General features: G+C 44.2%; 8 protein-coding genes across 15 annotated transcripts; 5 read left to right on the top strand and 3 right to left on the bottom strand.

Annotated features, from left to right (window-relative positions):
• The first annotated feature begins 14,696 nt into the window (after positions 1–14,696).
• On the top strand, positions 14,697–26,253 carry armc10 (armadillo repeat containing 10). Of its 2 annotated transcripts, none has more exons than XM_021600283.2 (6): positions 14,697–14,867; positions 15,910–16,055; positions 16,331–16,465; positions 22,997–23,173; positions 23,295–23,366; positions 23,695–24,181. In XM_021600283.2, exons 2-6 carry the CDS (start codon positions 15,960–15,962, stop codon positions 23,944–23,946), a joined length of 732 nt encoding a protein of 243 aa, XP_021455958.2. In that variant the 5' UTR covers positions 14,697–14,867; positions 15,910–15,959; the 3' UTR covers positions 23,947–24,181. The 2 variants fall into 2 exon arrangements, with proteins under 2 accessions (XP_021455958.2, XP_021455951.2); XM_021600276.2 differs by lacking the exon at positions 14,697–14,867 and adding an exon at positions 14,936–15,435 and having other exon boundaries at positions 23,695–26,253.
• Positions 26,254–36,170: 9,917 nt separating this feature from the next.
• cax2 (cation/H+ exchanger protein 2) lies at positions 36,171–57,842 on the top strand. The gene is made up of 20 exons (XM_036976727.1): positions 36,171–36,393; positions 41,608–41,781; positions 41,941–42,047; positions 45,376–45,484; positions 45,665–45,781; positions 48,004–48,065; positions 48,462–48,626; positions 50,124–50,315; positions 50,556–50,655; positions 50,772–50,913; positions 52,561–52,744; positions 52,920–53,019; positions 53,195–53,319; positions 55,243–55,280; positions 55,427–55,539; positions 55,635–55,780; positions 55,953–56,047; positions 56,211–56,289; positions 56,669–56,777; positions 57,076–57,842. The coding sequence occupies exons 1-20, from the start codon at positions 36,342–36,344 to the stop codon at positions 57,147–57,149; spliced, it is 2,283 nt and encodes a 760-aa protein (XP_036832622.1). The 5' UTR covers positions 36,171–36,341; the 3' UTR covers positions 57,150–57,842.
• Positions 57,843–58,903: 1,061 nt separating this feature from the next.
• Positions 58,904–74,602, bottom strand: LOC110522113 (kelch domain-containing protein 10). Its single transcript, XM_036976731.1, has 10 exons — positions 73,947–74,602; positions 72,914–73,006; positions 70,620–70,841; positions 70,314–70,468; positions 66,739–66,887; positions 66,564–66,648; positions 66,406–66,472; positions 66,275–66,322; positions 61,792–61,931; positions 58,904–61,710 (listed from the first exon to the last, which is right to left on the bottom strand). Exons 1-10 carry the CDS (start codon positions 74,038–74,040, stop codon positions 61,501–61,503), a joined length of 1,263 nt encoding a protein of 420 aa, XP_036832626.1. The 5' UTR covers positions 74,041–74,602; the 3' UTR covers positions 58,904–61,500.
• An 8,469-nt stretch (positions 74,603–83,071) lies between these two features.
• On the top strand, positions 83,072–105,077 carry LOC110522154 (ubiquitin-conjugating enzyme E2 H). Its single transcript, XM_021600298.2, has 7 exons — positions 83,072–83,628; positions 99,496–99,572; positions 99,730–99,804; positions 99,937–99,976; positions 100,143–100,195; positions 101,134–101,262; positions 101,503–105,077. The coding sequence occupies exons 1-7, from the start codon at positions 83,576–83,578 to the stop codon at positions 101,622–101,624; spliced, it is 549 nt and encodes a 182-aa protein (XP_021455973.1). The 5' UTR covers positions 83,072–83,575; the 3' UTR covers positions 101,625–105,077.
• Positions 105,078–106,052: 975 nt separating this feature from the next.
• On the bottom strand, positions 106,053–182,123 carry LOC110522073 (genetic suppressor element 1). Of its 3 annotated transcripts, none has more exons than XM_036976708.1 (15): positions 181,975–182,123; positions 158,186–158,353; positions 119,854–120,056; positions 117,565–117,737; positions 117,207–117,401; positions 113,498–113,659; positions 112,619–112,896; positions 112,119–112,395; positions 111,299–111,912; positions 111,037–111,149; positions 110,664–110,943; positions 110,298–110,411; positions 109,608–110,216; positions 109,267–109,370; positions 106,053–108,996 (listed from the first exon to the last, which is right to left on the bottom strand). In XM_036976708.1, the coding sequence occupies exons 1-15, from the start codon at positions 182,066–182,068 to the stop codon at positions 108,682–108,684; spliced, it is 3,699 nt and encodes a 1,232-aa protein (XP_036832603.1). In that variant the 5' UTR covers positions 182,069–182,123; the 3' UTR covers positions 106,053–108,681. The 3 variants fall into 3 exon arrangements, with proteins under 3 accessions (XP_036832603.1, XP_036832597.1, XP_036832609.1); XM_036976702.1 differs by having other exon boundaries at positions 110,664–110,946; positions 181,975–182,122; XM_036976714.1 differs by lacking the exon at positions 181,975–182,123 and adding an exon at positions 160,201–160,343 and having other exon boundaries at positions 110,664–110,946.
• A 48,391-nt stretch (positions 182,124–230,514) lies between these two features.
• Positions 230,515–244,245, bottom strand: LOC110522032 (dynein light chain roadblock-type 2). Its single transcript, XM_021600098.2, has 4 exons — positions 244,102–244,245; positions 231,387–231,462; positions 230,943–231,110; positions 230,515–230,776 (listed from the first exon to the last, which is right to left on the bottom strand). Exons 1-4 carry the CDS (start codon positions 244,102–244,104, stop codon positions 230,733–230,735), a joined length of 291 nt encoding a protein of 96 aa, XP_021455773.1. The 5' UTR covers positions 244,105–244,245; the 3' UTR covers positions 230,515–230,732.
• LOC110521997 (26S proteasome non-ATPase regulatory subunit 7) lies at positions 244,236–247,279 on the top strand. The gene is made up of 8 exons (XM_021600041.2): positions 244,236–244,397; positions 244,851–244,942; positions 245,098–245,190; positions 245,298–245,395; positions 245,543–245,623; positions 245,763–245,854; positions 246,013–246,211; positions 246,491–247,279. Exons 1-8 carry the CDS (start codon positions 244,324–244,326, stop codon positions 246,743–246,745), a joined length of 984 nt encoding a protein of 327 aa, XP_021455716.1. The 5' UTR covers positions 244,236–244,323; the 3' UTR covers positions 246,746–247,279.
• A 705-nt stretch (positions 247,280–247,984) lies between these two features.
• Positions 247,985–254,934, top strand: LOC110522006 (hypoxanthine-guanine phosphoribosyltransferase). Of its 5 annotated transcripts, none has more exons than XM_036976665.1 (10): positions 247,986–248,222; positions 248,673–248,785; positions 249,357–249,463; positions 251,396–251,579; positions 251,973–252,038; positions 252,220–252,237; positions 252,513–252,595; positions 253,085–253,131; positions 253,858–253,934; positions 254,116–254,934. In XM_036976665.1, exons 2-10 carry the CDS (start codon positions 248,750–248,752, stop codon positions 254,161–254,163), a joined length of 666 nt encoding a protein of 221 aa, XP_036832560.1. In that variant the 5' UTR covers positions 247,986–248,222; positions 248,673–248,749; the 3' UTR covers positions 254,164–254,934. The 5 variants fall into 5 exon arrangements, with proteins under 5 accessions (XP_036832552.1, XP_036832560.1, XP_021455762.1 ...); XM_021600087.2 differs by lacking the exon at positions 248,673–248,785 and having other exon boundaries at positions 247,999–248,062; positions 248,151–248,222; XM_021600080.2 differs by lacking the exon at positions 248,673–248,785 and having other exon boundaries at positions 248,006–248,067; positions 248,151–248,222.
• The last annotated feature ends 9,515 nt before the right edge of the window (positions 254,935–264,449 follow it).

Genomic DNA, 264,449 nt, shown 5'->3' with positions numbered 1-264,449 from the left:
AGGATGTCCAACCTCCCTACAACCCTTTGCATGAGAGGCCAGCACTGAGCAGCATTGTCAAGGATGTCAGTTTTGCAACCATTCATGATTTAAAACAATTTGTGAAGTCTGAGGAACAGCTTCCTTAAGCCATATAGACCTTTCCAAACAATCTTTGACAACAATGAACAAGTCCCTGGCATTCAGCTGACAAGCCAAATATCCAAAACCGTCCCTATTGATCAAAGGCATGCCCAAAATGGCTACAGTTCAACCTGGGGTTTGAGAGAGCCAGTCCATACTGGATCCAACCAGAATTAATGGGTCACAACCATAATCCTACAGCCCCATTAGCCTCTCCAAAGCCCCAGTGCAAGGACATCTGTCCCTGATCCTCTCATCTATACCCAAGATCCAGATTCTCACAGTGGTTATTATGGCCGTAAATGCCCTGATCCTATACCCTGGTATCATTCTAACAAAGTCCCTGCAGGGGAATCTGTTTCAAATACCTATGGAAGCCTTGCTAATGCTGGCTCAACCTTTGGAAACGATAGTGGTGCTAATTTTGCGGCCCAGACTGAACAAGTCCCTAATGTCAAGAAGCCGTTCAAAGTGTAAAAAACTGGCTATGCCCATACTGTACAAAGGCCTTCCCCTTCCAGTTCTTCCTCTGGCCAGGATGGACAAGTCTTGTCTTCCAAGAGTGGTGGCTACCAGAGTGCCCCAAGACTCAGCCCCCCTCCCCTCGCCCATTCATCCCATTCCCTTATCCCCTGGGTCATGGGAAGACTTCTCCATCTGAATTCTACAAATCTGCACAAACTGGTCATGTCCCTATTGTGCAGAAAACTTCCCTGTCTAGATATTTCTCTGTTCAAGGCTCTCCTAGCAGTAGTGACTATGTAAGTACCTCAAAAGTTAATCCAGCTATCCAATTTCCCAAGCCCACAAGCTACCAGCCAGGTCCCAGGAAGATGTCTCCATCCGTCTCTGAGCAGCGCCAGCAAATCCCCATTGAACAAGGAACCAAAAATGTAGCCTACAAACCATGTAGTTTTCATAATGCCGACTCTAGCTTTGGAAGCTATGCAGCTGTCTCTATCAGTTATAATGCTCAGGGTGATCAAGTCCCCAATGTCCAGTGGTCAAGCAAAGCATCCCATACTGGCTATGCCCCTAATGTACAGAAACCTTCCCACTCTTGCACTGGACAAGGTGGTCCTTACAAAACTGGTAGCTATGTAAGCGACCAAAAGATCAAACCCCCTAGCCAATCAATCTTATTTCCCAAGTCAACAAACTACCAGTCCTCTGGTCATTCAGTTTCTGAGCAGCAGAACAAAGTCCCAATTAATCGGACTCAGAAGCCCAAAGACATGACCTCCAGACCGGGGTCCAGCTTCCTACATCCAGTGGCTTTGGAAACTATGTAGGTGACTCTAGCAGTTTGGATGCCCCTAATGACATAGTCCCCAATGCCCACCTTAATTTGGGCTATTAGTATGTCCACTACATGAAATCCAAATAAACATTATTTAAATTACAGGTTGTAATGCAACAAAATAGGAAAAACACCAAGGGAGATGAATACTTTTGCAAGGCACAGTAAACGTTAGCTCAGGAACATTGCATCAGGCTTCTTCACCTGGGGGATTGTCTGAAACGAGCCACCCGGACAGCTGATGAAGCTGTGGGTTTGCACAACCAAAATCATTTCTGCAGAAACCGTCTCAGGGAAGGTCATCTGCATACTCGTCATCCTCACCAAGGCCTTGGCCTGACTGCGTTTTGGCGTCGTAACAGACTTCAGTGGGCAAATGCTCACCTTTGATGGCCACTGGCACTCTGGAGAAGTGTGCTCTTCATGGATGAATCCAGGTTTCAACTGTACTGAGCAGATGGCAGAGCGGTTAGTGGGCGAGCGGTTTGCTGATGTCAACGTTGAGCAGAGTGCCCCATGATGGCGGTGAGGTTATGGTTTGGCAGGAATAAGCTACGGACAATGAATACAATTAAATTTTACCTATGGCAGTTTCAATGCACAGAGATACAAAATCCTGAGACCCATTGTCGTGCCATTCACCCAACGCCATCACCTGTTACAGCTTGATACTTTACAGCTCCATGTCGCAAGGATCTGTACACAATTCCTGGAAGCTGAAAATGTCCCAGATCTTCCATGGCGTGCATACTCACCAGACATGTCACCCATTGAGCATGTTTGTGATGCTCTGGATCGATGTGTGCGTCATCGTGTTCCCAGTTCCTGCCAATATCCAGCAACAACAATCTTCAATGATTGTGCGAAGTCACAACTTGCAGACTTGTTTACGTGTTGCTGTGCGTTTTGTTGCCAACCTTACGTCAGGACCTCAGGACCTCCAACAGCCGAAGCTAAGTAGTAACATTAACATGATGCCTTCTAATTGCAGTCGCTGTATTCATAATATACAGGAGAACGATCACCTTACGGCGAGGATAGCTGTGCTACAAGCCCAGCTTCAGACGCAATCGTTAGGAAAGGGTCATTTCAGTGTAGGAAAGAATGAAACAGCGTCTGTGCCACCAGTAAGTACAGATAGTAACGTTAGTATAAATCCCCTCACACGGTCCCAGCAGCCGGACAACTTTTTCACAGTTTCTGGAGGGAAATGCTGTAGGAATGCTCAACCGGTGTCGCTCATTCAGCCGACAGAAACTTTCAACCGGTTTTCCCCATTAAGCAACCATTAAGCAACCCCATTAAGCAACGAGTCGGAGTCAGAGGCTGAGCCTTCTCTTGTCTCTACTCCTCCCGTTATGGGGTCTGAGACGCCGAAGCTTCCCACCATTAGCTCTGACAAATTGAAAACTCTAGTCATTGGCGACTCCATTACCCGCAGTATTAGACTTAAAACAAATCATCCAGCGATCATACACTGTTTACCAGGGGGCAGGGCTACCGACGTTAAGGCTAATCTGAAGATGGTGCAGGCTAAAGCTAAAACTGGTGAGTGTAGAGAGTATAGAGATATTGTTATCCACGTCGGCACCAACAATGTTAGGATGAAACAGTCAGAGATCACCAAGATCACATAGCTTCAGTGTGTAAATCAGCTAGAAAGATGTGTCGGCATCGAGTAATTGTCTCTGGCCCCCTCCCAGTTAGGGGGAGTGATGAGCTCTACAGCAGAGTCTCACAACTCAATCGCTGGTTGAAAACTGTTTTCTGCCCCTCCCAAAAGATAAAATTTGTAGATAATTGGCCCTCTTTCTGGGACTCACCCACAAACAGGACCAAGCCTGACCTTCTGAGGAGTGACGGTCTCCATCCTAGCTGGAGGGGTGCTCTCATTTTATCTACCAACATAGACAGGGCTCTAACTCCTCTAGCTCCACAATGAAATAGGGTGCAGGCCAGGCAGCAGGCTGTTAGCCAGCCTGCCAGCATAGTGGAGTCTGCCACTAGCACAGTCAGTGTAGTCAGCTCAGCTATCCCCATTGAGACCGTCTGTGCCTCGACCTAGGTTGGGCAAAACTAAACATGGAGGTGTTCGCCTTAGCAATCTCACTAGGATAAAGACCTTCTCCATTCCTGTCATTATTGAAAGAGAACGTGATACCTCACATCTCAAAATAGGGCTACTTAATGTTAGATCCCTTACTTCAAAGGCAATTATAGTCAATGAAATAATCACTGATCATAATCTTGATGTGATTGGCCTGACTGAAACATGGCTTAAGCCTGATGAATTTACTGTGTTAAATGAGGCCTCACCTCCTGGCTACACTAGTGACCATATCCCCCGTGCATCCCCCAAAGACGGAGGTGTTGCTGACATTTACAATAGCACATTTCAATTTACAAAAACAAAAATTACGTTTTCGTCTTTTGAGCTTCTATTCACGAAATCTATGCAGCCTACTCAATCACTTTTTATAGCTACTGTTTACAGGCCTCCTGGGCCATATACAGCGTTCCTCATTGAGTTCCCTGAATTCCTCTTGGACCTTGTAGTCATAGCAGATAATATTCAAATTTTTGGTGACTTTAATATTCACATGGAAAAGTCCACAGACCCACTCCAAAAGGCTTTCGGAGCCATAATCGACTCAGTGGGTTTCATCCAACATGTCTCTGGACCTACTCACTGTCACAGTCATACTCTGAACCTAGTTTTGTCCCATTGTCACGGCTTTCTTCTGTTGAAGGAGAGGCGGACCAAAATGCAGCGTGGTTATTTTGATACATCTTTAATGAAGATGCTAAATGAACACTATACAAACACAAGAAACGTGAAAAACCGAAAACAGCCCTATCTGGTGTAACAAAGACAGGAACAATCACCCACAAAACCCAACACCAAACAGGCTACCTAAATATGGTTCCCAATCAGAGACAATGACTAACACCTGCCTCTGATTGAGAACCATATCAGGCCCAAACACAGAAACAGACAAACAAGACATCCAACATAGAATGCCCACTCAGATCACACCCTGACCAAACAAAACATAGAAACATACAAAGCAAACTATGGTCAGGGTGTGACACCCATGGAATAAATGTTGTGGATCTTAATGTTTTTCCTCATAATCCTGGACTATCGGACCACCATTTTATTACGTTTGCAATTGCAACAAATAATCTGCTGAGACCCCAAAGAAGGATCATCAAAAGTCATGCTATAAATTCACAGACAACACAAAGATTCCTTGAAAAAAAAAAGTCAGTTAACCACCTAACTGAGGAACTCAATTTAACCTTGCGCAATACCCTAGATGCAGTTGCACCCCTAAAAACTAAAAACATTTCTAATAAGAAACTAGCTCCCTGGTATACAGAAAATATCCGAGCTCTGAAGCAAGCATCCAGAAAATTGGAACGGAAATGGCGCCACACCAAACTGGAAGTCTTCCGACTAGCTTGGAAAGACAGTACCGTGCAATATTGAAGAGCCCTTACTGCTGCTAGATCATCCTATTTTTCCAACTTAATTGAGGAAAATAAGAACAATCCGAAATTCCTTTTTGATACTGTCGCAAAGCTAACTAAAAAGCAGCATTCCCCAAGAGAGGATGGCTTTCACTTCAGCAGTAATAAATTCAATAACTTCTTTGAGGAAAAGATCATGATTATTAGAAAGCAAATTACGGACTCCTCTTTAAATCTGCGTATTCCTTCAAAGCTCAGTTGTCCTGAGTCTGCACAACTCTGCCAAGACCTACGATCAAGAGAGACACTCAAGTGTTTTAGTACTATATCGCTTGACACAATGATAAAAATAATCATGGCCTCTAAACCTTCAAGCTGCATACTGGACCCTATTCCAATTAAACTACTGAAAGAGCTGCTTCCTGTGCTTGGCCCTCCTATGTTGAACATAATAAACGGCTCTCTATCCACCGGATGTGTACCAAACTCACTAAAAGTGGCAGTAATAAAGCCTCTCTTGAAAAAGCCAAACCTTGACCCAGAAAATATAAAAAACTATCGGCCTATATCGAATCTTCCATTCCTCTCAAAAATTTTAGAAAAGGATGTTGCGCAGCAACTCACTGCCTTCCTGAAGACAAACAATGTATACGAAATGCTTCAGTCTGGTTTTAGACCCTATCATAGCACTGAGACTGCACTTGTAAAGGTGGTAAATTACCTTTTAATGGCATCAGACCGAGGCTCTGCATCTGTCCTTGTGCTCCTTGACCTTAGTGCTGCTTTTGATACCATCGATCACCACATTCTTTTGGAGAGATTGGAAACCCAAATTGGTCTACACGGACAAGTTCTGGCCTGGTTTAGATCTTATCTGTCAGAAAGATATCAGTTTGTCTCTGTGAATGGTTTGTCCTCTGACAAATCAACTGTACATTTTGGTGTTCCTCAAGGTTCCGTTTTAGGACCACTATTGTTTTCACTATATATTTTACCTCTTGGATGTCATTCGAAAACATAATGTTAACTTTCACTGCTATGCGGATGACACACAGCTGTACATTTCAATGAAACATGGTGAAGCCCCAAAATTGCCCTCGCTCGAAGCCTGTGTTTCAGACATAAGGAAGTGGATGGCTGCAAACGTTCTACTTTTAAACTCAGACAAAACAGAGATGCTTGTTCTAGGTCCCAAGAAACAAAGAGATCTTCTGTTGAATCTGACAATTAATCTTAATGGTTGTACAGTTGTCTCAAATAAAACTGTAAAGGACCTCGGCGTTACTCTGGACCCTGATCTCTCTTTTGAAGAACATATCAAGACTGTTTCAAGGACAGCTTTTTTTCCATCTACGTAACATTGCAAAAATAAGAAACTTTCTGTCCAAAAATGAAAAATTAATCCATGCTGTTGTTACTTCTAGGTTAGACTACTGCAATGCTCTACTTTCCGCCTACCCGGATAAAGCACAAAATAAACTTCAGTCAGTGCTAAATACGGCTGGAAAGGCACACATCTGTCTATGTAAGGTCCCACAGTTGACAGTGCATGTCAGAGCAAAAACCAAGCCATGAGGTTGAAGGAATTGTCGTAGAGCTCCGAGACAGGATGGTGTCGAGGCACAGATCTGTGGAAGGTTACCAAAAAATGTTGTGCCGCATTGAAGTTCCCCAAGAACACAGTGGCCTCAATCATTCTTAAATGGAAGATGTTTGGAACCACTAAGACTCTTTCTAGAACTGGCCGCACGGCAAAACTGTGCAATCGGAGAGAATGGTCACTCTGACAGAGCTCTAGAGTTCCTCTGTGGAGATGGTTGTCCTTCTGGAAGGTTCTCCCATCTCTGCAGCACTCCACCAATCAGGCCTTTATGGTAGAGTTGCCAGACGGAAGCCACTCCTCAGTAAAAACGCACAAGACAGCCCGCTTGGAGTTCGTCAAAAGGCACCTAAAGACTCCCAGACCATGAGAAACAAGATTCTTTGGTCTGATGAAATCAAGATTGAACTCTTTGGCCTGAATGCCAAGCGTCACGTCTGGAGGTAACATGGCACCATCCCTACAGTGAAGCAAGTTGGTGGCAGCATCATGATGTTTTTCAGCAGCAGGGACTGAGGGAGTAGTCAGGATCGAGGGAAAGATAAACAGAGTACTGAGATTCTTGATGAAAACCTACTGTAGAGCGCTCAGGAACACAGACTGGGGAGAAGGTTCACCTTCAAACAGGACAACAACCCTAAGCACAAAGCCAAGACAAACCATGAGTGGCTTTGGGACATGTCTCTGAATGTCCTTGAGTGACCCAGCCAGAGCCCGGACTTCAACCCGATCTAACATCTCTGGAGAGACCTGAAAATAGCCGTGCAGCAACCCTCCCCATCCAACCTGACAGAGCTTGAGAGGATCTGCAGAGAAGAATGGCGTAAACTCCCCAAATATATGTGTGCCAAGCTTGTAGAGTCATACACAAGAAGACTTGAGGCTGGAATCACTGCCAAAGGTGCTTTAACAAAGTACTGAGTAAAGGGTCTGAATACTTCAGTAAATGTGATATGTCAGTTCTTTAATAAATTAGCAAAAAACTCTAAAAACCTGTTTTTGCTTTGTCATTATGGGCTATTGTGTGTAGATTGATGAAAAAAACATGTAATCAATTTTAGAATAAGGCTGTAACGTAACAAAATATGCAAAAAGTCAATGGGTCTTAATGCTTTCCAACTGCACTGTACATTTAACAAATACACTGAATAAAAATATAAATGCAACCGACTTACAGTTCATAAGGGAATCAGTCAACTGAAATAAATTCACAGATACCTTTAAAAACAAGGTAGATGCGTGGATCAGAAAACCAGTCAGTATCAGATGTGACCATTTGCCTCATGCAGCGTGACACATCTCCTTCGGTTAGTTTTGATGAGGCGGTTGATTGTGTCCTGAGGAATGTTGTCCAACTCTTCTTCAAATCAAATCAAATCAAATGTATTTATATAGCCCTTTGTACATCAGCTGATATCTCAAAGTGCTGTACAGAAACCCAGCCTAAAACCCTAAACAGCAAGCAATGCAGGTGTTGAAGCACGTTGGCTAGGAAAAACTCCCTAGAAAGGCCAAAACCTAGGAAGAAACCTAGAGAGGAACCAGGCTATGAGGGGTGGCCAGTCCTCTTCTGTCTGTGCCGGGTGGAGATTATAACAGAACATGGCCAATATGTTCAAATGTTCATAAATGACCAGCATGGTCAAATAATAGGTCTGGGACAGCTAGCACTGTAAGAACAGCCCATTTTCTGAATTCTGTCGCTGTACATTTTAAAAGTGCTAAACAAGTAGTTATATTGACTGTTACGTCCAGCCTAGCTCGCTCATTAATGTCTTAATCGGAATTAAGAATATCCTCTTATCCGCTTGTCGTCCCCTTATGCCATAGTTTGTACATCTCAATTGTCAATAGAAACCACATCTGTTTAAGCAAGTCAGCCATATCAGCTATGTTTTTTTTTAAAGACAGTAAATGAGACTGAATTAACTGTTTCAGTGCCAGACAAGGCTCCGCTGACAGCCAGGTGTAGCAGTGGTAAAATGCTGGGACTGCTGTTGGGATAGCTTTCTGTAGACCGTAACAGTTTGTGGGCACCGTTTGTCACCGTTATTGTGCGATTAATGTATTGTTTAGTGTTGTATAGTGTAACTGGTTGTAGATCTACCCCCAAGCCATAAGACTCCTGAACACCTAATCAAATGACTTCCCAGACCATTTGTATTGCCCCCCCTTCCTTTTACACTGCTGCTAATCTCGGTTGTTATCAAATCAAAATCTAATCAAATCAAACTTTGTCACATGCGCCAAATACTACAAGTGTAGACTTTACCGTGAAATGCTTACTTACAAGCCCTTAAAAATTTGAGGTTTGTAGTTTCATTTAAGTGATTGCCTATCCAATATGCTGTGTCTATGGGGCCAGATTGCACTTCCCAAGGCTTCCAGCAGAGGTCAACAGTCTTTAGAAAGTTGTTTGAGGCTTCTATTGTGGAAGGGGCTTGAATAAGAGCTGTTTCAACAAGTGGACTAGGCTGAGGCCAATTAGTTGTTTACTGAGCGGTCACGCGGGCGCGCCGTTCCTTCTTTTTTCCTCTGTAATGAATACGCTATTGTCCGGTCGGAATATTATTGAAGATTTATTATAAAAAGACCCTAAGGATGGATTGTAAACATCGTTTGACATGTTTCTACAAACTGTAATGGAACTCTTGACTTTTCGTCTGGATTTTGCACTCGCGCATTGTGCCTTTGGAATAGTGAACTAAACAAAATGGAGGTATTTGGACATAAATATGGACGTAATCGAACAAAACAAAAATGTATTGTGGGAGTGCATTCCGACGAAGATCAGCAAAGGTAAGTGAAGATTTATAATGCTATTTCTGACTTTTGTTGACTCCACAACTTGGCGGGTAACTGTATGGCTTGCATTTGTGGCTGAACGCTGTTCTCAGATGATTGAATATTATGCTTTTGCCGTAAAGCTTTTTTGAAATCTGACACAGCAGTTGCATTAAGAACAAGTTTATCTTTAATTCTATGTAAAACATGTGTCTTTCATCAAAGTTTATGATGAGTATTTCTGTTATTCGTTGTGGCTCTCTGCAATTTCTCCAGATGTTTTGGAGGCATTTCTGAACATGGCGCCAATGTAAACTGAGGTTTTTGGATATAAATCTGAACTTGATCAAACAAAATGTCACGTCCTGACCTTAGTTCCTTTGTTTTGTCTTTGTTTTAGTTGGTCAGGGCGTGAGTTGGGTGGGCAGTCTATGTGTGTTTTTCTATGTTGGGAGGTTTGTTTCCGTGTGAGTGTTTGTTGCGGTACTGTTTCGGTTTCGTTCATGTTCACGTTTATTGTTTTGTATTTCATAGTGTTCAGTTTATGTCTTAAAATAAACGTTATGGACACTTACCACGCTGCGCATTGGTCCTCCGATCCTTCTCGCTACTCCTCCTCAGAAGAGGAGGAAGAATGCCGTTACACAAAACATACATGTACTGAATGCTTTCTGTGACTAGTTGCTGACCTAATATAAAATGATATGTTCTGCTTTCGCCGAAAAGCCTTTTTGAAATCGGACACTGTAGTTGGATTAACGAGAAGTGTATCTTTAAAATGGTGTAAAATACTTGTATGGTTGAGGAATTTTAATTATGAGATTTCTGTTGTTTTGAATTTGGTGCCCTGCACTTTAACTGGCTGTTGGCGAGGTGGGGCGCTAGCGTCCCGAACGATCCCAGAGACGTTAACCAACAGTGCAGTTCAAGAAGAGTTATGAAAATATTTACCAAGTAGACAAAAATAAAAAGTAATAATAAAAAGTAACACAATAAGAATAATGTATAGACAGGGGGCACCGGTACGGAGTCAGTGTGCGGGGGACAGGTTAGTTGAGGTAATTTGTACATGTAGGTGGGGGTGAAGTGACTATGCATAGATAAACAGCGAGTACCAGTAGTGTACAAAAAGGGATGTGGGGGGGTCAATGTAAATTGTCCGGTGGCGATTTTATTAATTGTTCAGCAGTCTTATGGCTTGGGGATAGAAGCCGCGGAGGAGCCATTTGGTCCTAGACTTGGCGCTCCGCTACCGCTTGCCGTGCGGTAGCAGAGAAAACAGTCTATAACTTGGGTGACTGGAGTCTCTGACAATTTTATGGGCCTTTCTCTGACACTACCTATTGTATAGGTCCTGGATGGCAGGAAGCTTGGCCCCTGTGATTTACTGGGCTGTTCGCAATACCCTCTGTAGTGCCTTACGGTCAGATGCCGAACAGTTGCCATAACATAACAGGCAGTGATGCAACCGGTCAGGATGCTCTCGATGGTGCATCTTAGTCAACTGAGAGGGAAAAGGTTTTGTCGTGCCGTCTTCACGACTGTCTTGGTGTGTTTGGACCATGATAGTTCGTTGGTGATGTACTACCCTCTCCACTACTGTTCCATCGATGTGGATACACACACACATTTCTGTGTGTGGAGTAAAGGTGGTCTAGGATTTTTTTTCTCTGTTTGCAAATTTGGTAAAAATGATTTAAGTTTGCCTGCATTAAAGTCTCCGGCCACTAGGAGCGCCGCTTCTGGGTGAGCATTTTCTTTTTTGCTTCTGGCTTTATAGAGTTGGTTGAGAGCGGTCTTAGTGCCAGCTTCGTTCTGTGGTCGTAAATAGAATGCTACGAATAACATAGATGAAAACTCTCTTGGTAGATAGTGTGGTCTATTGATTATCATAAGGTACTCTACCTCAGGCGAACAATATCTCGAGACTTCTTTAATATTAGACATCGCGCCCCAGCTGTTATTGATAAATAGACACACAACCCCACCCATCGTCTTACCAGATGTAGCATCTCTGTTCTGCCGGTGCATGGAAAATTCCGCTAGCTCTATATTGTCCGTATCGTTGTTCAGCCACGTCTCAGTGAAACATAAGATTTTACAGTTTTTGATGTCCCGTTGGTAGAATAATCTTAATTGTAGGTCATCAATTTAATTTTTCAATGATTGCACGTTAGCAAGAACGGATGGCAGTGGGAGTTAACTCGCTCGCCTACGGATTCTCAGAAGGCTGCCTGATCTGTGGCCCCTTTTCCTGCATCTTTTCTTCACGCCAACAGTGTAGATCTATCCGTATTAGTTTTTTTTAAACTGCATTGTTGGTTAGGGGCTCGTAAATAAGCATTTCACCTGTTGTATTCGGCACATGCGACTAATACAATTTCATTTATACACGTGCCACGTTCAACCAGTTAGCAAGTCTTAAATGTCCAAGTTCTGACTAACACGTGAACGTGGCATATGTACAAGGTATGACAGCAATCCATGCTTTCATTTAGTTTTCCTGGCAGTGGCTGGCACTGTTTCCAAATGCTAAGCTTTTAGCATTTGTGGCACAAATCCCATTCAAGACATGGGTCTGATATTAGCATTTTTCAGGCATCATTTTCAAAGCATAGATAGGTATCTCAATATATGGTAGTTGTGTGGTAAGAAACGGAAGAAAAAAACACAGCTCACTCAAGACTGTCTAACTCTAACTTATAGCAGAGCACTTTTGACACACCCACTAATTTCCACATGCCCACTACATTATTTTCAACATACCTACTTGTCCATACTCCGGTCGCCATATTGGGAGGCAGCTACCCCCTTTTCAAGGGATTTCCTCTTGAATTTTCCCTGAATTAATTTAGTTAGCCAACATGTAATCTTGGTTACTAGGTAAAGGTAAACCGTACAGGGAAGTCTCCAAACACAGTGAGGCATGGCTTAATGTGACCATGCCCCAAAAGACGGTACAGCCATAGGTAATATAGCTAGCTAGAAGTGCAAAATTATCTAAATATTTGTCAACACATGAAGTTTGCAAGCAGGCCTAATTCAGTACTCAAGTTAAGCCATGCCTCGTTGCGTATATAAGAGAACAGAATGGGGCCCGCTTGCAAACTTCATGTGTTGACAAATAATTTGCACTGGCTATATTATTTACTTTGAATAAAAAATATATCAAAACATTTTCCTTAAAGTATCATTTTTTGTAAGTACTAATGTTACTGTCCCCACTACAACAACAAAAATACATGTAATTTTGTCCTTTAAATGAAATACTGTAAAATGCCATTAATTCCTGTGGAGGACTGCTTTTCTGAAGACTGTCAATTTGACCAACCCCTGGCTTCAAAGCCTCTCATTGGTGAAGACTCAGTGCATTGAAGCCAATTAACCTTTACGGGATCGGTGTCCCTACACCGGGACGGTTGTTGCTACCGTACGGTAATGTGACTAGAATGACGTTGTAAGTAACAGCCAACTTTCCAGGACATAGACATGTCTGGTATGGGCAGAAAGCTTACATTCTTGTTAATGTAACTGCAGTGTCCAATTTACAGTAGCTATTACAGTGAGAGAAAAAAATGCCATGCTATTGTTTGAGGAGAGTGCACAACAACAAAACACTTTATTTTTTTAAATTTTAAAATGTCACCTTTATTTAACCAGGTAAGCTAGTAGTTCTCATTTACAACTGCGACCTGGCCAAGATAAAGCAAAGCAGTGCGACACAAAGAACAACACAGAGTTACACATGGTATAAACAAGCGTACAGTCAATAACACATTAGAAAAAAAAGTATATATACAGTGTGTGTGCAAATGGCGTGAGGAGGTATGCAATAAATAGGCCATAGTAGAGAAGTAATTACAATTTAGCAGATTAACACTGGAGTGATAAATGAGCAGATGATGATGTGCAAGTGGAGATACTGGTGTGCATAAGAGCAGAAAAGTAAATAAAAACAATATGGGGATGAGGTAGGTAGATTGGGTGGGCTATTTACAGATGGACTATGTACAGCTGCAGCGATCGGTTAGCTGCTCAGATAGCTGATGTTTAAAGTTAGTGAGGGAAATATAAGTCTCCAGCTTCAGAGATTTTTGCAATTAGATCCAGCCACTGGCAGCAGAGAACTGGAAGGAAAGGCAGCCAAAAGAGGTGTTGGATGACCAATGTGATATACCTGCAGGAGCGCGTGCTACGGGTGGATGTTGTTATCGTGACCAGTGAGCTGAGATAAGGCGGAGCTTTACCTAGTGTAACAGTATAGACTTTAAGTCCGTCCCATCGCCCTGACCTGGGCACGAACCAGGGACGCTCTGCACACAGACAACAGTCACCCTCGAAGCATCGTTACCCATCGCTCCACAAAAGCTGTGGCCCTTGCAGAGCAAGGGGAACCATTACTTCAAGGTCTCAGAGCAAGTGACGTCACTGACTGAAACGCCACTAGCGCGCACCACCGCTAACTAGCTAGCCATTTCACATCGGCTACACTAGCATAGACTTATAGATGACCTGGAGCCAGTGGGTCTGGCGACAAATATGTAGCGAGGGCCAGCCGACAAGAGCATACAGGTCGCAGTGGTGGGTGGTATAAGGGGCTTTGGTAACAAAACGGATGGCACTGTGATAGACTGCATCCAGTTTGCTGAGTAGAGTATTTGGAAGCTATTTTGTAGATGACATCACTGAAGTCGAGGATCGGTAGGATAGTCAGTTTTACTAGGGTAAGTTTGGCGGCGTGAGTGAAGGAGGCTTTGTTGTGAAATAGAAAGCCGATTCTAGATTTGATTTTGGATTGGAGATGTTTAATATGAGTCTGGATGGAGAGTTTACAGTCTAGCCAGACACCTAGGTATTTGTAGTTGTCCACATATTCTAAGTCAGAACCGTCCAGAGTAGTGATGCTAGTCAGGCAGGTGCGGGCAGCGAACCGTTGAAAAGCATGCATTTGGTTTTTACTAGCGTTTAAGAGCAGTTGGAGGCCACAGAAGGAGTGTTGTATGGCATTGAAGCTCGTTTGGAGGTTAGTTAACACAGTGTCCAAAGAAGGGCCAGATGTATACAGAATGGTGTCATCTGCGTAGAGGTGGATCAGGTAATCACCCATCATTGATATATAATATATATATATTATCACGGCATCTGGTTTGATACATTCACCTCTGAAGATGAATAGCGTACTTATTTTCAGTAATCTTGAGGGTCCCAGAGATAAAATGTAGCATAGTTTGATAAAAATCTATTTTTATATTCAAATGTAAGAACTGGGTTCTACAGTTTGAACCCCTGCTGTATCTTATCTGATTGTATTTTATTTATTTTTACCTTTATTTAACTAGGCAAGTCAGTTAAGAACAAATACTTATTTACAATGACGGCCTAGGAACAGTGGGTTAACTGCGTTGTTCGGGGGGCAGAACAACAGATGTTTAGCTTGTCAGCTCGGGGATTCAACGTTCTAACCACTAGGCTACCTGCCTCCCCAATTATACCTGAAAATGTACAATTATTTGTATAAAACTAAGTGAAATACGACTCAGACTCATCCTCTGGCTTATAAACAGAAGTCCAAACTCTCGTGGTAAGGTGAGTTTAACAGTCAATTTTAGATATTCCACTCCTTTCGACACACCCACTCCCTCATACTCCGGATCGCCAACAACACATACTTGAAACTCATGAACAAGGAACTCCCGTGAAAGCAGCTGGGCGGCCATTGGGGGAAAAGTGTACGGACAAGCTAAATTGTCATCTTCAACCTAGCTCGTAGCGTGTGTGCAAAATGAGTTAAATTCGTCATAATCTTTAGTTTGGCTAGATGATTCACTTTAAAGATCTGTATTTAGTATTTGAATATCTGTTCATGCGTTTCACTGAATTTCCAGCATGGGCGATGGCAGTGTCATACCCAAGTTCGGTAGTATGAAGGCTTTGCTTGGGATAGTCGCCGGGGCTGGAGCCTCCTACGGGATTTATAAACTTCTCAGTGTAACTAGCTTCAAGGAAAATAAAAAAAGTGCCTACAGCGAAAGTCATGGCCCCAAGAATAACTCACCCGGTGGTATAGTTCTGCAGCCAGGGAGCTTGTTAGCTAAGGTGTCCGGGTTGGATGTGGTTCGTGGAGGCGAAAGTCAGGCCGTGGATGTTGCATCAAGTAAGAACATTAGTTAGCGAGGTAACGTTGGCTAGCTAGCCAATAAACTAGCCAGCCATCTGAGATTGTCATTTTGTCAAGCTTACGTTACCAAGTCTTTAGTTAGCTAAGCTAGCTAGTCGGTTTGTTTAATGATCGTGTAGATTATAGAACGTCTTTATATATACTTAGCTAGGTAACTAGTAAATTCGTGCGGTGCCGTGGTTGAGCATAAATCATTATTCTTAGCCTCGATTGGCATGTTTTGTCCGCTAGCTAGATAACATGCAGCTTACATATGTGTTGAAAAGGTTGCTGCTAGTCAGCTAGGTGACTAGCTAGCATTGTTGACCGCATGATCTTGTTTTGCTGTTGACAAACATGCCAGCGAATTTGCCAGCTAGCTTAAGTAACTAGTGATTCATGGGAAGAGTACTGTATGTCCTGTTGTCTACAAGCATTTGGCCAGTTTAAGACATTGCTTCTCTTCCTCAGGTGACATCATCTCTAGATCACCTGGAAGCCTGGAGCCACAACACCTGAAGATGCTCCTGTCACTTCTTCAGGGCAGCCCCAACCCCTCTGACAGAGCCCAGATCCTCATCACTTTAGGAAATACTGCTGCCTTCACTGTAAACCAGGTGAGACAGGCTTCTCTAAAGCTTGTCTGTTGCCTCAATTCAAACTACTGTGAAAAGGTTTCAAATGATAATTTTCCAATTCACATGTTTGGCTTTCTAGCAGTGTCATTACTCTTTAGTGGCAGATCTGTATTTTCTTGTTATATTCAATTGGTGTAATATTTCTGAAATGTACCATATGTTAAGGGATTCAAATACCCATGTTTAATCATTGAGCCCTGTCTGAGTATTGCACATACAAGCCAACTTAATTTTCTACCCTCTCTCCCTCCCAGGATCTCATCCGTGAGTTTGGGGGCCTTCACGTCATAGCTGGCTTCCTGTCAGATCCTGTGCCAGAAGTCAGAGTGCAGACTCTAAATGCCTTGAATAACCTGAGCATGAACCTTAGGAATCAAGAGCAACTGAAGGTAAAACTCACCAGATTTCTTTTAGTCTTTTGCTTGATTCCAAAGTAAAACATCACCCCTCTAGGCACTTATAGTACATCTGAAAGGATGGATGCGTATCAGCAATATGGGTGATTCCTTATGAAACTATAACAAAACAAGACCACCATTTTTGGGGATTTTCACAAAATCTAGGCCTAATCCATAGAAGGATCATTTGGAAGAAGGATTGTTTACATATTTTTTACATTTGTATCTTAACGCATAATTGAGAAATAATGAATTGAAGATGGAACATTTGTGACATTTTGGCCTTACCCAGGCCTCCTTTAAGAGTCTATAATGTTTCATCTGTAGGCACTTCAAAGCAAAAATTGGTGTCATTTAAAGATTTACCGCTTGCTATGGAATATGAGTAGTATTTTGATTTCAATAAGTTTTCTTACATAAATTTATGAATATTGAAAAATATAAACAAGAATATTGAAAATAGTCACATTTTGATTTGACTACGGTTTCAATATATTGTTGAACAGTATATACTCTACACGGCAACATCAAAGTTCCACAGTGGTATCTATTCTACTTTTTTTAGAGTTATGATTGGTCTCCCTGTCAGGCTCTACAGTGTGACCATTTTACTCACATATTCACCTAAATGTCTTGCTGTGTGACGTGGCATTTTTATTTAGGCGCCGTACCAGTGAGCCTATAAAAATGAAGGATTATAGCTTTAATATCTCAAATATTTTTAATTGTACACCTACATTTTTCAACCTAGGTGTACACGGGCTTCGAGTAAAAAAAAAAAAGAAGATCAGCGTAGACCCCTGATTTGCAGGATGTGCAAATCAGGAGGGCTATGATTTCCTACTACGCCAATTTCTCTACGTGAAATGGGACATAACTTTAAAACTATCCCACTCTGGAACTTTGATATACCTGTAGAGTATATTAGGTTCAACAATATATATATTTTTTAAATGGCCAATTCAAAAATGGTATATTTTCAATATTCATGTTTGTTTTTCATATTCATGTGAGAAATACTACTCGTATTACAGAGCAAATGGTAAAGCTTCATATGACACTGTTTTTTCATTATGGAGTCTTGAAAGGGGGCCTGGTTAATGCCAAAATGTCACAAACGTTGGAACTTCAATTCATTATTTCTCAATTATGCTTTAAGATACAAGTGTAAATGTATATGTAAACAATCCTTCTCCAAAATATCCTTCTATGTATTACATTTAATGAAGAAAAAAATCATGGTCTGGTTTTGTTCTAGTTTCGTGCGGGAAATAAGGTAAAAATTCACAGAGCCTACCAAATGGCTAGCAGTTATCATATTGCAGATTCTAATTAAATCATTTTGGTTCTTCAGGAAGTTAATTCGTTTAAAATTGAGTATCCGAAGATGGTTAGAATTAAAGGTCCCGAAAAGTCATTCTGATTCCAGTGTGAAATAGCCTTTTGAGTGTCTAAAACATCACCCATAATATTTGTTTTGGATAGAAATGGAAATAAAGTGAGAAATCACTGATGGCTAACTACCAAAAAGTTTTAAAAGACAGGCTGAGTTGGCTGGGCGCTTATATTCATGAGCTTGCCTTGACTGAAAGCTCTTTGAAATGCAGCTGTCAAGCAACTTCAAATAACATTTTATTTGTCACATGCACCGAATAGAACAGGTGAAATTACAGTGAAATGCCTACTTACAAGCCCTTAACCAACAATGCTTTAAGAAGTTAAGAGAAAAAGTGTTAAGTAAAAAATAAAAATAAATGTAACGTACTCAAACAGCCGCAGTAAAATAACAATAGCAAGGCTATATGCAGGGGGTACTGGTACAGAGTCAATGTGCGGAGGCACCGGTTAGTTCGAGGTAATTGAGGTAATATGTACATGTAGGTAGAGTTATTAAGGTGACTGTGCATAGATTTTATTTATTTTTTAAACAGAGTAGCGCTAGTGTAAAAGGGGAGGTGGGGGGCATTTGAATAGCAGTTCAGGAGTCTTGTGGCTTGGATGTATTTGTATTTATTATGGATCCCCATCCTGGGGTCCAGCAAAATTAAGGCAGTTTATACAATTTTAAAACATTACAATACATTCGCAGATTTCCCAACACACTGTGTGCCCGCAGGCTCCTACTCCACCACTACCAAATCTACAGTACTAAATCCATGTGAATGTATAGTGCGTATGTTATCCTGTGTGTGTGTGTGTGTATGCATGTGTCTGTGCCAATGTTTGTGTTGCTTCAGTCCCCGCTCTGTTCCATAAGGTGTTTCAACTGTTTTTTTGTTTTTTTTAAATCTAATTTTACTGCTTGCGTCAGATACTTGATGTGTAATAGAGTTCCATGTAGTCATGGCTCTATGTAGTACTGTGTGCCTCCCATAGTCTGTTCTGGGGGACTGTGAAGAGACCTCTGGTGGCATGTCTTAAGGGGTATGCATGGGGTCTGAGCTGTCGGACATGGGTGCACCAAACTGACGGACAGCTCGGTGCATTCAACATAAATAAAAGTAGTGTTGAAGTCAATCTCTCCTCCACTTTCAGCCAGGAGAGATTGACATGCTATTAATATTTGCTCTCTGTCTACATCCAAGGGCCAGCCGTGCTGCCCTGTTCTGAGCCAATTGCAATTTTCCTAAGTCCTTTTTTGTGGCACCTGACTACACGACTGAACAGTAGTCAAGGTGCGACAAAACTAGGGCCTGTAGGACCTGCCTTGTTGATTGTGTTGTTAAGAAGGCAGAGCATCGCTTTATTATAGACAGACTTCTCCCCATCTTAGCTACTACCGCATCAATATGTTTTGACCATGACAGTTTACAATCTACTTCCTGCTTTAGTTTTTGCTTGTAAGCAGGAATTAGGAGGATATAATTATGGCCAGATTTGCTAAATGGAGGGAGAGAGCTTTGCACGCGTCTCTTTGTGTGGCGTGAAGGTGGTCTATAGCCCCCCCCCCCCGGTTGCACATTTAAGATGCTGGTACAAATGAGGTTAAACGGATTTGAGTTTCCCTGCATTAAAGTTCCCGGCTACTAGGAGCGCTGGCCTCTGGATGAGCGGTTTCCTGTTTGCTTATAGCCGTATACAGCTCATTGAGTGCTGTCTTAGTGCCAGCAGTGGTTTGTGGTGGTAAATGGACAGTTACAAAAAATACAGATAAACTCTTGGTAAATAGAGGTCGACCGATTATGATTTTCAACGCCGATACCGATTATTATTTATTTATAATAATGACAATTACAACAATACTGAATTAACACTTATTTTAACTTAATAGATTTTTATTGATAAATTATATTAAGCCTCAAATAAATAATGAAACATGTTCAATTTGGTTTAAATAATGCAAAAACAAAGTGTTGGAGAAGAAAGTAAAAGTGCAATATGTGCCATGTAAGAAAGCTAACGTTTAAGTTCCTTGCTCAGAACATATGAAAGTTGGTGGTTCCTTTTAACATGATACTTCAATATTCCAAGGTAAGAGAATTTAGGTTGTAGTTAATATAGTATTTATAGGACTATTTCTCTCTATACCATTTGTATTTCATATACCTTTGACTATTGGATGTTCTTATAGGCCCTTTAGTATTGCCAGTGTAACAGTATAGCTTCCGTCCCTCCCCTCGTCTCTACCTGGGCTCGAACCAGGAACACATCGACAAAAGCCAGCCTCGAAGCAGCATTACACATCGCTCCACAAAAGCTGCACCCCGCTAACTAGCTAGCCATTTCACATCGGTTACACCAGCCTAATCTCGGGAGTTGATCGGCTTGAAGCCATAAACAGCCCAATGAAGAGCTGCTGGCAAAACGCACGAAAGTGCTGTTTGAATGAATGCTTATGAGCCTGCTGCTGCCTACCATCACTCAGTCAGACTGCTCTATCAAATCATACTTGGTTATAACATGATTACACACAGAAATACGAGCCTTAGGTCATTAATATGGTCGAATCCGGAAACTATCATTTCGAAAACAAAAAGTTTATTATTTCAGTGAAATACGGAACCGTTCTGTATTTTATCTAACGGGTGGAATCCCTAAGTCTAAATATTCCCGTTACATTGTACAACCTTCAATGTTATGTCATAATTACGTAAAATTCTGGCAAATTAGTTCACAATGAGCCAGGCTGCCCAAACTGTTGCATATACCCTGACTCTGCATGCAATGAACGCAAGAGAAGTGACACAATTTCACCTGGTTAATATTGCCTGCTAACCTGGATTTGTTTTAGCTAAATATGCAGGTTTAAAAATATATGCTTCTGTGTATTGATTTTAAGAAAGGCATTGGTGTTTATGGTTAGATACAGTCGTGCAACGATTGTGCTTTTTTCGCAAATGCGCTTTTGTTAAATCATCCCCCTGCGTTGCATCGATTTATATGCAACTCCGGACACGCTAGATAAACTAGTAATATCATCAACCATGTGTAGTTGACTAGTGATTATGATTGATTGATTGATTGTTTTTTATAAGATAAATGTAATGCTAGCTAGCAACTTACCTTGGCTTCTACTGCATTCGTGTAACAGGCAGGCTCCTTGTGGAGTGCAATGAGAGGCAGGTGTTTAGAGCGTTGGACTAGTTAACTGTAAGGTTGCAAGATTGAATCCCGGAGCTGACAAGATAAAAATCTGTTGTTCTGCCACCTGAACAAGGCAGTTAACCCACCGTTCCTAGGCCGTCATTGAAAATAAGAATGTGTTCTTTACTGACTTGCCTAGTTAAATAAAGTCTGTGTCCAAAGATTCCGATTTCCGATTGTTATGGAAACTTGAAATCGGCCATTCCGATTAATCATTCAAACTAGTGTGGTCTACAGCTTATGATGAGATACTCTGCCTCAGGCGAGCAAAACCTTGAGACTTTCTTAGATTTCGTGCACCAGCGGTTGTTTACAAATATACGTAGAACGCCACCCCTTGTCTTACCCGAGGCCATTGTTCTATCATGCCGAAGAAGCTTACAACCTGCCAGCTGTATGTTATTCATGTCGTCGTTCAGCCGCGACTCGGGGAAAAATAAGATATTACAGTTAATGTCCCGTTAGTAGGATATACTTGATCGTAGTTAGTCTATTTTATTATAGATTGATTGTACATTGGCTAATAGGACCGATGGTGAAGGTAGATTACCCTCACGGAGACAGATCCTTACAAGGCACCCAGACCTTTGTCCACATTACCTCCGTCTCTTTCTCCTGTAAATGACTGGGATTAGGGCTTTGTCGGGCGTCTGAAGTAAATCCTTCCCTTCCGTCTTGTTGAAGAAATATTATTCCTCCAGTACGGAGTGAGTAATAGCTGTCCTGTTATCTAGAAGCTCTTTTTGGTCATAAGACACGGTGGCAGAAACATTATGTACAAAATAACTTACAAATAACGCAAAAAAAACATACACAACAGCACAATTGGTTACGGGATCGTAAAACGGCAGCCATCTCCTTTGGCACCATTCTTATGGATGCAGTATTGCAGTGAAATCATCTCAAGCAAATTTGGTGATATACAAAGCAACTCAAACAACATTCAAATTGCATCAGTGATGTCAAATGTTTTATACTTCTCCCATTTGCCATGTCTCTTGTGACGCAGCACTGATGGATGTGTTGACTTGAACAGCCCCCCCCCCCTCCTCCCTTTGTTCCATGCTAGCTGAAGACCTAGCTAGCCAGTAACTAGCTAACACCAGACACAGGTGAAGACCTAGCTAGCCAGTAACTAGCTAACACCAGACACAGGTGAAGACCTAGCTAGCCAGTAACTAGCTAACACCAGACACAGGTGAAGACCTAGCTAGCCAGTAACTAGCTAACACCAGACACAGGTGAAGACCTAGCTAGCCAGTAACTAGCTAACACCAGACACAGGTGAAGACCTAGCTAGCCAGTAACTAGCTAACACCAGACACAGGTGAAGACCTAGCTAGCCAGTAACTAGCTAACACCAGACACAGGTGAAAGGGGAAACATATAAGTAACTTTGCCATAGATGAATATGGTAAACTTTCAGTTATATTTGCTGATACCCTACAGTGGAATGATTTTGAAACCTGTGCCCTGTAGTCAAATTTTGGCACCAGTAGAGTAGCTATATAAACCACACTCTACTGCAAAAATGCATTCTCTGATGTTGCTTACAATGCAGTACTTATTTAAAGTAGGTAAGAGAATATCATGTTACCATTGGTGTGTTAAAATGAGAGAGTTAGGGTGATGTCACCCTATCTCGCCTCTGGAATCAAAGTGTTTGACATGGGGGAGGGGACCAGTAACTTTATGATCACACTTTATCAATGTAGAAGCAACAGTCATTTTTCATACTTTGGTCATCATACTTTGGTCAGCATTCTCATGAAAAATGTGATTTTGACTGTTTGTGGCCTTTTAAGACCTTCCATCCTTAAGTGTTTCTATACTCAATACTCCATTCAATACCTAACCTTCTCTTCAAAGAGGAGAGGGTTTTTAACTACATCAATTTCTTCAGTTTAACAATCAACGTTTCTGTCCTCTGTCTGTCAGGTGTACGTGGCCCAGGTGCTGGAACTAATCGAGATGTCTCCGGTGAACTCTGACCTCCAGATGGCTGCCCTCCGGCTGCTGACCAACCTGTCCGTCACAGATGACCACCACCAGCTACTCAGGGGGTCCATCACCCTCCTCCTTTCTCTGCTCGTTGTTAGCAATCAAGTGTTACAGGTACAGTAGGAGCCATTTATGGACTGTTGTATAGCTTGTGTATATTGGAACTCAACCCAAATGTAATTCAGTGTAAATCCCAGTTATGATTGAATAATGTATTCCTACTTTTTCTTTACAGATCCAAGTTTTAAAAGTGCTTGTGAATTTATCCTCCAATCCTGATATGATGGATGACATAGTGCAAGCTCAGGTAAGACCGACATACAAATACATTTACAGACAAAACAGACACACATGGTCATCAACTCTGATAGGGCCTCGTATTACAATGATTGTTAATTTAGCCTACATTTAAGCTTGAACGATCTAGTCACAAATCAGATCTGTTCTCTTTGAACTGCTCAGTTCAGCACCTGGGTCTTTGGGTGTGTACATATCATACCTAGTCTCATGATCCAGACTCTGTCTTCCTTTAGTATTCCCCTGATGTGCCAGCCTCCATGGTCCTGCTGTGTCATTATTGTTTAGAGCTCTAAACTTGACTTGAGCTGTGTTGTTGCTCTCTGCGTCCTTCCCAGGCTCCAGCCGCTGTGGTGCTGCTGTTTGACGTGCGGACCAGCTCGGCGGTTCTCCTGCGGCTGCTGATGTTTGCAGGGAACTTGAAGGCCTGGAGGCCTTCTGCCCAGGTGGCGGAGGCTCTGAGGAGGAGACAGGATGGCCTGTACCGGGTCCTGCTGGATGAGTCCTCCCAGCTGCAAAGCAAACTGATCCAGCTTCTCTCTCACCCCGACGGCGAGGTCCGAGCCCAGGTGGCCCGTGTCCTCTTGTAGACCCCCATACCGAACCTCAAATCCCGACACAACCTCTCTTACCTATATTATTAATTTAACCTCCAACTCCAACTTGATTTTTTCCCAACCTTGACTCCTTTAACCTCCTGTTCCTCCAATCTTCCCAATCCCCAGTTCTCCTTAATCATGCCACCAAACATACATCCTACTTTCAAACCTCCACCCTCTTACCTCCACAACCAGACTTAATCAATCTGCCCAGGCCTGCCCGTGCCTTCAAACACCACCCTGCCCTTCACCCCTTCTGCCAATTTCTACCCAATCTGTGTCCTACTTCTCCACTCCAAACCTCAACCAAACCATCATAAACCTTCACTTCAGTAAAGTCCCCTACAGCCATTGGAAATCTATCCAATTATCTACCGATCAGTGATCATAAAGGAAGGAAGGAGGTGAGGTGGAGAGGAAGCCATTTAATAGTATTGAGACTCGGGCCACCTCTCCCTCCCCTCCCACTCCTCCTTCACTTAGGCTGTAATTTTAGGCTGTATTTAAAGAGGCAGCGCTCCACATCCACTGTGTCTTTCTCTCTCCTGAGAACATGTTGTCCACTTTCTCCTGTTCTAGGCGAAGCCCCTTAACTGAAACCCACTGCCAAAACCTTTCAAGCAAGGAGAATGTGTCAGTAATATGCCCTCCAACACCTCACCCAACTAACTGCCCCTGCGTGGTGTGCTGTGCATATGTAATGGAGTTGGTTTGGTGAACCACACTTGCATGATGTGTAAACTTGCCTGAGAGCTGAAGACTTGCAATTGCTCCCCGACCTAATACCTAGGCTTTAACAGAGTGGGCTAACACATCTTGTGGAGGAGACAATCTGGAGAGGCTGGCCAATCGTTACTGTACTTTGAAGTTACTTGATGCACACAATTTGAATGCCTTGTTGACACCAGTACAGGGATACACAGCTCCAGTCTTCGACTGTCAAGTCTTGCCCTCTTAAACTATCAATCAGTAACTGATTTACACCTGGGAATCAAAGGTCAAGTTAGGTATATCTGAAATGTGTGCACTAGCAGCTTAACGCTTTCAAGCGGAACGAGTACTCCCTGCAGACTGCTTAAATAAATTATAGGCTGAAACATTCCGTGACTTGAATTGTTTGTTTAAAGCACTGAGATAAGAAAGATGACAACCAGCTCATCTCAGGCTTCCTATAAAATCATACAGCTGTTGAATGAGACTGAGCCAGGTCAGACCTGAGAGGACTGGAGTTATGGACCCCTGGTGCTGGTATGTCACACACCGTAGACCGTTTACAGAGGAGCGAGGGAGACTACTGTCACTGATCTCTTGTTTGTATGACTCAATAAATGTCAATGGGGTTTTCCCTGATCCAACAGCATTCACATCATCCAAATGGGATTTTTTAGCATTGATCTCATAAGACATGAGCTGAGGCTGATTTGAAGTATAGGCTGCACTGTACTAGGTTTCTCCAACTCCCAGCACATAGTTCAGGTAACTGTGATTGAAGACCATGACTGGTTCAGTGTTTCCCCTACCCATGGTTTCCCCCCTCCACCCTGTATAGTTGTCCCTGTCTCAACAATTTAGGTGCCAAAAGGCCTGGATGTGGCTTTGGGGGCCTTTGCGCTCCACCTGGAAAGTAATCTAGGGGGAAGACTGGATAAATATATATATTATTTTTAGATAGGTGTGTCAGTGCTGGTCTGGAACAATAGCCTGCACACCCAGAATTTCTCTGGGACTGGAGTTAGACCTCTCTGGTCTGTACAAATGCTGCAAAATTCTGATGTCGAGAGACTCCGTGTCAGACCCAAAACTATCTCTTCTCCCAGGCTTTTGTGTTTAAGAGCAGAGATGGGAAGATGGATGTGTATTTTTAATCAGTACCAACGGTAGCATCCCCTTGTGTAAAGCTTATCTGCTACAGTTATTCAGGAAATATTTATTTTGGATTATTCAGTTGTTTCTTGTTTCAACCCAGTTTTGGCCTTCTTAATGTATAGATTTGTTTTGTTTGTTTTACATTTGTGAGTAAATATGTTTTATTTTAAAGGTGACTGCCTCCATCTCTCCATGCCTCATTGTTTGAGCTTGTTATAAATGAAAAGTTGAGGTTCCTTTATTTCCAGTAAAATACGATGTGCAATCTATGCCCTCTAGTGTTGAAGCTGGTAAGTGGTTCAAAGCCAGCATATTATTATGGCACTGTCTGGGTTTCTCTGACCAAGAGGAAGGGGAAAGGTTTGTGAATGCTCCCCCCCACATAGCAAAATATTATTCATGTTTTCATTCTAATACAACTCTTTCCACAAACCAAACGCAGTGAGATCACACATATTGATTGTATTGTCAAAGTCAGACCATGTAGGAGCATAACAGTTGATTTAAGCAGAAAGACATTTGTCAAGCGCAGTGAAGGCTCCTCAGAGGAGGAAGGGGAGGACCATCCTCAGTGAATTTCTTACAAATAGTGAAACATTAAATTGATCATTTTTAGATAAAATTATACTAAATATATTCACGTCACCAAATAACTGCTTAAAACACTTGTCAATTAAGGTCTACAGTAGCCTCAACAGCACTCTGTAGGGTAGCACCATTGTGTAAACGGAAGACAGTTAGTTTACGTCCTCTGGTCACATTGACTTCAATACAAAATCTTAGAGGCTCAATTATGACAACTTCCAGAGGACACCCTCCAACCTATCAGAGCTCTTGCAGCATGAACTTGTTGGATGCATTTGCAGTTTGTTTTGTCTGTTTCCGAGTAAGGATATCTTCCCTTGACTCGACAGCTTGGGTAATGGGATGGCTGGTTGAGTGGTGCAGTGGTCTAAGGCACTGCATCTCAGTGCTAGAGGCGTCGTCATAGACACCCTGGTTCGAATCCAGGCTGTATCACAACCGGACATCAAAACTGCTGGAGTCAACTCTATTAGCTCCAAAAGAGGAGTCAACATAATTCATGTAATTTCCAAAGCCACAGGGTTTGTAAGCCACATCTTTTGCCCCTTGTTTAACAGGGACTTTGACATGTTGCTCTGAGACAATGTTTGGGACTGTTTTCCCTTTAGATGGGATGGTGGGTGGGCTGATTCTCGAGTGATCACATAGCTTCCACTGCTCTGAGGAAAACCTCCAGTCTGGGTAGAGTCATAGCCACTGGATACAGGGTGCTGGACACTGGTTCCGCAGGTCACATGTTTGGGCTTCTTGCTGATGGGGACTTTCAACTATTGCTTGGAGAAGGGAGAAGGTCTTCTTTGACCCAAGGCCTGGTTACTAGTGGGCTTGGGAATAAGATGGATTGACGAGAGAAGCCTCTAGGACAGAAGAGCTGGATGCAGCAGGTCGGTACGCTGGAGACATATCCAGATTATGTTTGTGGGCATTGGGGACTGTGTCATTATTGCATCAAAACTGCTAGAAGAACCTTAATAGTTTCCAAAGCGACCTGAATGCATGAAGCTGGACACCGGGTCTGGAGGCCATGTCTTTGGGCTTCTGAATCTGACTGATTGGGACTTTGTTCTGCTGCTCAGAAACTGAATGCCAGAGGGCTGGTAGTTTGCGTGCTTGGGAAATAAGATGTATTGGCTACGGGGGCTGAACTTTGGGAAACTCACTTAGCCACCAGTTCTGTAAGGACCACATTGTACAGAGGAAGAGCTAGAGAGGGAAGGTATTTGTACATTCGCTTTCCTTGACCGCTGGACATTAGGAACTCTCCCCCGATTGCTCAGTTTGGCCGGGCGGCCAGCTCTAGGAAGAGTCTTTGTGGTTCCGAACTTCTTACATTTAAGAATGATGGAGGCCACTGTGTTCTTGGGGACCTTCAATGCTGAGAAGTTTTTTGGTACCGTTCCCCAGATCTGTCTCGACACAATCCTGTCTCTGAGCTCTACGGATAATTCCTTCTACCTCATGGCTTGGTTTTTGCTCTGACATGCAATGTCAACTGTGGGACTTTATATAGACAGGTGTGTGTGTGTGCCTTTCCAAATCATGTCCAATCAATTGAACAGTGGTGGGGAATGTACCCAATTGTCATACTTGAGTAAAAGTAAAGATACCTTAATAGATAATGACTCAAGTGAAAGTCACCCAGTGAAATACTATTTGAGTAAAATGATTTGGGTTTAAATATACTTAAGTATCAAAAGTAAAAGTATACATTTCAAATTCCTTACATTAAGCAAACCAGATGGCACTATTTTATTGTGTGTATATATACAGTTGAAGTCAGAAGTTTACATACATTTAAACTCAGTTTTTCACAATTCCTGACATTTAATCCTAGTAAAAATTCCCTGTCTTAGGTCAGTTAGTATCGCCACTTTATTTTAAGAATGTGAAATGTCCGAATAATAGTAGAGAGAGGATTTATTTCAGCTTTTATTTATTTCATTACATTCCCAGTGGGCCAGAAGTTTACATACACTCAAATCAGTACTTGGTAGCATTGTCTTCAAATTGTTTAACTTGGGTCAAAAGTTTCAGGTAGCCTTCCACAAGCTTCCCACAATAAGTTGGGTGAATTTTGGCCCATTCCTCCTGACAGAACTGTTGCAACTGAGTCAGGTTTGTAGGCCTCCTTGCTCACACATGCTTTTTCAATTCGGCCCACACATTTTCTATAGGATTGAGGTCAGGGCTTTGTGATGGCCACTCCAATACCTTGACTTTGTTGTCCTTAAGTCATTTTGCCACAACTTTGGAAGTATGCTTGTGGTCATTGTTCATTTGGAAGACCCATTTGCAACCAAGCTTTAAATTCCTGACTGATGTCTTGAAATGTTGCTTCAATATATCCACATAATTGTCCTGCCTCATGATGCCATCTATTTTGTGAAGTGCACCAGTCCCTTCTGCAGCAAAGCACCCGCACAACATGATGCTGCCACCCCCGTGCTTCATGATTGGGATGGTGTTCTTCAGCTTGCAAGCCTCCCCCTTTTTTCCTCCAAACATAACGATAGTCATTATGGCCAAACAGTTCTATTTTTGTTTCAGACCAGAGGACATTTCTCCAAAAAGTACGATCTTTGTTCCCATGTGCAGTTGCAAACCGTAGTCTGACTTTTTTTATGGAGATTTTGGAGCAGTGGCTTCATCCTTGCTGAGCGGCCTATCAGGTTATGTCAATATTGGACTTGTTTTATGGTGGATATAGATACTTTTGTACCTGTTTCTTCCAGCATCTTCACAAGGTCCTTTGCTGCTGTTCTGTGATTGATTTGCACTTTTCGCACCAAAGTACATTCATCTCTAGGAGACAGAACGCGTTTCCTTCCTGAGTGGTATGATGGCTGCGTGGTCCCATGGTGTTTATACTTGCGTACTATTGTTTGTAAAGATGAACGTGGTACCTTCAGATGAACCAGCCTTGTGGAGGTCTACAATATTTTTTCTGAGGTCTTGGCTGATTTCTTTTGATTTTCCCATGATGTCAAGCAAAGAGGCACCGAGTTTGAAGGTAGGCCTTGAAATACATCCACAGGTACACCTCCAATTGACTCAAATGATGTCAATTAGCCAATCAGAAGCTTCTAAAGCCATGATATAATTTTTTTGAATTTTCCAAGCTGTTTAAAGGCACAGTCAACTTAGTGTATTTAAACATCTGACCCACTGGAATTGTGATACAGTGAATTATAAGTGAAAGTATCTGTCTATAAACAATTGTTGGAACAATTACTTGGGTAGTGCACAAAGTAGATGTCCTAACCGACTTGCCAAAACGATAGTTTGTTAACAAGAAATTTGTGGAGTGGTTGAAAAACGAGTTATAATGACTCCAACCTAAGTGTATGTAAACTTCCCACTTCAACTGTATATACGAATAGCCAAGGGCACACAGCCAGGGGTACACTGTTTAGTGAGTCTGCCAGAATAGAGGTAGTAGGGATGACGAGGGACGTTCTCTTAAGTGTGTGAATTGGACCATTTTCCTGTCCTGCTAAACATTCAAAATGTAACGAGTACTTTTGGGTGTCAGGGAAAATGCATGGAGTAAAAAAGTACATTGTTTTCTTCAGGAATGAAGTGAAGTAAAAGTTGTCAAAAATATAAATAGTAAAGTACAGATAACCCCAAAAAACTACTTAATCAGTACTTTAAAGTCATTTTACTTAAGTACTTTACACCAGTGCAATTGAATTTACTACAGTTGGACTTCAAGTGGTAGAAAAACCTCAAGGATGATCAATGGAAACAGGATGCACCTGAGCTCAATTTCATGTCTCATAGCAAAGAGTCTGAATACTTATGTAAATAAGGTATTTCTGTTTATTTAGAATACATTTGCGAAAAAGAAAAAAAAAATGTTTTCTCTTTGTCATTATGGGGTAGTGTGTGTAGATTGAGGGAATACATTTTTTTTTAAAACCTTTTAGAATTAGGCTGTGATGTAACAAAATATGGAAAAAGTTCAGGGGTCTGAATACTTTCCGAATGCACTGTAACTGCGGCTTGGAACGCTGCTCAGCGTCCAGGACCCAAACAAGTCGTATAATAGACCAATACAAATTAGAGTTCCAAACCTCTCTGCCAATAACAGCTAGTTTTCTGTTATTTCCTACTCAGAAGGAAATAACTATATAAAAAAAAAAACTAAAAAAAAAAACTACTCCTACTCAGACCACTCCCAGACATTCCTAGCAAAGTTCTTACTTGAGAAACACTCTTTGCTACTAAGATATTTTTGTTTTTAATTAAAATGATTTAAAAAAATACCATCACAATAAGTTATTTAATTGTTACCGAGAAATGATTTGATGTAAAGATAATAACAGCTACATTGGACCTTTTAACCCTCATACTACCAACATGAATGGGTCATTTTGACACCAATAGAAAAACTATTGGAAAAAGCAACAATCATAGCAAACTATCAACCTAATTCTTATCAAAACATCATTAGATATGTAAATAATGTTATCTGAAATGTAAAAAAAACAAAACAAACCCAAACAGACTATTTTTACAAAATGACAGTTATTTTGCATATTCTGTCAAACGAAAATATATATTTTTCCCTTAATGTGCATATTTTTTTCAAAGTGCAATCCACATTTAGCTCTAAAGTTGATTTTAACATAATTTGATTGTAGTATCATTTAGTTTTCATAATTTTGAAGTAAACATAAATGTTGTCATATTTATGTGGTAAAAGTGCCACTTATTAAAGGGCTGGAACACCAAAATGGGAAATATACTTTTATTGACAAAAAGTGATTTAATCCATTTATCCTTAGAGACAATGACCAAAAATATGGCTTGGTTTTCTTTATTTACTTACCCCACAGCCAGCATTAGCACCGCTGCTAGTGAAACAATGGGAGTAGTAGGGCTCTAGTAGGGTTCTAAAAGCATGCTCAAATCCTCAATGTCACTTCAAACCAAATGTCATAGTAACCCAAATACCATATCAAGTTGCACATATAGAATATTTGAGGATATTATAGGAATTCTGGTATTTGTATAATATTTCCTGTAGAATAATTGTTCAAGATCCCCAACCCCTCATTGGTCGTAACACACCTCCGTTAAACCTTGTTATGAACAAGCACCACCACCTGAAGGAGGAGGATAGTAAATACTCCAACCTGCAGCTAATCACGCTCTTGCCTCGGGGGGGAGGAGGATAGTATGAATAACTGCGTGGGGGCAGCTACTGAGGCTATACCTAAGAGTTCAGGGAGGAGGAGGAAAGCTGTCTCATGGTGGATGGAGGAGTACTGTCCGTCAGGCAAAGTGGTCATATTTCTGTCGGTCCTGTTACCATTGGAAGGGTGACACCTGTGGGGAAAAGTGTGGTAGATGATTTAAGAGGATGAGTGGCATTAGAAGAGAGTGGGATTATCCAGTGTTGACGACTGGGGATGGTATGGCAGTAACAGATGCGAAGGCAGAGATGATGGCCAAAGCGTCTGTCCAAGTGCATAGCTCGGCAAATTTGTCAGAGGGGGCAGAGAGAACAAGATGAGCACCCTGGAGCGCTGGATAGGAGGGAGGATGTAAATGATGCGTTGTCATACAGGGGCAAGGACTACAAATATGTAGTGGGTTGTTTCAGACCTCCCCAGTGTCTGCACTACAGGTGGAGATGGGGGGGATATGCGATTGGAGATTAGGAGACAGCAGCTGGCAATTCATTATTGGGTCAACCTACAGGGACATGGGGTGTCTCATCCTGTGAAAGGGATTTTACAGGCATGCTGGGTAATACCCAGGCGAGAGAGATGGAACTGTATGGAAGGGAGTTTAGTCCAACGGCAGCTATTCCTGTAAACCCACCATGGCTCCTCCTTCCTCCAGTAGTTGATCTAGAAGTGTTGGAGAGACTACAGAAAGACAGGGAGGGTGATGATCCATCTGATTGGTTTAATAGACATCTGGATACTGTATATCAGATGGTTCAAAAGATCCAAGGACAGGATGTACTGGGTCAGCATTTGTAGTGCAGTAATGTGGGGTGACAGTCAGGAAACGTATTACAGATCATCTGGCTGTATATAGGGCGGAGCTGATGGTCATACTGTTGGCCTTGCAGTGGGTGGAGGAAGTCAAGTCAGACAGAGTAGTTATTTGTCTCTGATTCATGTACAGTGTTGATGAGTCTGCAGTCCGTTAGCTCACCCAGCAGGACAAGACCCACTTTATGATGGTCTTACAAACCTATGGCGGGATTAGACAAATGGGTATACAGAAGATTTACTTGGGTCCCAGCCCCCATGTGGGGGGTGAAGGGGAACGAGGTAGTTGATGTACTTGCTAAACAAGCACTTAGTACTGGGGATGTTGATTTTGTTTCAATGACCAAGGCAGAGGCAAAAAGCCTGATATGGAGAGTAATTGTGCAGAGATGGCAGCAGTGGAATAGAGATACTAAGGGCAGGCATTTATTTGAAGTACAGAGGAATGTCGGGGAGGACGACAGGAAGGGACAAGAGGGGAGGCTATTTTTTTTACAAGATTAAGGGTGGGACATAGTCGGTTGAATAAGACTTTACATGTGATGGGAAAGCATCTAGCAGGAAAGTGGGATTATTGCCAAGAAATGGAGACAGTGGAGCATGTATTGATACAGTGTTGGCAGTATGACAGAGAAAGAGAGGCTGAGATCTAGTATGAGGGAGGATGTTGAGTGGAACGTCGTTAGATACAGTCTCAAATATTTAATATTTTTTAAGAGAAACAGGGCTGGCAAGTAGGATTTAATTTCTCCCTGTCTCTGGCCCACACTCCAGTACAGTAGGTGGCGGTAATGCACAGTTGGATGCCAACTGCCGATAAACCCCACCGAATAAGTAATCACTATCTTTCATTCAGACGGAACCTCAGAGCTGTTACTGACATTACACACAGGAGGTTGGTGGCATCTTAATTGGGAAGGACGGGCTTGTGGTTATGGCTGGTGTGCAATTGGAGGATGGTATCAAATACATCAAACACATTGTTTGATGCTATTCCATTCACTCTCCGTTCCAGGCAGCAAACCAACCCCACAGCATTATCGAACCTCCGCCATATTTAATTGTAGGAAGGTGTTATTTTATTTTCATTATTAATTTGGTCATTGGTAAACAGAGCTGATCTGTATTGCCAAATAGGTGTAATTTTGTTTCATTGGTCCACAACATTTTCCCAGTTGGGGTTTTGAAAAGTTCAATTGGGCTTTCCTGTGTCTCTTTCAGCAGTGTGGTCTTCCTATGTTACCAACAACCAAATGAAGCATTCATAGAAAATAACACCCTTCCTACAATGAAGCATGGGGGAGGTTTGATAATGCTGTGGGTTTTCTTTGCTGCCTCTGGTACTGGGGGCCTTGAAAGTATGCAAGATTGATAATCCAGTAACAACGCGTGGAAAGTTTTTTTCAGTGTTAAGTTAGTTTAGAAGAAAAAGATAATATTTAAGACAATATATTTAGCCTCCACCGTATAGCATATAATCACACATTTCATTTGGCATTTAACAACCATGTCAATCTTAAATGCTCATAAGGGCTCCACAAGGTCACTCCATCCCTTCCTGTTTTGGGCTAAATTAAACATCTCTTTCCAGGAGATCCCTATTCTGGTCTTGATGGTATGTAAGGGCAGGTACTGTAGTCATAATTGCTAGTCATAAATCATTTTTTTACTGCCACATCTGTTTTCACAGTAACTATTGCTGGATATTTACAGTGATGATAAACCACAAAACATGGAACAATATTTCACAGGCAAAATATTTATTTTGATTATTTATTGCGGACTCCAACTAAATTAACGTAATTAGGAGACTCCTTCCTCCACCATGATATTTAGCAGGTGGTTCCACACTGATACCATGCATGTTTATGAGTGCAATTAAGACCTCCATTCAGCTACTGGCCTTTCCCATGCTGGCATGGCAGTGTACAGCAAATCCAACCCTGTTATAGCCAACCACCCTTAACTTCTTATTTTTGTAACAAATGTGTTGAATACCCCAAATTGTTTACATAGTCAACTTACACACAGCTCTGACACACACACACACTTACCCCACCAGACATTCCACCAGGGGTCTTTTCACAGTTCCCAAATCCATAACAAATTCAAGAATATAGAGCCATTATTGCATGGAACTCCATTCCATCTCTATTGCTCAAATGAGCAGCGAACCCGGTTTAAAAAATAGATAAAGAAACACCTCATGGCACCACGCCTCTTCCCTATTTGGTCAAGATAGTTTGTGTGTATGTATTGTTATTTAGGCTTTATTAATGTAATTCTGTCCTTGAGTTGTTCTTGTCTATTAATGTTCTGTACTATTTCATGTTTTGTGTGGACCCCAGGAAGAGTAGTTGCTGCTTTTGCAACAGCTAATGGGGATCCTAATAAAATACCAAATGCCTTTCACTGATGTAAATATCTGATGTTCATCTGGCCCAAGCCAGGATCAATTATACAGTGCCTTCAGAAAGTATTCACACCTAAATAAGTTCAGGAGTAAAAATGTGCTTAACAAGTCACATAATAAGTTGCATGGACTCACTCTTTGTGCAATAATAGGGGTTAACATGATTTTTGAATGACTACCTCATCTCTGTACCCCACACATACAATTATTTGTAAGATCCCTTAGTCGACCAGGGAATTTCAAACACAGATTATGTTTGCAACAAGGCATTAAAGTAATGCAGCTTAAAATGAGTCATGTTATGAGTATGCTTGTAAACGTTAAGGACTGGGGAGTTTTTCCAGGAAGAAAAATAAACGCAATGGAGCTAAGCACATGCAAAATCCTAGCGTAAAACCTGGTTCAGTCTTGCTGTCCACCAGACACTGGGAGATGAACTCACCTTTCAGCAGAACAATAATTTACAACACAAGGCTAAATCTACACTGGAATTGCTTACCAAGAAGACAGTGAATGTTTGAATGTTCCTGAGTGGCTGAGTTACAGTTTTGACTTAAATCTGCTTTAATATCTATGGCAAGACCTGAAAATGGTTGTCAAGCAATGATCAACAACCAATTTGATAGAGCCTAAACGTTGTTTTAAAGAATAATGGGCAGATGTTGCACAATCCAGATGTGGAAAGCTCTAAGAGACTTAACTAGAAAGACTCACAGCTGTAATCGCTATCAAAGATGAGTCTGAAATGTATTGACTCAGGGTTGACTTATGTATTTTTCATTCATTTTGTTCAAATGTTATAATTTTTTTATCAATTGTAATCCCAGTTTGTAACACAACCACATGTGGAATAAGTAAAGGGTGTGAATACTTTCTGAATGCACTGTAAATGGATCAGAATCTACATTTCATGTAGTGTACATATCAAATATAGGTGGTTATTGTTGTGCATCTCACTTGTCTCACAGTGCCAAACAGACACCACAACATGACTAAACGGATGGGTACAAGGCCTCACAGGCTGTCAAATGCAAGCATAGGCTGTCTTTGAGACTTCCTCTGGTGAAAGGTTTTGAGAAGTTCACGGACACTGAGAGCACGCACGCACACACTTACACACAAACGCTTTCTCTCTATGATCATGCGATGCTCATTTTCAGTTCAGTATTCACAAGAGTGGAGATTGCGGCACGTCTTCTTTTGTAAACGTGTAAAGGATGCACACGACAGCCCGACGAGCGACCAAGAGATAGGCAGGCATATGCCCACTCAAACTGTATTACGAGGAATGGCAAATGAATAGGAAAACCTTCCCAGTAAAGGTCTACATGCCTAGCCTACAACACAGCCCATATAGTGCAGTAATCACTACGCTTCCCATAATTCCATGTTGCCTAATCCGTGAGCGCAGAACTCTCTGCCGTCATACGACAAGGTTGAGCAAGAAGCGCGTGATGGAACCCATTACTATAACTGACTGAGAGACTGATTTGTCTCTCTCCAGCCCACACATGTCAACAGACACAGAGAGTCGACGGCGGAGATCAACCATCGACAGTCAAGGTGAGGCCGAGCTAAATAGCCTATTACTGATGTAGCTAACGTTAGTGTTGTGCGATGCTAAACTTTTTTTTAGGCTATGTAAACTAACACACCAGCCATATACTTCGTATCGTCGATGTGCTTTAAAAAAAATCTGTCATATAATAAATAATCCTACCGCGAAATAATACCTACATGTTAATACATGCACATTAGGCTACAGTGTAATTTCAAGAAATTGAACAAAGGGAAAAGACAGGTGCATTGCCTATCCTTTTTCGATAATGACTGTGTTACTACTGAATGAATATATTATTGTCGTGGTCACTTAAATCAAAATCTGAGAATAAACCTGTGACGTATGATCACACGGAATACACTACAGGTTAGGCCAAAAACGGCAGATGGCGATATTGATCTGGTTTCATTTTACCATCAAAAGGCGTTGAATGCAGCCAGCAATACACTGGTATCCCCCTTGGAGCGGTTCTTACCTACAACGTTCTCCATTATGGCTGCAAATGCGTTGATTTCCTCATGAACTAGATTTAATGGAGAGAAGGTATTTTTGTTGTTGAAAATATGCATACTTTCTTTACGAAACACCATTTCCAACCCCATGCTAATGATACTTCCTGATGTCGCGTCCTTCGTTCAACTAGCGGTAAACAACAGATGGCTGCAAACAGATGGCGGCATGGGATATGCAACATCTGGGATAAGTGTTTGCAGGCATTAGCCACTTTAGCATGGTGGTGGAACATCGTGTTTCATAAAGAAAGTACGCATATTTTTTCCCGTTTTTTCGCCAGCCTTCTTGCCATTAAATATAGTTACGGTGGAAATCGATGCCTTTGCAGACCGAATGGAGGAAGAACCGGTCCACTGGGATACGGGTTTATTGCCTGCTGCATACAATGCAGACTGTAAAATGTAAATGACTCAATATCACCATCTGCCGGCCTTTGGGCTAGCAACAGGTGTGGTGATACAGATGGTTTGTAGGGACTGACGGTTTGTTTACATAGCTGGTTAGAACTAACATAGCAGGTTAGGGGAGTTAACGTAGCAAATTAGTAGAACTAACAACACAGCAAGTTAGGAGAATTAACATGGCAAGTTAGGAGAATTAGGTTAAGGTTAGGAAAAGGGTTAGATTTAAAATGCTAATTGTCACCAAACTGTTGTCCCTGATAGGACAACTAGATAGAGCTGTAGGCCTACTCCATATAACGACAACCATAAAAAGATAAACAGACCATCAGTCCCGACAAAACAGTAGTATTATAACACCGTCACCAACATATGCTCGCACACCTGTCACGCAGGATTTTTTCCCTTGTGTCAAATGTCCTGCTCAGAATTTTAGAATTCATTATGCTGCTCCCCTTTGGATTGAGCTACAATACAGTTTTTTTTTTTTTTTTTTTTACTTAACTAGATAGGTGATAACATTGTGGACTTTTTGCTTTTCCTCAACCCCAATTTTGACCTTTTACCCAATCATCCCCAGTCATATCCATAGGAATAGAATCTAATTCTAGTTATGTGGTCATATCAGTGATTGGAGGAAGGGAGGACAGAAGGATGCATTTAGAAAGTATCCGATCAAAGACATAGCCTACTTTGTAGGATGAGTCCATTGGATACATACACTTCATGACCAAAAGTATGTGGACACCTGCTTGTCGAACATCTCAGCCACAAGAGCATTAATCTTGGGAGATTAGGGCTGACTCACAGTCTGCGTTCCAATTCATCCCAAAGGTGTTAGATGGGGTTGAGGTCAGGGCTTTGTGCAGGCCAGTCAAGTTCTTCCACACCAATCTCGACAAACCATTTCTGTATGGACCTCGCTTTGTGCATGAGGGCATTGTCATGCTGAAACAGGAAAGTGCCTTCCCCAAACTCTTGCCACAAGGTTGGAAGCACAGAATTGTCTAGAATCAAATTCAACTTTATTTGTCACATGCGCCGAATACAACATGTGTAGAGCTTACCGTGAAATGCTTACTTACAAGCCCTTAACTAACAGTGCAGTTCAAGAAAGAATTAAGAAAATATTTACCAAATAAACTAAAGTGAAAAATTATAACTAGGCAAGTCAGTTATGAACAAATTCTTATTTATAATAACGGCCTACCCCGGCCAAACCCGGACGACGCTGAGCCAATTGTGCGCCGCCCTATGGAACTCCCAATCACGGCTGGTTGTGATTCAGCCTGGGTGTCTGTAGTGAGTGACGCCTCTAGCACTGAGATGCCCGAACCATGAAAAACAGCCCCAGACCGTTATTCCTCCTCCACCAAACTTTTACAGTTGGCACTATGCATTGGGGTAGGTATAGTTCTCCTGCCATCCGTCGGACTGCCAGATGGCGACGCGGGATTCATCACTCCAGAGAATGCATTTCCAATGCTCCAGAGTCCAATGGTGGCAAGCTTTATACCACTCCAGCCATGTGCAGCTGCTCAGCCATGGAAACCCATTTCATGATTCTCCTGACAAACAGTTATTGTGCTGACATTGCTTCCAGGGGCAGTTTGAAACCCGGCAGTGAGTGTTGCAACCGAGGACAGAAGATTTTTACACACTACGCGCTAGGGATGCAAGATATATCGGTAAGCATATCTGAATTGACCGATATTAGCTAAAAATGCCAACATCGGCATCGGATTGATGTCTAGTTTAACTCCGATGTGCAAAACCGATGTCAAACTGACGTGCATACCTATATAACGTAGGTAGATGACGTGCGTACCTATATAACGTAGGTAGATGACGTGCATACCTATATAACGTAGGTAGATGAGGTACATACCTATATAACGTAGGTAGATGACGTGCATACCTATATAACATAGGTAGATGACGTGCATACCTATATAACGTAGGTAGATGAGGTAAATACCTATATAACGTAGGTAGATGACGTGCATACCTATATAACATAGGTAGATGACGTGCATACCTATATAACGTAGGTAGATGAGGTACATACCTATATAACGTAGGTAGATGACGTGCGTACCTATATAACGTAGGTAGATGACGTGCATACCTATATAACGTAGGTAGATGAGGTACATACCTATATAACGTAGGTAGATGACGTGCATACCTATATAATGTAGGTAGATTACGTGCATACCTATATAACGTAGGTAGATGAGGTACATACCTATATAACGTAGGTAGATGACGTGCATACCTATATAACATAGGTAGATGACGTAACCACGCCTTGAAAAATACAGCACTACACAGAACAAAAACATAAAAATACTAAGCGCACACTTCCAAGAACTAAACAAGTTGAAGTCCAGCAGTCATTTGAAAGAGTAAGAATATTTCAGCGAGACAACTCGGGCGAAATTCATTAACGCCAAGATAATGAAATTCATTGCCCTTGACAATCAACCATTCTCTGTTGTGGATGATGTTGGCTTTCGCCGACTGGCCGAGCACCTCGAGCCTCGGTACACACTACCAAGTAGGCACAATTTTTCAGATGTTGCACTACCGGAGTTACACAGTATTGTTGAAACGCACATGAGCTACTTGCTATGGGCATCACTGCTATTAGCTTCACAACTGACATTTGGACCAGCAATGTCAGCCTCATGAGCATGCTGAGTCTGACAGCACAGTGGGTCGATGAGGATTTCGTACTGAGGAAAGCCGTATTGCATGCTCAAGAATGTGCCGTTTCTCATACCGCTGCATCCATTTCAATGGCATTTGAGAACATGTTTGAAACATGGAAACATGAACACACTCCTCGCTCCATTCAAACAACTGACCTGAGAAATAAGCTCATCAACTGTGTCTGTAGCAGACGTGAAACCCTCTGTCATGGCATTGAAACACCTGCTCAACAAAACTGCCAACACAGACCATGGGGTTAAAACTTACAAAAGTACTCTACAAGAGGCTGTGAACAAGTGATTTGGTGGCATTCTCTCTGAGCCACTTTACTGTGTCGCCACCTAGCTCGATGCTAGGTACCAGACCCGCTACTTCGATGCAGACAAGAAACAGGGTTTACGTGAAATGTTACAGACACAGCTGGACAAGATGTAAACGGACACAGTGACAGTGGGCATCGAGGAAGAGCGGCCACGGACAGACAGAGCTGAAACTTCACTGCTTGACATGTATGATGAAATCCTGGATGAAACTGAACAAATGAACAACGAAACAGCACAGCAAGTAAGTGAAAGAAATAGGTTTTGATGATGTTTTACTGGTAATGGGGACATGCGTAAATGCCAACTAAATAACTTTTTGGTCAGTGTGTGGTTAGGTCTTATTCAGGGTTACTACTCATTTTAGTCTAACAGGCAGTGCTGTGTTTACGAAGTAGCTCTTTTTCCCCATGGACAAATAATGTCACTGAATGGTAGTGGGTGCTGTAAGAACCGATTACCAGTAAGACACGTCTCACAAGTTTGATGTTTCAGTGTTAAGGACAGGAACTGCCCCTGTTTGTGGCTGGCGGCCTGCTAGTACCAACATTGGATAACGTCTGTCTACCTCGTCTGGTTACAGGAATCATTAAATGTTTGTAACATGCAGTTGAAACTGTATGACCTTAAGGGACATTGAAGACATTTAGGCAGAAAGATGGGGAAGTTCAAGAACATCGTTTGTATTTATACTGGTAAAGGGAAGTGATACTAATCCTTCTGTATTTTACTAAAATCAAAGGTTATTGGTCATGTACACAGTTTAGCAGGTGTTACTGCAGGCCTACTGTGACTATGAGAAGCCTTGGTACAGAAAAACAAGTCAGGGGAACATTAGATCACACTTTGGCCTAAGTGCATTGCATGACTGCTTACCTGGATGAATAAAGGTTAAATAAATAGTGTAATATATTGGGTCATAAAGTTTATTTGCCACCATCAAGCACATTCTGAAAATAACCGACCAGGCAGGCACGCCTGTCTTGTTTCAGGCAGAGTTTTGTCTCCGTGAACAAGCCCAGCTTATGTCTGTCTGTGCCCATCTGTCTGACTGTGTATGTCTGTCTGGCTGTGTATGTCTGTCATGCCTCTCCTCCTCTTCCAGACATGAAGTACAGGGTCATTGTCTCTGACCTACGGTCTTAACATGTCTCTCAAGTTCCACCAGGACACCACACGCTAGACCAGTGTTTACCAAACACTTTGGGTCATGGCCAGAACCTCTTGTGCCATTGCTACATCTCCTCCCCTCGTCCACTCCCTGCAGATTCTCCATGGGACCAAGATCACCGGGGGGGGCACCTCCACGGGCCAATGTGTGATCGGCTGTGTGTGGCCAGCCTGCACTCCGAGCTGAGGGATGCCTGCACCCCCTCGCTTTCCCCCTCCCTCCTCCCCGGACCAGGTGTCTACACGCCAAAATGTCCGTCCACACACACACGTGAGTACAAGGTCCAGTCACATTTTGGTACTATAGCACTAGGAGAAGAGAGGGCGGTAAGGGTTGAAATGGAACCGGGCCAGAGATAAACTTTTGGTTGTTATTATTAACCTCAATAGAGTTCGATTGTAACATGATTGAATACATCTCACCCTTCAGGACTCAGCGCCCATGCCTCTGAGGATGTATGGGAGGACGCCACCAACAAGACCACTATCAGAGCAGAGAACGAAGTGGAGGCCAACAAACTAGCCAACAACTACAGGGTATAGTACAGTATAGTATATGAAGCAGAATCAACAACATTGCAGATGAATGAAATATTTTGATCCATCCCAGGGATGCAGCCCTGCACACAATCATACAAATTCACAATACTTACAATTTCAACACAATCAAAACATACACATTTTTACAAGGAATTTAAGAAAAGTCACTAACAAAACACGATCCTGAAAAACAAACACATTCCTCAGTCAAAAAGTAATCAACCAATTGTCTGAAATGTCCTAGCGACACCAAAACATCCAACTTTGTAGAATTCTAGAGATCATTCCACAAGGTGCAAAATGAACTAAACGCGGATCTACCTAACTCAATGCTGACCAAAAGGATCTCCAGAGTTGACCATCCCTGTGATCCGGTCTGGTGACTCGTATATCTGTAATTTAACAGTGATGTAAGGCATGGCAGAAGTTTGTACGGGGGCTTTATAAACTAAAATAGAGCAGTGCATTGATCCACAAGACTTAAGAAAATGCATACAGAATGTAGTGTACTGAACCTGTCACCGGTAATAAAGCATAGTGCACTATAATAAACTGTGTCCATTGGCTTCAATACAGTGGCAGCTGGATTCATATATGGTGCATTCGGAAAGTATTCAGACCCCTTGACTTTTTCCACGTTTTGTTGCGTTACAGCCTAATTCTAAAATGGAGTTTGAAAAAATGAAATACCTTACTTACATAAGATTTCAGACCCTTTGTTATGAGACTTGCAATTGAGCTCAAGTGCATCCTGTTTCCATTGATCATCCTTGAGATGTTTCTACAACTTGTTTGGAGTCCACCTGTGGTAAATTCAATTGATTGGACATGATTGGAAAGGCACACACCTGTCTATATAAGGTCCCACAGTTGACAGTGCATGTCAGAGCAAAAACCAAGCCACGAGGTCAAAGGAATTGTCCGTAGAGCTCCGAGACAGGATTGTGTCGAGGCACAGATCTGTGGAAGTGTACCAAAAATGTCTGCAGCATTGAAGGGCCCCAAAAACACAGTGGCCTCCATCATTCTTAAATGGGTGAAGTTTGGAACCACCAACACTCTTCCTAGAACTGGCCGCCGGGCCAAAGTGAGCAATCTTGGGGAAGAAGGGCCTTGGTCAGGGAGGTGACCAAGAACCCGATGGTCACTCTGACTGAGCCTCCAGAGTTCCTCTGTGGAGATGGGAGAACCTTCCAGAAGGACATCCATCTCTGCCGCACTCCACCAATCAGGCCTTTATGGTAGAGTGGCCAGACAGAAGCCACTCCTCAATAAAAGGCACATGACAGCCTGCTTGGAGTTTGCCAAAAGGCACCTAAAGACTCTCATACCATGAGAAACAAGATTCTCTGGTCTAATGAAACCAAGCTTGAACTCTTTAGCCTGAATGCCAAGCGTCACGTCTGGAGGAAACCTGGCACCATCCAAACGGTAAAGCATGGTGGTGGCAGCATCATGCTATGGGTATGTTTTTCACAGGCACGGACTGGGAGACTAGTCAGGATCGAGGGAAAGATGAACGGAGCAAAGTACCGAAAGATCCACAATAAAAACCTGCTCCAGACCGCTCATGACCTCAGACTGGGGCAAAGTTTATCGAAGTTTAGCACACAGCCAGGAAAATGCAGGAGTTGCTTCAGGACTAAATGTCCTTGCATGGCCCATCCAGAGCCCTGAAAATAGCAGCGCAGCGACGCTCCCCATCCAACCTGACAGAGCTTGAGAGGATCTGCAGAGAAGAATGGGAGAAACTCCCCAAATACAGGTGTGTCAAGCTTGTAGCGTCATACCCAAGAAGACTCGAGGTTGTAATCGCTGCCAAAGGTGCTTCAACAATGTACTTAGTAAAGGGTCTGAATACTTATGTAAATGTGATAATTAAGGATTTTTTTGTTGTTTATTTTTATTTATGTTTTTCTCCTTTTTCTCCCCAATTTTATGATATCCAATTGGTAGTTACAGTCTTGTCCCATCGCTCCAACTCTCGTACGGTCAAGAGCCATGCGTCCTCTGAAGCACGACCCTGCCAAGCCGCACTGCTTCTTGACACACTGCTTGCTTAACCCAGAAGCCAGCCACATCAATGTGTCGGAGGAAACACCATACATCTGGCGACCATGTCAGTGTGCATGTGCCCGGCTCGCCACAGGAGTTGCTAGAGTGCGATGGGACAAGGACATCTCTACGCAGCCCGGGCTCGTACCCGGCCAAGTTAATTTTTTTGTTTATTTTTTTTGTTTTGAAGAATTTGCCAAAATTTCTAAAATCCTGTTTTTGCTTTGTCATTATGGGGTATTGGGTGTAGATTGATGGGGAAAAAAACGATTTAATCAATTTTAGAATAAGTCTGTAACGTAACAAAATGTGAAAAAAGTTTAGGGGTCTGAATACTTTCCGAAGGCACTGTATATAAAGTGCAATATTGGGACGCAAACTCAACATTTAAACTCATTTAAACTCTATATCTGACATTGTACAGGTGTCTTTTTTAAGCCCATGACCTTGTGTGTGAGGCGTATACGTTTGTTTCAAAGTAGATTTGTTTAAGACTACCAAGAAACACTCTGTGACCCTGATTTAGCCCACTGCTGTAAAATGTTAACATGGTTAAAACTATCATTTTGATATCATGGTCATTCCTTGCATCCATAGCTCTGTCGTTGAAATTGAGAGTTGTTACATTTCTCCAGCCTTATCCCCCGCTTTTTACTGAAATAGTGGTGGGGAGAAGGCTTTGTCATTGTTTTAACTGAAATAGTGGTGGGGAGAAGCTTTGTCATTGTTTTAACTGAAATAGTGGTGGGGAGAAGGCTTTGTCATTGTTTTAACTGAAATAGTGGTGGGGAGAAGGCTTTGTCATTGTTTTAACTGAAATAGTGGTGGGGAGAAGGCTTTGTCATTGTTTTAACTGAAATAGTGGTGGGGAGAAGGCTTTGTCATTGTTTTAACTGAAAGAGTGGTGGGGAGAAGGCTTTGTCATTGTTTTACTGAAATAGTGGTGGGGAGAAGCTTTGTCATTGTTTTAACTGAAAGAGTGGTGGGGAGAAGGCTTTGTCATTGTTTTACTGAAATAGTGTTGGGGAGAAGGCTTTGTCATTGTTTTACTGAAATAGTGTTGGGGAGAAGGCTTTGTCATTGTTTTAACTGCTGATTTGCCACTGTACGCAGGGTGTCTAGCACATCACAAGTAGAGTTGTTGAAATGAAAACAAATATTCACTAAATCTGAAGTTAGGAAGTATGTTTTGTACAGTACAGGTTCAAATGAACTGTCTAAATCATATGTGCACTTTTACTCTCTCGCTGTGTGTGTGCGCGTGTTTTAGTTTGGATTTAGGAAGTGGAAGAGTCATGTGACGGAGCGTCCCTTTGAGGACAGGTCGGATGTGGTCAAGGAGCTCTATTCAGAGCTCAACGCCATCAAACCACACACAGGTGAGTGTTTGTGTGGTTTTTTTTTTGTGTATTTGTGCTTGTAAGGAGGAAAAGTAGTCAACTCTACAGATGTCACTGTGATACTCGGTACAAACCCCAAAGTCCTCAATCATGGCTTGCTGTGAATAGGACTACATGTCGTCATCACTAATTTCTCTCTGTCTGTGTCTCTGATGTTAGGTCATCTGATCACCTGTGGAAATGTGGTGTATGTGTTGTTGTTTGGCTGGTGGGTGTCTCTGGCCTACCTCCTGGTCAGCATACTGATGTTCATCACCATCATTGGAGTACCATATGGTATGGATCTCCATTGGCAGTACTGTCTATCCTTTGGCAGTACTGTGTTATCAAATTTGATTTGTCACATGCGCCGAATACAACAGGTGTAGACCTTACAGTGAAAGGCTTACTTACAAGACCTTAGCCAACAATGTTTTAATAAGTTTTAAGAAAAAAATAGATAAGTTCAAAAAATAGAAAATAAAAGTAACAAATAATTAAACAGCAGTAGTAAAATGACAACAGCGAGGCTATATACAGGGGGTACAGGTACAGAGTCAATGTGGAGGGGCACCGGCTAGTCGAGGTAATTGTGGTAATATGTACATGTAGGTAGAGTTAAAAATGACTATGCCTAGATAATAAACAGAGAGTAGCAGCAGCGTAGCCCTTTGATTAGCTGTTCAGGAGTCTTATGGCTTGGGGGGTAGAAGCTGTTAATGAGCCTTTTGGACCTAGACTTGGCGCTGCGGTACTGCTTGCCGTGCGGTAGCAGAGACAACAGTCTATGACTAGGGTGGCTGGAGTCGTTGACCATTTTTAGGGCCTTCCTCTGACACCGCCTGGTATAGAGGTCTTGGATGGCAGGAAGCTTGCCCCCGGTGATGTACTGGGTCGTTCGTACGCACTACCCTCTGTAGTGCCTTGCCGTGGATGGCTGAGCAGTTGCCATACCAGGCAGTGATGCAACCAGTCAGGATGCTCTCGATGATGTAGCTGTAGAACCTTTTGAGGATCTAAAGACCCATGCCAAATATTTTCAGTCTGCTGAGGGAGAATAGGCTTTGTCGTGCCCTATTCACGACTGTCTTAGTGTGTTTGGACCATGATTGTTTGTTGGTAATATGGACACCAAGGAATTTGAAGCTCTTAACCTGCACCACTACAGCCCCTTCGATGAGAATGGGGGCATGCTCAGTCCTCCTTTTCCTGTAGTCCACAATCATCTCCTTTGTCTTGATCACGTTGAGGGAGAGGTTGTTGTCCTGGTAGCACACGGCCAGGTCTCTGACCTCCTCCCTGTAGGCTGTCTCATCATTGTCGGTGATCAGGCTTGTGTTGTTACCTACCCTTACCACCTGGGGGGGTTGGTAGTCACCACTGTTGTGTCATCGGCAAACTTGATGATAGTGTTGGAGTCGTGCCTGGCCATGCAGTCATGGAAGTACAGGAGTGGACTGAGCACACACCCCTCAGCGGCCCCCATGTTGAGGATCAGCGTGGCGGATGTGTTGTTACCTACCCTTACCACCTGGGGGGGTTGGTAGTCACCACGGGTTGGTAGTCATTTAGGTAGGTTACCTTAGTGTTCTTGGGCACAGGCACTATGGGAGTCTGCTTGAAACATGTTGGTATTAGGTATGTTGGTATTAGGTGTAAAATGTCAGTGAAGACACTTGCCAGCTGGTCAGCACATGCTCGGAGTACACGTCCTGGTAATCCATCTGGCCCTGTGGCCTTGTGAATGTTGACCTGTTTAAAGGTCTTACTCACATCGGAGAGTGTGATCACACAGTCGTCCAGAACAGCTGATGCTCTCATACATGTTTCAGTGTTATTTTAAGTAATTTAGCTCGTCTCGTTGGCTCGTGCCACTGGGCAGCTCACGGCTGTGCTTCCCTTTGTGGCCTTAGATTTCGTGCACCAGCTGTTGTTTCCAAATACACATAGACCCCCACCCCTTGTCTTACCAGAGGCCATTGTTCTATCCTGCCGAAAAAGCTTACAACCCGCCAGCTGTTATTCATGTCGTCGTTCAGCCAGAACTTGGTGAATCATAAGATATTACAGTTTTTTATGTTCCGTTGGTAGGATGTAGGTGCTCATAGCTCGTATATTTTATTATCCAATGATTGTACGTCTGAAGTAAATCCTTCCCGTCCGACTCATCAAAGAAAAAGTATTCCTCCAGTATTGGGAGAGTAATCACTGTCCTGATAACTAGAAGCTCTTTTCAGTCATAAGACACGGTGGCAGAAACATTATGTACAAAATAAGTTACAAATAACGCGAAAAAGCACACACAACAGCACAGTTGGTTAGGGAATCATAAAACGGCAGCCATCCCCTCCGGCGTCATTATTTTCGATAATCAATTTTCGATTATCAATTGAATTGGTGGACTCCAATCTGAGATGAAACCTTTGTATTTTGTGGAGGGTGGGATTATCACATACTGCCATCCTAACATATGATTCCTTTAGAAATGATTGGGTCTCTCTCGCTCTCTCTGCTTTTAGGGAAGATGTGCTGGAAGTTGTCTTGGTATTTCTTATGGCCATTTGGGAAGTCCATACAGGAGGTACAGTAATATGTGTTTTGTCCATCACGTTGCTTCCACTGGAAAAGATCAGTTTAGAGGAAGTCAGTTAAAACTGTTAAGATACACCACATCTGTTTCAGCTCCTGTCTTCACTTCCTGTCTGTTTGTCTGTGGTGGCTGTGTAGCAGAAGTCCCTGTTTCCTTTCCCCACCACAAGCCATTAAAGGCAAATGTCCACAACAATCATGTAGACTTAAAGGTCTATGTTATCGCATATAAAATAGCTAGAATATATAGCTAGAATACAGCTAGATTGTTGAACATTGTTGAACATGTGATGACTTATAGGGCAAAGATTAGACAGACAGACGGATAATGTCCTCTAAGAGAATGAATGTTGTGTCTGGGCTAAACTCTCTTGTGTTCCCCCTCTAGTTGGGAGGAGGTGTAGAGAGGTGCTGTGGTAGGTTCCCCCACTGTGAGGCCATCCCAGAGGATGTGGAGGACAATGAGGACACTTCTCCCATCCTCCTGCCATCACCCACTGAAGAGCCCATTCCAGACCTGCTACAGGGGCCACCACAGCACAAGCCCTACTGGGTAAGAGTCTGATGTGTGATGCGGGGGCTTGTATACAGTTGCGGACAAATATGTTGACACCCATGCACTTTTCTTAAATAATTCCCAATATCTACTAAAATACAATACAACGAACTTTTGATCACCACACCTTGTTATTGGATTTTCAACATTACAGAACCAGTTTTATTTTTCTGAACTTAAGTTTACACATTTGATTTAGAAAATAAAGACAAATGGCATGGACAATAGTATTGGCACGCCGGCGCTAGTACTTGGTGGCGCAGCCTTTGGCCAAGATAACTGCGGAGACAAACGCTTCTTGTAGTCGTCAATGAGCTTGCTGTACCTTTCTGCTGTACCTTTCTGCTGTACCTTTCTGCTGTACATTTCTGCTGTACCTTTCTGCTGTACCTTTCTGCTGTACCTTTCTGCTGTACCTTTCTGCTGTACCTTTCTGCTGTACCTTTCTGCTGTACCTTTCTGCTGTACATTTCTGCTGTACCTTTCTGCTGTACCTTTCTGCTGTACCTTTCATGTTTGTTTACTTTTTCTTTACGCACACATTGTTTTGTGGTCACCCTCCCTTCACATTTCCCACTGTCAATTGTGAATGATAATCATTCAAGTTTTACTGGTGAAACGTCCATGCAGCACCTGTATACAGTAGCATAGCCTATCTGTGTTTAGTTTCAAACAAAGCACGTATTTTGCCTGGTGGCGTGCGCTGTTGAGTTTTGGCCACATGAGAACATTTCAACCCTTCACACAATCATCCTAAAATCTCATAAGGATTGAGGTGGTGTTTTTTTGTCTTAGAGTAACTTTATACTATGCTACTATATTCGGCTCTGTTATGTAGAATGCTATCATTATGTGATATTGCAGACATTGACTCAGCTTTGATTTAACTTTATTAAACGAGCACCATTCGCCATGAGTAGCCTGTTATCTACGAGTAGAGCAGAGACTGTGCGTAAAGTAGAGTGTCATGCGCAGAAGTTTCGAGACCTTTAGCTGTCGGGAAGAGGTGCCCAGAAAGGTTGGATCTGCAGCCACTCCGTGTGATGTATACCTTCTATCTGTCTCCTCTATCCTATGTAGCACCGTGTGATGTATACCTTCTATCTGTCTCCTCTATCCTATGTAGCACCGTGTGATGTATACCTTCTATCTGTCTCCTCTATCCTATGTAGCACCGTGTGATGTATACCTTCTATCTGTCTCCTCTATTCTATGTAGCACCGTGTGATGTATACCTTCTATCTGTCTCCTCTATCCCATGTAGCACTGTGTGATGTATACCTTCTATCTGTCTCCTCTATCCTATGTAGCACTGTGTGATGAATACCTTCTATCTGTCTCCTCTATCCTATGTAGCACGGTGTGATGTATACCTTCTATCTGTCTCCTCTATCCTATGTAGCACTGTGTGATGTATACCTTCTATCTATCTCCTCTATCCTATGTAGCACCGTGTGATGTATACCTTCTATCTGTCTCCTCTATCCTATGTAGCACCGTGTGAGCACGTATGTGTGGCTGCTGTTGGGTTATCCTTTGCTGGCTGTGGTTCACTCCCTGGCCTGCCTGATCTCCTGGCTGCTGGTGTTCACCATTCCCGTGGCCAAGATGAATGCCCGGACCCTGGCCTCCATCCTCCTCATGCCCCCTGAGAACCTCTCGGTCTCCACCTGCTCAAAGAGGAAGGTAGGGGCAGGGCAGGCAGACAGGGCGCTGATAATTTAAGCATTTAAGCCAGGTATAGCCAGATCTCCTCCTTGGGAGCTGGCTATGCAGGCTTTTGTTCCAACCCTGCTGTAACACACCTGTTTTAGAAAATCTAAGGCCTTGGTGAGCAGCTGATAAAATGAATAAGATTGTCTGGATTAGTTCTCAGTAAAGAAGCCTTGTATTATTACTAACTGTAATATCCTGTATGACTTCCAGCCTCAGGGTTGTGAGACTCGAGCGCTGCTGTGCTGCTACCACGCGGTCAACTGGTATTACTACAAATACACTGTGGATGGTATCAATGTGTTTGCTGTCAGTATCCTTTATCACAAGGCCTATAGTGTTGGGGCCAAAAGGACTAGGCCGGGGTTGTTTTTGGACCAGTCATTTGATTTACATTTTACATGTTGAATTCCTTAGTCCCTTCATCAGACCTCCTTCCCCTGGTGATAGTGTCCCTGGTGATTGGCTATGTAGATAAAGGAAACCAGTTTGCCAGCTCTGAGGTCAAGTTTGCCACAGCAGTCGGCTCCATCATTCCTCTGTCCTACTACATCGGCATGGGCATCGCCAGGTCAGCACACGCACTCACGCACAAATACTGTAGGGGAGAGTGGGGTATGTTGAGCCACCCTTGTTTCTTGGAAACCATACACAAAATGAACAATTTGACCATAATATTTGGGAAGAAGTCATCATTTCATGGAGTCTGTGAAGGAAGAAACCACATGGAAAAAGTGGTAAACAGTTGTGTCCAAAAGAAACAGATTTTCACCAAGTCAAATGAATTTATTGTGTTGAGGTTTCGTGATGCTTGTATATAAACAAAAGTAAAGATTGTTCTATACATCAGTTGGGGTCTCTTTAAGCGTCAATATGAGGTCCTAAACCTAGCATGAAAGTACAACCCTGTAGCTGTGTGGGCTAATAGTAAAAATGTTTGCCTTGGGGTAAGTTGAGCCAATGTAAGAGTTTTCTTCCCAGGTGTAATGTAAGTCATTATCACTGGGATATGAGGTAACAACAGGGCCTGTGTTAAAAGTGTTTAAAAAAGTACAACGTGTTAAGTGTTAAGCCTGTGTTAAAAGATGCTTAACAACCATATCAGTCCTGAGACCCCAGCAAAAATGGTCTTTTCATGTATCTAACTTTCAATCAGCTGCATGTCCAGCTCTTATATTTATCCTCACAGTGAAGTGTTTTACAATTGTCTTTTCAGGACAACCAGGACTACAAGTAGAACACAACACAATTTGATATTAAACAGTTGCAGTCGTGAGTTATATTGACAAATGAGTGCTGTAAGTACAGCAATTGTTTGCTCCCTTGGAAATGAATATACAACTAGTCCGTGACATCTCTGTGGAGTTTGTGACAGCAACTATGTGAGCTTATTACAGTATATGTGTCCTGGGATTTCCTGTGATCTTCTATGTAGAAGAACCCCTCACCTTCTAACGACTCTTGTGAGCAAAACATGTTACCTGTTTGTGAGAGTCTCAGCTTTTCATGGTTCGCTTTTAATGCTTTGTAGCTCAAACCATTCACTCTACAGACGTTTTTGTAAAAAGACCCAGGCCCGGTCTTGCTCAGCCCCCATTAATGGTCGGTATCTACGGATGCAGAAGAAATTGATTGATCCAATGGTACAACCCATAAGTATGTATGTAGCGCATACACACTATGTTTAAAAGGGGATAGAAGTCTAAAACACGCTGGTGTTACAGTGGGACTCATTGGGTTAAAAATGATTCAAAGACAAAAAAGCTACTTTGATTGTGTTTAATGGTGTTTGGGAAATGAGGATATACATGGTTTCAAAAAGGCAGTGATAATATTTCAATCGGTACAGAAATGTGTAGCTAGCAAAACCCGGGGTAAATTGTGCCAAGAGACAACTTTTTTTGGACAAGCTATGTTTTCAAGACTGTAATGTTTACATGAATTCTGTCTTTATTTCCAGGGATACACAGCATCCTGACAGATATCTTTGTTAGAATGGGAACTATATTTCCCTTGACAGATTGATGCTGAATGAAAAACAATGGCTCATCTTACCCCACTCTCCCCTACATATTCCCATAAACATGCATACAGTACATGTATACTTGAGGAGCAAAACATGACTAGGAATACTCGTATTACCCTTTATTTTAAAGCTGAATAAAAACAATTGGCCACAACAAAGTCATATGAACAATGTCCCTTATCCCTTCTGCAGTATCTCTGCCCAGAGCAACTTTGCGGTGGGGGCGGTGGTGAATGCGACCTTTGGCTCCATCACAGAGATGACCTTCTATATCACGGCCCTGCTGAGGGGTCACCGCGCTGGTAATGCCTGTCTGCAGGAGATAGTTAAATCTGCCCTCACCGGCACACTGCTGGGCTGCATCCTCTTCATCCCTGTGAGTCTCTCTCACACACACACACACACACACACACACACACACACACACACACACACACACACACACACACACACACACACACACAGAAATGTAATACGTCTCTTTTTCCTTATTCCTCTTTTTTGCTTACTCCTCCCCCAACCACCCACTCCTGCTCACCCTACCTCTCTAGGGGATCTGTATGATCATAGGAGGGCTGAGACACAGGGAGCAGAGGTTTAACAGTCGTTCAGCTGGGGTCAGTTCTGCCTTGCTCTTCATCTCTGTGGGAGGTGAGTCCAGACCTCCTCACCACCAACTCCTCCCTTCGTCCTTACTCCTCACCCCGTATCCAAGACCTTCAACCCTAAACCACTTCTCACCTCGTACCCAAGACCCTCAAGACCCACATATCCTCAAAAATGTTTTATTCCCCTGGCTTACCCTCTCCTCATCCTGTCTCTGTAGGTGTGTTTGCCCCCACGCTGTTCTCTAAGGCGTATGGGAACCTGGTGTGTGACAACTGCACCAATTCCACAGGGGACAACACCACCAGCGGGTCCTTCGCCTGCCGCAACTGTCACTACGACCTGGTCAGTAATGCTTAGTCATGCTCAATCATCAACAGACACACAGTCAAACTGTTACGTTCAATCATCAACAGACACACAGTCAAACTGTAAATCAACAGACACACAGTCAAAATGTAACGTTCAATCATCAACAGACACACAGTCAAACTGTAACATTCAATCATCAACAGACACACAGTCAAACTGTAACATTCAATCATCAACAGACACAGTCAAACTGTAAATCAACAGACACACAGTCACAATGTAACATTCAATCATCAACAGACACACAGTCAAACTGTAACATTCAATCATCAACAGACACACAGTCAAACTGTAACATTCAATCATCAACAGACACACAGTCAAACTGTAACATTCAATCATCAACCAACACTCAGTCAAACTGTAACATTCAATCATCAACAGACACACAGTCAAACTGTAACATTCAATCATCAACAGACACACAGTCAAACTGTAACATTCAATCATCAACAGACACACAGTCAAACTGTAATGTTCAATCATCAACAGACACACAGTCAAACTGTAATGTTCAATCATCAACAGACACTCAGTCAAACTGTAACATTCAATCATCAACAGACACACAGTCAAACTGTAACATTCAATCATCAACAGACACAGTCAAACTCTAAATCAACAGACACACAGTCAAACTGTAACATTCAATGATCAACAGACACACACAGTCAAACTGTAACATTCAATCATCAACAGACACAGTCAAACTGTAAATCAACAGACACACAGTCAAACTGTAACATTCAATCATCAACAGACACACAGTCAAACTGTAACGTTCAATCATCAACAGATACACAGTCAAACTGTAAATCAACAGACACACAGTCAAACTGTAACATTCAATCATCAACAGACACACAGTCAAACTAATGTTCAATCATCAACAGACACACAGTCAAACTGTAATGTTCAATCATCAACAGACACACAGTCAAACTGTAACATTCAATCATCAACAGACACACAGTCAAACTGTAACGTTCAATCATCAACAGACACACAGTCAAACTGTAACATTCAATCATCAACAGACACAGTCAAACTGTAACGTTCAATCATCAACAGACACAGTCAAACTGTAAATCAACAGACACACAGTCACAATGTAACATTCAATCATCAACAGACACACAGTCAAACTGTAATGTTCAATCATCAACAGACACACAGTCAAACTCTAAATCAACAGACACACAGTCAAACTGTAACGTTCAATCATCAACAGACACACAGTCAAACTGTAACATTCAATCATCAACAGACACACAGTCAAACTGTAACATTCAATCATCAACAGACACACAGTCAAACTGTAACGTTCAATCATCAACAGACACAGTCAAACTGTAACGTTCAATCATCAACAGACACACAGTCAAACTGTAACGTTCAATCATCAACAGACACACAGTCAAACTGTAACATTCAATCATCAACAGACACACAGTCAAACTGTAACATTCAATCATCAACAGATACACAGTCAAACTGTAAATCAACAGACACACAGTCAAACTGTAACGTTCAATCATCAACAGACACACAGTCAAACTAACGTTCAATCATCAACAGACACACAGTCAAACTGTAATGTTCAATCATCAACAGACACTCAGTCAAACTGTAAATCAACAGACACACAGTCAAACTGTAACATTCAATCATCAACAGACACACAGTCAAACTGTAAATCAACAGACACACAGTCAAACTGTAACGTTCAATCATCAACAGACACACAGTCAAACTGTAACGTTCAATCATCAACAGACACACAGTCAAACTGTAATTTCGCAAAGTAACAGAAACACTCTTCTGTATAGTACTGTATCAGACAGTCGTGTGGCACTGAGTATTTCACCTGATGATATATTGTCATCTTACCAACAGAGTGAGAACAACTACACCTTGTTCCACAGCCACATCCAGTGAGTGTTGAGAGGTTCTGCTCCAAATTATTAGTACTTTTTTTGTAACTCGATGATCTTAGTGAATATTTAAAATATATATATACTTTTGTAAAGAATTGTGATACTCATCTTTATTTGTGTGTGTATTTGTGTGTGTGTCTCAGGCCACTGGTGTACACGGTCTCCTTCCTTCTGCCTGTTGCTTACATCATTGGTTTAATCTTCACACTGAAGACACACTCACACATCTACGACATTCACGTTGGCGAGGGACATGGTAAGGGTAAAATACACACACACACACACACACACACAGTTATAAACTGTATAAGTAACAGCCATCCATAACTGTGTGTTTATGTGTGTCTGCAGTGACCGGCCACCATGGTGCAGTTGTCCACTGGTCTCGGTGGAGAGCTCTGGCCATCCTCATCATAGCCACTCTACTGATGTCAGCCTGCGCTGATGTCACCACTGAACACATCCAGCCCATACTGAGTCAGCCCAATATCTCACAGGTACACACACCACACCACACACACACACACACACACACACACACACACACACACACACACACCACACCACACCACACCACACCACACCACACACGGTTGTCTTGTCATCATGATGATCTCCCTATAGCTCCCTCTCCTCTCAACCCTCACTATCCCTCTCGTTGTTCATCAGTACTTCATAGGAGTAACCGTGCTGGCCATGGTACCTGAGATCCCGGAGATTGTCAACGGGATCCAGTTTGCCCTTCAGAACAACATCAGTCTGAGGTGGGTCCTCACTAACAGAGGTCATGAACAGTTGTTTTTCCTAACCACATGATCTGACGGGGTAAAAACTGCAATGGTGACCTGTTGGTTAGCAGGAATTATCTGACTGAAACAAGTGTTTGATGGGGAGTGACTGACTGTTCCTCTGTGTTGCTTTTCCCAGCCTGGAGGTGGGCAGCTGCATCGCTGTACAGGTCTGCATGCTCCAGATCCCCCTGCTTGTTTTATTCAACGCCTTCTACGTAAGACACTACCCCTTGACTGTACCTGTCACTAGATAACTAATCAATAATATAAGTCCAGTTGAGAAAGGAAACACCATGTAGCAGGAGCAGAACCTGGTCAGATTAAATGGAGCTCCAACTAAGGTAGGCGTGATTGTTACTAAAGTAGCATCTAATTGGTGCACTCTCAGCTGATGTCAGCTAAGGCGGGCACTTTGATTCCCTTTCTGAATTGGCTTTGCTTAAATTTTCATGGATGGATTTTTTAAATGTTTTTTTCATTTGATTTGTCAGCTCACCCAAAGACCATAGTTATACCATGGTAGACTATAGAAAATAAATATGTTGATGGTAAAAACAGACAAGTCATTTCCTGTGTGTGTGTGTGTTATGACAGGATGTGGGCTTTGTGCTAATATTCTGTGACCTGCATCTGTGGGCCAGCATCTTCAGCGTGGTCCTCGTCAACTACATCTTCATGGATGGCAAATCGGACTACTTCCAAGGTAAGGCGTGACTGGAGGGTTTGCCTCAGAGCGATCCATCCCAACCTGTATGCCTGACTGTTTCTGCATCAGCCAACGTGGCATTGTAAACAACAGTGTTGTTCAATGCAGAAACAGTCAACTACACTGTACACAGGCTAAGGTAATCAATTAACACGTTGAAATGATCATTGATCCAACCAAATCATCCTTGTCCATCTGTTGCCGGTCATCGTAGGATATTGATTATTTGAGCATGATAGAGAACTGCCCTCTAGTGGATTAAGTGTTTAATTGGACAGTTTTCTCCTCTGGTCAGGCACTGCTCTGGTGGTGGTCTACCTCATCCTCCTGGCATCCTACTTCTTCGCTCCATCGCCAGCTGGCTGCTGAGGGACTAATCTGAGCATCATCTTGTTAACTTTTATATCAGACTAAGTTGCATTCAATATGTTTTTTTTTACTTAGTTAAGTTATTTATGGAATTGAATGTTGTGTGCAGACTGCTAGAGAACATCTAGAAATTTCTCTGGACTGCGGTTCAAAAACAATTCTAACAGTTGGTGAAACATTTCAGTGTTGAACACTGTAGTGTCCGCACAGTCTCACAACTCCAGCTAACAACATATATACTGTAACCCTCCCGTTCCACGCTACATTTAGTCACTCATCTGTTTCTGTCAAATCATAATCTACATATTTTCTTAGAACCACTTCTCTGAATTGACTGATTTTACGCACCAACCAAACCTTAGTACCGTACTACCTTGCTGTTTAATATTATTGCTTTTAAAACCATCACTGAGAATGTTCAATAGAAGCTATGCAAACTGGAGGACAACATTCAACTGACAAAGAGGAATGATTAGTCGGTGTACAGTTTGGTAAACTTTACACTGGGCCTCTCTCCCTGTCTTAGGTTTGTTTTTATTTTTGTACTTGTTTGAAAAGCCCTAGGGTGTTTTCAGCAGCCTCTGTAAAGAAGGTATTTTTGTACATTTAACACGTGTTTAGAAGATGTCAAACTTATTTTGTCAATGCTAAAAGTATTTTAATGCAAAGGAATAAATACATTTAATAGCCAAATGTGTGGGTGTTTAACGAGCCACAGTTGATTTGACGATAAATCATTCTGAAAGACCTTAAGGATTTGAAAATGTCAAAGGGCCTATCCAGACTTCCAGATCACTATGGTTAATGGAACCTTTTAAATGTCAGCCACTTCACTTGTCAAAAGTCTGTCATCCACCCGACCCAAGCATGACAATTATCAAAGTTGGACTTTTTCCTGCATTACAAAATGTATTTTTTTACAAATCAGATTAATAAAGCACTTTTGTGGGGAAAAGTCAAACGGAGTGGCTAGGCCTGGCCAAGGGTTGTGCCCCTGCCCAGTCATGTTAAATCCATAGATTAGGGCCTAATGATTTTTATTTCAATTCACTTGTTTCCTTATGAACTCATAGTTTGTGTACATTTTTCAGAACACTTTAAATCTAGACAGAAATACTTAATTTCATCAGCTGTCCGGGTAGTTGGTCTCAGACAATCCTGCTGGTGAAGAAGACAGATGTGGAAGTCCTGGGCTGGCGTGGTTACACATGGACAGAAGTTGTGAGGTCGGTCGAACATACGGCCAAATTCTCAAACTATGTGAGGCGGCTTATGGTAGAGAAATGAACAGTCAATTAAATTCTGTTAACAGCTCTGGTGGACATTTCTACAGTCAGCATGCCAACTGCACGCTCCCTCAACTTGAGACATCTGAGCATTGTGTTGTGACAAAATTGCACATTTCAGAGTGGCCTTTGTAAAGGTGCACCTGTGTAATGATCATGCCGTTCAATCAGCTTCTTGATACGCCACATGTCAAGTGGGTGGAGTGTCTTGGCAAAAGAGAAACGCTCACTAACAGGGATATAAACAAATTTGTGCACAACATTTGAGAGAAATACACTTTTTGCCTATGGGACATTTCTGGGATCTTTTATTTCAACTCATGAAACATGGGACCAACACTTTACATGTTGCGTTTATATTTTTGTTCAGTATAATAGTCAAAACAAGTTGTTTGAAAGGGAGTCAGTTAAATCAACTACATAGTACCTGGATTTTTTCAGGCCAAATAATACACCAGTCAAACAACGTTTTTTAAAAAGTGCTTACAGTACATTTATTGATTCAAACAATTCAATTAAAAAACCTAAATGGAGTCATGACAGCATCATCATGATTGCCTTTAATTGTGCAGAGTCGGGTTGTTTGTCCATCCACATTCAGTACAGCGTGTGTAAAGTGACTACATTCACAGGTTGACATGGAGTTCCAAAATCTATTCCATAGATCACCAACAAAACAGACCACTGGGTGCAGTGTCTCATACAGAAGCCCACAGTTTCCCAAAAATTAGAGTTATAGCAAAGGCAAATTTCCCAGTCCAAACTCAACCCTTAGGCACTATCCCTTGATACTTCTCATGATCCTAAAAGATGTGAGTGGGTGTAAGAAACATGTCAGAAGCCAACGCTAGTCTTCCAGATCTACAAGTAGTAGCCAGGGGGCAAGAGGATTGGCATTGATTTCAGACTGAGCACCTGTGTTCTGTGCAGAAACTATAGTATAAAAAAAGGAGGACCGGAGGTGACATGTGAGTTACATGCTATCAGTCTGTCTGACAGGGAAAATGTGGGGGATATTAGAGATTAAACATTGTTGAAAAGTTAAAAAGGCAGAGTCGTGATTTCATTGGTTTTTCCACCAGATACATTTCCAGTTTGGTTTAATGTTAAAATGACCTGAAGACATGGTGCACATCTTTAAAAGCAAAAATAGGATAAATGCAGAAGGGGGTAGCTGCAGCCCAATATGACGCCCGGAGTATGGGTGAGTGGGCGCGTGGAAAGGATTGTAGTACTCTGCTATTAGGTTACACCAGAGTTTCCTGGGGACCCCAAGAGGTGCACGTTGTGGTTTTTGCCCCAGCGCTACAGAGCTGATTCAAATAAATCAACAAATGATGATTTGGTTATTTGAGTCCGCCGTGTAGTGCTGGAGCAATACAAGACCGGGTGCACTAGTCATTCGCACTGGCTTAAACTGACAGGCAAAACAGTCGAGTGGCAACAAATCTGCCCAATTAGCTGATTCACTTTCCATACACCCACTCCTTTCGACACACCCACACTCCGGTCACCATATTGGGCTGCACCATACCAAATGACTCTATACATAGTCTGTCCAAACAAATTCACAAGTTAAGGGTTCACTATGCGTGATCGACATTCAGAAACCCAGATAAAAAGAACTGTAATGGACAGAATGGTTTGACCAAAGGTCAGTAAACAGAATAGGTGGAAGGAGGACAACATTAAAAGATGAGCGAGTCAATGGCTCATATTAGTAAAGCATGGGGGAACAGAGACTGGTGGAGGGCTATATGGACATTTCCATATTGTCAGTGACTAGGAGTAAAGTTAAAAGCCATGCTTCAGGGACACATGCGTGGTAAAAAGAGAGAACTCTACACAACCAATACAGTTGTCACACTGGAAAAAAATGATCTGAAAAGGCACTAAATGAAATAAATGGCAAGCTCTTTTCACTTTGGAGCTACAGTACAGTTTCACACCGCTCCCGCTGTGTGATCAGTGTGTCTAAGAATGGAAGTTGTAAGACTCAGGCTCTAGAGAATCACAGTGCTGTCACAGGGGGTTCACATAGTCACACTGGCTCAAGTATACCAAACCAGATTTGCCCTGTCTGTCCTAAATCAATGCCTTGCCCCACCAGCCTGCTAGATGAGACCAATTCGTATTAGACCGGTCAGTGGACATAGCAGCAGCTGTTTCTTTACCAGTGGGCTTCCTTACAGAAAACAACAAGACACCATGTCTATCAGCATCATGTACCTGGTCTGTCTCCCTCAGGAACCTATTCATCACAGTATCAAAAGAGACAAATTAAAAATGTCCCTTTAGGCATTAAGGAAATAAACCACCACTGAGTTTAAAAGTTTCCGCTATTCCCTTTTGAACAGCATGTGTGTGGTGGGAGGTGGGAGGAATAATGAGTAGAGTTAAGGGCTCTCCATAGTGGTTTTCAGTCTACGGAGCTACGTTTGCGTCACGTTCTAAAAATTCAGCAGCACAAAAAAAGAAAATACGTAATACTACGTAGAGAGCTACGCAAACTAACCTCCATCGGCTACGTTGCAGAGCTTTTGCCTAGAGACTGTAGAGCCCTTTGAAACGATTCTCACGATAACGGGTATGATTAGTGTGGTCAGCTGCATGCAAACACATAAAAGGGTGAAAGAAGTAGCATTCAGTGAACTCCCAAGTTCTACTAAAACTCCACTCTCCTAGTTAAGCCATGGCTAATGAAATATGAAGGCAAACAAACCCTGAAATAGACCAGGTCCCAGGGACTCCAACACAAATTTTAAAACATTCCACTTGGGATTTCAAACTCAGTCAAAGTGCACACATTAAAAACGTACATTTTTTAAAAGGCATCCAATGTTTGAGGATGACCTGACGTTATGTCCACAATATACATCGCTTCTCATCCCTCAGTCCATTCCCAGATATGCCAACACAACTGTTCATTGTTCCATTGGCCATTCAGTCCCTCTGCTCAGTGGTGGCAGGAAAGGGAGTCAACTCAGTTCCATCCACAATCCGTTGGCCTTCACCGCTGTCCTTGCTTTGTCCTGTTCCCACGTCAGCCGTGAGGGCATGGTGGTCTACTTGAGGCGCTGGATGAGGGTGTGTGTGAGGCCCAGGCTGAGAAGCTGCAGGGAGGAGAGCTGAGCCAGGCGAGGGAAGGCCTTGAGCAGCCTCTCCCAGGTCAGCTCCAGCAGGCTGGGCACCACTAGCCACACCTTGTACAGAGACCCAGTCCTCCTGTTCTCTGACATGTTCACCACTCCACCATGCACATACATACAGCCAGCCTGGGAGAGGAGAGGGAGGAGAGAGAGACGTGATTGAAAATCGTACATCCAGAAAAGTGTGCGTGTGTGTGATGTACTGACCGGTGTGACTGCAGCACAGTGGAAGTAAGCAGGCTCAGGCATGACGGTGGGTAGCTTGGTCCACTGGAAGGTCTGCAGGTTGATCTTCCACAGGTCAGCTAGGATCAGCTCCCCGTTGTAACCCCCACATAGAAACACCTCTGAGGGGGAAGAGAGAGGGATGAACACGGACTTCCAGTCCATAGCCTAGACTAGGGAAGCAAAGGGACGGTATGTTATTGGTAACTTTCAAAGTTTACCAGTAAACTACCAGAATTTTGGTAATGGGTACTTCAGATTATCACATTTATGCAATTAATTCTGGCCCTGTGTGTGGCCTTATCACATGTAAAATACACTGAGTGAACAAAACATTAAGACATCTGCTCTATCATGACACACTGACCAGGTGAAAGATATGATCCCTTATTGAGGTCACCTGTTAAATCCACTTCAATCAGTGTAGATGAAGAGGAGACAGGTTCAAGAAGTGTTTTTAAGCCTTGAGGCATGGATTGTGTGTGTGCGCGCGCACCATTCAGAGGGTGAACGGGCAAGACAAAAGATTTAAGTGCCTTTGAACAGGGGGTATGGTAGTAGGTGCTAGGCGCAGCGGTTTGTGTCAAGAACTGCAATGCTACTCGGTTTTTCACACAACAGTTTCCAGTGTGTATCAAGAATGGTCCACCACCCAAACGACATCCAGCCAACTTGACAGCTATGGGAAGCATTGGTTTGGCACCCCCTCTGGCTCGTGTGGTGGGGGAGACCTTCGTTGGCTATTCTCAGCCTTGTCTCAGGGTAGTACGTTGGTGGTCTGTAGATATCCCTCTAGTGGTGTGAGGGCAATGCTTTGGCAAAGTGGGTGGGGTTATATCCTGCCTGGTTGGCCCTGTCCGTGGGTATCGTCGGACGGGGCCACAGTGTCCCCCGACCCACCCGTCTCAGCCTCCAGTATCTAGGCTGCAATAGTTTGTGTGCTGGGGAACTAGAGTCAGTCTGTTATATCTGGTGTAATTCTCCCGTCTTATCTAGTGTCGTGTGAGAATTTAAGTATGCTCCCACTAATTCTCTCTCCCTCCCTCTCAGAGGATGTGAGCCGTAAGATCATGCCTCAGGACTACCTGGCCTGATGACTCCTGGCTGTCCCCAGTCCACCTGGTCGTGCTGCTGCTCCAGTTTCAAACTGTTCTGCCTGTGGCTATGGAACCCTGACCTGTTTACCGGACGTGCTACTGGTCTCGGACCTGCTGTTTGACTACCACACATGCTGTCTCGACCTCTGAATCCGAATGTTTGGACAAAGCTGTAAAACATGATCTTAAATATAAAACATCAATTTAGTGAATACCATTGTGTTTAACATGGTTTTAGCATGAAATATCATTTTCTTAATACATCTTTAATGTATATGTTTTGGTGCCAAACTGGTGGAAGTTCTGAAGTCCAGAGTTGCTGAGTTAATTTTAAATTCCATTATTGATTTGATGCTTTTCATTAGCCTATTTTCTTGTGAACCAAATGGCTATCCCCTAGAAACTAAATGCACAATATGGACATAAAAAATATATACTATATCATGCCTTTAGAAAGTATTCATATCCCTGGACTCATATCCCTGGACTCATATCCCTGGACAGCCTGAATTCAGAATGGATTAAATAGATTTTTCCCCTCACCCATTTACTTACACGCACAATACCCCATAATGGCTGTTGATCATTGCTAGACAGCCATTTAAGTCTTGCCATAGATTTAAGCTGATTTACAGTAACAGTCAAAAGTTTGGACACCTACTCATTCGAGGGTTTCTTTATTTTGACTATTTTCTACATTGTAGAATAACAGTGAAGACAAACTATGATATAACATATGGAATCATGTAGCAACCAAAAGTGTTACATTTTATATTTGGGATTCTTCAAAGTAGCCACCCTTTGCCTCGATGACAGTTTTGCAAACTCTTGACATTATCTTAACCAGCTTCACCTGGAATGCTTTTCCAACAGTCTTGAAGGAGTTCCCACATATGCTGAGCACTTGTTGGCTGCTTTTCCTTCACTCAACTCATCCCAATTGGGTTGAAGTCAGGTGATTGTGGAGGCCAGGTCATCTGATGCAGCACTCCGTCACTCTCCCAGGTCAATTAGCCCTTACACAGCCTGGGGTGTGTTGGGTCATTGTCCTGTTGAAAAACAAATGATGGTGGGACTAAGCGCAAACCAGATGGGATGGCATATCACTGCAGAATGCTGTGGTAGCCATGCTGGTTAAGTGTGCCTTGAATTCTAAATAAATCACAGACAGTGTCACCAGAAAAGCACACCCACACAATCACACCTCCTCCTCTTTGCTTCACGCTGGGAACCACACATGCGGAGAGCATCTGTTCACCTACTCTGCATCTCAAAGACACAATTAATACCAAAAATCTCAAATTTGGACTCATCAGACCAAAGGACTATTGTCCACCAGTCTAATATCCATTACTCGTGTTTCTTGGCCCAAGCAAGTCTCTTCTTATTATTGGTGTCCGTTAATAGTGGTTTCTTGCAGCAATTTGACCATGAAGGCTTGATTCATACAGTCTCCTCTGAACAGTTGATGTTGAGATGTGTCTGCTATTTGAACTCTGTGAAGCGTTTATTTGGTCTGCAATTTGAGGCTGGTAACTAATTACCTTGTCCTCTGCAGCATAAGTAACTCAGGGTCTTCCTTTCCTGTAGCGGTATATTCATGAGAGCCCGTTTCATCATAGTGCTTGATGGTTTTTGCGACTGCACTTGAAGAAACGTTCAAAGTTCTTGACATTTTCCATATTGACTGACCTTCATGTCTTAAAGTTGTCGTTTCTCTTTGCTTATTTGAGCTGTTCTTGCCATATTATGGACTTGGTCTTTTAGCAAATAGGGCTCTCTTCTGTATACCCCCCTACCTTGTCATAACACAACTGATCGGCTCAAACGCATTGAAGAAATTCCACAACTTACCAAGACATACTTGTTAATTGAAATGCATTCCTGGTGACTACCTCATGAAGCTGGTTGAGAGAACGCCAAGTGTGCAAAGCTGTCAAGGAAAAGGGGGGCTAATATATTTTGATAAATGTAACACATTTTTGGTTATTACATGATTCCAGTTGTTATTTCATAGTGTTGATGTCTTCACTATTATTCTACAAAGTAGAAAATAGTACAAATAAAGAAAAACCCTGGAATAAGTAGGTATGTCCAAACATTTGACTGGTACTGTAAGTAAAAACTGTAACTAGGCCACTTGGGAACATTTAATGTCATCTTTGTAAGCAACTATTGTACATTTGGGTTATTAGGTTTATTGTTATTAGGTTTATTGCTGAAAGCCGAATTGGTCTCCCAACAGGTTTTCCTCTAGGATTTTGCCTGTGCTTAGCTCTATTCCGTTTCTTTTTATCCTAAAAAACATCTTAGTCCTTGCCGATGACAAGCATACCCATAACATAGCAGCCACCACCATGCTTAGAAATATGAAGAAAGGTACTCAGTGGCGTTGTATTTGCTCCAAACATAAGGCTTTGTATTCAGGACAAATTTTTAGCAGTTTTACTTTAGTGCCTTATTGTAACAGGATGCATGTTTTGGAATATTTTTATTCTGTACAGCCTTCCTTCTTTTCACTGTCATTTATGTTAGTATTGTGGAGTAACTACAGCATTACCTCCCATAAAGTCACTATTGGCCTCACAGTGAAATCTCTGAGAGGTTTCCTTCCTTTCCGGCAACTAAGTTAGGAATGGCATCTGTATCTTGGTAGTGACTGGGTGTATTGATACACAATCCAAAGTGTCATTAAAAACTACATCATGCTCAAAGGGATATTCAATGCCTGCTTTTTATTTCTACCTATCTAACAATAGGTGCTGTTCTTTGCGAGGCACTGGAAAACCTCCCTGGTCTTGAATCTGTGTTTAAAATGCATTGCTTGACTGAGGGACCTTACAGATGTATGTGTGAGGTAGTTATTCAAAAATCCTGTTACACACTATTATTGCACACAGAGTGAGTCCATGCAACTTATTATGGGACTTTAGCACATTTTCACTCCTGAACGTATTTAGGGTTGCCATAACAAAGGAGTTGAATACGTATTGACGAAATACATCTCAGCTTTTCATTGTTAATTAATTTGTACAATTTCTAAAACACATAATTCCACTTTGACATTATGGGGTATTGTGTGTAGGCCAGTAACAAAATCTCAATTGAATCCAATTAAAATTCAGGCTGTAACAGGTCAAATGTGGAAAAAGGTAAAATGTGGAAAAAGGTCAAATGTGGAAAAAGGTCAAGGGGTGGGAATAGTTTCTGAAGGCACTACATAGGATTTAAAATCATTTTGGCAAGTTAATCAAGTATAAATTACCAAAGTTACCATAAATTACCTGTTATTTACCAATATTACTGAAAATTAACCCTAGCCTGGACACACAGAGCTGAAACCTAGTAAATAGATGTAAAGTTCTTACCCTGCCTGACCTGGACACAACTGTGACACCGTCGTGCTGCAGGATACCCTGACAACAACAGAACACACATCAGTTTACAGGCGTGCACGGTAATGTGTATATGAACAACAGTAGACCCTTGTGCAACCAACCTATTTTTTCATGAGGTTTCGTGATAATCTCCTCCCAGGAGTTAGTCTCTAGGTTGTAGGCATGTATCTGAGGGGGGAACAGAACGTAAACCCTCATGCTAAAATATGTCAGTAAAACAACCACCTTACATACAGTGTTCTCTCATCCTGTACTGTACTTTGTCTAGGGGATATGATGTCCAGGAAGTCCCGCCTCCTAGGATGTATATTCTCTGTCCATCATGGGCCACCTCATGTCTGTACCTGAAAGAGAGATTAAGATGTATGTGTGTGTGTGTGTGGGGGGGGGGGGGGGGTGACTACCAGAAGATTAAGAGGTGAGGGGTGACTGACCTTTCCTCTGGCAGGTCTGTAGGGGGGTTGTTGGGCTTGAGGTGGGTCCACTCCCTGGTAGTCAGGTCCAGCCTGTGTAGGTCTGTGCTGTAGACGTAGCCTGTCGTCCCTCCAAACACATACAGATAGCCATTAATGATGGCCATGGCCTGGAAGGAGAGAGGAAGGAATGAGGGAGAGAGCATGGTTGTGGGGAATGTCCTTACGGTCAAGTGATTTGTTACATACAGTAGGTCAGACTAACAATGTAAATAATTGTGTCAGTTATTTACTTTGACCGAGCCAATCTTTTCAGATCAGAGGTTAGGAAAGACAAAGGAAGGAAGTCATATATAGTGCATTTGGAAAGTATTCAGACTAGAGGGCGAACGATTCTGATTTTTCAACGCCGATACCGATTATTGGAGGACCAAAAAAGCCGATACCGATTAAAAATGTATTTGTAATAATGACAATTACAAAAATACTGAATGAATACTTATTTTAACTTAATATAATACATCAATGAAATCAATTTAGCCTCAAATAAATAATGAAACATGTTCAATTTGGTTTAAATAATGCAAAAACAAAGTGTTGGAGAAGAAAGTAAAAGTGCAATATGTGTCATGTAAGAAAGCTAACGTTTAAGTTCCTTGCTCAGAACATGAGAACATATAAAAGCTGGTGGTTCCTTTTAACATGAGTCTTCAATATTCCCAGGTAAGAAGTTTAAGGTTGTAGTTATTATAGGAATTATAGGACTATTTCTCTCTACCATTTTGTATTTCATTAACCTTTGACTATTGGATGTTCTTATAGGCACTTTAGTATTGCCAGTGTAACAGTATAGCTTCCGTCTCTCTCCTCGCTACTCCCTGGGCTCGAACCATGAACACATCGACAACAGCCACCCTCGAAGCAACGTTACCCATGCAGAGCAAGGTGAACAACCACTCTAAGTCTCTGAGCGAGTGACATTTGAAACGCTATTAGCGCGCACCCCGCTAACTAGCTAGCCATTTCACATCGGTTACACCAGCCTAATCTCGGGAGTTGATAGGCTTGAAGTCATAAACAACTGCTGGCAAACGCATGAAAGTGCTGTTTGAATGAATGCTTACGAGCCTGCTGGTGCCTACCATCGCCCAGTCAGACTGCTCTATCAAATCATAGACTTAGTAAAAACGTGATAACACACAGAAATACGAGCCTTGGGTCATTAATATGGTTGAATCCGGAAACTATCGTCTCGAAAACAAGACGTTTATTCTTTCAGTGAAATACGGAACCGTTGCGTATTTTATCTAACGGGTGGCATCCCTAAGTCTAAATATTCCTGTTACATTGCACAACCTTCAATATTATATCATAATTACGTAAAATTCTGGCAAATTAGGCGGCCCAAACTGTTGCATATACACCGACTCTGCATGCAATGAACGCAAGAGAAGTGACACAACTTCACCTGGTTAATATTGCCTGCTAACCTGGATTTCTTTTAGCTAAATATGCAGGTTTAAAAATATATACTTCTGTGTAATTGATTTTAAGAAAAGGCATCGATGTTTATGGTTAGGAACACATTGGAGCAACGACAGTCCTTTTTCACACTATGACACGCTAGATAAACTAGTAATATCATCAACCATGTGTAGTTAACTAGTGATTATGATTGATTGATAGTTTTTATAAGATACATTTAATGCTAGCTAGCAACTTACCTTGGTTTCTTACTGCATTCGTGTGACAGGCAGGCTCCTTGTGGAGTGCAATATAATCAGGTAGTTAGAGCGTTGGATGAGTTAACTGTAAGGTTGCAAGATTGAATCCCCCGAGCTGACAAGGTAAAAATCGGTCGTTCTGCCCCTGAACGAGGTAGTTAACCCACCGTTCCTAGGCCGTCATTGAAAATAAGAATGTGTTCTTTACTGACTTGCCTAGTTAAATAAAGATGTTATTTATATATATATATATATATATCAACAACAACAAAAAATTTAATCAGCCAAATCGGTGTCCAAAAATAAAGATTTCCGATTGTTATGAAAACTTGAAATCGGCCCTAATTAATTGGTCGACCTCTAATTCAGATCCCTTAACTTTTTCCACATTTTGTTACGTTACAGACTTATCCTGAGATTGAGGATTTGTATTTAATCAATCTACACCCACAATACCCCAGAGTGACAAAGCAAATATGTTTCTCAATTCCTTTTCAAATTTATTAAAATTAACATCAATACCTTATTTATGTAAGCATTCAGACCCTTTGATATGAGACTCAAAATTGAGTTCAGATGCATCCTGTTTCCATTGATCATCCTTGAGATGTTTCTACAACTTGATTTGACTCCACATGTGGTAAATTCAATTGATTGGACATGATTTGGAAAGGCACACACCTGTCTATGTAAGGTCCTACAGTTGACAGTGCATGTCAGAGCAAAAACCAAGCCATGAGGTCAAAGGAATTGTCCGTAGAGCTCTGAGACAGGATTGTGTCAAGGTACAGATCTGTGGAAGGGTACCAAAAGATTTCTGCAGCATTGAACGGCCCCAAGAAGACATGGAAAAATGGAAGAAGTTTGGAACCACCAAGACTCTTTCTAGAACAGGCCGCATGGCCAAACTGAGCAATCGGAGAGAATGGTCACTGACGGAGCTCTAGAGTTCCTCTGTGGAGATGGTTGTCCTTCTAGAAGGTTCTCCCATCTCTGCAGCACTCCACCAATCAGGCCTTTATGGTAGAGTTGCCAGACAGAAACCACTCCTCAGTAAAAAGGCACATGACAGCCCGCTTGGAGTTTGCCAAAAGGCTCCCAGACCATGAGAAACAAGATTCTCTGGTGTGATGAAATCAAGATTGAACTCTTTGGCCTGAATGCCAAGCTTCACGTCTGGAGATAACATGGCACCATCCCTACAGTGAAGCAAGTTGGTGGTGGTATCGTGATGTTTTTCAGCAGCAGGGACAGAGAGTAGTCAGGATCGAGGGAAAGATAAACAGAGCAAAGTACTGAGATCCTTGATCAAAACCTGCTCTAGGGCGCTCAGGAACTCAGACTGAGGGAAAGGTTCACCTTCCAACAGGTCAACAACCCTAAGCACAAAGCCAAGACAACGCAGGAGTGGCTTCGGGACATGTCTCTGAATGTCCTTGTGTGGCCCAGCCAGAGCCCGGACTTGAACCCGATCAAACATCTCTGGAGAGACCTGAAAATAACTGTGCAGCGATGCTCCCCATCCAACCTGACAGAGCTTGAGAGGATCTGCAGAGAAGAATGGGAGAAACTCCCCAAATACAGGTGTTCCAAGCTTGTAGCGACATACCCAAGAAGACTGGAGGCTGTAATCGCTGCCAAAGGTGCATCAACAAAGTAAAGGGTCTGAATACTTATGTAAATGTTTCTGTTTTGTATTTGTAATACATTTGCTAACATTACTAAAATTGTTTTTGCTTTGTCATTATAGTAGCACTGTAGGAGTAATGGAAAATGCCACAGCCCAGGTTTAAAGCTAACCGTTTACTCTCCACAGACCACACGATGTGTCAGTGGGACAGCTCAGGTGGTCAACAGATGAGAGCTTTTTACCTGCCCGTAGATTCGGTTGGGTTTCTTCCCTCGGCAGTTGAGCAGTTTCCAGCGTTTGTAGTGAACATTGCAGACATGGACGTCATTCCCGTTGCTTTCTCCAAAAGGAATCCCAGTGCCCCCAAACACCAATAGATTGTTGCCGTGTAAGACAGCTGAGACAAACAGAGAAAAACACAAAACAAACTGTTCAACGGTCTGTTCTCAGTCTGACCAGGAACAGATAATAATGGTTAAGGAAGTTAATTTTGCAATGGATCGATGGGTACATAAAAGGGACAGACAATCTTCAACTTAATCCCTTACCTGACATGGAAGCCAGCTCGGTGGGCATGTAGCCCTCTGTGTGGACCAGTTGCCAGGTAGCCGTGGCGAAGTGAAACCTCCACAGCTCCCTGAAAAGAGGGTAGTCCTCGTTCTCCGAGCCACCTGCCTCCTCAAAGTCAGGATTGTATCCTCCAAACACATACAGGTTGGCATTGTCTGCCACACAACGGTGCCCGCTGCGGGCCGGGGGGGCACAGTGACCTGAGGGGGAGGTGAGTAAAGAGTGGGGTTTCATGGATGGAAGAGGGAGCAAGGGTGAGAGAAGGAGACAGGGTTACAGGGGAATTGTCCTTCCTCTTGCACTTCTTTAGTGCCCTTTGTGGATCTCTGCGATATCTTTAAGCAATAGTGCCACCTTTTCTCTTTCTGACACATGGTTTTCACCTATTTAGTCCAGCCAGATTCATGAGGGCAGGAACAACAGCGCAGAAGGGGCCGTTATTTGGAATGGAGCCTGAAACATTGTCTAGATTTCAATCTAAAACACGTATCCTACCCTTGTTGACTTGACCGCCCCTACATGATTTGCATGGGCTGAAAAGCCATAGATATGTAGGCCTAGTCTGTTATTTCCCAGCTGTGTGTCACAGACAGCCGATCTAGAGACATAAATGAGTATAATAAAACGCAGTGAAGTAATCCAGGGGGTTTCCATCAGATTTCCACCCAGAGCCATTATGTAATCTGCTGCACAGATTACCAAGAACATGGCTGCATAAACAGACCGCTTTCAACAAGCAAATGCTAAAACATTTCTGATTATTTAAGCATCTAGATAGATAGGCCTAGCCATCACATAAGCAAGCATGTGGTTAAAGTACTCCCTATATGACAGGCTTAGGAGAAAGTCTGCATGTTAAATGAATAATGAACCATATCTTATTGACATACTTCGTAACATTTCCACTGTGGAGGTGGTGGAGTTCACCGTGTGTACTGATTAAATATCCAGGCATCAGTATGATGAGCTTTGAGTAAACAGCAAAGGACTAAACAGCCCTATGGAATCATTGAGCCTCAAGATATTTTGTTGTTGAAAAGACCAGAGGAATGTTTTTAGTGGAATAACAGATCAAATAGTCAAGTGGATCTACTTTCAGACACTGAGGAAAATAGGAGGCACAGGTCAAGGGCTCTACACTGACTTTCTAATTTATGAGCCTACGTTGAAAAATTTAGGAGCACAATTTCTTTTTTTGAAGTAACAAGCAATTTTCTTTGTAGTAATGGTGCAAGCATGACGGTCATGAATCTGCGCTCAGTGTATTCTCCATGGCACTCAGGGGCAGCGGTACAGTGAAGTCATCATTGCAACCATTATCATTTGGGTGATTTTTTTTCTTCTCCTAGGCACACGGAGGTCAATTGCTTCCTATAACAATTAGGACAATCGTTATAGGAGCAACATGACCGACTCACAGAAAGAAAAATAGAACAGAGAAAGCGAGACCTCAGAACACTCCATGACAAACGTACATCCAAACCCAGAGACACTGAGGGAGAGAAAGCCTCCCGGGGTCCAATAAAGAAAGCTGAAGAGGATGAGTGACAAGAGGTAAGGAGGAACCAGGGCCAATCAGAGTAAGAAAAGTGATAAGAGAACAGGAAGGAAGAGAAGAGGTGGAGTGGACCGAGAACCATTACAAGGGAGAGGAAGAGGCTGTTTAGATAGGAAGAGAGGAGGAAGAGAGAAGGAAGCAGAGTGGTACAAGTGGATTTCCTTGAGTCATGGGGAAACGAGAGGAGGGAGAAGAGAAGCACTGCAGACTGGACAAGGGAGTGAGAGAGGAGGTGGAAGAGCAGATAGGACATTCGTGCTTGACCAACTGTAGGAGACATAGTTGCCATTGAGGGGATTCCATTAATGCCCCGTTCTGGCCAACAGCAGCTCAAAACAAAAGTGACGTACAGTAGGTGAAATATGTGGAGTAATATGTGAGAATGTGTATTTCTATGCAAAAATGAATGAGCTTGATACATCTGCATGTTTAATCTGCGTTCCCAATGAAACCTAGTTTGAAAATTCAAACATAGATTTCATGGAAAAGAGATGTTTCTGAACGATGCTTCATGATGCCTTGTTGACAAGATGACCAAGTGGCGCTGATTACTGTTCAATTTTAGCATGGCGCACCCTGCTATCCCTGTTCAACCCGGGACAGCTTAAATTGAATCCCTCATTCTTTAGTCTGAGGGCACTAGAGTTGCGTTAGTATTGGTCGGTGAAGAGAGAGGTGGTCTTGGCTGCAGTCTCGGGTGTTACAGTTACCCACCTTCTCTCAGAAACCTATTAGGGATGCGGAAGTTGGGGCACGAAGGGGAGAAGATCCGCCGAGCCTGAAGCCATCTTACTCTCTTCTTAGAGCCTGCCAGTCATCACCAACCACAATCACCAGCCATGATACAGACATGTGTACACACAGACACAATTAGCGGAGAACAAAACCACAAAAACATTACAAAAGCAGACAGACCAACATTCCACCCCAAACATAGGCTTTTGGTGGAGTTCAGTTCAAGCCTGCTTAGTGTCTAACCAAATAGGCTAGACAAATGGCTTGTCCATTGTTGTATGACAAACACACACAGGTACCCTAATATTTATATATTTCTTAATTCTATTATTTTACTTTAGATGTGTGTACTGTTAAACACTACTGCACTGCTGGAGCTAGGAACACAAGCATTTCGCTACACCCGCAATAACAGCTGCTAAATATGTGTATGTGACCAATAAAATGTGATTTGAGAGAGAGACACAGCCTTGGTGGTGAAGCTACCACATAAGTGGCTGACACTACCCAGCCCCTCAGAACCTAGAGTATCTTTGACTCGAGTCAAAGATACTTTTCCAACCTTACATCAGTACTTGAGTTGTTTCAAAACTGTAGTTGCCACTGATTGGTCAATACTACAATATTTCCTATGGAAATACATTTAGATCTACTCAGCAAAGTCAGTAGTACAAATGACTGGCAATGGATTGCAGAGGGAAAATGTAAGCTTCCCACCATTAGTCAGTCTTCTTTGCATGACAGTTGACTTCCGTATCAAGCTGAGCTAACGTTAGTTAACGTTAGTTAACGTTAGCTGGCTAAAATACTTGGTTAAAGTCCAAGCTAAAGTTAATCGCCTGTCTCTAATATTGTAATTCGAAGATATGCCTTCCTAAACAATTACGCTGACTCGTTTTTTTGTTTTGATTGCCCGTCAGTTAGTTACTTTAGCTAGCTAACTAATTCTAGCTAGGTAGTTTTACATGGATAGCAGCTAGATAGAAAAATAACAGTTCAGCTAGCTACAAACCTGAGTCTCTGATGGGAGGCCTCCCCGACAGTTTCTCGAATTTGTTGAGTTGATACAAGCCGCGACTACATTCACCATCTTCAACAAAGGACATTTTGAAAAGGTAACTAACAGTAAATAAAAAACTTTCATCGATTGAAATGATGTCGCAACAAACCGTGATAAGGACAAAAAAAAACTAAACACCAGTTCGCTAGACATGCATCCACGTCAACTTGAAACGTCGTCCACGCCAGATGAAATGCTCCAGCCAATCAGATAATCGAGAAGGCATTCAAGAGTTACAGTATTCTACAACGTTGGGAAATGGGTTTTAAACTGTTTGCAAACAAACTTCCAAGCAGATGGGTGGTAAATGTAGTCAGGGTTAACAGGCGGCAGCTAGTCTTACTGGTGTCCGACCAGTCGCGGTCGGTGCCGTTATTACGAGGGAGCATGGCCTATTTCTGTTACAGCATATTGGATGACTGTCATTTATATTCCATTAACCCAGTTCATGTAACATTGATAGTTTTAGGCTACTACATGATACTAAAATGTTCCCTGTACCCATATTGAGGTTACTACAACCTAGCCTATCAATGAAAGTCTACAGCGTAGGTGAACTCAGGTCGAGAGCAAATTTTGAGCTGACACATTGACAGACAGTGACACATTCAATACCGCATTGCACACTCTTGCCTGCATCTAGCTGATCTGGGGTGTAATCATTAGTCTATCAGTTGCAAATGAGAGTATCTATTGGACAAATACAGGTATGTTTACCCCCGTTTAGTTCCATTTAAAAACGTTTTTCAACAGAATTGGCGGAATGAATGCACCCCTGATCACACTTAAATTCTGTTCACTTTCATGGCAGCTACGTTGTATTCCTTCTGGCATCTATGTGAAACGGCTAGCTAGTTAGCGGTGGTGCGCGCGGGTAACGATGCTTTGAGGGTGACTGTTGTTGATGTGTGCAGAGAGTCCCTGGTTCGCGCCCAGGTATGGGCGAGGGGACGGTCTAAAGTTATACTGTGACTTCTCTTCTTCTCACCTTTTCTCTTCGTTTGTGGACTTCAATGCACAACACATTAGCTGTATATGACCAGGCAAAAAAAAACTTTACAAGCCAAACCATATCATAACGGCTACACACAGCCGACATAGTTGTCGCCATATTAGCTTACGTCATAGTTAACAAAGTTAATAGAACTAACTCGTTAGTAAACCCGCTACAATCATGCATTAACGTTACAATGTATAGTCAGTAAGCAGTTTAGCACTTACATCGGTGGCAATACATTTGTAAAACCAAAAGCTTACACTACCTTGGCTTGGAAGATGTCCAGTGTTGTGTTGAATAATCATAGCCAGAAGCTAACATAGCATCCTTCTGTTTGAGCAGGGTGTTTGAGAAAGCTAACCTAGCTAGCTGCATTTACTAGCTAAGCAAGTGAAACTGAAAGTGAAAAAAATAACTCTCTCTCTCTCTTGCTTCTCCTTCCTGTTTGAAGAAAGTAATTTGGTCAAAACTGTTCAGCTATTGTCTTTCTCTCTCTTTGAGTCAACTACTCACCACATTTTATGCACTGTAATGCTTGATATCAGGTAGCCTAGTGGTTAGAGTGTTGGACTAGTAACTGAAAGTTTGCAAAAACGAATCCCCGAGCTGACAAGGTAAAAATCTGTCGTTCTGCTCCTGAACGAGGGAGTTAACCCACTGTTCCTAGGCCGTCATTGAAAATAAGAATTTGATCTTAACTGACTTGCCTTGTTAAATAAAGGTAAAAAAATAAAAAAAATAGCTGTAGCTTCTGCTTTCCGTATTATATTCATTCTTTGATCCTTTGATTGGGTGGACAACATGTCAGTTCATGCTGCAAGAGCTCTGATAACTTCCGGAGGACGTCCTCCAACCTATCATAATTACTGTGTAAGTCTATGGAAGGGTGTATTGAAGTCAATGTACCCAGAAGAGGACGGAAGCTAGCTGTCCTCCGCCTTCACCATGGTGCTACCCTAGAGAGAGTGCTGTTGAGGCTACTGTAGACCTTCATTGCAAAACAGTGTGTTTTAATCCATTATTTGGTGACGTGAATATATTTAGTATAGTTTTATATAAAAATGATAACATTTTTAAATGTTTTAATATTTCAATTTTTATGAAATTCATTGCCGAGGATGGTCCTCCCCTTCTTCCTCCGAGGAGCCTCCACTTAGTCCGATACATAACGAAAAATACATTACAGACAAAATACTTTCAACAAAGCAAATTTGAGGAAAGCTCTTCTGAAGTTCTATCAACACATTGACTGTAGTACTTGCGCTGGAAAAGCACTCAACCACTGCTATTCTCTCTTCCTTCTCTCTAAGGCCTTCCCCCACCCTCCCTTTGGCAAATCAGATCACAAATCCATTTTGCTCCTCTGTTCCTATAGGCAGCAATTCAAACAGGAAGTACCCGTGCTTAGGTCTATTCAATGCTGGTCTGAACAATCGGAATCCATGCTTCAAGATTGTTCACGCAGACTGGGATATGTTCCAGGTAGCCTCCAAGTCAATCATCAACTTTACAGACGACACAACCATAGTAGGCCTGATTACCAACAATGACGAGACACTCTACAGGGAGGAGGTGAGTGACATGGCGGAGTGATGCAAGAAAAATAACCTCTCCCTCAACATCAACAAAATGAAGTAGCTGATCGTGGACTTCAGGAAAAAGCAGAGGGAGCACGCCCCTATCCACATTGACGACCACAGTGCAGAAGGTGGAATGCTTCATGTTCCTCGGCGTACCCATCACTGACAATCTGAAATGGTCCACCCACAACAGCGCCTCTTCAACCTCAGGAGGCTGAAGAAATTTGGCTTGGTCCCTAAGACTCTCACAAAGTAATTTGTGGGGAGGCAGGGTAGCCTAGTGGTTAGAGCGTTGGACTAGTAACCGGAAGGTTGCAAGTTCAAACCCCCGAGCTGACAAGGTACAAATCTGTCGTTCTGCCCCTGAACAGGCAGTTAACCCACTGTTCCTAGGCCGTCATTGAAAATAAGAATTTGTTCTAAAATGACTTGCTTGGTTAAATAAAGGTAATTTTTTTTTAAAAGACCCTCACAAACTTTTACAGATACACAATTGAGAGCATCTAGAGCATGTCTGGTACAGCAACCGCACCGCCCGGAACAGCAGGGCTCTCCAGAGTGTGGTGCGGTCTGCCCAACGCATCACCGGGGGCACACTGCCTGCCCTCCAGTACACCTACAGCACCCGATGTTACAGGAAGGCCAAAAAAATATTCAAGGACATAAACCACCCGAGCCACGGCCTGTTCACCTCGTTATCATCCAGAAGGCGAGGTCAGTACAGGTGCATCAAAGCTGGGACTGAGAGACTGAAAAACAACTTCCAGACTGTTAAATAGCCATCACTAGCCGGCTACCACCCGGTTACTCAACCCTGCACCTTAGAGGCTGCTGCCCTATATACATATACATGGAATCACTGGTCACTTTAATAATGGAACACTGGTCACTTTAATAATGTTTACATACTGCTTTACTCATTTCATATGGATATACTGTATTATATTCTAATGTATTTTAGTCAATGCCACTCTGACATTGCTTGTCCTAATATTTATATATTTCTTATTTCCATAATTTGACTTTTAGATTTGTGTGTATTGTTGTAAATTGTTAGATATTACTGCACTGTTGGAACTAGCAACACAAGCATTTCACTACACCAGCAGTAACATCTGCTAAATATGTGTATGTGACCAATCAAATCTGATTTGATTTGGTGTGTGTGCATCTATCAGTTACACATACTAAAACATTATCAGTACATACACACAACAAGTAGGTCACATGGGGGAGAGCCATTGTGCTGTATTTTCTTTTTTTTAAAACCAGGTTTGCTGTTTACTTGCGCTATATACAGTGGGGCAAAAAAGTATTTAGTCAGCCACCAATTGTGCAAGTTCTCCCACTTAAAAAGATGTTCAGGACCAGTTTATTACTGGCCACCCATTCCAAAACAGAGTGCAACTCTTTGTTAGCTGTGGTTGCTGATGCGTATAAGGTTGAATCATCAGCATATATGCACACACATGCTTGGTTTAATGCCAGTGTCAGGTCATTGGTAAATTTAAAAGACTAGAGGGTCTAGAGACCATCCCTGGGATACTCCACACTTGACATGTTTTACATTAGAGAAGCTTCCATTAAAGAAAACCCTCTGAGTTCTGTTAGCTAGATAGCTCTGAATCCATTTTATGGCAGAGGTTCTCAACAACAGGTCATAGTCAATATTATCAAAGGCTGCACTGAAATCTGACAGTACAACTACCTCCATCTTCTTATTATCAATTTCCTTCAACCAGTCATCGGTAATTTGTGTCAGTGCAGTGCGTTGAGTGCCCTTCTATATAAGCTATTTTTTCAACAGTTTGCTAAGAGCTGGCAGCAAGCTGTACCCACGGTGAGGGTTCGCTGCTTCCCCAATCAAAGCCCTGTATTAACACAGAGGTTGGCACTAAACTAAAGGACAGGGCTACCGCACACAGAGATATCGCAGACAACCCTGAGGCTGTGGCCGAGGACAGGAACAAGTACAAGAAGTCCCGCTATGACCTTCCCAGAGTCATCAAACGAGCAAGAGGATAATATAGGAATAAGGTTGAATCCTACTACACAGGCTCCAACGCCCACCATATGTGTCAGGGGCTAAAAAGGAAGACTAAACCGTGACCTGCCCAACGATGCTTCTCTACCAGACGAACACAATGCATTTTATGCACGCTTTGACAACAACAACATCATGCCGGGTGTGAGTGCCGTCACCGACCAAGAGGATTGAGTGATCTCGCTCTCCAAGGCCGACGTGAAAAAGGTCTTTAATCAGGTCAATACCCTCAAGGCCGCGGGGCCAGATGGAATTCCAGGGCACGTTCTCAGCGTATGCGCAGAACAGCTGGCAGGCATGTTCACAGTAATTGTCAACCTCTCCTTGTCCCAGTCTGTAATACCCACATGTTTTAAGAAGGCCACCATAATTCCTGTCCCCAATAACTGTAAGGCTTTATGCTACAATGACTACCGCCCTGTAGCACTCACTTCTGTAATCAGGAAGTGCTTTTGAGAGGCTGGTTATGGCACACATTAGATCCATAGATGACGCAATCTCAATCGCTCTTCACACTGCCCTCAACCACTAAGAAAAGAGCAATACCGATGTGAGGATGCTGTTCACTGACTACAGCTCAGCGTTCAATACACTTGTCCCCTCCAAGCTCGTCACCAAGCTTAGCACTCTGGGTCTGAACACCTTCCTGGACGTCCTGATGGGCCTACCCCAGGTGGTGAGGGTAGGCAACATCACTTCCGCCACACTGACCCTCAACACAGCAGCCCCCAGAGGTTTGTGCTTAGTCCCCTCCTGTACTCCCTGTTCACCCACGGCTGCATGGCCATGCACGACTCCAACAAATTCATCACGTTTGCTGACGACGGTGGTAGGCCTGATCACCGGTGACCAAGGAGCTGATCGTGGACTACAGGAAACGGGAGGGCGAGCACGCCCCCATCCACATCGACGGACCGCAGTGGATCAGGTCGAGAACTTCAAGTTCCTCTGTGTCCAAATCACTAAAGAATTAAAATAGTCCAAACACACACACAGTTGTGAAGAAGGCACAATAGCGCCTCTTCCCCCTCAGGAGGATGAAAAAGATTGGCATGGGCCCTCAAATCCATAAAAAGTTCTACAGCTGTGGCTCTACAGAGGGTGGTGCGGACAACCCAGTACATCACTGGGGCCAAGCTCCCTGCCATCCAGGACATCTACAAGTACATTCGGAAACTATTCAAGTGTCTAAATACTTTAATGCACTGTATTTCAGGTAGTGGAATAGGAAGGCCCGGAAAATCGTTAAAGACTCCAACCACACTAGTCATAGACTATTCTCTCTGATTCCGCACGGCAAGCGGTACTGGTGCATCAAGTCTGGCACCAACAAGCTCTTGAACAGTTTCTACCCCCTATCAAGACTACTGATATATAGTTAACAAAATAGCTACACAGACTGAGTTAACCTTGTATCCTCATTGATCTTTTTATTTGTGTCTCTACGCACACTCACTGGGCCCTACACACTCACTCCATCATCTGCTCACTCACACTATCACGACTCAGGATATGACCCAGATGCAGACACAGGAGGCAGATAGTTTGATTCTCAGAATATTTATTATAACAAAGGGACAGGCAAATGACGGCTCGAGGGCATGCAGAGGTTCGTAATCCAAGGCAGAGTCAATCAGGGACAGAACGGCAGGCAGGCTTAAGGTCAGGACAGGCAGAAAGGTCGGAACCGGGAAGACCACAAAACAAAACTTGAGAACAGGAGAAACTGGAAAAAACGCTGGTAAGACCTGACATAACAAGACGAACTGGCAACAGACAAACAGAAAACGCAGGTACACAGGGGATAATGGGGAAAAATAGGAGACACCTGGTGGGGATTTGGAAACGAGCACAAGACAGGTGAAACAGATCAGTGTGTGACACACATAAAATGCACACATTTATACTGACTCTACACACAAGCACACCCACTCACATTCAAGCTGCTGCTACTCTGTTTATCTTATATCCTGATGCCTAGTCACCTTACCCCTATACATATACTGCCATCACTCCAGTATCTCTGCACATTGTAAATATGGTATTGGAACTGGCCCTGTAAATAATATGCTTACTTACTTATTGTGTTCTTATTTCTCATGTGTTTTTTTCTAGTATTACATTGTTATTGATTATTGCATTGTTGGGTTCTGAGTTTGCAAGAAAGGCATTTCACTGTACTTACAGCTGTAATTGCAGTAAAAGGTGGCGCTACAAAGTATTAACTGAAGGGGGCTGAATAATTTTGCACGCCCAATTTTTCAGTTTTTGATTTGTTAAAAAAGTTTGAAATATCCAATAAATGTCGTTCCACTTCATGATTGTGTCCCACTTGTTGTTGATTCTTCACAAAAAAAATACAGTTTTATATCTATGTTTGAAGCCTGAAATGTGGCAAAAGGTCGCAAAGTTCAAGGGGGCCAAATACTTTCGCAAGGCACTGTACCTTTTGCAGAATATCAGTCTGTCCCTGATGTTTTTCCTGGAGAGAAGTGGTTTCTTTGCTGCCCTTCTTGACACCAGGCCATCCTCCGAAAGTATTCGCCTCACTGTGCGTGCAGATGCACTCACACCTGCCTGCTGCCATTCCTGAGCAAGCTCTGTTCTGGTGGTGCCCCGATCCCGCAGCTGAATCAACTTTAGGAGACGGTCCTGGCGCTTGCTGGACTTTCTTGGGCGCCCTGAAGCCTTCTTCACAACAGTTAAACCCCTCTCCTTGAAGTTCTTGATGATCCTATAAATGGTTGATTTAGGTGCAATCTTACTGGCAGCAACATCCTTGCCTGTGAAGCCCTTTTTGTGCAAAGCAATGATGACGGCACGTGTTTCCTTGCAGGTAACCATGATTGACAGAGGAAGAACAATGATTCCAAGCACCACCCTCCTTTTGAAGCTTCCAGTCTGTTATTCAAACTCAATCAGCATGACAGAGTGATCTCCAGCCTTGTCCTCGTCAACACTCACACCTGTGTTAACGAGAGAATCACTGACAGGATGTCAGCTGGTCCTTTTGTGGCAGGGCTGAAATGGAGTGGAAATGTTTTTGGGGGATTCAGTTCATTTGCATGGCAAAGAGGGACTTAGCAATGAATTGCAATTCATCTGATCACTCTTCATAACATTCTGGAGTATATGCAAATTGCCATCATACAAACTGAGGCAGCAGACTTTGTGAAAATTAATATTTGTGTCATTCTCAAAACTTGGCCACGACTGTATAAACTCAGATTAAAGATATGACAGATAGGAGTGGCTATAGCGTCAGCTACCATCCTTAGTAGCTTTTTTTTTCATCAATGCCAGAAGGTTTTTCCATTATTGATCAATAACAAAAATATATATTGTTAGGTCTCTTAATAGCAAAGTAAACAAAATAAACATGTATTTGAAAGAGGGGAAAGGTGGACACATGGGCCACATCCAAAAAACCTTATGGTATCTCAGTGCTGTTAGTGAAGGTCACTGTTCTCCAGAACCCCACATTGTGATCAATCTTATCTGTATAGCTGTTGTTTTTTGGGCCAACACTTCTGTTAGTACCCTTATATGTCAACAGAAGGCTTGTGGAAGAGTAGCCATAGCTGTCATGCCCATTGAAAATGAAAAGGCAGATGTCCCCTTAGTTTTGGAAACACACAAAAAGTATAGCATCTCTTACCATCATTATAACATATTTTATCAGGTGTGGATATAGCTTGTAGCGCCCCAGGGTCACTCTTTACCTTTAAGGAATGTCATATATATATATATATATATATATATATATACACACACAAACACACACAACCTTAACCACACTGCTATAGGCTACAGGAAACCGCCTTTAAAGAGCTTGCAGTAGGCCAACAAACAGCCACCTGCATAATTTTTTAAAATTTAACCAGGCAAGTCAGTTAAGAACAAATTCTTATTTACAATGAAGGCCTACCCAGGCCAAATCCTAACCCGGACAACGCTGGGACAAATGTGCGCCACCCTTTGGGTCTCCCAATCACAGCTGGTTGTGATACAGCCTGGAATAAACCAGGATCTGTAGCGACCCCCCTAACACTGAGATGGAGTGTTTTAGAACGCTGCACCACTTGGGAGCCCAGAGTTAATGAGTGTTTTGTTTTATGATGTGTTTTCACCCGGTGCCATGGTTCATAAGCATTATTTATCATAGTAATTTTCATTAGCTGTGTGTAGAAATTCTCCTTTGCATCTGTGGGAAGAAAACGATGTCGATGGTTGTCGTGTCTATTAAGTCTATTTCTATGTTCCAATGCCGCTTTCAAGCGATAGTTGGAACTAGGAAACTCGGAAATAGCTAACTGTTTGTAGTTATATACATGCCGCTTTCTACAAATCAGCAAGTCGGACATTTCCGAGTTTCCTAGTTCCGAATAGTACATGAACACGACACAAGCTCTCCTCTCTCGTCATTGAATGTCGCTTAGTTGGGATTGATGTCACTGGCGGAGGGATTGTTTTGTTCAGGACGGGACAGACATTTGTACAGAATTAGGCAGAGAGAGAGAGAGAGAGTAGACCTGATGTGCGCTCAGTTCGCTGAACGTTTGCTACGTTGCGGAACGGTTTGAACTGAACGACACGTTCCACAAAATGTTATTGTACGTTCTTGAACAAACTGAGAGGTACGTTTGCTCTCGTTCTGTGGGTGTGGTTTGAACCAATGAGTGACGTATTTGAAGGGCAGTGGACAAGCTGACAGCGCCCCCCTTCCCGTTTCAACTGGTCGTTCAGTACAGTACTGTTTCCGTTCAATTGAACGTTCCAGAACGTAAAAGCGTAGTTACTGAACGCAGCCCTTCAGACATTTGCTAGTGTTGTTGAGAGAAAGCGAGGAATGTTGAAATATTTCGTTCGATGGACAAACTGAAAAGGCAGAACATATAGTTCGAATAGATTGCCTCATCGAAGTAAAGTATCGAGCTAGCCAAGGAATAACGTTACAAAAATGTCTTCGCCAAGTCCAGGCAAGAGGCGAATGGATACCGACGTGGTGAAACTGTATCCTTTTCTGAGCAAAAACAACAGACAGGCAAAACAATCTTTGTCGTCTTTAGCTAATCATAAATTGTAGTGACAACTATCTACAACTTTTGTAATTACATGTATTGGTTACTGATGACACATCAAATAACTAGCTAATACAGCATGTTGTGTAAGCGAACAATAACGGCTGTTGTTGGGTTTTATGACAACAAAAGTAGGAAACATTTCGTTTAGATGAAGCATCACACTATTCGTTTCAGTTAGCCATAGCTGGGTCAGATCTAGGCTAAATATTTCACCCTCAATAATATATGCTATATAGTTGTTTGCTCAGATCAGAAAACTTCCTAAATGTCGTCCAATACCTGTTGTTATCATTTATCAAGCTAATAAGCGTGCTTAATGTTAGTGATGCTTTCATCAACCCTTGGTTGTTTTCCACAAACCCTGATTTATTTTATGCAACACATAGCTAGCTAGCTGTATCTCTTGAACGACGATTACTAGAAAAGCTAAACAATGACGATGGCCTTGTAGGCACCATTTTCTGCGTGCAATCGGTCGTCCGTCCTTTTACTGGCCTTTCTTTCCTATCTAAGCTATTTCGCTTGCTATTATATCTCGACCTTGTGAAGTCATTCACGTTGACACTCCTGCTGTTATAACGTTAGCTGCATGGTTAACCATCAGTAATATTGCATCGCTCTCTTGTTTACAAATCGTTTACATGTCCCCCTGCCGTGTCAAGTTTGCCAGTGTTTTTGTTTTTAACCATTTTGATTTTCCAACCTTGAGTCATGTGGAAATTATGTACTATAATAATGGGGAAATGTTTGTGTTAAATGTATTTCCATCCTAAAGTAGTACATGTTGTAACTATGTTTTGCATTTCTCCAACGCTAACTATGATGTAATGGTAGCAAGTTGAATTCCGAATTTTATCAAAGTTCTCATTGGCGCTAGTTAACGTTTATTGTATTTTTTTGTATAAATCTTAATTTAGCTAAATCTTATTTACAATGACGGCCATGTTCCGGGGCAGAACGACAGATTACCTTGTCAGCTCGGGGATTCGATCTAGCAACCTTTCGGTTACTGGCCCAACGCTCTAACCACTAAGCTAACGCTACCTGCGCCCCAAATTGTAGCCCTTTTCACCAAATTATCAGAATGTAGATGGACATTATAGTTTTTTAATCTAGCGCTTAGTTTGTGAAATTTGCCTGAAAGGTTAGGTTTAGACAGCGTGAGTTGAATTGTTTTGTTTTTGTGCTCCTGTAGCGACAGCTAGCGCCCTGATTGGTCAGCCTGTTACTATCCGGAAACTGGTAGGGGGTGGGACTAGATAAACGGCTGCTCGAGTGACAAAAAATGGGTGGTGCTATCGGGGCTCCTTGCTCCCCTCCTCCCATTGACGTTGACAATTAAAATGGTTCAAATAAAATTATATTTGTCACGTACACGTGTTTAGCAGATGTTAATGCTTGTGCTTCTTGTTCAGACAGGGCAGCAATATCTAACAAGTAATGTCTAACAATTCCACAACAAATACCTAATACACACAAGTCTTAGTAAAGGAATGGAATTAAGAATAAATAAATATATGGAAGAGCAATTGTCATAGATTGAGATACAGTAGATGGTATAGAATACAGTATATACTTGGATTTTATCAACCGATTATGATTTTAACACCGATACCGATTATTGGAGGACCAAAAAAAAGCAGATACCGATTAATCGGCCGATTTAAAAAAAAATATATATATATTTTATTTATTTGTAATAATGACAATTACAACAATACTGAATGAACACTTATTTTAACTTAATATAATACATCAATAAAATCAGTTTAGCCTCAAATAAATAATGAAACATGTTCAATTTGGTTTAAATAATGCAAAAACAAAGTGTTGGAGAAGAAAGTAAAAGTGCAATATGTGCTATGTAAGAAAGCTAACGTTTCAGTTCCTTGCGCAGAACATGAGAACATATGAAAGCTGGTGCTTCCTTTTAACATGAGTCTTCAATATTCCCAGGTAAGAAGTTTTAGGTTGTAGTTATTATAGGAATTATAGGACTATTTCTCTCTCTCTACCATTTTGTATTTCATTAACCTTTGACTATTGGATGTTCTTATAGGCACTTTAGTATTGCCAGTGTAACAGTATAGCTTCCGTCCCTCTCCTCGCTCCTACCTGGGCTCGAACCATGGCTGCAGCCTCTCTGTGCTGGTAATGGCTATTTAACAGTCTGTTGGCCTTGAGATAGAAGCTGTTTTTCAGTCTCTCGGTCCCAGCTTTGATGCACCTGTACAGTTTTGAGAATGACACATATTAATTTTCACAAAGTCTGCTGCCTCAGTTTGTATGATGGCAATTTGCATATACTCCAGAATGTTATGAAGAGTGATCAGATGAATTGCAATTCATTGCTAAGTCCCTCTTTGCCATGCAAATGAACTGAATCCCCCAAAAACATTTCCACTCCATTTCAGCCCTGCCACAAAAGGACCAGCTGGCATGTCAGTAATTCTCTCGTTAACACAGGTGAGAGTGTTGACGAGGACAAGGCTGGAGATCACTCTGTCATGCTGATTGAGTTCGAATAACAGACTGGAAGCTTCAAAACGAGGGTGGTGCTTGGAATCATTGTTCTTCTTCTGTCAATCATTACCTGCAAGGAAACATGTGCCATCATCATTGCTTTGCACAAAAAGGGCTTCACAGGCAAAGATATTGCTGCCAGTAAGATTGCACCTAAATCAACCATTTATCGGATCTTCAAGGAGAGCGGTTCAATTGTTGTGAAGAAGGCTTCAGGGCGCCCAAGAAAGTCCAGGACCGTCTCCTAAAGTTGATTCAGCTGCGGGATCTGGGCACCACCAGAACAGAGATTGCTCAGGAATGGCAGCAGGCAGGTGTGGGTGCATCTGCACGCACAGTGAGGCGAAGACTTTTGGAGGATGGCCTGGTGTCAAGAAGTGCAGCAAAGAAGCCCCTTCTCTCCATGAAAAACATCAGAGACAGACTGATATTCTGCAAAAGGTACAGGGATTGGTCTGCTGAGGACTGGGGTAAAGTCATTTTCTCTGATGAATCCCTTTCCCGATTGTTAGGGGCATCCGGAAAAAAGCTTTTCCGGAGACGACAAGGTGAGCGCTACCATCAGTCCTGTGTCATGCCAACAGTAAAGCATCCTGAGACCATTCATGTGTGGGGTTGCTTCTCAGCCAAGGGAGTGGGCTCACTCACAATTTTGCAGCCATGAAGCCATGAGTGGGCTCACAAGAACACAGCCATAAATAAAGAATGGTACCAACACATCCTCCGAGAGCAACTTCTCCCAACCATCCAGGAACATTTTGGTGACGATTAATGCCTTTTCCAGCATGATGGAGCACCTTGCCATAAGGCAAAAAGGAGTACAGGAGGGGGCTGAGCATGCACCCTTGTGGGGCCCTAGTGTTGAGGATCAGCGAAGTGGAGGTGCTGTTTCCTACCTTCACCACCCGGGGGCGGCCACAGGGCAAGGTTCAGATCCAGGGCCTCGAGCTTAATGATGAGCTTGGAGGGTACTATGGTGTTGAATGCTGAGCTATAGTCAATGAACAGCATTCTTACATAGGTATTCCTCTTGTCCAGATGGTATCGGGCAGTGTGATGGCGATTGCATCGTCTGTGGACATATTGGGGCGGTAAGCAAATTGGAGTGGGTGACCGGTAAGGTGGAGGTGATATGATCCTTGACTAGTCTCTCAAAGCACTTCATGATGACAGAAGTGAGTGCTTCGGGGCGATAGTCATTTAGTTCAGTTACCTTTCCATTCTTGGGAACATGGACAATGGTTAAGGTATAGGTTTAGGGTATGGGCGTCCAAAGGACCCCGGACAGCACTGACCTACACTAAACCCTGCTTCCACAGGGAGCGGATGGGGGGCTTGCAATAGACAGGCCTAGCTACTGACTTCCTATCAGGCCATAAACTGAGGCCCACCTGCCATTATGAAAACAATCCGTTGGAGATGATTCAGTGTGCATGTCAAGGTTTTGGAGAAAACATTAGATTTTGTTGTTGCAAACGGTTGGTGTCTTTTGGATAATAGCACTGTAGGGTTTAAAAATATCTAGTAACCTAATCTCTCATGACTGTGTGTTTTCTGATGTCTACTCACTCTATAGGTTAGGATAGACTACCTGCTAAATACACCTGGGAAAACATGCACAATGACATTTCCCCTCTTTGGTAAAGCTATTGCGTCCTCCTTCTCCCACCCCCCTAACATACTGTCTGGTTTGAAATCAATGCATGGATATCATGAGTAATTAGCTTCCTTCCTGGGCAGTTCTCTCTCGACATTAATATAAATTGCATAACATTCATCCACTGGATAAATAATGAACAGTACAGTAGGCTAAACATCAAATGAGCAGTGGCCTATTGAGTGCCATCGCTCTGAGGAACATGAATGTGTTGGAGAGGGAGAGATACTTTCATGATTGTGTGTCATCTTGAGATGTTTGTTTTTTGTCTTAGCATGTTTTGTGTCTGTGTGTGTGCGCGCATGCACGTGTGTACTTGTGGGTTTATACACGTGTGGGTGTTCCTGAAGTTTAGGTGGGGGCTGGGTATTGTGGTAAATCTGTCCTTTCCTTGTGCCTGCCAAATCAACATAGTCTGTTGTCTCTGGCACTGGATCTTGTATATTAGTATGTGAAGCCTCTGCTCTCTTACCTGATAAGAGAACATTGTAAAGCCTGGTAGAAAAACCCGTACACAGTAAATCCAGTGTTTTTAGCCCAGCACCAGTGGAGAAATGTGGGCTGTGCATGATATACTATATACACAATTATGTGGACACCCCTTCAAATTAGTGGATTTGGCTATTTCAGCCACACCTGTTGCTGACAAGTGTATCAAATTGAGCACACAGCCATGCAATCTCCATAGACTAGCATTGGCAGTAGAATGGCCTTACTGAAGAGCTCAGTGACTTTCAACATGACACCGTCATAGGATGCCACCTTTCCAACAAGTCAGTTCATCAAATTTCTGCCTTGCCAGAGCTGCCCCAGTCAACTGTAAGTGCTGTTATTGTGAAGTGGAAACATGTAGGAGCAACAACGGCTCAGTTGCAAAGTGGTAGGCCACACAAGCTCACAGAATGGGACCGCCAAGTGCTGTAACGCGTAGAAATGGACTGTCCTCGGTTGCAACACTCACTACCCAGTTCCAAACTGCCTCTGGAAGCAACGTCAGCACAATAATTGTTCGTCGGGAGCTTCATGAAATGTGTTTCCATGGTTGAGCAGCCGCACACAAGCTTACGGTCACTATGCACAATACCAAGCGTCAGCTGGAGTGGTGTAAAGCTCACTGCCTTTGGACTCTGAAGCAGTGGAAACGCCTTCTCTGGTGTGATGAATCATGCTTCACCATCTGGCAGTCCAATGGACAAATCTGGGTTTGGCGGATGCCAGAAGAATGCTACCTGCCCGAATCATAGTGCCAACTGTAATGTTTGGTGAAGGAGGAAAAATTGTCTGGGGCTGTTTTTCATGGTTCGGACTAGGCCCCTTCGTTCCCGTGAAGGCAAATCTTAACACTACAGTAAACAATGACATTCTAGACGATTCTGTGCTTCCAACTTTGTGACAACAGTTTGGGGAATGCCTTTTCCTGTTTCAGCATGACAATGCCCTGTGCACAAAGCAAGGTCCATACAGAAATGTTTTGTTGAGATCGGTGTGGAAGAACTTGACTGGCCTGCACAGAACCCCATCGAACACCTTTGGGATGAATTGGAACGCTGACTGCGAGCCAGGCCTAATCTCCCGACATCAGTGCCTGACCTCACTAATGCTTTTGTGGCTGAATGGAAGCAAGTCCCCGCAGCAATGTTCCAACATCTAGTGGAAAGCATTCCCAGAAGAGTGGAGGGTGTTATAGCAGCAAAAGTGGGACCAACTCCACATTAATGCCCATGAATTTGGAATGAGATGTTCGACGAGCAGGTGTCCACATGTAGTGTATATCAGCCACTCAGTGTGAGGGCATGTCTTTTGTTTACTCCAGGCAGCAGAGGAACAGGTAAATGTAGAGCATGCTCAATGTAGAACGCATGACTGTTTGTCATGATGACCTCTGGGGACTGGTTCCATTTCAGGCCCTAGTCCCTTCCCTTTGTACCTACGGACTATTTCAGTGTTTGGTATTGTCTGTGTGCACGCATCAGCCCTGGGCCCTAGGGGAAAGACAAGACAGAGATGCATTGTAGCCAGCCTTATTTATAGGTCCTGTCTGTTGTAGGTCACAGTCACTGCTGACTGCCCTGTTCCCATCCTTTAGTCTAGGCCAGTGTTCTTCAATCCTGCTCCTGTTCAGTTGTTCCTAAACCCAATAAAACATTTTTTTTCTTGATGTTGTGACTTAAGCCTAGCTGCAAACCAAGACAGACTGAACATAATAGATAGATAAACCAATAAATACATGGCTGACAGCTGCATAGGAGCGACTCTGACGTTGGGGGGGGGGGCCGTTTTTGCTACCGGGGTCCGGGAGCATGCCCCCAGATTTTTTGTTGTTGAAAAACAGGTTTTAAATGCAAATTTCTAGTGACATTTGAGTAAAGGATATAGACAAATCCGGACTTACAAATGGGCACCTTTACAAGGCTAAGGGGGGCCTTGCAGAGGGGTACTTACTCTGATTACAGTCCAATCAGTCTTAGGGCCATGGCCGTTCATACATACTGTACTGAATGCCAGTGTGACTGTTACTGTGGATATATTAAACAATCTCCAAGATGTTTTGAATGGACAGGCAGTCGTTGATGCAGAAAGAGAAGAATAAGATCAGGGTTGAGGGACATCAGCGATAGAAACCCTACAAGGGGTGGCCAAAAATGGAAACAAATAATGGAAAAGAAGATGACAATTGGGTGACTAATCATGCACTTTCAGGTGAGGGCATTGTTGTCTTTCATTCATCCAGGTTCATCCATTGTTTAGGTCCCCCACCTGTACACTTTTTAACACACAGTAGAGGGGGAGATTTGAAACAGTCTTCAGATAGGCTTTAGGAAGATAAGTTGGACTAATTAACAAGAATAGCAGAACGGCAAATGTAAATCAGCTTTCAGAGAATTCATTGAAAGTTGTTTGCGTTAGGGCATGGCTGTGCATGCTTCTTATCCACAGAGGCCCAGTGTGGGTGCAGGGTTGTGTTCTAACTAAGCATTAACACACCTGATTAAACTAATCATGTCTTGATTGAAGTCGATGATTAGTTGATTAATAGAGTTAGGTGTGCACTGGTTGGCAAGAATAATAGCCAAAGTCCACATTTTTCTGTGGATACAATTGGACACCCCGCTGTTATGAGTGCTACATCTGTGATGAATAGCAATGATCAGTTTATTTTAACTTTAGGGGAGATAATATGATCAAATATTACATAAGAAATGTCAGTTTGGAAAGTTTGGAAATGAATTAAAATGTATTATTTAAGAGGTGGACTTATTTGGAACACCCAGGGGCCTTTAAAGGGTACACTTGGTACCCATTAAGCCCACTCCAGACTTTTCACACATTTTGATCAAATATTTGTATGTCTTTTTAAACAATTTGTAAGTAAAGTAAACTTCATATGAGATATTATTATTTCATTTGCTCTCCACTTTCCTTACAAACATTTCTAAATGTTGGAAATGTCTAAACCTATATTTTGTTGGGCTTACCCTACCGGTGCTCTACATACTGTATGGTTTGAAATTTAATGTAATATTTCCAACTTATAATAGTTGTCATACTGTAATAATAACCAGCAACAAACTGTTTTAATTTGAAAGAAGTTAGGCATGAAATGTCAAACAGAAATGATTCATTCTACACAAAATAAAATAATGGCTGCCATTCTCCTGCATGAAGCTAACACATGCAATACATCCTCTAGACTTAAGATGCTGTCCTTAGATCAGAGATCAGATTGATTGACACTATGACTAATCACCAGTCTCTGAACTCTATGCGCTTGAAGAGGTACTTCTCACTATCTGCCTGGCTGTCACTATCCTGCCATGACCCTATGATGGAGACTAAGATAGTAATTGCATAAGCAATTATGTAGCTAGCAAGTATTCTTGGCTTCAAAACATTCACTATCAGTTTATCACACAGCCAGAACTATCCAAACCAAATAGTATTTGCCACATGCTTCGTAAACAGCAGGAGTTGACTAACAGTGAAATGCTTAATTACGGGCCCTTCCCAACAATGCACAGAGAAAAATATTGTTTTATTGCTCAATCTAATTCATGCTGATACATGTTTTAATAATCCATAGGCCTAATGGACACATGCTCAAACTTGTACACTTTTGATAGACTTAAAGACTACTGTATTTTAGTCTATGCCATTCTGACATGTCTCATCCTAATATTTATATATTACATAATTCCATTCTTTTACTTTTAGGTTTGTGTGTATTGTTGTGAATTGTTAGATATTACTCCACTAGAAACACAAGCTAGAAGCTAGAAACACAAGCAATTCGCTACACCTGCAATAACATCTGCTAAACATGTGTATGTGACCAATACAATGTGATTTGATGGGGAAAGCTGTAGTTGTATCTTTATTAATGTAAAGATAGAAATGAATCGTATTATTGTATGTAGTAGAAAGCGATGGGTTTCAAGAAGCCTACATAACCAACCCATAAAGAGACATTTTACATCCATATATGGCCAGTTATGTAAACTGTAACATTGATTTATCCTGCAATAGATGTTGTTCAATTGGTAATTTACTAATCTAAAAGTCTAACTGAATGTAATCAGATTACGTTAATGAGTTTGGTTAATCCAAAAGTTACATTACTGATTACAATTTTGGACAGGTAACTAGTAACTTTAACGGATAACATTTAGAAAGTTACCTACCCAACCCTGGTGATGAGTCAAAAGAGTTCATGCAAGAGGTGGTTGATGCAGATAGTCCGGGTAGCTATTTGGTTAAATATTTAGCAGTCTTATGGCTTGGGGGTAGAAGCTGTTCAGGGTCCTGTTGGTTCCAGACTTTGGTACCTCTTACTGTGTGGTAGCAGAGAGAACTGTCTATGACTTGGGTGGCTGGAGTCTTTAAAAAAATGTATGTCCTTCCTCTGACACCGTCTGGTATAGAGGTCCTGGATGGCAGGGAGCTCGGCCTGATGCATTTTCATACCAAGCGGTGAAGCTTCCTGCCATCCAGGACCTCTATACCAGACGGTGTCAGAGAAAGGCCCTAAAAATTGTCAAAGACTCCAGCCACCCCAGTCATAGACTGTTCTCTCTGCTACCGCACGGCAAGCGGTACCGGAGCGCCAAGTCTAGGTCCATGAGGCTTCTAAATAGCTTCTACCCCCACGCCATAAGACTCCTGAACACCTAATCAAATGGCCACCCAGACTATTTGCATTGCCCCCCCCCTTTTACACAGCTGCTACTCTCTGTTGTTATCTATGCATAGTCACTTTAATAACTCTACCTACTTGTACACATTACCTCAACTAACCGGTGCCCCCTGCACATTGACTGTACCGGTACCCCCCTGTGTATAGTCTCGCTATTGTTATTTTACTACTGCTCTTTAATTACTTGTTACATATATTTCTTATTGTTATCTGTATTTTTGTTTTAAACTGCATTGTTGGTTAAGGGCTCATAAGTAAGCATTTCACTGTAAGGTCTACTACACCTGTTGTATTCAGCACATGTGACTAATAAAGTTTGATTTGATGCAGCCAGTCAAGACGGTCTATGTTACAGCTATAAAACTTCTTCAGGTTCTGAGGGCCCATGCCAAATATTTTTCAGCATCTTGAGGGTGAACAGACATTGTCTTGTCTTCTTCACAACTGTGTTGGTGTGTGAGGACCATGTTAATTCCTTAGTGATGTGGACACCAAGGATCTTGAAGCTCTCGACCCGCTCCACTACAGCCCTGTCGATGTGGATGGGGTCGTGCTCGGCCCTCCTTTTCCTGTAGTCCACGATCAGCTCCTTTGTCTTGCTGACATGGAAGGAAAGGTTTTTGTCCTGGCACCACACTGCCAGGTCACTGACCTCCTCCCTATAGACTGTCTCATCTTCATTGGTGATCAGGCCTATCACTGTCGTGTCATCAGCAAACTTAATGATCGTGTTGGAGTTGTGTGCGGCCACGGAGTTGTGGGTGAACAGGGAGTATTGGGGACTAAGCACGCACTCCTGATGCCCCCCCCCCCCCGTGTCATTTAGACAGGTTACCTTGGCGTTCTTGGGCTCATGGACTATAGTGGTCTGCTTGAAACATGTTACCGACTGGGTCAGGGCAAATGTCAGTGAAGACACTTGCCAGCTGGTCAGCGCTTGCTCTGAGTACCCGTCCTGGTAATGCCCCGCTGCCTTGTGAAAGTTAACCTGTTTAATGGTCTTAGTCGCATTGACTACGTCTGGAAAAGTTGGTGCGCTCATGCATGGATCAGTGTTGCTTGCATTCTATGCTCGCTTCGATGCATTTAGCTCGTCTGGTAGGCTTGCGTCACTGGGCAGCTTGCGGCTGAGTTTCCATTTTGTAATCCGTGAGTTTGCAAACCCTGCCACATCTGACAAGTGTCAGACGGGGTTCGCACAAGGTGCTTAAAGTACTTGAATTTGGCACTCTAAAATCAAGTTGGTACAAGAAAAATACTTGAATTAAAATGAGAGGAGAACAGATAATAATCAAATGTGTTTATGAAAACGTATTGGTCTTGCAAATGTAATTTCTAGGCAGACAACTGAGTTTTATTTCCTCACTTGTTTCGCACTGTGGTTTCCACCCACACTGCCACTCAGCCAGGCAGGTATCTAACTGACTGATTAGGTGCTGCCAAACCTCACATCAATAGCTAAAATGTAGATTCAATCCTGCCTTTTGTACATATTTAATTTAAAAAATATATATTTTATTTCAGTTCATGAAACATGATTGCATAAGGTGCAGAAAAAGCAACTTTGACATTGCGAGCATGAGTGAATTGGCCCTGAAGAGCCACATGAAAGGGGAAGGACACAGTGCTGCATCCTGCGCTAGCGTCAGTTCAACATTCTCTGCAGCAACCTCAAGGAACGCAAACAATATTCCGCTTTATCAAGCAGCAGCCATGCTCCTGCTGTTCTGGTGGCTGTTCACATGCCGTTTTCCTCACACAGCCCATCTGCCCTTCTCCCTAAAGCTGCCAGTCAGAAGCAAGACACTTTTTTTTGTAGCTATTAAATAGTAGATGCCCAATAAAAACAGTCATTAAGCTGGAATTGTGTAGTAATGCTAATATGAAATGTGTTCACCAGTAGGCATGTACAAAATCTCTGCTCATCACTACTCAAATTACAACATCATCAGTACTCATGTATGTAGTAAAACCATTTATTATTGAGTAGAACTTGTCAGGTAGTGTTGAATACTAACTTGTTTTTTTCATAAGGTTGTGGCAATATACTGGCATCTGGTGGCGACTAGAAACAATTGCATAATATGAACTATTACAAATTGATAGTGTTTGAAAAAGTACTTGAAAGTCCTTGAATTTGACTTGCCACTGTTTGTACGAACCCTGGTCAGAGACGGCGTAGTAGGATTCGGTCTTAGTCCTGTACTGGTGCTTTGCCTGTTTGATGGCTCGTCGGAGGTTGTAGCGGGATTGCTTATAAACGTCCGGATTAGTGTCCCGGTCCTTGAAAGCGGCAGCTCTAGCCTTGAGCTCAGTTTTATTTTTTTCCATCTTTATTTAACCAGGTAGGCCAGTTGAGAATGCAGATGATGATGTGCAAGTAGAGATACTGGGGTGCAAAAGAGCAAAAAAAAGAACTGTATGGGGATGAGTTAAGGTGGGCTATTATTGATTCTGTCTCTCCACAACAAAAGCTACAGAGCTGAGATTGTTGTATGCCCCATATATATAGCATTATGTTGGTGGCAAGAATTTTATGTAATCATTTAAATTGAAAGACTCTGAGTCAAGTGTATGGAATTGGTACATCGAAAATCTCCTGCCATTTATTTTGCAACCCGGTCCATGAAAGCAGCAGCTTTAGCCTTTACCTCAGTGTGGATTTTGCCTGTAATCCATGGCTTCTGGTTGGGATAATTACGTACGGTCACTGTGGGGACGACGTCGTCGATGCAATTATTAATGAAGCAGGTGACTGATGTGGTAAACTCCTCAATGTCATCGGATGAATCCCGGAACATTGTAATCTGTGCTAGCGAAACAACAGTCCTGTACTTTAGCATCCGCATCGGACCACTTCCATATTAAACGTGCCACTGGTACTTCCTTTTGGAGTTTTTGCTTGTAAACAGGAATCAGGAGGATATAGTTTCTCAATATGTAGACTAGAATTAATTTGAGAAGCAATCACACTTCCCCCACTATTACCACACTGCAACTCCCATTCACTAAACCTTCTTTTAGCCAGGACAATGGCAACAATGGAGAAGAAACAAGATATACACAAAGCAAATGTTTTACTTTAACTATCAGCTAGCTACATGTGAATAATAATCTAGGTAGCCAGCTTGTTAAACAGGCTAAAATGACCTAAAACTAATGTTATGCAAGGTCAATTGTCCGTGGGTAGCTAGCTAGCAATTTAGCCCTATTGACATACTATGGACCCATTCACTAAACCTTCCAGTTAGGACAATGGCAATAGAGACAAAATAAAATACACACAAAGCAAATATTTTACTTCATAACTATCAACTATGTCCTCCACGGCTCCTATGCCCTTGGTGGTTGATACAGAAATGAATGAGATTTAAATAAAAACCGAAGCAAAATCTTCTTGATGTGGACTGGAGTGGCGCGTTAGATCTGTAAACATATCATGTTATCTAGCTATCTCTATGGCCCTATTCCCTCTACGAGATATGAAGGAGCGGAGTTGCAGAAGAGAATTCTACTTTTTAATTCACATTACATCCTTGCCTTTCGTTGGTCAACACAATATTCTTGGTCTGCAGCTCAAATTGACCATAAATATTGCCGTAGGCACTAGCCAGCACAAACTATTCAACAATGACAAACTTTTCTTCTGAAACATATTACATTATTAAATAATGCAACCAAACCATATTACGCTATTGAATAATGCAACTATTCACAAGCATTTATGTGCAGTAAATTAAAGGGTTTATCTTCTCATCTGTAGGCTACACTCATTACATTTTAGCTTCAAGACAAAAGCAAAGAGTTGCTGTAACAGCATGTCTTCATCAAGTTACATTAGCCTATAAAAAATGACAGATTAACCCTTTCACGTGCATGTACAAGTACAGCACCTTACAACATTACAACAAACCAGGCTTCATTTTTATCAATGTCATACAAATCATTACGTGGTTAAAGCAAAAGGCGACTGAAAATGTGTGTATAAGGGAATTCACCCCGACCAAGCGTTTTATTTGGAAGCCCATACCCGCCACCCAATTTTTAAAATGTATTTTTACTGAAATGCCACATGATTTGTCAACGTACACATTTAGTCTGTGCTTCAGTCTGATCAACTGTAGCCTACTGATAACATCCACAGCTGCAGGTAGCCTAGAGAAGCCTATGCGCTCTGATCCCATCTGGGCCTGGGGAAATGTAATGTCATGTTTTTGTAGCCTAAGCTAGGAATTTATAGCCTAAAATAGGCACATTTATTTGTGTTCTGAGAATTTGATCAAATTTGATGTATATTCACACTGATGGCTAGGCTACCTACAGCTTTATATAAAAAATTATTGACTGAAATTAATAAATTAACACAGTAGTGATGACATACTGTATGAGTATCTTTTTAATTGCAGATGCAAAGTCCTACGCAATGCCTTTGCAATACAGCGAGCTCGGCCCTGTTCTTTCTTTTGTTGTCCAATCACATTTGTCTGTTTTTGGGTAAAGTGTTTTAATGTTTTCATCCTCCCTAGGGTAGGGTTTTTTCTAGGTGTAAAAATAAATAATCATATGGCCTGATTTAGAAAAATAATCTTGTCCCATCAAAGCCCATATAAAACCGTTTAATTTAATTTTTTTTACAGCTGATTTATTAGCGTGTCATTCGCTACAACTAGGGTGGGAGTTGGTTAGGTTAGCCCCCAGGAAAACAATTCATACACTCTAGGACCTGTGGTGCCACATCTGAAATGACCAAACAATGTTATAAAACATATCCTGTTTTACATGTTTTTGGTAGTGGGATGGGTTTCCATAGTTTTACATGGCTCAGTGCATCTGGCAGCTACTGTGACAATTTCTCTGTGTGTGTGTGTGTGTGTGTGTGAGAGAGAGAGAGAGAGAGAGAGAACCTCATGTTGTTAGACCCAACTGACCCAGGTGGAAATGAAACAGACTTCTAGAGCCATAGTAGTTTATCATCTCCGTGACAACCCTAACACACACAGCATGACACACTGTTGTTGCTCTGGTTGAGAGAACCACAGAGATGAACTACTATCAACCCAGGAGCTGTCTGTCACTAAACAAACTCCCACTGTTGTCCACCAGACACTCCTTTAGCCCTCCTCCTCTCCGTTTTAGGAAAGTGTTTCATTCTCTAAGCATCCTTTTGTACCTTGTGGCATGATCCAGAAGTTAAGTTGTGTAGTGCTTTGTTGAGCTTATTTGCTGTAGAAATATAGAAAAGACACCTCATGTGTGATGGATGGGTCTAGATGTCAGCGGTGTCCAGTCGTATCCACACTGAGGGCCAGTGCATCTGGCAGCTACTGTGACCATTTCAGAATGTAACACGCTGTTGCTGCAATTTCAGGTAAAAACTCAATAAAACAAGTCTCAAATATTAGAAAAATGTCTACATTTCAGCTCCGCTATTACTATTTATACTACAGGAGTGTTTGATCAATGAGACAATTGTGTTTGCCCTGATTCAAGGGGGGCAACTGTCAGGTGAATGTTGTGCGCTGCCCCCGGAAGTAGGGGTTGAGAAGTAGCAAGTTTACAATTGAGTAATAAGTGTAGCCGTCTGTATTTTTACGAAACGTTTACTAAGTTTGGAGAGTCTCACTCTTTATTTTCTTCTCTCCCATTCTTTTCCCTCCCACAGCCTCATCTTGTTCACCCAGGTGAACTTGAACATTGGCCAACTGAACTGTCTCAATTCATTGGTCAAAACAATACAGGGCACAGGTGTCAGAATGTGGAAGGTGTTTCCATCCATAGACCCTGGTGACTGATGCCCAGCATGTAGCTCCACAGCGGGGGTCCTCATCAGGCCAGAGCATTGTCTCCCAGAGGCCTAGACTAGTTGATGGGACACTGGTGCTTTCCTATTGTTTCGGTTCCTATTCTCCCAAGAAGAGAAGCTGATACCCACATTTGGTTAGTTCTGGGTAGAGCCTGAGGGTGTTGGGTCATTCTGGTTATTGTGTGAAGTTAGGCTATTTCTGGTTATAATATGACATTGTTTGTTATAAGAGAGTGAGGTAACGTATTAGTTATTTGTGTGGTTAGTTTTGGTTAGGGTAAGTGTTTGTGTGTTGGCTGAGTCTGATCACTACATTATTGATCAGACACCATGGCTGGCGTTATCGATCCTATGTTTGACCTTAGCCCAGAGTATCTCTCTCTCACACACACACTGGTTCTACTGACCTCAGACCAGGGCTGAGTCCCAAATGGCACTCTATTTATTGCACTACTTTTGATCAGTACCGTTTGGGACGGAACCCAGTTCACCCAACTAGTTGGATTCTGATTGTGGCTCATTTTAATTGGCTTGTTTACTTTCATTTAAAATGTGTGTTGTTTGCACTGTAGCCTTCTCGTTAGTCACGTTCAGTCGTGTCTTTTCCTTAACAAGTGCTCAGCATCGAGAGCAAGCATGAGGTCACCATCCTCAGCGGACTCAATGAGTTTGTGGTCAAGTTCTACGGCCCACAAGGAAGTAAGTGTTTTCATAAACAGCCTAATGACTTCCGTTGGCTTCTCACTGGGCTCATTGTGTCTATGCAAAGATCTGTATGGTAGGCTATATGGAGGCAATCTTCCTCCGTGTGTGTGTGTGTGTGTGTGTGTTTCTAATCAAATGTTGTTGTTTTTAGCACCGTATGAAGGAGGTGTATGGAAGGTGCGAGTAGACTTACCAGACAAATACCCCTTCAAGTCTCCATCTATAGGTACAGTATCAAAAATGCATCTGTCAACAATCTCTATGTAATAGAAACTAATAACATAACTGGTTAAAGCATCGTGGAAATTACAATAACACAGGTTTTCTATGAAAACTAACTGTATTGTTCTCCTCACAGGATTCATTAATAAAATCTTTCATCCCAACATTGATGAAGCGTAAGTTCATTTTGATGATATCGTTTTAGTAGTTTGCAACTAATGTACGGTATGTTGACGTATAGGCCTGGACAATCTTATCAGTTATACATCATGTTTGTTATATCACAAAATGCTGCTCACAATTCTGTTTATTTTCTGCTCTCTCATCTCCCTTCTCCTTCAGGTCAGGGACGGTGTGTCTAGATGTCATCAACCAGACGTGGACAGCCCTGTATGGTGAGTAACAGTTCAGAATTGATTTCAAAATGGACATGCTACCACTTCAGTTTGGAAATGTTTGAAACTCACTGAATGGTTTGTTCCATGACATGGGTACATACTGTACCCTTTCTCTATGATCATGTCTGGGCTGGTGGCTGCTGGGAGCAGCTGTGAGGAGCTGACATAAGAGCGACCGACTAGGAAAACAGGTCTACAATGTTTCAACTTAGTGTTTATAAGGCTTTTATATGGCTCGCCTTGTGAATAGCTGAGCATGATTGCCATACAGAAGTTCCTATCATTGAAAACTGAACTAGCAATTTAACCGTACAAGGAATTGACCTTGTTACTGTGATTTGAACTCTTGTTTCAACGATTAGGAACACTGTGTCAGTGGGACATACCAGACGTGGCATTATAATGTCTTTTTTAGCAGGGTCAATCGGTTTTAACATGACTGAAACAGATCACCTGTTCTGGTTTGAGTTGTTGGCCCCTTCACTGCTTGTAGCAGATAGGCTGTTGTATTGATGGTGAGAGCTGAACAGAGACCTAGTAGTCATTTGTCATGACAGGACTGGATATGAAATGCAACATTGTGAGGCCATCATGACAGGACTGGATATGAAATGCAACATTGTGAGGCCATCATGACAGGACTGGATATGAAATGCAACATTGTGAGGCCATCATGACAGGACTGGATATGAAATGCAACATTGTGAGGCCATCATGACAGGACTGGATATGAAATGCAACATTGTGAGGCCAACTAACCTCCAAATGAAATACCTGTGATGTGGCGGGGTTGTTTTGCAGTTCAACTTGTACGGTTGTACTAGTTGTGCAATTAGTACAGCTCATTGAGTGTTTACCTTGAGTCAAAGGTTGCACATTAGAACCTCTTTAACCCCCATAATGTAAAACACTGGTCGTCCCTCCTCCCCTTGCAGACCTGACCAACATCTTTGAGTCATTCCTGCCCCAGCTGTTGGCCTACCCCAACCCCATCGACCCTCTCAACGGAGACGCTGCTGCCATGTACCTGCATCGGCCAGAGGACTACAAACACAAGATCAAAGGTGCGGCACACACACATACATACTGTATATACACACACACACACACATATATACATACTGTATATACACATATACACACATATACATACACACACACATATACATACTGTATATACATACACACACACACATATACATACTGTATATACATACACACACACATATACATACTGTATATACATACACGCACACACACACACACGATCGACTGTCTGACTCTTTTCCTTCTCTCTGTTCCAGAGTATCTCCAAAAGTATGCGACAGAGGAGGCTCTAAAGGAGCAAGAGGAGGGAGGTGACTCCTCGTCTGAGAGTTCCATGTCTGACTTCTCTGAGGATGAGGCTCAGGACATGGAGTTGTAGTGAAGGGCTGGCAACCGCCCTCCCCTCACCCACACGGACTATCATTTCCTAAAGAGCAGAAGCAAACTATTATATTCATATTTAAACAAGGCAATTGTTTTATTACTAAACAAACAAGGATTTTTATGGATTATATGTATGAGAAGTGGCGGTGTGAAATGTCAGTCTCCCCCTCGTCTAGGTATTCTTTATTACTTACCCATAGCCCTCTACCAACACCACCCCACCCACATTATTACCCCCTCCTACCCAGAAAGGAGTGCAGCATTCCCATGATCCTAGATGCCCTCCTGCGGTCTGGATGATATTCTGATTAACCCAACCATGATGGAACCGACGATAGGGTGAGAGCAGAGCATCATGGGAAGACAAGACTGTCAGACTGTCATTGTCATGACGGAGACAGGGATGGAATGTTTACTCAGTACCCCCTCCCCACCACAGTTTAGATTTTTAATTCTCAGAATTGTTCTGTATTTGGTGAGTGAAACACTGTTTCAACAGTTACAGCTATTTTTTTCCTCCCCATGCTCTACCAGAAGCTCTCTGTCTCTAGTGCATGGCCCCCTCTCTCTGGAGTTATTACCACAATGAGGAATTACACCATTTCGAAAGTCATCTTCTGCCTTCCTTTGGACGGGGTTGGAAGCTACCATCAGGAACAAGGATCATTCCTTCCTGAGGACCAGTTGGTGGGTTTCATCCAGATCCACCTATCCAATATGGCTGTTGTTGACCCATCTTTCAGGCCTTGCCCCAGAGGCCAGTATGCAAGCCTATCAACCCACCACACCCTGGTTGTCATAGAAACTGTTCTGTAAACACGCCTTTCACCCCGTAGACAGGAGCATCAGCTCACCAACCAAAGACAACCTACCACACCACTTAACACCTGAGAGAGAGTGTGTGTGTGTGTGTGTGTGTGTGTGAGAGAGAGAGAGAGATAACCTCATATTGTTAGACCCAACTGACCCAGGTGGAAATGAAACAGACTTCTAGAGCCATAGTAGTTTCTCATCTCTGTGACAACCCTAACACACACAGCATGACACATTGTTGTTGCTCTGGATGAGAGAACCACAGAGATGAACTACTATCAACCCAGGAGCTGTCTGTCACTAAACAAACTCCCACTGTTGTCCACCAGACACTCCTTTAGCCCTCCTCCTCTCCGTTTTAGGAAAGTGTTTCATTCTCTAAGCATCCTTTTGTACCTTGTGGCATGATCCAGAAGTTAAGTTGTGTAGTGCTTTGTTGAGCTTATTTGCTGTAGAAATATAGAAAAGACACCTCATGTGTGATGGATGGGTCTAGATGTCAGCGGTGTCCAGTCGTATCCACTGAGGGCCAGTGCATGACCAGGCTTCATTCCACCCAAGCACTAACACACCTTTATGGAAGACTATGATTAGTTGAATCAGGTGTGTTGGTTGGTACAGGAGCCACATCACTGGCCCTCTGTAGATAAAACTGGACTGATCTAGGGGTTGGATTGGGTTGTTGTGTGGGACTGGGCTGGGAGGTGTTGAGGGGTACCTGGGGACTTGTGGGGTGTAGGGGAATTTTGCCTATTGCTTGTGTTCAACTATAATAGGTATTTGACTTGCGTAGTGCTAGTTAATGTGCCAGATGGTGAATCCTATTATAATCTATGGTTTTATTCCTTCTATAGCAAGCTAGTTTCAAATCGAATTGTCCTGTAAAGGTGAAGCATTTAGTTTTAATTAGATTTGTTTTTTTCTTCTCCTGATTTGAATCTGATCCTCCAAAGGCATGTTGCATCTCTGTATCCTTTCTCTTATGCAAATGGTCTCTTCTGTCTGCACTGTCAGTGTGCAAGTGAACTTATCTAGCCTGGGTGTCTGGCTGTTTCTGCTGTGGCCAACTCCTTTGTTCACTGTTGTGACATCATGTTGGGCTTAAGCAGAAACACACTGTCTGGCACCCAGGCTAGATGAGTACAGCTACATACCCAGACTGGCAAGCAGTGTTTTGGGTTTTTCAAACTTTGATCTCTAACTCAGCAGCACCACAGTGGGAGTGCTCCAGGATTCTCCTCTCCTACTATTGTGTTCATGGAGAGGTTGGTCAAGGCTCATCAACCTACACAGGGTGTCCCATTCATGCCACAGTACAGTACATGGGCCCAATCATATCGCCCGGATTGGTGTGCTTAATCCTATGATATTCTATAGGGCACATTGTATATGAGACTTTCAGATAGAAATGCAATGTGAATGGGTGTCTGTTCCACACAATAGAGGATATTGTCCATTCTGTACATGACAGATCTACCTATGATTTTCTAAACATTGTGCATCAATTCAATATGCTACTAGTGACATGTACAGTAACTGAAAAGGGTTGAGGTCCTAAACTTTAGGAGCCGGGTGTATATTACTGCCATAATAATGTGGACCCTTTGCTCAAAGCAGATGTCGTAATGCTTCAAAACACTGCCGTAATACTGCCGTAAAGCCTGTTACAGGGGGGTGTACTGGCCTCTTGTCCCAGGTCACATAAGACGAGATGTCATCTGTATTTCTTTAAGAAAACTCATCATAGCTTTCATTGGGGACATCCTAGTCGTACACAAGAATTGAATCACAATTGATTTAATCCCTTTGTTTTCATTTTCACAAAATGCAACAACTGTCAAATGTATAATAATATAGTTAACATAATTTTAAGTATTAGGGTGCAGGGTGACGTTACAGATGACAGAACAGGCCCCACACCACAGTCCCACATGATGGTGAAGCTATTGTTTATATTTGTCTGTAATTTGTCTTTTGCCTCCATTAAACTAAGAACAGGAGAGTCGATGAGACAGGAAAATTGCATTTCTTTGAGAAATTATTGCATTGAAAAACATGCACTGTCTGTACTGACATGGGAAAGCCTCAGCTTTGAGATGATTCGAGTTAGCATTAGCATCCTAATACATTATGAGTGTAGTTTTAGCATTATGCCAACTGCGTCTCAATAACATGGGCACCAGACACTGTGGTGTATTGTAATGGTTACCACAAGAGAACAGCCATAGTGTGTAACTATGTCGGCTATTAGCAAATTGAGCATAATTTGAGGGAAAACATGTATTCTACACATTCAACTTGGCACAAAAGCAGAACAACAAACATCTGAAGAAAATACATAATGTCTGCTCTCACTGTTTGATGAGTTGCAAACTTGTTGGAAGCAACAATCAGTGAGTGGACAGGACCCTTTCCCTTTAGCTATTTAGCGTCAGGACACATTAGTCATTACAGTATGTGTATTCACTCCCTTTCAATAATGAGAGATATACTGTATTTGAAGTGTTATTTGTTTTAATCCTTTAAGGATGTAGAAGACCAGAAATTCCCACATTTTTAAAGGCAAATAAGTTAATGAATAAATGTGCTTCCCTTGTAACTTTAATAAATAAATAAACAAAAATATGAAAACAAACTCCTTTAAAATCGTCTCTGTTTTACCACTGTTTTTTTATGGTCTGATTGTCTCCACTTTCCCTGGAGTGTACAAATGCTCCACCTTGTGAGTTTTAAAGCATTTTGATTGGTATAACTATGGATTTTTTATCATATTTCTAAAAGACTGAGCAGCATCAGAATCAGAGGGGCGACAGGTAGCCTAGCGGTTAGAGAGGCAAGCCAGCAACCGGAGATTTGCCAGTTCTCCGGGGGAAAAGTCCTGGAGGAAGTGAGCAAGCAACCGTTGCGTTGCTGGCATCAAATCCTAGATGCCATTGTAAGGCGTTGTGCCCTTGAGCAAGGCACTTAGCCCCCCACAACAGCAGTTCCCCGGTCCCCAATGTGGCACCCTCTCGCACCTCTCCAAAACCTGTATGTATGCGTGTGTCTTTCGGAGAAGTAACATTTTGGTTGGAACTTGTGTGCAATTGACCAATAAAGTGTTATACCAGGTCTGGCCAGCAGAGGGCATAAACTACATGTAAATACTTGAAGCTTTTCTACCTTTCTTCTATGGTTCAATGCCCTTTACTCTCTTCTCAGATCTTAGAGTCTACATAGTACACAGTGGTTTCCTTTCCTTGTCTCCTCATCTGTACTGATCTAAAAAAAATAATAATACAATAAACCCCCCCAGTTCAGAGTGGATGGACAGGAGATGTAGCCTAGCTGAGGAGTAAAATGTTGTCAACGATGACTCCAATTTAAACGTTTATTGATCAAAAGGATTATTTGTACAGGTAAGTCCCATTGACATTGATCTAGACAAATTCTAAATTATACAAACATTTTATTTGCATTTTCATCAGAAAATTACAGCAATATTTACATAAATATATATTACATTATAGGCCTACAAGCAAAAGATTAACTAGAGCAGGTAGAAACATGATTTCACAGAATGTGTCTTTGTTTTGTTTTTCATTTGTTGTGGGGGAAGGGGGGGGGGGGGGGGGGGGGGGGGGGGGGGGGGGGGGTAGTGGTTATGTACTGTAGGTAGGCTAGGTTAGGCGTGAGGTAGAGCGGGCAGACTTTGGGGTTAGACTGGGTATCTGCAATGGAAAGGGCTGAGTTCCTCTAAAGTCAAAAGGATGTAGAGAGATGACCCGTCATTACTAAAATGTGCAGTAGGTCTCTGTGGTAAACCTGTGTCAGCATGGGGACCATCTGTTTACAATTAGCTGGGTGACTTTTATTTGTCATTTCTGTCCTGTGGCAGAAGATGGCTCAATGACAGACAGGTTATAAGGTGATTGTGGCTGGGACTCAGCTTAAAAGAAGATAAAATAGCTATCATTATCGAAATATTACCCTTCGTGTCCCCCCGCCTCCAGCGCACAGCCATCTGCCCGCTCATTAGGCGGGATTAGGCTAGATTGACGAGGGCGGCAACAATACATAAAACCTCACATAATTCTGCCCCAAAACAATGACAATTTCTCTCAACCAGTGGCATATGGGATATTTAGGTGATCGCTGATTCCGCCCTGTGATAAGCAGTGCCCACTTTGTCAAAGGTAGGGGCGAACAATATGTTGCTTCCTCATTCCCAGCGTGCCTCTCCAGGGTGCTGTTGGAGAGACTCATCGCTGCGGCACTCCACCAACGTTCCGTCAAAAAAATAATCTAACATAAATCATGTAGCAGATATAGGACATGGTAGATAGGGTATGTAGCCATTTATGTAGGCCAAAGAATGGAGATAAAATGTAAGACAATGTAATGAGAAGGGCACTTTTTTACATCATGCAGGTTTCTCCGATCAAATAGCCTAACTAACCTAAATGGTGCTAAATCAAATAAAATATGTGCTGTAATTTTAACAAACAACATATCCTAAAAACAGGACAGGTCAAACAAAGTAAAATGGACAAAATGGAATGGACAATCACAGCTGTTGTCCAGGAGTTTCACCTCTTTGTCATGATCAATGGTTTAAAGTTTGTATCTGTACAAGCTGATCACAGTGAAAAATAAAATACTTCTGCTTTCCCCGCCGTGTAAACACATTGCAAACAGGCTCACGATAACTCCTGATAAAGTTGAGTAGCTGATATACAGAGCTTAAATAGCCAAATTGATTAGTCACAGGTATCATAACTAATTAAACCAATGCATCGGCTTGTTTTACAAACGGTGGTCCTACCACATGAATGGGCATTTATAAAATTCCATTGTGGCTGACATGGTAGGCTACACCCCAGTAAGCACGAGCCAACGTCTTTTGGATGTCTTTTTTTAATTTTAAAGGGTAGGTTTACCACATAGATGGACATTCATAAAATTATATTTCCTCCTCATATTACCTCAGTAAGCAATGACCGACGGCGACGCCTTTTGGACATATTTTTTTGGTGCAGTCTGGACCAGCCTTGAATGCCACAGACATTGGTTTTTGGTCCGGTCCAGACCAAATCTGAACTAATCATAGACATCTATGTTTGGTTCAGATTTGATTTCAACGTCCACAGACATACATTTATGGACCAGCCTTGATTTGAGCCAAACATAGACGTCTATAAATGACCTCTTTTCAACTTTAATAACCTACATTTACCCTAACTTCAACGTCTAGAAAATACCTATGTTCAATGTCATTTTGCTTACGGGGATTATTCTAGTTTTGCAGGGGGCAGCATTTTTTGGTTTCACCTAGGGCGGCAGAACCGAAAGGACCAGCTCCAGGGTACTTTTTTCTCACCTCCCCAAACTGCTTAAAGTGGGATCAGATCGACATGGCATTGTCCAATGAGGTTGTAGAGTAAGCCCAAGCACGCGCATGTCTTTGTGCACAGCTGCAGGGGCTCGAGAGCAATTACGCGATGACATAGTACACAACTTTTATGGAGCGCCTTTAACATACAGCGCTTCTAAAATGTTTACTTCTCTTTAAATATTTCATACTGGCCAGCAACAGCACAAAATTATCCCAAGCATCTTGTTTTTACCCCAAATGTTTATTCTAAAGAAGGCTTTTAAATAGCAATAATTAAAATAATAAAACATACAACATTCTGGCTTAATAGGTAGGCAATTTACATTATCAATGGTATAATTATTAAAAACATAACAGAGACTTCTAAATCCTTTAAAAATGTATTTAACCTGATTTAAAAATATATTTTTCAAAACCTCCAGTTATTTCCTTATAGAAACACTGTCTTAAATATTCTGCACCTGTGTTTTTGCTCTTCCATGAACCCAAGTGAAAAAAGCTCCAGAATAGTAAAAGCTCTACAACACAGTGTTTAGTTCTAGGTAGTTTCAACAGTACTGTCACTAGTAGGATCACTAGTAGCTCTTCTAGGTCTATAAGTGCATCTTGGCTGATTCAAGTCCTTTCAGTTCAGTGGTTGGTTGGCTGGCTATTGGTTGCTTCCAAACCCTTCCAGACCATAGAGGGAGAAAGGGAGGACATGTGACTGCTCATTGTATTCATCCCAAAGTCTACGATTGGTTAAAGTGTGTCCCAATATTATGCCATACCCTTATGTAGCTATGTCCCCTAGCTTTTAGACTACCAGTCTTGTGAGTCTGTGAGTCTGACCACACGACAAAGTCTAGGAGAGTGGCATGTGAGGTTACAGGGCCTGTCCTCCTTTTCTCCCTCCTCCCTTTCTATCATCCTGTCTTCCTTCCCAGTCCAGAGCTCTCTTCCCCCTCTGCCCCCTCTGACTGGGAACCAATTCAGTGTCCTCTCTCACTCCATCAGTCATCGGTCGTCGGTCTGTCTGTCGGTCTGCAGCGGGGCAGGGGGTCACCGGGGAGGGGCGACCTTTGGCCTGCCCCTTGCCCCAGTGCACGTTGGGAATGGTCAGACACTTCCTGAAGTGCTCCAGCTGAGCCTGCAGCCTCTCTCTCTCATCTCTCACCCTCTGTCTCTGACTCACCAGCTCCTAGAGAGAGAAAGAGAGGGATGGGAGCAAGAGAGAGATAAAGATCGAGAGTGTCACTAAAAGTGAGAGTGGGGGTGAACAAGCACATCAGTGTAGACAGAAACAGACAGACTGTCAGTCAGAGTGCTGATCAAGCTTTACTTTCCACTTTTAGATCATAATAAATAAGATTGTATGGACAGATCCTATATCAGCACTCCTACTCTGAGACACTGTGTATATGTGGACTTCGAGGACACTTTGTGCATCTATGGGCCTTGAGGTTCTTACCGCCATGCTGTGTGAGAGTTGTTCAGCTGTCAGACTGAGAGTGTAGTTCTGAGTCTCCAGCCTCCGGCACTGACTGTGAAGAACCTGTCTCTCCATACACCGCTCTGAGAGAGAGAGGGTAAGAGAGATATAGAGAGAGCGACAGGAGGGTAAAGGGAGACATGGGGTCATAGAGGCAGAGAGAAGAAGACCGATAGAGAGAGCGGCATAGAGGGTGAGAACATGAGTGTGTGGGGGGGGACAGCAAGTGAGACAAAAACATAAAAAACAAACATATTTGTAGATGAAACCGGTGTATTTTTATTTGACTCATCCCAAATAAAGCCCAAAGGTAAACGCACCATCCACATACTCCTGATACGCCTCAAAGACTGACTCTATGCCCCTCCACTTCCTAGGGGCTTCTCCCTCCTCTTCCTCCTCCTCCTCATCCTCTTCCTCTGACAGCTCATCACGTACGCCAAGGGGTACATGGTGGGCTGGAGAGGGGTAAGGGTGATGCCCGTTGGTGGGGTGTAGGGATGTGTTGAGGAGGGCTGGTCTCTTCAGTGGGGGGATGTTGTAGGGCACTGAGGGCTCAGACTTTATACTGGACTCTGGAACGCAGGTGGAGCCACTCAGTGTCTTGTGGGTAGACTGCAACACAGACTGGTGGAAGTCCTTCGGGATGAATCTTTCCCAGGTTATGTTCTGCCCGTTCTGCACAGCCAGGGGCACCTTCTGTTGAGGATGATGGCCAGGGTGGCCTCCTCCATTCTGGAGGCACTGGAGCCTCTTAGCTGGGTGACCTCCACCCAGTCCTTTCCTGTTGGGGTCGGGGGCCAGGGGAGGCGGTTGGCTGGGTGGATAGGTGGATGGTTTTAGTGGGTCTGTATGGAGGTTGTTGGGGTGGTGGGGGTAGGAGGGCGAGGGGCTTGGGGAGTCTTGGTAGTGGAGTCCGTTTGATTCGCCTGATAACATAAACATAAACGCAGTATAAGGATCTCATGGGTGTTACCCTTTGTGTGTGTGTGTGTGTGTGTTTGTCTTACCAGTTGGGGAAACAGGGGGGCTTCTACAGAGGGGTAATGGGTTGTATCTGATGGTGTCCAACGTCACACTCTTCAGCTTTATAGCCTTCAACAACCCCTCCATCTTCTCCTTATCTGGAGAGAGAGGGGGTGTGTGGGGGACGGGGGGGACGGACGGACGGGGGAGGGTGAGAATGAGACTGATTTAGACCTGGGACACCAATTAATTATCAGGTAGAAAAGAAATCCAGCGGTACTCTTGACCTCTTCGAGCAAGATTTGAATACCCCTGGGATATAGCATTACAGTACACTAGAGTGTAGTGGTTAGGGGTTGGAGAATAAGAGCTAGGGTGTAGTGCATAGGGGTTAGTGTAGTGTATGTTACCTCTCCTCTGCTGGTTGGTCACATGGGACAGGCTGAACATGTTGAGGAAGTGTTTCTTGTCCTCCAGCTGAGGGGAGCAATTCATCTCCTCTGGGGTGAGAGTGGTGCAGAGGGTGGGAGCGGGTGCCACAGGAGGCGGAGAGGTCTTCCTCTTGCCTCGTACTGCTGTAGGGGAGATGCTGCGCTCTCTCAACATCCTCCTCCTCTTCCTCCTCTTCTGATGAAGCAGCTGGTCACGATGGGCCAGCGTGGTCAGGCCACAGACACGCAGGAAACACACCTTCTACAAAAAAACAGATTACAGAGAACGAACAATCACACAACATTATGGTAAGGACGTGGCAGTTCTTAAGTGTGCGTGCATGGCAGTTACCTCTGAGGATGTGTCCAGTTTTAACGGGGGCTGCTCTGCTACCCTTCTGAGGTGGGCCCTCACTTCCTCCTCATCACTGTCATCATACCACTCATCTAGATCATAGTCATACCCTGGGGGAGAGAGAGATGGAAAGAGAGTGAGGGAGAGAGAGAGTGAGAGAGCACCGACAATATTTATGTTAAAGACCACACCAGATCTCGTCTCATACACCCCTCTCCTCACCTCCATCTCTCTTATATCCCGTCCCCTCTCTTCTTACCTCCTTCCCTGGCCTCTCTCCTCCTGCTCTCCTCCAGGTCCAGCTTGCTGACCAGCCTGCGGTGCTGCTGGAGGATCTCATCGTACACCACTGGGTTCTGAGGCTCCTGGCCTGGCCGTTCAGACCTCTGGAGGTCCATGGAGGGAGATGGGGAGCTGGCGTGGTGCTGGACCCCTAGGTTGGAGCTGGGGCTGGGGGAGGAGACGGACAGCGAACCACTCTGGTGGAGGTGGTTATGGTGGTGGAGACTGTGAGTGGATCTTTCAAGCTCAGCCCAGTCCCAGAGGCCAGGCTCCTGCAGAATGGGTCCCCTGACAGACGAGAGCCTCTCTGGGTCCTTCCCCCTCTTCCTGCACCCATCCTCCCCCCTCTCCCAGCTGGGGGACCGCTCGTTTCTGGTCAGATTAGGAGGGGAGCGAGATGGAGGAACAGGGGAGTCGAACCTGAAACGAGGGTCTGGGGGGGTCTCAGTGAGGGAGGCAGGGTTCCAGAGGGTGGTGGAAGGGGCAGGGGGGTGGGGGAGGAGGTGAGGTTTGGGTGAGATGAGTGGAGGTGGGGCTCCTAGGTGAGGTTGAGATTCTCTGTTGCCTGTGTCACGTTGGCTGGCGTTGGATCTGTGAAGACAACAAACACAATGTAGTCACAAACACACACTGGGTTTTATCCAAGTTGACCTTGATGATGCAGCCAATTTAAAAGTAGATGTCAGCAGAGTAGAGAGAGTACTGACTCGGGGGATACTGTAGTGTTATCAAACAAACACACACACACAGGTCAACCCCACCTTTCTCAACTGCTTGTTCCTTGATTAAACACTGACCTGTAGCTGTCTCTCCTAGGCTCCACCCCTTCCCCAGGTGGCCACACCTCCCTCTCCTGCCCCTGCCTGCGTTGACGTGCCAACCTGCGCTCCTCCCCATTGGCCTGATGGAGCATCATGGCAGAGAGCAGTGTTCCATGGAGCCCCCCGGAAGAGGCTGAGGCAGTGTGTCTGTTCCCCATCTGAGAGGGCACCAGGCTGGGCATGAGGTGAGGGGCTGTCTGGAGGCCTGGCTGTAGAGGTTTAGGTACTGGGAGGGCAGGGAGGGTGGGCTTATCTGGGGAAAATAGATGAGTTATTTACTATGAATGATTCATTTTATTTTAGGAACACACTTTGAAATACATTATGGATGTTATAATGCATGATATTGATGGTAATCAGGCTCTACTTAAAAGATAAATCTCTGGTCCATAATTAACGGGAAATCAACCAATCAATGTGTGTGTATTGCATCTATACTGTGTGTGTGTGCATGTATCTGTGTGTGTACACCGTACCCAGTCTGTTAGGTGTCAGCCTCTCCCCAGGTCTGACCCTGTCCTCCGGCAGAGCCGTGAGAGCCTTCAGCCCAGCAAGGTACTGGCTCTTCACCGCTCTCACCATCTGTCTCTCCCTCTCTCTCTCCCTCTGCCTATCCTTCTGTCTTTCCATCTCTGTCTCCCTCTCTCTCTCCCGCTCCCTCTCTCTCTCCCGTTCAAGCTCACACTCCCTCTGTTTCTCTCGTTCATGCTCTCGCTCCCTCTCTCGTTGGCGAAGCTCTTCCTCCATCTGTATTCTGTGGGGGAGGTCAAAAAATACACACACACACACACAAACACACACACACACACACACACACACACACACACACACACACACACACACACACACACACACACACACACACACACACACACACACACACACACCAAGGACACAGGGGAGAGAGAGGGTGAGAGATGCAACACCCACCATGGGGCAGATTAACCACACACTGTTTAACACACACACCTATGCACACACACGCCCAAGCAGGCACTTACACACACACACACACACACACACACACACACACACACACACACACACACCATATTAGACATAAACAGCATGAGTGAGCAAGAGCAGATGAACAATTAATAGGTAACCACAGGATGAACACACACACACTGATGTGTGTATTGGTGTGTGTTCGTGATGTGTCTATGGTAGCATGGTGGGGTGTGTTCTAAAAATATAACAGTCACCTGTGCCTTTCCTGCAGAGTGTGTGTGTGCATGTACAAACTGTGTGTGTTTGTGTGCATGTATGAGTGTAACACCTTTCAGCCAGTGTGATGTGTGGGAAGGTGCAGGTGTGTGTGTGTGTGTGTCTTATACGTGTGTGTGTTACTGTACCTCTCAGCCAGTGCACTGTGTGTTTGGCTGAACTCCCCAGGGTAGCGTGCCCCAGGCAGTTGCATGTGGAGGGCAGAGGGGTGGAGGTGAGGGAAGGCCCCCCCTGCTGGTACAGAGTAGAACTGAGACCGTAGTGCAGAAAGACACAAAGACTCCTCCATCCTGGAACACACAGGGACAAGTGGAAAAGGAGGGAGAAAAGGAAAACAGTAAGGCACACTTTGGGGTTCAGTCGCGTTTATACAGCTCATCCTGGAAACACAAACACACAGGCTGCTGCAAACCCCTGTCTCCCTGTGTCCCTGTCTGTCTTTTCGTCTTTCTGTCTTCCTGTCTCTGGGTCTCTGTCTCCATATCTGCAAAAAACTGACTCTGATAATTGCAGAGCCAGACTGAGGTAGGCAGGGTGGTCTGTAGACTGACTGTGTAGGTGGTGGAGGTAGGCAGGGTGGTATATAGACTGACCTGTGGAGGTTGTGGAGGGAAACAGGGTGGTCTATAGACTGACCTGTGCAGATGGTGGAGGTAGGCAGGGTAGTTATAGACTGACTTGTGTAGGTGGTGTTGGTAGGGTGGTCTATAGACTGGCCTGCATATGTGGTTGAGGTAGGCAGGGTGGTCTATATACTGACCTATGTAGATGGTGGAGGAAGGCAGGGTAGTCTATAGACTGACTTGTGTAGATGGTGCAGGAAGGCAGGGTAGTCTATACAGTGCCTTGCGAAAGTATTCGGCCCCCTTGAACTTGGCGACCTTTTGCCACATTTCAGGCTTCAAACATAAAGATATAAAACTGTATTTTTTTGTGAAGAATCAACAACAAGTGGGACACAATCATGAAGTGGAATGACATTTATTGGATATTTCAAACTTTTTTAACAAATCAAAAACTGAAAAATTGGGCGTGCAAAATTATTCAGCCCCCTTAAGTTAATACTTTGTAGCGCCACCTTTTGCTGCGATTACAGCTGTAAGTCGCTTGGGGTATGTCTCTATCAGTTTTGCACATCGAGAGACTGACATTTTTTCCCATTCCTCCTTGCAAAACAGCTCGAGCTCAGTGAGGTTGGATGGAGAGCATTTGTGAACAGCAGTTTTCAGTTCTTTCCACAGATTCTCGATTGGATTCAGGTCTGGACTTTGACTTGGCCATTCTAACACCTGGATATGTTTATTTTTGAACCATTCCATTGTAGATTTTGCTTTATGTTTTGGATCATTGGCTTGTTGGAAGACAAATCTCCGTCCCAGTCTCAGGTCTTTTGCAGACTCCATCAGGTTTTCGTCCAGAATGGTCCTGTATTTGGCTCCATCCATCTTCCCATCAATTTTAACCATCTTCCCTATCCCTGCTGAAGAAAAGCAGGCCCAAACCATGATGCTGCCACCACCATGTTTGACAGTGGGTATGGTGTGTTCAGGATGATGAGCTGTGTTGCTTTTACGCCAAACATAACGTTTTGCATTGTTGCCAAAAAGTTCAATTTTGGTTTCATCTGACCAGAGCACCTTCTTCCACATGTTTGGTGTGTCTCCCAGGTGGCTTGTGGCAAACTTTAAACTACACTTTTTATGGATATCTTTAAGAAATGGCTTTCTTCTTGCCACTCTTCCATAAAGGCCAGATTTGTGCAATATACGACTGATTGTTGTCCTATGGACAGAGTCTCCCACCTCAGCTTTAGATCTCTGCAGTTCATCCAGAGTGATCATGGGCCTCTTGGCTGCATCTCTGATCAGTCTTCTCCTTGTATGAGCTGAAAGTTTAGAGGGACGGCCAGGTCTTGGTAGATTTGCAGTGGTCTGATACTCTTTCCATTTCAATATTATCGCTTGCACAGTGCTCCTTGGGATGTTTAAAGCTTGGGAAATCTTTTTGTATCCAAATCCGGCTTTAAACTTCTTCACAACAGTATCTCGGACCTGCCTGGTGTGTTCCTTGTTCTTCATGATGCTCTCTGCGCTTTTAACGGACCTCTGAGGCTATCACAGTGCAGGTGCATTTATACGGAGACTTGATTACAGACAGGTGGATTGTATTTATCATCATTAGTCATTTAGGTCAACATTGGATCATTCAGAGATCCTCACTGAACTTCTGGAGAGAGTTTGCTGCACTGAAAGTAAAGGGGCTGAATAATTTTGCACGCCCAATTTTTCAGTTTTTGATTTGTTAAAAAAGTTTGAAATATCCAATAAATGTCGTTCCACTTCATGATTGTGTCGCACTTGTTGTTGATTCTTCACAAAAAAATACAGTTTTATATCTTTATGTTTGAAGCCTGAAATGTGGCAAAAGGTCGCAAAGTTCAAGGGGGCCGAATACTTTCGCAAGGCACTGTAGATTGACTTGTGTAGGCAGGGTGGTCTATAGATTGACCTGTGTAGGTGGTTGAGGTAGGCAGGATGATCTATAGACTGTCCTGTGTAGGTGTCAGTGTAGTCTATAGACTGACATCTGTAGGTGGAAGAGGTAGGTATTGTGGTCTATAAACTGATCTGTGGAGGTAGGCACGATGGTATAGACGGACCTGTGTATGTGGTGGAGAAAGGCAGGGTGGTCTATAGACTGACCTGTGTATGTGATTGAGGTAGGCAGGGTGGTATATATGCTGACTACTGTAGGTGGTAGAGGTAGCCAGTGTGGCCTATAGACTGACCTGTGTAGGTGGTGGAGGTAGACAGGGTTGTCTATAGACTGACATGTGGTGGAGGTAGAGTGGTCTATAGACTGACCTGTGTAGATTATGTACACAGGGTGGTCTATAGACTGTCCTGTGTAGGTGGTAAAGACAAGGTGGACTAAAGACTGGCCTGTGTAGGTGGTAGAGGTAGGCATGGTGGTCTATAGACTGACCTGTGTTGGTGGTTGAGGTAGGCATGGTGGCCTATAGACTGACCTGTGTAGGTGGTAGAAGTAGGCATGGTGGTCTATAAACCTACCTGTGTATGTGGTGGAGGTAGGCAGGGTGATCTATAGACTGACTAGTGTAGGTGGTGGAGGTAGGCATAGTGGTCCATAGACTGACCTGTGTAGGTGGTGTAGGCAGGATGGTCTATAGACTGACCAGTATTGTTGGTATGGTGGTCTATAGACTGACCAGTGTAGGTGGTGTAGGCAGGGTGGTCTATAGACTGACCTGCTGAGGTAGGCAGGGTGGTCTATAGACTGACTTGTGGAGGAAGGCATGGTAGTCTATAGAGTGAACTGTGTAGGTGGTATAGGCAGGGTTGTCTATATACTGGCCTGTGTTGGTGGTTGAGTTAGGCATGGTAGTCTATAGAGTGAACTGTGTAGGTGGTATAGGTAGGGTTGTCTATATACTGGCCTGTGTTGGTGTTGGAGGTAGGCATGATGGCCTATAGACTGACCTGTGTAGGTAATGGAATTGATATGCTGGTCTATAGACTGACTTGTGTAGGTGTTGGAGGTAGCCAGGATGGTATAGACTGAGCTGTGTATGTGGTGGAGGTCGGCAGGGTGGTCTATCGACAGACCTTAGTTGGTGGTTGAGGTAGGCAGGGTGGTCTATAAACTTACCTGTGTAGGTGGTGGATGTAGGTATGCTAGTCTATAGACTGTCCTGTTCAGGTGGTAGAGGTAGGTAGGGTTGTCTATAGACAGACCTGTGTAGGTGGTGTAGGCAGGATGGTCTATAGACCGACCTGTGTAGGTGGTGGGGATAGGTAGGGTGGTCTATAGACTGACCTGTGTAGGTGGTGGAGGTAGGCAGGGTGGTAGTAGGCAGCAGCAGCAGTAACGTGGGCAGCAGTGGTGGGGTCGAGCCCCAGGGGCAGCGAGCGCAGGCGGAGGTCATCTGAGGTGGCGAAGGGGCGTAGTCCTCTTAGGTACTCCTCTTGGACCGCCCCTGAGTGAACTGCAGGTTGTACCAGACCAGGTAGACTACAGGAGGGGGAGGAGTTGGGGATCAGATTGCAAATTGGAGTTAAAGGAGGTGTATGCGTTTTAAGGTTTAAGCAAGTATAGAGACGTGTGTGTGTGTGTGTGTGTGTGTGTGTGTGTGTGTGTGTGTGTGTGTGCGCATCCAGGTGATAGAGTGGCTCACCTGAGGCCCTGTAGTCGCCGGTCCTGCATGACAGAGCTGGGGGTGAGGGTGAAGGGGTAGGATGGGTGAGCCAGGATGTGAGGAGAGAGGACAGGATGAGCCCCTTTCTCCTGGGGAAGGCTGGGCTCAGAACCCACAGGCTCCCTACTCACCCCCAGAACACCCAGCTCAGCCTGACAGAGAGAGAGGGAGAGACAGCAGGAGAGAGAGGCAGAAAGACAATCTTTGTTTTGCAAAAAAGTTCCTACCCACAACATGTGGAACTTCCATTTATGGACATCTTTCAAGTCAGGATTTGTCCCTTAATGTTGATCTATCCATAGCATCCTAACACTGTCACATCCTAGCTAATCCAACCACCCACTCTGTTTTCAGCAAGCATCGCTGACTCACATGCCAGTAATGCTCTCATCATTACTTTGGCACCCCTGTCATATCTGTTCGCCATTCACACACACACACACACACACACACACACACACACACACCTTCTTGGTCAAGGTTAGAGACTCACACGTTAAGAGCCTTGAGGCAGGGAGAGAGAGCGAGAGGAGAAAGGATGGAGAGTAGGGTAGAGGAAGGAGAGTAGGGTAGAGGAAGGAGAGAAGAGGGGGGAAAGTGAGGGGAGATGACCTCTCAGCTGCGAACTAAAAGCCCACCCGGGTGGAGAAGTGCTTCTGATATGTCAGAGGAAGTCTAGATCAGGGCAGGAGGGGACATCCTAAAACTCATCCTCCTTATACTACACCCTTCATCTTTTTCTGCTGTCTACCTCTCTCCATAAAGTATAAACATTCACTCACTCATTCACTCACTCCACCAAACTACTCCCTCACATGAGTAACCTTGCTGAGGACTTGTATTAGCTCTCAGTGCTAATGCCTAGTGTTGGATAATAAAGTCTAGGTTCACTCCAACAACCAGGGTTTCTGGCTGCAGCAGTGAAATCTCTGTGCTTTGAATATCTTTGACTATCTCTCTCAGGGAAATCAGATTCACACCAGGCTTTCCAATAATGATCAAACACACTCCAGTCTCTTTCTGGTCTCTCTTTGGTCTTTGGTCTCTGATCTCTGATCTCTCTCTCTGATCTCTCTCCCTAGTCATTATCGCCTCTCTCTGGTCTCCATCCACCGTTGTAAAGAGGAGGATCAAGGGACAAAGCATGCTTGTGTCTGCGTGTGTATATATGTATGTGTGCGTGTGCACGTGTGTGTGTGTTGGGGTTATCCGGTGCAGAAATAATTGCAGCAGCTCCCAGAACACACCTTGACCCCTGGCCTTACAGACACAGGACATGCTGTTCTTATTGGTTGAACTGGATGTACTCTGACTGAATGTGAAGCACCTGCTACATCAATGTACCGGAAGTCAAAACATCACATCCTTTCAATCTTTAACTTCCTTCATACTCCCTTTTATTTATCCCCTTTCCCCCTTTCTTTTTCAGTCTGCCCCACTTCCCCTCTCTCTGTCCCACTCCCTCCCCTCTCTCTCTCTCTCTCTCTCTCTCTCTCTCTCTCTCTCTCTCTCTCTCTCTCTCTCTCCCCCCACTCTCTCTCTCTCTCTCTCTCTCTCTCTCTACCCCTCCCCCCACTCTTTCTCTCTCTCTCTCTGTACCCCCCCACTCTTTCTCTCTCTCTCTCCCCCACTCTCTCTCCATCTCCCTCCCCCACTCCCCCCCCCACTCGCTCTCTTTCTCTCTCCCCCACTCTGTCCATTTCTCTGCCTCTTTAACCCTCACTCTCCTTGCTCTCTCTTTCTCTCTTCCGCTGACCCCTCTCTGAATAGGAGCCCCAGGGTAGGAAGCCGAGCCAGACAGACTGCTCTTTGTGAGGGGGAGAAAGGCTGCTCAGGGGGCTAACCCCTGGATTGTTTAGGGGGCTTGGTTCCTCACTCCAGCTTAAATACAAACACACATACACAGAGGGGTCTTGGGACAAAAGCAAATGTACACAAAGCTCCCTCAAACTACACACACACACCACACACACACACAATCCGGAAATATAACAATTGGAGACAGCGTCTACAGCTACTGCTTTTTCTCTCCAGTATGGGCCCACTGGGTGACTCCCTCTTTACCCTCTCTCTCAGAGAGAAGCAGAGATGGGGACAGAAATAGAGATGAGAGGGATGGGTGATTCTGACACATTGACTTGGATAAACGTTGGGACTATTTCTTTAATGGTGGAAGTGGTAGCAGGTGGGGTGGGGGAAAGAGAGAAAAAGACAGAGAAGATAAGGGGGAGAATAAAGTTCTAAGGTGCTGTGTGTGTTACTTCTTACCTGGCGCCCTTCTCCTCTCCAGAGAATGCTGCCGCTCTTGGTGGGAGTGGGGGCGATAGTGACTACAGAAGGGGTGGAGGGAAGGCCGTGTCCCCGAATTGGGGTCTGGAGTGGTCCTGACAACCCCCTCTTAGGAGTGTTGACTGGAGAACTGAGACTGGTGGCTGGAGAGGAGACTGGAGACTCACTATTGGGAGAAGAACCTAGGGGAGAGAGAGAGAGATGGGGGGAATTTCACAACAAAAAGGCCATCAGAAAGCCATTACTATAAAAATGAGATGTCTCACTAATCAACACACACACACACAAGCATGCACACGCATGCACGTAAACACACAAAATCAGCTAATGGGGCTCATCCACAGAGAGAGAAAGAGAGAGGAAGAGGGAAAGAGATGCCGGAAAAACAAATGGAAGAGATGAGTGAAAGAGAGAGGGATAGTATAAAGGAGTTAGTATAAGGGATAGTCAGGGAGAGAACGAGAGAGTGAGTGTGAGGGCGAGAGAAGGAAAGAGAGGGTGAGAGAGTGAGTGGGAGGGAGAGAGAAGGAAAGAGAGAGTGAGAGAGTGAGTGGGAGGGAGAGAGAAGGAAAGAGAGAGTGAGAGAGTGAGTGTGAGGGAGAGAGAGGGAAAGAGAGGGTGAGAGAGTGAGTGGGAGTGAGAGAGAGGGAAAGAGAGGGCAATAGAGTGAGTGGGAGTGAGAGAGAAGGAAAGAGAGGGTGAGATAGTGAGTGGGAGTGAGAGAGAGGGAAAGAGAGGGTGAGAGTGAGTGGGAGTGAAAGAAAAGGAAAGAGGGTGAGATAGTGAGTGGGAGTGAGAGAGAGGGAAAGAGAGGACAAGAGTGAGTGGGAGTGAGAGAGAAGTAAAGAGAGGGTGAGAGAGTGAGTGGGAGTGAGAGAGAGGGAAAGAGAGGGTGAGAGAGTGAGTGGGAGTGAGAGAGAGAAGGAAAGAGAGGGCAAGAGAGTGAGTGGGAGTGAGAGAGAGAAAAAGAGAGTGAGAGAGTGAGTGGGAGTGAGAGAGAGAAAGAGGGTGAGAGAGAGTGGGAGTGAGAGAGAAGGAAAGAGAGGGTGAGAGTGAGTGGGAGTGAGAGAGAGAGAGAGAGGGAAAGAGAGGATGAGAGAGTGAGTGGGAGGGAGAGAGAAGGAAAGAGGGGGTGAGAGAGTGAGTGGGAGTGAGAGAGAAGGAAAGAGAGGGTGAGAGAGTGAGTGGGAGTGAGTGAGAAAGAGGTAAAGAGAGGGCGAGAGTGAGTGGGAGTGAGAGAGGGACAGAGAGCGCGAGAGTGGGTGGGAGTGAGAGAGGGACATAGAGGGCGAGAGAGTGAGTGGGGGTGAGAGAGAGGGTGAGAGAGTGAGTTGGAGTGAGAAAGAGGGAAAGAGAGGGTGAGAGAGTGAGTGGGAGGGAGAGAGAAGGAAAGACAGGGCAAGAGAGTGAGTGGGAGTGAGAGAGAGGGACAGAGAGGGCGAGATTGAGTGGGAGTGAGAGAGGGACAGAGAGGGCCAGAGAGTGAGTGGGAGTGAGAGAGAGGGAAAGAGAGGGTGAGAGAGTGAGTGGGAGGGAGAGAGAAGGAAAGAGAGGGTGAGAGAGTGAGTGGGAGTGAGAGAGAGATAAAGAGAGGGCGAGAGTGAGTGGGAGTGAGAGAGGGACAGAGAGGGCGAGAGTGAGTGGGAGTGAGAGAGGGACAGAGAGGGCGAGAGAGTGAGTGGGAGTGAGAGAGAGGGTGAGAGAGTGAGTTGGAGTGAGAGAGAAGGAAAGAGAGGGCAAGAGAGTGAGTGGGAGTGAGAGAGAGGGTGAGAGAGGGTGAGAGAGTGAGTGGGAGGGAGAGAGAAGGAAAGAGAGGGCAAGAGAGTGAGTGGGAGTGAGAGAGAGGGACAGAGAGGGCGAGAGTGAGTGGGTGTGAGAGAGGGACAGAGAGGGCGAGAGAGTGAGTGGGAGTGAGGGAAAGAGAGGGTGAGAGAGTGAGTGGGAGTGAGAGAGAGGGAAAGAGAGGGTGAGAGAGTGAGTGGGAGGGAGAGAGAAGGAAAGAGAGGGCAAGAGAGTGAGTGGGAGTGAGAGAGAGGGTGAGAGAGTGAGTGGGAGTGAAAGAGAAGGAAAGAGGGTGAGATAGTGAGTGGGAGTGAGAGAGAGGGAAAGAGAGGACAAGAGTGACTGGGAGTGAGAGAGAAGTAAAGAGAGGGTGAGAGAGTGAGTGGGAGTGAGAGAGAAGGAAAGAGAGGGTGAGAGAGTGAGTGGGAGGGAGAGAGAAGGAAAGAGAGGGCAAGATAGTGAGTGGGAGTGAGAGAGAGGGTGAGAGAGTGAGTGGGAGGGAGAGAGAAGGAAAGAGATAGTGAGAGAGTGAGTGGGAGGAGAGAGAAGGAAAGAGAGAGTGAGAGAGTGAGTGTGAGTGAGAGAAAAGGAAAGAGAGGGTGAGATAGTGAGTGGGAGTGAGTGAGGGAGAAGGAAAGAGAGGGTGAGATAGTGAGTGGGAGGGAGAGAGAATGAAAGAGAGGGTGAGATAGTGAGTGGGAGTGAGAGAAAAGGAAAGAGAGGGTGAGATAGTGAGGGAGAGAGAATGAAAGAGAGGGTGAGATAGTGAGTGGGAGTGAGAGATAAGGAAAGAGATAGTGAGTGGGAGTGAGAGAGAAGGAAAGAGAGGGTGAGAGAGTGAGAGAGAAGGAAAGTGAGGGTGAGAGTGAGTGGGAGTGAGAGACAGGGAAAGAGAGGGTGCGAGAGTGAATGGGAGGGAGAGAGAAGGAAAGAGGGGGTGAGAGTGAGTGGGAGTGAGAGAGACAGGGAAAGAGAGGGCAAGAGAGTGAGTGGGAGTGAGAGAGGGACAGAGAGGGCGAGAGTGAGTGGGAGTGAGAGAGGGACAGAGAGGGCGAGAGAGTGAGTGGGAGTGAGGGAAAGAGAGGGTGAGAGAGTGAGTGGGAGTGAGAGAGAGGGAAAGAGAGGGTGAGAGAGTGAGTGGGAGGGAGAGAGAAGGAAAGAGATGGCAAGAGAGTGAGTGGGAGTGAGAGAGAGGGTGAGAGAGTGAGTGGGAGTGAAAGAGAAGGAAAGAGGGTGAGATAGTGAGTGGGAGTGAGAGAGAGGGAAAGAGAGGACAAGAGTGACTGGGAGTGAGAGAGAAGTAAAGAGAGGGTGAGAGAGTGAGTGGGAGTGAGAGAGAAGGAAAGAGAGGGTGAGAGAGTGAGTGGGAGGGAGAGAGAAGGAAAGAGAGGGCAAGATAGTGAGTGGGAGTGAGAGAGAGGGTGAGCGAGTGAGTGGGAGGGAGAGAGCAGGAAAGAGAGAGTGAGAGAGTGAGTGTGAGTGAGAGAAAAGGAAAGAGAGGGTGAGATAGTGGGTGGGAGTGAGTGAGGGAGAAGGAAAGAGAGGGTGAGATAGTGAGTGGGAGGGAGAGAGAATGAAAGAGAGGGTGAGATAGTGAGTGGGAGTGAGAGAAAAGGAAAGAGAGGGTGAGATAGTGAGGGAGAGAGAATGAAAGAGAGGGTGAGATAGTGAGTGGGAGTGAGAGATAAGGAAAGAGATAGTGAGTGGGAGTGAGAGAGAAGGAAAGAGAGGGTGAGAGAGTGAGAGAGAAGGAAAGTGAGGGTGAGAGTGAGTGGGAGTGAGAGACAGGGAAAGAGAGGGTGCGAGAGTGAGTGGGAGGGAGAGAGAAGGAAAGAGGGGGTGAGAGTGAGTGGGAGTGAGAGAGACAGGGAAAGAGAGGGCAAGAGAGTGAGTGGGAGTGAGAGAGGGACAGAGAGGGCGAGAGAGTGAGTGGGAGTGAGGGAAAGAGAGGGTGAGAGAGTGAGTGGGAGTGAGAGAGAGAGAAAGAGAGGGTGAGAGAGTGAGTGGGAGTGAGGGAAAGAGAGGGCAAGAGAGTGAGTGGGAGTGAGAGAAAAGGAAAGAGGGTGAGAGAGTGAGTGGGAGTGAGAGAGAGGGAAAGAGAGGGCAAGATAGTGAGTGGGAGTGAGAGAGAGGGAAAGAGAGGGTGAGATAGTGAGTGGGAGTGAGAGAGAGAAGGAAAGAGAGGGTGAGAGTGAGTGGGAGTGAAAGAAAAGGAAAGAGGGTGAGATAGTGAGTGTGAGGGAGAGAGAAGGAAAGAGAGGGTGAGAGAGTGAGTGGGAGGGAGAGAGAAGGAAAGAGAGGGTGAGATAGTGAGTGGGAGGGAGAGAGAAGGAAAGAGAGGGTGAGATAGTGAGTGGGAGTGAGAGAGAAGGAAAGAGAGGGTGAGATAGTGAGTGGGAGGGAGAGAGAATGAACGAGAGGGTGAGATAGTGAGTGGGAGTGAGAGATAAGGAAAGAGGGGGTGAGATAGTGAGTGGGAGTGAGAGAGAGGGAAAGAGAGGGTGAGAGAGTGAGAGAGAAGGAAAGTGAGGGTGAGAGAGAGGGAAAGAGAGGACAAGAGTGAGAGAGAAGTAAAGAGAGGGTGAGAGAGTGAGTGGGAGTGAGAGAGAGGGAAAGAGAGGGTGAGATAGTGAGTGGGAGTGAGAGAGAGGGAAAGAGAGGGTGAGAGTGAGTGGGAGTGAGAGAAAAGGAAAGAGGCTGAGATAGTGAGTGGGAGTGAGAGAGGGGGAAAGAGAGGACAAGAGTGAGTGGGAGTGAGAGAGAAGTAAAGAGAGGGTGAGAGAGTGAGTGGGAGTGAGAGAGAAGTAAATAGAGGGTGAGAGAGTGAGTGGGAGGGAGAGAGAAGGAAAGAGAGGGCAAGATAGTGAGTGGGAGTGAGAGAGAGGGTGAGAGAGTGAGTGGGAGGGAGAGAGAAGGAAAGAGAGGGTGAGATAGTGAGTGGGAGGGAGAGAGAAGGAAAGAGAGGGTGAGATAGTGAGAGAGAAGGAAAGAGAGGGTGAGATAGTGAGTGGGAGTGAGAGAGAAGGAAAGAGAGGGTGAGATAGTGAGTGGGAGGGAGAGAGAATGAACAAGAGGGTGAGATAGTGAGTGGGAGTGAGAGATAAGGAAAGAGGGGGTGAGATAGTGAGTGGAAGTGAGAGAGAGGGAAAGAGAGGGTGAGAGAGTGAGAGAGAAGGAAAGTGAGGGTGAGAGAGAGGGAAAGACAGGACAAGAGTGAGAGAGAAGTAAAGAGAGGGTGAGAGAGTGAGTGGGAGTGAGAGAGAGGGAAAGAGAGGGTGAGATAGTGAGTGGGAGTGAGAGAGAGGGAAAGAGAGGGTGAGAGTGAGTGGGAGTGAGAGAAAAGGAAAGAGGGTGAGATAGTGAGTGGGAGTGAGAGAGGGGGAAAGAGAGGACAAGAGTGAGTGGGAGTGAGAGAGTGAGTGGGAGTGAGAGAGAAGGAAATAGAGGGTGAGAGAGTGAGTGGGAGGGAGAGAGAAGGAAAGAGAGGGCAAGATAGTGAGTGGGAGCGAGAGAGAGGGTGAGAGAGTGAGTGGGAGGGAGAGAGAAGGAAAGAGAGAGTGAGAGAGTGAGTGGGAGGGAGAGAGTAGGAAAGAGAGAGTGAGAGAGTGAGTGTGAGGGAGAGAGAAGGAAAGAGAGGGTGAGAGAGTGAGTGGGAGGGAGAGAGAAGGAAAGAGAGGGTGAGAGAGTGAGTGGGAGTGAGAGAGAAGGAAAGAGAGGGTGAGATAGTGAAAGAGAGGGTGAGATAGTGAGTGGGAGTGAGTGAGAGAGAAGGAAAGAGAGGGTGAGATAGTGAGTGGGAGGGAGAGAGAATGAAAGAGAGGGTGAGATAGTGAGTGGGAGTGGGAGATAAGGAAAGAGAGGGTGAGATAGTGAGGGAGAGAGAATGAAAGAGAGGGTGAGATAGTGAGTGGGAGTGAGAGATAAGGAAAGAGAGGGTAAGATAGTGAGTGGGAGTGAGAGAGAGGGAAAGAGAGGGTGAGAGTGAGTGGGAGTGAGAGAAAAGGAAAGAGGGTGAGATAGTGAGTGGGAGTGAGAGAGGGGGAAAGAGAGGGTGAGAGAGTGAGAGAGAAGGAAAGTGAGGGTGAGAGAGAGGGAAAGAGAGGACAAGAGTGAGAGAGAAGTAAAGAGAGGGTGAGAGAGTGAGTGGGAGTGAGAGAGAGGGAAAGAGAGGGTGAGATAGTGAGTGGGAGTGAGAGAGAGGGAAAGAGAGGGTGAGAGTGAGTGGGAGTGAGAGAAAAGGAAAGAGGCTGAGATAGTGAGTGGGAGTGAGAGAGGGGGAAAGAGAGGACAAGAGTGAGTGGGAGTGAGAGAGAAGTAAAGAGAGGGTGAGAGAGTGAGTGGGAGTGAGAGAGAAGTAAATAGAGGGTGAGAGAGTGAGTGGGAGGGAGAGAGAAGGAAAGAGAGGGCAAGATAGTGAGTGGGAGTGAGAGAGAGGGTGAGAGAGTGAGTGGGAGGGAGAGAGAAGGAAAGAGAGGGTGAGATAGTGAGTGGGAGGGAGAGAGAAGGAAAGAGAGGGTGAGATAGTGAGAGAGAAGGAAAGAGAGGGTGAGATAGTGAGTGGGAGTGAGAGAGAAGGAAAGAGAGGGTGAGATAGTGAGTGGGAGGGAGAGAGAATGAACAAGAGGGTGAGATAGTGAGTGGGAGTGAGAGATAAGGAAAGAGGGGGTGAGATAGTGAGTGGAAGTGAGAGAGAGGGAAAGAGAGGGTGAGAGAGTGAGAGAGAAGGAAAGTGAGGGTGAGAGAGAGGGAAAGACAGGACAAGAGTGAGAGAGAAGTAAAGAGAGGGTGAGAGAGTGAGTGGGAGTGAGAGAGAGGGAAAGAGAGGGTGAGATAGTGAGTGGGAGTGAGAGAGAGGGAAAGAGAGGGTGAGAGTGAGTGGGAGTGAGAGAAAAGGAAAGAGGGTGAGATAGTGAGTGGGAGTGAGAGAGGGGGAAAGAGAGGACAAGAGTGAGTGGGAGTGAGAGAGTGAGTGGGAGTGAGAGAGAAGGAAATAGAGGGTGAGAGAGTGAGTGGGAGGGAGAGAGAAGGAAAGAGAGGGCAAGATAGTGAGTGGGAGCGAGAGAGAGGGTGAGAGAGTGAGTGGGAGGGAGAGAGAAGGAAAGAGAGAGTGAGAGAGTGAGTGGGAGGGAGAGAGTAGGAAAGAGAGAGTGAGAGAGTGAGTGTGAGGGAGAGAGAAGGAAAGAGAGGGTGAGAGAGTGAGTGGGAGGGAGAGAGAAGGAAAGAGAGGGTGAGAGAGTGAGTGGGAGTGAGAGAGAAGGAAAGAGAGGGTGAGATAGTGAAAGAGAGGGTGAGATAGTGAGTGGGAGTGAGTGAGAGAGAAGGAAAGAGAGGGTGAGATAGTGAGTGGGAGGGAGAGAGAATGAAAGAGAGGGTGAGATAGTGAGTGGGAGTGGGAGATAAGGAAAGAGAGGGTGAGATAGTGAGGGAGAGAGAATGAAAAAGAGGGTGAGATAGTGAGTGGGAGTGAGAGATAAGGAAAGAGAGGGTAAGATAGTGAGTGGGAGTGAGAGAGAGGGAAAGAGAGGGTGAGAGTGAGTGGGAGTGAGAGAAAAGGAAAGAGGGTGAGATAGTGAGTGGGAGTGAGAGAGGGGGAAAGAGAGGACAAGAGTGAGTGGGAGTGAGAGAGAAGTAAAGAGAGGGTGAGAGAGTGAGTGGGAGTGTGAGAGAAGGAAATAGAGGGTGAGAGAGTGAGTGGGAGGGAGAGAGAAGGAAAGAGAGGGCAAGATAGTGAGTGGGAGTGAGAGAGAGGGTGAGAGATTGAGTGGGAGGGAGAGAGAAGGAAAGAGAGAGTGAGAGAGTGAGTGGGAGGGAGAGAGAAGGAAAGAGAGAGTGAGAGAGTGAGTGTGAGGGAGAGAGAAGGAAAGAGAGGGTGAGAGAGTGAGTGGGAGGGAGAGAGAAGGAAAGAGAGGGTGAGAGAGTGAGTGGGAGGGAGAGATAAGGAAAGAGAGGGTGAGATAGTGAAAGAGAGGGTGAGATAGTGAGTGGGAGTGAGTGAGAGAGAAGGAAAGAGAGGGTGAGATAGTGAGTGGGAGGGAGAGAGAATGAAAGAGAGGGTGAGATAGTGAGTGGGAGTGGGAGATAAGGAAAGAGAGGGTGAGATAGTGAGGGAGAGAGAATGAAAGAGAGGGTGAGATAGTGAGTGGGAGTGAGAGATAAGGAAAGAGAGGGTAAGATAGTGAGTGGGAGTGAGAGAGAAGGAAAGAGAGGGTGAGAGAGTGAGAGAGAAGGAAAGTGAGAGTGAGTGGGAGTGAGAGACAGGGAAAGAGAGGGCGAGAGAGTGAGTGGGAGTGAAAGAAAGAGAGGGTGAGAGAGTGAGTGGGAGTGAGAATCATAAAACACGGGACGAGATGTTGAAAACTGTCCATTGTGCCAATAGATGGAATGCACTCGCATGAGATTTTCCATGAGAAACTGCTCTGACGGTCTGCCGCAGAGCCTGTCCATGGATTCCAAGTTCTTTCAGCAACCTGATGGTGGAAGAAGCCACGAATCCTCTGCATCCCACTTCAACTGGCCAGACTTTTGCATTCCAGCCACGCTGAGTTGCGTCTGCTGCCAACTCTGTGTAACGCAGTTTCTTACGCTCGTAGGCCTCTTCAACAGAGTTTTCCCACGGGACTGTGAGCTCTATGATGTACACAGCCTTTCGTGAAGGGGACCAGAGTACCATGTCTGGCCTAAGGTTGGTAGAAGCAATCTCAGGTGGAAAAATTAGTTGCTGGCCAATATCGACAAGCATCTTCCAGTCCCGAGCCATGGCTAGGTGTCCAGTTTCTGGCTTTGTAGGAGGATACTTGGGCCTTTTCTGTCCCTCCCGGATGAATGTTGTTGTTTTGACGGGATTGCTTGTTTTTGGAGGTAATGAATTGGTTGCACTCCTCTTGGTCTCAAGTGCTGCAGCCAGGCTCTTGAGGACCTGATTGTGCCTCCAGGTGTAGCGGCCTTGTGAGAGGCTGGTCTTGCAACCTGTCATTATATGCCTGAGAGTCGCTGGAGCTGGGCAGAGGGGTCAGGTCGAGTCCTCGCCATACCATTGATGTAGATTTTTTGGTGATGGAAGCACATCATAAACAGCTCTTATGATGAAGCTGATGTTGCTTGCCTCCATTTGCCAAAGCTCACTCCAGTTGATCTTTCTCCTCTCCAGGCCTTGCCACCGCGTCCATTGCCCTTGTTTAGCAAGAGAGACAGCCTTTGCACTTCTTGCAGTCTCCTCCTGTCTGCGCACCTCCTCGACCACCAGCTTCCTGCGTTCAGATGTTGTTGCCTTATGGAACGTTGGTTTGCTTGCTGCCAGGCCAAAGCCTCCTCTTCCATGCTGGATATTCCCCACAATGTCTTGGTGTCTCAGGGCTGATGTTGCTTGCTGCACAGCCTTGGATGATGTCCATTTCCGTCCAGTTTGTAGGGGAGGTGCAGCCTTGCTAATGGTCTGGTCTTTGGAGTCCTTCAATGTAATCTGAAGTCTTACTTTAGAGCACTTGTACTCCTCCGTTAGACTTGTAAGAGGTAGTTCAAGGACCCCTTTGCCATAGAGGCCGATGTTACTCAAGCATCGTGGGACACCCAGCCATTTCTTCACGTATGAGGTAATGGTTCGCTCCATCTTCTCCACTGTTGTTATTGGGACCTCATAGATGGTGAGTGGCCACATTACCCGGGGGAGAAGTCCAAACTGTAGGCACCAAAGCTTGAGCCTCCCAGGCAGTAGGGTCTTGTTGATTTTCTCAAGACTGTCGGCGATGTCCTGCCTTACCTGCTGCTCTTGATCTTTATCCCGGAGGCTTTCGTTGTACCATCTACCCAGGCTCTTGATGGGTTGCTCAGACACCGTTGGTATCGGGTCATCTCCAATGCAGAACCTCACATCTTTAAGCTGTCCCTTGACTATGGAAATGCTTCGAGATTTGCTTGGCTTGATTTTCATCCGGGCCCACTTGATGTTATCCTGCAGTTTTGCAAGTAGCCGCCTGGTGCATGCTGCAGTGGTGGTCAGTGTAGTCATGTCATCCATGTATGCTCGGATAGGTGGGAGACGGAGCCCCTCCTTAGTTCTCTCACCGCCGACCACCCATCTCGATGCCCTGATGATGACTTCCATGGCCATAGTGAAGGCCAGAGGAGAAATTGTACAGCCTGCCATTATGCCTACTTCCAAGCGCTGCCATTGTTGTTGTGAAGTCAGGTGTTGTGAAACACAATTGCAGGTCTTGGAAATAGGCCTTTACCAGTGTAGTGATGGGTTCTGTTACGTGGAAAAAGTTGAAGGATTCCCAGAGGAGTTCATGGGGAACTGAGCCAAAGGCATTGGCCAGGTCGAGGAAGATGACATAGAGGTCTCTCTTGTCCTTCTTAGCTGTTTGGATCTGGTGCCAAATCATACTAGTATGTTCCAGGCAACCAGAGAAACCAGGAATGCCTGCTTTCTGTACAGATGTATCAATGTACTTGTTCCTTTCCATATAAGTGGACAGCCTCTGTGCTATTATACTGAAAAAGATCTTCCCTTCGACGTTGAGAAGGGAGATTGGTCGGAATTGACTGATGTCTGTCGCATCCTTCTCTTTCGGGATTAGCACACCACCAGCCCTTCGCCATGCCTTTGGTATTATTTCCTTCTGCCACACTATCCTCATGAGCCTCCAAAGAAAGCGTAGAACATCCGGGGCGTTCTTGTAGAGCTTGTATGGTACTCCATTAGGCCCAGGAGCCGAGGCCGCTCTTGCTCTTCGGACAACGTTCTCTACTTCCCTCCATTTTGGAGGGTCAGTGTCCAGATTGAATTCTGGTGGTTGAATAGGTGGGATGTCATGTGGGAGGATTATCTGCTCATGCCTTTTCATGTCCTGGTGGACCTTTTCCAGATGTTCTTCCAGTTCAGGCTTTGGAGTTTTTAGGATTCCGCACTTTTCCTTTGCAAAGAGATCTTTGACAAACTTAAAGGGGTTTTTATAGAACTGTGTTCTTGAGTGTTCCTTCTTCCTACGAAGTTTCCTTAAGTTTTCCGCTCTTCGCAAGGTTGCCAGCCGACATTTAATGTCTGCTTGGAGTAGCATGAGACCTTCTCTCTCTGCATCAGAGGCCTTCTTCCACTGCTTCCTCAGCTGCCTTCTCTCTCTGACAAGTATCTCGATCTCCTGCTGCCTCCTAGATTTGGCTGGTGCGGGTGGTGTCTTGCCACTTCTCCTTTCGTTTACTCCAAAGCGCTCTTCTCCGTAGTGGTAGATGTCTCCCATCCTTTCAAGCTTTTTCTCTGCTGTTCCTACCTGTTGTTCCAAGATTTTTGTCAGGTCGTTGTTAATTGTTTCCCACTCTCTCTTTTCAACAGCTTTGGGCCACTTCACACTCGGTCTGTGCCCTTTGATCTTTTCCTGTTTTAGAGGTCTCTGTGGTTGGGTGAGTTCATCCACCGGCATTTCTGTGCTTGTGTTATCCTCCTCGGTTACAGGGGTGCTGATGCTCTGCGAACTTTGGTTTGCGTCCCGTCGCTGTGCTTCATTCGACTGATTTGACTGGCTGCTTCGTAAGAAGTACTGGTCAATGCGAGGTCCCTGTCTCTGCTCTCCCGAGCACCTTTTCCTCCCTTGATGGATCCTTAACCCCCTTGCCAATGTTACTCTCTCCCAACCACAGCTGCACGCCTGAAGTGTGTGTCCTGCTGCTGTTATGGTTGTCTCGTGCTGTGTTCCTACTCGTAGTCGTTTCCGTTCCTGGGTCCGTAACCATGTGATCAGTCGTTGAGCCATCTTGCGCCCCAGCTCTCGCAGGCTCTAGGGGTATGTTCCTTTGTTGACTTTCAGTAGCACTTAGCGGGTGTCTCCAACATACTGAAACAGCGTCGGAGACTGCCAACATGGGTAGCTAGCCCATGACAGCCCCAGTGGGGTCTATTCCCTCCGGTCAGCTGTCTCTCCAAGCTGTCACACAGACTTTCCTATGTTGTCAGCTGTCTTTTCACAGCAGTCACTGGACTGGTCCAGATGATCAGAATCATAAAACACGGGACGAGATGTTAAAAACTGTCCATTGTGCCAATAGATGGAATGCACTCGCATGAGATTTGCCGTGATGTTGACAGAGTGGCATGGGAAGTTTATTTCTTAGACTGGGTTAAGATGTCAATTTTGGGACACATCCTCAGTAGTGTGCCTTTGAATCAGTGGGTGTTTCGGCCTTTAATCACTAAACACTCTCATCAAAGGTGGCCAGCTAAAGGGTGATCAAGCCTTAGCTTGTGTCCCATGCCCAATTAAGATGTCCCACGGGACTATGCAAGGCAGGGGCGTCCTCTTCCCTGAGCCAGTCCTACAGCTGACCGCATACCTCATATGCCCTCCTCAAGTTGGAGGGATCTGAATTGGGTTCTCAGGTGGGGGTGGGGGAGGGGGGTCATGAAGTTATAGCCCAGCAAGGGTCCTTCCGTTTGATCCAGATCCACTGGCTGCCTCTTTCAGCTGCTTGAGAAACTGCTCTGACGGTCTGCCGCAGAGCCTGTCCATGGATTCCAAGTTCTTTCAGCAACCTGATGGTGGAAGAAGCCACGAATCCTCTGCATCCCACTTCAACTGGCCAGACTTTTGCATTCCAGCCACGCTGAGTTGCGTCTGCTGCCAACTCTGTGTAACGCAGTTTCTTACGCTCATAGGCCTCTTCAACAGAGTTTTCCCACGGGACTGTGAGCTCTATGATGTACACAGCCTTTCGTGAAGGGGACCAGAGTACCATGTCTGGCCTAAGGTTGGTAGAAGCAATCTCAGGTGGAAAAATTAGTTGCTGGCCAATATCGACAAGCATCTTCCAGTCCCGGGCCATGGCTAGGTGTCCAGTTTCTGGCTTTGTAGGAGGATACTTGGGCCTTTTCTGTCCCTCCCGGATGAATGTTGTTGTTTTGACGGGATTGCTTGTTTTTGGAGGTAATGAATTGGTTGCACTCCTCTTGGTCTCAAGTGCTGCAGCCAGGCTCTTGAGGACCTGATTGTGCCTCCAGGTGTAGCGGCCTTGTGAGAGGCTGGTCTTGCAACCTGTCATTATATGCCTGAGAGTCGCTGGAGCTGGGCAGAGGGGGCAGGTCGAGTCCTCGCCATACCATTGATGTAGATTTGTTGGTGATGGAAGCGCATCATAAACAGCTCTTATGATGAAGCTGATGTTGCTTGCCTCCATTTGCCAAAGCTCACTCCAGTTGATCTTTCTCCTCTCCAGGCCTTGCCACCGCGTCCATTGCCCTTGTTTAGCAAGAGAGACAGCCTTTGCACTTCTTGCAGTCTCCTCCTGTCTGCGCACCTCCTCGACCACCAGCTTCCTGCGTTCAGATGTTGTTGCCTTATGGAACGTTGGTTTGCTTGCTGCCAGGCCAAAGCCTCCTCTTCCATGCTGGATATTCCCCACAATGTCTTGGTGTCTCAGGGCTGATGTTGCTTGCTGCACAGCCTTGGATGATGTCCATTTCCGTCCAGTTTGTAGGGGAGGTGCAGCCTTGCTAATGGTCTGGTCTTTGGAGTCCTTCAATGTCATCTCAAGTCTTACTTTAGAGCACTTGTACTCCTCCGTTAGACTTGTAAGAGGTAGTTCAAGGACCCCTTTGCCATAGAGGCCGATGTTACTCAAGCATCGTGGGACACTCAGCCATTTCTTCACGTATGAGGTAATGGTTCGCTCCATTCTCCACTGTTGTTATTGGGACCTCATAGACGGTGAGTGGCCACATTACCCGGGGGAGAAGTCCAAACTGTAGGCACCAAAGCTTGAGCCTCCCAGGCAGTAGGGTCTTGTTGATTTTCTCAAGACCGTCGGCGATGTCCTGCCTTACTTGCTGCACTTGATCTTTATCCCTGAGCCTTTCGTTGTACCATCTACCCAGGCTCTTGATGGGTTGCTCAGACACCGTTGGTATCGGGTCATCTCCAATGCAGAACCTCAGAGAGAGGGTGAGAGAGTGAGTGGGAGTGAAAGAAAAGGAAAGAGGGTGAGATAGTGAGTGGGAGTGAGAGAGAGGGAAAGAGAGGGTGAGAGAGTGAGTGGGAGTGAAAGAAAAGGAAAGAGGGTAAGATAGTGAGTGGGAGTGAGAGAGAGGGAAAGAGAGGGTGAGAGAGTGAGTGGGAGTGAAAGAAAAGGAAAGAGGGTAAGATAGTGAGTGGGAGTGAGAGAGAGGGAAAGAGAGGACAAGAGTGAGTGGGAGTGAGAGAGAAGTAAAGAGAGGGTTAGAGAGTGAGTGGGAGTGAGAGAGAGGGAAATAGAGGGTGAGATAGTGAGTAGGAGTGAGAGAGAGGGAAAGAGAGGGTGAGAGTGAGTGGGAGTGAAAGAAAAGGAAAGAGGGTGAGATAGTGAGTGGGAGTGAGAGAGAGGGAAAGAGAGGACAAGAGTGAGTGGGAGTGAGAGATAAGTAAAGAGAGGGTGAGAGAGTGAGTGGGAGGGAGAGAGAAGGAAAGAGAGGGCAAGATAGTGAGTGGGAGTGAGAGAGAGGGTGAGAGAGTGAGTGGGAGGGAGAGAGAAGGAAAGAGAGAGTGAGAGAGTGAGTGGGAGGGAGAGAGAAGGAAAGAGAGAGTGAGAGAGTGAGTGTGAGGGAGAGAGAAGGAAAGAGAGGGCAAGAGAGTGAGTGGGAGTGAGAGAGAGGTACAGAGAGGGCGAGAGTGAGTGGGTGTGAGAGAGGGACAGAGAGGGCGAGAGAGTGAGTGGGAGTGAGGGAAAGAGAGGATGAGAGAGTGCGTGGGAGTGAGTGAGAGAGAAGGAAAGAGAGGGTGAGAGTGAGTGGGAGGGAGAGAGAATGAAAGAGAGGGTGAGATAGTGAGTGGGAGTGAGAGAGAAGGAAAGAGAGGGTGAGAGAGTGAGAGAGAAGGAAAGTGAGAGTGAGTGGGAGTGAGAGACAGGGAAAGACAGGGTGAGAGAGTGAGTGGGAGGTAGAGAGAAGGAAAGAGGGGGTGAGAGTGAGTGGGAGTGAGAGAGAAGGAAAGAGAAGGCAAGAGAGTGAGTGGGAGTGAGAGAGAGGTAAAGAGAGGGCGAGAGTGAGTGGGTGTGAGAGAGGGACAGAGAGGGCGAGCGAGTGAGTGGGAGTGAGGGAAAGAGAGGATGAGAGAGTGAGTGGGAGTGAGAGAGAGAGAAAGAGAGTGAGTGGGAGTGAGAGAGAGGGTGAGAGAGTGAGTGGGAGTGAAAGAAAAGGAAAGAGGGTGAGATAGTGAGTGGGAGTGAGAGAGAGGGAAAGAGAGGGTGAGAGAGTGAGTGGGAGTGAGAGAGAGGGAAAGAGAGGGCAAGAGAGTGAGTGGGAGTGAGAGAGAGGGAAAGAGAGGGTGAGATAGTGAGTGGGAGTGAGAGAGAGGGAAAGAGATGTTGAGAGTGAGTGGGAGTGAAAGAAAAGGAAAGAGGGTGAGATAGTGAGTGGGAGTGAGAGAGAGGGAAAGAGAGGACAAGAGTGAGTGGGAGTGAGAGAGAAGGAAAGAGAGGGTGAGAGAGTGAGTGGGAGGGAGAGAGAAGGAAAGAGAGAGGACAAGAGTGAGTTGGAGTGAGAGAGAAGTAAAGAGAGGGTGAGAGAGTGAGTGGGAGTGAGAGAGAGGGAAAAAGAGGGTGAGAGAGTGAGTGTGAGGGAGAGAGGGAAAGAGAGAGAGAGAAGGAAAGAGAGGGCAAGAGAGTGAGTGGAAGTGAGAGAGAAAGAAAGAGAGGGTGAGAGAGTGAGTGGGAGTGAGAGAGAAGTAAAGAGAGGGTGAGAGAGTGAGTGGGAGGGAGAGAGAAGGAAAGAGAGGGCAAGATAGTGAGTGGGAGTGAGAGAGAGGGTGAGAGAGTGAGTGGGAGGGAGAGAGAAGGAAAGAGAGAGTGAGAGAGTGAGTGGGAGGGAGAGAGAATGGAAGAGAGGGAGAGAGAGTGAGTGGGAGGGAGAGAGAATGAAAGAGAGGGTGAGATAGTGAGTGGGAGTGAGAGATAAGGAAAGAGAGGGTGAGATAGTGAGTGGGAGGGAGAGATAAGGAAAGAGAGGGTGAGATAGTGAGTGGGAGGGAGAGAGATGGAAAGAGGGGTGAGTGGGAGTGAGAGAGAGGTAGAGAGAGGGCGAGAGTGAGTGGGAGTGAGAGAGGGACAGAGGGGGCGAGAGAGTGAGTGGGAGTGAGAGAGAGAGAGAAAGAGAGGGTGAGAGAGTGAGTGGGAGGGAGAGAGAAGGAAAGAGGGGTGAGAGTGAGTGGGAGTGAGAGTGAGGTAAAGAGAGGGCGAGAGTGAGTGGGAGTGAGAGAGGGAAAGAGAGTGAGTGGGGGTGAGAGAGAGGGTGAGAGAGTGAGTGGGAGTGAAAGAAAAGGAAAGAGGGTGAGATAGTGAGTGGGAGTGAGAGAGAGGGAAAGAGAGGGTGAGAGAGTGAGTGGGAGTGAGATAGGGAAAGAGAGGGCAAGAGAGTGAGTGGGAGTGAGAGAGAGGGAAAGAGAGGGTGAGATAGTGAGTGGGAGTGAGAGAGAGGGAAAGAGAGGGCAAGAGAGTGAGTGGGAGTGAGAGAGAGGGAAAGAGAGGGTGAGATAGTGAGTGGGAGTGAGAGAGAGGGAAAGAGATGTTGAGAGTGAGTGGGAGTGAAAGAAAAGGAAAGAGGGTGAGATAGTGAGTGGGAGTGAGAGAGAGGGAAAGAGAGGACAAGAGTGAGTGGGAGTGAGAGAGAAGGAAAGAGAGGGTGAGAGAGTGAGTGGGAGGGAGAGAGAAGGAAAGAGAGGGCAAGATAGTGAGTGGGAGTGAGAGCGAGGGTGAGAGAGTGAGTGGGATTGAGAGAGAAGGAAAGAGAGAGTGAGAGAGTGAGTGGGCGGGAGAGAGAAGGAAAGAGAGAGGACAAGAGTGAGTTGGAGTGAGAGAGAAGTAAAGAGAGGGTGAGTGGGAGTGAGAGAGAGGGAAAAAGAGGGTGAGAGAGTGAGTGTGAGGGAGAGAGGGAAAGAGAGAGAGAGAAGGAAAGAGAGGGCAAGAGAGTGAGTGGAAGTGAGAGAGAAAGAAAGAGAGGGTGAGAGAGTGAGTGGGAGGGAGAGAGAAGTAAAGAGAGGGTGAGAGAGTGAGTGGGAGGGAGAGAGAGAGAAGGAAAGAGAGGGCAAGATAGTGAGTGGGAGTGAGAGAGAGGGTGAGAGAGTGAGTGGGAGGGAGAGAGAAGGAAAGAGAGAGTGAGAGAGTGAGTGGGAGGGAGAGAGAATGGAAGAGAGGGAGAGAGAGTGAGTGGGAAGGAGAGAGAATGAAAGAGAGGGTGAGATAGTGAGTGGGAGTGAGAGATAAGGAAAGAGAGGGTGAGATAGTGAGTGGGAGGGAGAGATAAGGAAAGAGAGGGTGAGATAGTGAGTGGGAGGGAGAGAGATGGAAAGAGGGGTGAGTGGGAGTGAGAGAGAGGTAGAGAGAGGGCGAGAGTGAGTGGGAGTGAGAGAGGGACAGAGGGGGCGAGAGAGTGAGTGGGAGTGAGAGAGAGAGAGAAAGAGAGGGTGAGAGAGTGAGTGGGAGGGAGAGAGAAGGAAAGAGGGGTGAGAGTGAGTGGGAGTGAGAGTGAGGTAAAGAGAGGGCGAGAGTGAGTGGGAGTGAGAGAGGGAAAGAGAGTGAGTGGGGGTGAGAGAGAGGGTGAGAGAGTGAGTGGGAGTGAAAGAAAAGGAAAGAGGGTGAGATAGTGAGTGGGAGTGAGAGAGAGGGAAAGAGAGGGTGAGAAAGTGAGTGGGAGTGAGATAGGGAAAGAGAGGGCAAGAGAGTGAGTGGGAGTGAGAGAGAGGGAAAGAGAGGGTGAGATAGTGAGTGGGAGTGAGAGAGAGGGAAAGAGAGGGTGAGAGTGAGTGGGAGTGAAAGAAAAGGAAAGAGGGTGAGATAGTGAGTGGGAGTGAGAGAGAGGGAAAGAGAGGGTGAGAGAGTGAGTGGGAGGGAGAGAGAAGGAAAAAGAGAGTGAGAGAGTGAGAGGGAGGGAGAGAGAATGGAAGAGAGTGAGATAGTGAGAGAGAGAGAGAAAGAGAGGGAGAGAGAGTGAGTGGGAGGGAGAGAGAATGAAAGAGAGGGTGCGATAGTGAGTGGGAGTGAGAGATAAGGAAAGAGAGGGTGAGATAGTGAGTGGGAGGGAGAGAGATGGAAAGAGGGGTGAGAGTGAGTGGGAGTGAGAGAGAGGGCGAGAGAGGGCGAGAGTGAGTGGGAGTGAGAGAGGGACAGAGGGGGCGAGAGAGTGAGTGGGAGTGAGGGAAAGAGAGGGCGGGAGAGTGAGTGGGAGTGAGAGAGAGAGAAAGTGAGGGTGAGAGAGTGAGTGGGAGGGAGAGAGAAGGAAAGAGGGGTGAGAGTGAGTGGGAGTGAGAGAGAGGTAAAGAGAGGGCGAGGGTGAGTGGGAGTGAGAGAGAAGGAAAGAGAGGGTGAGAGAGTGAGTGGGAGGGAGAGAGAAGGAAAGAGAGGGCAAGATAGTGAGTGGGAGTGAGAGCGAGGGTGAGAGAGTGAGTGGGATTGAGAGAGAAGGAAAGAGAGAGTGAGAGAGTGAGTGGGCGGGAGAGAGAAGGAAAGAGAGAGGACAAGAGTGAGTTGGAGTGAGAGAGAAGTAAAGAGAGGGTGAGAGAGTGAGTGGGAGTGAGAGAGAGGGAAAAAGAGGGTGAGAGAGTGAGTGTGAGGGAGAGAGGGAAAGACAGAGAGAGAAGGAAAGAGAGGGCAAGAGAGTGAGTGGAAGTGAGAGAGAAAGAAAGAGAGGGTGAGAGAGTGAGTGGGAGGGAGAGAGAAGTAAAGAGAGGGTGAGAGAGTGAGTGGGAGGGAGAGAGAAGGAAAGAGAGGGCAAGATAGTGAGTGGGAGTGAGAGAGAGGGTGAGAGAGTGAGTGGGAGGGAGAGAGAAGGAAAGAGAGAGTGAGAGAGTGAGTGGGAGGGAGAGAGAATGGAAGAGAGGGAGAGAGAGTGAGTGGGAGGGAGAGAGAATGAAAGAGAGGGTGAGATAGTGAGTGGGAGTGAGAGATAAGGAAAGAGAGGGTGAGATAGTGAGTGGGAGGGAGAGATAAGGAAAGAGAGGGTGAGATAGTGAGTGGGAGGGAGAGAGATGGAAAGAGGGGTGAGTGGGAGTGAGAGAGAGGTAGAGAGAGGGCGAGAGTGAGTGGGAGTGAGAGAGGGACAGAGGGGGCGAGAGAGTGAGTGGGAGTGAGAGAGAGAGAGAAAGAGAGGGTGAGAGAGTGAGTGGGAGGGAGAGAGAAGGAAAGAGGGGTGAGAGTGAGTGGGAGTGAGAGTGAGGTAAAGAGAGGGCGAGAGTGAGTGGGAGTGAGAGAGGGAAAGCGAGTGAGTGGGGGTGAGAGAGAGGGTGAGAGAGTGAGTGGGAGTGAAAGAAAAGGAAAGAGGGTGAGATAGTGAGTGGGAGTGAGAGAGAGGGAAAGAGAGGGTGAGAGAGTGAGTGGGAGTGAGATAGGGAAAGAGAGGGCAAGAGAGTGAGTGGGAGTGAGAGAGAGGGAAAGAGAGGGTGAGATAGTGAGTGGGAGTGAGAGAGAGGGAAAGAGAGGGTGGGAGTGAGTGGGAGTGAAAGAAAAGGAAAGAGGGTGAGATAGTGAGTGGGAGTGAGAGAGAGGGAAAGAGAGGGTGAGAGAGTGAGTGGGAGGGAGAGAGAAGGAAAGAGAGAGTGAGAGAGTGAGAGGGAGGGAGAGAGAATGGAAGAGAGTGAGATAGTGAGAGAGAGAGAGAAAGAGAGGGAGAGAGAGTGAGTGGGAGGGAGAGAGAATGAAAGAGAGGGTGAGATAGTGAGTGGGAGTGAGAGATAAGGAAAGAGAGGGTGAGATAGTGAGTGGGAGGGAGAGAGATGGAAAGAGGGGTGAGAGTGAGTGGGAGTGAGAGAGAGGGCGAGAGAGGGCGAGAGTGAGTGGGAGTGAGAGAGGGACAGAGGGGGCGAGAGAGTGAGTGGGAGTGAGGGAAAGAGAGGGCGGGAGAGTGAGTGGGAGTGAGAGAGAGAGAAAGTGAGGGTGAGAGAGTGAGTGGGAGGGAGAGAGAAGGAAAGAGGGGTGAGAGTGAGTGGGAGTGAGAGAGAGGTAAAGAGAGGGCGAGGGTGAGTGGGAGTGAGAGAGAAGGAAAGAGAGGGTGAGAGTGAGTGGGAGGGAGGGAGAAGGAAAGAGAGGGCAAGATAGTGAGTGGGAGTGAGAGCGAGGGTGAGAGAGTGAGTGGGATTGAGAGAGAAGGAAAGAGAGAGTGAGAGAGTGAGTGGGCGGGAGAGAGAAGGAAAGAGAGAGGACAAGAGTGAGTTGGAGTGAGAGAGAAGTAAAGAGAGGGTGAGTGGGAGTGAGAGAGAGGGAAAAAGAGGGTGAGAGAGTGAGTGTGAGGGAGAGAGGGAAAGAGAGAGAGAGAAGGAAAGAGAGGGCAAGAGAGTGAGTGGAAGTGAGAGAGAAAGAAAGAGAGGGTGAGAGAGTGAGTGGGAGGGAGAGAGAAGTAAAGAGAGGGTGAGAGAGTGAGTGGGAGGGAGAGAGAGAGAAGGAAAGAGAGGGCAAGATAGTGAGTGGGAGTGAGAGAGAGGGTGAGAGAGTGAGTGGGAGGGAGAGAGAAGGAAAGAGAGAGTGAGAGAGTGAGTGGGAGGGAGAGAGAATGGAAGAGAGGGAGAGAGAGTGAGTGGGAAGGAGAGAGAATGAAAGAGAGGGTGAGATAGTGAGTGGGAGTGAGAGATAAGGAAAGAGAGGGTGAGATAGTGAGTGGGAGGGAGAGATAAGGAAAGAGAGGGTGAGATAGTGAGTGGGAGGGAGAGAGATGGAAAGAGGGGTGAGTGGGAGTGAGAGAGAGGTAGAGAGAGGGCGAGAGTGAGTGGGAGTGAGAGAGGGACAGAGGGGGCGAGAGAGTGAGTGGGAGTGAGAGAGAGAGAGAAAGAGAGGGTGAGAGAGTGAGTGGGAGGGAGAGAGAAGGAAAGAGGGGTGAGAGTGAGTGGGAGTGAGAGTGAGGTAAAGAGAGGGCGAGAGTGAGTGGGAGTGAGAGAGGGAAAGAGAGTGAGTGGGGGTGAGAGAGAGGGTGAGAGAGTGAGTGGGAGTGAAAGAAAAGGAAAGAGGGTGAGATAGTGAGTGGGAGTGAGAGAGAGGGAAAGAGAGGGTGAGAAAGTGAGTGGGAGTGAGATAGGGAAAGAGAGGGCAAGAGAGTGAGTGGGAGTGAGAGAGAGGGAAAGAGAGGGTGAGATAGTGAGTGGGAGTGAGAGAGAGGGAAAGAGAGGGTGAGAGTGAGTGGGAGTGAAAGAAAAGGAAAGAGGGTGAGATAGTGAGTGGAAGTGAGAGAGAGGGAAAGAGAGGGTGAGAGAGTGAGTGGGAGGGAGAGAGAAGGAAAAAGAGAGTGAGAGAGTGAGAGGGAGGGAGAGAGAATGGAAGAGAGTGAGATAGTGAGAGAGAGAGAGAAAGAGAGGGAGAGAGAGTGAGTGGGAGGGAGAGAGAATGAAAGAGAGGGTGCGATAGTGAGTGGGAGTGAGAGATAAGGAAAGAGAGGGTGAGATAGTGAGTGGGAGGGAGAGAGATGGAAAGAGGGGTGAGAGTGAGTGGGAGTGAGAGAGAGGGCGAGAGAGGGCGAGAGTGAGTGGGAGTGAGAGAGGGACAGAGGGGGCGAGAGAGTGAGTGGGAGTGAGGGAAAGAGAGGGCGGGAGAGTGAGTGGGAGTGAGAGAGAGAGAAAGTGAGGGTGAGAGAGTGAGTGGGAGGGAGAGAGAAGGAAAGAGGGGTGAGAGTGAGTGGGAGTGAGAGAGAGGTAAAGAGAGGGCGAGGGTGAGTGGGAGTGAGAGAGAAGGAAAGAGAGGGTGAGAGAGTGAGTGGGAGGGAGAGAGAAGGAAAGAGAGGGCAAGATAGTGAGTGGGAGTGAGAGCGAGGGTGAGAGAGTGAGTGGGATTGAGAGAGAAGGAAAGAGAGAGTGAGAGAGTGAGTGGGCGGGAGAGAGAAGGAAAGAGAGAGGACAAGAGTGAGTTGGAGTGAGAGAGAAGTAAAGAGAGGGTGAGAGAGTGAGTGGGAGTGAGAGAGAGGGAAAAAGAGGGTGAGAGAGTGAGTGTGAGGGAGAGAGGGAAAGACAGAGAGAGAAGGAAAGAGAGGGCAAGAGAGTGAGTGGAAGTGAGAGAGAAAGAAAGAGAGGGTGAGAGAGTGAGTGGGAGGGAGAGAGAAGTAAAGAGAGGGTGAGAGAGTGAGTGGGAGGGAGAGAGAAGGAAAGAGAGGGCAAGATAGTGAGTGGGAGTGAGAGAGAGGGTGAGAGAGTGAGTGGGAGGGAGAGAGAAGGAAAGAGAGAGTGAGAGAGTGAGTGGGAGGGAGAGAGAATGGAAGAGAGGGAGAGAGAGTGAGTGGGAGGGAGAGAGAATGAAAGAGAGGGTGAGATAGTGAGTGGGAGTGAGAGATAAGGAAAGAGAGGGTGAGATAGTGAGTGGGAGGGAGAGATAAGGAAAGAGAGGGTGAGATAGTGAGTGGGAGGGAGAGAGATGGAAAGAGGGGTGAGTGGGAGTGAGAGAGAGGTAGAGAGAGGGCGAGAGTGAGTGGGAGTGAGAGAGGGACAGAGGGGGCGAGAGAGTGAGTGGGAGTGAGAGAGAGAGAGAAAGAGAGGGTGAGAGAGTGAGTGGGAGGGAGAGAGAAGGAAAGAGGGGTGAGAGTGAGTGGGAGTGAGAGTGAGGTAAAGAGAGGGCGAGAGTGAGTGGGAGTGAGAGAGGGAAAGCGAGTGAGTGGGGGTGAGAGAGAGGGTGAGAGAGTGAGTGGGAGTGAAAGAAAAGGAAAGAGGGTGAGATAGTGAGTGGGAGTGAGAGAGAGGGAAAGAGAGGGTGAGAGAGTGAGTGGGAGTGAGATAGGGAAAGAGAGGGCAAGAGAGTGAGTGGGAGTGAGAGAGAGGGAAAGAGAGGGTGAGATAGTGAGTGGGAGTGAGAGAGAGGGAAAGAGAGGGTGGGAGTGAGTGGGAGTGAAAGAAAAGGAAAGAGGGTGAGATAGTGAGTGGGAGTGAGAGAGAGGGAAAGAGAGGGTGAGAGAGTGAGTGGGAGGGAGAGAGAAGGAAAGAGAGAGTGAGAGAGTGAGAGGGAGGGAGAGAGAATGGAAGAGAGTGAGATAGTGAGAGAGAGAGAGAAAGAGAGGGAGAGAGAGTGAGTGGGAGGGAGAGAGAATGAAAGAGAGGGTGAGATAGTGAGTGGGAGTGAGAGATAAGGAAAGAGAGGGTGAGATAGTGAGTGGGAGGGAGAGAGATGGAAAGAGGGGTGAGAGTGAGTGGGAGTGAGAGAGAGGGCGAGAGAGGGCGAGAGTGAGTGGGAGTGAGAGAGGGACAGAGGGGGCGAGAGAGTGAGTGGGAGTGAGGGAAAGAGAGGGCGGGAGAGTGAGTGGGAGTGAGAGAGAGAGAAAGTGAGGGTGAGAGAGTGAGTGGGAGGGAGAGAGAAGGAAAGAGGGGTGAGAGTGAGTGGGAGTGAGAGAGAGGTAAAGAGAGGGCGAGGGTGAGTGGGAGTGAGAGAGAAGGAAAGAGAGGGTGAGAGTGAGTGGGAGGGAGGGAGAAGGAAAGAGAGGGCAAGATAGTGAGTGGGAGTGAGAGCGAGGGTGAGAGAGTGAGTGGGATTGAGAGAGAAGGAAAGAGAGAGTGAGAGAGTGAGTGGGCGGGAGAGAGAAGGAAAGAGAGAGGACAAGAGTGAGTTGGAGTGAGAGAGAAGTAAAGAGAGGGTGAGAGAGTGAGTGGGAGTGAGAGAGAGGAAAAAAGAGGGTGAGAGAGTGAGTGTGAGGGAGAGAGGGAAAGAGAGTGAGAGAAGGAAAGAGAGGGCAAGAGAGTGAGTGGAAGTGAGAGAGAAAGAAAGAGAGGGTGAGAGAGTGAGTGGGAGGGAGAGAGAAGTAAAGAGAGGGTGAGAGAGTGAGTGGGAGGGAGCGAGAAGGAAAGAGAGGGCAAGATAGTGAGTGGGAGTGAGAGAGAGGGTGAGAGAGTGAGTGGGAGGGAGAGAGAAGGAGAGAGAGAGTGAGAGAGTGAGTGGGAGGGAGAGAGAATGGAAGAGAGGGAGAGAGAGTGAGTGGGAGGGAGAGAGAATGAAAGAGAGGGTGAGATAGTGAGTGGGAGTGAGAGATAAGGAAAGAGAGGGTGAGATAGTGAGTGGGAGGGAGAGATAAGGAAAGAGAGGGTGAGATAGTGAGTGGGAGGGAGAGAGATGGAAAGAGGGGTGAGTGGGAGTGAGAGAGGTAGAGAGAGGGCGAGAGTGAGTGGGAGTGAGAGAGGGACAGAGGGGGCGAGAGAGTGAGTGGGAGTGAGAGAGAGAGAGAAAGAGAGGGTGAGAGAGTGAGTGGGAGGGAGAGAGAAGGAAAGAGGGGTGAGAGTGAGTGGGAGTGAGAGTGAGGTAAAGAGAGGGTGAGAGTGAGTGGGAGTGAGAGAGGGAAAGAGAGTGAGTGGGGGTGAGAGAGAGGGTGAGAGAGTGAGTGGGAGTGAAAGAAAAGGAAAGAGGGTGAGATAGTGAGTGGGAGTGAGAGAGAGGGAAAGAGAGGGTGAGAGAGTGAGTGGGAGTGAGATAGGGAAAGAGAGGGCAAGAGAGTGAGTGGGAGTGAGAGAGAGGGAAAGAGAGGGTGAGAGTGAGTGGGAGTGAAAGAAAAGGAAAGAGGGTGAGATAGTGAGTGGGAGTGAGAGAGAGGGAAAGAGAGGGTGAGAGAGTGAGTGGGAGGGAGAGAGAAGGAAAGAGAGAGTGAGAGAGTGAGAGGGAGGGAGAGAGAATGGAAGAGAGTGAGATAGTGAGAGAGAGAGAGAAAGAGAGGGAGAGAGAGTGAGTGGGAGGGAGAGAGAATGAAAGAGAGGGTGAGATAGTGAGTGGGAGTGAGAGATAAGGAAAGAGAGGGTGAGATAGTGAGTGGGAGGGAGAGAGATGGAAAGAGGGGTGAGAGTGAGTGGGAGTGAGAGAGAGGGCGAGAGAGGGCGAGAGTGAGTGGGAGTGAGAGAGGGACAGAGGGGGCGAGAGAGTGAGTGGGAGTGAGGGAAAGAGAGGGCGGGAGAGTGAGTGGGAGTGAGAGATAAGGAAAGAGAGGGTGAGATAGTGAGTGGGAGGGAGAGATAAGGAAAGAGAGGGTGAGATAGTGAGTGGGAGGGAGAGAGATGGAAAGAGGGGTGAGTGGGAGTGAGAGAGGTAGAGAGAGGGTGAGAGTGAGTGGGAGTGAGAGAGGGAAAGAGAGTGAGTGGGGGTGAGAGAGAGGGTGAGAGAGTGAGTGGGAGTGAAAGAAAAGGAAAGAGGGTGAGATAGTGAGTGGGAGTGAGAGAGAGGGAAAGAGAGGGTGAGAGAGTGAGTGGGAGTGAGATAGGGAAAGAGAGGGCAAGAGAGTGAGTGGGAGTGAGAGTGAGGTAAAGAGAGGGCGAGAGTGAGTGGGAGTGAGAGAGGGAAAGCGAGTGAGTGGGGGTGAGAGAGAGGGTGAGAGAGTGAGTGGGAGTGAAAGAAAAGGAAAGAGGGTGAGATAGTGAGTGGGAGTGAGAGAGAGGGAAAGAGAGGGTGAGAGAGTGAGTGGGAGTGAGATAGGGAAAGAGAGGGCAAGAGAGTGAGTGGGAGTGAGAGAGAGGGAAAGAGAGGGTGAGATAGTGAGTGGGAGTGAGAGAGAGGGAAAGAGAGGGTGGGAGTGAGTGGGAGTGAAAGAAAAGGAAAGAGGGTGAGATAGTGAGTGGGAGTGAGAGAGAGGGAAAGAGAGGGTGAGAGAGTGAGTGGGAGGGAGAGAGAAGGAAAGAGAGAGTGAGAGAGTGAGAGGGAGGGAGAGAGAATGGAAGAGAGTGAGATAGTGAGAGAGAGAGAGAAAGAGAGGGAGAGAGAGTGAGTGGGAGGGAGAGAGAATGAAAGAGAGGGTGAGATAGTGAGTGGGAGTGAGAGATAAGGAAAGAGAGGGTGAGATAGTGAGTGGGAGGGAGAGAGATGGAAAGAGGGGTGAGAGTGAGTGGGAGTGAGAGAGAGGGCGAGAGAGGGCGAGAGTGAGTGGGAGTGAGAGAGGGACAGAGGGGGCGAGAGAGTGAGTGGGAGTGAGGGAAAGAGAGGGCGGGAGAGTGAGTGGGAGTGAGAGAGAGAGAAAGTGAGGGTGAGAGAGTGAGTGGGAGGGAGAGAGAAGGAAAGAGGGGTGAGAGTGAGTGGGAGTGAGAGAGAGGTAAAGAGAGGGCGAGGGTGAGTGGGAGTGAGAGAGAAGGAAAGAGAGGGTGAGAGTGAGTGGGAGGGAGGGAGAAGGAAAGAGAGGGCAAGATAGTGAGTGGGAGTGAGAGCGAGGGTGAGAGAGTGAGTGGGATTGAGAGAGAAGGAAAGAGAGAGTGAGAGAGTGAGTGGGCGGGAGAGAGAAGGAAAGAGAGAGGACAAGAGTGAGTTGGAGTGAGAGAGAAGTAAAGAGAGGGTGAGAGAGTGAGTGGGAGTGAGAGAGAGGAAAAAAGAGGGTGAGAGAGTGAGTGTGAGGGAGAGAGGGAAAGAGAGTGAGAGAAGGAAAGAGAGGGCAAGAGAGTGAGTGGAAGTGAGAGAGAAAGAAAGAGAGGGTGAGAGAGTGAGTGGGAGGGAGAGAGAAGTAAAGAGAGGGTGAGAGAGTGAGTGGGAGGGAGCGAGAAGGAAAGAGAGGGCAAGATAGTGAGTGGGAGTGAGAGAGAGGGTGAGAGAGTGAGTGGGAGGGAGAGAGAAGGAGAGAGAGAGTGAGAGAGTGAGTGGGAGGGAGAGAGAATGGAAGAGAGGGAGAGAGAGTGAGTGGGAGGGAGAGAGAATGAAAGAGAGGGTGAGATAGTGAGTGGGAGTGAGAGATAAGGAAAGAGAGGGTGAGATAGTGAGTGGGAGGGAGAGATAAGGAAAGAGAGGGTGAGATAGTGAGTGGGAGGGAGAGAGATGGAAAGAGGGGTGAGTGGGAGTGAGAGAGGTAGAGAGAGGGCGAGAGTGAGTGGGAGTGAGAGAGGGACAGAGGGGGCGAGAGAGTGAGTGGGAGTGAGAGAGAGAGAGAAAGAGAGGGTGAGAGAGTGAGTGGGAGGGAGAGAGAAGGAAAGAGGGGTGAGAGTGAGTGGGAGTGAGAGTGAGGTAAAGAGAGGGTGAGAGTGAGTGGGAGTGAGAGAGGGAAAGAGAGTGAGTGGGGGTGAGAGAGAGGGTGAGAGAGTGAGTGGGAGTGAAAGAAAAGGAAAGAGGGTGAGATAGTGAGTGGGAGTGAGAGAGAGGGAAAGAGAGGGTGAGAGAGTGAGTGGGAGTGAGATAGGGAAAGAGAGGGCAAGAGAGTGAGTGGGAGTGAGAGAGAGGGAAAGAGAGGGTGAGAGTGAGTGGGAGTGAAAGAAAAGGAAAGAGGGTGAGATAGTGAGTGGGAGTGAGAGAGAGGGAAAGAGAGGGTGAGAGAGTGAGTGGGAGGGAGAGAGAAGGAAAGAGAGAGTGAGAGAGTGAGAGGGAGGGAGAGAGAATGGAAGAGAGTGAGATAGTGAGAGAGAGAGAGAAAGAGAGGGAGAGAGAGTGAGTGGGAGGGAGAGAGAATGAAAGAGAGGGTGAGATAGTGAGTGGGAGTGAGAGATAAGGAAAGAGAGGGTGAGATAGTGAGTGGGAGGGAGAGAGATGGAAAGAGGGGTGAGAGTGAGTGGGAGTGAGAGAGAGGGCGAGAGAGGGCGAGAGTGAGTGGGAGTGAGAGAGGGACAGAGGGGGCGAGAGAGTGAGTGGGAGTGAGGGAAAGAGAGGGCGGGAGAGTGAGTGGGAGTGAGAGAGAGAGAAAGTGAGGGTGAGAGAGTGAGTGGGAGGGAGAGAGAAGGAAAGAGGGGTGAGAGTGAGTGGGAGTGAGAGAGAGGTAAAGAGAGGGCGAGAGTGAGTGGGAGTGAGAGAGGGAAAGAGAGGGCAAGAGTGAGTGGGGGTGAGAGAGCGGGTGAGAGAGTGAGTGGGAGTGAAAGAAAAGGAAAGAGGGTGAGATAGTGAGTGGGAGTGAGAGAGAGGGAAAGAGAGGGTGAGAGAGTGAGTGGGAGTGAGAGAGAAGGAAAGAGAGGGTGAGAGAGTGAGTGGGAGGGAGAGTGAGAGAGAGAGAGAGAGAGAGGGAAAGAGAGGGTGAGAGAGTGAGTGGGAGGGAGAGAGAAGGAAAGAGGGGGTGAGAGAGTGGGTGGGAGTGAGAGAGAGGTAAAGAGAGGGCGAGAGTGAGTGGGAGTGAGAGAGGGACAGAGAGGGTGAGGGAAAGAAAGGGTGAGAGAGTGAGTGGGAGTGAAAGAAAATGAAAGAGGGTGAGATAGTGAGTGGGAGTGAGAGAGAGGGAAAGAGAGGACAAGAGTGAGTGGGAGTGAGAGAGAAGTAAAGAGAGGGTGAGAGAGTGAGTGGGAGAGAGAGAGAATGAAAGAGAGGGTGAGATAGTGAGTGGGAGTGAGAGATAGGGAAAGAGAGGGTGAGATAGTGAGTGGGAGTGAGAGAGAAGGAAAGAGAGGGTGAGAGTGAGTGGGAGTGAGAGTGAGAGAGAGCGAGAGGGAAAGAGAGGGTGAGAGATTGAGTGTGAGGGAGAGAGAAGGAAAGAGGGGGTGAGAGAGTGAGTGGGAGTGAGAGAGGGACAGAGAGGGCGAGAGTGAGTGGGAGTGAGAGAGGGACAGAGAGGGCGAGAGAGTGAGTGGGAGGGAGAGAGAATGAAAGAGGGGTGAGAGTGAGTGGGAGTGAGAGAGAGATAAAGAGAGGGCGAGAGTGAGTGGGAGTGAGAGAGGGACAGAGAGGGCGAGAGAGTGAGTGGGAGTGAGGGAAAGAGAGGGTGAGAGAGTGAGTGGGCGTGAGAGAGAGAAAGAGAGGGTGAGAGAGTGAGTGGGAGTGAGAGAGAGGGAAAGAGAGGGCAAGAGAGTGAGTGGGAGTGAGAGAGAGGGTGAGAGAGTGAGTGGGAGTGAAAGAAAAGGAAAGAGAGGGTGAGAGTGAGTGGGAGTGAGAGAGAGAGAGAGGGAAAGAGAGGGTGAGAGAGTGAGTGGGAGGGAGAGAGAAGGAAAGAGGGGGTGAGAGAGTGAGTGGGAGTGAGAGAGAGGTAAAGAGAGGGCGAGAGTGAGTGGGAGTGAGAGAGGGACAGAGAGGCCGAGAGTGAGTTGGAGTGAGAGAGGGACAGAGAGGGCGAGAGAGTGAGTGGGAGTGAGGGAAAGATAGGGTGAGAGAGTGAGTGGGAGTGAGAGAGAGGTAAAGAGAGGGCGAGAGTGAGTGGGAGTGAGAGAGGGACAGAGAGGGCGAGAGTGAGTGGGAGTGAGAGAGGGACAGAGAGGGTGAGAGAGTGAGTGGGAGTGAGAGAGAGGGAAAGAGAGGGTGAGAGAGTGAGTGGGAGGGAGAGAGAAGGAAAGAGAGGGCAAGAGAGTGAGTGGGAGTGAGAGAGAGGGTGAGAGAGTGAGTGGGAGTGAAAGAAAAGGAAAGAGGGTAAGATAGTGAGTGGGAGGGAGAGAGAAGGAAAGAGAGGACAAGAGTGAGTGGGAGTGAGAGAGAGGGAAAGAGAGGGCAAGAGAGTGAGTGGGAGTGAGAGAGAGGGAAAGAGAGGGTGAGCTAGTCAGTGGGAGTGAGAGAGAGGGAAAAAGAGGGTGAGAGTGAGTGGGAGTGAGAGAGAAGGAAAGAGAGGACAAGATAGTGAGTGGGAGTGAGAGAGAGGGAAAGAGAGGACAAGAGTGAGTGGGAGTGAGAGAGAAGTAAAGAGAGGGTGAGAGAGTGAGTGGGAGTGAGAGAGAAGGAAATAGAGGGTGAGAGAGTGAGTGGGAGGGAGAGAGAAGGAAAGAGAGGGCAAGATAGTGAGTGGGAGTGAGAGAGAGGGTGAGAGAGTGAGTGGGAGGGAGAGAGAAGGAAAGAGAGAGTGAGAGAGTGAGTGGGAGGGAGAGAGAAGGAAAGAAAGAGTGAGAGAGTGAGTGGGAGTGAGAGAGAGGGAAAAAGAGGGTGAGAGAGTGAGTGTGAGGGAGAGAGGGAAAGAGAGAGAGAGAAGGAAAGAGAGGGCAAGAGAGTGAGTGGAAGTGAGAGAGAAAGAAAGAGAGGGTGAGAGAGTGAGTGGGAGGGAGAGAGAAGTAAAGAGAGGGTGAGAGAGTGAGTGGGAGGGAGAGAGAAGGAAAGAGAGGGCAAGATAGTGAGTGGGAGTGAGAGAGAGGGTGAGAGAGTGAGTGGGAGGGAGAGAGAAGGAAAGAGAGAGTGAGAGAGTGAGTGGGAGGGAGAGAGAATGGAAGAGAGGGAGAGAGAGTGAGTGGGAGGGAGAGAGAATGAAAGAGAGGGTGAGATAGTGAGTGGGAGTGAGAGATAAGGAAAGAGAGGGTGAGATAGTGAGTGGGAGGGAGAGATAAGGAAAGAGAGGGTGAGATAGTGAGTGGGAGGGAGAGAGATGGAAAGAGGGGTGAGTGGGAGTGAGAGAGAGGTAGAGAGAGGGCGAGAGTGAGTGGGAGTGAGAGAGGGACAGAGGGGGCGAGAGAGTGAGTGGGAGTGAGAGAGAGAGAGAAAGAGAGGGTGAGAGAGTGAGTGGGAGGGAGAGAGAAGGAAAGAGGGGTGAGAGTGAGTGGGAGTGAGAGTGAGGTAAAGAGAGGGCGAGAGTGAGTGGGAGTGAGAGAGGGAAAGAGAGTGAGTGGGGGTGAGAGAGAGGGTGAGAGAGTGAGTGGGAGTGAAAGAAAAGGAAAGAGGGTGAGATAGTGAGTGGGAGTGAGAGAGAGGGAAAGAGAGGGTGAGAGAGTGAGTGGGAGTGAGATAGGGAAAGAGAGGGCAAGAGAGTGAGTGGGAGTGAGAGAGAGGGAAAGAGAGGGTGAGATAGTGAGTGGGAGTGAGAGAGAGGGTGAGAGAGTGAGTGGGAGGGAGAGAGAAGGAAAGAGAGAGTGAGAGAGTGAGTGGGAGGGAGAGAGAATGGAAGAGAGGGAGAGAGAGTGAGTGGGAGGGAGAGAGAATGAAAGAGAGGGTGAGATAGTGAGTGGGAGTGAGAGATAAGGAAAGAGAGGGTGAGATAGTGAGTGGGAGGGAGAGATAAGGAAAGAGAGGGTGAGATAGTGAGTGGGAGGGAGAGAGATGGAAAGAGGGGTGAGTGGGAGTGAGAGAGAGGTAGAGAGAGGGCGAGAGTGAGTGGGAGTGAGAGAGGGACAGAGGGGGCGAGAGAGTGAGTGGGAGTGAGAGAGAGAGAGAAAGAGAGGGTGAGAGAGTGAGTGGGAGGGAGAGAGAAGGAAAGAGGGGTGAGAGTGAGTGGGAGTGAGAGTGAGGTAAAGAGAGGGCGAGAGTGAGTGGGAGTGAGAGAGGGAAAGAGAGTGAGTGGGGGTGAGAGAGAGGGTGAGAGAGTGAGTGGGAGTGAAAGAAAAGGAAAGAGGGTGAGATAGTGAGTGGGAGTGAGAGAGAGGGAAAGAGAGGGTGAGAGAGTGAGTGGGAGTGAGATAGGGAAAGAGAGGGCAAGAGAGTGAGTGGGAGTGAGAGAGAGGGAAAGAGAGGGTGAGATAGTGAGTGGGAGTGAGAGAGAGGGAAAGAGAGGGTGAGAGTGAGTGGGAGTGAAAGAAAAGGAAAGAGGGTGAGATAGTGAGTGGGAGTGAGAGAGAGGGAAAGAGAGGGTGAGAGAGTGAGTGGGAGGGAGAGAGAAGGAAAGAGAGAGTGAGAGAGTGAGAGGGAGGGAGAGAGAATGGAAGAGAGTGAGATAGTGAGAGAGAGAGAGAAAGAGAGGGAGAGAGAGTGAGTGGGAGGGAGAGAGAATGAAAGAGAGGGTGAGATAGTGAGTGGGAGTGAGAGATAAGGAAAGAGAGGGTGAGATAGTGAGTGGGAGGGAGAGAGATGGAAAGAGGGGTGAGAGTGAGTGGGAGTGAGAGAGAGGGCGAGAGAGGGCGAGAGTGAGTGGGAGTGAGAGAGGGACAGAGGGGGCGAGAGAGTGAGTGGGAGTGAGGGAAAGAGAGGGCGGGAGAGTGAGTGGGAGTGAGAGAGAGAGAAAGTGAGGGTGAGAGAAGGAAAGAGGGGTGAGAGTGAGTGGGAGTGAGAGAGAGGTAAAGAGAGGGCGAGAGTGAGTGGGAGTGAGAGAGGGAAAGAGAGGGCAAGAGTGAGTGGGGGTGAGAGAGCGGGTGAGAGAGTGAGTGGGAGTGAAAGAAAAGGAAAGAGGGTGAGATAGTGAGTGGGAGTGAGAGAGAGGGAAAGAGAGGGTGAGAGAGTGAGTGGGAGTGAGAGAGAAGGAAAGAGAGGGTGAGAGAGTGAGTGGGAGGGAGAGTGAGAGAGAGAGAGAGAGGGAAAGAGAGGGTGAGAGAGTGAGTGGGAGGGAGAGAGAAGGAAAGAGGGGGTGAGAGAGTGGGTGGGAGTGAGAGAGAGGTAAAGAGAGGGCGAGAGTGAGTGGGAGTGAGAGAGGGACAGAGAGGGCGAGGGAAAGAAAGGGTGAGAGAGTGAGTGGGAGTGAAAGAAAATGAAAGAGGGTGAGATAGTGAGTGGGAGTGAGAGAGAGGGAAAGAGAGGACAAGAGTGAGTGGGAGTGAGAGAGAAGTAAAGAGAGGGTGAGAGAGTGAGTGGGAGGGAGAGAGAATGAAAGAGAGGGTGAGATAGTGAGTGGGAGTGAGAGATAGGGAAAGAGAGGGTGAGATAGTGAGTGGGAGTGAGAGAGAAGGAAAGAGAGGGTGAGAGTGAGTGGGAGTGAGAGTGAGAGAGAGCGAGAGGGAAAGAGAGGGTGAGAGATTGAGTGTGAGGGAGAGAGAAGGAAAGAGGGGGTGAGAGAGTGAGTGGGAGTGAGAGAGGGACAGAGAGGGCGAGAGTGAGTGGGAGTGAGAGAGGGACAGAGAGGGCGAGAGAGTGAGTGGGAGGGAGAGAGAATGAAAGAGGGGTGAGAGTGAGTGGGAGTGAGAGAGAGATAAAGAGAGGGCGAGAGTGAGTGGGAGTGAGAGAGGGACAGAGAGGGCGAGAGAGTGAGTGGGAGTGAGGGAAAGAGAGGGTGAGAGAGTGAGTGGGCGTGAGAGAGAGAAAGAGAGGGTGAGAGAGTGAGTGGGAGTGAGAGAGAGGGAAAGAGAGGGCAAGAGAGTGAGTGGGAGTGAGAGAGAGGGTGAGAGAGTGAGTGGGAGTGAAAGAAAAGGAAAGAGAGGGTGAGAGTGAGTGGGAGTGAGAGAGAGAGAGAGGGAAAGAGAGGGTGAGAGAGTGAGTGGGAGGGAGAGAGAAGGAAAGAGGGGGTGAGAGAGTGAGTGGGAGTGAGAGAGAGGTAAAGAGAGGGCGAGAGTGAGTGGGAGTGAGAGAGGGACAGAGAGGCCGAGAGTGAGTTGGAGTGAGAGAGGGACAGAGAGGGCGAGAGAGTGAGTGGGAGTGAGGGAAAGATAGGGTGAGAGAGTGAGTGGGAGTGAGAGAGAGGTAAAGAGAGGGCGAGAGTGAGTGGGAGTGAGAGAGGGACAGAGAGGGCGAGAGTGAGTGGGAGTGAGAGAGGGACAGAGAGGGTGAGAGAGTGAGTGGGAGTGAGAGAGAGGGAAAGAGAGGGTGAGAGAGTGAGTGGGAGGGAGAGAGAAGGAAAGAGAGGGCAAGAGAGGGAGTGGGAGTGAGAGAGAGGGTGAGAGAGTGAGTGGGAGTGAAAGAAAAGGAAAGAGGGTAAGATAGTGAGTGGGAGGGAGAGAGAAGGAAAGAGAGGACAAGAGTGAGTGGGAGTGAGAGAGAGGGAAAGAGAGGGCAAGAGAGTGAGTGGGAGTGAGAGAGAGGGAAAGAGAGGGTGAGCTAGTCAGTGGGAGTGAGAGAGAGGGAAAAAGAGGGTGAGAGTGAGTGGGAGTGAGAGAGAAGGAAAGAGAGGACAAGATAGTGAGTGGGAGTGAGAGAGAGGGAAAGAGAGGACAAGAGTGAGTGGGAGTGAGAGAGAAGTAAAGAGAGGGTGAGAGAGTGAGTGGGAGTGAGAGAGAAGGAAATAGAGGGTGAGAGAGTGAGTGGGAGGGAGAGAGAAGGAAAGAGAGGGCAAGATAGTGAGTGGGAGTGAGAGAGAGGGTGAGAGAGTGAGTGGGAGGGAGAGAGAAGGAAAGAGAGAGTGAGAGAGTGAGTGGGAGGGAGAGAGAAGGAAAGAGAGAGTGAGAGAGTGAGTGTGAGGGAGAGAGAAGGAAAGAGAGGGTGAGATAGTGAGTGTGAGGGAGAGAGAAGGAACGAGAGGGCAAGATAGTGAGTGGGAGAGAGAGAGAAGTGAGAGAGTAAGTGGGAGTGAGAGTGAGTGGGAGTGAAAGAAAAGGAAAGATGGTGAGATAGTGAGTGGGAGTGAGAGAGAAGGAAAGTGAGGGTGAGAGAGTGAGTGGGAGTGTGAGAGAGAGAAAGAAAGGGCAAGATAGTGAGTGGGAGTGAGAGAGAGGGAAAGAGAGGGCAAGAGAGTGAGTGGGAGTGAGAGAGAGGGTGATAGTGAGTGGGAGTGAGAGAGAAGGAAAGAGAGGACAAGAGTGAGTGCGAGAGAGAGAGAAGTAAAGAGAGGGTGAGAGAGTGAGTGGGAGTGAGAGAGAGAGAAAGAGAGGACAAGAGTGAGTGCGAGAGAGAGAGAGGGAAAGAGAGGGTGAGATAGTGAGTGGGAGTGAGAGAAAGGGAAAGAGAGGGTGAGAGAGTGAGGGAGAGGGAAAGAGAGGGTGAGAGAGAGTGTGAGTGAGAGAGAGGGAAAGAGAGTGAGTGGGAGTGAAAGAAAAGGAAAGAGGGTGAGATAGTGAGTGGGAGTGAGAGATAGGGAAAGAGAGGACAAGAGTCAGTGGGAGTGAGAGAAAGGGAAAGAGAGTGAGTGGGAGTGAGAGAGAGGGAAAGAGAGGGTGAGAGAGAGTGTGAGTGAGAGAGGGAAAGAGAGGGTGAGAGAGTGAGTGGGAGTGAAAGAAAAGGAAAGAGGGTGAGATAGTGAGTGGGAGTGAGAGAGAAGGAAAGAGAGGGCGAGATAGTGAGTGGGAGTGAGAGAGAGGGTGAGAGAGTGAGTGGGAGGGAGAGAGAAGGAAAGAGAGGACAAGAGTGAGTGGGAGTGAGAGAGAAGTGAGAGAGTAAGTGGGAGTGAGAGTGAGTGGGAGTGAAAGAAAAGGAAAGAGGGTGAGATAGTGAGTGGGAGTGAGAGAGAAGGAAAGTGAGGGTGAGAGAGTGAGTGGGAGTGAGAGAAGGAAAGAGAGGGCAAGATAGTGAGTGGGAGTGAGAGAGAGGGAAAGCGAGGGTGAGAGAGTGAGTGGGAGTGAGAGAGAAGGAAAGAGAGGGCAAAAGAGTGAGTGGGAGTGAGAGAGAAGGAAAGAGAGTGAAAGAGAGTGAGTGGGAGTGAGAGAGGGACAGAGAGGGTGAGAGAGTGAGTGGGAGTGAGAGAGAGGGAAAGAGAGGGTGAGAGAGTGAGTGGGAGGGAGAGAGAAGGAAAGAGAGGGCAAGAGAGGGAGTGGGAGTGAGAGAGAGGGTGAGAGAGTGAGTGGGAGTGAAAGAAAAGGAAAGAGGGTAAGATAGTGAGTGGGAGGGAGAGAGAAGGAAAGAGAGGACAAGAGTGAGTGGGAGTGAGAGAGAGGGATAGAGAGGGCAAGAGAGTGAGTGGGAGTGAGAGAGAGGGAAAGAGAGGGTGAGCTAGTCAGTGGGAGTGAGAGAGAGGGAAAAAGAGGGTGAGAGTGAGTGGGAGTGAGAGAGAAGGAAAGAGAGGACAAGATAGTGAGTGGGAGTGAGAGAGAGGGAAAGAGAGGACAAGAGTGAGTGGGAGTGAGAGAGAAGTAAAGAGAGGGTGAGAGAGTGAGTGGGAGTGAGAGAGAAGGAAATAGAGGGTGAGAGAGTGAGTGGGAGGGAGAGAGAAGGAAAGAGAGGGCAAGATAGTGAGTGGGAGTGAGAGAGAGGGTGAGAGAGTGAGTGGGAGGGAGAGAGAAGGAAAGAGAGAGTGAGAGAGTGAGTGGGAGGGAGAGAGAAGGAAAGAGAGAGTGAGAGAGTGAGTGTGAGGGAGAGAGAAGGAAAGAGAGGGTGAGATAGTGAGTGTGAGGGAGAGAGAAGGAACGAGAGGGCAAGATAGTGAGTGGGAGTGAGAGAGAGGGTGAGAGAGTGAGTGGGAGTGAGAGAGAGAGAAGGAAAGAGAGGACAAGAGTGAGTGGGAGAGAGAGAGAAGTGAGAGAGTAAGTGGGAGTGAGAGTGAGTGGGAGTGAAAGAAAAGGAAAGATGGTGAGATAGTGAGTGGGAGTGAGAGAGAAGGAAAGTGAGGGTGAGAGAGTGAGTGGGAGTGTGAGAGAGAGAAAGAAAGGGCAAGATAGTGAGTGGGAGTGAGAGAGAGGGAAAGAGAGGGCAAGAGAGTGAGTGGGAGTGAGAGAGAGGGTGATAGTGAGTGGGAGTGAGAGAGAAGGAAAGAGAGGACAAGAGTGAGTGCGAGAGAGAGAGAAGTAAAGAGAGGGTGAGAGAGTGAGTGGGAGTGAGAGAGAGAGAAAGAGAGGACAAGAGTGAGTGCGAGAGAGAGAGAGGGAAAGAGAGGGTGAGATAGTGAGTGGGAGTGAGAGAAAGGGAAAGAGAGGGTGAGAGAGTGAGGGAGAGGGAAAGAGAGGGTGAGAGAGAGTGTGAGTGAGAGAGAGGGAAAGAGAGTGAGTGGGAGTGAAAGAAAAGGAAAGAGGGTGAGATAGTGAGTGGGAGTGAGAGATAGGGAAAGAGAGGACAAGAGTCAGTGGGAGTGAGAGAAAGGGAAAGAGAGTGAGTGGGAGTGAGAGAGAGGGAAAGAGAGGGTGAGAGAGAGTGTGAGTGAGAGAGGGAAAGAGAGGGTGAGAGAGTGAGTGGGAGTGAAAGAAAAGGAAAGAGGGTGAGATAGTGAGTGGGAGTGAGAGAGAAGGAAAGAGAGGGCGAGATAGTGAGTGGGAGTGAGAGAGAGGGTGAGAGAGTGAGTGGGAGGGAGAGAGAAGGAAAGAGAGGACAAGAGTGAGTGGGAGTGAGAGAGAAGTGAGAGAGTAAGTGGGAGTGAGAGTGAGTGGGAGTGAAAGAAAAGGAAAGAGGGTGAGATAGTGAGTGGGAGTGAGAGAGAAGGAAAGTGAGGGTGAGAGAGTGAGTGGGAGTGAGAGAAGGAAAGAGAGGGCAAGATAGTGAGTGGGAGTGAGAGAGAGGGAAAGCGAGGGTGAGAGAGTGAGTGGGAGTGAGAGAGAAGGAAAGAGAGGGCAAAAGAGTGAGTGGGAGTGAGAGAGAAGGAAAGAGAGTGAAAGAGAGTGAGTGGGAGTGAGAGAGAAGGAAAGAGAGGGTGAGAGAGTGAGTGGGAGTGAGAGAGAGGGAAAGAGAGGACAAGAGTGAGTGGGAGTGAGAGAGAAGTAAAGAGAGGGTGAGAGAGTGAGTGGGAGTGAGAGAGGGGGAAAGAGAGGGTGAGATAGTCAGTGGGAGTGAGAGAGAGGGAAAGAGAGGGTGAGAGTGAGTGGGAGTGAGAGAGAAGGAAAGAGAGGACAAGATAGTGAGTGGGAGTGAGAGAGGGGGAAAGAGAGGACAAGAGTGAGTGGGAGTGAGAGAGAGAAGGAAAGAGAGGGTGAGAGAGTGAGTGGGAGTGCGAGAGAAGGAAAGAGAGGGTGAGAGAGTGAGTGTGAGGGAGAGAGAAGGAAAGAGAGGGCAAGATAGTGAGTGGGAGTGAGAGAGAGGGTGAGAGAGTGAGTGGGAGTGAGAGAGAGAGAAGGAAAGAGAGGACAAGAGTGAGTGGGAGAGAGAGAGAAGTGAGAGAGTAAGTGGGAGTGAGAGTGAGTGGGAGTGAAAGAAAATGAAAGAGGGTGAGATAGTGAGTGGGAGTGAGAGAGAAAGAGAGAGAGGGTGAGAGAGTGAGTGGGAGTGAGAGAGAAGGAAAGAGAGGGCAAGATAGTGAGTGGGAGTGAGAGAGAGGGAAAGAGAGGGCAAGAAAGTGAGTGGGAGTGAGAGAGAGGGAAAGAGAGGGTGATAGTGAGTGGGAGTGAGAGAGAGGGAAAGAGAGGACAAGAGTGAGTGCGAGAGAGAGAGAAGTAAAGAGAGGGTGAGAGAGTGAGTGGGAGTGAGAGAGAGAGAAAGAGAGGGTGAGTAAGTGGAAGTGAAAGAAAAGGAAAGAGGGTGAGATAGTGAGTGGGAGTGAGAGATAGGGAAAGAGAGGACAAGAGTGAGTGGGAGTGAGAGAAAGGGAAAGAGAGGGTGAGAGAGTGAGTGGGAGTGAGAGAGAGGGAAAGAGAGGGTGAGAGAGAGTGTGAGTGAGAGAGGGAACGAGAGGGTGAGAGAGTGAGTGGGAGTGAAAGAAAAGGAAAGAGGGTGAGATAGTGAGTGGGAGTGAGAGAGAAGGAAAGAGAGGGCGAGATAGTGAGTGGGAGTGAGAGAGAGGGTGAGAGAGTGAGTGGGAGTGAGAGAGAAGGAAAGAGAGGACAAGAGTGAGTGGGAGTGAGAGAGAAGTGAGAGAGTGAGTGGGAGAGAAGGAAAGTGAGGGTGAGAGAGTGAGTGGGAGTGTGAGAGAAGGAAAGAGAGGGCAAGATAGTGAGTGGGAGTGAGAGAGAGGGAAAGAGAGGGTGAGAGAGTGAGTGGGAGTGAGAGAGAAGGCAAAAGAGTGAGTGGGAGTGAGAGAGAAGGAAAGAGAGTGAAAGAGAGTGAGTGGGAGTGAGAGAGAAGGAAAGAGGGTGAGAGAGTGAGTGGGAGTGAGAGAGAAGGAAAGAGAGGGTGAGAGAGTGAGTGGGAGTGGGAGAGAAGGAAAGAGAGGGTGAGAGAGTGAGTGGGAGTGAGAGAGAAGGAAAGAGAGGGTGAGAGAGTGAGTGGGAGTGAGAGAGAAGGAAAGAGAGGGTGAGACGGAGTATGTAATAGCAGGTAATTACCTGCATTAGGAGCTAACACACAAACACGGATGGATGGATTTTGTATAGATGATATTGTCTGTCTTGAGGTAAGATGAGGCGGGGGTCACTGTGCTAACCTCTTGGGTCTTCAGCCTGTTTGGCCAGTTGACGGAGAGCGGCAGCGAATCCGGAGTGAGCAGCCACACTCCCGTTGGCTAGCGGGGTAAGAGGGCTGACCGTCGCCGTGGTGCGAGTTGCAGTGGAGATCATTCCTAATGACCGCGACTTTGACTCATGTTTCATACCTGGAAAGATAGAGGGAGAAGGAGAGGACAAAAAAGTGAAATGAGGAATATTTAGCCTCTTTGGATTCTCTCTATCATAATAGAACAGTGTGTGTGTGACGGCTCTGAGAGATAGGAAGGAACTGAGGTCAAGTATAAGGTCAGAGGTCAGGTTAGTCTGTCAGAGCCGTGACAATGACACACACACACACACACACACACGCAAGCAGACACACACACACGCATAGACGCACACGCTCACACACACACACACACACACACACACACACACACACACACACACACACTAACATTATTAGTGTTCCCCCACTGCCCTCCCAGTGACCCACATACAGCTATTAGCACTGAATTTAACCCAAGCATCATACACTCTACCGCCCCACCCCCACACCACTTCGACAGACAGAGAGACAGACACACACACTCAGATCCTTACAGCTGCATGTGAGTTGAGACATCGCCACATCCTCTCTCTCTCTCCTATTCCCACTCCTTTAGCCCCCCCTCTCTCTGTTTCTCCCTGTTTCTATCTCTCTCTGTTTCTCTCTGTTTCTCTCTCTCTCTGTTTCTCTCTGTTTCTATCTCTCTCTGTTTCTCTGTTTCTCTCTCTGTTTCTCTGTTTCTCTCTGTTTCTCTGTTTCTCTCTCTCTCTGTTTCTCTGTTTCTCTCTGTTCTGTTTCTCTGTTTCTCTCTCTGTTTCTCTCTCTCTCTGTTTCTCTGTTTCTCTTTCACTCTGTTTCTCTGTTTCTCTCTGTTTCTCTCTCTCTCTGTTTCTCTTTTACTCTGTTTCTCCATGTTTCTCTGTTTCTCTCTGTTTCTCTCTCTCTCTGTTTCTCTCTCTCACACTGTTTCTCTGTTTCTCTCTCTCACACCATTTCTCTGTTTCTCTCTCTTTCTGTTTCTCTCTCTCTGTTTCTCTCTCTCTTTTTCTCTGTTTCTCTCTCTCACACCATTTCTCTGTTTCTCTCTGTTTCTCTCTGTTTCTCTGTTTCTCTAACTCTGTTTCTCTCTCTTACACTGTTTCTCTCTGTTTCTCTCTCTCACACCATTTCTGTTTCTCTCTCTCACACTGTTTCTCTCTGTTTCTCTCTGTTTCTGTTTCTCTCTCTCACACTATTTCTGTTTCTCTCTCTCTGTTTCTCTCTCTGTTTCTCTCTCACACACTGTTTCTCTCTTTCTCTCTGTTTCTCTGTTTCTCTCTCACACCGTTTCTCTGTTTCTCTCTCTCTCTGTTTCTCTCTCACACACTGTTTCTCTCTTTCTCTCTGTTTCTCTGTTTCTCTCGCTCTCTCTGATTCTTTTTTTCTATGTTTCTCTCTCTCTGTTTCTCTGTTTCTCTCTCTCACACTGTTTCTCTGTTTCTCTCACTCACACTGTTTCTCTGTTTCTCTCTGTTTCTCTCTCTCTCTGTTTCTCTGTTTCTCTCTCTCACACTGTTTCTATCTGTTTCTCTGTTTCTCTCACTCACACTGTTTCTCTGTTTCTCTCTGTTTCTCTGTTTCTCTCTCTCTCTCTGTTTCTCTCTGTTTCTCTCTTTCTCTGTTTCTCTCTCTCTGTTTCTCTGTCTCTCTGTTTCTCTGTCTCTCTGTTTCTCTCTCTCTGTTTCTCTCTCTCTCTCTCTCTGTTTCTCTAACAAGCTCTTGAGCTTATTTAGCAAAATAACTCACACGAACATGAATGCACACACTGCCTCTATATTTCCCCCTTCCATGCTCGCTTTGGTTTGTTTATCTTTTCTCTCTCTCACTCACTGGGTCTCTTTCTCTCTCACAAAAATACATACACACTGATACACATGCTCACCACACCAGGCACACATACACTAGGACATAACAAACAACACTCACCGGCTCCCTGTTCTTCCTGCTGGCATTATCTTTTCTCTCACGCTCTCTTTCCCTTTCACACTCTCCCTCTTTCTTCTTCACGCTCCGTCTCTCTCTCATTCCCTCTCTGTCTTGCTCTCTCTATCTCTCGTTCTCTCAGTCTTGTTCTCGCTCCTCCAGGAACAGCCCTCTCAGTCATGCAGCTGCTACACGATCACGTGATTCCCTCACTGTCCCCCTCCCTTCTCTTTCACCCTCTCTCCCTTTCTATCACCATACCCTTGTTTCTCCCCTCCATCCTACTCCCCCTCCCTGTCTACCCCCTCCCCCTCACACCTCCAGCCACCTCTTCTCATCTCCCTCTCTCCTCCCCCACTCTTAAGAATGAGGAGGAGCAGGAGGATGAGGATGGAGGGAGGAGCAGGGGTAGACTTCATCCATCACTCTGTCTCCACACATCAGCCCTGTCTGCTGCAGGGGCCCTGACAGTGACATCTCTCCCCTGACCCCTGAGTCTATGCTTGGTCAGGGGGACAGGGGCTGACGAGGGATGGAGGAGTGTTTAGAGTGGACAACATGACAGCCCAGCGCTTACACACACATATAACCAAAAAATAACTCAGCCCTCTGTCTCTCTTAGACACACACACACACACACACACACACACACACACACACACACACACACACACACACACACACACACAGCGTGGCAGGGGACCTGCTCTATCCTTTGTGTGTGTGTGTGTGTGTGTGGCAGGTTAGCGTTTTCGTCATGAATAATGTTCTGGAGGCAGCTCTCCAGAGTGGTAAGTCGCTGGCACAGGCACAAAGTCATACAATCTTTTAAACATAACCTTAACCCTAACCACACTACTAACTCTAATGCCTAAACTTAACCTTAAATTAACACCAAAAGCTCAATTTTGTTTTCCTGAATTTGTACAATATTGCTAATTTTGACATTGCAGCTGTCCTATCTGGTGGAAATCGCTCAGTTCTGCCGCAAGGACAAGGCTCTCTAAACGTCATCCTGTGTGTGTGTGTGTGTGTGTGTGTGTGTGTGTGTGTGTGTGTGTGTGTGTGTGACATTAGGATTGGTAAACAAGCATTTACACTGCCCATGCTCATTAACCCCAAGAGTATGTGTATGTTATTTCCTGCTCTGTCATTACGCCACGGAAGAGAATGGAACACACACACTGTAAACACCGCTCACTCCTACCCCCATTTCAGTTTTATACAGTAGCTGGCAGAGGATTTTATGTTCTACTGACACGGAAAGTAGGTTCAGAGCCAAATGTTTACAATCCTCGTAATCATGGCTGCAATATAAATTCCGAGTGCAATGTGTGTGTGCATGAGGAATTGTAATCTCTCAAATTAACAGCCTCAATCACACAACATTATGATGTCAGTTACTGGCATCTAAGAACACACATACACACACAGTCACACACACACACACTATCTGCTGACTCAGTATTTGTGCATCACGCGTCACACATCCTATGGCCCTAAACATCTAATCTCCAGGGTAGAGGTCGACCGATTAATCGGAATGGCCGATTAATTAGGGCCGATTTCAAGTTTTCATAACAATCGGAAATCTGTATTTTTAGGCGTTTATTTGCCAATTAAAAAAAAAAAAAGTGATTTTTTATACCTTTATTTAACTAGGCAAGTCAGTTAAGAACACATTCTTATTTTCAATGACGGCCTAGGAACGGTGGGTTAACTGCCTTGTTCAGGGGCAGAACGACTGATTTTCACCTTGTCAGCTCGGGGGATACAATCTTGCAACCTTACAGTTAACTAGTCCAATGCAATAACGACCTGCCTCTCTCTCGTTGCATTCCACAAGTTGTTACGCGAATGCAGTAAGCCAAGGTAAGTTTCTAGCTAGCATTAAATTTATCTTACAAAAAAACAATCAATCATAATCACTAGTTAACTACATGGTTGATGATATTACTAGATATTATCTAGCGTGTCCTGCGTTGCATATAATCTGACTGAGCATTCAAGCATACAAGTATCTAAGTATCTGACTGAGCGGTGGTAAGCAGAAGCAGGCGCGTAAACATTCATTCAAACAGCACTTTCGTATGTTTTGCCAGCAGCTCTTCGTTGTGCGTCAAGCATTGCGCTGTTTATGACTTCAAGCCTATCAACTCCCGAGATGAGGCTGGTGTAACCGAAGTGAAATGGCTAGGTAGTTAGCGCTCGCTAATAGTGTTTCAAATGTAACTCGCTCTGAGCCTTCTAGTAGTTGTTCCCCTAGCTCTGCATGAGTAACGCTGCTTCAATGGTGGCTGTTGTCGTTGTGTTGCTGGTTCGAGCCCAGGGAGGAGCGAGGAGAGACACTGGCAATACTAAAGTGCCTATAAAAACATCCAATAGTCAAAGGTTAATGAAATACAAATGGTATAGAGAGAAATAGTCCTATAATTCTTATAATAACTACAACCTAAAACTTCTTACCTGGGAATATTGAAGACTCATGTTAAAAGGAAGCACCAGCTTTCATATGTTCTCATGTTCTGAGCAAGGAACTGGAACGTTAGCTTTATTACATAGCACATATTGCACTTTTAATTTCTTCTCCAACACTTTGTTTTTGCATTATTTAAACCAAATTGAACATATTTCATTTTTTACTTGAGGCTAAATTGATTTTATTGATGTATTATATTAAGTTAAAATAAGTGTTCATTCAGTATTGTTGTAATTGTCATTATTACAAATAAATAAATAAAAAAGTTGGCCAATTAATCGGTATCGGCTTTTTTGGTCCTCCAATAATCGGTATTGGTATCGGCGTTGAAAAATCATAATCGGTCGACCTCTACTCCAGGGACAAGACTGCCAGCTAGCATCTTCAGCCCTGAGAAGCTAGGGAAATGTAAGGTAGTAGTAATTACTGTAGTGTACCTCATTACTATATAACTATTTTATAGTGCAAACAATACAGTACAACATTGAAAACACACACATATATACACAGTTGAAGTCAGAAGTTTACATACACCTTAGCCAAACACATTTAAACTCAAATTTTCACAATTCCTGACATTAAATCATAGTAAAAAGTCCCTGTCAGTTAGGATCACCACTTTATTTTAAGAATGTGAAATGTCTGAATAATAGTAGAGAGAATGATTTATTTCAGCTTGTATTTCTTTCATCACATTCCCAGTGGGTCAGAAGTTTACATACACTCAATTAGTATTTGGTAGCATTGCCTTTAAGTTGTTTAACTTCAGTCAAACGCTTCGGGTAGCCTTCCACAAACCTCCCACAATAAGTTGGGTGAATTTTGGCCCATTCCTCCTGACAGAGCTGGTGTAACTGAGTCAGGTTTGTAGGCCTCCTTTTTCACACACGCATTTTCAGTTCTGCCCACAAATTTTCTATAGGTTTGAGGTCAGGGCTTTGTGATGGCCACTCCAATACCTTGACTTTGTTGTCCTTAAGCCATTTTGCCACAACTTTGGAAGTATGCTTGGGGTCATTGTCCATTTGGAAGACCCATTTGCGACCCAGCTTTAACTTCCTGACTGTTGTCTTGAGATGTTGCTTCAATATATCCACATAATTCTCCTGCCTCATGATGCCATCTATTTTGTGAAGTGCACCAGTCCCTCCTGCAGCAAAGCACCCCCACAACATGATGCTGCCACCCCCGTGCTTCACGGTTGGGATGAGGTTCTTTGGCTTGCAAGCCTCCCCCTTTTTCCTTCAAACATAACGATGGTCATTATGTTCAAATAGTTCAATTTTTGTTTCATCAGACCAGAGGACATTTCTCCAAAAAGTATGATCTTTGTCCCCATGTGCAGTTGCAAACTGTAGTCTGGCTTTTTTATGGAGGTTTTGGAGCAGTGGCTTCTTCCTTGCTGAGTGGCTTTTCAGGTTATGTCGATATAGGACTCGTTTTACTGTGGATATAGATACTTTGTTCCTGTTTTCTCCAGCATCTTCACAAGGTCCTTTGCTGTTGTTCTGGGATTGATTTGCACTTTTCGCACCAAAGTATGTTCATCTCTATGAGACAGAACGCGTCTCCTTCCTGAGCGGTATGATGGCTGCGTGGTCCCATGGTGTTTATACTTTTGTACTATTGTTTGTACAGATGAACGTGGTACCTTCAGGCATTTGGAAATTGCTCCCAAGAATGAACCAGACTTGTGGAGGTCTACAATTTTTTTCAGAGGTCTTGGTTGATTTCTTTTGATTTTCCCATGATGTCAAGAGGCACTGAGGTTGAAGGTAGGCCTTGAAATACAGGTACACCTCCAATTGACTCAAATGATGTCAATTAGCCTATCAGAAGCTTCTAAAGCCATGATATAATTTTTGGGAATTTTCCAAGCTGTTTAAAGGCACAGTGGAGTGGTTGAAAAACGAGTTTTAATGACTCCAACCTAAGTGTATGTAAACTTCCTACTTCAACTGTATATATACTGCACAGACATAAAACAATTTTAAGGTAGAAACAAAACACAGCAAAAAACATTTTAAAAATGAAATAGAGCTTAGTTATAAATAAGACAGTAATGGTAATATTACAACAAAAATGATTGTTAAACTCAAATTTACAAATTAATTTTTAAAAAACAATATAATAAATTAAGTATACTTTTTGTAGATAATACCATAAATAGGACTGGTGGGTTTATGTCACACATGCAGCTAACAAAATTATATGGAAAATTGCTGCTCTACTCTAAATTACAACCAACTAATTGCCACAAAAATGGAAGAGGCAAGTAAAGGGGGAGAAAGTATAGACCTTGTCTGTTGGCCCTGCCTTAAAGACCTAAATTGGCTAAAGAAAACTATGATAAATAAAAAAGTATATCAGTTTCATTTAAGGACCAAAAAAATTGACAGGTGTGCCATATAGATAGGAACTTAGTTGGGAAGAGATTTTCGATGTACCGATTCCATGGACATGGTTTATGAACTAATACACAAAACAAGTTTTTCAATTGAAAATATCACACAAAATTCTTGCAACCAATAGAATGCTATATATATGGGGAATACAACCATCCCAGCTCTGCAGATATTGCTTTGTTTGTTTTGGTATTGTCATATGTAGCTTGTTTTTGGTCACAGGTTTAGGAATGGCTAAAGAATTGAACATTTACCTGGAGCTGACTCTGCAAATACCACTGCTGGGTGACTTAAAAAATCATAGTCAATCGATCAATAATCTAATAATACTCTTGGCAAAAAATGTATAATAAGTAGAATCTATAAGAATATAAAGGTTCAGAACTTTTGTGAAACATCACAGCACAGTTGAAAAATATATTGCAAATAGAAATCAAAACTGGATGGTGTTCAGAGATAGATGGGAGGGGTTGAGGGTAGCTGAAGGATGGGACTGAAAACAAACAAAAGATAAATATTGTAAAATATACTGTGTCCGTAAAATGTATGTGTATAGGCTGGAAGTAGGAGCCTAGGTGTTGTTGTCCATCAGTGTACTCCATTTAGGGGGGGGGGGGGTTAAGGGAAAATAATAAAGGAAAAATATACATATTTCTCAAATATAATTTATATACAGTACCAGTCAAAAGTTTGGACAGACCTAGCCAAGGTTTTTCTTTATTGTTTACTATTTTCTACATTGTAGAATAATTGTGAAAACATCCACACATTGAAATAAAAGATATGGAATTTTGTAGTAACCAAAGTGTTAAACAATTCAAAATATATTTTATATTTGAGATTCTTCAAAGTAGCCACCCTTTGCCTTGATGACAGCTTTGCACACTCTTGGCATTCTCTCAACCAGCTTCACCTGGAATGCTTTTTCCAACAGTCTTGAAGCAGTTACCACTAATGCTGAGGAATTGTTGGCTGCTTTTCCTTCACTCTGCGGTCCAACTCATCCCAAACCATCTCAATTGGGTTGAGGTCGGGTGATTGTGGAGGCCAGGTCATCTGATGCAGCACTCCATCACTCTCCTTTTTTGGTGAAATAGCCCTAGGTGAAATGTGTGTTGGTCATTGTCCTGTTGAAAAACAAATGATAGTCCCAATAAGCGCAAAACAGATGGGGTGACTTATCGCTGCAGAATGCTGTCGTAGCCATGCTGGTTAAGTGTGCCTTAAAATCTAAATAAATCACAGACAAGAGTCACCAGCAAAGCACCCCCACTCCATCCCACCTCTTCCTCCATGCTTCATGGTGGGAACTACACAGGCAGAGATCATCCGCTCACCTACTCTGCATCTCACAAAGGATAGATTCCACCAATCTAATGTCCATTGATCGTTTTTCTTGGCCCAACCAACTCTTCTGCTTATTGGTGTCCTTTAATAGTGGTTTCTTTGCAGAAATTCAACCATGAAGGCCTAATTCAAACAGTCTCCTCTGAACAGTTGATGTTGAGATGTGTTTGTTACTTGAACTCTGTGAAGCATTTATTTATGCTGCTGGTAACTCTAATGAACTCATCCTCTACAGCAGAAGTAACTCTGGGTCTTCCTTTCCTGTGGCGGTCCTCATGTGAGCCAGTTTCATCATAGTGCTTGATGGTTTTTGCGACTGCACTTGAAGAAACTTAAAGAAATTATGGACTATCGTTTCTCTTTGCTTATTTGAGCTGTTCTTGCCATAATATGGACTTGGTCAAATAGGGAAATCTTCTGTATATCACCCCTACCTTGTCACAACACAACTGATTAGCTGAAACACATTAAGAACTAAATAAATTCCACAAATTAACTTTTAACAAGGCACACCTGTTAATTGAAATGCATTCCAGGTGACTAACTCATGAAGTTGATTGAGAGAATGCCAAGATTGTGCAAAGCTGTCATCAAGGCAAAGGGTGGCTACTTTGAAGAATCAAAAATATATTTTGATTTGTTTAACACTGTTTTTTTTTTGGTTACTACATGATTCCATATGTGTTATTTGATAGTTTTGATGTATTCACTATTATTCCACAATGTAGAAAATAGAAAAAAAATTAAGAAAACCTTGGAATGAGTAGGTGTGTCCAAACCTTTGACTGGTACTGTATACATTTACAAAAAAAACATGGGGAATGGAAATGATGCAGACAATTACATTGATGGAAGCCACAATCTATCTGCAATATTAAAGCTGATCTACCCCCCAAATAAAATAAATATAAAAAAAGATAGTAATGGCAGCACAAGACAACTTCAACCCTGTAATAGCCTGTAGCCAATACAACTCTTTTAACTGCTGTAGACTCCATGGAAACAGTTTACTACCATAGAAGAGAGAGTGGAAAGAGAGGAGAGAGAGAGAGAGAGAGAGAGAGAGAGAAAGAGAGAGAGAGAGAGAGAGAGAGATTTCCATTATGAGAGATGAAGGAGAGTCTGAGGAGTGGACTGGTGGAAGAGATGTTCTACTTTTCAATTCCCATTAAATCCTTGCCTTAAATTTCCTTGTGGCTGGTAATGCAACATTCTTGGTCCGCACTTCAAATTGACCATAAATATCACAGTAGACCCTAGCCAGTAAGCACAAACTTTTCAACAATTCAAGCAACTTTTCTTCTAAAACATATTCCAATACTGAATAATGCAAACAAACCACATTACACTCTTGAATAATGCAACAATCCTTACGCATGTGCAGACAAGGGTTCAAGGGTTTATTTTCTCGTCCTTAAACATTCAATTAGCTGACATTACACAGCTAACTCCTGCTAGGTAGCTAGTTAACGTACAACATGCTTCATGATCAAGTAATGTTAGCATATCAATAATTAACGTTTACCCCTCCCATACAAATATAAAAGTACAGTAATGTTATCATACAGTGTCATTCATATTATAATATAGGCTACACAGCTAGGTTATGTTAGCTAGCTAGCTAGCTAGCATCCTCACATTGTCACATGAATGCTGACAGTTAGCTGAAGCTTAGCTAGACAGGAGCGCTTAGGCTTACACTAGCTACTGTACCATATTAAAGTTAAAGCAGCCTTCATTTGATCAATTTCATGGAAGTTATTATGAGGTTAAAGCAAATTGTGACTGAAAACATTGATAATTCCCTGGGGCCTCAGGAAAATCATGTGTAAATTTCACATTAAATTTCTGTGTGCACCATTTCTTAAAAGTCTTTGAACTTACAAAAATATCGAGATTTATAAACTTGGCACATGCCATACATGTTTCCCGTTATAAATCAGACCTATCATAAAACTGCATGTGTGAACCAGAATTTAGACTCCACCTTGAAAACTCCTCCATTTTTAATTAATTTTTAATTTCACCTTTATTTAACCAGGTAGGCTAGTTGAGAACAAGTTCTCATTTACAACCCCGACCTGGCCAAGATAAAGCAAAGCAGTGCGACACAAACAACAACACAGAGTTACACATGGAATTAACAAACATACAGTCAATAACACAATAGAAAAAATAAATAGGCAATAAATAGGCCATAGTGGCAAAAAAATACAATTTAGCAATTAAACACCTCAGTGATAGATGTGCAGAATATGAATGTGCAAGTAGAGATACTGGAGTGCAAAGGAGAAGAAAAACAATAACAGTATGGGGATGAGGTAGTTGGATGGGCTATTTACAAGATGGGCTATGTACAGGTGTAGTGATCTGTGAGCTGCTCTGACAGCTGGTGCTTAAAGTTAGTGAGGGAGATATGAGACTCCAGCTTCAGTGATTTTTGCAATTTGTTCCAGTCATTGGCAGCAGAGAACTGGAAGGAAAGGCAGCCAAAGGAGGAATTGGCTTTGGGGGTGACCAGTGAGATATACCTGCTGGAGCACATGCTACGGGTGGGTGCTGCTATGGTGACCAGTGAGCTGAGTTAAGGCGGGGCTTTACCTAGCAAAGACTTATAGATGACCTGGAGCCAGTGGGTTTGGCGACAAATATGAGGCGAGGACCAGTCGATGAGAGCATACAGGTCACAGTGGTGAGTAGTATATGGGGCTTTGGTGACAAAATGGATGGCACTGTGATAGGCTGCATCCAATTTGCTGAGTAGAGTGTTGGAGGCTATTTTGTAAATTACATCGCCGAAGTCAATGATCGGTAGGATAGTCAGTTTTACAAGGGTATGTTTGGCAGCATGAGTGAAAGATGCTTTGTTGCAAAACAGGAAGTAAATTCTAGATTTAATTTTGGATTGGAGAAGCTTAATGTGAGTCTGGAAGGAGAGTTTACAGTCTAACCAGACAAACAATGTATTTGTAGATGTCCACATATTCTAAGTCAGAACCGTTCAGAGTAGTGATGCTGGACAGGCAGGCAGGTGCTGGTAGCGATTAGTTGAAGAGCATGGATTTAGTTTTACTTGCATTTAAGAACAGTTGGAGGCCACGGAAGGAGAGTTGTATGGCATTGAAGCTCATCTGGAGGTTTGTTAACACAGTGTCCAAAGAAGGGCCAGAAGTATACAGAATGGTATCGTCTGCATAGAGGTGGATCAAAGAATCACCAGCAGCAAGAATTCCATCATTGATGTATATAGAGAAAAGAGTCGGCCTGAGAATTGAATCCTGTGGCAACCCCATAGAGACTGCCAGAGGTCCGGACAACAGGCCCTCCGATTTGACACACTGAACTCTGTCTGAGAAGTAGTTAGTGAATCAGGTGAGGCAGTAATTTGAGAAACCAAGGCTGTTGAGTCTCCCGATAAGAATGTGGTGATTGACAGAGTCGAAAGCCTTGGCCAGGTCTATGAATACAGCTGCACAGTATTGTCTCTTATCGTGGAGGTTGTCCGGGTTGGCAGAGTCTGCTAAAGCACCGAATAAAACAAACTTAGGGAGGAGGCTTCTAATGTTAACATGCATGAAACCAAAGCTTTTACGGTTACAGAAGTCAAGAAATGAGAGGGGAATGGGAGTGGAGCTAGGCACTGCAGGGCCTGGATTAACCTCTACATCACCAGAGGAGCAGTGGCGGAGTAGGATAAGGGTACGGCTAAAAGCTATAAGAACTGGTCATCTAGAACGTTCGGAACAGAGAGTAAAAGGAGCAGGTTTCTGGGCACGGTAGAATAGATTCAATGCAGGGCCTCCCGGGTGGCGCAGTGGTTAAGGCGACCGGGAGGTCCGTGGGGTGACGCACAATTGGCCTAGCGTCGCCCGGGTTAGGGAGGGCTTGGTCGGTAGGGGTGTCCTTGTCTCATCGCGCACCAGCGACTCCTGTGGCGGGCTGGGCGCAGTGTGCGCTAACCAAGGTGGCCAGGTGCACGGTGTTTCCTCCGGCGCATTGGTGCTGCTGGCTTCCGGGTTGGATGCGTGCTGTGTTAAGAAGCAGTGCGGCTTGGTTGGGTTGTGTATCGGAGGACGCATGACTTTCAACCTTCGTCTCTCCCGAGCCCGTACGGGAGTTGTAGCGATGAGACAAGATAGTAGCTACTACAACAATTGGATACCACGAAATTGGGGAGAAAAAGGGGTAAAAAATTGTAAAATTAAAAAAAAAAAAAGAATAGATTCAATGCATAAATTACAGACAAAGGTATGGTAGGATGTGAATACAGTGGAAGTAAACCTAGGCATTGAGTGACAAGGAGAGAGGTATTGTCTCTAGAGACATCAATTAAGCCAGGAGAGGTCACCGCATGTGTGGGAGATGGGACAAAAGGGTTAGCTGTTGCATATAGAGCAGGGCTGTAGGCTCTATAGTGAAATAAGACAATAGTCACTAATCAAAACAGCAATGGACAAGGAATATTGACATTAGGGAGTGTATGTGTAGCCGGGTTTACTGAGTAGCTGGGCGGGCTGGAGACACGGCGATTCAGACAGCTAGCGGGCCGGGGCTAGCAGACTAGCAGAAGGGCCTTAGAGGGACATCGCGATGGAAGAAGTCTGTTGTAGCACCCTCGTGGGGTTACGTCGGCAGACCAAGTCGTGATGGATCAGCAGGGGTCCGTGTAGTAAAAGCTTCCAGGCCAATTGGCAAAGTAGGTATAGTAGCCCAAGAAATTGGTTGTTGGACCTCTTCAGCTAACAGTCCGGTATGCGCTAGAAAGCTAGCGGACCACGGCTAGCAGGCTAGCAGATGGGCATTCAAGGGACGTCGCGACGGAGGAGCCTGTTGAAAACCCCCTTCGGGCAGATTACATCGGTAGTCCAGTCGTGATTGATCGGCGGGGCTCCGTATCGGCAATTAAAAGGGTCCAGGCCAATTGGCAAAATAGGTATTGTAGCCCAAGGAGTGCTGATGGACCTCTTCAGCTAGCCGGGAGATGGGCCTAGCATAGGCTAGCTGCAGGCTAATTGGTGCTTACTTCAGGACAGAGACGTTAGTCAGGAGAAGCCAATCTGATAGCAGCTAGCTAGCTGCGATGATCCAGGTGAAGAGGTTCAAAGCTTTCGGTAGGAATCTGGAGATACGGAGAAAAAGAAGTCCGAACAGCTCTGGGATGAATCTCGAAGTGCAGACTGGCAGGAGTTGTCCGGGCTAAAGGTAAGCTGATGACCGCTATCAGTGGCTAGCTGACTACGAGCTAGTAGCTAGTTAGCTGGCTAGCTTCTGTTGGGGGTTCCGGTTCTAAAGTAAAGAAAATAGCAGATCCATACCACATTGGGTGAGGCGGGTTGCAGGAGAGTGTGTTGAAGTTGGGGCTAAGAAAAAAATATATATATATATCAGAAAAATATATATATAAAATATATATATATAAAGATATGAGTAGATTATTTCTAAAATATATATATATAAAGATATGAGTAGATTATTTCTAAAATATATATATATAAAGATATGAGTAGATTATTGGGTTTGTATGTCCTGCCTTAGTATATGCTCTGAGATTAAATAGGCAATAATGTCACGCTCCTATCGCACAGCAATACTGTAGCCTACCCATACTGTCAAATACATACACTACCGGTCTATTTACTGTGTTGGCAGAATGTTTGAATATCTTGCAGTAATTGTGCACGTGACAATAAAAACTAGAAACTTGATACATAGGCCTACTTCAATGTAAGATCAGCTGTTAAATTTGACTGTATACGGGTATTATAAACTGCGCTGCCTATGATATTGCAAAACTTGGACTACATATAGCCTATCTATTTACTAGGCTAATAGGTTACATGGTATTTTGTTGTATTGCTCTTTCGGGAATATAAACCCATCACGGCCAGAAAAGGTGACTAATACTGTATATTCGGCAATGGCTATGAATATAAATCGGAAATAGATTTATATGTCTAGTAATAAGATTCCTATGTCAATTTATTTTAGATGCTAAAAATAAAACAGAGATTTTCACTCTTCGCACTAATGGCAAATGGTTGAATTCTTGTTAATATGTTTTCTTGGTTTAGTTTTTTATGAATAAGCTTTTCATCATAGCCCCCATTTGTACAAAGTACTTACTTGCCAGCTTGCAATACAATATTTCAACCACTAACAGATGTGCATACGCAAGATCTAAAGTTTGCGGGAAGTGAGCACATTCTCACATTAAGTTAAAAAAAATATAACGCAATTAAATAAATGATTCCCTCTTTGCTGCAATTTTCCCTATCTTTGCTTATGTTGCCCTGGCCTTTCTGCCTTTTTTCCAGTTGCAAGTTCTGGCACATTCATTCCATCAACATAGCATCCTGCATCCCACTGCTGGTTCACTTTTGAAGCTAAGCAGGGTTGGTCTCTGGATCGGAAACCAGATGTAGCTGGAAGTAATGAAAATAATAATGTGTACAAATAAACGTGAAAAAAAAGGGAAAAAGGTGAAAAATGTATGTGAAACTTCACACGTGTCCGAAAACCACGTTTTTCACTTGAAATTGTTCACATGCTTTTTTCACGTGATTTTTGTTTGGTCATGGGCTCTTTCCCTCACAATGTTCTCTTCTGTTTTGAACACTGATCTGGAAGGACTACGCACTTAGAAAACAAGGTGCTATATAGAACCTAAAAGGGTTCTTTGGCTGTCCCCATAGGAGAACCCTTTGAAAAACAATTTTTGGATTACAGGTAGAACCATTTTGGTTCCAGGTAGAACCCTTTTGGGTTACATTTAGAACCCTTTCCACAGAGGGTTCTACCTGGAACTAAAAAGAGTTATCCTATGGGGACAGCCGAAGAACCCTTTCGGAACCATTTTCTCTAAGAGTGCAGATAGGTTAAAGCTTTACTTCTGTACACCTATCCAGTCCTTTCACCTAGGATCAAGTAATGAAAGAAAGCTAGGAAACCAGGAAAAGAAAGAGCAATAAAGGGAAAGAGAGGGGGAGGGGGTTGTAGAATTGGGACTGAGCCTATACTGGTTCTGTTCCTGTAGTCTCCCATTGGAGAACAATAACAGAACCGTTCTATGGGCAGTTTGTCAGCATAATCACACTGTAATCACTGTTTCTGTGATAAGAGCTGCTTATCATTGTCTCTAGGAGTAGGAGAGCTCTCATGAAACAGTGTTATATTCTCTCTGTCTCTCTGTCGCTCTCTCTCTCTCTTTCTATTTCTCTCTCTCTCAATTCAGTTCAATTCAAATGAGCTTTATTGGCATGGGAAACATGTACATTGCCAAAACAAACAACATCAACAAAAAAACAACATCAAAACATTAAAGTAAACATTGCACTCATAAAGGTTTTAAAATAATAGACGTTTCAAATGTTTTATTATCAGCTATGGACAGGGTTTTTAACAATGTATAACTAGTTGTAGTACTAATAGTAGGGGAAGATAAGTAAACAGATCAAAATTGGTGGTATTCATAATGTTGTTTGTGCTCCACTGTTGCCCTGTTTTCATGGCAACGGGCCACGAATCTTGCTACTGTGATTGCACATTGCAGTATTTTTCCTAACAGTTATGTGAGTTTATCAATGTTTGATTTGTTTTCAAATTCTTTATGGGTTTGTGGTATCTGTGGGAAATATGTGTCTCTAATATGGTCATAACTTTGACAGGAGGTATGGAAGTGCATCTCAGTCCACGTCATTTTGTGAGTAGTGTGCACATAGCCTTCCTCTCTCAAGAGCCAAGTCTGCCTATGGCAACCTCTCTCAATAACAAGGCTATGCTCATTGGGTCTGTACATAGTAAAGGATTTTCTTTGTTTAGGGCCAGATAACATTCCAGTTTGCTCGGTTTTTTGGTTGATTCTCTCCAGTGTGTCAAGTAATTATCTTTTTGTTTTCTCATAATTTGTTTGGGTCTAATTGTGTTGCTGTCCTGGGGCTCTGTTGGGTCTGTATGTGAACAGAGATCCAGAACCAGCTGGCCGAGGGGACTCTTCTCTAGGTTAATATCGCTGTAGGTAAGGGCTTTGTGGTGGAATGTGTGGACATCGCTTCCTTTTAGGTGGTTGTAGAATTTAACAGATCTTTTCAGGATTTGGATATTTAGTAGGTATGTTCTTAATTCTGCTCTGCATGCATTGTTTGGAGTTTTGCAATGAACATGAAGGATATTTTTGCATGACTCTCAATTGGGTGTTTGTCCCATTTTGTGAATGCTTGGTTGGTGAGTGGACCCCAGACCTCACAACCATAGAGAGCAATGGGTTCTATAAGTGATTTAAGTATTTTTAGCCAGATCCTAATTGGGATGTCGAGTTCCATGTTCCTTTTGATGGCATGGAATGTATTTTTTGCCATGTCTCTTAAATCGTCTTGTAGAAGTTACCTCTGATGTTGATGTTTAGGCCGAGGTAGCACAGGAGGTTGGTGGCAACTTAATTGGGGAGGACGGGCACGTGGTAATGGCTGGAGCCGAATGAGTGGAATGTATCAAATACATCAAACACATTGTTCCCATGTGTTTGATGCCATTCCATTTGCTCCAGACATTTTTATGATCCATCCTCCCCTCAGCAGAGGTAGGTATAATTATTTGTGTGCTCTAGGGCAGTGGTATCTAGATAGTATTTGTATTTGTTGTCCTGGCAACTGGACCTTTTTTTGGAACACCATTATTTATGTCTTAATGAGATTTACTGTCAGGGCCAATGTCTGACCGAATCTGTGCAGAAGGTCTGTAGGCCCTCCTTGGTTGGGGACAGAAGCACCAGATCATCTGCAAACAATAAACATTTGACTTCAGAGTCTAGTATGGTGAGGTCGGGTGCTGCAGACTGCTCCAGTGCCCTCACCAATGGGGCTCAAGCTGCGTCCCTGTCACACGCCATGGAAAGATATATGTATACAAGGATTGTATAATATCTCATGATCTCCCGCAACACTGCTTTCCATCAATTTGTATAGCAGACGCTCATGCCAAATTGAGTCAAAAGCTTTTTTGAAATCAACAAACCATGAAAAGACTGCTTTTGTTTTGGTAGTTTTTTGTTGTTGTCAATTAGGGTGTGCAGGATGTATATACGTGGGGTCTGCTGTTGATGATACTGCAGAGGATTTCTCCTAGGTTACTATTGACGCAGATTCAAGAGCTGAGGACAATGTTGAAGAGTTTAAGAATAGCCCATTTGAATTTGTGATCTGTGTATTTTATAATTTTGCTTCGTATACCATCAACACCGCAGTCCTTTTTGGGTTGGAGGGTTTGTATTTTGGCTCATCCAATGTAATTGGAGAGTTCTGGTCTTTAATAGCTGATTTGCAAATGATCATGTATATGTGTTTGCTCTTGGTTCTTTGTTATATGGCAGAAAATGCTGGAGAAGTGGTTTATCCATACATCTCAATTTTGGATAGATAGCGCTTCATGTTGTTGTTTGTTTAGTTTGTTCCAATTTCCCAGAATTGATTTGATTCTATGGATTCTTCAATCACAATGAGCTGTTTTCTGACATTCTGACATTCCTTCTTTTTTCTTAGTGTATTTCTGGACTGTTTTAGTGTTTCCCCATAGTGAAGGTGTAGGTTCAGGTTTTCTGGGTCTCTGTGTTTTTGGTTGGATAGGTTTCACAATTTCTTTCTTAGGTTTTTGCATTCTTCATCAAACCATTTATTGTTGTTGTTAGTTTTCTTAGGTTTTCTGCTAGAATTGTTTTAATTTGATATGTTAGCTGATAAGTCAAATATACTGTCCATCGCATCTACAGTGGGGCAAAAAAGTATTTAGTCAGCCACCAATTGTGCAAGTTCTCACACTTAAAAAGATGAGAGAGGTCATTTTCATCATAGGTACACTTCAACTATGACAGACAAAATAAGAAAAAAAAATCCAGAAAATCACATTGTAGGATTTTTTATGAATTTATTTGCAAATTATGGTGGAAAAAAAGTATTTGGTCACCTACAAACAAGCAAGATTTCTGGCTCTCACAGACCTGTAACTTCTTCTTTAAGAGGCTCCTCTGTCCTCCACTCGTTACCTGTATTAATGGAACCTGTTTGAACTTGTTATCAGTATAAAAGACACCTGTCCACAACCTCAAACAGTCACACTCCAAACTCCACTATGGCCAAGACCAAAGAGCTGTCAAAGGACACCAGAAACCAATTTGTAGACCTGCACCAGGCTGGGAAGACTGAATCTGCAATAGGTAAGCAGCTTGGTTTGAAAAAATCAACTGTGGGAGCAATTATTAGGAAATGGAAGACATACAAGACCACTGATAATCTCCCTCAATCTGGGGCTCCACGCAAGATCTCACCCCGTGGGGTCAAAATGATCACAAGAATGGTGAGCAAAAATCCCAGAACCACACGGGGGGACCTAGTGAATGACCTGCAGAGAGCTGGGACCAAAGTAACAAAGCCTACCATCAGTAACACACTATGCCGCCAGGGACTCAAATCCTGCAGTGCCAGACGTGTCCCCCTGCTTAAGCCAGTACATGTCCAGGCCCGTCTGAAGTTTGCTAGAGAGCATTTGGATGATCCAGAAGAAGATTGGGAGAATGTCATATGGTCAGATGAAACCAAAATAAAACTTTTTGGTAAAAACTCAACTCGTCGTGTTTGGAGGACAAAGAATGCTGAGTTGCATCCAAAGAACACCATACCTACTGTGAAGCATGGGGGTAGAAACATCATGCTTTGGGGCTGTTTTTCTGCAAAGGGACCAGGACCACTGATCCGTGTAAAGGAAAGAATGAATGGGGCCATGTATCGTGAGATTTTGAGTGAAAACCTCCTGCCATCAGCAAGGGCATTGAAGACGAAACGTGGCTGGGTCTTTCAGCATGACAATGATCCCAAACACACCGCCCGGGCAACGAAGGAGTGGCTTCGTAAGAAGCATTTCAAAGTCCTGGAGTGGCCTAGCCAGTCTCCAGATCTTTGGAGGGAGTTGAAAGTCCATGTTGCCCAGCAACAGCCCCAAAACATCACCGCTCTAGAGGAGATCTGCATGGAGGAATGGGCCAAAATACCAGCAACAGTGTGTGAAAACCTTGTGAAGACTTACAGAAAACGTTTGACCTCTGTCATTGCCAACAAAGGGTATATAACAAATTATTGAGATAAACTTTTGTTATTGACCAAATACTTATTTTCCACCATAATTTGCAAATAAATAAACTAAAAATCCTACAATGTGATTTTCTGGATTTTTTTTCCTCATTTTGTCTGTCATAGTTGAATTGTACCTATGATGAAAATTACAGGCCTCTCTCATATTTTTAAGTAGGAGAACTTGCACAATTGGTGGCCGACTAAATACTTTTTTGCCCCACTGTATACTATGCGTCTGTATTTCTGATTTATTTTGTGAAGTCTGGGTTACTGCTCTTTAGGCCAAAGGCAGATTAACTCTCAGACCTTGTATATTCCAGGATGAGATAGTAAAATCTGGTGCCTGGTGGTGCTGTGGTCTTGATTTAGGTCCTCTCGGCCTGGGTCCTCTCAACGTGGCTCCTCTAGGTGCAGGTTCATGGGGAACCCTAGCAGGTCTGGGTGGGGTGTACATTGCTCTGTTGTTCTTGTGTGAGGTGCTGGGGCTGCAGCAGAGGAAGATGTATTTAAGGGTTCTTGCAAAAGTAGGGACTGTTGCTTTGTATAGGTGGACCTGGTCATAAAGACTGTTGAAGTCCAGTCACAGGAAATTCTTGCTTTTACCCTGCTGTATGGTAGCAGGGTGAAAGTATTTTCACTGTAACAGGGTGGAGATAACCACTTCTGAGTTGGAGAAAGTGGAAGAAGCTTTTTCAATCACGGCCTTGAGTGCTGTGGCCACCCTTTCCTGCTGTGCTCTCAGGTCGTCTGCGCCTTTGTGAATTATTATGTGGCTGGGTGACCCTAGTTGGTCTTCAGATAGCAGGTCTAGGTCACACTGGGTGTTTGAGCACCAGAGTTTAGACACTGTGTGCCTCTCTCTCTTCCTCGCTCCTTCTTTCTCTATGTGTGTTGTGTTTGCTCAGGAGGCTGTGGTCTAAATCCAGTGGGTTGACACCTGGTTACCCAGCCTTAGGGCCTTGGACTGACTGTCTGTGAGGAACAGACGGTCTGTATCTCAGCGGTCTACAGCAGAATCATACTCATCTTGTCTCTCCTCTCCACGCACGCACGCACGCACACACGCGCACACACACACACACACACACATTTACAAACACCACAATACACAAACCGCTCCTCACAAACAGGTGTTACAGAGAGTACCAAGGGGGAAAGTAAGTTGGTGCATTCAAACATTCAGTCATATAACTGAGTAACTTCAGGATGTTTTTAGCATTAATACCTGGAACAATGTATTAGATGGTATGATTATAATCTGCTTATAAACAATTATTGGTTCATTTGTTTACCGTTTGTAAGTTGTTTGTAAATCATTATCATACTGAATCAAAATGCAGAGTTAAGAATTAAAATAGAGTAGGCCCATACAGTTTTGTGAAGTGAATGGTAAAGCACCCAGCCAGGTCTGTTAAAGATTGACTTTGAAATTGGATGTCTATCTATGTCCTGAGGACATTGGGAACTGCCTTCAAAACCAGACACTAGGGGCAACAGTGAGTGCAATTACAATCAAGTAGGTACAGTTGAAGTCGGAAGTTTACATACACCTTAGTCAAATACATTTAAACTCAGTTTTTCACAATTCCTGACATTTAATCATAGTAAAAATTCCCTGTCTTAGGACAGTTAGGATCACCACTTTATTTTAAGAATGTGAAATGTCAGAATAATAGTAGAGAGAATTATTTCTTTCAGCTTTTATTTCTTTCATCACATTCCCAGTGGGTCATAAGTTTACATGCACTCAATTAGTATTTGGTAACATTGCCCTTAAATTATTTAACTTGGGTCAAACATTTTGGTTAGCCTTCCACAAGCTTCCCACAATAAGTTGGGTGAATTTTGGCCCATTCCTCCTGACAAAGCTGGTGTAACTGAGTCAGGTTTGTAGGCCTCCTTGCTCACACATGCATTTTCAGTTCTGCCCACACATGTTCTATAGGATTGAGGTCAGGGCTTTGTGATGGCCACTCCAATACCTTGACTTTGTTGTCCTTAAGCCATTTTGCCACAACTTTGGAAGTATGCTTGGGGTCATTGTCCATTTGGAAGACCCATTTGCGACCAAACTTTAACTTCCTGACTGATGTCTTGAGATGTTGCTTCAATATATCCACGTAATTTCCCTCCCCATGATGCCATCTATTTTGTGAAGTGCACCAGTCCCTCCTGCAGCAAAGCACCCCCACAACATGATGCTGCCACCCCGTGCTTCACGGTTGGGATGGTGTCCTTCGGCTTGCAAGCCTCCCCCTTTTTCCTCCAAACATAACAATGGTTATTATGTTCAAACAGTTATATTTTTGTTTCATCAGACCAGAGGACATTTCTCCAAAAAGTATGATCTTTGTCCCCATGTGCAGTTGCAAACCGTAGTCTGACATTTTATGGCGGTTTTGGAGCAGTGACTTCTTCCTTGCTGAGTGGTCCTTTGCTGTTGTTCTAGGATTGATTTGCACTTTTCGCACCAAAGTACGTTCATCTCTAGGAGACAGAACGCCTCTCCTTCCTGAGCGGTATGATGGCTGCGTGGTCCCATGGTGTTTATACTTGCGTACTATTGTTTGTACAGATGAACGTGGTACCTTCAGGCATTTGGAAATTGCTCCCAAGGATGGACCAGACTTGTGGAGGTCTACAATTTTTTTCTGAGGTCTTGGTTGATTTCTTTTGATTTCCTCATGATGTCAAGCAAAGAGGCACTGAGTTTGAAGGTAGCCCTTGAAATACATCAACAGGTACACCTCCAATTGACTCAAATTATGTCAATTAGCCTATCAGAAGCTTCTAAAGCCATGACATAATTTTCTGGAATTTTCCAAGCTGTTTAAAGACACAGTCAACTTAGTATATGTAAACATCTGACCCACTGGAATTGTGATACAGTGAATTATAAGTGAAATAATCTATCTGTAAACAATTGTTGGTAAAATTACCTGTGTCATGCACAAAGTAGATGTCCTAACAGATTTGCCAAAACTATCGTTTTTTAACAATAAATTTGTGGAGTGGTTGAAAAACAAGTTTTAATGACTCCAACCAAAGTGTATGTAAACTTCCGACTTCAACTGTAAGTAAGTAATCCTATGACTCTGGATCTGAAGATTGTGTCTTCAATCCCAGTCGTGAACACTGTTTTTGTATATTTTTTAATTGAACCTTATCCAAAACCTTAACCATTTGGAATGAGTGCGTAAACTTAACCCTTAACTTTGACATTTTACATTTGGAGAAATGGAACGATACAGAGTAGCAAGAGCAACAAAAACTCTTTGAAATTTGACGTTGGGAGCAACTTCGAAATTTGACGTTTGGAGAACGTGGCTGAACGTTTAATTCTGCAGTGAGATTGTGAGAGCTTGTTGAATGCACCTGTGCAGTCCAGGCAGACACCAGTGCAGTCCAGGCAGACACCAGTGCACGGCAGGTAGCCTTGCAGCCACCTAGGTGAAAAATCTGTTGATGTGCTCTTATGCAAGGCACTTAACCCCAATTGCTCCTGTAAGTTCCTCTGGATAAGAATGTTTGCTAAAACACTTTTTTTTAGTGAATCCTATAGGAGAGGAGACTTGTTGGTTTAGTGTAGGCTACTCTACCCCTGCTGAACAGCTGCTCTACCACAGGTCAGCTGCACATTGTGTGTGTGTGTGTGTGTGTGTGTGTGTGTGTGTGTGTGTGTGTGTGTGTGTGTGTGTGTGTGTGTGTGTGTGTGTGTGTGTGTGTGAAATGGCTTATCTCCTCTGCTGCTCCACACCTGCTACAACACTGTATCTACCCGTCTGTGGGAAAGTGTGTGTGTGTTTGGCCTACTCTACCTGCTGGGAGTGTAGCCTACACACAAAGCGTATCTGATCCATTTGAATGCAGAGCAATGAGGCCGGAGCCATTAAAGTAGATAAACATGATGGTGTTGTTAAAGGTCCCTTCTACCTACAGCGGAACTTATGTAACATACACCCTCATGAGTAGCTACTCTTCATGGAGTAATGACTTTCCAACCACACAGCTAAACAAGACGACTTGCTTGGCCCTCTGTTTGACTAAGGACTAGTTTGCCAGCTACTGAACTTCCACAGCAAACATTGACACAAGCTGTTATTGACTGGGCTACGCTTCAATTTTATAATAAAAAAAACCATAAATGGGTATTAAATTAATCATATAACACATACCACAAGAACGAGAGAAAGAGAGAGAGAGAGATCCATCCTCACTACAGACATACTGTACCACAGCGGTAGCCTACATGGAGAGCGCAGAGACGAAGACGGCCGCGGCATCAGCAGTGCGTATCTTTCCCTCTATCTGATTCAATCAACTTCTGGAGCGATAACACACATTTCACACGTAGGCTAACCACATAAATTAACGAGGTACACGAGCACTAAACGCCCATATACTACTTCAACTAGTTTAGGCTACTTACCGCGTAAACAGAGACGGTTAAATCCTCGGTTTTGCGTTAATCCCAGTATAAAAGACGAACCATCGGCTACCGCTGTTCCTTGGCATAGACTCATATGAAATAGCGAGGTGTACTCTACCACTCTCTCTCTCTATCTCTCTCTCTCTCGCGCGCGCGTTCGCGCGAGCTTTTTCTCTCTCTCTCGCTCTCTCTCGCTGTCTCTCTCTCTCTCTGTTTCTCTCTCGCTCTCTCTGTTTCTCTCTCGCTCTGTCTCTCTCTCTCTCTCTCTCTCTCTGTTTCTCTCTCTCTCGCTCTGTCTCTTTCTCTCTCTCTCTCTGTTTCTCTCTCTCTCTCTGTTTCTCTCTCGCTCTCTCTCTCTCTCTCCCTCCCTCTGTATCTCTCTCTCGCGCCACTTGCTAGCTCTAGCTTTATTTCTCTCTATCTCAATTCAAGTGCATTTATTGGCATGGGAAACATATGTTTGCCAAAGGAAGTGAAATAAATAAAAGTAAAATGAACAATCAGAAATGAACAGTAAACATTTCACGAACAAAAGTTTCAAAATAATAGAGATATTTAAAATGTTATACAGTATATACAGTATTTACTCTCTCTCTCTCAATTCAATTCAAGGGGCTTTGTTGGCATGGGAAACATATGTTTACATTGCCAAAGCAAGTGAAATTGATAAACAGAAGCGAAATAAACTCTCTCTCTTTCTCTCTGTGGATGCCTGATCAAGAGGCAGGACTTCTCTGAGGGCAAGCACCTGCTCAAACAGACAACCCCCCTAGAGACACGGCCACAGACATCGAAGACATTATATTACTGAAAGTCTATGGGTGATGTCCACTGTTAGGAAGAAATCATCAGTATTTTCTAGTCCTATATTGTCATCATCAGTCATCACCATGCAGTCACCACTGTAATAAAACATTTTAAAATACAAATGTGTAGACTGAAGAGACTACTTCTACAAGTGAAAACAAAGTAACTTACATAAAGTGTCTTATACATGCAGTCAGTCACCATATAAGATAAAGAGGCAGGCCCATTGCTTCATATAGGGTATGCCTAAGGCTATGCTACAGTGTATGACTGCACCTCGTCCATATTTTTATTTATTTAACTATGCAAGTCAGTTATGAACAAATTCTTATTTACAATGACGGCCTACCGGGGAACAGTGGGTTAACTGCCTTGTTCAGGGACAGAATGACAGATTTGACCTTGTCAGCTTGGGGATTCAATCCAGCAACCTTTCAGTTACTGGCCCAACGGTGTAACCACTAAGCTACCTGCCATCCTGGCGGAGAGAGGCAGAGAGCAATAGGAGAGAGAGGCAAGGAATAATAAAGTTTTACAACCCTGTGCAGAGCCCAAATGTCTGGCTGTAATGTGTGACAGGTCTACAAGGCCCATGTGTGTTTTAGGGTAGTTGTAATACTTCTGTAATAGCATGGCCAGGCAGTAACTATCTGGTAAGACTCAGCACATTCACACCCAGAACATGTATCACTTATCTCTACTGTGTCACAGGTAAGAGACAGCTAATAGGGAGGGACTATTAACTGATAGGGATGGACTATGGATGGACTATGCATCAGTTACAGTATTAGATTAAAGTGATAGACACTTGAACTGAGAGATTGGTCATGTCTGGATGTGTTATCAGGAGGCGGAACACAAAGTGTCTTTTACAAAAACGTACATTTCTGGCAATCAGCCGCATAAGCCATGTAAAATAAATGAACGAGTGAATGAATAAATGAAAGGATGCCCTCTTCTTGATCCCACCTTCTACACTTAACCACTTTAATAATGGAACACTAGTCACTTTAATAATGTTTACATATCTTGCATTACTCATCTCATGTACAGTTGAAGTTGAAGGTTTACATACACCTTAGTCAAATACATTTAAACTCAGTTTTTCACAATTCCTGACATTTAATCAGAGTAAAAATTCCCTGTCTTAGGTCAGTTAGGATTGCCACTTTATTTTACGAATGTGAAATGTCAGAATAATAGTAGAGATAATTATTTATTTCAGCCTTTATTTCTTTCATCACATTCCCAGTGGGTCAGACGTTTACATACACTCAATTAGTATTTGGTAGCATTGCCCTTAAATTGTTTAACTTGGGTCATACATTTCAGGTAGCCTTCCACAAGCTTCCCACAATAAGTCGGGTGAATTTTGGCCCATTCCTCCTAACAGAGCAGGTGTAACTGAGTCAGGTTTGTAGGCCTCCTTGCTCACACATGCTTTTCAGTTATGCCCACACATTTTCTATAGGATTGAGGTCAGGGCTTTGTGATGGCCACTCCAATACCTTGACTTTGTTGTCCTTAAGCCACATTTTGAAGACCCATTTGGAAGACCCAAGCTTGATTAACTTGATATCTTGAGATGTTGCTTCAGTATATCCACCTAATTTTCCTGCCTCATGATGCCATCTATTTTGTGAAGTGCACCAGTCCCTCCTGCAGCGAAGCATCCCCACAACATGATGATGCCACCCCGTGCTTCACGGTTGGGATGGTGTTCTTCGGTTTGCAAGCCTCCCCCTTTTCCCTCCAAACATCACAATGGTCATTATGGCCAAACAGTTCTATTTTTGTTTCATCAGACCAGAGGACATTTCTCCAAAAAGAATGATCTTTGTCCCCATGTGCAGTTGCAAACCGTATTCTGTCTTTTTATGGAGGTTTTGGAGCAGTGGCTTCTTCCTTGCTGAGCGGCTTTTCAGGTTATGTCGATATAGGACTCGTTTTACTGTGGATATAGATACTTTTGTACCGGTTTCCTCCAGCATCTTCACAAGGTCCTTTGCTGTTGTTCTGGAATTGATTTGCAGTTTTCCTACCAAAGTATGTTCATCTCTAGGATACAGAACGCGTCTCCTTCCTGAGCGGTATGACGGCTACGTGGTCCCATGGTGTTTACACTTGCGTACTATTGTTTGTACAGATGAACGTGGTAACTTCAGGCATTTGGAAATTGCTCCCAAGGATGAACCAGACTTGTGGAGTTCCACCTTTTTTGTCTTGATTGATTTCTTTTAATTTTCTCATGACGTCAAGCAAAGAGGCACTGAGTTTGAAGGATGCCTTGAAATACATCCACAGGTACATCTCCAATTGACTCAAACAATGTCAATTAGCCTATCAGAAGCTTCTAAAGTCATGACATACTTTTCTGGAATTTTCCAAGCTGGTTAAAGGCGCAGTCAATTTAGTGTATGTTAACTTCTGACCCACTGGATTTATGATACAGTGAATTATAAGTGAAATAATCTGTCTGTAAACAATTTTTGGAAAAATTACTTGTGTCATGCACAAAGTAGATGTCTTAACCAACTTGCCAAAACTATAGTTTCTTAACAAGACATTTGTGGAGTGGCTGAAAAACAAGTTTTAATGACTCCAACCTCAGTGTTTTTACACTTACGACTTCAACTGTATATACTGTATTCTATTCTACTGTATCTTAGTCTATGCCGCTCTGACATAGCTCGTCCAAATATTTATATATTCTTAATTCCATTCCTTTACTTTAGATTGTGTTTAAACAATGTTTATTTTTATTTAACTAGGAAAAGGCTACCAAAAGGCGAAAGGCCTCCTGCGGGGATGGGAGCTGGGATATTTATTTTTACAAAAATTAATTAAAATATAGGACAAAACAGACATCACGACAAGAGAGAAAACACAACACTACATAAAGAGAGACTTAAGACAACAACATAGCATGGCAGCAACACATGACAACACAGCATGTTAGCAACACAACATGACAACAACATGGTAGCAACACAACATGGCAGCAGCACAACATGGTAGCAGCACAAAACATGGTACAAACATTATTGGGCACAGACAACAGCACAAAGGGCAAGAAGGTAGAGACAACAATACATCACGCGAAGCAGCCACAACTGTCAGTAAGAGTCTCCATGATTGAGTCTTTGAATGAAGAGATGGAGATAAAACTGTCCAGTTTGAGTGTTTGTTGCAGCTCGTTTTAACAGAATGTGACTGGCAGAACGAGTGTTGTATGTGGAGGATGAGGGCTGCAGTAGGTATCTCAGATAGGGGGCAGTGAGGTAAAAGAGGGTTTTATAAATAAGCATCAACCAGTGGGTCTTGCGACAGGTATACAGAGATGATCAGTTTACAAAGGAGTATAGAGTGCAGTGATGTGTCCTATAAGGAGCATTGGTGGATAATCTGATGGCCGAATGGTAAAGAACATCTAGCCTCTCTAGAGCACCCTTACCTGCTGATCTATAAATTGCGTCTCCGTAATCTAGCATGGGTAGGATGGTCATCTGAATCAGGGTTAGTTTGGCAACTGGGGTGAAAGAGGAGGGATTACAATGGAGGAAACCAAGTCTAGATTTAACCTTAGCCTGCAGCTTTGATATGTTCTGAGAGAACGACAGTGTACCGTCTAGCCATACTCCCAAGTACTTGTATGAGATGACTACCTCAAACTCTAAACCTTCAGAGGTAGTAATCACACCAATGGGGAGAGGGGCATTCTTCTTACCAAACCACATGAGCTTTGTTTTGGAAGTGTTCAGAACAAGGTTTGTTGGAGCTAGAAACACAAGAATTTAGCTAAAATCATCTCCTTAGCATGTGATGATTTGATTTTATCCCACCTCGTAGACTTAACCATGATCCCACCTCGTACACTTCATAACCTGCCTATTATCTCCTCAATCTCTCCCAGAGATATCTGCCTTCTCCCCTCTCTCTCTCTCTCTCTCTGCGTCTCTCTGTCTCTCTGTCTCTCTCTCTATCCCTCCCTCAGTCGGTCCATTGCGTTCGGTCTATCCATTTCTCTCCACCCTCCCTCCTTTTCTCCATCCTTCCATCACCCTCTGTCTCCTGAGCAGCTGCTCCACTTCACAGCTATTTAACAGCTGTTTTGCATATATTTTCCTTCATAAATGCAGTTTTCCCCCCTTCCCATCCTCTTCTCTCTCTCTCTCTCTCTCTCTCTCTCTCTCTCTCTCTCTCTCTTTCTCCTTCCTACCTACCTACCTCCCTCCCTCCCCCTTTCCTTCCTGTTGAACCATAGAATAAGACATTCCACACACAGTAAGATTATCTCTCACTCTCTCTCTTCTCCGACTGAACAAAATGCTTCCTTCAGTTCTGTTCCTGAAATCCCCTCGTTGCTGGAAGACACACGCACACACATACAAACACACAAACAAATACTGCTCAGAGCCCCCCCCCCCCTCTCCCTTTGTAAAAACAAAAAGCAGCAAGCCTCTGAAGGAGGCACTGAGAGGAGAGAAGAAAAAAAGAAAGAGAAAAGGGGGATGTTCAGCCCACCATCACCACCGCTTTCATTTCTCCTCTCCTTCACACACACACACACACACACACACACACACACACACACACACACACACACACACACACACACACACACACACACACACACACACACACACACACACACACACACACACACACACACACGTTCCACCAATTCGGTGCCTTTTGAGAAGTGTTAAACTTTGTTAAAGAAAAAATGATTTCACCTCGTTTTTTTTAAACATTCTATCATAAAGAGCACATTTTCATAAAAAACATGTTTTCCCCTAAATTACTATAGTAAGTGCCAATTAAGTGCCAAATAAAGTGAGGGTTGACTGTAATAGGGTTGACGAGTTCTTCTTAAATCAGCCATGAATCCTCTTGTTAAAGGGGGAATGGAAGCTTGTTGAGTGTAACCGGGGGTTGGCAATTGAATGCAAGCTTCACACATTTGTTTTACCTTGTTAAACATTTCTAGCCTGTCTATCTATGGTAACAGGGTTGATATGTTATGCTCGACCGCTCAGTTTCCCACCACAAAACACCAGTAAATGTCCAAAAAGAGTAGAACCAGCTCACCTGCTTTTACATTATGAATGAACTATTAGATGTTCGATGTTTCTTTTTAGAAAAACATTTTAAAAGGAATAGTTTCACCATATTAAAACAATAGTTCAGTTCATGATACAGGGTTTGAACTTAAAACGGGTGACAGATATAAATGAATCACTAATCACATTGCATAAATAATCATCTTCAGAAAGGACTTTAGAAAGCAACAACATAACTAGGACTTTACCATGATGGTGAAACCTGGTGTAGGTTTGGGGATTCAGTGGGTTAACATCTTCCTAGAAGTGACACAGGGTTGACGGAGGGACACGTCAAAATGCTGAATTTTGGCACATTAGCAAGACTTTATTCATGTAAAAAAAAATCTGATTTATTGAATTCTCCATGTGGTCTATATAAAAGGGCACTTAATTTAATATAACAGGCTTTTAAAATTCAAAATTGGCGCACGATTTCTACTTAAAATATCAAAGGCACTGATTTCATGGAACGACCCAGAGTGAAAAAGAGAGAGAGAAAAGCATCTGCATAGTAGGACCTGCCATAGAACAGGGACAGGAAAAAGTATGTGTGTGTGTTTGTTTGCTTGTGTGCATGGGTTTGTGTGCCTGCCCACAGAGAATAGCAACCAAGATGATTAATGGTGTAGCTGTGCAGGCAGACACTCTCTGGGGTTCTAACCTTCTCTACTCCGCTTTGACCTTCTACACACAGGAATCACAGTGTGTGTGTGTGTGTGTGTGTGTGTGTTTTTGTGTGCGTGTGTGTGTGTGCAGTCGTTTAAGAGGTGTGTAACTGAGGCCACTATAATGTGTAGATCTACAGTGGTAATAATAACAGTAACAGTTTTACTGCTGCTGGAGACCCAGTCATCAGTCTACTTCACCCATAAACCCCCCCTCATAAACCTGTCTCACACACATACACACTGACACACTGACAAGCACACACAAGGATATGCACACATATGTATGAGGGGTGAAATGGGGACTAAATCGAGTCTAATGTAGCTGCTAATACGTCTCACCAAGTCATGTGTAACTTAGCGCCTAAGAAACCGTCTTGAATTAACCTGGACTCTTAATGTAGACACATTTATTTTTCTTAGGCTTTCACACGCATGTTCACGTGTTCATTCACACGTGCGTTCACACATTGACACGTGTGAATGTGTCGATGGACCTGTCAACACACGTGTGAAAGCACCTGTGAACACACATGTGAAAGCGAATCAATGAAAACATATTTCTGCAAGAATTTTCTCAGCCTTGCGCCTCATGTCCCAGTTATCAGGGGATGATTATAATAGAGGGCATTTTTCATGCTGTGGGCAGGAGCAGTTGGTCAGGCAACTTCAGAATATAAAAAAATGTTGGTCCCATCTTTCTATTCTTTGGTCATTATATTCTAGGCTATAAAATACCTTTTGTTGCATTATTCACAGATAAGTCCTGCTTGCTCAACTTCATTGTTCATTCATTCCTCTCCTCTCGCCAGTTTGGGCCACGTGTGTTTGTGTGTGGTGTGCTGAATGTAGGCTGCTTGCACGCTGAAACAGCGAGTGCAAGGCGAGCTGATTAATAATTACTATATAATAAAGGCATTTAGACTTCTTTTCGTTAGAATGGGATTTTTTTAATTTAACTGCTCTACAAAAGCAACAAAGGCAACAACAATCATTGTTTTTTAAATAATGAAAGCATATATGCCTATAGGTTTGCTGCATGCAGAGACCAATTGAACCACTATTTTTATATAACCAGGTTAATTATTTATTATTTAACCTTGGTATTTCACCTTTATTCAACCAGATCGGTCTAATTGAGATATAAAACAATATCACCATGCAATAGATAGAGCAAAACAGTTCACCTCATGCAGGCAACCATAGGCAACAGAAATAAACCACGGATGATTTTCGCTGCATGCCGGCTGCAAACACAACGGCTCTTGTTTCATTAAACTATATTTTTTATTTCCATGATAGTGTACAACTTTGTTCCTTAAAATTAAAGGCCTACAAAACAATAGATCTCAAACAACACACAGCATAGCCTAAAGTTGCTCCCAACATGATTTTTATCATAGCAACGTTTTTGACCTCCAAGTTGCAGCTGCTGAAGGTGCTGGAGGACACTGCATGAGAGGAGATTATGCAGGCAAACCGAAGAGTTCATTATGTCTTAGGGCCTTGAGAGCGGAGCCGGAGCCGTATGTCCCCACACTGCTGAAGAGCCAGGACCCTCACAGCCAAAGAGACCAACAGTCCCAACTGGGAGGATGGAGCAGATACCATTACGCCTGAGTCAAGACCATGGGAAAACTAAAGAAAATAATATGTGGCAGTCAAACTCTACTTCAGTTGAACACGCAGACCCAGCGCTGTTCTGTTGTGGTGGCAGGCAGAGATTTCAGTTCCCTGCACTCAGCAACCTTGCCAGCCACGTAGTCAGCATCCTGGCTTCCAGTGCCCCCTCCGAGCGGGCGTTCAGTGTGTGTGGCCCAATTTTGGAGGAGAGACGCTCCATGCTCAAGCCCTCCTCTGTGAGCAACATCCTCTTTCTCCACGGGCATTTAAAGTGATGGATAAAAGGACTATGGACTGCATTTGTTTCATTAAAAAGGTAGTTTTTTTTGTGGTTAGCTCTGTTAGGCTTTATACTGCATGAGATATTTTGTTCTGTTTTAACGAACATGGTTTTGATGTAACATGAAAATAAATAATATGGTTTCATTAAACAAGACCCATTGTGTTTTTAATAAATAAATAAATAAAACGTAAATACAATTATATGAATGGTCTTTGTGTGCGGCAACATGCGCTTTCAAGGTGTCTGTCTGCCTCTGTTATTGCCATATTGGCATATCCATTCCAATCTTCTTCTTAACTACGCTGAATATAAACACAATATGTAAAGTGTAAAGTGTTGGTCCCATGTTTCATGAGCTGAAATAAAAAAATCCCAGAAATTATCCATATTCACAAAAATCTTATTTCTCTCAAATTATGAGCACAAATTTCCGTACATCCCTGTTAGTGACCATTTCTTCTTTGCCAAGATAATCCATCCACCTGACAGGTGTGGCATATCAAGAAGCTGATTAAACAGCATGATCATTACGCAGGTGCACCTTGTGCTGGGGACTATAAAAGGCCACTTTAAAATGTGCAGTTTTGTCACAGAACACAATGCCATATATGTCTTAAGTTTGAAGGAGTGTGCAATTGGCATGCTGGCTGCAGATATGGCCACCAGAGCTGTTGCCAGAGAATGTAATGTTAATTTCTCTACCATAAGCTGCCTACATTTGTCGTTTTTGATCATTTGGCAGCATGTCCAACCGGCCTCACAACCGCAAACCAGCCCAGGACCTCCACATCTGGCTTCTTCACCTGTTAGATTGTTTGAGGAGGGGGGCTGGTGCTGAGGACTATTTCTGTCTGTAATAAAGCCCTTTTGTGGGGAGAAATTCATTCTGATTGGCTGGGCCTTGCTCCCAAGTGAATGGCCCTATGCCCCCCAAGGCCCACCCATGGCTGCATCCCTGCCCAGTCATGTGAAATCCATAGATTAGGGCCTAATGGATGTATTTCAATTGACTGATTTTCTTACAGTATATGAACTGTAACTCAATAAAATCTTTGAAATTGTTGCATGTTGCGTTTATTTTTTTGTTCATTATAGAAGGTATTGGTAGGCTATGATACATTCTGTCATGTACTGTCATGTTGTGTCTTGTTTCTGTCCTTTCCCTTCACCCTGTCTCCCTCTGCTGGTCGTTGTTAGGTTACCTTTTCTCCCCCTCTTTCCCCCAGCTGTGCCTTGTCTCCTCCTAACTACCTCGTCACCCCTTTTCCCACCTGTTCCCTTTTTCCCTCTGATTAGTCCTCTATATCTCTCTCTGTTTCTGCTCCTGTCTTTGTCGGATTCTTGTTTGTGTTGTTCATGCCTGAACCAGACTATCGTCATGTTTGCTGCAACCTTGTCCTGTCCTGTCGGAATCTGCCGGTCCATCTGAGCCTACGTTTTGTTTTGTTATTAAAGAAGCTCTGTTTACGTTAATTCGCTTTTGGGTCCTCATTCACGCACCGTAACAGAAGAATCCGACCAAGAATGGACCCAGCGACTTCGGATCCTCTCCACTCAGCCGTCGAGATCCAGGGAGCGATGCTAGGCAGACACAAGCAGGAATTGTCTGCTGCTCGACATGCCGTTGAGACCCTGGCCACCCAAGTCTCCAACCTCACAGAACAGGTTCACCATCTCCGCCTCGACCCACCGGCCACTTCCAGGGCTTTCGAATCTCCGGAGCCCAGAATCAATAACCCGCCGTGTTACTCTGGGGAGCCCGCTGAATGCCGCTCGTTCCTCACCCAGTGTGATATTGTGTTTTCTCTCCAGCCCAACACTTACTCCAGGAGCACTGCTCGTGTCGCCTACGTCATATCTCTCCTTACTGGACGGGCTCGTGAGTGGGGCACGGCAATCTGGGAGGCAAGGGCTGAGTGTACTAACCAGTATCAGGACTTTAAGGAGGAGATGATACGGGTTTTTGATCGATCTGTTTTTGGGGAGGAGGCTTCCAGGGCCCTGTCTTCCCTATGTCAGGGTAATCGATCCATAACAGACTACTCTATTGAGTTTCGCACTCTTGCTGCCTCCAGTGGCTGGAACGAGCCGGCTTTGCTCGCTCGTTTTCTGGAGGGTCTCCGCGCAGAGGTAAAGGATGAGATTCTCTCCCGGGAGGTTCCTTCCAGCGTGGATTCCTTGATTGAACTCGCTATTCGCATTGAGCGACGGGTTGATCTTCGTCACCGAGCTCGTGGAAAGGAGCTCGCGTTCTCCGTTGCCCCCCTCTCCGCATCACTACCATCTTCCTCTGCCGGCTCGGGTGCTGAGCCTATGCAGCTGGGAGGTATCCGCATCTCGACTAAGGAGAGGGAACGGAGAATCACCAACCGCCTCTGTCTCTATTGCGGTTCTGCTGGTCATTTTGTCACTTCATGTCCAGTAAAAGCCAGAGCTCATCAGTAAGCGGAGGGCTACTGGTGAGCGCTACTACTCCTGTCTCTCCTTCAAGATCCTGCACTACCTTGTCGGTCCATCTACGCTGGACCGGTTCGTCAGCTTCCTGCAGTGCCTTAATAGACTCTGGGGCGGAGGGCTGTTTTATGGACGAGACCTGGGCTCGGGAACATGACATTCCTCTCAGACAGTTAAGGGAGTCCACGGCCTTGTTCGCCCTGGATGGTAGTCCTCTCCCCAGGATTCAGCGTGAGACGCTACCTTTAACCCTCACTGTTTCTGGTAATCATAGCGAAACCATTTCTTTTTTAATTTTTCGTTCACCTTTTACACCTGTTGTTTTGGGCCATCCCTGGCTAGTTTGTCATAATCCTTCCATTAATTGGTCTAGTAATTCTATCCTCTCCTGGAACGTCTCTTGTCATGTGAAATGTTTAATGTCTGCTATCCCTCCTGTTTCCTCTGTCTCTTCTTCACAGGAGGAGCCTGGTGATTTGACAGGGGTGCCGGAGGAATATCACGATCTGCGCATGGTGTTCAGTCGGTCCAGGGCCACCTCTCTTCCTCCACACCGGTCGTATGATTGTAGTATTGATCTCCTTCCGGGAACCACTCCCCCCCGGGGTAGACTATACTCTCTGTCGGCTCCCGAACGTAAGGCTCTCGAAGATTATTTGTCTGTAGCTCTTGCCGCCGGTACCATAGTCCCCTCCTCCTCTCCCGCCGGAGCGGGGTTTTTTTTTGTTAAGAAGAAGGACGGGTCTCTGCGCCCCTGCATAGATTATCGAGGGCTGAATGACATAACAGTGAAGAATCGTTATCCGCTTCCTCTTATGTCTTCAGCCTTCGAGATCCTGCAGGGAGCCAGGTTTTTCACTAAGTTGGACCTTCGTAACGCTTACCATCTCGTGCGCATCAGGGAGGGGGACGAGTGGAAGACGGCGTTTAACACTCCGTTAGGGCACTTTGAATACCGGGTTCTTCCTTTCGGCCTCGCTAACGCTCCAGCTGTCTTTCAGGCATTAGTCAATGATGTCCTGAGAGACATGCTGAACATCTTTGTTTTCGTTTACCTTGACGATATCCTGATTTTTTCACCGTCACTCCAGATTCATGTTCAGCACGTTCGACGTGTCCTCCAGCGCCTTTTAGAGAATTGTCTTTTTGTGAAGGCTGAGAAGTGCTCTTTTCATGCCTCCTCCGTCACATTTCTCGGTTCTGTTATTTCCGCTGAAGGCATTAAGATGGATCCCGCTAAGGTCCAAGCTGTCATTGATTGGCCCGTCCCTAAGTCACGCGTCGAGTTGCAGCGCTTTCTCGGCTTCGCGAACTTCTATCGTCGTTTCATCCGTAATTTCGGTCAGGTGGCAGCCCCTCTCTCAGCCCTCACTTCTGTCAAGACGTGCTTTAAGTGGTCCGTTTCCGCCCAGGGAGCTTTTGATCTCCTCAAGAATCGTTTTACATCCGCACCTATCCTTGTTACACCTGACGTCTCTAGACAGTTCATTGTCGAGGTTGACGCGTCAGAGGTGGGCGTGGGAGCCATTCTTTCTCAGCGCTCCTTCTCTGACGACAAGGTCCACCCTTGCGCGTATTTTTCTCATCGCCTGTCGCCGTCGGAACGTAACTATGATGTGGGAAACCGCGAACTGCTCGCCATCCGCTTAGCCCTAGGCGAATGGCGACAGTGGTTGGAGGGGGCGACCGTTCCTTTTGTCGTTTGGACTGACCATAGGAACCTTGAGTACATCCGTTCTGCCAAACGACTTAATGCGCGTCAGGCGCGCTGGGCGCTGTTTTTCGCTCGTTTCGAGTTCGTGATTTCTTATCGTCCGGGCTCTAAGAACACCAAGCCTGATGCTTTATCTCGTCTCTTCAGTTCTTCAGTAGCCTCCACTGACCCCGAGGGGATTCTCCCTGAGGGGCGTGTTGTCGGGTTGACTGTCTGGGGAATTGAGAGGCAGGTAAAGCAAGCACTCACTCAAACTCCGTCGCCGCGCGCTTGTCCCAGGAACCTTCTTTTCGTTCCCGTTCCTACTCGTCTGGCCGTTCTTCAGTGGGCTCACTCTGCCAAGTTAGCCGGCCACCCTGGCGTTCGGGGTACGCTTGCTTCCATTCGCCAGCGCTTTTGGTGGCCCACCCGGGAGCATGACACGCGTCGCTTCGTGGCTGCTTGTTCGGTCTGCGCGCAGACTAAGTCCGGTAACTCTCCTCCTGCCGGCCGTCTCAGGCCGCTTCCCATTCCCTCTCGACCGTGGTCTCACATCGCCTTAGATTTTGTCACCGGACTGCCTTCGTCAGCAGGGAAGACTGTTATTCTTACGGTTGTCGACAGGTTCTCTAAGGCGGCTCATTTTATTCCCCTTGCTAAGCTTCCTTCTGCTAAAGAGACGGCACAAATCATCATCGAGAATGTTTTCAGAATTCATGGCCTTCCGTCAGACGTCGTTTCGGACAGAGGTCCGCAATTCACGTCTCAATTTTGGAGGGAGTTTTGCCGTTTGATTGGGGCTTCCGTCAGTCTCTCTTCCGGCTTTCACCCCCAGTCTAACGGTCAAGCAGAACGGGCCAATCAGACTATTGGTCGCATCTTACGCAGTCTTTCTTTTCGCAACCCTGCGTCTTGGTCAGAACAGCTCCCCTGGGCAGAATACGCCCACAACTCGCTTCCTTCGTCTGCGACCGGGCTATCTCCTTTTCAGAGTAGCCTCGGGTACCAGCCTCCGCTGTTCTCATCTCAGTTCGCCGAGTCCAGCGTCCCCTCCGCTCAGGCTTTTGTCCAACGTTGCGAGCGCACCTGGAAGAGGGTCAGGTCTGCACTTTGCCGTTATAGGGCGCAGACTGTGAGGGCTGCTAATAAGCGTAGAACTAAGAGTCCTAGATATTGTCGCGGTCAGAGAGTTTGGCTCTCCACTCAGAACCTTCCCCTTAAGACCACTTCTCGCAAGTTGACCCCGCGGTTCATTGGTCCGTTCCGTATTTCTCGGATCATTAATCCTGTCGCAGTTCGACTTCTTCTTCCGCGATATCTTCGTCGCGTCCACCCGGTCTTCCATGTCTCCTGTGTCAAGCCCGTTCTTCGCGCCCCCGCTCGTCTTCCCCCCCCCCCCCCCCCCATCCTTGTCGAGGGCGCACCCATCTACAGGGTCCGTAGGATTTTGGACATGCGTCCTCGGGGCCGTGGTCATCAGTACCTAGTAGATTGGGAGGGGTACGGTCCTGAGGAGAGGAGTTGGGTTCCCTCTCGGGACGTGCTGGACCGTGCGCTGATCGATGATTTCCTCCGTTGCCGCCAGGTTTCCTCCTCGAGTGCGCCAGGAGGCGCTCGGTGAGTGGGGGGGTACTGTCATGTACTGTCATGTTGTGTCTTGTTTCTGTCCTTTCCCTTCACCCTGTCTCCCTCTGCTGGTCGTTGTTAGGTTACCTTTTCTCCCCCTCTTTCCCCCAGCTGTGCCTTGTCTCCTCCTAACTACCTCGTCACCCCTTTTCCCACCTGTTCCCTTTTTCCCTCTGATTAGTCCTCTATATCTCTCTCTGTTTCTGCTCCTGTCTTTGTCGGATTCTTGTTTGTGTTGTTCATGCCTGAACCAGACTATCGTCATGTTTGCTGCAACCTTGTCCTGTCCTGTCGGAATCTGCCGGTCCATCTGAGCCTACGTTTTGTTTTGTTATTAAAGAAGCTCTGTTTACGTTAATTCGCTTTTGGGTCCTCATTCACGCACCGTAACACATTCTGTGACCACCCCCTAATGCTTTGAGTAATGAATGCCTGGCTAATATGTAGTTGACAGGTGTGTGTAAAATATGTAACCATAAATGAAAACATACAGTATTTCTGCTATAATAATAATTTGTGTTTTTCATGTTCCAGTTATCAGGGGTAGTTTAGCTCCATAGTGCTGAATTGACAGAAACGCTGTCTAGCCAACTGTCATTGTTTTTTTTATTATTACATTTTTGTATTACTTTCTGGGTGGGAGGGGTATAATTCTTACTGTTTGTGTACCACTGGTTACGCTTCACAAGTTTGAATAGGTTAATAAACAATTATTCTTATATTCATTCACCAGTAGCATAACCTGCATGGAAGCCTCCATGTGTCTTGCCAATCTTTCATCTTTTTCAGAAAAGGTAGGCTATACAATAACTCTAAATATTATTTATGCATCTTTATTTATCGACATAGTGAATAGACATTTCTCCTTCATGCATTTTTTTGTGGAACAGTTACATTTCAATATCAGCATTTTGAATGCTAGCACGATATATCTCTGGCACAAGGAGGGATATGTTCAAATAAACATGCACGGTCATCTGGCTAGGACACACAAAATGGCCAAAAAATCCATCCCCCTCACCAGTATCTACAGCAGGAGTTGTATGAAGTCATTCATCAACTAATCTCTTTGCAACGTGTCAATTCAGCCATTTAGGCTATCAATTTATCCCCACCCGTCACTCACATCACATCCCACCAGAGATACTTCTCGCAGTTCATCTCCAATGCTGTAGCCTACTCTGCTTTTCTCCTCTAATATTTGTTTTAAAATGTCTCTAAATAAGTGAGAGAAAAAAACGGTATTGCTATTCCTGTGACTCGCATTGAGCTATAGGCTACTCGTTCAGTACAAAGCTATTAAGAATAGAGAGAGAAGAGGGGAAGCAAGAGAGGCCAGTGGAGCTGATGCCAGCAGAGATGTGTGAATTGTGCAAGATGGGAACAGTGAAGACAGAGATACAGTATGTGTTAATGAGAAATTAATAATATATTAATCTATCATTCACAGGACTGTGCTGCCATATCACCTGAACATGTGCTATGCAAGACAGAGACAAGAAATATCCACCGGTGACAAATTAAAATAGGTCTATCATATACACAAATGAAAATGTGGTGTCAGCAATCAGCATAACCACACTAAAACGTTGAATGGTTGTACAGTTCATCTTCATCATATGTCTAGTATTGCATAGATGTCTCGCTATCCACCTTCAAACATTACTTGTCAATTCATTTGATAGGCGACATTGTTTCCCGCATGATCCTATAGGCCTATATAGGTTATTAATAGCCGACATTCTTAGGAAAGGAGAAATGTGATTTGTTGTTGTGCGTTTGAGGTGTGCTGGTGGCTTTGATTAATGGGTCCTTTTGACAGGTGTGAGTGTGTGAGATTGCTAATTCTTTCAATATCTGTTCAGAACGTTTCCCAAAGAAAATGAATCCGTTTCTGTTGTTGCATTGAGATGAGACTGTCGCGTTATCTATTTGGCCGAGCGCTTGGCCGCTGGTCATGGTCCTGATATTGTCACTCCCGCCACGGAGACGCACAAAACAGCCCAGGGCGTTAAACAGATAACACAAGTTAGCCTATTTCTGTCTCTATTTTACCTGGGCTTCTCCCACTTAGTTACAACATGCCACTCATGTGTTCTGAACTAAAGTCATTTTCCGAGCACAGTTGGTTAAAGACGTTCTTGCCCTGGGCTCCATAGTTGGTTAGTCCGGCTCTGGTCCGGTGAATATCGGAACAATGTTAATGCTTTGCTTATTGGTTATGTGCTGCATTGGCATGAACATAAACCTGTTAGTGGAAGATTCAATGCACATATTTTACATACAGTGCATTCAGAAAGTATTCAGACCCCTTGACTTTTTCCACATTCTGTCACGTTGCAGCCTTATTCTAAAATTTATGAAAATAGTTATTTTTTCCGATCAACACACAAAACCCCATAATGACAAAGCAAAAACAGCTTTTTAAACAAGCAGTGTATCAAGAAGCAGTATGGCAGCACATGGCTCTCAACCTTTGCCTCTCCCGAGTCCCTACCGGAGTGGAAGCGATGGGATAAGACTGTAATTACCATTTAGATATCAAAAAAATAAATATAAATACTGTATATATCCACTACCATTCAAAAGTTTGGGGTCACTTAGAAATGTCCTTGTTTTTGAAAGAAAAGCTAATCTTTTGTCCATTAAAATAACATCAAATTGATTAGAAATACAGTGTAGACATTGTTATTAATGTAGTAAATGACGATTATAGTTGAAAACGGCAGGTTTTGTATGGGATATCTACATAGGCGAACAGAGGCCCACTATCAGCAACCATTACTCCTGTTTTCTAATGGCACGATGTGTTAGCTAATCCAAGTTTATCATTTTAAAAGGCTAATTGATCATTTGAAAACCCTTTTGCAATTATGTTAGCACAGCTGAAAACTGTTGTTCTGATTAAAGAAGCAATAAAACTGGCCTTCTGTAGGTTAGTTGAATATCTGGAGCATCAGCATTTGTGGGTTCGATTACAGGCTCAAAATGGAAACAAATAACTTTCTTCTGAAACTCATCAGTCTGTTCTTGTTCTGAGAAATGAAGGCTATTCCATCCGAGAAATTGCCAAGAAACTGAAGATCTCGTACAATGCTGTGTACAACTCCCTTCACAGAACAGGGCAAACTGTCTCTAACCACAATAGAAAGAGGAGTGGGAGGCCCCTGTGCACAACTGAGCAAGAGGACAAGTACATTAGAGTGTCTAGTTTGAGAAACAGACCCTTCACAAGACCTCAACTGGCAGCTTCATTACATAGTACCCGCAAAACACATGCTGGCCTTCTAGGCAGAGTTGCAAAAAAAAAGCCAAATCTCAGACTGGCCAATAAAAAGAAAAGATTAAGATGGGCAAAAGAACACAGACACTGGACATAGGAACTCTGCCTAGAAGACCAGCATCCCGGAGTCACCTCTTCACTGTTGACAGTGAGACTGGTGTTTGGAATCAATCTTCGTTTCATCAGACCAGAGAATCATGCTTTTCATGATCTGAGAGCCTTTCTCCTCCGATTTCTCAGTTTGGCCAGGCGGCCAGCTCTAGGAACAGTCTTAGTGGTTCAAAACTTCTTACATTTAAGAATTATGGAGGCCACTGTGTTCTTGGGGACCTCCTATGATGCAGAATTGCCTTTTGGTACCCTTCCCCAAATCTGTGCCTCGACACAATCCTATCTCGGAGCTCTACGGACAATTCCTTCGACCTCGTGGCTTGGTTTTTGCTCTGACGTCGACTGTCAACTGTGGGACCTTATAGAGACAGGTGTGTGCCTTTTCAAATGATGTCCCATCAATTGAATTTGTAGAAACATCTCAAGGATGATAATTGAAAGCAGGATGCACCTGAGCTCAAAGTGTCATAGAAAAGTGTCTGAATACTTATGTAAATAAGATATTTCTGTTATTTATTTTTTATAAATTTGCAAACATTGTTATTTAAAAAAACAGTTTTGTATTTTAGCCCCTTTTTCTCCCCAATTTCGATCTTGTCTCATCACTGCAACTCCCCAATGGGTTCAGGAGGTGAAGGTCGAATCATGCGTCCTCCGAAACATGACCCGCCAAACCACGTTTCTTAACACCTGCCGCCACATCAATGTGTCGGAGGAAACTGGCCAGGTCGCAGCTGTAAATGAGAACTTGTTTTCAACTGGCCTACCTGGTTAAATAAAGGTGAAATAAAATAAAAATACTATTCAACTGACAACAAGGTCAGCCTGCAGGTGCCCAGCCCACTACAAGCAGTTGCTAGAGCACAATGAGCCAAGTAATCCCCACCCGGCCAAACCCTCCCCAACCTGGGCCAATTGTGCGCTGCCCGATCACAGTCGGTTGTGATACAGCCCAGGATTGAACCCGGGTCTCTAGTGATGACTCTAGCACTATGATGCAGTGCCTTAGACCACCTTGCCACTAGGGAGGCCCCTGCAAACATTTCTAAAACCTGTTTTGGCTTTGTTATTATGGGTATTGCATGTACATTTATGAAGAAAATGTTTTATTTAATGCATTTTAGAATACGGCTGTAACGTAGCAAAATGTGGAAAAAGTCAAGGGGTACTTTCCCAATGCACTGTATCTATAAACAAGGCATCAAAAAGAGTGCCCCCTTGGGAAAAATATTCTCCCAAGCTGATCATAGTCTGGCAACAGCTCTGAGGCTAGGGAACTACAAAGGCCAAATAATAAATGTGCTAAAAATATTCCATTATTATTGCAAAGTACACAGTTTAATTTATAAAAACAACTGAAACAACTGGTAGGCTTGGCTACCAACAGCCCTAAACATTACTGAATGATCAGTCCAGAATAAGATAAGACAAACCGTATCTTGAGTGAAAACATGACTGAGACTCTCCGGTGTCCCTCGTCTGATTCCAAATCCTGCTGCGCACACACACACACACACACACACACACACACACACACACACACACACACACACACGCACACGCACACGCACACGCACGCGCACGCACACGCACACGCACACGCACGCACACGCACGCACACACACACACACACACACGCACACATACACACACCTTCACTTTTTTTCTATACATTTATTGAAATTGTAAAAAATTCTACATAAAAATATACAAATAATGACATGTTCATGCATACCCGCATTCATGTGTGAACGTGTAACTATGATAATACATTTTTTAAATAATTGAAATATGCGTTCAGGCTTTCACAAGTTCAACATGGTTTTAGTAAGATGTTCAGTCACCCCCTTTGGTTCTTTTTTGGCCTTTATGACCCCTCATACATACGGACATGCACAAATATGGACACACACACAGTAACCTAGCCCACAGCAGGGGAGGAAAATACACTACATCATTGATTTGTATAAATGACATCAAGCACTGTCACAAAAGCTCTCTATTTTTCTCTCTCTCTCTAATCTGACTTTATTTCTGTCCGTTCTCTATTCCTCTCCTTTTCCTCCTTTCTCTGTTTTTCAGTCATCATTCAACACTGGCAGCTGCAACATGTTGTGAGAGACAGAGACAAAAAAAGAGAGATGGAGGAAAGACAGACAGAGAGAGAGGGAGAGGAAAGAGAGACAGAGAGAGAGTAGTGTGACCTTTAGAGAGAGATGAAAGAAAACAAGAAAGGGATGTCATGTTAGGCTGTTGAGATGCAGTCTAACTAAGCCAGCCAAGAACAGAGAAATGCCTGAGCCACTGTAACAATTACTAAGGGAAACCATGCAGAGAGAGAGCGAGAGAGAGAGAGAGAGGTGCTTGTGCTGTTTATCTTCAGCCGACACACACACTGCCACACGCACTGCTGTTAGATGAGCTATAATCCTGTTTATTACCCTGCCTCCACCCCCCCACCCCCACCCCCCCCAGGGAGGAGAAAGGGGAGGAGTGGGTGTGTTTGCTCTGCTTTTGAAGTGTACTGTTCGTGTCCTATATAGAGAGAATTACCTTTCTTTGTTTGCGTGAAAGGGTTACTTACCCCTGCCATCTGTGTAGCAGATACAGTGGCAGTGTCACACACACTCATTCACATACAGGCACACGCACACACACACACACACATACACACATATAGAGATAGAGGGAACGAAGGAGTGTGGGTGAGATGAAGGAGGGAGAGAGATGGAGAACATTGATCCCTGTATTATATAGTCTTCACACACCTAGAGGTTTCTGCATGACAACAGCAGAACATTAGAGAGATATATTCTATTCTCTTCACCTCCTCTCTCCCTTCCCCTTCCTCTCTCATCTCGTCTCCTTTCTCTATCCCCCTCCCTCCCCATGTCCTTTCCTTCTTCCCTTCCCTACCTACTTCCCCCTCTCCCTTCCTCTTTCCCTCCCCTTCTGTCTCATCCTCTCTCACTTCTCCTCCCTTTCCCCCTGCTCATCCTCCTCCCCCCTCCCTGCTCCATCCCACCCTTCCTCCTCCTCTCCAGATGGGAGGTAGATGTAGAGGAGCAGCTTGTTATGTTCAGGCCAATTAGTGTGATTCATTATCATCTCCTACTAAACCACATGATCTCCTATACCTGGCCACGGCCAATTACAGCCAGGCTCATTATGCAGATTATGCAAATGAAGTCAGAAGCGGAAAGATGTGGTGAGAGATCACACATGAGCGTGCTCACACAAACACACACACACACTGCAAACCTGCACACCGACACACATTGTGTAAGGGCGTACTCCCGAGTGTGTAAGTAGAACAGTAACCTCCTGCATGCTGTGGCCAGGTGGCAGGCAGAGCCATGCCCGAGGCCACTCAACAGGCTGAATATTGAAGCAACATGGTGTGTGTGTGTGTGTGTTTGTTTTTATGTGTATCATTTTGTTTCAAATAAAATAAAAATGTATTTGTCACATGGGCCAAAGACAACATAGTGTAGACTTTACTGTGGAATGCTTAATTACAAGCCTTTCCTCAACAATACAGAGTAAATGAGTATGAAAAATTTGTAAAAAGAAATTGTAACACAATATAATAACAATAACGAGGCTATATAAAAGGAGTACCAGTACCGAGTCAATGTGCAGGGGTACAAGGTAGTTGAGGTAATATGTACATGTAGGTAGGGGTAAAAGTGACTAGGCAATTAGGATAGATAGCGTGAAAGTGTGCATATGTGATTGTCTGTGTGTTTTGTGTGTGTGGGTAGAGTCCAGTGAATGTGCAAGAAAGTCTGTGGAATTAAAAAGGGGGTCAATGTAAATAGTCTGGGGGCCATTTGATTAACTGTTCAGCAGTCTAATGGCTTGGGGGTAGAAGCTGTTCAGGAGCTTTTTGGTCCCAGACTTGGCACTCCGGTACCGCTTGCCGTGCGGTAGCAGAGAGAACAGTCTATGACTTGGGTGGCTGGAGTCTTTGACGATTTTTAGGGCCTTTCTCATTCACAACCTGGTATGGAGGTCCTGAATGGCAGGGAGCTCGGCCCCGGTGATGTTTTGTGTGCAACCTCAGTTGGCTTTGCTGTTGACTAAGTTAAGGTAAACACCCCAAGCAGGGGATGGAAGAGAGAGTGAGAGTGTGTGCGTGCATTTGTGTGTGTGTTTGTGCGTGTGTGTGCTGAGTGAAAGTGCAGTTAATTAGCAGCTCGTTAGAGACAGCAGTTCCTTTGACCAATTAGGGCTGCTGATTGGATGTTTGTTTTCCGGCCCCAAGACCTTACCGAAACACACTTGTTTATCCCTCCCCCTTTATTATCCCTCCCCCTCTTCTGTTCATCCCCCTCTTCTGTTCATCCCCCTCTTCTGTTCACCCCCCTCTTCTGTTCATCCCTCTCTTCTGTTCATCCCCCTCTTCTGTTCATCCCCCTCTTCTTGTCATCCCCCTCTTCTGTTCATCCCCCTCTTCTGTTCATCCCTCTCTTCTGTTCATCCCCCTCTTCTGTTCATCCCCCTCTTCTGTTCATCCCCCTTTATTATCCCTCCCCCTCTTCTGTTCATCCCCCTCTTCTGTTCATCCCCCTCTTCTGTTCACCCCCCTCTTCTGTTCATCCCTCTCTTCTGTTCATCCCCCTCTTCTGTTCATCTCCCTCTTCTGTTCATCCCTCTCTTCTGTTCATCCCCCTCTTCTGTTCATCCCTATCTTCTGTTCATCCCCCTCTTCTGTTCACCCCCCTCTTCTGTTCATCCCTCTCTTCTGTTCATCCCCCTCTTCTGTTCATCCCCCTCTTCTGTTCATCCCTATCTTCTGTTCATCCCCCTCTTCTGTTATCCCCCTCTTCTGTTCATCCCTATCTTCTGTTCATCCCCCTCTTCTGTTCATCCCCCTCTTCTGTTCATTCCCCTCTTCTGTTCATCCCTCTCTTCTGTTCATCCCCCTCTTCTGTTCATCCCCCTCTTCTGTTCATCCCCCTCTTCTGTTCATTCCCCTCTTCTGTTCATCCCTCTCTTCTGTTCATCCCCCTCTTCTGTTCATCCCCCTCTTCTGTTCATCCCCCTCTTCTGTTCATTCCCCTCTTCTGTTCATCCCTCTCTTCTGTTCATCCCCCTCTTCTGTTCATCCCCCTCTTCTGTTCATCCCCCTCTTCTGTTCATCCCCCTCTTCTGTTCACCCCCCTCTTCTGTTCATCCCTCTCTTCTGTTCATTCCCCTCTTCTGTTCATCCCCCTCTTCTGTTCATCCCCCTCTTCTGTTCATCCCCCTCTTCTGTTCATCCCTCTCTTCTGTTCATCCCCCTCTTCTGTTCATCCCCCTCTTCTGTTCATCCCCCTCTTCTGTTCACCCCCCTCTTCTGTTCATCCCTCTCTTCTGTTCATTCCCCTCTTCTGTTCATCCCCCTCTTCTGTTCATCCCCCTCTTCTGTTCATCCCTATCTTCTGTTCATCCCTCTCTTCTGTTCATCCCTCTCTTCTGTTCATCCCCCTCTTCTGTTCATCCCTCTCTTCTGTTCATCCCTCTCTTCTGTTCATCCCCCTCTTCTGTTCATCCCTCTCTTCTGTTCAGCCCTCTCTTCTGTTCATCCCCCTCTTCTGTTCATCCCCCTCTTCTGTTCATCCCTCTCTTCTGTTCATCCCTCTCTTCTGTTCATCCCCCTCTTCTGTTCATCCCTATCTTCTGTTCATCCCTCTCTTCTGTTCATCCCTCTCTTCTGTTCATCCCCCTCTTCTGTTCATCCCTCTCTTCTGTTCATCCCTCTCTTCTGTTCATCCCCCTCTTCTGTTCATCCCTCTCTTCTGTTCATCCCTCTCTTCTGTTCATCCCCCTCTTCTGTTCATCCCCCTCTTCTGTTCATCCCTCTCTTCTGTTCATCCCTCTCTTCTGTTCATCCCCCTCTTCTGTTCATCCCCCTCTTCTGTTCATCCCTCTCTTCTGTTCATCCCTCTCTTCTGTTCATCCCCCTCTTCTGTTCATCCCTATCTTCTGTTCATCCCTCTCTTCTGTTCATCCCTATCTTCTGTTCATCCCTCTCTTCTGTTCATCCCTCTCTTCTGTTCATCCCCCTCTTCTGTTCATCCCTATCTTCTGTTCATCCCTCTCTTCTGTTCATCCCTCTCTTCTGTTCATCCCCCTCTTCTGTTCATCCCTCTCTTCTGTTCATCCCTCTCTTCTGTTCATCCCCCTCTTCTGTTCATCCCTCTCTTCTGTTCATCCCTCTCTTCTGTTCATCCCCCTCTTCTGTTCATCCCCCTCTTCTGTTCATCCCTCTCTTCTGTTCATCCCTCTCTTCTGTTCATCCCCCTCTTCTGTTCATCCCTCTCGTCTGTTCATCCCTCTCTTCTGTTCATCCCTCTCTTCTGTTCATCCCTCTCTTCTGTTCATCCCCCTCTTCTGTTCATCCCTCTCTTCTGTTCATCCCCCTCTTCTGTTCATCCCTCTCTTCTGTTCATCCCTCTCTTCTGTTCATCCCCCTCTTCTGTTCATCCCCCTCTTCTGTTCATCCCTCTCTTCTGTTCATCCCCCTCTTCTGTTCATCCTTCTTTCCATCTGAAGGATAGAGAGGGTGAGGATTCTTTATTTTTCTTATTTATGTTGTTTCATTTTCATCTTGGCGAGAGACAGTGTCCTGTTCTTACATGATTGGGGAGCAGTGTTTAGGTGTGTGTGTTTTCTGTACACAAAAACTGTTGACATAAAGCTGTTGACATAAAGCTGTTGACATTAAGCTGTTGACATTAAGCTGTTGTCATGGTCTCCCATATAAGCACTGGTTGGCTGCTAGTTAGCGCTGGCACGCACTGGCCTCACTGTCAGGAAGCACTTATTGCTAAGTGACATATTGTGTCACTGGTGGCATTAACAGCAAGATAACCCATTGTGTGTGTGTGTGTGTGTGTGTGACATCACCCATTAATCAAAGCTCTTGGTGTCCTTGTAGCTCTCACACGTCATAGAAATCACTGCAGAGGTCAAGTCATACACAGTCGACCAGCTCCTAGAAATGCCACAACAGCTAATAAATATGGCTGACTAACACATACGTCAACCACGCTGTTTTTTAACCTTATTGACTCATGGTAAATTATCTAAGGTGTATGTGTGTGCGTATGTGAATGAGTGAGAGAGTGTGTTTCGAACAGACAAACCACCACCACTGGGTATAGTGTGTAAAGGTCACATAGAGCTCTGGGATGATTGACCGAGGAGAGTACCCTCTGTGCACACATATCTCCTCTCCTTTCCTCTCCTCTCTTTATCTTCTCTTCACCTCTCCTGTCCTCTTTTCCTCTCCCCCCCACCCCACCCTGTTGTCCAATAATCATTGTAGAGCTACTGTAGATGTGGCTGACACACTGTCTCCACGGCAACCACACTTAGACCAGGAGGGGGGCTGGGAGACCATTAACTCTGTGGACAAGGAGAGAAACACACACACAGACACGCACAGAGAAACACACACGCAGACAAAAAAAAACGCATGCACGTGGCATACACACACACCAAAGGGAGAAGTGTAGAAACGTACTAAACAGAAAAAAGGAGGATGAAAGAGAGAGAGGAGAGGGGGGAGTTTTTATCCTGAGGAGGAAGAGAAATTGTCTCATCTCTCTCCACCTATCCCCCATCCATCTCTATGGATAACCCCCACACAGCAGACAGACACAGAAGACACACACACACACACAATGACAAAGCATCACATAATCACTTTGGTTCAATCATTTATGAAAGAAGATGTATAATTCAATAACCAGCATGAAAGATTCAGGAGGTAATGAGCATTGTTTAATCTTGCTCTACCCTCCCTCACTCCCTCAATTGAGGTCTTACCTGGTAGATAGAATTGTGGAGTTTTTAACCCAAACAAAGTTCTCAATCACTCATCTGTAGACAATGCTATGAAAGATCCTCCAGGAAAGGTGGGAAGAGGGGGGACTCTGGCTGTTTGTGGGGAGCCATGTGGGGGGTGAGTTATTAGACTGGTCTCTGCTCTGTCTTCAAGCCTGGAGGTGGGCATGTGTTACCCCCCCCCCCCCCCCCCCCCCCCGACTGCTCTCACACAGAGGGAGATCAGACAAGCAGAAGAATGAGGGATCATGAAAACAGATGCAAAGAGAGAGGGTTACTCTGCCATACTAGGCTGAGAATGAGTGTGTGTGTGTCATCCTGTCATCCTATGTTCATGGGATCCTCAGAGAGAGAGAGAGCGAGAAAGACAAAGAGAAAAGCTGATTTGTTCCACTTTCCTCCTCTCTTCTTTTAATTCTCAGCTTTGTACTCCTTTTGCTTTTATTCTTCCATTAGACACGTCTTCTGTTTTTTAATCCTGCATTCTCTTTCTGTTCTCCCCCTTCATCGTCCTCAACACCTATGTCCCATTCACTGCACTGCTCATCTGAACACTGAAGAGGAGAGAGAGAGTAGAGAGACGTGAGGAGAAGAGAAAAATGAGACAGATAAAGGAGAGAAAGGGTAGTGTTTTGTGAGAAGATAGAGAGGGAGCGAAGAGAGATGGGTGAGAGAATTTGAGACAAAGACTTCTAGAAGAAGAATTGAGCTGAACTGAATTGAGACGGGGAGGATGGAGAGAGGAGGATAATGTCGGACATTAACAGTAGATTGGACTGGTGCCTGACTGACAGCTGATTCATCACACCCTGGCTGATGGGGGGGGGGGGGGGGGGGGGGGGGGTGAATAGGACTATTTACAAAAAAAGGATGGAAAAAGATAGGCATAATATAGAGCGAGATACTTCCCCCACACGCTCATATACACACACACACTCCTCACGCACAGGCCTGCCATCAACCACAGCTGGGCTCGTCGACCTGAGGTTGCATCCTTATGGGCCAGAGGTCAACAGAGGTCAAGAGGTCAGCCACAGGCCAATGAACACGCCGCATGATCTGTGATGATTACAGGCAGCAGCCAATAACGATTGATGATCTCTGGCCTCATCACCGTGGATACGTGACGGAATGCTTTGGGATTATAGGATAATTCAATCTACCCCTGACACACAAACACACACACAATTACGATATTCCTCTCTCTCTCTCTCCTCCCTGTGAGGTCACTGACCCTCTCTCCGTCCTTCTCTACCATCTGTACATCTGTCGGTCCAAACGTGTGAGCAGAGCCACAGTCATACTGAGTGTGAAATAAGCCTGCTGTGTGTGTGTCTTTGGCCCCACTCTGTCGGTCCAGATGGTGGATCACTGCAGTGGCCAATGGCCATCTCACTCTTTATCTTTCTCTCCTTCTCTCTCTATTTCCCTCCATCCCTCACCCTGTCAGTCAGTTGGAGTAGGTCCTGCCCTGTCACTGCCAGAATAACGTGACACGTCAACAACTCTCCCCAAGTGGCTTTTGAACTTAAACTCAGAACAGTGACCACTGATCTCTAACCCTTGATCTGAGCCTGTGACCTCTGACCTCTCCCATCTGTCCCTGGAGATACATTAATCACATCACTTCTCCCAGACAGGGTAGAATGACAGTGTAGGAACGGAATGATACAGAAACTCCTACACCACTAACACTAGCTCAAGGCCTCATTTATCTGCAGGATTTTGTTTTTCTAGCTCTATTTCATAGAACTCAATCAATGTCTATTTGTGTAAAGCCAAACATATTCTGACAGAAACTTAATGAGTAATAACATCAACAGTTTTTGTAGTCAGTCTGTCAGTCTGTCAGGCTGTCAGTCTGTCAGGCTGTCAGTCTGTCAGTCTGTCAGGCTGTCAGTCCGTCCGTCTGTGGTCAGTCAGTCAGTAAGCAAGCCAGTTAGCTAGCCAGCCAGTCAGTCTAACCAGCGTTGGTCCTGATCCATTATTGAATGTGGAGATACTGTACTGTGCCTGTCAGTCATTCTTCTGACTTAATTCTCTAATTTCAGTTATTACCTGGGGGGTCTCATCCTGCAAGCTACTCTCAATTAATCAGCCAGCAGAACAGATGTCAGGGACAATGGAAAGATCTGGAAGCCTGGGGGTAGAGGGGTAGCTAAAGGAGAATGGATGAGGGGGAGGAAGGAAACATGGGGGAGGGTGGTTAGTGGGAGTAGGCGTGTGGGATAGAGTGATGGGGGATGGAGGGAAAGAGAGGGGAGGGTAAATGAAAAAGAAGGAGTTGGTTGGATGTTGTGTGTACTGTATACTGTAGAGGTGTATAGTGCCTGGGGAGGGTGGGGGCTGAACACACACACACACACAAGCAGACACACACCCGCCCCAATTCCACTGGGGGTGCTAGCCTGACCTCTTTATCAACTTCCTCAGCATCTGTCTTAGGCGCTGCAGCTAATCGGTAATGAAGGAGGCAAGAATGTGTCGTGTCTGGACTGTCATTACATGTGAAGACTGTATATTATCAAATCAATTTTCTAGGTTTAATTATTACGCGATTAAACTAATCATGTAAACATTAATGAACTAGGAAGTCGGAGCACCACGGGAAAATGTTTAGCGTTACAGGGTTATAATTTCCCGAATATAACTACCCAGAAATTTTAATATCTTATCAATTAGTCTTCCATTATTGATTTTTAATTACCTCATCAGTTCTCAGTACTGAACATCGCAAACCCTTGGATATCTGCAGGAACCCTAGTTAAAATCACGAATCAGCGATATACAAAGTGGCTTAATTATTTATTTACTAATTAACTAAATAATCACACATAATTACATAAACAAACAGTAGATATACTAACAATGATAGAAACGTCTGTAGTGGGCTAAACCGAAATGACGGCTTGGAAAGACAAAGGAAAGGGGTGGGGACAGAGAAAGAGAGGGAAAGACTAAATGGATTCACTACACACAATCTATAATTATATTAATTGAAATGCTAATCCTTTGCACATGAACGGCCGCTCATTCGAGAATAATTGCAATATATATATTTACGCCCGTATGCCGTTGTTGTCTGAATGCGACCGGGAGGCCCGTGGCCACGACCGGGAGGTCGCACAATTGTCCTAGCGTCGTCCGGGTTAGGGAGGGTTTGGCCGGTAGGGATATCCTTGTCTCATCGCGCACCAGCGACTCCTGTGGCGGGCCGGACGCAGTGCGTGCTAACCAGGTTGCCAGGTGCACGGTGTTTCCTCCGACACATTGGTGCGGCTGGCTTCCGGGTAGGATGTACGCTGTGTTAAAGAAGCAGTGCGGCTTGGTTGGGTTATGTTTCAGAGGACGCATGGCTTTTGACCTTCGTCTCTTCCGAGCCCGTACGGGAGTTGTAGCGATGAGACAAGAGAGTAACTACTAACAATAGGGCTGTATGTTCCTATGTAAAAGGACATCAAAAAGTTTTCTATCCCAGCTCCTTTTGAAAAGAGGAATCATCAGAATCAGCCATTAACCATGTTTCCATCCACAGTTTTATTGTGAGTAAAATCATAACATATAAAAATAAATCATGACAGCTGTGATGGAAACAAGAAGTTTCGGTACAATTTTTACATGCAGACAGATCATTTGTATTTTCGACATGGTGGGATCTTTTAGTGTCTGTAAAATTAATAATGCAAGAAATATTGGTGGAAATGCCTTTATGCACAAATATTGATATAATAACCATCAAATCGAATTAAACTTGAAGTCAAACAATGAGTAGCCTAGTGGTTAGAGCGTTGCAAGATCAAATCCCTGAGCTGACAAGGTACAAAATCTATCGTTCTGCCCCTGAACAAGGCAGTTAACCCATTGTTCATAGGCCTTCATTGAAAATAAGAATTTGTTCTTAACTGACTTGCCTAGTAAAATAAATATTGTGTGTGGTCCACCCACTACGACTCGGGAAACCATGCAGTTTATTAGGCTACAGAGGAAATAACTTATGATGAACTGTTTTGTGACAAAACTATCTGTAACTATCGGTTGAAAATCCAATGGAAACACGTTGAACATTCTATTTTTATTCTGTACATGAAAACTTTATCGAAAACATATTTTGTGTGCACTACGTCCTCATTTAGGGATTTTTATCCATAACAAGTCATTTTGGTGGATTCACACTACTGTTGGGAAAATGCACATGTTTTTTTATGTGTTTTTTTTTTATATTCGCATGAAAATCTGTCGCCAATTGGATGAAAACCTAGCTAATTATTTAGCAGTCTCGGATAGACAGTGCACGGTAATAGACCTCCCATGAACCTGTGAACTAGTTCTGCCCCGTTTTGAAAAGCCTGCCTTCTATGGAACGCCGTTTGGGTCTTAAAGCAATAGCCTTCGACTCATTTTTAGATCAGACAGCAGCCTCAATCAACCAATGACGTCAAAAATACAGCTATAGTGCATAGTTATGTCTGAAACACCCTCTCATCACTCATTGTTATGTAGGGAGACTTGAAAAACACCCCAAATAGTGTCTAGTGGTGAAGTTTTCTTTTAAGTACCAATTTCAGTTCAATGAAGGCTTTCTGCAGGGTAATACATTCTGACACAGCCTGGTCAACTGTGGGGGCAATAGCATACACCACAGTATAGTATCATCTGCATACAGGTGAAAGTTATTTTTATTTTTTTACATATACTTTTTTTTACAATAAACCAATATTGTACAAATATTGAAAAGAACCAGGCCAAAAATCCATCCTTATGGACACCCTTTGTTATGTCCAGAAAACCAGATTTAACACCATCAGTAAATACAAACTGTCATTTCAAGTGATCCAAATAAATCATCTTCAAACCAGCTACACACAGTCTTGTCCAGGCCTTGTTGATGAAAGCATCTGAATAAGTAAACAATGATCCACAGTGTTGAAGGCTTTAGATAAGTCCGTAAAAAAGCCTCACAGTGTTTATTCTTATCCAAACAATTTAGAACCTAATTTAAAACAAAATAACTAGCAGAGATGGTGCTATGACCTGGTCTGAGACTGACTGGTGTACATTTAGTATTGAAAAAATAATGTAAATCGAGTATTTACCTAGGATTGTAGAATTTTTGCTGGGCAAGAGAGTTTGGAAATGGGGCGATAATTATTTAGGTCACACGGATCACCACCTTTGTGAAGGAGGAATATATGTGCCGCTTTCCAGACCCTGGGGATGGTACCATAAATGATATAAGGTAAAGAATATATGTTTAAGATTCTGCTATCAGAGGACCAGAAACCTGCATCAAGAAAGGATCAAGCAAATCAGCCCCAGTTTTTTACAATAAACTTCACAAGTAGAAAGCTGTTGAAATGAAATGAAAGTTGCACTAGAAGTTGAACTTCCATCGGGCCAGCTACCGTAGAGGCTGGGAGTGGGGCAGGCAGTTGAATGGCTGACCAAGGTCAGTTAAACCACCATTTCTTTCAAATAAAAAGCCTGCCAAGATAAAATGTTGATTAAAAGCATCACTTATCTATTTTTTCTCAGTAATGATGCTTATGATGATGACGCCGACAGAGATGGCCGTCTCGCTTTGCGCTCCTAGGAAACTATGCAGTATTTTGTTTTTTATATATTATTTCTTACATTGGTACCCCAGGACATCTTAAGTGTTATTATATACAGCCAGGAAGAACTATTGGTTATAAGAGCAATGTCAACTTACCAACATTACGACCAGGAATACGACTTTCCCGGAGTGGATCCTCTGTTCAGACCACCACCCAGGACAATGGATCTGATACCAGTAGGCGACCCAAAACAACGGCGCCACGGAAGGGGCAGACGAAGCGGTCTACTGGTCTGGTTCCGTAGACGGGCACATCTCTTACCGCTCCCAAGTATATGACTCGCCAATGTCCAGTCTCTTGACAACAAGGTAGACGAAATTCGAGCAAAGATTGCCTTCCAGAGAGACATCAGAGAATGTAACATTCTCTATTTCACGGAAACATGGCTCACTGTGGATACATTATCAGAGTTGGTACAGCCATCCGGTTTCTTCACGCATCGCGCCAACAGAAACAAACATCTCTCTGGTAAGACGAAAGGCGGGGGTGTATGCCTCGTGGTGTAATCATAACAACATACAGGAACTCAAGTACTTTTGTTCACCTGACCTAGAATTCCTTACAATCAAATGCCGACAGCATTATCTACCAAGAGAATTATCTTTGATTATAATCACAGCCGTGTATATCCCCCGCAAGCAGGTACCTCGACGGCCCTGAAAGAACTTCACTGGACTCTATGTCAACTGAAAACCATATATCCTGAGACTGCATTTATTGTAGCTGGGGATTTGAACAAAGCTAATCTGAGTACATGGCACCCTGAATTTTATCAGCATATCGAATGTGCGACTCGAGCTGACAGCATTCTAGATCATTGTTACTCTAACTTCCGCGATGCATACAAAGCCCTCCCCCGCCCACCTTTCGTCAAATCTGACCACGTCTCCATTTTGTTGCTCCCAGCCTATAGACAGCAACTAAAACAGGAAACGCCTGTGCTCAGGTCTGTTCAACGCTGGTCCGACCAATCGGATTCCAAGCTTCAAGATTGCTTCGATCACATGGACTGGGATATGTTCCGGATAGCCTCAGACAATAACATTGATGTATATGCTGACTCGGTGAGCGAGTTTATTAGCAAGTGCATCGGTGATGTTGTACCCACGATGACTATTAAAACCTTCCCTGACCAGAAACTGTGGACTGATGGCATCATTCATGCAAAACTGAAAGCACAAACCACTGCTTTTAATCATGGCAAGGTGACCGGAAACATGACCGAATACAAACAGTGTAGCTATTCCCTCCGCAAGGCAATCAAACAAGCTAAATTTCAGAATAGAGACAAAGTAGAGTCGCAATTCAATGGCTCAAACACGAGACGTATGTGGCAGGGTCTACAGTCAATCACGGACTACAAAAAGAAAACCAGCCCCGTCGCAGACACCGAAGTCTTGCTCCCAGACAAACTCCTCACTGATTGACCAGACAAAAAACTTCCAAAGTCTGTGGGCTCTCCTTCACCGTGGCCAACTTGAGTAAAACATTTAAACGTGTTAACCCTCGCAAGACTGCTGGCCCAGACGGCATCCCCTGCCGCGTCCTCAGAGCATGCGCAGACCAGCTGGCTGGTGTTTTTACGGACATATTCAATCAATCCCTATCCCAGTCTGCTGTTCCCACATGCTTCAAGCGGGCCACCATTGTTCCTGTCCCCAAGAAAGCTAAGGTAACTGAGCTAAATGGCTATCGCCCCATAGCACTCACTTCTGTCATCATGAAGTGCTTTGAGAGACTAGTCAAGGATCATATCCCCTCCACCCTACTTGATACTCTAGACCCACTCCAATTTGCCTACCGCCCCAATAGGTCCACAGACGACACAATCACAATCACACTGCCCTAACCCATCTGGACAAAAGGAATACCAATGTGAGAATGCTGTTTATTGACTACAGCTCAGCATTTAAAACCATAGTGCCCTCCAAACTCGTCGTTAAGCTTGAGACCCTGGGTCTCGACCCCGCCCTGTGCAACCTGTCTTTCTGACAGGCCGCCCCCAGGTAGTGAGGGTAGGAAACAACATTTCCACCCCGCTGATCCTCAGCACTGGGGCCCCACAAGGATGCGTTCTCAGTCATCTCCTGTACTCCCTGTTCACCCATGACTGCGTGGCCATGCATGCCTCCAACTCAATCATCAAGTTTGCAGACGACACAACAGTGGTAAGCTTGATTACCAACAACAATGAGACACTTGTGTCTATAAGGTAGTTGTTGTGAAATTGTTAGATTACTTGTTAGATATTACTGCACTGTCGGAACTAGAAGCACAAGCATTTTGCTACACTCGCATTAACATCTGCTAACCATGTGTATGTGACCAAATAAAATAAATGATTTGAGAGTCTGACAACTAGCTTAGGCAGGGGAAAGATTCAGAGCATTAACTGTTTTCCAAACTTTTGACAGATCATCAGCAGAGTCTGAGATAGAACTTAGAAAGTAGCTAGATTTAGCTTTCTTGATTGAGGAAGTGCATCTATTTCTCAATTGCCTGAAAACTGCCAATCAGCTGCAGAGTTAGTTTATCTAGCCTTGGACTAGGCTTGATTTGTCATCATAAGAAGATCTGAAAGTTCTGTAGAGAGCCAAGGATTTGTTTTATTTTTTACTCTAAGGCGTTTAAGGGGAGCATGTTTATCTGCCAGAGAGATACAACTAGATGAGAACAATTCTAGAACTAATTCAGAGTCAGGCATGCAGCTGATAGAGGAGAAGTCAGAGTAATACATATCATGAAGAAAAGCTTGTGGGGAAAAATGTTTAACTATAATTAAACAAGGATCATTTTTAATCTGTTTGGGATCTCTAGTACATGTAATAGGATAGTGATCTCTGAGATCATTAGAAAATACATCACTAGGCAAGTATTTGTCAGAATTAGGTCAATCAGTGAGGAGTTTGCTGGATTTTTTACATTAATCCATGTGGGTTTTGCAATCAGTCGAGGCAGGTTTAAGTCAAGACAAATATGCTTAAAATGGGGTGGTAAATCCTTGCAATATATACATGTGTATTTTGGCTTATGGCCACATTAACCAAAAGCTAACATTTTGGGGGGGTTAGTGATATTTAGAGAACATGAGAACGCAAGAGTTTATTTCACATATATAGCTAGCAACCAAAATGTCCAGGCTCGTGTCATGCACCCAGATATCAAGAAGGTCCATCTTTGACATCAAACTTCGTAGGTAGATATGGAACAGCCCAAATCCTCTACCTGATTTGAAAACAGTGGGGGTATCAATTTTGATGCTATAATAGCACTGGACAAGCTTACCACAGTGTGTTTCCCGCATGGGCTAACAGGAACAGATCGAACAGTGGAATTCAATTTTATGGTTACAAGATTATTACTGACAATGCCCCTGGGAATATGGTTATCTGGAGCAGTACGATGATAACACCGTGAAATAGAGGGAACGAAAAAAAGTTACCTCACCATTGGTTGGGCAATGTTTTACAAGAGCCTTCTCGATGTTGGCTGAGATAAATTTTGCCCATTTATATTTGAATGCAAGCCATTCCTCTTGTAAAACTGGGCCCTCTCCCAAAGGTGGTCGAAATTGTCAATGTTCACCAAATCCATCGAGGAACAGTAGGATGTAAGCCAGTAGTGTAGCCAGTAGTGTAGCCAGTAGTGTAGCCAGTAGTGTAGCCAGTAGTGTAGCCAGTAGTGTAGCCAGTAGTGTAGCCAGTAGATGACTAAAGTGTTCCATTCCGAGACCGTTTGTAGGTAGAGAATCCATTTGTCTGTCTCCTTTAGTTTGCTTATAGACAATCTGAAGTCAACCTTTAATTTACAAAGATTGTAGTCGATTGTACCAACATGAATGACTACTGTGTGAGCATTTATGGGCTTCTCCATCACAGCGGGGACCTGGTGATATGTGTAGAATATAAAAACAGCTTCTAAACTGTCCATCCACTGTTAGTGTAAAACAGATAAATAGCATTCTGTTATGAGAGAGAATCGTGTCTTATTCCCTAGAGCAAACATACACATATCATAGGTTTGGAATAAGTTGCACATAGGCCTACTAGTAGAAAGAGAGCGGGAGGGAGAGAGAGTTGTGGGGGAGAGGAAACAAAAGAGTGAGGGAAAGAAATGGAAACGGGATGCTTCCATGCTGTTCCAATGTGTAGTATCTGTTCAGCTTGTGGGTTCTATCTAGACCATAACGTACATAATGTGCTGTCCTTTATAGAAATAGGTACACATTAACCGCATCCTTTAACCAACTCTGTTGCATGCTCAGTTTAGATACAATCACTTACACACACATCTGTGTGCATGAGTGTGTGAATATATGTGTGTGTTGAGCTGTCAGAGAAAATCAGGTGTTAGTGGGGTAATCAGTGTTAATTCCCCATCTGTCTGATAGCCAGCAGACCTGGGTCGTTAGTAGAGACCAGTACAGCCACAGGGGAGACTCATACTCTCTTTCTCTATCTCTCTCTCACACTCTCTATCCTCTCTTTTTCTGCCTACGTATATTGTTCTCCCCCTGCTCTCCTCTCCTTCTCACTCTCTTGGTATCGCTCCCTCTCTCCCTCCTCCGCTCTCTCTCTCTGTTTAGAATGAATCACGTTGATTAGCAGCCACAGGGGATGACTCTGAGATGATTTTCTATCTGTTTGTAATGAAAAGATACTCCAACATTCTGATGATCTTAATGCTCCTCAGATTGAATGATTTTATACCAATGTTTCAGTATCAATAAACCATCATCAGGGTTTCTCTCTGGATGTGACAGACAACATATGCCCTCTGCTGGCCAGACACTGTCTGATATCGGAGTTCACACAGAACCGGTTGCTACAACCTAGCCTACGAATTAAAGTTTGCAACGTAGGTGCACAGGACAAGATAAAATGTTGAGTAATGAATGTGACAGATAGTGACACATTATATACCGCCTTGCACACTCTTGCCTGCATCTAGCTAGGGTGTAATCATTAGTCCACAATTTACAAATGAGAGTTTCTAGTGGACAAATTCAGGTATGTTTATTCCCATTTCGTTCTGTTTGCTTCCGTTTAAGAAACGTTTTTCAACAGAATCGACGTAATGAATACACCCCTGATCACATAAAAAAAGGATGCTCATTTTGCTCATTGTATATGTCCTTCTGGCATCTACGCTCCCCCTCATCTCACCTTTTCCATTTGCTTGTGGATTTCAGTGCACAATACAACAGCCGAAAAAAACTTTCCAAGCCAAACCTTTATACCATAACCGCTAACTGCTACATCGTTGTCACCATATTAGCCAAAGTCATAGTCAACATACAGTGCATTCAGAAAGTATTCAGACCCCTTCACTTTTTCCACATTTTGTTACGTTACAGCCTTATTCTAAAATGGATTAAATAGCTACACACAATACCCCATAATGATGAAGCAAAAACAGGTTTAGAATTTTTAGCAAATTTATTACATATAAAAAACTGAAAGATCACATTTACATAAAAGTATTCAGACCCTTTACTCTGTACTTTGTTGAAGCACCTTTGGCAGCGATTACAGCCACGAGTCTTCTTGGGTATGACGCTACAAGCTTGGCACACATTTTTTTGGGGAGTTTCTCCCATTCTTCTCTGCAGCTCCTCTCAAGCTCTGTCATGTTGGATGGGGAGCGTCGCTGCACAGCTATCTTTAGGTCTCTCCATAAATGTTCGATCAGGTTCAAGTCCGGGCTCTGGCTGAACCACTCAAGGACATTTCAGAGACTTGTCCCGAAGCCACTCCTGCGTTGTCTTGGCTGTGTGTTTAGGGTCACTGTCCTGTTGAAAGGTGAACCTTTGCCTCAGTCTGAGGTCCTGAGCGCCCTGGATCAGGTTTTCATCAAGGATCTCTCTGTACTTTACTCCATTAATCTTTTCCTCGATCCTAACTACTCTCCCAGTCCTTGGATCTGAAAGAAATCTCCACAGCATTATGCTGCCACCACCATGCTTCTCCGTAGGGATAGTGCCAGGTTTCCTCCAGACGTGACGCTTGGCATTCAGGCCAAAGATTTCAATCTTGGTTTCATCAGACCAGAGAATCTTATTTCTCATGGTATGAGAGTCCTTTAGATGCCTTTTGGCAAACTTCCTTTTACTGAGGAGTGGCTTCTGTCTGGACGCTCTACCATAAAGGCCTGATTGGTGGAGTGCTGCAGAGTTGGTTGTCCTTCTGGAAGGTTCTCTCATCTCCACAGAGGAATTCTGAAGCTAGGTGAGAGTGACCATCAGCTTCTTGGTCACCTCCCTCACCAAGGCCCTTCTCCCCCGATTGCTCAGTTTGGCCAGGCGGCCAGCTCTAGGAAGAGTCTTGGTGGTTCCAAACATCTTCCATGATGGAGGCCACTGTGTTCTTGGGGACCTTCAATGCTGCAGAAATGTTTTGGCACCCTTCCCCAGATGTGTACTCGACACAATCCTGTCTCGAAGTTCTACGGACAATTCCTTTGACCTCATGGCTTGATTTTTGCTCTGACATGCACTGTCAACTGTCGGACCTTATGTAGACAGGTGTGTGTGCCATTCCAAATCATGGCCAATCAACTGAATGTACCATAGGTGGACTCCAATCAAGTTGTAGAAATATCTCAAGGATGATCAATGGAAACAGGACGCACCTGAGCTCAATTTCGAGTCTCATAGCAAGAATCTGAATACTTATGTAATTAAGGTATTTATGTTTTTCATTTTTAATAGATGTGTTTTCTCTTTGTCATTATGGGGTATTGTGTGGAGATTGATGAGGATGTTTTATTTATTTAATACATTTTAGAATAAGGCTGTAACGTAACAAAATGTGGAAAAAGTCAAGGGGTCTAAATACTTTTCGAATGCACTGTAGCTACTAGAACTAAGGCATTAACCCACTACAATCATGCAGTAGTGTATAGCAAGCATAGTGTATAGCAAGCAGTTTAGCAGTTACAAAACGGCAGGCCCGTTGGCAATAAATTAATAAAACCAAAAGCTTACCTTGACTTAGTTTTTGTGTTGACTAGTCTTAGTGTTGGGTATCCATAGCCAGCTAGCTAAGGTAGCATCCCTCTGTTTGAGCCGGGTGTTTGAAAAGGTTAAACTAGTTAGCTGCATTTTCTAGCTAGGTTAGTAAAAGTGAAAACGTGAAAATTAAAGAAGCAATAAAGCTAGCTCTCTCTCTTTTGTTCAAATCTGTTCAACTATTGTCATTCTCTCTCTTTGAGTCAACTACTCACCATATTTTATGCACTGCAGTGCTAGTTAGCTTTAGCTTATGCTTTCAGTACTAGATTAATTCTCTGATGCTTTGATTGGGTGGACAAAACGTCAGTTCATACTGCAAGAGCGCTGATAGGTTGGAGGACGTCTTTGGGAAATTATAATATTAATGGTGTAAGTGTATGGAATGGCTGAGAACCATGAGCCTCCTAGGTTTTGTATTGAAGTCAATGTACCCAGAGGAGGATGGAAACTAGCTGTCCTCCGGCTACACCATGGTGCTACCCCAGAGAGTGCTGTTGAGGCTACTGCAGACCTTCATTGACAATTAGTGTGTTTTAGTAAATTATTTGGTGATGTGAATATATGTAGTATAGTTTTATCTAAAAAGGATAACTAACTTACTATTTTTATTTTTATGAAATTCACTGAGGAGGATGGTCCTCTCCTTCCTCTTCGGATGAGCCTCCACTGCCCAATGCCTTTTCTGAGGAAAAACTATCTACTTACTGAATTAGTGGAATAACTGATGAAGACAGGACTCCAAACTGCTCCTCCCCTTCACTGTTGTGCTGGATCTTTAGGTGTGGGGTGTGACATCTGCACTGGGAGAAAACCCATAGCTATCAAGTCCTGTCTGATGTGACTGGCCTCTTACTGTGAGACTCACCTGAAACTTTATAATGCACTCAGCCCAGGAAAAAAAACACATGCTGGTTAATGCCACTGGACAACTAGAGGAGAAGATCCCCTCTCATCATGCCGTACCGATCAGCAGTGTATCTGTCTGCTGTGTGTGATGGATAAACATATAGGCCATGATACAGTTTCAGTTGCAGCTGAAAGGACTGAGAAATGGGTAAAGATGGGAACATTCAAATTTACCCATCTAGCTACATATTAACATTAGTTGTTTTTATTTTAGCCTGACATCAAGACCAGTGACTGAGAATAGTGTAATAAGAAGAGTAGAGAGACTCCCACGTAGTTCATTAACTGGCAAAAAACAGTCTGATAGTGCCCATTTTTGTTACATAGCCTGTTGATCACTTTTTGCTACCTCATGTTCCATCTGATAGGTTGATACCTCTGGTTCTGCATACAAAACAGAGGATGATAGGTTCAATTTGAAAAGGGGGCATCCAATCAGTTGTAAGTCCAACCCATTTTAGCTGACAGACTGTTCAGTCATATCACAAATTGTAATGAAAAAGCAGGATTTCTCACAGAGAAAAAAAACTGTCCGATTTTATTTGATTAGGATCCCTTTGAGTCCTGAGTTGGACTAATCTTCCAAGAGTCCTTAAAATGAAAATACAATTTATATTACAATCACAATTTCACATATAAAAACTATTACAAGCAACAAGCTTAATACACTGCCCTATTGACCAGATAAATACTAACAGTCTGAAAAGATTGGTTTCTTCACCTACCATAGTCCTACACAACCTTCCAATTCATTATATTTAAATGCTTCTTAAATGGCTAGGGGTCTTCCTCTCTTACAATATTTGGTAAGGATAGGAACTCCAATGGCAAGGCAGAAGGAGAAGATGGAGCAAGATGAAACTGAGTCAAAACATTCAGATACATTGGATTTGAAAAAAGTCAACTGTTATTTTGAGGATGAAATTTAAACCACAGGACTATGTAATCAAGGTAACTACATTTCAACATGGACTAAACCTTGTACAAAATACAGTTGAAGTCAGAAGTTTACATACACCGTAGCCAAATGTATTTAAACTCAGTTTTACAATTCCTGACATTTAATCCTAGTAAAAATTCCCTGTCTTAGGTCAGTTAGGATCACCACTTTATTTTAAGAAAGTGAAATGTCAGAATAATAGGAGAGAATTATTTATTTCAGCCTTTATTTCTTTCATCAAGTTGGGTGAATTTTGTCCCATTCCTCCTGACAGAGCTGGTGTAACTGAGTCAGGTTTGTAGGCCTCCTTGCTCGTACACACTTTTTCAGTTCTGCCTACAAATGTTCTATAGGTTTGAGGTCAGGGGTATGTGATGGCCACTCCAATACCTTGATTTTGTTGTCCTTAAGCCATTTTGCCACAACTTTGGAAGTATGCTTGGGGTCATTGTCCATTTGGAAGACCCATTTGCAACCAAGCTTTAACTTTTAGAGCTACCCCCCTACTTTTTTCAATTTCCGCCTGAAGACATACCCAAATCTAACTGCCTGTAGCTCAGGCACAGAACCAAGGATATGCATATTCTTGGTACCATTTGAAAGAAAACACTCTGAAGTTTGTGTAAATGTGAATTGAATGTAGGAGAATATAACACAATAGATCAGTTTTTTTATTTTTATTGTTGTATCATCATCTTTAAAATGAACAAGATAAAACAAACATTCAGATAGGATGATGGGGACAATTTCAGTGAAAAACATAAGAGGGCAACAGTACTTGTGCAAAGTTTTAGAATGATAACTTCCAAAATGAGTGTGCTACATGACATTTATCATGAAGTCACCCAGGTGTCCCACACAAGTAGCCCAAATGTACCCAAGTGGCCAAATTGGTGAAGTTATACATTTTGAATGGAATAACTATATACAAAATACCAAAATGGTATTCTAACACACCCCCCCCCAAAAATGGAGAAAAAACATGAAAAAAATATATACATTTACAAAATAACACTTTCAATATTTGGAAGACCCTCAGTCCTCTACACAATATTGTGCTGCTGATGCCAGGTGCCATAGCAGTCTCTTTCTGCTGTAAAGCAGAGGGTCACCAAGCATGTGGTGCAGGTGATGGGGGACTTAATTTAGCAAAGAACACAGCGACGCCTCCATGCTGTGCCCTTTTGGCCCTGAGGCACATCCATGCCTGCAGAAATACATTTGGGCAGATGAACACCACTTGTGGCAGGAGCTGGATGAATCAGCTTCAGTGGGGGATGGACACCTTGGCACTGGGGGCTCCCATTCGGAGTCAGTGTCACTGTGAAAGAAAATGTTCAGTTAGAATAGTTTCACATTTGAGCCCTGAATCAACAGTTATAATAAACATATACAGTGGGGCAAAAAAGTATTTAGTCAGCCACTAATTGTGCAAGTTCTCCCACTTAAGAAGATGAGAGAGGCCTGTAATTTTCATCATAGGTACACTTCAACTATGACAGACAAAATGAGAAAAAAATATCCAGAAAATCACATTATAGGATTTTTAATGAATTTATTTGCAAATTATGGTGGAAAATAAGTATTTGGTCAACAACAAAAGTTTATCTCAATACTTTGTTATATACACTTTGTTGGCAATGACAGAGGTCAAATGTTTTCTGTCTTCACAAGGTTTTCACACACTGTTGCTGGTATTTTGGCCCATTCCTCCATGCAGATCTCCTCTAGAGCAGTGATGTTTTGGGGCTGTTGCTGGGCAACACGGACTTTCAACTCCCTCCAAAGATTTTCTATGGGGTTGAGATCTGGAGACTGGCTAGGCCACTCCAGGACCTTGAAATGCTTCTTCCTTCAATGCCCGGGCGGTGTGTTTGGGATCATTGTCATGCTGAAAGACCCAGCCACGTTTCATCTTCAATGCCCTTGCTGATGGTAGGCTTTGTTACTTTGGTCCCAGCTCTCTGCAGGTCATTCACTAGGTCCACCCATGTGGTTCTGGAATTTTTGCTCACCGTTCTTGTGATAATTTTGACCCCACGGGGTGAGATCTTGCGTGGAGCCCCAGATCGAGGGAGATTATCAGTGGTCTTGTATGTCTTCCATTTCCTAATAATTGCTCCCACAGTTGATTTCTTCAAACCAAGCTGCTTACCTATTGCAGATTCAGTCTTCCCAGCCTGGTGCAGGTCTACAATTTTGTTTCTGGTGTCCTTTGACAGCTCTTTGGTCTTGGCCATAGTGGAGCTTGGAGTGTGACTGTTTGAGGTTGTGGACAGGTGTCTTTTATACTGATAACAAGTTCAAACAGGTGCCATTAATACAGGTAATGAGTGGAGGACAGAGGAGCCTCTTAAAGAAGAAGTTACAGGTCTGTGAGAGCCAGAAATCTTGCTTGTTTGTAGGTGACCAAATACTTACTTTCTACCATAATTTGAAAATAAATTCATAAAAAATCCTACAATGTGATTTTCTGGATTTTTTTTCTTCTCATTTTGTCTGTCATAGTTGAAGTGTAACTAGGATGAAAATTACAGGCCTCTCTAATCTTTTTAAGTGGGAGAACTTGCACAATTGGTGGCTGACTAAATACTTTTTTGCCCCACTGTACCTATCTTAAAATTAATACATTAACTCGGGATGGAGTGAAATGACTAAAATGTAATGTACTACTCGTGTCTACTCTACTGAACTAAACTCTACCATATTGTACTCTACTGTGATGTGCTGTCCAAACTTGTGAAACATAGACGTCTATGATTGGTTCAGACTTGGACCAGGCTGGACCAACCAATTTGGGTCGTCTTCTCCTGCTCAGACGTTGCATGCATCAACCAATGGCTGCGTGCAACGTCATCGACTGTGCCGTCTGGCACCAGATTGCTATAACATAAATGTATGATGTGATTAGCTGAAACGTAAAGTTCCTATCCAGGTGTTGTAAGATCTGGCATGTGTCAGCAACGTCTGAGAAAGGGGACATGATCTGTCTTGTTTGGGGCGGAGCTCATTATAATAATACCCACCCAGTGTGCTTTGCAAGAGTTCATTTTTTAAATGTACATTTTGGCCTTTTATCCAGAGCAATTTACAGTCTGTGTATTCAACTAAGGTAGATAAACAACCAAGTCACTCTCATAGCAAGATAAATATTTCTGTAACTGCTAGCGTGAGACAACAGGACGTATGGTCCATCTCTGAAGGTATAGAGGCATGCATGCAGGTCAAAACCAAACAGAAGTATAAAAGCTTAGCAAACATTATACAAACACATCACTCATCAACTTGACTAGGCCATATCTGCTGCTGAAGTCTATACCCATTATTTCTAACTCCCTTTTGGAAACTCACCTGGCTGACGCACAAGAAAAGGTCGCAATGGAGGTGATTGGCCAACATTCGGGAGCAGAGATTGGATGACTGGCAGTGGCTTGTCAATAAATTACCTTAAAAGGCAATTGGCCTTTTTGACATGCTTTATTTGTCCTCTTCCTAGACTGGTGCTATCTGACATTGAATCCCAGCACAGCAAATCAACTACTGTTTCTGTCTGAGGGAAACAAAGGTGACCAGAAGTGATAAGGTCCAGCCTTATCCTTACCATCAACATAGATTTAGCCACTGGTGTTTTGTAGAGAGGGTCTGGAGCCTGCTACTGGGAGGTAAGAGTGGAGCGGGGATGGCATTGATGTAGCTGTCTCGTATAAAGGGATCAGCCGGAGAGGAAGTGGCAATGAGTGTTGGTTTGGAGGTAATGATCTGTCCTGGAGGTCGTACTGCTCTGCATCCAGATGCATTTTCTACCACAATAATAGAGACTGGTATACCTACCATCCGTTGCTCCTGAGTAGGAATATACCTGGACCACAGGGCATGAACTCTGTCTTTACAGTGTCTCTGACACAATGACCCTCCTCCAGAGTCCAGACCACATTCACTCAGCCCATCTATCCAGGTTTTGGTTCATCTGTGATGATACTGACACCTATTGAGTGGTAACTAACAAGCACTGTGTAAAAAAAAAAGTAAACTGTACTTGCCTATGTAACTGCTATGTAAATGCATAAGTATTATGGACACATTGTAAAGTAGAACCATTTTATTATTTACATTTGGAAAATGCCCTGCTGACTTGGAAATGAGATTCCTCTACAAGGATGTAGACTTGGCCACCTTGTGTCCTCATTAAAAATCTCCCACATATATCATACTCCCTACACCGGCAATATGCAGTGTTGGAAAAAGTACTGATACTTGAGTAAAAGTAAAGATACCTTAATAGAAAATACTAAGTAAAAGTGAGTCACCCAGTAAAATACTACTTGAGTAAAAGTCTAAATGTATTTGGTTTTAAATATACTTAAGTATCAAAAGTAAAAGTTTAAACTATTTCAAATTCCTTATTAAGCAAACCAGTCGGCACAATGACTTTTTTTTAAAAAAATTGATGGATAGCCAGGGGCACACTCCAACCTAATTTAGAAATGAACAATTTGTGTTTAGTGAGTCTACCAGATCAGAGGCAGTAGGGATGACCAGGGATGTTCTCTTGATAAGTGTGTGAATGGGACCATTTTCCTGTCAAAATATAACTTTTGGGTGTCAAGGGAATGTAGTGAAGTAAAAATAGGTAAAAGAATAAAACGTAAAAAATACTTTAAAGTACTACTGAGGTACTTTACACCACTGGCAATATGTACAGTGAAGGATAAGTTCAGATGCTTTACAACTTACTCTAAAATGAGACAAAGATTTGTTGTGAGCTTTCTGCATATCTATTCTCAGTCCAGTGACGGACCACATCCCTGACATCACGGACAGAACTAGGAAGCCACTACTACTCCTCAGCACAAACAGGAAAAGAAGGAAACTCTGTCTCTGTTATTCTGCTACACACACTGTCCGTTAGTGCAGTGTTGTCAATTCATTATTAAAACGGAATCCTGGTTCTCTTCGGTGGGGCACTAGATACTGTGTACTGTGCTTTCCACACAGTACAAAGGGGGTGGCTAATTTCAAGAATCTCAAATATAAAATATATTTTGATTTGTTTAACACTTTTTGGGGTTGCTACATGATTCCATGTGTAATTTCATAGTTTTGATGTCGTCACTACTATTCTACAGAGTAGAAAATAGTAAAAAAATAAGAAAAACACTTGAATGACTAGGTGTCCAAACTTTTGACTGGTACTGTATATATTCCTGTTTCTATTTGCATGCTGTCTGGTATGGTAGTACACCGTATTGTTTTACTCCTGTACACTTGGCAAATAAACTTTGAATCTTGCTCCATCTGGTCTGAAAGGCCATGTGGAATTGATGTCATTGTGGGACACCTATCCAATTCTATCAGATCTCAAAAAGTTGCAGACGCTAAATGCCTTTACTTCCCAATCTTTTCTACAGTTTTTTTCTCTCTGTCCCTCATGGATCTGAGGCCTTACCCAGGATCTCTGTCAACCAATTTATTTCATCATACTGTAAGTACATATTATCAATATCACTGTACAAGATCTAAAGAACTATCTGTTTTAAAGGGATAGTTCAGCTAAATTACAAAATTACAGTTTCCTTAACCTATAATCCAGGGGTGTCAACTCACTCCATGCAGGGCCTAGTGTCTTCAGGTTTTTGGTTTTGCCTTTCATTTAGCACTAGACAACCCGGTATGGGGAGTTCCTTACTAATTAGTGACCATTTATCAATCAAGTACAGGGTAGGAGTGAAAACCTGCAGCCACTTGGCCCTCCATGGCATGAGTTTGACACCTGTGCTGTGTCATGAACTGGCTCGTAGCAAGTAAGGGAGACAACATGGAGATAATATATTTGTGTTATTCTTAACTGAAGTAAACTATATACAATTAACAGTGGTGTTTGTGTAGTCAGTATTCAGTAGTGTAAGTGAGTGGTTATATGCATAGATGATGTTAATGAGGGGTGTTGCAGTGCCAAAACAAACAAAAATAAGTGTCTGCACAGAGTCTAAATGAATGAGGAAAGGTGTATTTATCCCTGGGACACACCCTAGCCCAGGGGTGTCCCATTTCGCTGACGTCCCATTTCGCTGACGACAGCTATAAGGTACACTAAGACTTTTCTGTCATTTCAACAGTAAAACACTCTAGAATGCACAGTAAAATACAGTAAATGTGTTTTACAGCATCAATGCTGTAGATTGCAATGCATTATGGGTAAAATGAAGAAAAATACTGTTATTAACTGTAATTGGAAGCCTCCTTCCAAGACACATGAAGCTCAGACTATTTTAGTAAATCTTGAAGTGGAAGAATATTTTCAGCAGCTGCTGGGTTGATACCTTGACTTGTTTAAGTATTTTTATTGTTAGCCAACATTGAATTGCTGCATGTTTTCTTAGCTAACCTAGCTAGCTCTTTTGGTCTGCACTAAATCGCTTGTAAATATCTTGCTCTGCGACCTAGAAAAAAAAAATCACCCAGATAACTGTTGTGATGGTAGGCTTCGCTGCCTGTACTGCAGCCGCTGAGTGCCTTAGAGAATAAACTGAGTGCCGATTCGTGACCGTTATATTTTTACCATGACTACAGAGAAAATTGCTTGTTTCTAGCGGTTCAAAAGATGGTTGTCACTAGTTATCATTGTAAAAATTCATGCAAACAAAAATGTGCTTTTTGGTCTTAAAAGGTTAGGCATAAGTTTCAGTGAGTTTAAGATTAGGTTTAAAATGAGAAAGAAATTGTAGAATTAGACAGGGTTTAGCCAGAATTGACTTTGTGGCTGTGGTAAACTACCGGAGCAACCACGGCATGAGCCACTAAACTACTCGCAAACCACTAAAACCGATGCGAACGACCCATGCACCGGTTTTGTATCGAGGGCCCTCCCGACCTAGGTAGCATGGCCAACCTTTCCCTCCCAGGATTATAGTTTCAAGTAGGATAGCCGCCTACACAAGAAATAACTAATATAGGTATCCATCGAGATGCCACTGTGATAGTCTACTTAATGGGGAGAACATGAAAGGCAACACCAGGACACAGTGTCCTTCCTCCTCATCTGTCACAACCCTGTGTGATTGGATCACTCGGCTCTCAGCTCGTCTGTCTCTCTTCCCACAACCAGGCACACAATATAGTTTTTACATTTGTGTTGTAATGACGCTCTCATTTGGTTACATGTTAACTGTTACTTCTATTGTACATTTTTTAAATGTTTTTACCAATTTGAATAAATGTATTTTGTACAAATTGGTTTTTCTTACATTTAGATTTCAGGGAGAATTACTGTAAATTTACAGCATTACACTGGCACCAGAGTTGCCAGTTTAACACTGTAATTTTGCTTTACAGCAGAGATGCTATTTTCCTTACCATAAAACATATTACAGCATCCCAACTCTGGTTCCAGCATAATGCTGTACATTCACAGGGAAAAGTTTTAGTATATGACAGCAATCCCATGCTTAGTTTGATGCATAAAAAATGCTAATATTGGTCCTAAGACTTAAATGGGATTTTTACCACAAATGCTAAAACGATAGCATGTGGAAACAGTGCCAGGGAAACTAAACCATAGCATGGATTGCTGTCATGCCTTCTCCATAGACTGCTTACAGGGTAAGGAAACCAATGTAATTTTGTCATGAGTGAACTATCCCTTGAAGTGCTCTTCAACAACACTGTAATACTGGACTTGCGTAACTGATGACCATCATATCCTATTTAACTACCATGTAAATAATTAGACTATGTATTAGGGACACATTGTAAAGTAAAACAACAAAGTTTGTTCTAGCCTAAAAAAAGTGAGCCAATACCTGGAACCTGAGGAGAGGCACATGTAGACCACATCCCCCACCTCCAGAAGTAGTGGCTGTGGTGGATATGTAGTGGCTGTGGTGGATATGTACTCGCTATGGTCATTAGTAACATTTCCCTCATTCTCTTTACATTATCACACCCACATACAGGCTCAATTCTGAACATCCGTTTTGAAAGTGTAAAAAACAAGTATACATTTTTGCACTCAATACTGTAAGTTGCTCTGGATAAGAACGTCTGCTAAAATGTAAAATCACAAAACTGAGAGTGTGCTGTGACAGCCCACATATGCCCTTTGCTGGCCTGATCTGGTATTTGATTTGAGTCTACACCGTAGATTTATAAAAGCAGAATTATTAAATTAGCCAGCCAACTTTGACAAAACAGCCACATATAAACTTTGATTTTCTGATTAAGAAAGATACATGGGTTGTTAAGTCAATGATACCTTGTAAATTCTAATTCTATAATTCCCCCCCAAAAATACTTATTTCAAACAATTTTGGACAGTTTGCTAGCAAACTCAAATCAGGCCCCAGGAAGCTCTTTAGAACAAACAGTTGAATGAAAATGAAACATGTCTGATACTGCTGCTCAGTGGTTACTCTGACCATACACTACAGCTCTGTCTCTGACACATTGACCTTCCTCAGTTCCTCTACATTAACTCAGAATAAAGTCATTCAGATTCAGTCCATCTACCCTCCTTACATAGACTATATTCATATCAACATACGGGGTGGGCACGGGACAAAGGAAAATAGGACATACACAATGCTCCAATTGTTATGATGTCCTTGTTTCTTCCATTTTTTATTTGTTAATGACAATGGCTAAGAAGGAGAATGAATAGAATAAGGAAACATTGCAGAGTGGAAAAAGGAGAAAATGCACAAAGCAAAATATGTGGTCCAGTTTAACAAAACATATATTCTTAAGAGACAAAGATCAGTGTGTGAGGAGCTACTGCCTGACTCTCACAGGAACCTCCTGGGGCTATTCACTGGGGTTCTGGATGACTATCAATAGATACTCCTTGTCTGGAAAAGAGAGGGGAGGAGAAACTGTAAAATCCCTAAATGTGTTTCATTACATTTTAAATATTAACAATGAATCAAAAGCACAATATCAACATGTCAGATACATAGATGATCTTCTAGTGGATGGGCGTCCCTTGAGAACCTAAACCACCTCTGCTACACTCACCAGGTGCCACCATGATCTCATGCTTCTTGGAGCGGATGCGGAGGAAGGTCAGGTCGTTCTGAGGGTCGATGTCTCGGACTGTGCTTCTGGCTTTCATAGTGAGCTGGTGCAGCAGGCCAGCATACTGCACCGTGGTGGAGTTGTCTAAGGTAGTTCTGATTGGGATACCTGAAAAAGACCAACACACAGCATCAACTTTATAATAGAGAAGTGATGAGACTATTACTTGCTACATAAATTCAAATGGTATGTCTTTGATGCCCAGGGGCTACAGATGAAAATTAGCAATCTAGCTAAATCTGGTACAATGGCATGTTGTACATGGTTCCTGAAAAATAAAAGTAATCATCATGTTGTGGCTAAAGGTACAGCTCCTATAAGAGGATGTAAACATGGGATTGTAGAGAGGTAGGGATGATGTTACTTCAGTGTTGTCTTGCTTACCCTCGGCATTAACAACTATTGTTCCAATTACACCTTTGTGAGTTTGAATTCTCTTTAGTGTCTCTTCGACTTCTGCCTGTTTGTGGAAGAAGATAAAGTGTCAGTACAGCAGCTTTGCCTCACTTAGGCTCCCGAGTGGCACAGTGGTCTGAGGCACTGCATCTCCGCGCAAGAGGCGTCACTACAGTTCCTGGTTCGTATCCAGGCTGTATCACATCCGGCCGTGATTGGGAGTCCCATAGGGCGGCGGACAATTGGCCCAGCGTGGCCGGGGTAGGCAGTCATTGTAAATAAGAATTTGTTCTTAACTGACTTGCCTAGTTAAATAAATGTTAAATGTGGGGGAAAAAAGTCTGACCGAGACAGCAAAGCAGCTGATTAGCTTACGTTAGCTAGCCATTCCTACTGACAGTCAATAGCATAGCTAACATTAGCTAGCTACACTATATTTACAAAGGTATGTGGACTTAGTGGATTTGGCTATTTCAGCCACACTAGTTGCTGAAAAGTGTAAAAACAAATAGAGCGCACAGCCATGCAATCTCCATAGACAAACATCGACAGTAGAACAGCATTACTGATAAGCTGTGACATTCAACGTGGCACCGTCATAGGATGCCACCTTTCCAACAAGTCAGTTCATCAAATTTATGCCATGCTAAAGCTGCCCCAGTCAACTGTAAGTGCTGTTATTGTCATGTGGAAATGTCTAAGAGCAACAACGGCCCAGCCGCAAAGTGGTAGGCCACACAAGTTCACAGAACGGGACAGCAGAGTGCTGAAGTGCGTAAAAATCATCTGTCCTCAGTTGCAACACTCACTACCGAGTTCCAAACAGCCTCAGCACAAGAACTGTTCGGGAGTTTCATGAAATGGGTTTCCGTGACCAAGTAGCCGCACACAAGCCTAAGATCAACATGCACACTTCCAAGCGTCGGCAGGAGTGTTGTAAAGCTTGATGCCATTGGACTCTGGAACAGTGAAAACGTTTTCTCTGGAGTGATAAATCATGCTTCACCATCTGGCAGACAGACTGACAAATCTGGGTTTGGCGCTAGCCAGGAGAATGATACCTGTCTGAATGCATTGGGCCAACTGTAAAGCTTGGTGTAGGAGGAATAATGGTATGAGGCTGTTTTCATGGTCCGGGCTAGGCCCCTTAGTTCCAGTGAAGGGAAATCTTAATGCTACAGCATACAATGACGCTATCTACGATTCTATGTTTCCAACTTTGTGGCAACAGTTTGGGGAAGGACCTCTCCTGTTTCAGCATGACAACACCTGGGTGCACAAAGCGAGGTCCACACAGAAATGGTTTGTTAAGATCAGTGTGGAAGAACTTGAGTGACCTGCACAGAGCCCTGACCTCAACCCCATCGAACACCTTTGGGATGAATTGGAACGCAGACTGCGAGCCAGGCCTAATCGCCCAACCTCACTAATGCTCTTGTGGCTGAATGGAAGCAAGTACCACAGCAATGTTCCAACATCTAGTAGAAAGCCTTCCCAGAAGAGTGGAGGGTGTTATAGCAGCAAAGGGGGGACCAACTCCATATTGATGCCCATGATTTTGGAGTGAGATGTTCGGCGAGCAGGTGTCCATACTTTTGGTCATGTAGTGTAGTTACTAACATTTATCTAGCAAGCTATCGTTTAAAGCGGCAATCAGCAGTTGAAACGATAACAAAGCGAATCCCAACCACTGTTTCGGCAAAAAAGCGGGGGGATGGGGCTGTAGAAATGTAACCAAATTTAAAGACAGTGCTATGGATGCAAAGATTGACCATCCAAAATGATATTTTTTATCATGTTCCTCTTCCTAGTATCCTGATGGCTAATGTCCAATCGCTGGAAAATAAACTTTGAACTCCGAGCAATTACTGAGACTTGGCTTACAGACAATACAATCAACTGTTATTCAACCAGACAGCTTCTCCATATTCCAAATGGAACGAACTGTGGCTTCTGGTAAGAGTCGGGGGGGGGGGGGGGGGATGTGTGTGTTTCCTCAAACTATTCCTGGTATACCGAAGTTGAAAACCTCTGAAGCTCCTGTTCACCTGACCTGAAGTTTCTGATGCTGAAATACCCCACTATATGCCGAGGGAATTCACGTGTTATTAACACAGTTGTTTACATAACGCCACAATCACACACCAAGGCGGCACTCATCGAACTGTACAAGATCATTAGCCAGCAGAATCCTCTCCCCGGGGTTCCCAAGTGGCCTAAGGCACTGCATCTCAGTGCTAGAGGTGTCACTGCAGACCCTGGTTCGATCCCGGGCTGTATCACAAACGTCCATTGGCCCAGTGTCGTCCGTGTTAGGGGCGGGTTTGGCCGGGGTAGGCCGTCATTGTAAAATAACAATTTGTTCTTAACCGACTAAAATAAAACCCTGCATCTTGTCGTGGGTGACTTTAACCATGCCCGTTTTCTTCATATCACCAACATGTATCCTTCCCTACAAGAGGATCCGCTGTGCTTGACCATGTATACACAAACATCCCCGACTTTGGCCAATCAGATCATGTCTCTCTTTTCCTACAAGCAGCAACTCGAGAGAGAGCCACCAACACAGAGAATAGTGAAGCACTGGACAGAGGTAGACTCAATTCCGCAGGATTGTTTCGAGAATACTGATTGGAATATGTTCAAAGATTCATCCACCCAGGACTCATCCATCAACATTGAGGAGTATACATTGTCAGTCGCAGGCTTCATTAGCAAATATGTTGATGACGTTGTACCCACAATAAGAATCCAGACATACCAAAGACCCTGGATGAACGGAGATATACGTACAATGCTGAGAGTCAGTACCGCAGCATTCAATGTCAGCGGAACAAACCCCGATAACTTGGTGGTGTGTGACGCATGAAAGGCAAAGCATGTACGAACTCCGCAAATCCATTAGGGACGCAAAAAGACAATACAGACTGTTCGACAACTCCGACTTAAGTCGCATGTGGAAAGGAAAATCCCTCCCAGACGAGCTTGGCCGCATCCTCTGAGTTTGTGCTGGCGGAAAACTTCTCTGACATATTCAACCCGTCCCAGGCTGTAGTCCCCACCTGCTTTAAGGAGACCACCATCGTCCCAGTGCCCAAGAAAAAGGTGACTAAATTACTATCGCCCCGTCACGCTCACCTCTGTCATCATGAAGTGCTTTGAGAGGCTGGTCATGGCCCACATTAAGTCCAGCATGCCCGGCACACTGGACCCACTCTAATTTGCCTACCGCTCCAACAGATCCAAGGAACATGCCATTTCCATCACTATTCACACAGCAGTAACACACACATCTGGACAAGAGGAATATCTATGTGAGAATGCTGTTCATTAACTACAGTTCAGAATTCAACACTACTGTTCCCTCCAAGCTCGACACCAAGCTCAGAGCCCTGGCTCTGGACACCACCCTCTGCAACTGGATCTGGACTTCATAACAGGCAGACCACAGTATGTTAGGACTGGCAACAACAACACCTCCACACTGACTCAACACGGGGGGGCCCCCCCAGAGGTGTCTTCAGTCCTCTGCTGTACTCCCAGTTCACTAACGACTGTGTGGCTTTGCACGACATCAATTCCATCATCAACTTTGCTAACGACACCCTGGTTGTTTGCCTGAATCACCCTATAGGGAGGAGGTAAATGAACTGCCATTGTCATAACCTCTCCTTCAACATCAGGAAAACAAAGGAGTTGAATGTTGACTTCAGGAAGCACAGGGAACATGCCCCGATCCCCATCAATGGGATTGTAGTAGAGAAAGTCACGAGTTTTAAGTTCCTTGGCATTCACTTTACCGAGGACTTGTCATGGACCAACAACACCACCACCACTCTTGTCAAGAGGGCACAACAGCATCTCTACTTCCTAAGGCGGCTGAAGAAATCTGGCATGCCGCCCCGGGTCCTCTCCAAATAGTACCGCTGCACCATCGAGAGCGTCCTGATCGGTTGCATCACAGCCTGGTACGGGTATTGCTCCGTCCACAACAGCAAGATCCTCCAGCGGTTGGTGAAAATGGCCCAGAACATCACCACTCATCCAGGACCTCTACTTGAAACGATATTTGCGGAAGGCACACAGCATTATCAAGGACACCACACCCCAGCCACGAGCTGTTCTCTCCCTTACCACCAGGCATACAGTATTGGAGCATGAGGTCTGATAGAAACTGTCTCTGAGGCTGTTGGTATCTACATGCCATCAGACTGCTGAACACTTGAACTGGACTGATCATGTGCTCTGATTTCCCGCACCTTATCACACATCACTGCTCACATCACACACATAATTTCCCCCCTCGATCTACACACAAGACCCCATGATGACAAAGCAAAAACAGGTTTTGAAATTTGTTAATTTATAACAAATAAAACTGATTACATTTACTTAAGTGTTCAGACCCTTAACTCAGTACTTTGTTGAAGCACCTTCGGCAGCATTACAGCCTCGAGTCTTCTTGGGTATGATGCTACAAGCTTGGGATGCCTGTATTTGGGAAGTTTCTCCAATTCTTCTCTGCAGATCCTCTCAAGCTCTGTCAGGTTGGATGGGGAGCATTGCTGCACAGATATTTCAGTTCTCTCCAGCGACGTTAGATCGGGTTCAAGTCCGGCCTCTGGTTGGGCCACTCAAGGACATTCAGAGACGTGTCCCAAAGCCACTCCTGCGTTGTCTTGGCGTTGTGCTTAGGCTCATTGTCCTTTTGGAAGGTGAACCTTCACCTCAGTCTGAGCGCTCTGGAACAGTTTTTTATTAAGGACCTCTCTGTGTACTTTACTCTGTTCATCTTTCCCTCGATTGTGACTAGTCTCCCAGTCCCTGCCATTGGAAAAACATCCCCACAGCATGCCACCATCATGCTTCACCGTAGGGATGGTGCCAGGTTTCCTCCAGACATGACACTTGGCATTCAGGCCAAAGAGTTCAATCTTGGTTTAATCAAACCAGAGTATCTTGTTTCTCATGGTCTGAGAGTGTTTAGGTGCCTTTTGGATAACTCAAATGGGCTGTCTTGCCTTTTACTGAGTTCTGGCAACTCTACCATGAAGGCCTGATTGGTGGAATGCTGCAGAGATGGTTGTCCTTCTGGAAGGTTCTCCCATCTCCACAGAGGAACTCTGCAGCTCTATCAAAGTGACCATCAGGTTCTTGGTCACTTCCCTCACCAAGGCATTCTCCCCCGATTGCTCAGTTTGGCTGGGCGGCCAGCTCTAGGAAGTCTTGGTGGTTCCAAATATCTTCCATTTTTAAGATTGATGTAGGCCACTGTGTTCTTAGGAACCTTCAATGCGGCAGAATGTTTTTTTTTTGTACCCTTCCCCAGATCTGTGCCTCGACACAATCCTGTCTCGGAGCTCTATGGACAATTCCTTTTGACCTCATGGCTTGGTTTTCGCTCTGACATGCACTGTCAACTGTGGGACCTTTATATAGACAGGTGTTAGCCTTTCCAAATCATGTCCAATCAATTTACCATAGGTGGAATCCAAGGAAGATCAATGGAAAACAGGATGCACTTGAGGTCAATTTCGAGTCTCAATGCAAAGGGGCTGAATATTTATGTAAAGAAGGTATTTCTTTCTTCATAAATTTGCACAAACAAAATCAAACCTGTTCGCTTTGTCATTAGGGGTATTGTGTGTAGATTGCTAAAAAAAGGCTGTAACATAACAAAATGTGGAAAAGGTCAAGGGGCCTGAATACTTTCCCACAGCACTGTACATGCAACAACAAAAAAAAATGTTATTCTACTGCCATTGTGTTTTAAAAAAAAAAACTATTTCTTAATGTTGCATTCTTGCGAAGGAACCTGCAAGTAAGCATTTCGTTGGACGATGATGTTGGCGAGGTCGCAGTTGTAAATGAGAACTTGTTCTCAACTAGCCTACCTGGTTAAATAAAGGTCAAATAAAAATAAATAAAAATACCATGTGTATCTCATACAAGGAGGCTAAACAGTGTTTGTTGACATTTACTTTCTTTACAAACATTGGAGTAAAAGAAGGTTAGATCTTGTGCACTGGTGGGGTGTGTCAGTTGAAATAAGCTCATGAGGCACTTATGTCATATACATCAAAAATCAATAGGTACATTTCATTAATTTTTGTCCAAAAATTGATGTAGCAACTGCTGATTTGCCTCTTTTTAAAATGCAATGGGTTCATAGCCACGGGAAGTACGGGTGCTGAAGGTGCTGCAACACCCCCTGCTAGTGATGGTAAAATTGAAAGAATTTGTGTAGCAATAAACTATTAAACCATTTTTCAATTGCATTATTGATATAAATGATACTGTATTTATATATGGGCCCCATGTGGGGGTTTGGCGTCGGACACAAGCTCTGCTGTATGACAGACAGTACGCGTTAAGTCGGTTCTTTCTCGCTCCCTCTTCTCTCACCCTTGTGGTGGATATCAAGTGATCTAGAGTAATGCTCACAGGTTCTCCACATTATTTTCTATTAGTTCAGAATTCTAAACTTGGCAAAAAGGGAATGGGAACAATATCAAGGAACGTGGCATTCTCTCGCCCTCGGTTCGCAGGCCTGCTCTTGCCTATGTCAAACACGTAGGTGTACTAGCCCATTAGTCTAGCAAGTAACACAGTGAGTGGTGCTTTCCACCAGCTGGTGCTAGATCGAGGTAAGCGCTTTTCTTTTCTCCGCGATGGATCGCATTGCTGTCCATTTGCTCAGTTTTAATAATAGGCACAATCTTGGTAACAACACCCCTCTCACACACCTGTTGTAATTATGCAATACAAAGAAATGTGCGCTCTGTTGACGATTGTATATTACTAGGTGGCGCGCAAGTTAAGTTTGGGGAAGCTTACAATTTTTCCTACCACTTCTACTGATCTGCGTGGCAATTCTGATTTTCATATGTGCATTCATTTAAAAAATAATAATTGTCAACTGGTTACAAATACAAATCAGAATTAAAATTATACATCTAAAAGTAAAAATTCCACTAATGCTAGTGGACCAGCCTCTGCTATATGGACGCAATGATTGGTGGCTAAAGAAATGAACGCATAGAACTAAGAGAGAGCCTCCGTCAATGTATCAGTAGGCCTATAATTGTCAACTAAGTAATAATACATAAAGCCGACAAATAAAAACAGAAAATATCCTGATGAATGAAATTATTTGTGGACTACAGGAAAAGGAGAACCGAGCACTCCCCCCAGATGGAGCTGTAGTGGAGCAGTTTGAGAGCTGTCCACACCATCGAGAGCCTGACTGGTTGCATCACCTCCTGGTATGGCAACTGCTTGGCCTCCGACCGCAAGGCACTACAGAGGGTAGTGTGCAGGCCCAGTATATCACCAGAGCCAAGCTTCCTGCCATCCAGGACCTCCATACCAGGCGGTATCAGAGGAAGGTCCAAAAATGTTTCAAAGACTCCAGTCATCCAGGTCATAGACTGTTCTCTCTGCTACCGCACGGCATCGGAGCACCAAGTCTAGGTCCAAAAGGCTTCCTAACAGCTTCTACCCCCAAGCCGTAAGACTCCTGAACAGCTAATCAAATGGCTACCTGGACTATTTGCATTGTCCCACCCCCCACTAATTTTTATGCTGCTGCTACTCTCTGTTTATCTATGCATAGTCACTTTACCTCTACCTACATGTACAGTTTGGAAACACCTATTAATTCCAGGATTATTCTTTATTTTTACTATTTTCTACATTGTAGAAAAAATTAGGAAATATAAACACTTGAAGTAACCAAAAAAGTGAAGTAACCAAAAAAGTGTTAAACAAATCAAAATATATTTTATATTTAATATTCTTCAAAGTAGCCACCATTTGCCTTAACAGCTTTGTACACTCTTGGAATTCTCTCAACCAGCTTCATGAGGTAGTCACCTGGAATGCATTTCAATTAACAGGTATGGAATTTTTTTCCTCAATGCGTTTGAGCCAAACAGTTGTTGTGACAAGGTAGGGGTGGTATACAGAAGATAGTCCATATTATGGCAAGAACAGCTCAAATAAGCAAAGATAAACGACCGTCCCTCGTTTAAGACGGAGGTCAGTCAATACGGAACATTTCAAGAACTTTTGAAGAAACTTTAAGTGCAGTCGCAAAAACCATCAAGCACTATGATGAAACTGGCTCTCATGCGGACTGTCATAGGAAAGGAAGACAGTTACTTCCTGCTGCAGAGGATAAGTTCATTAGAGTTAACTGCACCTCAGATTGCAGCCCAAATAAATGCTTCACAGAGTTCACGTAAGACACATCTCAACATCAACTGTTCAGAGGAGACTGTGTGACTGAGGCCTTCATGGTCGAATTGCTGCAAAGAAACAACTACTAAAGGACACCAATAAGAATAAGAGACTTGCTTGGGCCAAGAAACACGATCAATGGATATTAGACCGGTGGAAATCTGTCCATTGGTCTGAGCCCATATTTGAGATTTTTTGGTTCCAACCACCGTGTCTTTGAGACGCAGAGTAGGTGAATGGATGACCTCTGCGTGTGTGGTTCCCACCGTGAAGCATGGAGGAGGTGTGATTTGTGTGGGGGTGCTTTGCTGGTGACCCTGTCGGTGATTTATTTAGAATGCAAGGCACACTTAACCAGCATGGCTACCACAGCATTCTGCAGTGATACGCCATCCCATCTGGTTTGCACTTAGTCCCACTATCATTTGTTTTTCAACAGGACAATGACCCAACACACCTCCAAGCTGTGTAAGAGCTATTTGACCAAGAAGGTGAGTGATGGAGTGCTGCATCAGATGACCTGGCCTCAACCCAATTGAGATGGTTTGGAATGAGTTGGACCGCAGAGTGAAGGAAAAGCAGCCAACAAGTGCTCAACATAAGTGGGAACTCCTTCAAAACGGTTGGAAAAACATTCCAGGTAAAGCTGGTTGAGAGAATGCCAAGTGTGCAAAGCGGTCATCAAGGCAAAGGGTGGTTATTTTGAAGAATCTCAAAATATATTTTGATTTCAAGTGTTATTTCATAGTTTGTCTTCACTATTATTCTACAATGTAGAAAATATTAAAAATAAAGAAACATCCTTGAATGAGTAGGTGTGTCCAAACTTTTGACTGGAACTGTACATATTACCTTGACTAACCTGTACCCCTCCTGTATATAGACTCGCTACTGTTATTTTATTGTTTAATTGTGTTATTCTTAAAAAAAAAAAAAACATTCAGTTTATTTTAGTAAATACTTAAACCCTTTTTTCTTAACTGCATTGTTGGTTAAGTGCTTGTAAGCATTTCACTGTAAGGTCTACCTGTGTATTCAGCACGTGGCAAATAGAATGCAATTTGAAAGAACCTGCATTTTATTTGTCGTCTCTACTATTCATCTCCCTAGGCCCGTCTGCCTTTTCTATTGGTCTTGAGCTATCCCTAGTGAAGTGGACCATGGTAGCCTATCAAATCTGGGTCCAGCCCAATGACTGTGTATATGAAGGTCCGGCCCGAAGCTGTCGCTAGAGAACTTGCAACGTTGTATCAACTAGCCTGTTCCAAGCCCTCAGTTTCCAGCACCAGTGAGCACGCGACAGACATAACTGTTTTTATACAAAGGGAAATGTGTTCATGTTACTATGAAATACTGAAGTATAATTACAAGCATTTCATAAGTGTCAAAGGCTTTTATTGACCATCACATGAAGTTGATGCAAAGAGTCCATATTTGCAGTGTTGACCCTTATTTTTCAAGACCTCTGCAATCTGCCCTGGCATGCTGTCAATTAACTTCTGGGCCACATCCTGACTGATGGCAGCCCATTCTTGCATAACCAATGCTTGGAGTTTGTCAGAATTTGTGGGGTTTTGTTTGTCCACCCGCCTCGAGGATTGTGTCCCACCACCCGCCAATCCCTCTTTTTACGCTTCTGCTATTGTTCATATATGCAGTCACTTTAACGATACCTACATGTACATACTACTTCAATAAGCCTGACTAACAGCTGTCTATATATAGCCTTGCTACTCTTTTTACAAATGTCTTTTACTATTGTTTTATTTCTTTACTTACCCACACACACACACACACACACACACACACACACACACACACACACAAACTTTTTTTTGCTCGCACCATTGGTTAGAGCCTGTAAGTAAGCATTTCACTGTTGTATTCGGCGCACGTGACAAATAAACTTTGATTTGATTGACCACAACTTCTCAATGGGATTAAGGTCTTGGGAGTTTCCTGGCCATGGACTCAAAATATATGTTTTGTTCCCGAGCCACTTAGTTATCACTTTTGCCTTATGGCAAGGTGCTCCATCATGCTGGAAAAGGCATTGTTCATCACCAAACTCTTCCTGGATGGTTGGGAGAAGTTGCTCTCGGAGGATGTGTTGGTACCATTCTTTATTCATGACTGTGTTCTTAGGAAAAATTGGCAGCAATATCCTTGCCTGTGAAGTCCTTTTTGTGCAAAGCAATGATGACAGCACGTGTTTCCTTGCAGGTAACCATGATTGACAGAGGAAGAACAATGATTCCAAGCACCACCCTCCTTTTGAAGCTTCCTGTCTGTTATTCAAACTCAATCAGCATGACAGAGTGATCTCCAGCCTTGTCCTCGTCAACACTCACATCTGTGTTAATGAGAGAATCACTGACATGATGTCAGCTGGTCCTTTTGTGGCAGGGCTGAAATGCAGTGGAAATGTTTTTTGGGGGATTCAGTTCATTTGCATGGCAAAGAGGGATTTTGCAATGAATTGGAATTCATCTGATCACTGTTCATAACATTCTGGAGTATATGCAAATTGCCATCATACAAACTGAGGCAGCAGACTTTGAAAATTAATGTGTCATTCACAACTTTTGGTCACGACTTTTGGCCATGAAAGATTTTTCAAATACTGGGAGGAACTATCATTCACAATGGATTAAAAAAGGTAGAGGAAAAAATGACTGAAGTTCACCTTTATTAGTGGTGATAAGACAACCAGAAATCCCCAAATGGGCACTTTCCTACATTTGTGCGCAGCAGGCCAGTTAGCCTATGCATGCTCAGGTGTAGAAGTAGGACAGAGAAACCACACATGCTCATTTGGAGCGCTCAAAAGAAAATACAATGAAAAAATTGATGGTATGAAATAAACCAAAACAAGTTTCTCACAAGTGTAACAGGTTGTGCACTCTGCAAACACTTTCCACTCAGAGAATGAGAACGGTAAATGACTATAGGCCTAATTAATCCATGCATTAACAAATGTATGTAACCAAATGGGGATTAACGGTAAATGTACTATTGGTGACATATGTAATGGGGAATTGACAAAAATAAAGGGCAAACCAGACAAAACAATGAATTTGCAAGAATTTGTGGGAGACAGCTCAGCGCGTTCTGTAGTGCGTTCACTCACTGCTGTACAATGTAGAGAAAAACAGGGCAAATTCAAGAGGGTGCTGCAAAATTAATGTCAACTTAGTTTTCTTTGCCCCATGTCATTATAAATTACATAATTGTTCTCTACAATATTATAACCTTAATGTACTTGGCAGTGTTGATGAAATAAGAATGTTAATTTGCTAGTTTAGACTGCACTGCTCTTGGTTGTATCGCTTCTATATTTGGCATTGTGAGGTGGTACCGTTTAGGAGGTGTTTCCGCTCGGTGGACCAAACAAAATCAACAAATTGATACCTTCGTAATTTCCACCTCCAGATCCTTGGGTTTCATTGCCTATACTGGTAATCAATCTACATGGATAGACATTTCTATGATGATTATAAAGGGAAAGACTCAAAATACACCAAACAGTCTCTTAGTCTCTTAGCTTTGTAAATAAATATATTTAGTACCCGTTTAGATTTAATTTAGAAAAAGCCCATGTTTTTACTCAAACCTGTGATGACATTCCATTCACATGCTAAATTCTCAGTAAATCGTCTAACATTTTAACCATATGGGGTTGGGGTTTGGACTATTGTTTTTCTGATGGAATTCTCTATTGGATGGATAAAACATTTGTATAAACTTTTGAATTAATCATTCTATGGGTGAACACCGTACATTCTGGAGAGCTGAGAGCATTCTGGAGAGACATGCCAATATATTCGCCACACTTGTCTAAACATAAAAAATAAAGGTGAAATTTAAGAACAAATTCTTATTTACAATGTCAGCCTACCCCAGCCAAACCCAGACAAGGCAGGGCCAATTGTGCACCTCCCTATGGGACTCGCAATCAAGGCCAGATGTGATAAAGCCTGGATTCGAACCTGGGACTGTAGTGACACCTCTTGCACTGAGATGCCTTAGACCACTGTGCCACTCAGGAGCCCAAGATACATTATCTTCACACACATTTTAGATGCATTGGTTTTCACTGACAGCCACATCTCAATAATCAGCTAGGCCTATTGCCATGCCCTCTGACCAAATTTAAGTCTTCACAACTAGGCATATAGACCTACATGCTTGTGATTTAAAACAAGCCACAGCTTTAAAATAAGCTAATGATCCTCTGTGGCTAAGTCACACTCTCTGGTGACATATTTTCTATGATTGTATTTACTTCCTCAGCACTACTCAAAACATCTTCATGCTGCCATGAATGGATTGGCAATGACATCAGTCATCACTATTTGTTGTTCGGCCTGCCTACACGTAACACACCCTTTACATAACTATTATTGAAATAGCTAACTACATGAAACAAAACCTTTCATGTTAATGAAATAATTATTTTTACCATATTTGCAGGTGCTGACTAACGTTAGCTGTCAAATCAATGTTGTTTTAGTCCAGCAAACAGCTTCCAAAGATATTCCTTCTACACTACCGTCGCGTTCTATTCAGTGGTTATGTTGCTACGTAGAAACGGAAGTAGCTAGGCATTCGACAGGAAGTAGCTACCTAGCTAGACAGCTAGCATCACAGAATTTGGTTGCATCCTCAGACACTTCACATAAAAATGCCGGACTTAGCGGTAGAAAATGTGGTTGTCCATCCACTGGTGTTGCTCAGCGTGGTGGATCATTTTAATAGGTATGTAATTTAATAATATGTTTCCAAATCCTATCAATTCGTTACCTCTTTACTAACTTGCCACTTTTTGTACTAGATGATGTTGCAGCCAGGCCTAGCTAGGCTAGCTGGCCAGCTAACCCTGCTGAGTCAGAAACTCATGAAGCTGTGTATTTGTTAGCCATGACAGTAGCATAGCTAACTAGTTAATTTTGGCTAGTCAATTGTATTTACAGGCCACTCACTACCTGTTAGTATTAATTAGCAAGTAACAACTGATTTCTAAATAATGGAATAATTGAAAAAACATTCAGTCAGTTTCGTAGAGCACAACGTCATTATGTATCAGGGTAGCTAACTTAGCTAGTGCCGGGGTAAAAGTAGTTATTTTGACTTTAGTCTTAGAGGAAATGTTTGATTTCCTCCAAGACATCCTATGTTATTGATTGTGTAAATGTTATGTTGTTTTTACAGAATAGGGAAAGTAGGCAACCAGAAGCGAGTAGTGGGTGTTCTCCTCGGCTCTTGGCATAAGAAAGTCCTTGATGTGTCCAACAGCTTTGCAGGTGAGTTCTTCTCCTTTAATCTTACAACGTTACCAAAATAACCTGTTATGTCATGTGGCTAGTTTATAACATTTGTGACGGCAGTGTAATTATGATGACAATGTTTAGCTACACAAGTCTGTAGTTGGAGGCAATATTGATTGGATTTTCTCCAGTGCCATTTGATGAGGATGACAAGGATGATTCAGTGTGGTTCCTGGATCATGATTACTTGGAGAATATGTACAGCATGTTCAAGAAAGTCAATGGTGAGAACACACTATACATTGGTACATTTTTAAATATAAATTCAGTCTCATCGACTTCTACAGTCATCCTATAAGATTCTCAAACCTTTCCCTTCTCTTCTTTCCAGCCAGAGAGAGGATAGTGGGTTGGTATCACACAGGTCCTAAACTACATAAGAATGACATTGCCATCAATGAACTCATCAAGCAATACTGCACCAATTCCGTAAGTGCTTTCAACCCTGTAAATATTCCACATGAATAAATACCAGTAAGATATGTTCCCTCTCCTGTTGAAATTATTAAATTGTATTGATAATGCAGCCGAGAATTTAACAATGACTGTTTTTGTATGGGACTTTCTCCCTCTCAGGTATTAGTGATAATTGATGTAAAGCCTAAGGACCTGGGCCTGCCAACAGAAGCCTACTTTTCTGTGGAGGAAATACATGATGTAAGTGGAGCATAGACTTGTATGAGCCTAAATGACAAAACCACTCAAACCCTGGACCAGCCAACCCCGAGGTCTCTGGGCTGATTTTGGACTAGGCATACAAGTGATCACACAAGTTCTTGTTACTTTACTTTTCCAGGACGGCACTCCGACCTCCAAGACGTTTGAACATGTGACCAGTGAGATCGGAGCAGAGGAAGCAGAGGAGGTGGGCGTGGAGCACTTGCTCAGGTACGCATGATCTTTTAACTGGACCACACACACATTCCACATACCCATCTGTCTTTCTCTTTTACTCACACATACAATAAAGCATTTCAGGGAGTCTTCTGACTTCCAGTTTAATGCCACACTGAATTCGACATCCTTTTCTATTCTCGTGTCCACAGAGACATCAAGGACACAACAGTGGGTACTCTGTCTCAGCGGATCACCAACCAGGTACATGGCCTGAAGGGACTCAACTCCAAGCTGCTGGACATCAGGTCTTACCTGGAGAGAGTGGCTGCAGACAAGCTTCCCATCAACCACCAAATCGTTTACCATTTACAGGACGTCTTCAACCTGCTTCCCGATGTCAACCTACTGGTATGATGGGGTGTGGGGGTAGGCTGGAGTGTGTGTGGGAGCAAGGGGGATAGGGGCAGGCATGGTAATCGATTACCATTCATTCTTATTTTCTGGGGAAAGAGTGCACATTGATACATTTTCATTCTCAATTAAAATACATTCAGGTTTGTAGGACCTACTACTTCATTACATTGAACAGGTAGCCCGGCATTTTCCACCAGATTCCATGTTGTGCTGATCAAATCCCCTGGTTAATCATAATTCACAATGCCCTAATCCTGCCACTTCTCCCTGCAGGAGTTCACTAAGGCCTTCTACCTAAAGACCAATGACCAGATGCTGGTGGTTTACCTGGCTTCCCTTATCCGCTCAGTGGTGGCTCTCCACAACCTCATCAACAACAAGATCTCCAACCGTGATGCAGAGCGGAAGGAGGGACAGGAGAAAGAAGAGGGCAAGAAGGAGAAGAAAGAGGACAAGGAGAAGAAGGACGAGAAAGAGAAGGAGAAGGGTGACTCCTCATCCAAGAAAGATGAGAAGAAGAAAAAATAAGTGCACACTATTTTGGTGTGTCTTATAAACCACCCTATTCCCCTGGATAGTGCACCACTTTTGGCCTGAGCTACATATCTGTGTATAAGGTCTAGCTAAAAGTAGTGCTCTGTATGGTGTCATTTGAGACTTTGTCATAACTGGCATAATAACTATAGTGCTGAGGGTGAGAGGATGGTTATGTGTATTGGATGTTCTCTACAATGAGAATGATTGTTCTGCACTGTCTGGGCTGCGTTCAGTAGGGCACAACGTTAAGGAACGCTCAGATAGAAATGCATATTGTAGAACTGACATGCCTCTCTGATGTGAGCAATCACATCCTCTCTATTCTGTTATTTCTATCGGTAATGTTCAGTAAATTCCCCCCTCCTGAATACGACCCTGGTGGTGTGTCTCGTATGTACATACATACAGAGACACACAATTGCCTGGGAGCTCTTATCTTTCGTATGGTGAAAAGGAACATTACATTTCTGTATCACTCATTAAAGTGGGGTCCTATTAAATAATTTTATGTTTCCAATTGGCAAATGTATTTTTTTTTTGTCCCTTGGATGTGTTTTGTACTGTATAATATGTAATGTCATAAACACAGGGAGGAGAATTGTGATGATAAGCTGTCTCCCCTGCAGTCTTGCCAGGCATTTGTGTGGAAAACATAGGGCTTGTTTTACATTGCAGCCGACAGTGCAGGCAACCTTGCATCATAAATAACTATTATTTGTCTGTCAAAGTTTACCGATATACATTATGGTTTTGATTCTAACACGGCCATACATTCAAGTCTGGTGATAGATTTATAATAGGCAGTCCATCTAACAAAACACAGGCTATACCAAGTGAAAAGAGTGGTTTGAAGTTTATTTTTCCATCAGGATTAATTGTAGATGAACTATTGATAGAACCTATACTGGGTTAATTGAGGACAAGCTTTCAGACAATGAACTAAATAATAATGGAAGCTGTATACAGATCATCATTGCGCAGCATGTCACTGACAGCAAGCCTCCCAAATGTATGATAATCCTTCAATGGTGCAGCTATAGGCATAGATTTGGACGTGTTAATTTATATTGTAACATACGATATAACGGACGGTGGTTTATGACAAAAAAAAATGCACTAGGCTACAATTATTTTCAGCCAATTCGACTAATTCGTACCAGCAATGAATACGGCGGTATTCTACAATGTGCAGGCTGCGTCCGGTAAATCAGATTATTGGACGGTAAAAGGCTGGCTATGGTAAAATGGATTGTGACGTGAAGGTTTAAAATCCCGGGGGAGGGAGAGCATCGCATGTCCTCGCCCACGGTAAAGTAGGTAGTCGGCTGACAGGGCACATACGACAGACGCACCACCCATTACACTAAATAACATTCTTTCTTCACTATGTATCCAGGCATGGCTCCTCAAATATCACCCTAGTGAGGCGTGAACCAGCACGAGCGGTAACATGGCCACCTATCACCAGGTAAAGTGTACCCTATGTTATATTTGCAATGTCAGTCAGACAGATTCCTCGTCTTGTCTCGACAGAATGATATTCTGCAGAATGGACGTTTCTGATTTATGTGTCAGTGTGGTTTCATAACATCAGGATTGCGGGACAGGACGGTGTGAATACATATCTGACATTTGTTAGCTACCTTGTCTTCACGCAGCCTGTCAGGCATAGTATGAAGTCCTGAAAGCGGATCGCACCCTCTATCTCGCTCACCCAGAAACAGGTGGTTGAAAGCAAGCTTAAATGTTGCAAGGATGACGTGTGTGTGCGTGCGTATGTGCTTCAGTGTCAAATAATTTATCTTTAGATGGTTCTTCATATGTATTTGATATGATTTTTAAAAAAATGTTATTTTAAATGAAACAAATTGAAAACTAGGAAGTTCTGCATAAACCCATTTCAAATTGGCTGTTTAAGGTTCTAGCTGCAATCCAATTACAAGCCTGAACAAAAAGTCGGACCAATCAGAAAATGTCTTTGCCATATCTCTAAGAATGGCGGAGTTTGTTTTTCTTGGCCGGGTACCTCAGGTGGGTGGAGACTTCTCTTTGGATGGATGGAAAGGTTTAAAATGATCGGGCCATGCAACATGAATTTGACCTGTGTTGTAGACTTGTCTAGCCAGCAATAATGGCACCCAAACAAACCACAACAATGTCAGAAATCTTAAAGTATATGTTGCCACATCGTTCAGTGTTGATAGTAATTCGTCGGATGATCATAATATATTTTTTAATGTATTTGATGTGTTCTGACTATCTTGGTCAAATAGTTATTCTGACATTTTTATCTATTCAAAAAGCTACAGTTTTCTTTACTGAATGTCTAATCCAGAAGTGTCAGAACCTTATTACTAAACCCGGATTGACATTTCAGAACTATAAGGTTATATCTGTGATTGCACCCCCCTAAAAAAATGGATTTACAAATGTCTCAGGATTTCAGTACTCTGCAATTTAGGTACCTTTTAAGGCGAGGCCTTTATGAAAGAAGAATTCACTACAAACCAGTTCCGGCATCTGGGATGTGAGAACTTTGATGCTCAATATCTCAGAAGTATGCTTTGCACAGATAGAACCCAAGGTCGCTTTGCTCCGTCAGATACCTGATGATGAGAAGGGGTATGAGTTGGACCTCTTCTGTGTCCCCAAACACTATGAGGAGGATTTAGACCGGGTCATCATCCCTCATGGACTGATCATGGACAGGTAAGTCAAACCATCACCACTGGACTGGCACTCTTGGAACCTGGGTAGGCTACTGTACTGTAGCATCATCATCAAGTCCCAGGGCACAATGCTGCGTCAAGGTTATTCTAGTAAACAAAAAAATGAAACAAAAGCTAATCATGAAGAATCAATTTAGTAAACTGCCTAATCATTTTATTTCAATCTGTTTGAAAAACTATACTACAACTTTGACTCTAAAAGGAGCTAAAATAAAAAAACAAATTGTTTTAGTTTTTTTCTCTTCTAATCTTTAGGCAAAAATCTAATGGGATTTTCAAGATTTCTTTCCTCTAATAGGGTATTCAAACTTCTGAATCTGGCAGGTAAATGCTGCCATGAGATGGCGACGTTTCAAATAGGCCTAGATAGTTTTTTAGCTTGTGCATCACTAGCCATCTGGTCTCGCTAAACAGATGGGTTGCCTTCCACAATGTTCCATCAAACAAGTCTGTACAAGTACCTGCGTCAGTTGGGATGGAGTCGGAACAGGGAAGCCTGTCACATCCGGTGACGTCACCACCTTATCTGCTTGTTGCATAAACAACCCCGCCGGACACAAAGTAATAACTAGCTAGCGAGATGGAGGTTATTTGAATGAGTGCATTTTGCAAGTGGCTAGTTTGCATCATCTACCTCCAAGCCAGGTTATGTCTGGCTACAGGCTACAGAAACTCATATTTGTTGAGAGATTTGTGAGGCCCCTCCCCGGGAACATTTTTTTTCCCTAAATGTCCAAGAGAATCCGACATCTTCCCCAGCCAGACCAAGTGCTGTTTCTCGAAGTCTGGGATTTGAGACTACTAGCTATCACCAAAGATGATCTATTATATTGACAAGCTAGTCGAGTGACTGCTCTAACAATGGAAATACAGGTCCACAAAGATGGAATGCAGGCGGGAGGAGGAAAGATCAGGTGGGATCATTCTAGCCGATGAGAGGGCAGATACTTGTGTGAACAACAGGCACAACTCCAATAGTCTAATTTTCAAAGTTGCGGAAATGCCACGTGTGTCCCCTTATCAGTGCATTCGTAAAAACCTAACCATTACGAAACTTCTATTCAATCATCAAATGAGCATAACGTAGCAAATTACTAATACAATTTTTTGGGGGCCAAACTCGACACTCTCATTGACCTCCATACATCAATTCCCCACTTCTACTAGTTAATGCTAATTTTCACGCAGACAGATTTAGGGTTGGTGTCGACCCTCTCGCTTCGCCTTTTTCCTCTGTCACTTGCTAACAGAATTACAACCTACAACACATAAATAGCTCCTAGCTTCCCACCCATAGGAGGCTACTTTCCGTCCCCAACACTAACACTAAAACTTAAACATTTATTTCATTTTTATATTATTTAGTTTATCTAAAAAATTTTTTTTTTTAAAACAACTAGTAAATCAAGTTGGGACACTAACAAACTGAATTTCAAAAGAATGAAAAAAAGAATCCCCCCCCCCATTCAGTGCCTTCATTGTTTTTTTTAAATTGACCCATGGTTGCAAAGGTATATTGTGTGAAACAGCTCACCAACATATTTGTTAGACAAATCACTGTAAGGCATTCAGGCCAGCAGTGATGTAACAGCCACCATCAATTTGCCTTGCAGACATTACGAATGAGACCTGAGCAATCGGACTAACAGTTTGTAGAATGCCATGTTAAACCGTGTTCTGAATACTGTAGGACTCCAGACAGAACATTTGGTTTGACCTAGGAAGCAACTTTTCATCAGGTGTCCACCTGGTCAGACTAACCACAAACAATTATTGTTTTGACTGACTAGATCACAAACCAACTACAGATTGATGAACCTTCACAGAAATTACAGGTCACGTGCTATTGTATCTTCCTCTCTCCTTCTCTAACTCCATGCCTTTTCTCTCTGTCCCCTCTGTCTCTCTCTAGGACTGAGCGCCTGGCTCGTGATATAGTCCGGGACATGGGGGGACACCATATAGTAGCACTGTGTGTTCTCAAAGGAGGTTATAAATTCTTTTCCGACCTGCTGGACTACATCAAGGCCCTAAATCAGAACTGCGATAAGTCTGTCCCGTTGACTGTGGATTTCATTAGACTAAAGAGCTATTGCGTGAGTGAACCATTCCACATTCATCTTCCTCCTTCAATAGCTTCCTAATCAGTTAAATACAGTCGATGGCAATCTTTATGTACAGTAAATGCTGGGTTACATGCTTATTCTGGGTATTGTTGCTGGAGAATTATGTTGTCTAGCCTGTTCTTAGATCAGTTTGTGCGTTTAGCCAACTCCTTTGTTATCTGTTCTCATGCCAACAAACACGACACGGGTTGGCTAAAGCACAATCGGATCTGCACAACTCTGATCTGCTATTGATGCATGAGCAGATAACACTGCCATTTGCCAACACTGTTCTGAGGTATATTTAGATCACCTTATGACAGATTTAGACCATCACCCTCATCCTGGGTGAGGTGTAGTTTTACTGGTGTGTATTGTCCCCAGAATGACCAGTCTACAAACAGTGTCAAAGTTATTGGAGGGGATGAGCTCTCTACTCTAACGGGGAAGGTGAGATTTGATTGCTTGCCATAACCACTGATCAAATATCTTACATCTTAGGAGTGAAATTGTAACCCTTTTACAGGCTCCGTATTTAAAAAAAATATATAATAATTCAAATGTTCTGATTATGTACATATTCATCAACAGTATATTTGTGTATTGAATTGTTTCCTCATTTCCTTTGCAGAATGTTTTGATAGTTGAGGTAAGACAATTTCCCTCTGTCTTTCTAGCACTTCATCTGAATATTACATCTCTCTAAATGTTAAAACTGCTGTAAATAAATGTGGAGCATGCTAGCTCTCACATCAACCGTAGCAATATGACCAGGGCACAAATCACATTCACTCTTGGGTGTACCATCGCTATGGCTGTCCACATAAATATTTTATTGCTTGCCTTGAATTGTTGTAGGACTGCTTTGCATGCCTTGAATTGAAACCCCTTATCCAACGGTATCTGTCCTGGTGATTGGTTTAGGACATTGTGGAGACTGGGAGGACTATGGAGACACTGCTATCACTGCTGAGTGAATGCAATCCAAAGATGGTCAAAGTGGTCAGGTGAGAACCATTGTATACAGTACTCTCTTTCCTCCCATATCATGCCTGCTGAACATTCTCTACAAGTACTGTGTTGCCCTGATTTAGACAGAAGTGTTGCAGCTCAGAATGTCAGTCACTTTTCCAATCCAGACAGCACTGTGAATGACGGCACTCTCTGTCTACCCTAATGCTCTCTCTTCCCCTTAAGCACTGATTTAGAGATGTTATGTGACTGGAACAGCTTAAGAGTTCATCTATGCACTGTTAACTGATGTGTGGCAGGACGGGATAACTCTCTGCTATCGAAGGGACTATTTGACTCTAGTTTAGGTTGTAAATGGTAATGTTCTTGAGTGCACTGTAGTACAGCATATTATTGAGAGGCCATTGAGTGGATTGTATTTTTTGCTGTGTAGACCATGTCATTGAGAACATCCCATGCCATTAAGAGCATGGTTTGCCTAGATATCCTATTAATTTCTCTGGTTGTATGCTTTGTCATTTCAGCCTTCTAGTTAAGAGAACACCAAGGAGTTCAGGATACAGACCAGACTGTGAGTTTTGCTGTGTGTGTGTTGGGGAAAGGGGATACCTAGTCAGTTGTACAAGTGAATGCATTCAACCAAAATGTCTTCCGCATTTAACCCAACCCCCTCTGAATCAGAGAGATGCCGGGGGCTGCCTTAATCGATGTCCACGGTGCAGTCGTTGGGGGTTGTGTGTGTGTGTGTGCGCCCACTGATGTACTAGAAAGAGCCTCAGCCTTAGGCAGGATGACTACACATAATGTAGTTATATTTTCTACATGAGATTAATATGCATATCTGAAAATCTACTTTAAATGTGTAATTGAACATGGTACTCTAGTACTAGGATGCTACACACACTGTTAGTGCTTATGCAATGCTTTTAAGTCGGACTTGGCTAAGCTTTTAAAGATGGTGCTGCAGGAAAAGCTGTTTACCTTAGACTTGCTCTATGTCCCTGGCAGCTAAAGGGTCAACCCCAGTCACAGACAACAGGAGTCAGCCATCTAGTCTCCAGAGAGAGAAAAGAGCAACATACTTTATGTATGTTATGTAATACTAATGCATATAGCTGTAAAGGAGAAATGTACACTAAAACACATCCCATAAAGTCATGACACAGATTTCTTGATATTCAGCATGCCAGGAACTAGACTCATATCAATATGTTAATACGTGTTGCACATAGCTTTTTTGCATGTATTTGTAGAGTGATTTCTGTCTGTTTTGTTTCCATCTCTCTGTATTTCCCAGACATGGGGTTTGAGGTGCCTGATTGGTTCCTGGTGGGATATGCCCTGGACTACAACGAGTATTTCAGAGATCTCGGTGTAAGTGGTCTGGGTTAGACATGATCCTGATATTTGGTCATATTCTCTATCCAAGATGCAGCTTGTTGAGTGTTAGTGAAGGACCTAAATATAAGATCTGTTAAATCAAGTCTGTCATTGGTGTATTCTTTCACACGCGCGTGCGCACACACTTGTTACCATGTGTTTTTGCTCTGTGCAGCACATCTGTATACTGAACGAGAAAGCAAAGGTGAAGTACAAAGTGTGAGTTGAAGAGGAGGCAATGGACAGATGGATGAACCACTTTGGATGAAACACTAGGAAAATTGAGATTTTTGGGGTTCTGAACCAAATGTTTTTTTTTATTTATTTTTTACTCATGGATCCTACTTACATACTTAATAGAGCCCCACGGTGGTGTCATAATACCTATATAATCTAAAGGTCAATCAGATAAATGGTTCCAATTGGTTTTCCACCATTCATTTTTCCCATAGGGAATTTTAAAAACAATTCAAATAAGGGCTGTGTTTCGTGTAGGCTCACCCCGGTGTGATGTTTAGATACCGTTTGGAACCACTTTTTTGTTTGGCCGATGGATTTAATGGGTATTATGACTCGTACATTGGTACTCTATGTGAACACATGGATTGTGAATTCACTTTGCAAGATGCTCTTTGAGAACATTTTTATTTCTTATTTTCAAAATGATTGTTGCCCTGGAAGGAGTGGGATGAGTAATGTGTTTTTAAGTAGAGGAGGACTCGTGTAAAGATGGTTATGGGAGATATTACACTATTATAATTTCAATGTATTTTATATATTATCTTGGGGCCTCGAAGGCCTCTTAGTCTGATTACGTTAGTAATAGTGAACAGTGGCGACCTGTCATTCAGGGTAGGTGTGGCAGAGCCCCACTTGTTTTAAGCCCCACTTGTTTTAAGCCCCACCTGTTTTGAGCCCCACCTGTTTTAGGGGGGATTGCCTGTTTTGCATGTTATTTTGTCATTGATACGTGTCATCAGTTTGTAAACAATGTAAAAAAAATTAAAAAAAATAGTAAATCTAATCATTGAGTTAATAAAACCGCATACAAACATGGTCTCTCTTTTGCTTTCTTGAGTAAGGCAGCTCCAAAATGCAGGTGTTTCAGCCTAGCTCAGTGCTGTGAAGGTGGGGCAGCCAGCGGAAAATACAGAGCGTAGGGGTTGGTAATGTTTTCTAGTTGCACTGTGATTGGCTCAGGGTTCTGTCACTCATGGGGACACTACGTCACTGCAAAATCTACAAGGAGAGCTCGAAAATTTAAGCCCCTTGGGTGCTGCCATAGTTACATTAGAAGTGCCCATCCAAGAAGGCTCAAGATCATTGGCCACAGAAATTGTCAGTAGCTTTAATTGGACAGGTCATCATACTTTCAAAATCTTAGGAGTCATGAATAAAGTTGACAATCTACTGGCAAATCCTTTTTAATCCTTGTCATATCAAGAGAAATTATAGATGTATTGGTGCTCATTGGACATAAACATTACACAAGTTGGAAATCGCAAATTCAACAATGAGTGGTTTAGAATGAATCAGTGGCTAACTGCAAGCAGTGCAAAGCAATCCCTAGCCTGCTATTCAGTGGGGAGGCTGTGTGGTCCCAAGTCTGGGTTTAAGGGTCTCTTTTCCAAGCTTAAAAGGATTAACATTCAACATGCTGTCAATCCAGCATGATTTCTGCCGCGCTCAAAACACCTGTTAACTCGGAACTGGGAAATCTGACTTCAGTGAGTTCAAGACTGGGGAAATACGTTATGTAAGGTCATCAAACTTGGAATTGTAGGTCGGGAACTCGGGCCTCTTTCTAGAGCTACGACCTGAAGATCACTGACGTCATCATGATTCAACCCTGTTTTTTTCCCGCGTTCCCAGTTGTCTTGAAAGCACCATAAATCCAGAGAGAGTCAGATTTTGATGACAAAATTTGCCCACGAAGGACGGCCGCACCACCATGTGTAAGTGAGCACAGCACAACAAGGTGAGTCCAAAAATGTATTGTATGCTGCTGCATAAATTGTAATATGCCAGGGAGATATGTATACTGTAGCTAAGAAAGTAATACTAAGTGTATGTTGTGTAGTAACCCGTTAGTAGCCCATGTGCCTCGCCCTAATCATTTGATCAATTTCCCCTCTTAAATTCGCCTCCTGTTTTGACTTGGTGGTGCACATATCGCCTATAACCTGTTTTAGAGAAATGTCATCATTGAATATTGTAAGAGCTTTCATTGTCTGCTCATATGCCCAGTTTTTTTCCCCTACGGTTCTGATTTGGTGTACAGGGAGAACACTGTAAGAACGGCTCATGTTCAGAATTCTGTCGCTGTACATTTCAAAAGTGCTAAACAAATAGTTATATTGACTACGTCCTAGCTCGCTAATTTTGTTGTAATTTAACCTTTTATTTAACTAGGCAAGTCATTAATGTCTTAATCAAAATTACGGATTGCTTCTTATCCACTTGATGCCATAGTTTGTACATCTCAATTGTCAGTAGATACCACATCTGTTTAAGCAAGTCAGACATATTAGTTATGGTTTTTAAAAGGCAGTAAATGAGGCTCAATTAACTGTTTCACTGCCAGACAAGGCTCCGCTGATAGCAAGGTGTAGCAGTGGTAAGGTATTGGGACAGTTTGTTGGTACCGTTTGTCACCGTTATCGTGCAATGAATGTATTGTTTAGTGTTGTGTAGGGGCTTTGGTGGCATGCATCCCCCCCACCAAAAAATGTGTTTACCCCACCATGATTTACATGCTACAATCTCCACTGATAGTGAATATTGATTTACAATCCACAGCGTCTCAGACTGTACATAGTCATGTATCAAACACTTTTACTGCATTGAACAAACTACAAACCAATAATGCTGGAATGTACTGTAACATAATTTTGTTTAATATTCAATGGAAATGTGATGCCTGTTTTCTTTCACCACTCATTGACAGCAATATTATTCATCTTGAAACCTTTTTCTGGTGGGTGTGTGTGTTTGTCAAAGCTGACTTTATGGATTGTCTTCAAACTCATTCCACGGAGGGCCCAATGTCTGTGGGTTTCCGCTCCTCCATTGTACTTGATTGAGAACTTAAGGTCACTAATTAGTAAGAAACTCCCCTACCTGGTTATCTAGGTCTTAATTGAAAGGAGAAACCAAAAACCAGCAGACACTAAGCCCTCCATGGAATGAGTTTGACACACCTGGCCTACAGGTGTATGTCAGGGCCTTCCCTTTAGAGATGGAACTTAGGTTTACCAAGTTTTTTTTAATGATGCATCTTTCCTACAACTGCCTAATGTGTAACATGCGCTTCCCAAAATACCACACAGGGAGAGCGGTCGCAAAGTGCGTAGTTGGAACGTGTCGATACTGACAGGATCAAAATCAAGGAAGCGTTGCTCTTTTGTCAGCTTTCTCCATTAAAATCCTGTCTTTTTGACGTTGTGAAGAAGTCATCTCATTTTGGTTGATATCTTGTTTTTGGTTGAAATCTGATTAAACTCTGGCCCAGGTATCTAAATGCTACTCCAGTAATAGAAACCAATTTATATAAACGTGCATAGTGTTTGTGTGCCATGCACCCATTGCACATAAGACACTAGATCCATTACAATTATAAACATACGTGTTAGTTTTCAGCAGGGTATGCATGAGCTTTGCACACTGGGCAAACTGTACCCAGTCAACACACTGGGCAAACTGTACCCAGTCAACACACTGGGCTCGGGCTTATTCTGTTTGAGACCCGGGGGCGGGTGGCTTCATGTGAGCTATTCCCAAATCCAGCAGGATCATATTACTCTGAGCTCCGGTTAATGGTACTCAGGCCGAGTACACATCAGCTTATCCGGGCAGATTAAAAATGTTCAGGAGCAGGGCCATTTGAGGTGTTTATTTGGCAGGTGATGAAATACCAACTTGAAAAAAATCAAAGAAATGTGATATTTCAACTCCCAAGTCATCAAATGTACAAAGTCATTTAAAGCACACATTTGTGACATCTCTGTGGTCCTGTAGGTATCAGAGATGGTCCCTAATTTAGAGAATCTCTGATGCTATAAATGCTTTTACTTTTACTACAGGCTATGCCAGTGTTTTCTGTAGTTTGCAGTCCACCCAACTGAAAAGTGCACATTCACTTATATAACATTTGTTCTAGGCTACCAGCATGTAAGATCTTGATTCATCAGAGGTCGTTGTATTTTGTATATATGGGGTGGCAGGGTAGCCTAGTCGTTAGAGCATTGGACTAGTTAAACGAAAGGTTGCAAGTTCAAATCCCTGGGCTGACAAGGTACAAATCTGTCGTTCTGCCCCTGAACAGGCAGTTAACCCACTGTTCCTAGGCTGTCATTGAAAATAAGAATTTGTTCTTAACTGACTTGCCTAGTTAAATAAAGGTAAAGAATATGACAATACTATACATTTAGCTTAACCTGCTCCCGCGCAACACTCATTCTAACGTTACACCTCTCAACTGCCATTTTAAATTCTTGGGTATCTTGTTTTTCAGGAATCTTCTAGCTTGGATGAAGAAGCGAACAAAGAGAAGGAGTACAGAAGTTATTCAGCCTGCTGACTAAATGTCCTGTGTTTTGCTGTCTAGCTTTCTCTGTCTATCTGCCTGACTGCTAGATTGATGAGGGGCAACATAGTCCAACTGAGCTGGCCACCTGGCCAAGCTGAGCAATCGGGGGAGAAGGGCCTTGGTCAGGGAGGTGACCAAGAACCCGATGGTCACACTGACAGAGCTCTAGAGTTCCTCTGTGTAGATGGGAGAGCCTTCCAGAAGGACAAACCTCTCTGCAGCACTCCACCAATCAGGCCTTTATGGTAGAGTGGCCAGACAGAAGCCACTCCTCAGTAAAAGGCACATGCCAGCCTGCTTGGAGCTTTCCAAAAGGCACCTAAAGACACTGACCATGAGAAACAAGATTCTCTGGTCTGATGAAACCAAGAATGAACTCTTTGGCCTGAATGCCAAGCATCACGTCTGGAGGAAACCTGGCACCATCCCTACAGTGAGACGTGGTGGCAGAATCATGCTATGGGGATATTTTTCAGTGGCAGGGACTGGGTGACTAGTCAGGATCAAGGTAAAGATGAACAGAGCAAAGTACAAAGAGATCCTTGATGAGAACCTGCTCCAGTTGACTCAGGACCTCAGACTGGGGCGAAAGTTCACCTTCCAACAGGACAACTTCCCTAAGCACACAGCCAAGACAACGCAGGAGTGGCTTCGGGACAAGTCTCTGTATGTCCTTGAGATGCCCTGCCAGAGCCCGGACTTGAAACCCATCGAACATCTCTGGAGAGACCTGAAAATAGCTGTGCAGCGACGCTCCCCATCCAACCTGAGAGGATCTGCAGAGAAGAATTGGAGAAACTCCCCAAATACAGGTGTGCCAAGCTTGTAGCGTCGTGCCCAAGAACACTCGAGGCTGTAATTGCTGCCGAAGTTGCTTCAACAAAGTACTGAGTAAAAGGTCTGGATACTTGTGATATTTCTTAAAACCTGTTTTTGTTTTTGGGATATTTTTTTGTAGATTGAGGGAAAAAAAATATTTAATCCATTTTAGAATAAAACTGTAACGGAACAAAATGTGGAAAATGTCAAGGGGTCTGAATACTTTCCGAATGCACTGTACTTGCCAGGCTAAGAGTAACTTAGTGAAGACCTTAGGTAATGGTTAATCATGATTCGTATGTCTTTACAGTTCCTGAAAAATGTCAATGACCTTATGTATGGCCTTTACAGCAGTGCTTGGCCACCCACTCAGCTACCAAGTGACCTATTGTGCCACATCCCAGTGAAAGGAGAGTCCAGAACCACCACTCCTTAAATACATATTGACAGTAGGTTGTGTGCAAAATGTTGTTTGATACTCTGATATTTTAATGTGTATTGATTCCAACTAACCAGCTTGGTAAGAGCTAGGTTTGTACTAGCTATGCTGATGATCATAAAAACATTCTCTGCATCAAGTCTCGCTGAGACTGGATTCTCCAAGAGACATGCTATTCAGCTGCCCATGATTGTCTGATCTTACACTATTAGGAAACAAAGGTGGAACCTAAAAGGGTTAATCGGCTGCCCACATAAGAAACTTTAGAAGAACCTAATTTGGTTCCAGGTAGAACCCTTTGGTTCCATGTATAACCCTTTCCAGAGGGTTCTACCTTGAAACCAAAATGGTTTTGCTAGGAACAAGAAAGGGTTCTCCTATGGGGACAATCCCTTTTGGAACCCTTTTTTCTAAGAGTGGTGTAAGTAAGTAGATCCAAATGAAATAACACTGATTGTAATAATATTAGATTGTAAAGAAAATTAAAACCTATTTTACCTTCCCCTTTTTTTCCAGGTGCAAAACTCTTGTCCTGATTCAAGACTCCTCTCTTGGTGAGTCATGTGCCTCCCAATTCTCTCTTGTCACTCACTCAAACTCACACTAAATTGCACAGAAGAGGACGAGAGTTGCAGATTACACCCATTTCTAACACTGTTTGTAGGAATGATATGACAGACGCCACTTTTGAACATTATAATATTTTGTCACTCTATTGTAGTGGTCACCAACTGGGCGATCTTCAAGGCATTCCTAGCCAATCACCAAACATTTGTGTAGAAAACCCAACGATGAATGCTGTGGTAAAAGCTTTCTTATTTTTTGTGTTGCACTGATGGCGGTAGGAGCCCTGCACACTTATCCCGCGCTGCTGCTGCAATGAAAAACTAGCAAAGTATCAATGGCCCTGCATTTTTATTATTAGCAGCTTGTCACTTTCTCTGGACTTTGGAACAACATGAATTTGTGCATGAGGCAAATGCGGAGTGACTTCAGTTTCCTAATCGGGTAGAAAACGCTGGTCAGTCTCACTGGAGGAAAGGAAGGAGAGAGCGGGAACCGTGACTCTGTTCTTCTCTCCCTCCCTCCTTCTGCTGACACTAATGCCGTGTTCAAAACAACTGGGAACTATGAAATCTTCGACTTCGCTGCTTTATTGACTATTTACGCATACTTACATTTAACTTTCTTTTAAGACTGCCACACTCTCTTCAATTGAGGACCCTCTGTCCGGGACGTTGTCCTCAGTATTATGGAGCGGTGTGTTTTTATTTAAAGTTGTTTGAATATGACATGTATTAGGTGTGGCGTACCGCAGACAAGCCACCAGGGGGAGACTCGTCGAGGCGTGGTGACAGATGGATCACGTGGCAGTGGCTCCCTCTGCTGGACGTACCAGGTCTCGACAGGTCCTACGGACAGGACTAATTGGGGCTGCTTTAGGCTGGTGAGTAATTAAGGGGCTGGGTGGCCAGCTCTAGGAAAAGTCTTGGTGGTTCCAAACTTATTCCATTTAAGAATGATGGAGGCCACTGTGTTCTTGGGGACCTTCAATGCTCCAGAATTTTTTTGGTACCCTTCCACAGATCTGTGCCTTGACACAATCCTCTCTCGGAGCTCTACGCACAATTCCTTCGACCTCATGGCTTAGTTTTTGCTCTGACATGCAATGTCAACTGTGGGACCTTATATAGACAGGTGTGTGCCTTTCCAAATCATGTCCAATCAATTGAATTTATCACAGGTGGACTCCAATCAAATTGTAGAAACATCTGAAGGATGATCAATGGAAACAGGTTGCTCCTGAGCTCAATTTCGAATCTCATAGCAAAGGGTCTGAATATTTTTGCAATTAAGTTATGTTTTAATTGAATCAATTTTAGAATAAGGCTTTAAAGTAACAAAATGTGGTAAAAGGGAAGGAGTCTGAATACTTTCCGAATGCACTGTATATTGAGACGTGGTATAGGCAGTAGCCGACAAGTAGCAAAATACAACTCAATTGATTGAATATGAAATTCAATATGATTGAAATGGGCCATTAGCCTACTGTTTATATTTTAATGCAGTCATCTTGGTTTTCATTTGACACATCTTTTTATACATCACTTGTTTGTGTCAATTGCAAAGACATTGGCAACTTTGTATTCGTAGGCAACATTGTTCTGAAGTGGTCACAGAGATGGATAAACCATGTGATTCTGTTTGGTGGAGATCTTCTGTGTACAAAGTGAAAAAAAAAACATCTAACGATCTACGTTCTACGTGGTCTGAGGCGTTAGATTTAGAGCGTTTGCAAGTGCAATGTTAACAATGATTTTGGGAAACATTTATGAGCTTTAACGATGTGTAACAAGGTTAGTTATGTTTCCACTTGCCACTGCAGAAATGTGTATTTAATGTTTAGGTATTTTAATTGGTTGGTTCAAGTCAGATGCCAATAAGGTGTAATTTCATTGGCTAAGCTTGCAGATAGCGGGAGATCGCAAATGTAAATTTATCCAAGTCTGATATTGATATGCAAGCAGTAGGTAACGTTCTGAAGTGCATTCTATGTAAGTAATAATGCCTGCGAAGCTGGTGTTTGGAGGATAAATTGGCATGGGGGTTGTTAGGTCCGAGACAAACCGTGTCAATATATCCTCCAAACACTGGCTTCTCGGGCATTATCACTTTTATACAACGGGTTACCAACATATTCAAATAATGATTGATATATTTTCATTAAATGTTATTTATTCATACTATTTCAGCCTTCCACAAGATATTGTCCCGACACACATCTAAGGTTGCTACCCAAGCCGGCTGGTCGTTCGTTCTATTAGTTCGGTTGCCAGAGACGCGACCCAGTTGTTCTTTTTGTTCTGTATCTATGGACGCGACCCAGTCGTTTGTTCTAAATATTCCATTGCCATATTGGCTGGCAACGTTCTTATCCCTTGCTTGCTAGTTAGCCAACCACGGCTAACTTAGTCAGAATAACATCAAAGTAGCTGCATTTGTTAAGCTGTTTTCTAGTGACATTTATTTGGATACATCCATAACAATGATCTAATGAGGTGTGATTTCACCTGGCATAGAAAATGTGCTCACTCGTTAGGACACTGTTGTTCAGAGGAGCTAACCAACAGCACAGCTACAATCACTTCAAACTGAAGATGGAAAGACTGCAAACTAGTTGCACTTTGTTTCGTTTTAAATGTCAATTGACATTTCATTGTATATATCCATAAAAATGATGCCAGCTGATTCATGATTTAGACTGGCTGAGAAACGCTGCCTGCCTGTCTCGTCCCGACTCCCGACACGTTCATTGACAGCTGGAGTGCCTGGCTGGGCTGATGAGACTGTAGATTGTCAGATGGAACAGAGTAAATAGGTATTTTAAGGTCATAGATTTAACTAATGATCACTTGTGGAGTAGACACTGTCTGGTGGTTTTAACCAATCAGCATTCAGGTTTAGACCCACCTGTTGTATAATACCCCATAATGTCAAAGTGGAATTATGTTTTTCATCATTTTTACAAATTAATTAAAAATGAAATGCTGAAATGTCTTGAGTCAATAAATATTCAACCCTGTTGTTATGGCAGTTCTAAATAACTTCAGGAGTAAAAACCTTTTTTAGCAAGTCACATAAGTTGAATGGACTCACTCTTGTTGCAATAAGTGTTTCACATGATTTTTTAATGACTACCCCATCTCTGTACCCCAAACATACTGTAAGGTCCTTCAGTCTGTAAGGTCCCTTAGTCGAGCAGTGAATTTCAAACAGATTCAACCACAAAGAGTAGTGTGGTTTTCCAATACCTCGCAAAGAAGGGCACCTATTGGTAGATGGGTCAAAATAATAAAATCAGACATGTAATAGTCCTTTGAGCATGGTGAAGTTATCAATTACACTTTGAATGGAGAATCAATATGCCCTGTCATTACAAAGATACAGGCGTCCTTCCTAACTCAGTTGACGGAGAGGAAGGAAACCGCTGACTTTAAAACAGTTAGAGTTTAATGGCATTGATAGGAGAAAATTGAGGATGGATCAACAACATTGTAGTTAGTTACTCCACAATACTAACCGATATGACAGAGTGAAAAGAAAGTCTGTACAGAATAAAACATATTGATGTAAAAAATGTGCGAGCTGGAACAGGAGCCTATCTCCTGTTTCTGTAGCATGAGGCAGCTTGACAGGACGCTAGTCTATTACCCTAAATCTCCTTAACACCAGGTCCCATTTTTAGTCTTTGTATGACTCTGAACTACCAACCTTCCAATCTCAGGGTGGACACTCTAACCACAACACCAAAGAGTTGGAACCCTCAACATTACATTTTCTTCTTATGAAGTACGATGTTTAAGTGTCTCATGTTGGTTCAGTTTGTTGCAAAAGTTTACAGTTCCGAAAAATTATCATCAATCACTCACCGAAAAAGAAAATGTATTATCAGTAACTAGCCTAACAAAAAACATGTCAAAGAACAGTTCTTTCTCTCTCTGCAGAGTGACTGGTTTGGCTAAAACCCTTCTCTAGAATTCTGCTAAATGACCCAGGAGCCTCGGCTGTGATCAACCTCAAATTAACCTGTTGAAGTCAATGAAAATTGCATGAAAGAGACTGTAATTCCCCTCAAAAGTTTAAATATACAGTATATTTCTGA

Source organism: Oncorhynchus mykiss, chromosome 1, assembly GCF_013265735.2.
Source record: "Oncorhynchus mykiss isolate Arlee chromosome 1, USDA_OmykA_1.1, whole genome shotgun sequence".
NCBI classification, from domain to species: Eukaryota; Metazoa; Chordata; class Actinopteri; order Salmoniformes; family Salmonidae; genus Oncorhynchus; species Oncorhynchus mykiss.
This window is presented reverse-complemented; position numbering and strand designations above follow the sequence as displayed.

Coding starts and splice junctions, on each gene's coding strand:
- LOC110522032 (XM_021600098.2), bottom strand. Junction 231,111..231,386: donor AATAGTTGTTAATGCCGAGG/GTAAGCAAGACA, acceptor GGTCTTTTTCAG/GTATCCCAATCAGAACTACC. Junction 230,777..230,942: donor TGAGATCATGGTGGCACCTG/GTGAGTGTAGCA, acceptor TCTCTTTTCCAG/ACAAGGAGTATCTATTGATA.
- cax2 (XM_036976727.1), top strand. CDS start 36,342: ATGTCAACAGACACAGAGAGTCGACGGCGGAGATCAACCATCGACAGT. Junction 56,048..56,210: donor CAGAACAACATCAGTCTGAG/GTGGGTCCTCAC, acceptor TGCTTTTCCCAG/CCTGGAGGTGGGCAGCTGCA. Junction 56,290..56,668: donor TTTTATTCAACGCCTTCTAC/GTAAGACACTAC, acceptor GTGTTATGACAG/GATGTGGGCTTTGTGCTAAT.
- LOC110522073 (XM_036976702.1), bottom strand. CDS start 182,068: ATGAGTCTATGCCAAGGAACAGCGGTAGCCGATGGTTCGTCTTTTATA. Junction 112,897..113,497: donor CACAGTGCACTGGCTGAGAG/GTACAGTAACAC, acceptor CCTCCCCCACAG/AATACAGATGGAGGAAGAGC. Junction 110,217..110,297: donor CCCCCCTGTTTCCCCAACTG/GTAAGACAAACA, acceptor TTATGTTATCAG/GCGAATCAAACGGACTCCAC.
- LOC110522006 (XM_036976657.1), top strand. Junction 249,464..251,395: donor CATGGACTGATCATGGACAG/GTAAGTCAAACC, acceptor GTCTCTCTCTAG/GACTGAGCGCCTGGCTCGTG. Junction 253,132..253,857: donor TTCAGGATACAGACCAGACT/GTGAGTTTTGCT, acceptor TGTATTTCCCAG/ACATGGGGTTTGAGGTGCCT.
- LOC110522113 (XM_036976731.1), bottom strand. CDS start 74,040: ATGTCCTTTGTTGAAGATGGTGAATGTAGTCGCGGCTTGTATCAACTC. Junction 70,469..70,619: donor CGAGCTGGCTTCCATGTCAG/GTAAGGGATTAA, acceptor TGTTTGTCTCAG/CTGTCTTACACGGCAACAAT. Junction 61,711..61,791: donor ACTGTGCTGCAGTCACACCG/GTCAGTACATCA, acceptor CTCCTCTCCCAG/GCTGGCTGTATGTATGTGCA.
- LOC110521997 (XM_021600041.2), top strand. CDS start 244,324: ATGCCGGACTTAGCGGTAGAAAATGTGGTTGTCCATCCACTGGTGTTG. Junction 245,624..245,762: donor CTGTGGAGGAAATACATGAT/GTAAGTGGAGCA, acceptor TTACTTTTCCAG/GACGGCACTCCGACCTCCAA. Junction 246,212..246,490: donor TTCCCGATGTCAACCTACTG/GTATGATGGGGT, acceptor TTCTCCCTGCAG/GAGTTCACTAAGGCCTTCTA.
- armc10 (XM_021600276.2), top strand. CDS start 15,168: ATGGGCGATGGCAGTGTCATACCCAAGTTCGGTAGTATGAAGGCTTTG. Junction 15,436..15,909: donor GGCCGTGGATGTTGCATCAA/GTAAGAACATTA, acceptor TCTCTTCCTCAG/GTGACATCATCTCTAGATCA. Junction 16,466..22,996: donor GGAATCAAGAGCAACTGAAG/GTAAAACTCACC, acceptor TCTGTCTGTCAG/GTGTACGTGGCCCAGGTGCT.
- LOC110522154 (XM_021600298.2), top strand. CDS start 83,576: ATGTCTTCGCCAAGTCCAGGCAAGAGGCGAATGGATACCGACGTGGTG. Junction 99,977..100,142: donor CATCCCAACATTGATGAAGC/GTAAGTTCATTT, acceptor CTTCTCCTTCAG/GTCAGGGACGGTGTGTCTAG. Junction 100,196..101,133: donor GACGTGGACAGCCCTGTATG/GTGAGTAACAGT, acceptor CTCCCCTTGCAG/ACCTGACCAACATCTTTGAG.